The 288,358-nt window shown below is 38.1% G+C and overlaps 10 protein-coding genes and 2 long non-coding RNA genes across 65 annotated transcripts in view; 5 read left to right on the top strand and 7 right to left on the bottom strand.

Moving 5' to 3' along the window:
• SPIB (Spi-B transcription factor) overlaps nt 1-10,922 on the bottom strand; it is a 16,789-nt gene extending 5,867 nt beyond the window's left edge. The window contains exons 1-5 of one of the 4 annotated variants that reach the window (XM_087915796.1): nt 10,815-10,922; nt 5,979-6,006; nt 5,092-5,179; nt 3,525-3,565; nt 346-554 (exon numbers count right to left, since the gene is read on the bottom strand). In XM_087915796.1, coding sequence (XP_087771922.1) covers nt 346-546 — 201 coding nt within the window. In that variant the 5' untranslated portion in view covers nt 547-554; nt 3,525-3,565; nt 5,092-5,179; nt 5,979-6,006; nt 10,815-10,922. Of the gene's footprint in view, nt 1-345; nt 555-3,524; nt 3,566-5,091; nt 5,180-5,978; nt 6,007-10,814 lie in introns of those variants that run through there. The other 3 variants (XM_087915793.1, XM_087915794.1, XM_087915795.1) reach the window with 3 other exon arrangements.
• A 7,041-nt stretch (nt 10,923-17,963) lies between these two features.
• On the bottom strand, nt 17,964-49,003 carry POLD1 (DNA polymerase delta 1, catalytic subunit). Of its 3 annotated transcripts, none has more exons than XM_026710738.2 (28): nt 48,872-49,003; nt 48,050-48,083; nt 47,590-47,801; nt 46,302-46,415; nt 44,923-45,063; nt 44,715-44,840; nt 43,507-43,675; nt 42,669-42,783; nt 42,040-42,169; nt 40,142-40,308; nt 36,500-36,604; nt 36,123-36,263; nt 35,856-35,966; nt 33,333-33,524; nt 32,007-32,095; nt 31,535-31,651; nt 30,992-31,105; nt 30,483-30,630; nt 28,641-28,736; nt 27,539-27,676; nt 25,551-25,726; nt 24,921-25,073; nt 23,821-23,923; nt 23,486-23,618; nt 22,528-22,641; nt 21,314-21,366; nt 20,347-20,444; nt 17,964-18,310 (listed from the first exon to the last, which is right to left on the bottom strand). In XM_026710738.2, exons 3-28 carry the CDS (start codon nt 47,789-47,791, stop codon nt 18,214-18,216), a joined length of 3,342 nt encoding a protein of 1,113 aa, XP_026566523.1. In that variant the 5' UTR covers nt 47,792-47,801; nt 48,050-48,083; nt 48,872-49,003; the 3' UTR covers nt 17,964-18,213. The 3 variants fall into 3 exon arrangements, with proteins under 3 accessions (XP_026566523.1, XP_026566521.1, XP_026566520.1); XM_026710736.2 differs by having other exon boundaries at nt 48,812-48,998; XM_026710735.2 differs by having other exon boundaries at nt 48,829-48,998.
• Nucleotides 49,004-63,452: 14,449 nt separating this feature from the next.
• LOC148124183 (uncharacterized) lies at nt 63,453-72,511 on the bottom strand. The gene is made up of 3 exons (XR_015740132.1): nt 72,423-72,511; nt 72,037-72,127; nt 63,453-63,719 (listed from the first exon to the last, which is right to left on the bottom strand). It is a non-coding gene; the product is annotated as an uncharacterized LOC148124183 (long non-coding RNA).
• Nucleotides 72,512-74,550: 2,039 nt separating this feature from the next.
• NR1H2 (nuclear receptor subfamily 1 group H member 2) lies at nt 74,551-86,730 on the bottom strand. 22 transcript variants are annotated; one of them, XM_087916536.1, is made up of 10 exons: nt 86,483-86,730; nt 85,079-85,301; nt 84,110-84,326; nt 83,824-83,952; nt 82,048-82,317; nt 80,963-81,204; nt 79,957-80,136; nt 79,002-79,101; nt 76,992-77,200; nt 74,551-75,213 (listed from the first exon to the last, which is right to left on the bottom strand). In XM_087916536.1, the coding sequence occupies exons 3-10, from the start codon at nt 84,147-84,149 to the stop codon at nt 75,067-75,069; spliced, it is 1,317 nt and encodes a 438-aa protein (XP_087772662.1). In that variant the 5' UTR covers nt 84,150-84,326; nt 85,079-85,301; nt 86,483-86,730; the 3' UTR covers nt 74,551-75,066. The 22 variants fall into 22 exon arrangements, with proteins under 22 accessions (XP_087772662.1, XP_026566486.1, XP_026566489.1 ...); XM_026710701.2 differs by having other exon boundaries at nt 84,110-84,379; nt 86,653-86,730; XM_026710704.2 differs by having other exon boundaries at nt 83,824-83,946; nt 84,110-84,379; nt 86,653-86,730.
• A 4,403-nt stretch (nt 86,731-91,133) lies between these two features.
• BCL2L12 (BCL2 like 12) lies at nt 91,134-102,101 on the top strand. Of its 2 annotated transcripts, none has more exons than XM_087915471.1 (7): nt 91,134-91,197; nt 92,342-92,571; nt 93,350-93,717; nt 96,579-96,740; nt 97,406-97,512; nt 100,072-100,323; nt 101,419-102,101. In XM_087915471.1, the coding sequence occupies exons 2-7, from the start codon at nt 92,417-92,419 to the stop codon at nt 101,464-101,466; spliced, it is 1,092 nt and encodes a 363-aa protein (XP_087771597.1). In that variant the 5' UTR covers nt 91,134-91,197; nt 92,342-92,416; the 3' UTR covers nt 101,467-102,101. The 2 variants fall into 2 exon arrangements, with proteins under 2 accessions (XP_087771597.1, XP_087771598.1); XM_087915472.1 differs by having other exon boundaries at nt 91,149-91,201.
• Nucleotides 102,102-103,568: 1,467 nt separating this feature from the next.
• On the top strand, nt 103,569-115,064 carry RUVBL2 (RuvB like AAA ATPase 2). Of its 2 annotated transcripts, none has more exons than XM_026710821.2 (15): nt 103,569-104,071; nt 107,144-107,192; nt 107,753-107,808; nt 108,674-108,815; nt 108,960-109,089; nt 109,333-109,399; nt 109,547-109,653; nt 110,168-110,261; nt 110,615-110,738; nt 111,489-111,583; nt 112,101-112,219; nt 112,814-112,933; nt 113,081-113,210; nt 114,145-114,259; nt 114,949-115,064. In XM_026710821.2, exons 1-15 carry the CDS (start codon nt 104,057-104,059, stop codon nt 114,972-114,974), a joined length of 1,389 nt encoding a protein of 462 aa, XP_026566606.1. In that variant the 5' UTR covers nt 103,569-104,056; the 3' UTR covers nt 114,975-115,064. The 2 variants fall into 2 exon arrangements, with proteins under 2 accessions (XP_026566606.1, XP_026566607.1); XM_026710822.2 differs by having other exon boundaries at nt 103,957-104,071; nt 114,952-115,064.
• A 320-nt stretch (nt 115,065-115,384) lies between these two features.
• Nucleotides 115,385-143,871, bottom strand: PNKP (polynucleotide kinase 3'-phosphatase). 5 transcript variants are annotated; one of them, XM_087917067.1, is made up of 18 exons: nt 143,750-143,867; nt 142,829-143,015; nt 141,290-141,429; nt 131,943-131,989; nt 131,365-131,793; nt 129,728-129,807; nt 126,884-126,941; nt 126,690-126,797; nt 125,450-125,521; nt 125,292-125,340; nt 124,776-124,846; nt 120,631-120,723; nt 120,106-120,202; nt 118,506-118,567; nt 118,314-118,423; nt 118,120-118,207; nt 116,439-116,500; nt 115,385-115,700 (listed from the first exon to the last, which is right to left on the bottom strand). In XM_087917067.1, the coding sequence occupies exons 3-18, from the start codon at nt 141,426-141,428 to the stop codon at nt 115,580-115,582; spliced, it is 1,686 nt and encodes a 561-aa protein (XP_087773193.1). In that variant the 5' UTR covers nt 141,429; nt 142,829-143,015; nt 143,750-143,867; the 3' UTR covers nt 115,385-115,579. The 5 variants fall into 5 exon arrangements, with proteins under 5 accessions (XP_087773193.1, XP_026566583.1, XP_026566587.1 ...); XM_026710798.2 differs by having other exon boundaries at nt 142,604-143,015; nt 143,750-143,866; XM_026710802.2 differs by lacking the exon at nt 142,829-143,015 and having other exon boundaries at nt 143,750-143,871.
• Nucleotides 143,872-143,940: 69 nt separating this feature from the next.
• Nucleotides 143,941-154,596, top strand: LOC113442837 (uncharacterized). The gene is made up of 3 exons (XR_003375040.2): nt 143,941-144,092; nt 149,326-149,412; nt 154,426-154,596. It is a non-coding gene; the product is annotated as an uncharacterized LOC113442837 (long non-coding RNA).
• TRPM4 (transient receptor potential cation channel subfamily M member 4) lies at nt 145,842-204,200 on the bottom strand. Of its 3 annotated transcripts, none has more exons than XM_026710645.2 (25): nt 186,940-187,055; nt 186,784-186,851; nt 181,934-182,111; nt 179,882-180,062; nt 178,275-178,441; nt 177,685-177,862; nt 176,247-176,311; nt 175,068-175,250; nt 174,744-174,843; nt 170,035-170,150; nt 168,669-169,013; nt 167,409-167,537; nt 160,586-160,715; nt 158,625-158,770; nt 157,229-157,341; nt 156,693-156,791; nt 155,872-156,228; nt 155,568-155,700; nt 154,478-154,652; nt 153,190-153,358; nt 152,388-152,569; nt 151,599-151,731; nt 149,838-149,910; nt 149,311-149,407; nt 145,842-147,040 (listed from the first exon to the last, which is right to left on the bottom strand). In XM_026710645.2, exons 1-25 carry the CDS (start codon nt 186,964-186,966, stop codon nt 147,036-147,038), a joined length of 3,549 nt encoding a protein of 1,182 aa, XP_026566430.1. In that variant the 5' UTR covers nt 186,967-187,055; the 3' UTR covers nt 145,842-147,035. The 3 variants fall into 3 exon arrangements, 2 of the variants coding, with proteins under 2 accessions (XP_026566430.1, XP_087773178.1); XM_087917052.1 differs by lacking the exon at nt 186,940-187,055 and adding an exon at nt 204,138-204,200 and having other exon boundaries at nt 145,846-147,040; XR_015740227.1 differs by lacking the exons at nt 145,842-147,040; nt 151,599-151,731 and having other exon boundaries at nt 149,359-149,407.
• Nucleotides 161,731-162,762, top strand: LOC148124182 (uncharacterized). The gene is given in 1 exon segment (XM_087915911.1): nt 161,731-162,762. A coding segment is annotated over 1 exon segment (906 nt). The 3' UTR covers nt 162,637-162,762.
• Nucleotides 204,201-207,015: 2,815 nt separating the features above from the next.
• On the top strand, nt 207,016-214,795 carry HRC (histidine rich calcium binding protein). 3 transcript variants are annotated; one of them, XM_087917069.1, is made up of 6 exons: nt 207,016-208,343; nt 209,350-209,438; nt 211,420-211,488; nt 211,610-211,661; nt 212,122-212,158; nt 212,467-214,795. In XM_087917069.1, exons 1-6 carry the CDS (start codon nt 207,146-207,148, stop codon nt 212,501-212,503), a joined length of 1,482 nt encoding a protein of 493 aa, XP_087773195.1. In that variant the 5' UTR covers nt 207,016-207,145; the 3' UTR covers nt 212,504-214,795. The 3 variants fall into 3 exon arrangements, 2 of the variants coding, with proteins under 2 accessions (XP_087773195.1, XP_087773194.1); XM_087917068.1 differs by having other exon boundaries at nt 207,026-208,354; nt 209,355-209,438; XR_015740228.1 differs by lacking the exon at nt 209,350-209,438 and having other exon boundaries at nt 207,026-208,343.
• A 2,196-nt stretch (nt 214,796-216,991) lies between these two features.
• Nucleotides 216,992-280,027, bottom strand: PPFIA3 (PPFI scaffold protein A3). 18 transcript variants are annotated; one of them, XM_026710933.2, is made up of 30 exons: nt 279,635-279,975; nt 269,009-269,312; nt 256,206-256,307; nt 254,579-254,743; nt 252,133-252,207; nt 249,988-250,068; nt 248,671-248,889; nt 246,900-247,046; nt 246,229-246,363; nt 245,962-246,045; nt 245,435-245,566; nt 244,702-244,764; nt 244,425-244,504; nt 243,835-243,979; nt 240,131-240,315; nt 238,973-239,195; nt 237,421-237,584; nt 234,308-234,453; nt 233,754-233,847; nt 231,196-231,277; nt 230,089-230,289; nt 229,877-229,939; nt 228,547-228,573; nt 225,987-226,162; nt 224,718-224,815; nt 224,369-224,544; nt 223,754-223,822; nt 223,493-223,664; nt 221,470-221,544; nt 216,992-218,753 (listed from the first exon to the last, which is right to left on the bottom strand). In XM_026710933.2, the coding sequence occupies exons 2-29, from the start codon at nt 269,243-269,245 to the stop codon at nt 221,486-221,488; spliced, it is 3,600 nt and encodes a 1,199-aa protein (XP_026566718.1). In that variant the 5' UTR covers nt 269,246-269,312; nt 279,635-279,975; the 3' UTR covers nt 216,992-218,753; nt 221,470-221,485. The 18 variants fall into 18 exon arrangements, with proteins under 18 accessions (XP_026566718.1, XP_087773169.1, XP_087773163.1 ...); XM_087917043.1 differs by having other exon boundaries at nt 243,835-243,898; XM_087917037.1 differs by having other exon boundaries at nt 234,326-234,453; nt 279,635-279,863.
• Between the last annotated feature and the right edge of the window lie 8,331 nt (nt 280,028-288,358).

Here is a 288,358-nt window from a genome sequence, read left to right as displayed (position 1 = left end):
TGACAGTTGCAGCATCCTGGAGTTACGTGATCTCAATTTGCAAGCTTCCCAGCTATGTCAATGGGGAAAGCTGGGTTCACTAAATGATGGCATGATTAACTTTACAATTATAATGATTCACTTAACAACTTAGCAGAAAGATTGCAAATAAAGTACGACTCATTTAACAACTGTCTTACTTAGCCATTGCAATTCTGGTCCTATTGTGGTTAAAAGTCATTAGCAAAAGCCATGCTGGTTAGGAAATCCATATGTCTGGAAATAATCCTATAGGAAAAGAGTAGTCTTCCCAATGAGATCCCATGTTCCTTCCCCCTTCCTAGGCCCTAAGGTTCCGCCCATTACCTCAGTGTTGTATTCTTCCTTGAATACCATAGCTGGATTCTGGGCAGGCATCATTCCCTCATGGTTGTAGATTGGTTCAAGAGAGAGTTGTGGCTGAGGGAAAGTGCCAGGCGGGTAGGAGACTTGGACATTCTGCAGCTGAGCCAGGTGTCCTATCTCGAAGGGTTCATATCCAGGTTCTTGCATCTCTAGCCAGTTCATACAAGACTCTGAAAAGCAAGATCCTAGGTCAACAAGAAGGATCCAAGATACTTAGAGAAGCTCACTGTTCAAAAGCATCGTATTAAAAAGTAATCCAAAATCATCAGTAAGTGTGCACAAACTTCAGGTTAGTAGGTGTTTCCTTTGACCATGCATTGCAAGCAAGATCTACCACCCAGAAGGGATGGTTAGGTATAATGAAAAGGAGTGGCTATTACCACTTTCTTTCCACCATACACTGGAATAATCAGCGGATCCAGACTTTAGAAGATAGTGAGAAGCGGTTCTTCCCATGGACCCTTAATTCAGGTTGAGCAGAGTTCCCATTTCATGGGACATAACAAATTTTAGCTTCTGTTCACCATTTAATTGTTTATTTGTTTTTTGTTACATATGCTTGTTTTTCTCTTGTATTATTTTCTGCTGGTTTTGGTATGCTGCCCTATGACACCTAGTTTGAAATGGCCACAAAAATGCTTAAAATAAAGCAATAAGCAAATAAACAATCCTGCACATCTACTACTAATCAGTAGAGCTTCATCTGCTTTTTCACCTGCTGTTGTTTTGTATTTACTGGTAGTCTTCGACTTACAACCACAATTGGCATTGGAATTTCAGTCGCTAAGAGATGTAGTCACCAAATGAGTCGTCGTGTAACCAAACCTGATTTTGTGACCATTTTTACTATGGTCATTAGGAGAATCAAGCAATTAACATGGTCGTTAAGCAAATCCAATTTCCCAAATTGATATTGCTTGTTGTGGCTGAGAAGGTTTGCAACTTACAATCACATGAACGTAAGACATTGCACCCATCGCAACTGCGAACTGGTTGCCAACTATCAGAATTGCAATCATGTGGCTCTGGGGCTAGGTTGATGGTTGTAACATCAAAGATGAGTCATAAGTCACTTTTTCTAATCCTATTGTAACTTTGAGTCATTGTTTAAACAAATAATAATGTAAATAGTCTGGTTATCATCAGCTACAGTTCCATGTAAATAATCTGAAAACAGGCAGAAGAGAAAAAGAAAGACAGCGTGTTCTAAGAATTAGGTGGTGGATTAGGATACTGAAGGCCAAATCTACTCTCCACTAAATGATATGAAGCCAGTCACTATCTTTGACCATTTTAGGGAGGAAATGGAAATCAATAGCTCTGTATATATTGCCCTGAATTCCTGGAGCAAAATGGGAATAAACCTTGAATTAATAAAGAAACACAAAGGAATATCACATCTTTGTCTTGACTTGACTAACTTTCCACAAAGAGGACTAAAAGAAGAGGAAGTCCTTCCCACACAATCAGTATGCAAAGAGCAAATCTGAAAAAACGGCAGTTAAGACTGCTGCATCCCTAGTCTACTATTCTTGATGGCTTTTCTATACTCCCTATCACAGGCAGCTTTCAATGGCAAGCTTCTACTTTCTTGATAGTATCAGAAATCAAGTAAATAAAATAAAATCACAGATCAGTTGCAGACAGTCCTTGACAACCACAATTGAGCCCCAAATTTCTGTTTCCAAGCAAGACAGGTGTTAAGTGAGTTTTGCTCGACTTTACAACCTTTCTTGCCATAGTTGTTAAATGAATCAGTGCAGTTGTTAAATGAAACTGGCTTCCCCATTGAGGTTGCTCATCAGAAAATCATAAAGGTTGATCCCATGACTACAAGACACTACAACTGTCATAAATACAAGTCAGTTGGCAAGCATCCTAATTTTGATCATGTGATCATGGGGTGCAGTAACAGTCATAAGTGTGAAAAATAGACATAAGTCACTTTCTCAGTGCAGTTGTAACTTCAAACTAAATGAATGCTTGTAAATTGAGGATTACCTGTACTATCTGTGGGCTTCCCTTTGAGATTGTTTCATATACCACCCTCTTTCCTTTTGCTTATTATGGTGAGATTCCTGTGGGGAGGGATAAGGGAGTCCCTGTGTATCATTTGCACCAGTGGTTGGATTAAAAAAAATTATTACCAGTTCTGTGGGCGTGGCTTGGTAGCATGGCTTGGTGGGCGTGGCAGGGGAAGAATACTATAAAATCTGCATTCTCACCCCACCCCACTAACCTGCTTTCCAGCTCTGTTCTCCTGTGCAGGGCAACAAAAGAAGACCCATCTGATCAGCTGGGACTCGGGAGGCAGAGAATAGATGGGAGCGGGGCCAGTCAGAGGTGGCATTTGCCGGTTCTCCGAACTACTCAAAATTTCCACTACTGGTTCTCCAGAACTGATCAGAACTTGCTGAATACCACCTCTGATTTGCACTCATGTTCACTCCTTGCTTTGAGATGTGAGTCTGCCCTTGTCAGGTGAGGTTTCCTACGGGGAGGAGGCCTACACAATGCTTCTTTTTCCCCTACTCTAGGAGAACGACTCCAACACCCACTTGGTTTGCTTAGGTACCAAGGGGTTGATGATGTTCAGAGCTAACTACAAAGAGCTTTCTGTGTGCTGGGCAGTTGTAAAGTAGGGTCTGTGCAAATATCTGCTACCATGAATTTGCCTAAGAATAGCAAAGCTAGCAACCCTAATGCATATTTGCAGTCTTGCTTCTCCCTGCAGGGAGCAAAATCTGATAAGGCAGCAATGGGCTCACTGAACAGCTCAGGAGGTAGGTTTTTAAAAATCTGTTTCATTCCCCCCTTCAACTGATAAGGACTGAACATCTTCAGTGGGCACAGTGAAATAGTAGCTGTAATAGGGGGAAATGCTTATAAAGCGTTTCTAAAGAGGCTTGCTGGTAGTCAAACAAAAGAGGTTTGCAGTAGTCAAACAAGAATATTTTTCAGTACAATATTTTGTTGCAAATTCTACTTGGGACTTTGAATCTTTTCTATCAGACAGATTGCAATATTTGGTTTCTCTTTGGCTTCCTGCTAATACAATTCTTGCATTTGTGTTGTTTGTTATTGATTATAACTTCCAATGAAGAATATGGTGCATGCTTAAAATAACCCCATGCACTTACATTTTTCAAGCTACATTAGAAGTGTGGTTTTGATGAACCTGCTAAAAGAAGACCAAAGTAGAAACAGTAAGGAAGATGTCGTTCATCAAGAATGTTATTTGCTAGCACATAGACCTATTACATACATGTTTACAGAATGAACATCCACATTTCCATTCACATTTGCCAGCAAGGAAGTACATGCATTGCCTACTGTAGAAAGAAGAGTCATTTTCACCTCCCAAGGAAAATGTGAAGAGCCCTTCCAACAGTGGCAAAGACTGCAGCCTTTCAGTAAAATGCGAAGCCCAGATACTTTGGACTTTTATGTTAAACTGATGCCCTTGTCCTCGAAGATTGTCTATTGTAGCTTCCAAAAGGCTATGCCTGCTGGGTGAACTCAGCAAAACAGTAATTTGTTCAGCCACTCAGTGGGCCACAGGTGGCTCAATCAGGTAAGTAAAGGCTGTTTTCAGTTAACATCCTGGGGTCAATGTGGAATGTGATTATGCTGTTTTTTCAGCAACAATACAGAAATGGCCATTCACTTTCTCAGTCCACATCGCAAGAACAGTCATCTAAGTGCTCCCTTGGCCTGAGATTAACAATAGTTATGTTGTTATTGGGGAGTAATAATAGTTGCATTATTATTAGATTGTTAGATTTGGTATACAGAAAATATACCAAGTACTCCTACCTCCTGTGTTCCCACAATCACCTCTCTGATCTGTGAGAGAAAGCAACTGGCTCAATGTCACCCATCCAGCTGGCCTTCATGACTAAAGGAGACCTTGAACTCCCAGTTCCTAGGCCAGCTCCTTCACCAATACACCAAACTGGCAATGCCAAGCAATGGTTAAAGTGCTGAATCTGAACATCTGAACATCTGAATCTGACCCAGGCTTACTTGACTGGAGAGCTCACTGCTGAAATGTGAATCAATCATTCCCTTTCAGTTCACTCTACCCCAGAGAAGTGTTGTGATGGGGATAAAATGACGGGGACGGGCTTCTAAGTACAGCTCTCAGAGAACAAATGACAAAGGCCTACTATTTAGCAAATAGTTCGGGTCCTGAGTACTATTTACGACAAGATACTACCATAACACTGATCTCTCACAATGCCTAGGCACTTTCCACCTTCCTGAGAGTAGAAAACCTCCAAAAATGAGATTGCATATATTCTGGCAGATTCCCATGAATGTTAACTATGCAGAAATGTCCCAGAAGTCAGGTGGTAGTTAGTTACATGACTAAATCTAAATTGCATAAGAGAGCAGAGCAGAGGGGAGAAGAGAGATCAGCAGCTGTGGAACAGAAAAATGAGTGATAAGAGTTGCTTCTTGGAGCTCTTCAAAACTGGGCAAAAATGTCCTATATAAGTCAGCAGAGAGTGACAAACCAAATTTATGTGTGAGGATAACTGAGATGCTTATGGTTAATTTCTGTGGCACCTTATTTCAAACTTCGTTTTCTTTTGGGTTTTTTAAATGGTGGGTTTTCTCCTCTATCAAGGCCTTTTAACTGATCGTTTTCTTTATAATTCTGCATTACATTGTAAAATACTAAACCACTTAAACTGATCTTACCTGGGGAGCTCTCCGGATCTCCAAGGCAGGGAGGAAATGTGGACTCTTCCTTGTAAGAGTCCAAATCACTGATAAATCCACTGGGGAACTGAGAAATACAGTGAGGTTGTCAGTATAATATAAACTTCAGAAATGTTTCCCAAGATGCATTAGGAAGGCAAGACATCCTGCCTTGTCAATCCATTCAATCCTTGCTTCAGGATCAGCATTTTCCCACCATGAGCTCTGCAGTCATGACTTCTGCCAACATCCCATTACACATCGGTGGAGGGGTGAAAATGTGCATGATGATGTCACCCCATAAACATATGACATACATTTGTATCAGTTGCCATAATGTCAATGGACAGAATGTCGTTGTGTGATCTCCTCTTACAAGCCAATTACTTCAGGCTATTCTTTGGCCATTGGCGTGTGTATGTGTGTGTGTGTGTGAGAGAGAGTGGGGGGGAGGGAGAGAGGGAGAGAGAGAGAGAGAGAGAGAGAGAATTCAAGATATAGATGCAAAAATACTCTCCTTTATAAACACTCTTGTTCATCCCATGGAAAGTTTCCCATCCACAACTTTGGGTTGAGAAAGCCTGTTTAAGCAACCATGATTTTAGTATGATGTGTGGATCTAACCTGTCTCTTTTTCTTCTTGTACCTGCCATTCCCACTCTCCCTGACAAGTGAAAATACAATTTTATCTTCAGTCTCTGCCAGTCTCCTTTGTTTCTGACTCCATCTTCCTTCCCTCCCACCTCTTTTTCCCCTCCCAACAGGTTAGCAGAAAAAGTTCGACAAATCCTGCCTGAGTAGAGGTTTGAAATCTCTCAAAATTGGGACAGGGGCCTCTCATTTCCCAACCCTGTTCAGAATTCAAGAATTTGAAATCACATGCTTACCACATAGCCATATTGGGATCCATCAGGCCTGTCAAGAAAGAAAGAAAATTGGTAAGCAGATATGCAGGCTGATGTACTAAGCTCATTTCTCTGAATGTGTGTTCCCATGATATTACCAAGAACATTGAACATTAAAACAGCCAGCACTGAAAAGTTAGGCACAGAATGACAGGAACTTCCTGCTGTATATTATTCTTAGTTGTTGTTTGGGTAGATAACATATGGTTTTCCTTCACAGATCACACCAATCTACACACAGCCTTGCTTATTCAGAAGCAAGTTTGTTCAATCAACTAAAAGGCTAAATCAATCAGTTAAGATTTCTTTGACTAGAAGAGTATTTTATAAATCTAACAATGTTCATTATCATTGTTTCAGATGCAGGAGATTAATTTTGAAACTACAATCTTATACACATCGAGCTGGGATTACAACTGAATATATATATATATACACACACACACACACACACACACACACACACACACACACACACACACTGTATGACAGTCCTATAATTAGCCTAGGAGCCTTTCCTTAGTAATTTATAGTGTCTCCAGAATGGGGATCGTGATTTAAGTAGACTCTTCCCACTGTTTTGTGTACCACCAAATACTCAAACCCTGGCTGCCTCTCATTGTTGCCACAACACCCTGGTGAGTAGAACTAACAGGGCTGTCTTTGGTTTTCGCCTGTTGCCTACATGGATGGGCAAGAGAAACTTGGAGCACATGAAACACAAATTACATTGGACAGTGAGGAAAGTCATGGCAATATATTGTTATGCTAGCCGGACATTATTTCCATTATAACAAGGTGCAATGCCTGGTAAGGCTCCCTGATGAACAAAAAGTTATATTTTATATATTCCTATACTGACATTTGGTTTGAGTGAACAAAAATGCAAGATATACATGTCCCAATAACAGATGTAGCTAAAAACTGCGGAGTTCTGGGCACTCTCTGAGTTTGATTATTTGATTGCAGATGTTTCAGTACCTAACTAGGTAATATCATCAGTGAAAATGAGTATGGGGTCTGTTCCCTGACAATAACTTGTCTTGCCAGTGTTAGTGGGGTTGTGGATTTCTCCTTGGTTGTTCTTTGATTAGGGTATTATTTTCGGCTTGATTATTGGTGTTAATCAAGGTGAACAAAACCTAAATGGTATAATTCTACAGACACATAGAGATAAACCATATTTACACACTTCAAAATAGACAATACTGTAAAAAAGCGAAGAGGAGCAAAAACAAGTTCAGAACATATCCTCTCCAATATCCAAATAAGCAAGGATTAGCAAACAATTAAGCAAAAAATAATACCAACATCAAAGAACTACCAGCAGGACAAATTACTTTATATAACCAGGAAGCAAATCCCATATTCACTAGTACTGATGATGTTACCTAGTATGTATGCGTGTGTGTGTGTGTGTGTGTCTATATACATATACATATACATATACATATACATATACATATACATATACATATACATATATATATATATATATATATATATATATATATATATATATATATATATTCTTAAGTTTTCGAGTACTTACATGTATGGTATTCAGCTTTGTTGAGGTATTTTCCCACGTCATTGTAGTTGTGCTTTCAAAGTTGTAGCAACATTTCGGCAGATGATGGCAGATGAGATTCTGCAAACATTGCTACAACTTTAAAAGCACAACTACAATGACGTGGGAAAATACCCGAACAAAGCTGAATACCATACATGTAAGTATCCAGAAACTTAAGAATATATATATATATATCCATGTACCCTATTCTTTGAATCAATTTTCCTAAAATCAAGGGTCCCTCAGATTTATTTAACTGTAGGGGTGCTGGGATTGTTACAAGCCACTTAAAATAGTCCCACGATGAGATAGCACCAAATAAATTTAACAAATAAAATGAAATATAAAAGATACTAATGATTTCCAAAATGAGTTCTGTCATGCAACTTTTTCTGACAAATGCACCTGGGAGGCCTGAGAAGGGAAGGTTGCTAATACTTCCAGACCTTAGGGTGCATTTGGATATGGTCCCAAAAGCCACAAGGGAGGAATCAGGAGCTACTGTTCCTTTTCCCAGGGATAAGATGACTTCGTTGAATCTTGGTGAGTAATAATTCATTAGGAGTTATAGAAAGTACACAAAAGGAGGAGTGTGGCCATTCTGCATTGTATTGATGATAGAAATACAATATGGCAAATACATTGGCATAGCAAACCATTGTCATATTCTATTACAACTCCCACGCTAGCTAGAAATTATGGAAATTGAAGTTAAAATGCCTGAAAGTAAGAAGGAGCAGTGGGGGGGAGCGGGAGGATGGTGATAGCTCCCACCAAAATAGCATGACCCATTCATTCACTTACTATGACATTATTATATCATGGCTCTGCCCATAATACAGAAAAAGAAAAGAGAAAGTGTGTCTCCTAAGGCCGAACATAAATCATCTAGTACAGTACCTTCAAACAGGAAGCAGCTTTTTTCATAAAGGAGAGATGTAGGAGAAAGGAAAAAGCAAGTTCCCCCTAAGTTGCTCCTTCAGATGTTTTACTCCAGCAACCCAACCACGTTCAGTTACACTGGTTTTGCTTTTAACCTTCAGCACAGGGCATCTAGCTGGGGAAGGCTTCATTCTAGATAAGGAATGTGCGGGGGGGAAGGGGCTTCCTGGTGTTGTGCAATATAACAATCTTTGCTCTACATTACTGTAGGGAGGGTAGTGGCAGCAGCTATAATCTCACCATTAACTAGAGCTGGTCAGCTATCTCAGACATCCAATTTGGGATGTTGAGAAAGGACAGTTATTAATTCCTCCATTTATCCTGGCTGTGATTATACTGCCATGAAGGTGGAGTGAGGGGACGACTTGTTAACTTTCCTTCCACCTAGATCAACTTCACCAGCTGATGCAATTTTATTTATTTATTTATTTTACAAAAATGTGTTGTGCACTACAAAACCAAATTTCCTCAGGGTGGCTTCGAGTAGGCTGATATCATGGTTCTAGGGCAACAAAACATTATAATTAATATTAATATTGAAAGAATCATGGCAGCAGCCCAAGCTTCAACAAAATGGGTAAAAATGGGCAAAACTCAGCATATTTTGAGTAGAACTATTAGGCAATAGAACTGTGCATTGTCTCATTGTCACACTCTTGTGCTGGGGAAATATTCAAATCTAATTTTCCCAACCTTCGCCAGCCTCAATATTTGCATAACAGACAACAGGAAAGAAGGAAAAGTGAGAGGGAGAAAGGGATGGGGTGGACAGAAACCTAGAATACAGAACATCTGATCAGGTACAGGAGAGGGCAGAGTAAAGATAGCATCAAGGCTGCTAATTTGGAGAATAGCTGGCAAAGTATGAAGTTATCTCTATACTTAAAACTGTTACACATTTTTGCAAAACAATTGCGTAAGTAAACTTTCTAAAAGGCTGCAATGGGAGAATTAGCAGCCAAAATATTTCTATACAAATAAAAAAGCATAAAAATGCAAGAGTCAAAAATAAGATCCACTTGGTGTATTTGGTATACACTTAAGAGAGATGGGGTGAAACACTAAATTGCGTTAAGGACAAAAATGTTTCAGAATGAAAGCTACTCCTGTGGATTATATGAAGGTGTCAATTTGGGAGTGATTTCCCTGGGATTTCTTATGGGAAGCTTTTTACATTCCAGTGTAGCCTATAACTCTTAAGTCTGCAGGCAGTCTCCCATCTAAGTACTAAACAGTTCCAATCACGTTTTCCACCCCCTAGAACTGAGATCAAGAAGGATCTGCCTAAATTCAAATCCTATGTCAACCATAGGGCTGTACAAGTAATCTATGGACAAGTCACTGATTCACAGTCCATCCTTCTTCACAGGGTTGTTGTGAGAAGAGAATGAAAACCATGCACAGTGCTTTGATAATGTTTTAAGTAAAAATGGGAGTGAGTGGAATAGAACTTAAATCAGGTCTGCCTCCTTTATGCCAACACTGCCAACAATAAGATTTTAACTAACTCTTTATTTTCATTTTCAATGTGACTTTTGACATTGTTTTATTAGATGTTAAAAATATGTTGCTTTCTCAGTTTTAACATACACCCATGCATACATTTTGTTTTCTAGCAAAAAACCAGCCTCCTAATTTTCAGTTTCTCCCCCACAACTTTTTGCTTCATTTTTTTTAACATTCTAGTGGGCAAATTTTATGTGGCTGAGTGTTGCTCTATATTTGGGGAGACTAAGGGCTATAAGAGGGGTGTAGCTGGCTTTGGTGAGAAATTCAGAAGTTATTAACTGTATAATAGGTTTCTGTTAGGGCCCCATATTTTAATTTAAATCTGTATTAACAGCTCAGGAAACTTTGTCATTCTTTCCAGCGCCACTATTCCAAAGGGGGTTCTGGGGATCCCAAAAAGAGATGTTGGGGATTTATGTGGCTTATGAACCACAAGTTGGCTACCTCTGCCGATGGGCATCTGCCTTTTCCAGGCGGTGCGTTTGTTTTGCGAGCGTTGTGGGGCAGAGCTCTCCGAGTAGCACAGACGCCCATTTCTAGCACCTCGGCGCAGGTCCACCGAAAAGGGCTGGCAGGCGCCAGAGCCGTTCAAGCGGAAAACTTCCCGCTTCTGATGCCAGCGCGATTCGGGAAAGCGCCACTGACCATTCTTACGCGCGAACCCGAGGGTCCGCTCTGCCCACTCCTCTACGCTTCCTTAAGCCACTTACACATTAAATCCGCGGCTCCCATCAGGGTCCGCTTCTGCCCTCTATCCCTCCGTTCGCCCCCGACCCAATTCCCCTCACACTCACTGCGCGTAATCCAAATCTAGCATCCTGGAGGGGCGACGATCAGTCCGCTAGCCCGCCGAGACTTTTTCAGTGGCAGCGACTAGCCTTCTCCAGTGATGCCGCCAGCACTTTCGCCGGCAGGGGGCTATTTATATAGGCTTGCGACTCGCGAGTCGAGAGGGGAGTGACCTCAGATAAAATTCCCCCAGAAAGGTGGGGCTGCCCTACGGCGGTCCTTGCGCAACGAGCTCCTACAGCGGGGAGTGTGTGTGTGTGTGGCGGGGGGAGGGGGAGTTATGGGAATTGTATAGTGGATCTCACACCACCTCAATTAATGTTTCACAGGTCCGGGGACTGAGATGCCTGAGGTGGTGCAGTTCTTCCCGTTCTAGCCATGCCGAACGCTGCCTAGATCCAAATCGCAATGTCGCTACCAGCCAAAATCGTGGACGAGCTTTCCTTCTGTTTGGCCGAAAGCAAGCGGCCAAATTGGACATAAAAAGCAATGGTAGTCTTATGGAGCCGTGAAAGAGAGAAAGAGAGAGAGAGAAGATAATTCAAAATACTTTTATTAGACTAGCTAAACTTTTGTGATCACTATGAATATTTGGGAAAGAAAAAATAGACACAAATAGGTAAAAGTTAGGAGAAATGAGACTACACGTAGTACGTTAACACACAACCTCCAATTCAGAAATTCTGTTTTTACCTCTATAGTTTCTCCCCACCCCCACCCCCAATTTCTGCTACTTTGGAGTACAGAGAGTCTCACTTGCTGTGGTGATGGGGATTGAAAATCATTGTATTGTAGGGCACCAAGTTTCGGGAGGGGGGGGAAGGTTATCTCAAAAGTTAAATTTGATTAATTGTCTTTATAAGAAAAGCCAAAAAAAGGTATCCTCTGGCACTGTAAAAATAAAACAACTGTATCCGACGATTAAAGCATTAGCAGATTCACAGTTCATTTCATTGCATAGAACTCGAATTGTCAGTTTTGGGAGGTAAAGGGTTGAATTAGGGCATTGGAAAATTAAATCAAGGCAAAAAACACAGAGATGCATTTAGATGTCATGGCTACATTTCACTCCAACATTTATTTATTTACTGTTTTTATAATTAGCTTTATATGCCACCTTTATTTTGTATAACTCAAGGCACTGTATAAATGTTCCCACCCTCTAATTTGCCCATAACAAAAAGCTTGTGAGGTGTGAAAGGTAGTGGCTGGCCCCAAATTATTCACTCAAAATTTCAGGGACTTACATGGCTGGGGGTGGGGCTAGAACTCAACAATCTCCCCGTTTTAGTTCAGCCGATTAACTATGATCCCATATACAGAACTCACCAAAGACACAATATTCATATCCAAAATATACATCTTGCTGATTTGAGCACTGAGGACTTCAAATATAAAAAGGAAGAGCTGCTCCATTTTGTTGAAGCACAGGCTACTGCCACGATTCTTGCTCTTGTATTGTTGTCTCTGAACAAAATCTAATTTCTGATCAGAGCAAGAATTTTTCAGGTAAATCTTTTTCCCGTCAAAAGTGTTCAGTTTTTATCAGTTATACAAGACTAGAAAAATTAATATCCAACTTCGGCTCCATCACATTTCAATTCTCGGAATTCTCCAGCCAGCCATATTTATGGCTAGCTGGTTAAGTCACTCACCTTAAAGTTGCCAAGGTTTGGCAACACTGTTCTAAGATTATCAAAGTAACGCACAATATTCATTCAGCCCTGTAAAATAGGTTGATCTAAGAGGCAGAAGCAGCAAGGTTTGTGGGAGAAATTATTTTAGGCCAGTTCACTGAAGCTCTTTGCTGGGCTGACAGTGATCCAAACTTCACATAGTTTCATCCATCAAGTTCCTTTTTGCACCTTTTCAAATACAGTGAAAGAGGTGGTTTATAGAAAACACTATTGCCCCTTTGAAGCAAAGACTGGTATGTATATTAATAATTATTGCAATTACATGGTACATTTCAATTTCTTTTCCATTTCACAAAGGCTCTGAAAGGTTGGTCTTTCATAATTTCAGTTTATTTCTATAATTTAATTTAACAGTGACCAGAAATTCTTTCTTTGGGGTGACACCATGTTATTGTACTATCTTCACAAATTCTTTTGTCTTCTGTTTTCATGAGCTGATTAGATCTTCCAGGCTTCAGCTTTTTATTATCTCCCAAAGCTGCCCCCACTTAAAAAACAAGTATTTTAAAACAATTGAATAGATCTTCTCTTGGTTCTTACAGGCAGCAATTGCTCTGTACGGGGCTGTCTCTGAAGGGAATGTTACAATTACTTGTAATACTACAATTACTAATTGTGAAATTAATTTTTTACTTATTGATAACAATTTGATTAAACAAAAATTTTTATTTTTTAAAATACAGTTCTGTAATACAATAATAATAATAATAATAATAATAATAATAATAATAATAATAATAATAATAATAATAATAATAATATAACTAATAACTATTGAGGCCATAATAAGCCAGACATGACTGTAGTTAACAAAGAAACAAGTATAGATAATAGACATTGCAATAGCTGCAAATGGAAAAGTCATTAAAAAAGAACTAGAAAAAAATAAGGCAATGATAAAACCTTCAATAGAGATTATGCAATTGTGGAAAAATGTCATAGCAGTGCCCATAGATTGGTATACAGTCCACTTGGGCCCAAAGAATAGATAGAATCTTATCAAGTACAAAAAATTCCATTATTTGGAACAGTTTATATACAGTATTACAATGATATCTTTAACTATCTTAGATCTCTTTGAATGAGTCAACAGCCAAAATGATCAAATCCAATCAGAATTAGTTGGTAAACTATGTAAACAACATTTAAGGTTGTTTTTTTTGCAATCTGCATTTTCTTTTCTTTTTTAATTGGAATTTATTTGCTCCTCTTTTACCATTTGTTATTATTATTCAGCGGCTAAAAATATTAGTTTTGCCTGGCAAAAAAGCAAAACTGAAAATTAGCATTGATTTATGTTTGTTATACAGATAAGAAGAAAAAAGTTACTGAATACATCAAGCCTACCTGAAAGCTTTGTATGTAACCATACTGCATTGGTGAAAAATGAGGAGGCATATTAAACACACTTACCATTTCTCCTCAGTGTCACCATACTAATTTTCAGATAGAAAAGTTTGACAGTTCCCATATGCTTAACACTGAAAAGCAAGCAGTCTGATGTCACAATATGTATTATATATTTAACTTTTTTATTATTCTGTAACCCACTCAGATATTTTAACAGTGAGATGGGAGATATATAAATGCAATAAGTAAATAACTAGACAAGAAAGTTTACTTTAGAAACAGTTCTTAAGATCACTAAGAGCTTGATTCCTAGTAACTTCCATAGGTTTGGCCATGTAATCTTCATTGAAATAAAGTGGTTAGACATTGCTTTCTTTCCCCCTAGTTTACTGTTTTGTGATCTCCCAGGTTCTAACCATATTCCTTGTCATTTTTAAGATCAGTTATGGTTGGCTGGGTGTTTACATAACCACCAATCTTATTCCTTAAGATGTCCCAAGTCTCTCCCCCACCCCCGTCCTTCCCCTCCCCCTGTTTCCCAGCAAAAGCAGAGGGACCACTGCATCCAGAGATCAGTGCATGAGATTGTTACAGGGACTCATGCTTTCCCACATATCTCCCCTCAAGAGGGGAGCTTACGTGGACAACCAATCATTTGTGAAAGAATCAGAAAGGCTTCTTTATCTCTTTAGACACCTTTCCTTGCCATCCGGATTGGCCTGTCTCTGCCCTCCAGATTGGGGGAGGGCTCTTACTCAACAGAGGAAAAGAAGAAAGAGAGCCACCCACCCACCCATCATTTGCTCCCTTGCATTCCCTCCTCCCTCTCCTTACGCCCAAAGACCTAAAGCTGCCATCTGCAACTTCCAGTTTAGGAGAAAGAGAGGCGCATGGCAGTAGAGTATAGCTAACACTGCACCTTGGGTGCACATCTAAGAAGGAAAAGGTTTTAAGTTGCACAACCAGTAAGCATCAAGGAACCCAATTCTTATCTAGAGTAATTAATGTACATTCTAACAATACAAAGCCCCATGCAGCTATTTTAAATCCTGGATTTAGTAGATTGAACCATACTGATAGTCAGTAATTTCTCTTTCCTCCTTCCACTACCACTGTAATAATTACATGTGTTTTCATTCTTTACGTGGTCCGATTGCATTGGTTCACATTTTACTGTCTCTCTTAAATCATAACCCCAACAATTCCAGGAGTAAAGGGGAAATTGTTTTATTATTTGGCAAGAAGTAATAGGATGTTGTATAAAACTATATAGGATATATTTTAAAGGAAAGATAATAAATTGAGGATATTGTGACTTGAAATGCCTCTTGAAATAAGATGGAAAAAAATGTAGCTCATTCTGGGACCGTTGGCTACTACCCCATCAGTTGCTGCTCTGAAGATAATCTGCAGAGGCCTCACCCGGGCTGTGAGATCCTGGTTTTACCCAGTTTCACAAGAATCAACGTGACATTACGATCTTCTTAGATGCCCTTGGGTAAACTAACCAATCTACACAAGATTGTTGTGTAAATGCAGTGGAAGTTTATATCAAGCATGAAAGAGGGATAAAATAATTCAGTAATGTTTGGGGATGTACAATAACATTGGGAACATGTAAATGAGATCCGCCAACATCAGAAGACTATATCTTAGCCAAAAAGCACAATCTTTGCCTGAAGGTGCCTGCCCTAGATCTTTGGCTTAGGAACCTAGTGACATGCGGCCCTACGCACAAATGGCTTATAGAAGTGGCTGTTCTTTTCTGATTATTTTGGAAAGGCCTGGATGAAGTTAAACAAAAATGAAATCCAGACAAGACTGAGATGCTTTTTGATAGATGCCTGATCATCTCATCTGCATTCCCTTGTATGGAACTCTTTTCTGAGTCTTTTTCAACATACTATTACAGGACTGGAAGCAATCATAAGTGGCAGTGGTCGATCCCATTTATGCATTAAAGTTATACTATATACATTGAACTCTAAATTCAGTAAACAAAATAGAGATGCTGGCTGCATAGCATGCAGCGCCTAAATAAATCTTCTCGTTGTTTAACTTGATACCTTGTCCACCCAACACACAATAGCACTGATAAGCTTTCCCGGAATCTCCAAAACTATGTAATTGCCTGTCCCGGTTTTATCTTTGTCTTGGGTAGATGAACCCAGGCACTGAGTGCCACAGTGAAACTGGAGAAAAATGGTTGCCTTCAATGAAATGCTAAAAAGTCATGGACTTGTTATTAATGTTTATTCTATTTTTTTGTCACTAAATAATAGATGGTGAATGTGGGTGTGGGTGTGAATGACTGTTGAGAAATCTATAGATTTAGTTACCACAGCTATGGATTTGCATATACCAGCTATACTATTGTTGAATGACCATAGATCCTACCCAGTACTGAAATCACTATTGGAAAAATATAGTAATTGCAAAATATTGGAACAAAGTATAACGAAGAACTATTTGCACCATTTGCTTCCAAAACCTCTACAAATTTTCAGTCCATGTTTAGGACCTTAGAAATATATTATTCCAAATAGGCTCCTCATTGTCATTGTTATTTAATCCATACTTAATGTTCTTGTACGTTGTTAAGTGATCTATTATTCCCCCACTATGTTGTTTTATTTTTGTACTTATTTTAGTATTTTATGATTCATTACATGATTTTAATTGTTGCTGTATGGTGTGCTGCCCAGTCATATTGTGTGTATAGTAATTAAATAAAACCAACCAATCAATCAAGCTATACTTAAAACCATTGTGCCTGAAAATATTATCTTTCTAGATATCATCTACTTTTTTTTTTGAAAAATATTTTAATAATTTTGGAGGGGAAATCGGAGTATCAATTTTGTATTTATTATTTATTTAAATGCACATGGTTCACATAATTTCTCATGGCACCAGGCCATGATCTGCCTCAAGACAATTCTAAGATGGAATTTGAACCCATATCCATCTAACATTCTTTTATAACTATTTAACTGGTTATAGTTGCATTATTTTGATCTCAGTTTGTTGACACCTATCTGGTCAGTGACTCCAACTGGGTAAGAGGTATTAAAGGATTGGTGATCAGAAGTAATTTATGATTTTCTTTATCTTGTTCTATGAATATGTGAATTGGTAGTAGATAATGAGTTACTGGGATTACAGAGCATAACAAAGTCAACAAATGAAGTTAAAGGGATAATCAGTCATCACAGAATATAGCATCTATATTGATAAAAATGTGATCTAGAAAACCAATTCAGATTGTTTTTTAAAAAACTTCTAATTATACTCTCACCTCAATTTATCTTAGAAGCAGAAATTCATCTGAAAGAAAATTATATCTCAAAACTTGAGTCAGGTAACTAAATGATTCAACAATATAAAACTGGAAAAAAATTAAAAAGATTTTTTCTCTGCTAATAATTATTCTATTACAGATTCATTTTGCATAAAATGGTTGACAAAGGGAATTGGGTAGTTTGATTTCAATGTGCTGTCAGATCCCAATGACTCAATAGGTTGTGTAAATAGGCCCTCACATTAAGCCATAAAATGGTTTATTCATTTGGAGTACCATGCTATAGCATAGCTGTTCTTTAACTTGTGCTATATTTCCTTTTTTCTTCAAAGATATAGTGAGCTTTTGTAATTGGTGCTCAAGTTTTTCTTCTTCTTTATTAACTTTAATGCCCAGTTTGGTCAGTTGTTTTTAATTGTACCAATAGTATAACCTGGATATACTCTATTCTAAAGGTAATTCAGATTTTGTTATAAAATATGTATGGTGTATTCCTGCTCTGTACAATAATGCACATGCACTCATAAATATGATCGGACACTCTTTTGCACAACTATATGGTACTGAATGAAGACTGGTGTGAATTTTCTGGGGCAGAAAAGAAAAAAACCCAAACAATAAGGCATAACCTGAGTGTTCAGAGGAATATTATTGGGTTTGTGAAACTGGCAATTAAATGCTTGAACGGTTTGCTTTAGCTGCCTACTAAACAGCCTAAATCCAGGACTTCTGAATCTGAGGGCCCCTATAGTCATCTGGAAACATGTAATAATTCTTCCAAAAAATTCAAACCTGTGTGACTTCCAATAACGTGTAAGAAAAAGAGCTAATTTTTATTTGTAGAAATTTATATTACAAACACACAACTTACAAAGGAGCTTTTCGGAACCAAGCTATGTTTCTCCTGCAATATGCAAAATTTGTGTCCTCCCCAATTCTGACAATGTAGAACAGTGCCAATGCCAGTAATTTTCCCGACAGTTTCTTAAATGTGGCTGTGCCTTGATTCTAGATGTAAAAAGGTGTATGTAGTTCCCGTCAGATGAGAATGAGCAATCACCAAGTAGGGGGGCCAAAGCGGGAAACCAGCAATTCTTGATCATCGAGATCCTTCTGAACCTTTTTCCGCATGTAAAAGATAGGGCAGTCACGACTGAAGGAAAAAAGGGGAAAAATCCAGAAATTAGAGCAATGAAGAACTTGCATTTTTTATTAGAATGGCAATTTTTTTTTGTCAGTGAAATCCAGAAATTTGGGGGGTGGAGGCGGGGGGGGGTGAGGACAGAAAATAATTCTCCTGCAAGAAGAGAGCCTTTATTTTTTGGATTGTCTCTATCTTGATAAATCAACTTTCTCCTTTAACTAAGAACGTCTAGAATTCTTATTCAGCATAGCCAAAAAGTTGGCTGGGAATTCTAGGGTTAAGTCTCAACACCTCTGAAGGGATCCCAGGTGGCTGGGGTGGGTGGAAGGCTTTAGTTGCAATGACAATGAAACAGAATAGTTTGCACCAGTATTTCTTAAAAGGTTTTGCTCTCAGAACCCTTTTCTATTTTCAAAAATTATTAGACAACCTGTGATCCATTGAGCTATTTCAGAGATTTTCCTTACTTAGAGACAGAACGACCAAGAGCACCCCCCACCCCCAAAAACCCCAACCCCCGCTCCTCCCCCAAAAACAGCCTAGTGGGAATAGCAGAGATGTCTGACTTCCTGCTAGTTTGACCAGGGCTCGCAGTCCTCAGCAGTCAATTGTGGGACCAGCCTACTTGGTCTCCAGAGAATTTGGGTGGGACCTGTCTATTGAATCTGCAAGTAGCAATGTGGCAGCACTTACAATAACCACAAATTTGCCAAATTTCAATCACATGGGAGTTATGGGTCTTGGATTTTGGTGCACTCTGTAAATTAGCCCTTTGAGGTACCTTAGTTCAGACATTGTTACTATACAATGCACTGTTTCAACCAGTTAAAGGTAACTGACAAATTTAAATGATGAGACACGTAACTGCCAAAGTAGAATTTTTGTAATATATAAAGGACCTCTATAGAATTTTTGTTTATATGAGTTATATTTATTGATATTTACTATATTTAGCAAATTAAAATTAATGTATTTGTTTGTTGAATCATTTAAAAATAACAGTATTAAACCATTAGATACTAACATACATATTTTTCATTTTTAAAAAATATATATTTTTAACAAATAAAAAATAAGAGTGGCATGGTTACATTTTTGCAAACATCCTCAAGATCTGGCAAATAATCTTGATTTTGCAGACTCCAAAAGAAGTCTTTGTGGATTCCAAGTCCATATGTTAAAAAGCACTGGTGTATACCCTCATTTCAGACAGAAAGCTAGAAGATTCTGGTTCTAAAATAACCCTCCATAGAAATGCTTCTTACAAACTATAACTATAAAATAAAAAATAAAAAAACAGCGGGGACTGAGTTTAGCATAGAGTAGATTTCAAACAGGATAATTTATGATATAGCATATTGTGGGAAAATCTGACACTGGATGCTTTGTGACCAAGGCTATTATGTTAAATCATAATATGGTTTATTTGTTGGAATGTTACTCATTACCATGAACACAATAATAATTTAATTAACTCCATTTGGGGTATCATGCACAATTTAAACCTATTCCAATGAGAAAATTAATGGGGTGAGTGGGTGGGGAGTATGGTGCTTGTTATCTATTTACACATACTAATGTGTTGTTTTTAATGTAAAGGAAAATTTAAATGATTACTCTGCATTGCAGTCAGAAGCCCATTTATGTCATCAAGACTCTACCCCCAAAGTTCTTAAATTCTAGCAGCCAGCCTTTGCTTGTCCCAATATCCCATTTAAATGTACCTCTCTTACACTCTTCTCTAAATCCAGACAACCTAGCTAACACATGTTGACTACCACAACATGAAGCTCTATCTTTTCCCTCCCAATCCCTTTGCCAGCTGGCAGGTGCTATATTTATAAAGGCAATAAATGGCTTCAGGTATACCCCCGCCCCCTACCTCTGCGTGGGAGCCATCTGTTTGCTGATCCCTAACCAGCTTGATAAGCAGTTGTAAACACTTGGGGGGGGTGGCATAAAGCCATATTTTATCCCAATATCCCGTGGGAACATACAAGAGCCTGTGCTGCCATAAGAGGGTGTGGTGGGTGATCAGTCCTCACCTGGTACACAGTACATCTTCATGTAAGCTCCCTTGGCAACGCTGACACTGTGTCCATAAACGAGAGAACTTTTCTTCCAGGCAGCTTAGATGGGTGACCTATGGGGAGAAAGAAAGATGGGAGAGGAAGAACCACAAGACAGAGCAGCAAGCCGTTCTCCCGTGGATGTGACCCAGCATTTAAAAGGCACTGCAGCCTCAAACTACTTTGAATATGTTATGCATGTTGGGATCCTCAAAGTAGATTTGTAAGGCAGTACATTACTATATCCGTGTTGCAATGGGGAGCCCAGAAAAAGGTCCAGATCACACTCCTGCTAAGCCGTAAGGTTGGTCTGTACTTTCCACCATGTACAAATCTGGCCATAATGGCCTATTCAACAAACACACTTGAAAAAATTAGGTCAGAGCATGTTATGAATTTTTTAAAAAGGGAAAAAAGGGGGAGGGGGAATCCCATAGAAATGGAGAAGAATATGCAAAGGGAACAATAAGAATAAAGGCAGGAATCTATTTACAATAATTTTCTGATCACAATGGGACATAGGGAACGCTGTTCTTATCCCTGTGAAATGGCATCTGTATTTTGACGTTTTTTTCTCAGTTTAGGTTGTGGTAATCAAGATTGAGAGGTTTAAGTTAAAAGGTAGAGGTTAAATCTGGTTCTACAGATTTACCCCTGACCTAGGACAGGACTGCTTATATTAGGGATTTTCTGATTTCTGTGTTCAGACTTTTTGTCCTTATGTTGTTACCAGAATATTCTGCTTTCAAACTGCCAACAGTTCCCAAGTGGTTAATCTTAAAATAATCCCTCCCCCCACCTCCCAGTGAAATCAAGTATTTGTGATTTGCAAACTCAACATTTCTTTCATCTGACATTTCTCCTTTTTCAGGGAAACAGGCCTATTAGTCCTTAGTAGTGGATTATAAGCCAGCTAAAGCTGCCTGATCATGAATTCATTTACCTCCTTCTGGTAAAGTTCAGATTGCTGAGCCAGGCAGAACTTGCACACAGCGCCTGTTGAAGAGCAAAATATATTTAAGAAGCATATCCATTCACCCTATTCTGCCACATGGAGTAACATTCTCAAATTCATGCTGGAGGGAAGTAGCAAACCAGGAAGGCACAGAGAAACAACAAACTACATTTTATTTGCAACAATGGGCTGGATGAATTTTACTTGCATCTGGCACTTATATGATCTCTGCCTCTGGGAAAGAATTTTCAGAAAGTCTAATTATCCCAGAATATTTCAGTGTAATTTGGGAGGATGAAGAGTCGCTTAAGTCACTTGCTTCACTAATCTCAAGTTATTCATTCTTCCAGTTTGTTGTTGTTATTCACCTGCCTTTTGATTAACTGCGGTTAATCAAAGATAATGGGATCACAAAAGGAAACCACAAAAAGAACTCTGATATTCCCTTTTGAAGTGTTCAAGAAATCTTCTTTAAACTTTCCAAGATAATTCAATTAACTTGTTCCCAAGCTTTTTCTCTACTGAATGCAAAATGTACAGATCACCAGAAATCTTTTTCATAGCCCCAGAACCACCCTATCACAAATATGTAGGCTTAAAAAATTCACTTTGCATTGTTTTTAGATTTTGTAGTGTTTAAGGGTACAGCATGGATACATTAAGTTTTGCGTAAGTGTAAAACACCAGTTTCATTCAGAAATGTGTTCCCAAAATAAGTCCTGACTCCTTCCATTTTTGGACTGCATCCTCTAACACATGACGTGCAAAGTTTGCTGCAGCCCTTCAACCAACGGAAGTTGCACATGTCTGTGTTAAACCATGTTCCAGAAATCAATCTCCTCGCAATGAAGCCAGGAATCCCGGTAGTAAGCTTTGCTGCCTATTAGCTTCATATTCATCCAAGGCAAATGCCAACTTCTGAACATTCATCTCTTTTCCTATAATGTGCACTTTTCTCTCTCCTATAAATTTCAAGGAGACTGAAAGCACTGGGACAACAGCAGAAGTCACAAACTGTGAAGTGTGTTGATCTATTGCAAGAGTTTTCCTGCTGGTAACAGAGGCGCAGCTTCTGTACTCTGTGGCAAGTTCCGGCAATAGGAACTTGCAACATGCACTGTTGGTTAGACGTGAGGTATGGGGGAAGGGAAAAAGAAATTAATGGACTCTGAGAAGACATGTGGGCAGAGGCAGGATCTCACCGTGGTGGTTGAGCACAGCCCGGCAACCAATGCAGGTGCTTCGTTTAGTAGCAAAAGCCATGAGTCCTCCAACTTTGGCTGTTAATACTGTTTTGCAACGAGTGTGTTCTCCCTCTGCAAGGGAAAGATATGAAGGATCATACACACCACAATCCAGATCTTTATGCATATTAGGGAAAATATTGCTGATTTCACCTGCCCAGTCAGTCATGTTTTTATTTATTTATCAAGAAAACGTATATGGACATCTAACTCACTCTCAGTGACTCTGGGCAGCTTACAAAAGTAAAGCCCCTGTACAAAAAATATTCTTGCTGTTGTGAAAAAAGCAAGAGGGCTAGTTTGGTCTACTGATTAAGACAGCAGACTATAAAGCAGGAGACATGAGTTCTAGTCCTGCCTTAGACACGAAATCTGGCTGGTGTTGGGCCTAATTTTCTCAGCTCACCTCATTTCACAGGGTTATCATTGTGGCGAAAATAGGATGCCTTGAGTTGTTGATAAAAATATAATGAAGGTGGGGTACCAATAAATATATGAATCCAATTACCCAGGGCATCTCCCAAATTTTACCTGCCCAATCAGTCAATCTCACAGATAGTCTCCTTCAAATCAAGCTTGATTCCTGGTGACATGCCTATATGGTTTTCTTGGCAGCAATCTGAGATGCTTTTGATTTTCGGGCTTCCCAGTCTGAAGCCCTCAATTAGCTTCCAAAGTTAACCAATAATAGGCAGGTGCTCCCATAGACCATTTAGTGTATCTCTGCTCCTTCTCATCCAATATCTCAGCTGCCTTTCTTCCTATAGCTCAATTGAAAAAAAAAAAGGCAGCCTGAGCTTAATGGTCTCAATTGTTATTAAAAGTCCAGAGTGAAGGTCCCTACCAAACCTGTTATTCCAAGTCAAAATCAAGGTCGTATTTTGATTTTTTGTTGAAGGTCAAAGATTACACTCACTCAGTAAAATATTCTGAGCTTTGCCCTCTCCCAAGATAGGCTCAAAGATACGCAAGAGGGGCTTAGCTAGTTGTTGCTCAAGGTAGTACTGAGTGTCAATGGGCAAGTTGTTCTCCAGCACATAGATGGGATCCTAAAAAAAGAAAAGAAAGACACAAGCAAGAAGCATTGTTAGACACAGGAGCAGAAATAGAATGCTAGGACATCTCGGGACAAAGCTATTTTATCCCTTTACTGAAGGCTGAAAGCCACTTAACTGGCTCAAATGCACATGCATTCTGACAATAGTAGGGAAGAAATATTTACTCTTTTTTTCTTCCTTCTTCCATACTTACTTCAGATTTCATGTATGCTGCAACACCCTTGGCAGCGCTGATAATAACATAAGGAACTCGATCTCCCAAGTTGGGAGCACTGCCAGGATCCCGCCGACGCATCCTAAAGGGAAAGGTGATAGGAAGGTCACATTAGTGAAAGTGAAGGATTGTATGAAGGATGAAGGCAGCCTGGAATTGAGTAATCTCAGAAGGAACTGCAAATCAAGCCCAAACAGAGTCAGGGTGGACTGAGGAAGAGGGAAGCAGAATAAGAAGCTCTGGAGAATTATACATTTCAGACATGGGAGATGGAAAGTTTTGACAAGTGGAGTATTTTCCTTGAGCAGAGAGGTATCTGAGAAGGAATCAAAAGGGGCTGAAGGGATGGAGAATGGCATAGAAACTATACAGCAGAAAGTATAGCCAGTGTCAAGTCTTCTCCACAAATGTGGCTGCAACGGGGCACTTTCACCTTCTAAACTTTTGTTTATCAAGAGGCAGTGGAGCAGCCAAAAGGGCCCTGTTACCTCCCAGGTGTCTCTGGGTGGCGGATGACATGGCTGAAGCCAAGACAGGAAGCCCAGAGCCAAGGAGTGGGTGTCACAGAAGTTCCACTTGCAGCTGCACTCACCACGACTATTTCTGCCTTTCCCCTCAGTCATGCCTGGCTGGCCACCCCACGCCCACACACCTTTTTCCGCTGTCCTGAAGACAGACAGGGTGGGTATCACTTAGGTTAGCAAGACTGTGGGGAGAGAGAGATGAGGCAGCTCCAAACCTTCAACGCTGCATAACAGTTTCCTTATCAAATCCCAAGAGAGGGGCCAGACATAGATGAGAGAGCATATGTTTTGTATATGCAAAAGGTACCAGGTTCAATCCAAGGACTTATTCCTAGCCCTATTGCAGGGCTAGGAATAAGTCCTTGGAGATTTATTTCTAGTTAGATTAGACTTGGAAAGAACTAATGAACAGGATCAATCGAAGGTTGTTTAACAGATTTATTCTACCTCCTCCAAGTCTGAATACTGAGTATCTTCAAGTTAGAGGACTCTTGTTGCACTTTTAAATAAGAAAAAGTGAATTAAAAAGTGAATTCTCTCTCGCTTTCAACTCACCTCTCGGCCAATTCCACATGAGCCTGGCGCCCTGCATATTCATCTGCAGTGCGTGTCAATTCCTTGGTGATCACCAACTGTGAAATGTCAACTCTGTTGCACAACAGATCCGAAATCACTTCCTTGGCATGGGTGACAGCCCCAGAAGGGTCCCTGAAAAGTACAGGGCATGTGACAATTAGGAATGTCCTCTTGAGGAGAACAGAAATTCTGAGCTTTGCAAACGAGAGAAAGGCTGGGGTGGGAGTGGGGATAAAAAAAATCTCCAACCAAAGGGGCAATGTGTCAATTTAGGAGCTAGTATAGTCTACCTCTCAGAATGTTACAATGAACTGGGGAAACCCCGATTCAAATTGTTCCACTCAACTGCAAAATTCGTTGTATGATTTGGGCCAGTTATTCTCTCTCAGCCCATCCTACTGCAGGGAGCTGCTCTGAGGACAAAAAAGGAAGGGGAATGGAGGACATGGACTGAAATTCCCACACTGCCCACCTTATGTAGAAGTCAGAAATATTGCAATTCAAAATATAGTTTAGCAGTTACAAATATTTGTTAATACTGTCCCTCTACAAATAAATTCCTGCTACTCAGGAGATGCTCATCAGACACAATTCCTAACATTTACAGACCTATCTATGAGCAGCTTCTGCAGACAGGTGTTGATAAGATTTGCCACCAGGGGGCAGTTGTCTCGACGCACAGTCTCAATGCCCTTACAGTCCATCTTGTCATGCATGTCAGAGTTGGAAGAAAAATACAGGCCAGCATAGCGCTTCTTATTGATCAGGAGATATGGAAAATATACCTGGTAGAGAAAACATCATGGCTTTGTATAGTTCCCAAAACCAGATTCCATTTCAGATGATTTATCCAACTATTTAATTTGAATAGGATCTCAGGAACTGAAGAAATAACTGTCTGGTATAGAATAGAATAGAATAGAATAGAATAGAATAGAATAGAATAGAATAGAATAGAATAGAATAGAATAGAATAGAATAGAATAGAATAGAATAGAATAGAATAGGAAGGGACCTTGGAGATAGTCCTAGTCCAACCCCCTGCATAGGCAGGAAACCCTACACCACTTCAGACAAATGGTTATCCAACATCTTTTTTTTAAACTTCCAGTGTTGGAGAATTCACAACTTCTGGAGGCAAGTTGTGAATGCAAGTTGTGAATTTGAGAAGACACACTCCACTTTGTTTATGGAGTAGACAATTTCTTTAGCATATTCATATGGGTGGCACCTTGTCTAAAGACAAGAAGAATGGAAAGCAACGAAAAGGTATCAAGAGTGAATGAAGAAACCAAAAAGGAATTAGCCTATTAAGTAGACTTGGAAAGATGTTTGGTAGTATTCCGTGTGAAAGGGAATAAGAAGTGACAAGAAGTAAAATTTAGGAAATGCAATAAGATTGGACAAAGGGTACAAAGATCCCATTTTGGCTTTGAGAAATATATGTATGCAAACAGGACAGGCATAGACACCAGTGGATGGTCAAGACTGCAGAAAGAATAGTTGCAATGAATCTGACTTCCATAGAAGCATCTCCTGTATGTTGCACAGATCAAAAGGTGGGCTGAGAAGATATCTGCAGACTGCTCACATCCTGGACATGAATTGCTTCAAGTCCTTCCCTCATGACACTGCTATAGGGCATTGTAGTCAAAACTACTAGATGATTTGTGCCATCACTCTGCTAAAAGCCTAATTCCCATAGCTCTGTGTGGCTGTATTATTATTTATCCTTCTTGTTATCTTCTTTACGTCCCCCTTTTAATTAGTATATTATTATTACTCTCTCTATTGCTTTGCATATGCTTCTATACCAGAAACAAATTCCTTGTGTGTCTAATCTCATCTGGCCAAGTAAAGTATTCAGTTCAATTCAATAAAATTCAATATAGCAAAACTCTCAATTGTCCTTCTCAGTGAAAGACTTTGAAGTAGAGAGGTAAGATTTTTAGCTGAAAATCGACCATTCAGCTGTATGTCTAAGGAGTTATAGTAGTTTGAAGGCCACTAGCACATTCTTAAAAATGTTTTTTTTTTCCAGGCATGTAACAAAAATGTGCTAATTAACTGAGTTCCCATAGTTAAAATAGTATCTAGTATGACATTTGAATATTCACTGAACGACTTAATATTGGAAATTTTGATTAAAACTTCTGAACATTTATTGTTATTCCACATTATCTCAGTATCATTGTGTTCTATCTTCACTATCTGCTTCTTACAAAAAAGTGCCCTGACGGGTTGTGGTTCTCCAGCTAATTTTGGCAGACCTCAAAAGCAGGAACAAATAAGAATCTAGCGGGAAATCCAGGACTTTAGGCTGGATTACAAAATTGAAAAAGAAATGCTCTGGAAGAGGGGAATGGCCAAGAAAATTACATGGACATATGAAGTTGTCTGGAAAGGAATTCAATAACAGAATTTACCTTAATATTATAATATCCTATTGGTGGAAGCTTCCCTGAATAGATATTCTTCAGAGGTGTAAGAAACATAATTTCAGGAGTGCATCTTGGACACACCTGAAAGGACCAAAACAGCTTGACAATCTTGTGTCAAGTGCTTATTCAAACCTACTTCAATATCATCAAACGTACCTTCTCAAACTCCAATTTGATAGGTGGAATGAAATGGCTGGAAACCCAGGCTGCTGCTTCCCTGCCTATTTCCATGGATTCAGCAACTGATTCCACACCCAGACGGCACATCACTGAATCTGTGTCCCCATATATAACCTTCAAAGGAAGAATGAAATCTTCAAGAACTCTCGTCCTTCTTCATCTCATCGGAGCATTTCAGTCATACCAAACAGCTACTAGATTCCTTTGTCAAAAGACATAACATACCACCACTCTTCTTTTTGTCAGTTCCGCCTCTCCACCCCGGTTCCCTTTAGAGAGAAAATGCAATTCCCTCCAATGTGTAGCCCCAATCCTTAGAATCATTGGAAATATGATCACATTGTGTCAGCCCTTTGAAGTAGACCAGGCAAGAAGCATAAGCCAGGTATACCGGAAATATCTTTATTTTAAGCATTCATTTTAAGTTCATGCAATTCAGAAAGCATTTACTCCCAGCCTTTACTTTTACTTGCCAGTAAACTCAGGAGAATCCCTTCTGAAATGCTCTCACACCCCCATTATCTTTGTGGGCTAAGATACCTTTTGCATAACGGTTGTCTAGTCTGTCTTCTTCCTGTCACTCAGTCATTCCCACATACGGTTACATGTTGCCAAAGAAATGTGTAAAGAATGCATTGACAAGATCTCAAAAGATGACAAGACAGGTTTTATGCTAACCAATATTGGAATATAGCAAATACTTTCTCTTCTAAGGCAAGCATGGGCAACCTTAGTTCTAGAGCCAGAAGTGCTCTTCAGTTGAATTTCGTATGACTTTTGCTTAATTTCAAATATGTCAAATTCATCTCTGCACAAGCAAGTATTTCAGACTTCTCCCAAAACCTAGTGACTTCTTCCCTGGCTGCCTTCAGCTTGATAGACGGTGTTAATTTTTTTAAAGAAAAGACAGGTTATTCAATTTTAGTTCTAATGCTGCAATCATTAACATACACAACCCAACTGATCTATTCCTTAACAGCAAAAAAAGCTGTATGCTGCTATTCTACAAAGTACATTGCCTTTTCAGCTTTCCTGTCCATTACTATTGAAATATAAATGTTTGCCCTGCTCTACTCACCTTTGCATCAGCCTTATATCCATTGGCAATAGTGTACTTGGATTCTACTAGTTGCTTTGTTTTTTCAATCATCTGACGCCCAAACCCAGTCACACTCTGAGGAGGAATAGTTAGCAAGCATTATTTTCATCTTTGAAGAGACAAACAAAAAGGTTTAGTTGCAGTAATTTTACCTTTATAGAAATACTTGGTGTTTGAAAAAAAATATTTTCTAGTTTCTCTCTGATTATATATTTTTATAAATACCATTTTTGCTACAAACTATATTCTTCTGTAGAAGTAGGCAATACCAGGTAAGCTTCCCAAAGAAATCCAGAAAAACTTTTTAGCAATACCTACTCAGGTAAGGGCATCGACTGTACAGAATTTTTGTAAACAGAAAAAGAATAAAGGATTATTTCTAACAACTAGAAGGCATTTCAGCTTATCACAACGACAGCATCTGGTTTACAAAATATGCTTTCATTTTTCCTTTTAATTAAATCAGCAGAAGGAAGATATTTTTGCAACGGGGAGGCAGTTTTTGACTGCGACCCAGTAAGCTGGTTCTTATCACTTCCTCTAATAGGAAATCTAGTTGGTGAGTAGCAACTGGGCTGTTAATATTCTCTTGTTGAGAGGAATTCCAGGGCTTGCAAAAGGACTTTCAGAGAATCTAAACTGAGTAAAAACTGAGCAATCAGTAGGACTCTGGGGAAAAAACGTCAATGCTTCAAGAATTGCATTAATTAGTAGATTCTTCAAAGCAGTGGCATCTTTTCTGTTTTTAGGCTCATTTGGAACTCAGGCAAAACCAAACTTCCATTAGACAAATAATAGAGAGGTGCTGTGCTTGCATTTAGTATAAAGCACTTCCTCTGAATCATTTTCTCAATGTGCTCCTCCCTAACAGTCAAAAGTGTTTTTTTTAAACTGCTACAATTTTTAAAAAGTACATATATTTTATAGAGACAATGTTCAATAGTACTCTAAATCAGAGAATTAAAAACAATATTTAATTCTCCCACAATGTTTCTAGAAAATAGTGAACCCTGAAATTTGATCTCTTGACATTAAGTTCCCCACCCACTTAGAAAGCCTGCTTAGTTTCCAAGCAAATATCTTCTGGCTATCTAACCAAACTTGTAGAATTGTAGCTAGAACAATCAAGATGCAAAAGCTGAACATTTTGTTTTCGGGCATAGATAACCCGACCCCTTAGGCTACCCCACATAGGTCATGGGCTTCCCCTTGCCTATCTTTTCAGAGAAAGCACATCTATCTCAGAGTTTTTGTTTAGTTGTCATAGTTGTCACCATACAAATCTTCAACATCACTCCTTCCAAATATTGCGCAACTACAGCTACCATCACCCTTCATTTTTGGCCCTGCCAGTTGACATTTGTGGAAGTTATATTCTAAAATGTCCAAATTAGAAATGGCTATTTTAGATTATCCTGTCCTAGACAGGAATTTGTCTACTATTTTTTAAAAAAATCATGTGATGGCAATTCTGCATTAGCTTCTCACACGAAATTAAAATATTTTTCTCCATCCTTCTGCTTGCTTTAAAGTTTCAGCTGATCAACTATAAAACATTGGTTCAGTTTATAATGTAAAAATAGTTTTTAAAATCTTAGCACAAGTCATTAGCAAGTGAAGGGACAAGAGGGCAAAGACTGGAATTAATTAGTGACAATTAATGTGGAATCAGTTTTAGTGACAACTAATAGCAAATACTTTATTTGGATGTGTCCTGTGTAGATACACAACTGCCCCAATAGGAGACACATAACAAGGGTTTCCAGCATTCAGAAATAGATCCTGCAGAAGTCTCCTAACTTTGACAGAGATCAGGCTTACCTGTGAGATTTCAAGGCAAGGTAGTTTGCCTACTTGGGCCCCAGTGAATCCGTAAACAGAATTGGCGCTGACCTTGAGAGCCAACTGTCGTCCATCCAGCACCTGTCGCTTGAATGGGTCAGTCTCCTGCTTCAATTCTAGCTTGGCCCTTAGCCAAAGAGGGAACAGAATGAGGTAAAACCACCAATTCTTCTTTACTAGCTTCCCTTACCAGCTTGGTTTATGTTCAGAAATATCTATGGATTCAGGCTCCTGCCAATGGCTCTGTGTTCATATAAAACATACTGTAATCCAAGCCAATAAATGTCTATTCTGACCAGAACAGCTGTCCAGTGCTTTAGGTAATGTTCTCATCTTACGTATTGCCCTGCTTCCTGACATTTTAATTGGAGATAGCAAGACTGAACCAGAGCTATTAATGTGGTCTATTGTGCTCAAGTATTCCATTTCTGTTCCTGTAATCTACATGCTAAATTATGACCTATATTCCCACATTCCTCCCTTTTCACCTCTTACGAGCAGCCAGCAAGTTCTCCAAGATCTCAGGCAGAAGACCTTTACGAACAGATGACTTCACAAAATGGTCCCCCGTAGGGGTACGAATGAACTGCTCTGGGGAAAGCCTAATAAAACAGGAAACAATCGGTCAGATCATAAGTAATCTAATCCAGACCATAGTTTAAATGTTACCATCTCAGTTTAAACTATATCTTACCTCAATGACATACCATAGCAATCTCCCCTGCCTAGTCCCCTCCCCTTCCTGCTTTAAATCCCTTAAGTTCATCTACAATAAGATTTTGTTGGAGAAGAACTAGAGTATCAGCACTCTGGATTTTGATAAAACAATCTTGTAAATAATGAGGCTTACAACCAATCAGCTAAATTTTTGAGAAAATAATTGTGCCAGGAACATGAAGCATTAAGAAGTCATTATTGTCTCTCCAACTCCAGAAAACGTGGACTAATAAATTTTATCATTTATTATTTCCCTCCCATTCAATTCTCCAGGTAACTGAGTAAGAGGTTAGCAAGATACTTTCTTCACTCACCCATAGCGCTCAACTGCCCCCTGTTGTAAAAGAGTAGTATAGCATAGATTGTGAGCCATCATGATTGAAGGGTACAAAGAGGAGAAGTCCAAAGTTGCAATTGGCACATCATAATAGCTAAAAGAGAAATATTTTTGTTTAAATGTGTATACCACCACCTCTCTGAAGCCATGATTTATATGTGGAAGACAAGCGCAATAACTAGATTCATATTTAATGTTGTTATGATTTGTTTTAACATGGCCTGAACCATGTTCATGCATCTCCCTAAACCAAACCAAGCAAAAAGAATCACACTTTAGAACGATGCTATGAAGTTTACTTATGCATTTCTGCAACACCTCTCAACCAGAGTACAACACACACACACACACACACACACACACACACAGATATTCCTTCCCACCCTCGCATCCATTAATGTAATAAAGAAAATTCTCATTTCCCCAATTTCTGGACTTACAAAACTTACCCTTTCAGAGGTTCGATGACAGTTGCACCTGCATAGTCCTCCCCACCTTCTGTCTTCACCACTGGCATCACCAGATTTTGCTTCATAGCCTTTGAACAGAGAAAAATATCAGCTCTGGAGCAATTCTTATTATGTTCTGCTATCCATTAAATCCTATCATAAGTGTACTGCCCATGCTTCTTTTTTATCCGTTGTATTTTCAATATACCTGGTAGAAAAATAAGTTCAATTCCCTACATCCACTCAGTAAGAATGGGATGGGGAGGAGTAAACTTTTAACCCTAAAAATGGTCACATTTCCTGACAGCCTTATAATTTGCTACACATTTAATTATTATTGATGAATTGTGATTTATACACCATAATTTTTCAGGTTTCTTTCATATTGTCATTTTTTTTTAAAAAATCAGCTTACAATCCAAGCCTACATCCAAACAGTTACAATTGCCAGGTTCACAAATTAAACCATGATGTTTTAATTTTGTTTCGTTGAACCAGTTATGGTTGGATTGGCTCATGGAATATTCTAAGCCTAAATGGTAATAGCTTGAGCAAAATAGCTGGATTCAAGTATCATCAGCTGAAATTGAAAAAAAATAATCACATGGTTTCTAAATCCAGAAAGCAATGAAGGGCAACTGAAAAAGAACTGGAAGGATGAGACATTTTGTAGAAGTTTTATCTAAAGCCACTGAGAGTCTGTTCATGACTGTAGCAAGACATAAATATGACTGATAAGAAAACCAACATGGTGGTTCATAAGATGACAAAAGGATCCAGGTTCGGGTCTTCTATCAGTCACATAACTTACTAGTGAAATATCCATTAGCCCATCCCTTTTTAAAGAACAGTTGTTAGGATTAGAGGTGAGATAGTGGGAGAATATATGCTACCATGAGTTCTCTGGAGTAAGGGTGAGATAAAATAGTAATTAATAATAGTAGTAAAGTAATAAAAATGGGACCATATATTGATATTGCACTTGCGCTTTTAATTCTTCAGTTGTGAATGCAATTTTATTAGGTCCTTCTCAAGAGGAAATACTATTTTACAACAGTTCTATGTCTACAGAATTAAATTGATATAAACTTGCTACTGGATAAATGTGGAGCTAGCTGCCATCTTCATGGGGTATTAGCGGCACACATGGGGTGTTCTCAAAAGGCACAGTAGATAAGCCTCTTTGAGGCAGTGGACAGCTATACTCTATACTTCTTTGCACACATTTCATAGTAAATATCTTCCCAAGATTTGAGCTTCTGATCTTTGCCCCCTGCCTGCTCATGATCTCCTAGCCTTGTTGGCAAAAGATCAGTTTCTTCTTACCTGCCGCAGAAGTTGGGACACCACTTTGATTTGTTGCCCCCGGGCTAGGAGGTAGCTAAGAGGTACCCCAGTGACTCTCGCCATCTCCATGTAATTGATGACACACATGAGCTTCTCCAAAAGCCGCAGTGGCAGGTAAGCATCTTTGAGGCAGTACACAGCCAGTCGCCGACGTGATTGATCTGAACCATTCTGCAAGTCAAAGGTGGTCAGGAGGAAGACAAGGAGATATCATTTCAGCTCCGGACAAATAAATTCAAAAATGATTAAATTCATCTAGATGGTTCCTTTCTAAGTAACAGAAACATTTATTTCTGAGAGGAAAAAACAGGAGCCAAGAAATGTATGCATATATGTATGTTTAAGTATCAAAGCTGGCCAAATTTATAGGGAAACAGGAAAACTCCATGTAGTAATGGAAGCTGTTCATGTAATGTTTTCCAAACAGTGGAAGCAAAGTAATCAAGACAGTAAGTTGGTATGGGAATGGAGAAGGATGGTATAGTCCTCTTAACTGTTGGTTTTATAGGTTGGCTGAGATCCGTCCCCATTCTTTTCAGACCAAGAAGAAATAACTTTTTGATAGTTCCATTAGCTGCTCAGTGGTTCACCTCAAGGATAACTGGTTGAAGTTCAGCTCAAAGCTAACTTCTTCATCAACTGTTAATTTTTAATATATACATTTAAATTAAACAAAGATTTTAAGATTGGATAAAGGAAGAGAGTGGAATGAGAGAGAATCAATTTATGAAATGTAGTGGATGAGGTTAAAGAAAAGTACGTGCTTTACTCTGGACATATGCACTTCCCCTTTGGCTGGCACTCACTTTTCACCTTGTTATGTACACATGCAGCCTTAATAAAACATGTTAAAAGAACCTTGACGCACCCCCCCCAAAAAAAGAAAAAAAAGATTGAGCACCCACACTCTATGGCAGGTATGAGGAACTATTGATTTGCCAGGCTGACAACCTCCCACCCTTACCCTGAATGGGCTGGCACCTCACATTTCACCTGTCTCATCACATTTTTCCTTCTCAAAGAGAAAAGGCGAAGCTAGCAGGATCACGGAGGACAGTCTCGTGTCTAACTTGATCGGGGAAAGGTGAACTGCCCAAAATATGTCATCTTCCTTAAGATGAGACATCAGCTGTGTGTACCGCTTAATCCATTTTCCTTTATGTTCCCTGATCAAAACGGCACAAAGTGGCTATTGGGCTTTTCTAATTCATCTGACACAGATCCTTTTCAGTGATGAAAGCCTTGTGCTGGCCTTCAAGAGCAAGGACAATTTGTGTCCCTTGCTCCCTCTATTACAGAGAAATTAAGAACCAGAGTCTATTAAATCCTGACACCTGATGTAATTTTAGGTTGTATAATACATTGACTTTTCCATCTCAGATCCACAAGATTTAAAGAACTTGTCCAAGTCAAGATAACTTTTTGATATTGTGACTGTGCCTTTTATTTTGTTTAATTTTATTATCTGAGGTACAAGGGATTACTGCCAAACATACAAGGGTTTTTTTCCTAGTTATCTCTTCTCCTGAAAAGTTTATGACTGTTTAATAGTTGGTTTTATTTGTTTTTCTATGGAATTATTGCTTGAAAAAGCATATTATAAAATTTCTAAAGGAAAAAAACCCTTTCATAAAGGAGTGAGGAAGCAAATACTTAAGAATTAAGTGTATCGAAAAGAAATAGAAGGGCTTTCTGCTGTCATAATGCACACATGTCAGGCTTAAGAAACTTCCCAGTCCAGGGGAATTCTCCATCTTCCTATCTAACCCTGCTGCATCCTACCTGCAGTATTATGATTTAACTCCTTGGCTGCAGCATAAAATCAATGCCATGCCAAAAATCAAGGGAAAAATGACAAAATCAAGATCACATGCTATGTATTGCTTAGTCCTTTCTAAATACTAGAAAGAGCATACACTCGGTTGGCCCAGTAAGACAGAAATTTTAATGTTTTCCCCCAAATGTAAGGAAGTCAAGGAATCAGGGAAGGTCTTAGAAGAAAAAAAAAATATGGGCACACAAACAAAAAGGGAAAGAGAAGTGCAGATGCAAGCTTGTTCTGCCTCCATACAGTTTTAAGTGAGCCCTGCAAAAATCAACATTTTGTTCCTTTGTGCTTACAGGAAGGAACATAAACTGCTAAAAAGGGATGCTATTTATGACTTCAAAATGTACACTACTTTAAATAAGGCTGAGAAAAAAATGATAGGGGAACGTACCAATACTTCAAGAGGAATATCTTTAAGCAGTTATTCCCTACGGGGTATAGGCTTTAAGGATGGAGAGGAGATTCACTAGAGACATAGCATATTTGACAGAGAGACCTGACAGATCGATTGGATTTCTCATTTCTACCATACAATGTATCAGACCACATGATAGTCACCCGAATCAATCATGTGACAGATAGAGGCAATGGGATAACAAAACCAGTAACAACTACAAAAGAGCATTCATACCAGGAGAAATCACTACTTGCAAAACGTGACTATCAAATGTTACCTGCAAGTCTGTAATAATGGAATGCTGGACATCTTCCTTCTGCTCTTGCAGGAAGTGATAGCTGACAGCATTCAAAGTGTAGGACCGTAATTTGTAATCCCTCAATAGAACCTACAGGAAGAGGAAAAGCTAGTAAATTATGAGACTGCATGTTCCCATAGGCAAAATACTGCGCCTTTTATCTGAGAGCCCCTAGCTGTCACAGCCTCAGCTTTAATTTCTCATCAGTAAAAATGGAACTATGGGGGTGGGGGCTTTTTTGTTTACCTGAAGTAGATCGATTTGGGCTCTCCCTTCCATGTTAATGACTTTATTCTCCCTCCGTCCCATCTGCTTAGACTGGAAGGAAGAGTCACGGATGACAGACTTGCGGGAAAGAATACGACCCAGGAAAGGAAATGGGATGACCTAGGAATGAAGGAAAAACTGTGAAGCATAGATGGAGGGTGTGGGCAGGGCAAGAGAATTTATAGTTAAGATTACAGTATGGTGTTAATTGTTGACTTTGTTGAGCATTAAAATATTAATATAAAAAAAGGATTCCTGGTTCAATTAGTAATCCTTTCTATAGATTGGTGAAATATTTTTAATACAAATCATTTGATGAAAACAAAAAGTACTACAGAAGGAAACATGCAGATTACCTTGAGAGTTTGGGCTCTGGTGAGGAGATAAGGAAGGTCAAAGTTCTGGATGTTATAGCCAGTGATGATGTCAGGATCTACAGTTCGTATAAATTCTGCCCAAGTCTAAAAAAAACATGTATTAATTTTTAGGCCTTTTAGACCTAAGAACATATTTGGATCATGAAGCATGGCAGATGCTGTTACAAAACAGTTGCTACAGGTGACTACTTATTCAATATGAGCATGACCAGCTACAAAACATCCATGTATCAAAAGTCAACTGGGTAAACCTGAAATCTGCTTCTCCTGCAGCACTGACTCCAAGGAGTGCTCTCTATCATCTCAGCTTACCTTTATCTTTTCTTCAAAGCAAATCAAATGCTTCCAAATGAAACACTGAGCTGCAGCCAATCCCTATTTTAATTTTTTAGAATGCTTAATGAGCCTATGTGGACCTCTTGTGCATGCACATAAAGATGAAACTAGAAGCTGATTTGAAGCATATCAGCTTCAGATTCATCAGAAGAATCTGAAACAATTGAAGTCATTTACAAAGACATTTGGGCCAGAATTATTTATTGGGTTTTTTTTAATTTTATTTGGGTTTTCACAAAAACAAAATACAAATAAAACATCTTTTTTGAAAATAGCATGGTCCCAGGTTATCACTTCTTCATACGGACACAGAACTCAATTTCATGCTCATTTTTATATTCTATTCCATATTTTATTACCATTTTATACTTTCTACATAGTTTTTCCCCTCTTCTAATTTTCTCAACTTTGTTTTGATTATCTCAATTAAAATCATTATATTTATATTTTTGTCTGTCCTGTTACAATTTCACATTATCTTTTCTTATTAAACACATTTTTCCCTGTAGTTACCAATTAGAGTATGACACCTTTATATCCTTTAATTTTATCCATTCAAGCTCTTATTTAAGCTTCAATGTATAGCTTTAAGATTATAGCATTCAATATAATACATAACTTCCAATTGAATTCTGCTTGGTACATTCTTAAAATAGACAATATATTCTTAAAAAGAACAAATTATATATATATGTAAATAAAACACATTCCATTCCAATTCAATTCTATCATTAATATGCATTAAAATCTTAACATCTTTAACATTTCTTTTCAATTGAATATCATACTTCCTTGGGAACACTTATAAACTTTCCATAGTTAATTCTTTTTTTCCCCATATTTCTCACTTATGTTTTTATAAATCATTACTAATAATTAAAAAAAAATTCCCTTTTAATTCTCTCATCATTTTAATTCATTTATTAACAAACATCCCACTGCATTACAATAAATATTTTATCCATCATCATATTTTCTAAAGTTATTTATATTTGTAATATAACAAAGCTATCATATGTACCTTTGCAGAATCCCTTTTACAATTAAATTTTCACCCATTATCTCTAAACAAACTTATGGTTACAATCCTTATATCTTTTCCCTGTTTCTCCATATCTTGCTTCTGTCTTTTACAACTTCTTTTCCTTGCCTTCTTCCCCCTCTTCTTCTCCCTCCCCCTTTTACCCACTCGTCTCTCTACTTCTAACTCTCTCATCTGTAATCCCTCTTCTGTTGCTTTCTAATATTATACTTATCTTTCAAATTGTTCTTCTTTTGGTTGTTTTTTCTTATCTTAAACCTTTCACTCTCTTTCCCCCCTTTCTCCCCCCACTTAAAATTATTTGATCATTAAAGATGGCTTCTTCTTTGTCCCAATCTTCTTGTTCTGCAAGCGTTTCTTGTTGCTTCTCATAGTTCCAGATCTCCATTTCTAAGAATTGAAACACGAAGCCAAAAGAACTTCTTCCTTCTTGTGCATCTTCTTTCCATTTTTTAAGTTCCATTTTAAGTTCTTCTAAGAGTGATACCATTTTAAAAACTTTTAAACAACACCCAGTTAATTTTAGTCATCTAGATGCAAAAACCAAAAATCACCAAGTAATCCAAATAATCCAAGGCTGTTTCTACTTGCTTCTTTTTTCCACTTTCTCTTCCTGGAGTTCTATTATTTTGTTACCAAGTTTCCATTAAAATGTATCTTTGAGGAATCTTGTTAAAATTTCACTGTAAGTTCCTTTTAATTACAGTTCCATTCCTTAATTCCAGGCAGTCTCCTCCATTTTTCCAGATCCTGCCCTTCTATTCTTTTTTTTTCTCCTTTCCAGCTTTTAAAACCTTTTAAATGTCCAGAAATCTTTATTTATCCTTTTGACTTTTATTTTCAGCTTAGATGCCTATTAATGTCGAAGTGGATTTTTTTTTTTTCAGTTTCTTGCTTAAGTCTCTTAGCTGTCAGTATAAGGAAGGGAAGAAAAAACCTAATCCTTTCCCTTCTCTCTCTCCTTCACAGCTTCAAAATCTTCTTTGGGAACAATGTTGTTAAGTTTAAATTCCAGGGTACCTTATTTGTTGCTTTTGTTCTTCTTTGTGGTGGCCATTTCTGACCACCGCTACAACCGCCTTCAGGAAAAGGAGTAATGGCCAGCTGGGGAGGAGAGATGCGGCTCTCCTCAACCCTGCAGGCAGTCTCCCCCCTCTTCACCACCTCTACAGGGTGGCTTAGCCCCGAAACCAGCCGGCTCGGGGGGCTCCAGTGGCGAGCACGGATCGAAGCCTCGGAGAGACGAGGTTTCGGTCTGTCGCCAAAGAAGCTCAAACTGGAAGACCTAGAATTATTTATTGTTTAGTTTAATTCTCAGTTCTGCATGAGTGTAAGGCAGAAATCTTGCATGGTCCTACTATGTAAATTCAGGAGAAATACAACTATTCCATCATCCCCCCCAAGTACATAAGTGCTTCGATCAGAATGGAAAGACCCTGTACTTATGCGAGTAACTACGTTATTCAGAAATTACAATCTTATAAAATAGTTTCTTGTATCTTAAAACCAATGGCTTTTAAAATCTTTCTTCTCATATTATGTTTTGTTCACATTCAACTTTGGATATTTGCATTTTTTTCAATATAATAAGCCTCATTTTAATGGACCAGTTGGAGGGAGGGACTGAAAGTCATAAAGAAATGCCCATTCAGTTGGAGGAGGATTCACTGTAGAGACTTATTTATGTCCATTACATACAAAAGCCATTGCTCCAAGGTATAGTAAATCAAAGTTTCATGTAATACCAACCCCAGGCCAAATTAAGAGAGGGAGGACTGAGTAGAATAAGTAGAAATTACACAATCTATTCAGATGTTTTTCCTCCATATGTCTCAGGTATTATTTTCCCTACTTTTTGTAGGGAAATATTTTTCATATCTGGAATAACTAACCTTTCTTCTTTCAGTCTGGCACGTAAGAACTGTCTTGTCTTACCCATTAGATTACACATATGCATCCCTTATCATCACTTTCACAGTTCACATTGGAACTTCGCACAGCATTCCATATTATCTACAATGGTGCCTAAGGTTTGTGTGATCTTTTGAAGTTTCAGTATTTCTACATAAATATGATCTAGAATGAGATATATTACCAACACACAAATCCTAAACCTATACATTCAATATTAAATACGCTGGCTAGGGGATTCTAGGAACTGGAGCTCATACATCTTGAAGTTGTTGAGTTTGAAAAATATTGCTCTAAGCAAGTCCACAGATCTAAGATAATATAAGCATTACCTTGAGAAGTTCATCCTCCTTTGAAAAGCAAAGCACTTGAGAGCCAACAATAGGGGCACAGTTTTGTAGTGTGAAGACATTACGCACAAATGGATCCTTCTCACCCTGGCGTAGAACCATATTGGCAATTTGGATTACTGGGTCCTTCTCAGGTTCAGGAAAAATGCCTGAGCCGAAACACAGAAAAGGGATGAGGTATAGAAGAGACCATTAACATAAGAACGGTCTCAACCTTTTACTCTCAAGAGCATCTATTACTGAATCTGAATTATGAGCAATTTATTGTTCTAACTTAACTTAAATGGAGAGCCTCAGAGTCCATATTCAAAGCTTTTAGAACTGTGGATCTGTTTCTAAACCATTCTTTTAATTTGCAAAGCAGAACTTGCATCTAACAATATGAGTAATTGATCATTCTAATCTGTAATCAATAAAGCATTGCATAATTAAACCAGACACCACTTTATTTAGCCAAAGGACTTGTTTGGCTCATATAGCTAATACAATCTTGTATGTGTGCTATATGAGCTTCTGTTGTGTAAGCTGCTAATTATTCCTGCTTCTAAGCTTAACTTGATATATTTTATTACCAATTGAATGTTTCACCCAATATTTATCTCCTTATCAGGGTCTTAAACATGATAGCAATTCTTATATAACTTACATGTAGAATTACCTAATGGGACTCTAAATCAGCAGTTGGCAACCAGTGGGCCGTGGCCCACTGTTGGGCTGAGAAAATTTTGGTGGTTCGCAGAGAAATGCCATCCCAAAGCACACACACCCCCAAAGCAATTAATCCAGGCTGCGGGAGAACATAAGGCTGCACTGCCCACATGGCCCAGGAATGGCCACCGGGTTGTTGCTTCTTCCGCTTCTTTCGTCTTCTGCTTTTGGCTGCACATAAGGAAAGCAGCAAAAGTCTTTTTTTCTCTTCCCCAAATTCCATCAGAAATGAGTCTTTGGGACCCTGCAAGGCATCCTGCTCCAAGAGGCTGCGCCAGCAAAGACTCATTTCTGGTGTAATTGGGGGGGTGGGGAGGGAGAGAAAGGCTTCTTCTGCAGCCTGAGATTGGAGCTCAAAGCAGGCTAGGAATGGAGCTGCCTTGGAAGGGGTGGGTGTGTGTGTGAAGGAGAGAGAGGAAGAGAAAGAAAATCACCAGTCCTCCTTGGATCTCTTCCCCCACACTGAGAACAGAGCTCAAAGCAGGATGGGAATGGGGCTGCTTGGAGAGTGGAAGGGTGTGAGGGAAAGAGAGAAAGAAAGAAAATCACCAGTCCTCCTTGGATCTCTTCCCCCCCTCCGAGAACGGAGCTCAAAGCAGGATGGGAATGGGGCTGCCTGGAGGGGGTGGGGGTGTGTGTAAAGGAGAGAAAGAAAAAATCACCAGTCCTCCTTGGATCTCTTCCCCCCTCCGAGAACGGAGCTCAAAGCAGGATGGAAATGGGGCTGCCTGGAGGGGGTGGGGGGGTGTGTAAAGGAGAGAAAGAAAGAAAATCACCAGTCCTCCTTGGATCTCTTCCCCCCCTCTGAGAACGGAGCTCAAGGCAGGATGGGAATGGGGCTGCCTGGAGGGGGTGGGGGGTGAGGGATCTGTGTGTGTGCGTGAGAGAGAGAGAGAGAGGGGGGGCAGGCAAGCAGGCAGGCAGGCAGAAAGAGGATAGACAGACAGACAGATAGAATCACCAGCCCTCCAAGGTGAGTTCAGCTCTCTCTTTCTCCCACCAATGTCAGCAAGCCATGTCAGTCAAAATTCACATTAGTGGTCTGCAGGATTTAAAATAATTAAGTTTGGTAGTCCCTGAGATTCAAAAGGTTGGCGACCCCTGCTCTAAATGATTAGTCTCCCCACTTCCACTATGTAAAATTCTGCCCTCTTCAAATTTGCCCTCAATACCTTTACGTCCAGCACATTCAATATCAAAACTGAGGACACGCAGGGGAGCTATACATTGCCATTCTCCCTCAGGCGGATGGCTAATAAAATCCATCCAACCCACATCAGCTTCCAGTTGACAGAGTGACACCTAAAATAGGAGAAAAAGCAAAGCCAGTAATACAGATGTTCCAATAAAAGGTCTTCAGCCATTATATGTTCTCAACCTAAGATTGATACAGAATCAATGTATTCCAGAAAATATTTCCTCTGCTCAAACATCACAACTATGAGCCTATGCTCCACACTTTGGCGAGTTCATCCAATGCACTCAAAAACACTCTTCTTACAAAAGAGGTACAGCCTATATATAGATTATACAATAACCTTTAGAATGTAATAAGATCTATATTCAAATGCAAACCATGTAATGAAGCTTTGGATAATTCTGGACTAGTAATTTATTTTTCGCCAGGAAGTATTTTGGATAGTATTGTTAGGACACAATGGGAATGAGGGTGAGGAGAAATCAGAGCTGGAAAGGGTCAATTTTAGATTCCTTCACTCTCTTTACATAGCTATATTTCTAGTCCTTTATTTTCTTTGTCACTCCTTTCTGAGCACGTTCTAGCTTTTCTAACTCTCCCCACCTTGCGTAGATTCTCCTTATCAGATTCTCCAGCAGACTCTTCTTGTCGCAGGCGATACTTTCCAGCAATCAATTCAATCCAGTTACAGCCAACGATATCACGGTCTACCATGAACCTAAGTTTAGAAACAAAGATGAGGAGAGATGAGGGGAAATATTTGCTCCTCACCTCCACCAAGCATTATGGCTTCTACCCTCCATTTTGGAATTAAAAGAATAACTCTCAATGCAATTCAAAAAGATTACCAGTGATTCCCTCACTATAAGATGTCCTACTAAATTACGGGAGTATGCTCCAGTGTCTGTATTTTATTCACTTATCTTGTTTTTTATAGTGTCTAAATATATTACAAAACAGACTAAGATGGCCTTCCACAACCTGGTGGCTTTCAAATTCAATGGCTAAGAATTATGGGAATTTAAGCTCAACTCATTTGAAAGTCACCAGGAGAAATTAAGAGTAGAGACATTTCAAAATACATTTAATTGTACCTATTGCCCACTTCCAGTTACTGCATTGCAGAATCTTGACTAGCAATTTCTGGTAAACAAAAGTTCATTCATAAAAAGGTAAAATAATGTGAGCGCTGAAGTCTCATTCTCATGTTAATTTAGGTCTCCTGTAAAAACCATATACTGTAACTCCAAGCAATTTTGAGGGCTAGATACTCTATCCTACTGAAGTATTATATTCTAATACAATAGACTGAGAGTCTTAGCAAAGTTCTCCCATTTTTTCACCAAGCAAAGTACATGATGCCTATGGTTCTGAAGGTTTTCTTGAGATTAAAAACAATGCCTGGTAAAGGAAGTCAACTGTATCAATAGTTGAGTCTCACCTGATTTCAAAATCAATATTGGCTTCAAAGGCTTGAAAATTGTGTGTTCCCAGTGTTCCACACCGCAGCCCTTGTTCCAGCAATCTCTTGGCAGGAGCTATTAGCCGGGGCAGTGCCATTGTAATTTTCAGGAAGGACAGGAGATGTGGTCCATGGAAACCATACATGTCTAAAGTGAGGAGAAGTCTTAAGACATTTTAAAAATAGATTTTCACTCCTTCAAATCCTTCACACTTCAAATCCCTATCTCTCATCCAATCAAATTACATAAAGGATTTTCATCAATGTCTTTCATATTTACTTATTGTTCCTTCTCTTTGCCTCCTGAAAATTTGCATGCCTTAAAAATGGGTAAGCTGCCCAAGTAATACATTCAAAAAAGTTACAGGAAAACCATCTTTGTAAAATTTCCATATTTAATGCTTGGAGGCAATCCTAACCATAAAAGAAAGATTAGAAAGGACTGATTTGCTAATTTGGAATTGTCCATGGCATTTATGATATATCAGAGCCATAGTGGTGTAGCGGTTAGAATGCAGTATTGCAGGTTACTTCTGCTGACTGCCAGCTGACTGCAATTTGGCAGATCGAATCTTACCAGGCTCAAGGTTGACTTAGCCTTCCAAGGTGGGTAAAATGAGGACCCAGATTGTTGGGGGAAATATTCTGAATCTGTAAATGGCTTAGAGAGGGCTGTAAAGCACCATAGAGTGGTATATAAGTCTAAGTGCTATTGCTATTGCGATTAGAGCTGTGGTGACTCAGTGATTAGAATGCAGTACTGTAGGCTATTTCTGCTGATTGCTGACTGTCTGCAGTTTGGCAGTTCGAGTCTCATCAGCTCAAGGTTGACTCAGCCTTCCATCCTTTCAAAGTCAGTAAAATGAGGACCCAGATTGTGGGGGGCAATAAGCTGACTCTATGAACCAGTTAGAGAGGGCTGTAAAGCACTGTGAAGCAGTATATAAATCTAAATGCTATTGCTATTATTGAAGCACATTCATTCTAATCTATAATGTACAGCTGTTACAGTAGTTTTGGGGAGTAGCAGTGAAAGCAACATCATGGGGATTCAGTGTTGAAGCACAATATTGTGTTGCTATAATCAAGTTGTGATTTTTAGGCTCAAGTACCCCACATCTAGATCTAATCCAACTCCTTGCCATCTAAACAGGATGGCTATAAACCCACTCTTCACAAATGCTCACTCTGCTTTTTGCAGATCTCCACTGCCAAAACAACTTGGTTCAAACCATCCTTGTTGGACCGCATGTCCCGGATCACAGCTGTATTCAGTTCCCGTTGAAATTCAGCCAGATTCTCTGCTTGGAATCCTAAAGAAAAACAGGGAAATAAATTTTGTTGTAAAAATCAAGTTCAAGACAGACCTTCTATCAACTATAAACTTTTACTCACCAGGTGGGGCAGGCACATAAAAATAAGGGGCAAAACCATGGATATGACAGCAGACACTATTGCCAGTTGCAGTAACACCAAACATTCGCAGGATAGGTACAGAACCTTGGGTACAACCAGGGAATCCAGGAATGTGAGAGCCTGGTTCAGGAACAGAAAGAGAACATATTAATTAGTGAAAAAACAGTATTGTATGATTCTCCAATAAAAAAATTCCAGAGTATCTTCTCATTACTTAGCATCTAGATAAAATAAACATGCAAACAGGAGTTCAAGGTAAGTTTCAGATTTTCATCAACTACATTTCATATTTAAGTTCTGAGAATACTATTTAAAATTATTATTTATACCATACACATGAACGTCTCTTGCCGGTCACATCTACCCTACCCATTAGAGCGGGGAAGCAGGGAATGTTGCGGGTCCCATCCCTGAGGGAGATACACCTGGTAGGATCCACAAGAAGGGCCTTCTCCGTGATGGTTCCCTCTCTCTGGAATATCATTCCTCCAGAGATTAGAATGGCCTCCACTCTAGCACTCTTTCGGAAGGCACAGAGACGTGATTTTGCCAGCAAGCCTAGGGAACCTAAAGTGGGATGGAGCCATCAAATGGCGAGTGTGATTTTCGGTCATTGGGGTGGGGTGGGGGAGTTGGGGGGTGATTATTTATTTATTATTATTTTCCAGGTTTTTGTTCTATTGTACTTTATTAATTTGATTTTTTGTTAGTTTTTATTGTTTTTTTATTGTTATTTTTTGTTTTAAATATGGTTTTACATTGCGTAAGCCAACTCGAGTTGCTGTGGGCAAATAGGTGGCAATATAAATTAAATAAATAAATTTAGCAATCACTCTTCCTTTTTAAAAAAAATATAAAAACATTTAAGAAAAATTGGTAAATATAGTATATGTCTCTGAAAAGTAGGATTTTTCTCCCAAACAAGATTCATTTTCAATAGGATAAATATATTATGTTTGTTGAAGATACAAAGGAATGGATGAGTTTTAAAATTTAATTCATCTTTCTTGGAGAAAATTTTCCTAATTTCAATCATTTTTCATGGACACATTGAGAACACATTCCTTCATATCCTGGACATTTTGCTATGGTACCTTCCTACATCAAGAAAACAAAAGTGGGATTAAAACCTCTACGGGGAATTCCATTCCTTGCCCATTTTTTTCTGACGAGAAGAGTTAGTAACTTTGTAGATCTGTTCTAGCTGTCAAAACCCCCAGAAACAATAACAGTTTTAGACTTCCCCTCAGGATCAGAGAGTTATTGTTTAGTCAAGAAATAAGAATATCTAGTTCTGCAAACCAGGAAAAAGAATAAAATCAATCCATCTGTCATTCAAAACCTGTTTACATACTTACCCACATAATAGTCTAGTTCAACTTGCTGGAAACACAGGGCTTTCTCTTTGGGATTTATTTTGGGAGGCAGAGGCCTCTGCCATTTGGGATTGTGTACTGATGAGAAGAGGTTACCTGAAAGAAGGAAAAGCTCACAATTAGGCTATCCACCAATCCTGTTTTAATCAAACCCATATTTTGAACAATTAAAGATATTGCACTTTAAAGATCAAGAATGAAGAGGAAGGAAAGGTAGCATTGGATATGAGACATAGAGCCTAAGCGATTGTTTAATAAGTGTATGATACATGATGTATATAATATCTTTCTTTAATATCGGGAGATACAAATGACAGTGTTATACTGGTGGTATTTGACTTACAATTATAGGTTTAGTGATTGTTTAAAGTTATAATGGCATTGAAAAAAGTGATTTATGGCAAGTTCTTGCACTTATCCTCACAGTTAAGCGATCAAATTTCAGGTGCTTGGCAACCAGTATGTATTTATGATGGTTGCAGCAGATTGGGAGCCTGGAATTGTCATTTGTAACCTTTTTAGGTAATTTCTGATAACTCAGTGAGGGAAGCCAGATTTGTTTAACAACCATAAAGGTTCCCCTCGCAGATATGTGCTAGTCATTTCCAGCTCTAAGGGGCGGTTCTCATTTCTGTTACAAAGCCAAAGAACCAGCATTGTCTGAAGACATCTCTGTAGTCATGTGGCCAGCAGGACTAAACAACGAAGATGCACGGAACGCTGTTACCTACCCATCAAAACGGTCCCTATTTTTCTACTTGCATTTTTACATGCTTTCGAATTGCTAGGTTGGCAGAAGCTGGAACAAGTAATGGCAGCGCACTCTATTACACGATGCTAGGGATTTGAACTGCCAAACTTTCTGATCAACAAGCTCAGTGTCTTAGCCATTGAGCCACCACGTCCCCAACAACAAACCGTATCATTCACTTAACAGCTATAGTGTATCACTTAACATGGTAAAAAAAATTGTAAAATGGGACATAACTCATTTAACAACTACCTTGTTTAACAATGGAAAATTGGGGTTCAGTTGTGCTTGTAGATGAAGGACTACTTGTAATAATATTTAAAACATTGAAACAGTATATTAAAATACATTTGAATTGTGTATCAGAGCTTAATGGAAATGAAAAGCTTAATTTTAACATGGATCATAACTACCAGAACCACTATTATCCTTATATCATCCTTCTGTAGCTACCCTCATTGCTCTGGCATTTGTTCTGCCTTAGAAAATCTTCTCCCAATTTCCAACTCTGTAACTCACCAAGGGGAATGGCATCAGAGGACAACTGTGCTTCTTTCATTTCTAGAGCCACCTCAGACTCTACCTCATCCAGAAAAGCCAGTTCTTCTTCAAATTGTGAAGGACCATCTTCATCCCAATCTCCTCGTGCCCTTTTCTGTTGTGATGGGGTAAAGTCCGCAATACTAATGCTTCCTACAGAAACCTTTCTCTTGTTTTCCATCTTGGCTTTCCTAAAAATTTAAGATTCATCAAAAGTATGTTGTTTCCCAAAAGAAGAATCAACTATTTCAACTAAAAATTGTGGTATTTCAAGAATCCCATAACTAATAGGGTTTCAAATTTCTTTTTCTATAGAATCTTATGTCTCAGACATCCAGAATCAACGCTTCAAAATTATTCCCTTCCCTTACCAAATCAAGGGATGTTTAACTCTTTCATTTGCTTAGAATTTATTCACTTAAAATCAAGTCCCACTTACCTAAGAATAGTTACTATGTCCTTTCAATTTTTGCCTGCGATGAATAAAACAAGAGAATGAAGAATTTTGAACACCGAAATACAAGAGAACCATATTTTCAATTTTTCTTTCAAAATAAAGTTGTTTGAAGACCACTGGAGTGTGTGTGTGCATATGTGTACACCCATCAACCCACGCATACACATGAACTAATGTTCCTTACAAATTCGACCTTACTGAATCAGATCAATGACCTGTTAAAATCAATGGTTTTCAAAAAAGCAAAACTGAAGTAGCATTATGGGCCATAAATTATTGTCCTGTGGGTTCTATGTTGCATGAGTTTTTCCCTTTTTAAAAGCCATTTAATTGGTGCTACAAGGAACCACACTTTTGAGAAGTTGAATGTTCTCAAGTTGATATCTTTCAGGTATATATTGGAATACTACTTCCAGCTGCTTCAACCACCAAAGTTAAAGAAGTTATAAACCAACACATCTGGAAAACACCAAGTGGGGAAGGCAACCTCAGAATAACAAATGCTGCTAGGAAGTTTGATTCTATACACTTTCCCTCTGCATTTAGTTTTATCCACTCCATTAAATCACTGCTTCAGATCCCTAAAACAGCCCGTGCATCCTCCGTATGTGTTGACCATGATGGTTGGGGACGATGGGTGTTATATTTCAAAATTGCTATCAACCCTCAACCTCCTGTTCCCCAGAACCCCAAAAAGATGTCGGCTCTTTCCCCACAACGGCAGGCCGCTTTCTAAGCGCCCACCCTGGATGCAGAAATACCGATTCTCCGTGTATTCTCTCGCTCTTGGATCCCTCACGTCACCTCATAGCTCAGCCATTCTCCCGCCAACAACTTGTGGGGCGGAGCCTGGCATTCCACTCCCTTGTTACCATGCCAATCCTTGCCCCATTTGCTATCGCCTGCTACCGAGCGACGCTTTGGCGTTCGTGAGTCATTGCGCATGCGCTTTGCCCTTTTATACGTCGAGCCGCGACCTCCATATTTAGAACAGCAAAGACGACGTAATTCCAGATCGTGATTCGTAAGCGCTCGTGATTCGTAATTGGGCGGGGATAGCAAGAGCGGGAAGACACACGGAAATTACAATTGGTCCAGACGCATGCGCATGCAAAGTAGCAGGTCGCACTTTCTCAATAGAATAATAGAGATAGTTAGAGAGAGGGAAGTTGAGGAATTAAAAGTTTACCCTTCTGTACCCGAGATTCCATAAGGCGAAGGGGGATTCTCTGAGTCCTCTGAGAGGAAATATCGAACACAATGACAAGTTTAAATTTCATGAAATAAAGACATCACACACATTGTACAATGGTGTCATCATCATTTTGATGTAGTTGTGACTTATTTTTATTTTTTATTTGGTTTGTCAATTGCTTACAAGATAATAGGTATAAATAAAAACATAGTTATGAATACATGGATACACATAAGAAAAATAAAAGAAACAATAGGACAGGGGCCGTAGAGTATTCCAGACACTTTGTTGCTGAAGTCGTATTTCCTGCAATCCAGTCTGATGCGATTAACCTTGAGTTTGTATCTATTGTTTGCTCTATTATTGTTATGGTTGAAGCTGAAGTATTCATTGACAGGTAGGACATTGCAATGTATGATTTTATATACTATACTTAGATCGGGCGTAATTCAAGGTTTCCTAGGTCTAGAATTTCAAGTCTGGTGGCATAAGGTATTCTACAATGAGTAGAGGAGTGGGAAACTTCTTGTGAAATATTTCTAGACTTTCTCAACTGTTAATCAGATACGTAATGAGGGTTCCAGACTGATGAGCTATATTCGAGTATTGGTCTAGCAAATGTTTTGTATGCTCTAGTTAGTAGTGTAATATGACCAGAAAAAAAGCTACGTAAGATTAGGTTAACAACTCTTAATGCCTTTTTGGCTATGTAGTTACAGTGGGCTCTAGCGCTTAGATCATTAGAGATGAGTTCTCCCAAGATCCTTGACACAGTTTGGATCATCAACAAAGTCTTGACTATTCAGCCTGTATTTTATTTTCTGGGGTTTTTTTGCCAATATGTAAGACAGAGCATTTATTTGTTGAGATTTGAAGTTGCTATTTGTTTGACCAATCTGATACATAGTTGAGGTCTTTTTGAAGGGTAGCAGTATTGTCTGTGGTGTTGAATAGCTTTACATCAGCAGCGAAGTGAACGTAGTTGCTCTTAATATGATCACAGAGGTCATTTATGTAGAGTATGAAAAGAGTTGGTCTAGAGGAAGCTATGGAAGCTGCTGTGACCAATCATAGCTTTCTTAGTTCTATTCTCTTGACCCATTCGTTCATATATTTGTTTTGCAATTCAGTCCTCACTCATTCTCTGCATGTGATGATGTTTGAACATGTCTTTGTATTTTTTACTGAATTTGGTGGTTTAACCCTCTTCCATTCATTCTTGACCCCATATCTTCTTGTTTTACCATGCACATCCCATTCCTGTTGCATTCAGTTTTTTTATTTTTTATTTCTCCTGACATACCCACATTTCCATATAACAAAGTGAGAGACAAACTTATATAGGTAGTCCTTGACTTATGACCAACACCGAGTCCAAAATTTATGTTGTTGAGACATTTGCTAAGTGAGTTTGCCCCATTTTACAATCTTTCTTGCCACAGTTGTTAAGTGAATCATTGTAGTGATGATCTCTGTAGAAAAATTAATGCTCTCTCCAAAGCACCATGCCAAAGGGCACCATGCCAGAAAATAGTGATGAAATTCAAAGCACCATCTTCTTAACTTAAGTAATTTTCCTGGGATCAGGTGGCTATAACAGCTTTGGCTTTAGTTCCAAAGAATTGTTTCTTAAACTTATTACTGCTTACTATACTTACTACTTATTAAAACAATTAAATGTAGGAGCCTGCAGCTGGTATTGCATAGGTTCCAGCCCCAACAAAATTAACCTTTGGAATTAAGACTTGGAAGTATGACATTTTTACTGAACAGTGCAAATATATATAGAATTACATAGCATGTTACATTTCAGAGAAAAAATCTCATTTGATACCAAAAACTGTCAGATTATTTAGACCAGGGCTGTCAAACTTGCAGCCCACAGGCCAGATGCATCATGCGCTGGCCATGCCTACGCCCAGTTTAGTGAGGCGGGGGAGTCGCGATATGTCATGTGATACTGCAGTAACGATGTGAGTTTGGCACCCCTTATTTAAACTATACCAGATCAAATGCAGAAATGAGGGGTGTTGAATTACGATTCCTTATCACCCTTGTCTATTAGCAAAGAATCTTTAAGTTTTTAAAATTTATTTATTTTTATTTATTTTGTCAAGTGATTATAAGATAACAGGTATAAGTATAAACATAGTTATGAATACATGAAATGGATACATATAAGACAAATAAAAGAAACAATAGGATAGGGACGGTAGGCACGTTGGTGCGCTTATGCACGCCCCCTACAGACCTCTTAGGAAAGGGGTGAAGTCAATAGTAGACAGTCTAAGGTTAAAGAGTTTGGGGATTGGGGAAGAAACCACAGAGTCAGGTAGAGTATTCCAGACACTGACCAGTCTGTTGCTGAAGTCATATTTCTTGCAATCAAGTTTGGTGCAGTTAACCTTGAGTTTGCATCTGCTGTGTGCTTTTGTATTCTTAGGGTTGAAGCTGAAGTATTCATTGACAGGTAGGACATTGCAATATATAATTTTATATACTATACTTAGATTGGACCGAAGGCGTTACTCTAGAAACACATTTTCCAGGATTTTATCACTAATTTACCACATCCCACAACCAAGACTTTGTTATCCAGAATGTATAGACATGGGTACCAGCAAATATTTTTAAGAGATAGTAACAAAATCCACAAGTGTATACTAGCGAGGTGAAAAGGCTCTAATTCCCTAACCTAATTCCCTCCAATTAAGGAGCAGTGCAATTCCCCTTGCTTCCAATTGTACAAGAACAGATCAAAATTAATTTAATTGTTTCCTAGATCTCTTAATGTTTCAGAACGGTCAGTTCCTCCATGAACCAAGTGGAACAATGGGAGCGAAGGGTCACAAGAGATCACATAGGCACAATCTTGTCCAGTCTCAGTGGTCTTTTGGTTCCAAACCATTAACTAAAGTTTTAGCAGGATCATATAGCAAATTATCCAGGTTATCTCTGTTCCTTCTTGGAACCCATTTGGGTCTATCAGTCTCCAAGATGGACCATTCTTACAAATGCAGTGTTCTTATGAAGGAGGAGGACATAAGAGTGTCAGGGATATCAGGGCTGATATTATCATAATGTGGGGATAATGTTAGATTCCATACCAGATAATATTGACATTGCTTGGATAAGAATATTAGATCTGGTATGTGACCATTGTTCTAAGTTGGACCTGTGACTATCTGGGGTAAGTCCATGTCCGTCATGGAGGATATGAACTCTTCAGCTGCTTCTAAAGCCAAATACAGGGAAGGCAGATTTAAGCCACCCAGAAGCATGAGTTTGGGGAACTCCACTGACAATCTTGAGATGGCTTCTAGCAGTTTAGGCAAGGTTGCTATGCAGCCGGAAGGTCATTATAGTGAAATAATTCCAGCTGATCCTTTGAGTCCCGTATCAGAAACAGAATCTCGTTGCCAGAGACTCAGGAAGCAAGGCCGTTGAAGGTGGAAAGAGTTTCTCTAATGACTACTGTGACCCAGCGGTCTTGGCTGCTGCCAAACTTTAAACATGACTGGACACAACTCTGAGAGGTGAACTCCCATCCAATGACAGCCAGGTCTCTATGATGTATGCCAGATCAGCATGTTCCTCCTCAGTAAGATCTTGGATGACGGGAGCCTTGTTATTAACCAGCCTGGCATTCAGCAGTAGTAGCCAAAGCTCCAGGCCTCCTGTCCAGGGATTGAGCATGAATTAAGGCAGCCAAAATACGCCACTGATACTGAACATCGGGAACTCCATAACAGCCTGCCTTTCTGTTCCCATAGAGTCCTATGCCCATCTCTATACTGATGCCTTGTCCTACCCTATGGCTATATTCCCTCCTAGTTGGCCTCCCTGTAGAGCCCCATCCCAATCATTCACATGCATCCACTAAGCCTTTCTAGGGAGGATAGGAGTGGGAGGAAGCTCCCACAGTGCAATAGCTCAAGCTTTGCACCAGGGTTTTCCCTCATTCCATTCACTCTTCAATAATCACGATCACAAATTTTTTATAATCTACTTAAGTTTAGGAAGTATCCTACATCATGTTCCTGTTCCCATTTCCCTCACAACTCTGGAAAGTTGGATTAGGTCATAATCTAGGTAATCTAGTCCATCCTCAACCATGGAAGTTTCCTGTCTTAAAATAGCTTTGGGCCAGTTACACCTTAATCAAGAAGGTGCATCTCTGCTCTGTGCATCTCTGCTCTGTGAACTTCACTGGCTAATGGTATGCTTTGAGTGTAGTTCAAGATGTTGGTTATCATCTTTAAAGCCCTTAATGACATAGGTCCAGGCTACCTGATGAACTTCTTCCTGCTAGGCTAAGCCTGTCCTTGTGCCAGTAGAGAAGGCCTACTTTGACTCTCATTGGTCAAGAAAATCCGACTGTTGGAATCCAGAAAAAGAGCCATCTCTGCTGCAACCGAGTAACACCATCCTCCCTTAAGAGCCTGAAGACCTGGCTCAGCCATTTGGCCTGGGGAATTCCATGCTGGAGGTAGTTGCTAGGTTGATGCTCTGCTCTCCACCCATTCATCTTTTTGGTTATCATATTGATGTATGCTCGTTGTGTTCTTTTTCCACTGTTTATTTTATTGTTTTATTATTTACTTTTGTTCTGTTTACACTCCTTTGATTTTCTTCCATTTTATTATTGTAATCTGTCTAGAATAGCCCCACGGCCATTAAGATGGCAAATAAATTTAACAAACAAACAAATTAATAAATACATTTACAAATTTGATAGGCTAATTATCTAACTTCAGTACTCCTTCATGACAGATTTTTAAAAAGGAGGCAAAGTTGGCATCATTGGGCACATGCCAAGACCCATATCAGTCTTTGGATATTCTTCTCCTTGTTGATCCATGTAACTTGGCTCCTGTCTTTCCCTTTGGAGAGTAGCTGTTTATTGAGGGTACAGAGATGAGGAGAAGAGATGTCGCAACTCACATCATCCCAGAACCCATAGGAAAGAGGGCAGTCAAAATTTTAGGCAGTACTCAAACGACACAACAGATCACAAAACTTTAATTCATAAATAAACAAATGGGGAGTAAATTCTGGGAAAAGTATAGTGTCAGCTCTCTTATTGCAATATGGAATTTTGTCTTACATTTGGATAATCTGAGCAAATTTCTGTAAAGACAATGCTGAGCAATACAATGTTTCTCCTGTAAACCCCCAGATTGTGAAAAGGCTTCCTTCTTATTTCCCCTTCACACACTTCCTTTTTTTCTCCTCTTTGGGTTTATAAATGCCCATGCTTATGCAAAAAACACAGGACTTAATCATTGTGCTTAACTGGAAGATAAACTGGATTATGTTCTGAAATAACTCTTGAAAGTTATGGATTCAATTTTATTTATAGTTCTATTTGTTTTGCACATTGTGCTAAACCATAACATCATTTCATGCTTTTGATTCAACGTACTGTATGGGCCCAGTCAATTGTCATTTATCTAACAAATCTTAAGCAACCCAGATACTTAGTACAGTATCTGAATCCAGCTCCCATGTAAAGTTTTTAACGTGTTCGAATTTGTTCTGGGAGATGATATTTTTTCAATCCTCAGTCATGAAGCATACTAAAAGAATGGATTGCTTCTTCTTACAATCTAATACTTCTTGACTTTTCTTTCTATAATTCATGCTGGAACTTGTTTTTCAAGAATTAAGTTTCTTTGTCAGATCCCTAATAGACTGCTGCTCTCCATATAAAGTTTAGAAGGTAGAGGGACTTTATCACTGTATTATTTGGTGCTCTTTTCGTAAGCCATCCCAAACAACTGGAATGCAAAAAATAAAAATAAACATAAACATGATTAAGAAAACCGAAACAGAGTGCTATAAAAATTGGATTGAAAGGATGTGGAAGTTTTGAATTCAAATCCAGAGCCAGTCTGAAATTCAAGGGTGACCTTGGGAAGAACTTCATTCACCTGTACCATATAAAGTCTGTACCATATAAAGTTATGAGAAACTATAGGTTTCTATAACCTTTTGAAAAATTAGCACTATACGTTTATTGAGGAAAAATATTACTTTTTTTAGAATAATATCATACATTTGGCAATTTAACAGCTGAGATAGTGCTGAATTATATTTTGTCAGAAGTTCAACCATTATGACAATAAGAGAGTTAGTAGAAAACAGCAACATCTAGATATCAAATAATTTCTATATTTTAATGACTTCCTCTTGTATAGCTCTTTTTGGAAAGCACTTTCCAAATACTAGCTCAGGTGGTTTTAAAAGCCATTGGATAAATTAATAGATTGGTCTATTGGTTCCTATTAGCAATTAACAAAATGGACACTCCAAGTAGAGAAGTAGGGGAATAGTTGTGCAGAAAAGTTCCTGTTTGATTTATGGAACTATTAAAAGTGTTTAATAGTTCTTTTTTGTGGGAAATAAAAAGATACTGGATTAGATGGATTGCTCTATTCTTACAGGATTTTTAATTTTTCACACTAAAGGGCATAACAATATGTCACAGGCATCTATCAGATAATGCCAATATGACATTACCGGAAATGTGTAGAAAATTATTTTTGTTCCTCTCTAAGCTTGTTTGAATGTCCTATCAATTTCAAATTGATAATTTTATCTGGGTTTCCTCTCATTTTTTTTCCTTTATCCCTTTTCCCTGTTTAGAAGCGATGTGGCTATCTTCTCAAACCCAAGAACATGCTTTGTGCAGAAAAAAAAGATCACAAAAAGACTCTCTGTGTGTGTGTTGTGGTTTGCTACACACTGTAGCAAAGCACTTAAGTGCTTGATATGATATCACTACAGGCATTAATGTGGCTAAACCCACATTAACCCAACATTTACCCAACATCTTCAAAATTAAACTGGATCCAAATTTAAAATAAATGCAAATATAAGCATTCTCTTGCGAAAGCATGAATGCATTCTTGTATAGTTTGGCCTTCAAGGATCAGAGTAAAATAAAAAATAAATAACAAAACCAAGCCTTTATCTTACGCTATTGCAGTATTTTTTAGGAATAACATAAAAATAAAGAGGCGTTTGAATCAGTTGGTCCACCTGATGACAATCCATGCAGGAAATGTACCTGTTCCTGGTCTGACCCCACTTAGCTTTTCTTAACCATCATTGACCAAGACTTCCACCAACCATAGCACACCCTGAATCAACTGATTGGGGGAATAGGTATCACTGTGGTGAATGATTGCTGCATTCCTGTTGCATATTTATTTATTTCCTTACTCAATTCCTTTGTAATAATGGCAATGATAATAATTTGTTCAAACTATCTAAACTTCTCATTTTCAGGATTGGAAATGTTGGTACTTGGACCACTGATTGTCATTCTTTTCCAATCCCAGGTTGCAAAGTAGGACAGTGAATTATACTTCCAAGTCTAACTCCCTGGGGGAAAGGGGAAATATTCTTTAGATAGATATCCAACTATGTATTCTTCAGATATTTCGGGTTTCCGTTTCCATCAACCCCAGCATTATGACCAACAGCTTGGATGACTAGAGCTCATGGGAGCAGCAGTCCACACACCTGGAGAGGTATCAGGTCAGAAACAGTACCTCAAAGTAGCAAGCCTTGGGAACCATTGTGTCTTGGTTTCCATAGTATCGTAGGGGGTGGTGTATAATAGTTCACCTAATCTCTAGAGAAAGAAAATGTTTTTTTTTTTAAAGAACAGAAATGGCAATATTGAGCTCACAAAAGATTGGTTTGTTATTGAAGGATTAAAATATGTTCAGAGAATAAAAAGTCCCTCAGAACAGTCTTTCTTTTGTTTGGCATTTTGCCCTTCAGCCAACTACACACTTTTATCACTCTTGACCTGTTATCAAGCCTCCAAGAGATCTTAATCTATTGTGCTCTTTTATAGTTAAAATCCCTTTGTACTTCCTTGAACACACAGTATGAGCAGATCCAGGCTGTTACATTGTTTCTCTTATTTTGTATTGTATTGGCAAAGGATCTAAACCAATTGGATGACAATATTAGTAAACTAGCCACTCGGGTACTATACTGGATAATTTTAGAAGGTCAATATTAGGAATGGCTTCTTCCCATATGTGTTTGCTGAAAAATGTTGCTCTGATTTTGAGGTGTTTTTTATGTTTATATGCATGGTAAGCTATATTTCTTAAGATCTGAGACTTAGTTAGGAATGAACAGTATACTTTTGCATGTGGCTTGATTCTTCCCACCTGCTACTTTCTGTTAACAGCAGTAGATAAACAAACCTTGGTAACTCCTACTGTGGTTTGTTTAATATTGTATGAAAATTTAATCTGTTATTGGCTTTTGACTTTGATTTATTCTGAAATGGCAATCCATTGATCCATATGGAAATAATGCTAAGCTAGTAGTGGAGAACCTAAAGTTGCAGATTGTAATATACCATAGTGATGGGATTCAATTTTTTTTACTACTGGTTCTGTGGGTGTGGCTTGGTGGGTGTGTCAGGGGAAGGATACTGTAAAATCTCCAGTCAGAGGTGGTATTTGCCGGTTCTCTGAACTACTCAAAATTTCCGCTACCAGTTCTCCAGAACTGGTCAGAATCTGCTGAATACCACCTCTGCTAGTGCCATATAGATATTATGGTATCAGCACCCAGATTCCTATGAATGCATTTTCCATAGGGAATGAGGGAAAATGTGATTACTCCTCTTGGGTCAAGCTAAGGAGCCTATTTCCATGCAGGATGCTTATTTTTTTCCATATTTTCCTAAGCCAGATTGTGATTAATTCAATTTTTTTGTTTTCCAATTCTTAGCTATGCATACCCTATCAGGAGATCGGGTATTAATGTATTAATCTTTAATGTTTTTGCATATCTACAAGGTTTATTCTTTAAGCCAGAGCTGCTGCTTCTTCTAACTAATGATTAAATAATCATTTGCAACTACTGACTGGAAACAACTAATCTTTTGAGTTATCCTTCTGAATCTGTGCTTTTTATATCCCACCTCCAATTCCATGATTCCTGCTCTGGGCTTTGGAGAATACCAATAAACTGCTAAAGGCAAGGCATTTTCAGATTACATTGTGAATTATAAGAAAGAAATATAAGAACTGAAGTCTCATGAATCATGGACATCTGGGCCAAAGAATTCTGCATTTTTTCTTAGAAGTACTTTAAGCCATTTACATGAGACCTGGAGTTTTCCTGAACAACAAAGCTATTTACCATGCTTGGTTTCTTAGCCTGTGAATCTTGGGCTCCAACTTTTAATTGATTCCAAAAGAAAGGTGTTTTTAGTAGTATTGATGTCTTCTGGGTGTGATATGCTATATGATGGCTGGAAATTAGAAGTTGAACAAGTCATACACCAATCAATAGATTTGGAGCTATCCATTCAACTGAAACCCAGCATTTCCAACTTCTGATTTGGATTTTATTACGACCATTAAATCCAATTCCTGTATCACCAAATCCAGAGAGCCTCAGTGTTTTCTAATGATGAGATCTATTCCCCCTTTTGAAGTTTAGGAATTTCAACAGGTCTATTGACTTTGTTCAAGGCCATGAAATTGATCTAAATAATGATTCGGAAAGTCCCTGTTTGTAGAGCTGGACAAGGAAGAGGAATGGATGTGGGGGATCCCCTACTTAAGAAAGTACAGTACTTAGGAAGGTAAGAGAGGATTAACAGACTAAAAATGAATTAAGAGGCATTAGTACTATAGAGCATAAGATGAACGACAAGCTCTTACAGAATAATGCAATATAATGCAATGGTGGCTTATTGCTTTGAGGAAGAATCAAAGTGGCCTGTAAGACAGTGCTTTCCCAATGGTTTGTCAGAGGGGGGTTGGAATGAAAATGCCGCGGAACTGACACAAATCCAACTGGTCACATGACATTTCACTTAATGATCATATTTTTTAATAACAGAGATGCTCATCCCAACTACCTGTTGAAGAATTACAGAATTTTTTGACCAGACAAACCATCAATATATTTTTATTATATAAATAATAAGTAAGCAGCTGTTTTCTCTTCTCCTACTTGTCTTAATAAAGCTCTTTTTGTATTTTTTTCTGCTGGAACATTACCTCAATGTTTTTAAACACACTGTAACTTGGATCTCACCTTGCCTTTCTTTTCTGCCAATCCAAGCTAATCTGTATGGGTATGTTAAAACCTATAGCAACCACAGTGGTCCACAAGGAAAAATATAAAAAATGTTGCTCCAACTCTAGTTTCTAGAACTAGTAGAATTACTGAGATGAAAATCCATCTAGATAGTAGGGGAGACTGTGAGATTCTGATATAGCCTTTTCCAATGTATAAATGCATTTAATTGCAACTTTCACCATTCTAGCCCTAATAATGCTAGTTAACTGGAGCTACAGCTATGCAAAGCAGTCCAGCTAGATTCCAGTTCCCTGCATGCCCGCAAAATCCTAGTCTTTTTTTGCTTCCAGCTCTAGGGTTCCTACCAGGAATATTTAGAAAATGTCCCATCACTATTCTACTTTCCCAATTAATTCTTTCCTCACTTAACAAGAGAGAGGAGTTTAGAGAAAACATAGGACAGTTCCAAATAAAAGGTGATGTTATCTGACTCCCCAGTGTAAAATATTTGTAAGTGGCTGAGACAAAGTGATAGTCCTCGGTGTACAACAATTCATTTACTGACTGTTCAAAGTTACAATTGCCCTAAACAAAGTGAACTTATGACAATTTTTCTCACAACCAATATCTCCATGGTCATATGATTAAACATTAGGCCTCTTGGCAACTGGCATGTATTTATGATGTTTACAATGACCTAGAGCCATGTGATTAAATGCCATCCCATGCATTGGTGGGATTCAAACATTGTTGCCACCGGTTCGATGGGTGTGGCTCGGTGGACATGCTTTGCGTGCATACACTTTGCATGCATGCGCATGCCAAACACACACTTTGCGCAGGTGCAGAGGCATTTGCGCAGGCGCAGTGTTCTAACTTGCCTCCTGCAAGCCTGCACTCTCCCAGTCGCTTCAGCAGCTGCCACACAGCACTATTCTGTGCCACGCAAAGCAGCTGTGCTTCAAATTCAACGGATAAAAGTGAGTATGAGAACCCGGGCGAGCAGGTAGGCCCAACAGCAGAATGGCGGAGAGAACCGGTTTGGTCTCTACTGCTTATCACTCCCACTGGCTCACCAGAACTGGGCCAAAGTGGTCAAATAGCACACTGATCCCATGATTTGATCCATGATTTGATCATGGCATAATCTAAAACAGATAACACCCGACAAATCTTATTGCAGTGACAAAATTAGTAGGCCAGAGACATGCTGTGGGTATAATTTACTTGGACTTTAGTAGGGCATTTGATAAAATAGATCACAATCTACTTCTTGATAAAGTAGTGTAATGTGGGTTAGGCAGCGTCACCAACAGTAACTAGCCTATAAACTGCACTCAGTGTGAAGTCCTTAATGACACTACAACTACATGGAGGGATGTATGCAGTGTGGGGATCCCAAAGCTTTGTCTTAGACCCAGCACTCTTCAATATTTTCACCAACAATTTAGATGAGGGGATAGATGGGGAACTCATCAAATATGCAGATGACACCAAGTTGGCAGAATAGGCTTAAGATATAGAAAGATCTTGACAGACTTCAACAATGGCCCTAGCTAAAAAAATGAAATTCAATGGTTAAAAAAAAAAGGTTCTACATTTAGGCAAGAAAAACCAAATACACAAGTATAGTATAAGTCAATGGTTCTCAATCTGTGGTCTGGAGACCCCTCGGGAGGGGGAGCATGAAGTCTTCATAGAAGGTGTTGAAGAAATGTTATGATTTAAATCTTGAGTTAGGTCTTGGTGGTCTGTGATCATGGTCTGTAGCCACAAAAGGTATTTAAAGGGAGTTTGTGGTGGTGAAAAAAGATTGTGAATCACTGATACAGGTGATACCTGGCTCAATAGTAACTGCAAGAAGGATCTTGGAGTCCTAATGGGCAATCACTTAAATATAAGCCAGCAGTGTGCTGCCAAAAAAGCCAAGGCAATCCTAGGCTGCATTGACAACAGAATGGAACCAAGATCATGTGAAGTGTTAATATTTTATAATGTCTTGGTAGGAATACTGCATGCAGTTCTGGTTAGCATGATATTAAAAAAATTGTTGAGACCTTAGAAAGAGTGCAGAGAAGAGCATCAAAATGAATGGGGAGCTGGAGGCTAAAATGTTAAGAATGGTTGCAGAAATTGAATATGTCTACTTTAATGAAAAGGACTAGGGGGTGACATGATAGCAGTTTTCCGATATTTGAGGAGCTGCCACAAAATGGGGAGTCAACCTATTTTTCCAAAGCACCTGAAGACAGGACAAGAAGTAATGGATGCAAACTAATCAAGGGGAGAGAACCAATCTAGAACTAAGGAGAAATTTCTGACAGAATAATTAATCGGTCCCAACATCACAATGTTAGAAAGACCTGCCCCCAGAAGTTGTAGGTGTTCCAATACTGGAGGCTTTTAAGAAGAGATTGGGCAGCCATTTATCTGAAATGGTGTAGGGTTTCCTGCTTGTGCATGGGGTTGGACTAGAAGACCTCCAAGGTCTCTTTCAACTCTGTTATTCTTTATTACCTTTTGCAACTTTCTGACAAAGTTAATAGGGATTCCAGATTCACTTAACAACAGTGTTACTACCTTAACAACTACAGTGCATCACTTAACAACTGTGGCAAGAAAGGTCATAAAAATGGGGCAAAATACACTTCACTGTCTTCAGGGGTGAGATTCTTCCAGTTCTGTCTGGCTCTACAGAACCGGTAGCTCTGAAGAACAGCAGACACAGACTCATTAAGAATTAAAAATTGTAGAAGGGTTCCAAGTATTTCAACCAAGGCTTTTAGGGTTGATGGGTGATCATGGGGCCCAGGGGTGGGATTCTACCGATTCTGTCCTCCGACTCCGGTTGATAGTTCTGAAGAGCAGCAGACAGAGAGCATACATAGAACCGGTTCTATGTCTGCTGCTGTATTGTCCCACCCGGGCTCTTACCTGACCTTTATTTCCTGCTTTTTCAACCGCAGCTGCTTTGCGCGGCACAGCTGCGGTTCAAAAAGCAGGAAAAAAGGGCTTTTCCAACTGCTGCGCACCCACACAGAGCGCTGCTCAGCTGTCCGGGCAGCTCAGCAGGTCGTAAACTGCACTCGCATGACTCACGCGACTCACACATGCGCGCGTGAGGCAGAGCAACAGAACCGGTAGTTATACCGGTCGGATCCCATCCCTGACTGTCTTGCTTACTAACACATTTTGGGTTGAATTGTGGCCATAAATCAAGGGATACTTGTAAAAAATCTCACCAGGAAAATATTCCAAGTTAAACATGAACAGCTTTGCAAATAATAGAAGAACATTCTCGAGTGTGTGTTTGTTTCTGGTGGTCATAAGGGAAAGCAGTAGATGAGAGGTCACCCTTAAGACAAAATGTTCAATAATTTTCATCTTATTTCTTTTTCCACGGCCCTTGGAACAATTGCAGCTTTCTGCTAGCTATTCATGCACTGCTGGTGAATTCAGATGACTATGTGAACAAGACATGGACTTTCCCTAATCAGATTTCTATTATGCCATTCTTCCTAATCAAAAAAGTCCTTTTTTAAAAAAAGATATTTCATCCATTGACAAATATCTACCTGTTTTGATAGCTCTTGGACCATGTCACACATTTTCCTCTAACAGAGGTTTATTGGTTGCTTTCTATTTCTCCTTATTTTCTTTGAATTTATAGCATCTTCTTCTATAGCCTGTCTAATCTAAAGCAAAGTTACTTTTCTTAATCCAGGAATAAGAACTTGTGGACTATGAAATCTATTTCAATTTTCAGAAGATTTCTGGAATCTTCTAACTGAAGCCAAGAGCAAAAATAGAAAGTTAAATGGTGGGCATTGGATCAAAGACCAAATCTTCTTCCAGAATTCATTTTTCAGTACCATATTAGACAGCTCATATTCAAATACACTTCTTTAACACCCATTTTTTTAAAAAAATTCAGAATGATTGCTAAAATTAGCAAGGTCAAAACCTCTTGCTGCTTACGACAAAATTGACCTAGTTAATGTTAAGCCATAGTTTTTAATCTATTCCATTTCATCCCTTCTATCTAACAAAAAGTAATTTGGCAACACTGTTTAAAACTATATCTCCCACTGTGAATATTAAATTGTTACAACAGAACGTAATTTGTAAGAAAGGGCACATCTGCGCTCAGATTTAATTAGAGCATTGTCTAGAACAAGGTTGTGTAAGAAGATTCTCTTTGCAGACTTCCGGTGACGAGATATGGGCGAACGGAGGTGCTGAAGCTTGCTCTGGGTTTCATGCTATCTCCTCTTGCTGTTGGAGTGACTCTTAGGGGTGCACGCATCTTGCAGAAAAGTGTGCCAGTGTGGGGAGATTCAAGTCATGGTGTGGAAAAGGAGATTCTCATCGCGACGTAGAGAAACCCTGCGGAGACCGACAACAAGAGACTGTCAGCAATGGCGGTCCTAAAGCCTTGATCATTGCATACAAGAGGAAGCGAGTGAGTGACAGATTGTGGTGAAAGAAGAGTGCGAGTGAAAGAATTTGCGATCTTGATTGACCGTTGAATATTGGAGTATCTTAGTTGGAGCGAAGCCCGAAAACAGCGGCCAAAGCAGATACGAGCGGCGGCGAAAGCAAAAGTGCTCGTGAGACGGAAGAGGGTAAGGACGCGAGCGATCGGACAGAGAAGATAAGAGAATCGGAGGGATCTGAGAGACGGATAATAATTGGGGGAGAAAAAAAAAAGAAGAAAGAAAGAACAATAATTTAATTTAAGGGAACTTTGAAGGATTTGAATTGTGGACTTTGGGGGAAATTGGAAGGACAAATTTGAGATGGGGGAAGACTTGAAGAAAGGAATTAAACTACAACTTTAAATATTCCACGAACAAAATTGAATAATTTACTAGTCTCCGTTTGGATTATTGGACTGGAGCTGTAGTAAGTGAAGAAGATTTATTAAAGAAAGAGACTATTTGAATCTAAAAATTGACTTGTTAAACTTTCAAATGAAAGGAGAAACAACTACAGCGGAAAGTGTGGTGAGATAGTGAAATCAGAGACATTACTCAGCAACTCTGTACTTCTGGTGCGCTCGGTGAAGGAATCTTGAAGAACTGAACAATTATATTAAGACACTTTAAGCATTTAAATTTGCGGATTGTAACAATTATTTCTTGACACCAACTTAACTGATTTTTGCATGTGGTAAATGTAATTTATATATATTTAACTGATACATGTAATATTGTAGTTTATATTTGGTTATAACACACATAAAAAGGGAGGTGATAATTAATTATTTAGGTATTGGTATTCGATTATAGGCGTTGAGTAGATTGAATTAATTGTGATTATTATAGATTAACTAATTAATTATTGTATCGTAAGGTTGATATATCTATATTTAGATTTGTAAATATTTGAAATATTATTTTATAACACTATTTTGAGATTTGGGATTCTATAGTATTTATAGATATACAGGTTAATATTATTTAAATTTAAATAGAGGAATTTGATATATTATTAAGAATTATAAATCCAGATATTTGATTTAGAAATTAGCTGTAAAAGTGTTCTGGAAAACATATATATATTGATAACAAGAGGTTAATCCTGTAACATATCATATTATTTAGTGTAGTGGCCATTTATAGTTGATATTTCTTAACAATGAATGTTAATTTGGGACAACATATTTAATATAATACAAAAACAAAAACAAATTTTACAAGAAATGACTTCCATCATTAATACAACGCTTAAAACTGGAAAGAAGACTTCTTCAATACAAACAACTTCAATGCCATCAACCTCAGTGATGGCACAAAAGACAATTGAAGAAACTTTATCTGGAGAAAAACAACCTATCATCACGAATGCCAATATTCAATCAACCCTTCTTACTTTACAAGAGTCGGTTGGCCTATAAACTTAAAAAAGAAAAACAAAAAAGATTGATTTACCAATTAATAGTTGAGAATGGGGATGCCCAACAAGGGATAGAACAGAAAAAAGAAATTGCATGTAATTTTTTTGAAGATCTTTATAAAAAGGAGGTAAATGAGGATATGATAAGAAACTATTTGGGTATTACTAAAGATAAAATAATTAAGGAGGAGAGGAAGGAAATGTTAGAAATATTATGTGGCCCAAGTTAAAAGCAGCAATAGAAAACAAAAAGGACAATAAAACCCCAGGACCTGATGGGATACCAGGGGAACTTTATAAAAAAATAGGAGAACAAATAAGACCTCTCATGGTGGAAGTATATAATGAGGTCCTACTAGCAGCAAGAATGCCGGAGTCATGGAAGGAGATATTGATATCGCTGATTCCGAAAGAAGGTTCAGATTCACTACATATACAAAACTATAGACCAATTTCCCTGTTAAATACTGATTATAAAATATTTACTATAATTATAGCAAATAGATTGAAAAAAATATTGAATGAATATATACATAAAGCTGAAAACGGATTTCTTCCTAATAGACAAATCAGGAATAATTTAAGGATAGTATTAAATGTTTTGGAATACTACGAAGCCCACCCAGAAAAACAAATAGCCCTTGTATTCTTGGATGCACAGAAGGCCTTTGACAATTTAAATTGGCAATTCAACGAATTTACAATATGAATCTAGGCACTAAGTTTGAAAACATCGTGACTACAATTTATGATTCACAAAAGGCGAATATTATAATTAATGGAGAGTACACGCGCTCAATAAAAATAGAGAAAGGAGTCAGGCAGGGATGTCCATTATCCCCCTGCTCTTCATATTATCTTTGGAAACATTGCTTACATGAATTAGACAGAACCCAGGAAGAAAAGGACTAAAAATTAAAAAAGAAGAATATAAACTCTAGTCATTTGCGGATTATATGGTATTTTTCATAGAGGAATCAATTGAAATAGGTCAAGAATTACTGAAAGAGTTAGATCAATTTGGGGAAGTTGCAGGACTTAAAATTAATAGGGAAAAAATGAAATTAATAACTAAAAATTTAACAGAAAAACAAAAACTAAATTGGAGAGGATAATGGGATTACAAATAGTAAAAAAAGTTAAATACCTAGGAATTTGGTTGATGGCTCAATGCAAAACTCTAATAGAAACTCTAATGGAAAATAATTATAATAAATTATTACAGCAAGTTAAAAAAGATTTAGAGATATGGGTTAAATTGCAAATCTCCTTAGGGAGGATTGCCACTATAAAAATGAATATTCTTCCCAAATTTATTTACTTATTCCAAATAATACCAATAAAAATATATAAAAATTACTTTGTGGAACTTAACAAGATAATCACCAAATTTATCTGGCAAGGGAAAAAACCGAGGATAAACCTAAAGGCAATGCAAGATATGAAGAGCAGGGGAGGTATGGCACTCCCAAATTGGGAATTATATTATAGTGCAGCCTTCTTACTCTGGTTGAAAGAGTGGGTAAATCTGTCGAATAAAAGGATCTTATTTTTAGAAGGCCATGATTTACAGAGGGGATGGCATGCATTTTTATGGGACATTGGGAAAATTAAGCAGAAGTATTTCCACAGACATATAATTAGAGATTCCTTATTGGCTAACCAGAACAAAATAAAAAAAAAACATTATTTAAAAATCCCAATTTGGATCTCAACGATGGAGGCGATGATACATCCAAACAATCTAGATCTTAATAAAATGATAAAATACAAAGACCTTCTTGATGCGCAAGGGACTTTAAAATCATGGCAAGATCTCCAAGAATAGGGGCTACAAGTAGACCGGTGGGCTTACTTGCAAATTCAAAATAGATATATCCAGGACAAGAAAATTTTTGGAATTTATACTAAGACACAACAAATAGATAAAATTTTATTAGGTCCAGATAAAAAAAAAATAACTAAATTTTATAATTATTTACTAGAGACGGAATTAGAAGAAGAAGTAGTCAAAGGCAACATGATAGCTTGGAGCAGAAACATAGGACGTAGCATTACATTATTAGAATGGGAAAAGGTTTGGACAAGAAATAATAAAATTACAAGATCAGTAGCATATAAAGAAAATGCCTATAAAATGTTTTATAGATGGCATCTCTCACCGTTGAGAATAGCAAAAATGTCTCCTAACATGAATCTGAATTGCTGGAAATGTAAAAAGAAACAAGGAACATTTTTTCATAGGTGGTGGTCCTGCACTGAAGCCTAAAGATACTGGCATAGAATAAAAAAATGGTTAGAGGAAATAACGGCAGAGCAAATTGAATTAAAACCAGAATTCTTCCTATTGGGGATATTTAATAGACAAATTCCTAAAAGTGTTAAATATATAATACTGCATATTCTTACTGCAGCCAGAATAACCTTTGCAGTGTTGGAAACAAGCAGATATTCCAACAGAGGAGATGGTTATACAGAAGATAACAGCTTGTGCAGAGATGGACAAGTTAACCTTAGCACTTAAGGAAAAAGAAACATCAGAATATTATAGAAACTGGGAATGCTGGTATGATTGTATAGAACAAAAATAGAAAATATATTAGTAAATAACGTAAAATGTAAATCATAATTATATATTCGCAATAAGATGTATTTGTAAATGTATCACCAATATTGATAACGAACAAGGAACCATAGACTGTCGATAGTAGAATTGTTAGTTTTTTAATCATTTCTTCTTTTCTATTTCTTTTCTTTCTTCTTCTGTGTGTTGTGTTTGTTTGATATTTTGGGTTTGTAATCAATAATTATTATTTTTTTTTAAAAAAGAAGATTCTCTTTGCAATACCCAACAGATTCCTTATCTTAACCAAGTTATAATTAAGGAGCTGATACTCTGTAATGCAAAGCATCAATGTTTAGTAGGAATCATCTTCAGTTAAAAGAATGACTGTAAGACTCATGTACTCCCCATATGAATTCTTAGTAAACTGTATATGGCTCAGTTGAAAGAGTAATTTTCCAGGCTCAATTGAAAGGGTTGATTATAAAGACTACATATTGCCTTACTAAGCAGGATAGAAAGGTTCTGCTGAAAGTCCTGTTTTGTATAAAGTAAGAGAAGTGATGGTGGATTATAAAATATATTTTTTAATATGTAGCCCTAGGTTGTGGAATACATTGCCGCTGGAGGTATACTTGGCCCACTCCTCTTGATATTTTGGAAAGCATGCTAAATTTCACCCCACAACTTTTTTTTCCAGTAGACTTTTGACCTGGAATGAGGAACTGTAGGCAACCATCCAAGATTATGATATTTTTCTAATGTGGGTGAATTAATTAGTGTCCCATTCTATTTTACATTTTGACCAAAGTCTGTGGATTGGGGATAATATGCCAATATGTGAAATAAATAAACGAACAGATGGGGTAATTAGAACTGTGAAAGCTGTTTCGTTTTTTTACAAAACCTCTGAAATCTACTGACTGAAGCCAAATGCAAAAATAGAGGATATCCATAGAACAGAACATTACATAGCTCTGAGTTGAACTGTGGTGTCCTTGGTTATTTCCTTGCAGAGCTTTAATTACCTGATAAGGTAACATTATCAGTTCTGATGAATATGGGGGTCAACTGAGAAAGCCTATCAAAGACAACATAATGTTGCTTTTGCCATACCATTTTCTCTATTCTTTACACCCCCAGGCTACAATGTATAATCTTACTTTATCCTATCTTTCCACATCTGATAACTAAAGTTTACAGAGAGTTTATGTTACAATAAATCTAATAAATAAATAAGTCCTAAAGATATCAGGAAGCTTTCTTAGTTAACATAACAATGTTAGAATGATTGGCTTATCATCAGTCGCTGCTCTGAACAACCATTTTGTTGAGATCATTCAGGCTTACTGAAAATGGTCACCAATCCTACTTCATGCATGCAGTTTATCTTTTTTTCCTGTCAGGCTGTACTTTTCCGTAAATTTCCTTAAATAAATAAATGACTCATGTGAGAACGAAGTGCAACTATACTCATCCCACCCCGGAAAACAAATAGGCAGAATGGTGGGGGGGGGAACTGGAATAAATAGTGGTTGTACAATGAAACAAACCCAATTCTTGATATGTTATAGTAATTAAAATAAACTAAATGTTTATTTAGTTAAAAAAGCTAGTTGATGGGGGAGACAGAAGAAAAGACCCATATGGTATCATTTGGTATTAGTGTAAATTGTTTTAATCCTTAAACTTGTCATTCAAACTGGATCATCTTGAAATCTGCTTTTTCATCTCATTTTTAAGCCAGTAAATTTTTTTATAAAAAGTTCCCATAAATTGATTAGTTTGAAAGGTTTGATGGCCACAGCAAGAAGAGAAACAGGAAAGTGGAAGAGGGTAAAGGGTATTTTTCTGCAAGGTTTGAATAATAGTTAATGTGATAGCCAGTTTAATCTAGTGCAGGGGTAGGGAAACTTGGCACTTCTATCACTTATGGACTTCAACTCCCAGAATTCCTGAGTGAGCCATAAAGGTTCCTTATCCTGGCCTACTGGTTTTTCAGTTGTGGGAAATCAATTTTTGACTTGAATGGACTGTTTAATATACAAATGTAGGACATATAAAGAATATAAATATTCCTACATTTGTATATTAAACAGTCCCATTCAAGTCAAAAATTGATTTCCCCCACAACTGAAAAACCAGTAGGCCAGGGATAGGGAACCTTTTATGGTTCACTCAGGAATTCTGGGAGTTGAAGTCCATAAGTGATAGAAGAGCCAAGTTTCCCTACCCCTGATCTAGTGGTTAAGGCACCAGGCTAGAAGCCAAGAGATTGTGAATTCTAATCCTGTCTTAGAAAAGTGGCTGGTGACTTTGGACCAATCATTCTCTCACAGCCCAACCTACCTCATAAGGTTGTTGTTGTCGGGAAAATTGGAAAAGGAAATAATAGTGTGTGTGTTCACTGCCTTGAGTTATTTTTAAGAATAATAAAGGCAGGAAGTAAATAAATACAATCTATGGCGTAGCAGAAATCTATCTTTCCATTCTTTTTGAAACCAATATAAGATAACTAACCCAGCCAATTCCTGCTGTAATTATAAGCCTTGTTTGAACACAAACTGAGGGTTTATTTTCAAGAAAACCAAGGGATTACTCGGATTTATCTCAAAAATAATACTTTACCTTAGCCCATCTAATGGGTGTCACCAAAATCACACTTCTTATCATAGCAAGTTTTCTGGTATAAGACTGAGAAAACTGCAGCAGTGGCCAAAGTATTTTAAAGATTTTGGAAAGCCCAGAAATAACATATTAATCTGAAAGTTCCCTTCCATCCTACATCAATGTGTTTTATTTACTTCATTGTGAATATTTGGAGAAATCTTGGAAAAAATAATCAAGTAATGGGTTGACAAGCACTTAGAAAGGAATATGATGATGCTAAAAGCCAGCACAGATTTTTCAAAATAGATAATGGCAGACAAATCTTTTTATCCAGTTAGTTTTCAAAAGAGCAACTAGATCAATAAACCAAAGGAATGATGTAGATATTGTACACTTAGACTTCAGCAGGGCTTACAATAATGTTGACCACTACTTCCTTCTTGATAAAATAGAATGATTTGGGAAGGATGGTTCCACTATCAGATGAATTCATAATTGGTTGAACAACCATACCCAATAAACAAATCTGTATCTACATGAAGGAGTTGGTTCTGTCTTAGATTCAGTGCTCTTTGATGTTTTCATACATGACCTAGACAAGAGTATAGAAGGGCTGTTTGTTAAATTTGCAAATGACACAAAATACCAGGGGATGGGGATTGCTAATACTTCAAAAGACGGCTCCGGTTTTCAAAATCCCTTGTTATGGAAGGGAAAGAATGCAAAGAATAGCTACAAAAAGGTCGAGAGGCCTGAAGGCTATGAAGAATGGTGAAAAGAATTGGGTATTGTTTTGGCATAAAGAAAAATAATAAGGTGATAGCAGTTTTTCAATGGTGAAGGACTGTCACAGGGAAGAGGATGTGGATTTATTCACCATAGTGCTCAAGGATTGATCAAGAATCAATGCATGGAAGATAAACCAAGGGAAATTCAAATCTAAAACAAGGAAGAATTTTGTAACTGTGAAGTCTGTTAAGTGGTGGAATAAACCTACCTCTGGAGTTGAGGGTTTTCCAACACTGGAAGTTTTCAAGCAAAGGTTGGGCAGCAATTTGTCTAAGATGTCTGAGTATTCCTCCTTTAGGCAGGGGATTGGACTTCCTTCCAATCTTACAATTCTTGTTCTGTCACAAGTATAATGGTTCAGCAAGTAGAAATGTTGAGATATTTTTTAGAAATCTATTTTAATGGATTAGTTTGATTGCCTCAGATAAAAATATCGATCTGGTTATTTGAACTCTACTGTAGTTTAGATAGGGATTCCCCTCTTGAAATTCATGGGGCCCCAAAGCCTGCTGGCTTTTAGGAAGGCAATTGACTTTTTAATTGATTTTTCTTAACTCCTTGGAAATTGCCCAGAATTATTGGCAAGCAGGCAGGCTTAGAAATTAATTAAGTAAGCAAATAAGCAAGCATGTGCCATTGCCTCCCTTTAAAAGAGTCCTGACTGTGGGATACTCTCCTACTATGACGTGGAGAAAAGCTTTTGCTGTTTTTTTAAAATAAACATTTTTTTCAGGAAGAAAAGATTAATAGGGACATGGCGACATCCCTGGAAGGGGTGGAGTCAGTTTTCCCATTTGGGGGCCTTCAGTGGGTCTGGTAAGTGGGTCTGGAGACGTATCATACCTCTTACAGTTCTCATTTTGAAAGAAATCAGCCCATTGTCTCTTGATGTTTTCCTACTGAATTTCAGCAGCAGGAAGAAATGTGGCAGGCCCTGGGGGGTTGCAGAAAAAATGATAGTAAGACCATGTGTGGCTTGGTGACAGTTGATTGCTCAACCTGTTCTAAAAGATAAAGGCAAACTACAAACATTTTCAGTATTAAGGAAACCATCTGTATTCTAAATTGCCTTATTCCTGCTTTCGATAGCTTATTCCCTGGGTTCAGAGATGCTTCACCTGGCTAACAGATTAGGACATTTTGCACAATTCACAGAGTACTACATTTAAACTAGTTGATCTTTATATACTTATGTTGCGGCAATGAAAGCAACTAGAACTTTAACTGACCTTGTTAAGTGTCCACTGGGTGAACAACTCTCATGACTTGCAACCATAATAGGCAGGAGACATTATAGTCATAGGTGGAGGATTACCTGTATAGTTAGCCCAGAAGAAATTGATTAACTTTATGCAAATTGGTACTTATTTGCATAAAAGGTTTGAACTAAAGCCAAATTGTTTTGAGTACTGTACTTTATAAAGAGAAAAAACAGTGTTTCCCTATTTCAAATTCTGGGGTATTTCTTTTCCATTTATTTGGGCGAGGCATATACATTACACTGTGTTAATAAACTGCCCCTGTATTTCATTAGGAAGTTGAAGGGGAAAACCCAGTGGCCACAGAATATAATTGGAAAGGTAGAGCAGTTAGAAGGTGTGGGTTTTGTACGACCTCTAGTGGACAGTCTTAAAGTCACATGGAGGAAATCCCCATTTTCCTGACAAGGCAGGGGTTTCCCTAATTGCAAATGGGAAGTTCCAGGCCGGCAGATTTAAAGACAGCATTGGGAAATATAACATTCTGGACTACTTTTACTTTACCTCTAGCCCTTCATAGGCCCTAGATTGAGAGAACTGATTATTCATCTGATTAGATTTAAAGGCCATTTGACTACAATATACACTTTTTTAAAAAGGGGAGAACAATGTAAAGCAAAAGAGACCACACACATCTGGCAAAACAAATGAGCAAAGCTATCAACTAACCTCCACAAGGCCTTGGAGGACAGCCTACTTTTAAAGACTTCGGGAACACCACCAAGGTGACAGCCACACAGGCTTCGGGGGTGGCAGGGTACTATTTCAGAGCACAGGAATCATGCCTGCTTCCTAAACGGCACTGTTTGACAGGACCCGAAGTGTATTAACATCTACTGGTGCCTGGCTCCAAGGGAATTTCAATAAATAACCAATTTTGTAATCAATTTTGGGGGAAACTAGTTCAGAATCTCCTGTATGTACTCTGCCCTTAGTTCAGAGAACCAGAGAACTATGTAGGACTGTCCCTTCCTTTATTGTATCATCACGATGACCTGGTTGTAGACCTGGCTAAGTGATCATATCTGACCCAAAACCATGTAATTAAATTCTATTAATTAGAATTTAAGTCTCTGTAGCCCATAGAAATGTTGATAGCCTAATCCATGCCGAGGGCATGTGAAATGCACCCAGATCTTTAAGAATTCTAGCTTTCAGCTTCCCTTGGATCACAAAACTCAAAAATTCATTTCACATGTGGCATTAAATATACAATGTAAAATGACTTGTACTGGCAAAGCCACAGTCAGTAACAGGAATAGACAATTATGTTTTAACTGAGGACTGCACTTTTTTCTTCTGTAGTCCTCACTTAGCAACTATAATTAGGAGGCAACATGATCGCTAAGTGGGAAATCACATGATCCTGACTGAAGCATATGAGCTTACTTCACCTTTAGTCGTTAAGTGATATAGTCACTAAGTGAAAAGTCATGCGAATGTGACTTACGATTTTATTTCCACCTTTCATACTGTACAACGTTAACTGCTTATCACAAGCGAAAATTGCTCAATGGTTGCAAAGCACATGAATAGCAATCATATGACTGCAGGATACGGCAACTGTTATTAAATGTGAGGATTGGTCACAAACGGGTTGTTGTTGTTGTTTTAGCATTGTCACAACTTCGAATAGTTGCTTACATGAGACAATCAAGAGTGGAAGCCTGTGTGGGTTTTTTTTTTCCGCCTTATAGGGTTGCAAAAGGTATGAAGGACAAAACTGGAGGATTAAGGCATGCTCCATGTCTTCATATTATCTTAAAATTATAAAGAAAACAAATTACTCACATAGTTAAAAATCCTAATTTTGCTGCCACTAGAATGTTCCGGGGACTAAACTCTTGCCTTTAGTGGCTAGCATGTGACATGGAATCGGCTGTGGTGGGGTACTTGTGAGTACACATACACATTCACACACATCCTTTATGAATGGTAAGTGAACTCAGTCAAGTATTCTTAAGAACTTTGCTTCCTTTCTCTTCAGACAAGATCCTGGCTTTCCACAACACACACACACACACACACACCACCATCCCTCTCCCCTGCCCCAATTAACTACAAGGGAACATTTCTCACCCAGGAGAACAGTGAGATGTTTCATTTTCATGACCAGTTTATTTCTTCTGGGTATTTGCCTCATACAACCAGGTACTACATATGGCAATCTCCTCTTATTTTCATTGTTAAAACTCTTCCTTCCCTAAGTAGAAACAATTCTCGGTTGTCTTGCCATCGCTGTTAAGTGAATCTGTACATTAACTTAACTGCAGTTAAGTTAATGATTCAGGGCACAGCTGTTTGCTGTTCACAAACAGGAGAGGGTGCAGTCTTTGGAGGAAAGGGTTATTTTTTTTTTTCACTTCTCCCTCTTCCCACTCAGAAGGAAGTTGGTGACCGACCTCCCCTCCCTCCTCCCCCAAATCTGAAGCAATGGAAGAAAGATGGCGGAGAAAACGAAAGTGCTTAGTAGCTCACTTGACTCAATTCTTTTGGCAGGATCCCAGTCCAGCCATTGTAAGGCTTATGCTGAATCCAAAGACTCGCTATGGGGAACATGCCTTGCTGGTGCCACTGGGAGAGGTCTGCCTCTCCCCCAGTCCATTCAAAAGGTCTATTCGTGGACGTCCCAGATCTCAGACAGAAGTGGCGGAAGCTTCTTATCTTGAAGGCGCAAGGCAAAGACCTGCTCTGAGTGCACGCTGCTCAACGTCCGCAGGCTCACCAGCTTCATCAGCATGCGGGGAAACATCAGGTGGTCCTGTGGGAAGAAAGGGAGGCCAAAAGAGGTCTGGTGAAAGGCGCGATGCCTTTAGTCAGAGTTGTGTCACTTGAGAGGCTCCAGGGCTGTGCGTGGTCCAGAACTTTCAGAAAGTTGCCTTTAAATGTTAAGTGCTTGAGAGGAATACCAACTGATTAAATGCACGGAGAACTAAAATTTCATTTTACCTACAGTTAAGAATCAGCTATGATGGCAATTGGTACTGGGATTGCCGTCACCGAGCGATGCGAAGCACAATGTGACGTGGCCGCGTTGCTCAGCGATGGCAATCCAGGCAGTTCCAGTTGCTGTTGTGGAGACACACAACAAATTAAGAAGGAAGCAGCAGCAGCAGAAGTCCCAGGTAAGGAATAAGGGGTGTGTCACAGGGGAGACCCAGCGCAGGTGGGGCGTGAGTTGGAGAGGGAGGTCCTGTGGAGCAGCATGAACGGAAGAAAGGTAAGGGAAAGAAGAGTCACGGTGTGCGTGAGCAAAGGGAGGGAGGAAGGAGCAGTATAGGTGAATGAAGGGGGGGGGGGGAGAATACTCTGTGTGTGTGTGTGTGTGTGTGTGTGTGTGTGTGTGTGTGTGCGCGCGCGCGCGCAGGTGAAGAAGAAGAATAGCTGGGGGAAGACTTGACCAACTTGTTATCTTTTCTGCTAGGTTCCCCATTGATTTTACTTGGGAAAAAGCCAGCAGAGACAGTCACCAAATGGCCCCCCCGTGACGTCAGGATCCTGCCACCATCCTAAATACAACTTGGTTGCCAAATTTGGTTTGCCCCAAATTTACGTTGACTGCAACACCCCAGAATTTCAAGGAGCGAATTTAAATCCCTTTGATTTTAAATCCCTTCGTTCAGTGACATCGTAACTTTGAAAGGCTGCTGAAAAAAATGAACTCTGGGTGAGATGGCGGCCGACAAGTCTAATAAATAAACATACAAAAATGAATGTTAAACGAGGCCTGACTAACAACCATTCATTTAGTGACAGATTCAAAGTTACAATGGCACTGAAAAAAGTCACTGGTGACCATTTTTTCGTATTTAAGACCACTGCAGCAACCCCATGGTTAAGTAATCAAAATTTGGATTCTTGGCCACTGGCGTACCACGGCTGCAGTGTCTCAGGATCATGGGATAACCTTTTGCAACCTCCTGAGAAGCAAAGTCAGTGGGAAAATTAAATTTGCTTAGCAATCACGATACTAACTTAAACAGTGGTAACGATTCATTTAATAACTGTGACAGGAAAGGGTGGTAAATTGGGGTGAAATTCACTTAACAATGATCTTGCTTAGCAATGGAAATTTTGAGCTGGATTTTGGTCATAAATTGAGGAGTATCTGTAAATTGAAAACGTTTTTTACTTAATCCTGCCCATCTATCTGAAAATAGTATATATGTTTGACTATGGCCTATGAAAGATACATGATTTATTAAGATACAACCTGAAGGAAAAAAGGAACTGGAAAAATTGGGAAGGGGAAGGAAGGAGCCATTGGCCTACTCAGGCTCTTGACAGGTAGTATCTAGTGAAAGCAGGACAGAATTGCACAATCCAAAAATGTTTCAGGAAGAACACTTGTCTCCACACCCTGTCACCACAGTCTAGCTATAGGAAACCGTCAGTAGGACTAGAGGCCTTGGGCCTTAAACTAGGAGGAATGTTATTTTTTTATCACTTTTCTTCCACCCAATGATGATAATCTATCCCCTTTGCTCTATGGTTTTCTCCCTCAGCATTCACTGCTTCCCTTCTCCCCAATCCAGATACCTGTGGCCGATTGAGGTGGATGTAAGAACTGAGGGCCTCAATGTACGGCTGCTGCAATGCCTCCACCAAGCCATGGTCCTGTACATTTGGCCTGTCAGCAGAGAAGATGTTGATTGCAATGAGAAGGGCATATTCGGCATCATCCAGCTGCAACTGTCGCATGGCCCGGGAAAACTCAAATATGGGGTTGATGAATTCGACCTGAAGACCTTGTTTTGGGGTGAGGGAATTGGAGAGGGAGAGAAATGAAACATTAGGGAACGATAGATGTCATCTAATTTTCTATGCTCAGACCTCCAAGTGTATTTGTTGTTTGTTTTTAGATTTCTATCCTACCCCACTTGAGCTATTTTGTACTGTTCAAGCTTATAAGTGCTTCAAAGCATAAATGCATAAGAGAAATTAAGTTTGGGATGTAGATAGACATGAAGATTGAAAAGACTCCCCAGAAGATGGCATCCTATAGATGCAGCCATAAAAATGAGGAGCTAATTCATTATAACGGTAACTATCTTTTAAAACAGAAAACAACATTGTAATTTCATTAGACAGTAGTTCAACCAGAGCATTGTTAGTGGCGCAAAATAATCTGAAAACCTGGCAGGCTAAATGCTTAAGATTATTTTTTTTTAAAAAAAAGCCAGGCAGAAGCAAGAGAAATAAGGTTGATACAGATTTCCTAAAGAAATTCAGTAATCATCCACAGCTACAAAACATGTTTTCTCCTTAACTAACCTTCTTGACTAGCAGTAAAGTACAATTCTTCAGCTGAATTCAGGATGCTGATAGTTTAGTAATAAATCAACTGGATTGGATGAATTTACCATAAACTGTCAGCATTTTGAACAAGGCTTAGAAATGAACATACAGTATAACTAAGATAACAAATGCTTGCTACAAAGTAACTCTAGCTATAGGCAAAAAGAAAATATGCGAAGAACAAATACTTTTAAGTTCCTCTAATACAAATTCACCCAAGCTTTCTTCCAATATAGAAAAAATTTATATAATATGACGTGTAAACAACTGTTCCTTTACAGAGGAAGGACGATAGAAACTAAACTAGAGAGCCTGAACTAACACACCCTTTTCACTGCACAATAAAGATCCCAGAATCAAGACCAGACATGCAAAAGATACAAAGGACAATCTGAGTTATTTCCAAATATTTAGGTCTTGCCTCATAGGTTCACCTCTGCAAAAGGATGATTAGAAACAAATGCAAACTCTCATTAAATATGAAAGCTCAGTAATATTTACGACACCTTTTCACTTGAGATGTGAAACATGGAATCAGAAGAAATCACCCAGAAATACATCACTGGTCCACCCATATTTATCCCTTTGGAAATATATTAGTAACCTCAAATATATTTTTGAAAAATAAAATCTATCTCCATCTCGGTAAGAACTTTAAACAAAACACATTTTGGGAAAATACAAAATATATATTTCTAGACAAAATAGTAATTCTGCTTACTTTGAAATCTACTCAAAATGTATAGATTTGACTGCATAACTTGGGCTAGCAAGAAGCTTCTCTGGAATGGAGAATTAACCAACATTCACATATGCTAGGTTCTCAATTTCTCCATTTTGTATCTAAGGGGAGTCATAATGTGCCAAGAATCCAAATGCCAGAAAAGGAACTGCTAAGATTTTGCCTTCTATATGGGAATAGGGCCTCTTCTTTAAGCAGAGATAACCATCCTGGGCAATTTAATAAAACATATGAAACTAAAACCTCTCTTTTTGTGAGGTTTTATCAGATGTGAGATTTATGTGTGAAGTATGATTATTTATACTGTCAAGGCAATTTTCTCAAATCTGGTTCTCCTCATGTTTATATCACAATTCCCATCACTCCCAGCCAGCTAATTCTTCTTGGGTGGACCCAGGAATTTTTTGGGAGTAGCTTCTACCATTCCATACACAATTTTGATTCCCCCCACCCCTCTGGCTGCAGATTTCTTGCCTACATCACCCCGTCATGAATTACTTTTCACTCACCTGCACGGTGAAAGTCATCCTTGCTGTATGTAAAATCTTTAAGAAATGTAATGCACTGAGTCTCATGATTATAGCGCCGGGCTGTCTCTAGTAACATGATCTAAGAAGACAAGCATGTGTCAAAGAACAGCTATTGCCCTTCTAAAAAAACTATTTGTGGTATGTGTTTAGGTAGATAACTTAATATACCACATGCTTATTAATTCTCTGGAAAGCTAAACTCTCCTTCCTTTTCTCTGCTTAAAAAAATTATATCCTTTCCCATTCTGGGGCCCTAAAAAGCAGAAGCAGCACACAATGCAGTACACAGTTCAATACAGTAAAAGCAGTGTTAACAGCAAGTATCATAAATACCCACTCTGTGTTCATAGAAAAGTTTTTACAGCACACCCTAATTCTCATAGACAATAGTCTTTGTACCTGGATTATAAAACTACAGAGCCACGTTTTAAAATTCTATTTGAAAAACTTTGAATAGAGAAATTATTGTTATTTTGCTTTAAGATCAGGAAGTAATGATCTTTGTGAGCAGGTCTGTGTAATTTGTTTTGGTGAATCATATATTGTTAAAAATAGGATTGTTTATACTAAAGGAACTCATTTTCCCAGTGTTTATCAATGTTACCCAACCTTGCCATCTTGAAGAAATGGCTGACTAGGGAATTCTGGGAGTCGAAGTCCACACAAGCTGCCAAGGTTGAAATCAATGGCAGCAGATTACAAAAATCTCCTTGGCAGAAAATCTTTTTCATCACTTGCTACCTGGTCCTCTTTTATTGGAAATATTACTGATTAATCTGTTTGTGCAAAACATGTGCTATGCCAGATTTCACTGAGTTATTACTGTAAGGTGTAGGATCGTTGGCTACACAGACATTTTCAGGACATCAGCCTTAGCCAACGTAAGACTTTTAGCTCTTATAGCTTTGGAAGCAAAAGAATCACCCCTGCTCACCTCAATGGTAGAAGCCTTCAGCAATGCGATTTGGTCTTCTCGCGAGAGCTGCAGGAAGCCAGGTACTTGCTTGGCAAAGTCCACAATCTCTTGTACTGAGATGATGGCTAATTCTGTAAAATGGGCAAAGCGCTGCTGGCGTGCCTCCCGGCTGTTGGGGTCACTGCTCACTGGCCAAGGCTGGGAAGTAATGGGAAAAATAAGAGATAAGGGAGGAAATAAAAAGGGAATGAGGTCTGTCCAGTACACTTTATGGCTTATCCAGAATAACAGAGTCGGAAGGGACCTTGGAGGTCTTCTATCCCAACTCTCTGCTCAGGCAGGAAACCCTATCGCATTTCAGACAAATGGTTGTCCAATCTCTTTTTATAGAATAGAATAGAATAGAATAGAATAGAATAGAATAGAATAGAATAGAATAGAATAGAATAGAATAGAATAGAATAGAATAGAATAGAATAGAATTCTTGATTGGACACACAAGGTATTTGTCTTGGTACAAATGCTCTCAGTGGACATAAAAGAAAAGATACATTCATCAAGAATCATAAGGTACAACACTTAATAATAGTCATGGGATACAATAAGCAATCAAATCCTACTAGGAAACAGTCAATATAGATTGTAAGGATACAAGTGACAAAGTTACAGTCATACAGTCACAAGTGGGAAGGGATGGGTGATAAGGAGTGGTGAGAAGATTAATAGTAATAATAATCCAGACTTTGTAAATAGTTGGACAGTGTTGAGGGAATTATTTGTTCAGCAGAGTGATAGCATTTGGGAAAAAAATGTCCTTGGGTCTAGTCCTTTTGTCCTTATAATCATGGAAGTCACAGTTCAACTTATTCTGGAGACCATTAGGACAGGAAAGCTGTTCTAGAAAGTCATTAAGACTACTGCCTGCCTTTGCCATAGGCTGTAGCCTTGGAACTAGCCAGGACTTTACACCAATTTAGGTCTCTCTCTCTCTCACACACACACACACACACACCCACCCACTTACTGTGACTTTGGGCTGATCACTAAAGCTCCTCTTGTTGCACTGCTGTTGGGCCGCCACCAACTGCTGGATCATGCCCTCCTGCTGTGGGGTAAGAGGAACTGGCTCAGGCTGGGATAAAGCAGGATCACAGAGCAACGGAGGTACTCGAAGTACTTCGCCTCCATCTCTGTCCCCAGTTGGAACCCCATCTCCCTCGTGCTTAGTGATCTTCTTCTTGCGGATTTGCTCTTCTGAAAGGACACCTGGAGACAGAGAGAGAGTCTGGCATGAAATGAAAAGACCTCAAAAGTTCAACAGAGAATTCCAGATGCACTTAACATTTTGAAGAATCATCTTTCTCAACTGTGGGATGCACTGCCCAGAAAAAAATATTTTTTGCCTCAGTACTATTTTCCCTCAGAGTACAATCCAATCTATCCCGTTGACTCAAAACTTCACACTTTCAGCATTTTTTTTTCTTTTTGATGTTTGTAACTTCCCAGTTTCTTACTGATAAAAATAAGGATCATTCGGCCTATCAAATGTGGACAGTACTTCAACTCCCATCCTTTCTCACTATTGGTTATTTTGGCTTAGTCTTCAGCGCCATCTGGTGGGTTATAGATCTCTCATTTCTGCAGCAATGTTTTTCAACTGAAGCAACTTCAAGATAGGTAAGATTTTAATCCCCAGAGTTCTCTAGCCAGGTTAGTTGGTGAATTCTGGGAGTTGAAGTCCACACATCTTAAAAGTTGCTCAGGTTGAGAAACACTGTCTTAGAGTGTTCAATCTTTAAAAGGTCAACGAAGCATTTAGAATTCTGGGAGCAAATTTTCCTTCCTGCCTTCTCTCCCAACTTTATTCCATTGGGATGATCCCTGCTAGTCTGCTGGTTCTGTTTATTTCCCAGACAGATCAATCCCTTCCAAAATGAAGCCATCAATCATCTATTTTTTAAAGAATTATCCCTAGGATGACAGGGCCCAGTGCCATTCTTGGAAATCATTATAATGGAGGCAGTGCCTGCACCAGGACAGTTCCCATTCCTAGCTAGGCCCTGAGAAGTGACCTCAACTGGTTGTAGTGGCTAAGATTCCATGACCTACATTCTTCCCGCATGCCTGCTTGTCGGCATTTTTTCAACCGGCATTCCTGGCACTTCCGGCGCATGTACATGTCCATGTGGCACTGCCCACTGCCCTTGCAGGTATACTGAGCTCCTTTGATGAGACTGCGCCGGAAGAAGCCCTTACAACCCTCACAACTCAGGACATTATAGTGAAAACCCGAGGCCTTGTCACCGCACACGCTGCAGACTTCATCCCCCAACATCTTGGGGGCAGGTCCCTTTTTGCGTTTGCGGGCTGGCTCCTCAGCTGCAGAGGAAGAGAGAGAAAACCAAAGATAATGACTATAAGAGAAATAGGGGTTTCCCCCACACACAAACACTTCTTAATTGCCAAGCATTAATTTCAATGTTTTTAAACTGCTCACATGCCTGACTATTGCCGAAAGAGTGTACTTGGTTTATTCTTAACTCTTCTACCATCTCCAGTGGCCAATCATTTGATAGCATTTAAAAAAAATAAGCAACCATGAGTCATGATGGAACATATAAGACTGATAGAGAAGGGATTGCATTTTATTGTGGTTAGTGTTAAGCAGTGTTTTTCAAACATTTAAGATGCATGGACTTCAACTCCCAGAATTCCCTAGTCAGCATATTTCCTGTTATATCCAATTAGACAGGCAGACTTAACCACTCTTCCTCCTCTTTTTCAAGTGGTATCTAGCTACAAAGTTCGTGAAAACAGAAGCTTTTGCCCTGGATCTCCTTTCATTTATTTAGCTACTTGCTACCAAACTACACAATCTAAAACACTTGTTCAGCTCTCCTAAGCTTTTATATCATGTTGAAAGTGCCTTGATGGTTTTTAGTGGTTTGTGGCTTCCATATTCCTGTGAAAATATGTGGTTATTATCTGCTTCTTTCAGTTCCTGAAAGTCTTGAGTGCAATCTTTGCAGTATATCCATATGTTACCATATATGAATTGTAATTTTAAATGAGGCAATGGGCAAGTTGGAAATTATAACAACTGAACTAGCTAAATAATCAATTTAATTAAGTATTAATCAAATTTCATTTTTGACCAAACCAATTATTTTTGAGATTGATGCATCAATATGAAAAGAGTGTCTTTTTGTGCCACCCATACCAATATAGTTGCTTAGTTATTCCCACTGGATGGAAGAACAATCAAATCAGGACAGGCTGCATAAGTACATTATCCCTAAAATAAAATAAAATTCATGGGAATCTGGCCTATTATTTCATACAAACTAGTTATTTTCTTCAAATTTCCATATAGAAAAAGAACATACAAACATTTAAAACATAACAACACATGGACTTTTGCTTTAAATTCTTACTACAACTGTACAGGCAGTCCTCGATTTATGACTGATTTCTTGGGAACTGTTTGAAGCTATGACAGACCTCCCTCCACAACCACATGATCATACTTCAGATACTCAGCAATCAGGTCACATTTACAGCTGTTTACAGTATCTTGCAGTCATGCAACCACATTTTATGTTTTTGCCAAACATTCTCAGTTAATTCAAGTTTTCAACAAAATTGGGCCTATGGTGAACTATTGCTTCGCTTAATGACTACGGCAGTAACTGAAGGGTCTCTGCAAAAAAAAAATTGTAAAATCAGGTTGGTCATTTGGGCGACCTGATTTATGACCATCACGTTAAAACTGTGATGGGTTTGCTTATTACAGCAGTAATTCAGGACTACCTGTAATAGTAATTTCCGCAACAATATTTCCCTTTCTAATACACTTCAGATTGCTGAATCGATTATTTTGCTCACCAGTGCTGTGCGTAGAGCTTTCGCCATCATCTGTGCAAATTACTTCAATTTTCACTGTGTTCTGAGACTCTGTCTTTGCCACTGACCATTCATTTTTGATCTGTGAAGTGGGCTCCCCACAGTCTGTTTCTTTGAAGGAGGAGGAAGGAGAAGTGGAAGGAGGAAGAGGAGGAGGAGGAGGAGAGGAAGTGGAAGAGGAGGAGGAGGAGAAGAAGAAGATTAAACTCTGAAAAGTTTCTTCTTCTTGTTCAGCAGTGGGCCATCTGGTTGATTTTATTAAGCTTACCTTGTGATAACTGAGGCTCATTGTTGCCTGTTTTGGCCATCTCAGGGCATGAGCCACGGCAGCATTATATAGCTAGCTTTTGAATCAGACAACAAAATAGTCCCTTGGAACTTAGCTTCTTCAGTCCTCTTTCATTTCCTTGGGAAAGACAAAAGTCCTACCATTCTCCGTCTTGTCCTGGGAGAAGTGCTTTATCTCAAAAGTTGTGCTCTCCTGCCTGATAGGAAAAAGAATCCATATGCACCTAAGTGCGCCCTCAAATAACCAATTCTGCAAACAACATAGGGAAACTATTGTCACATGGATCAAAAGTAGCTACTTTGTGAAACATAATTAAAAAGATAAGCCAGATTTACTGAGGAAGAGCAACAGCTCTTATCTATGATGGCTCCATGGAATATCCATATTTGGAGAAGCACATCAGTGGATTCTAGATGCTGAGGGCAATAGCATAAATAAATTGTTTCTTCATACTATGCTTGTGATAAGGCCATTTTAGAAATTATTACTAGATTGCCTTTGCCTTGATTTAACATAAGTCTACTTCTACACCAATGATGAGGAAACTGTACTTTCAACTAAATTTCAAAGACCTCAGCAAGTAAGAGAATCACAAGCAAAGAATGTCTGCCTTTCTCACTGGACAGGAAACAAAGGATACAGAGATGGGGGAGACGGAGGGGGGTGGCGAATAACAAACAGAAAAGAGGAGAGAGAAAACTTCCACCTACATGTAATTCTTACTAAGGTGAATAAGGTTCACAAGATACAACTATTAATAGACTTTTCCCCACGAATATACAAAAGGGAAAATGTGAAAAAGGATCATCTTCATCCTATATATCAACAGCTCCTCATATCTTTTATTTTTGCATCTTCCTATGTCAACCCTCCCCTTTCAACATTTATCCACAGGCAAAAGCTGCTTATTCTCCTCCCCTGATCTTCTTTTCCAAAACTGTTACTTACCCTCATATAGTTATTTGCTCTATGTCAAACATTCCATGAGAACTTTATCCAAGGCAGGGAAGTTGTCCTTAAATTGTGTTTCACCTTCCCCACCCCCCAAATATTGAAAGATATTCAGCTAATATACATAGCAGGGTTTGTGGAAGGGGCACAGCAGCAGTTATTAAGAAGGGGGTACAGATGATATAATTACTGCCTGGAGGTAAAAGAAAGAGGAAAAAGCCTGAAAAAAGAAAGAGAAAGAAGAAATCAGCAAATTCCTTTATTGTACACCATAATATATGATTGTGTGAAGGGCATAAGGCAGTTTGACTAATACTTAGTTTTCAACATGTTGATACGGTTTCCTCTTATATGTTCAACAGTATTAAAATAAAAAGTGAGTAACCTATGGCTCAAAGCCACATACAGAGCCTAAAACAGTTTTTTTTTGGCAACCTCAGATCTCAATTATATTAATGAATTTTGTTTTCCTGCTCTTTCCCAAGGTGTGAAACCTATAAAAATTATTACTGAAGTCTAAAAGAAGTTAAATAACATTTTTGAACAGCTAAAAATATCAACAATCCACTTACCCCAAAGTCCTCCCTGCAAAAAGCCAGAATTCTGGCTAGCTATGACAAAGAAATTTGAGGAAACAAGTTCACCCAGAAAAAAATGTAAAAACCCTTGTACATCCTATTAATATATTTACTAATATATTCTTTTTATGTATTTATCAATAATATATGCTTTTGTTACCCTATCTTTGTGACAAATACCAATATAATCATACATCAACCAAATATTTAAAAAACCTAATTACAATTAGGGACTCCTGCTTTAAATCCTTAAGGCATTTATTCATAGCTATGATGCCCAGAATTATTATCTTAACATACAATAGTCTCTGAATGAAGGCTGATGTAAAAAATTGTAACATTTGTGTAACTTTCAAAAGAGAGGTAACATTCTGAGATCTCCAAATTTTTAATGTAGTCTATTTTGTAAGGGTTCCCCCACCCCACCCCGCCTGCCCCTCAAATAAGCTCTCAAAGCAAACTTATCGGGAGGCCTGGCACCCCTCCAAGCTAACGATCTTCCACTCATTGGAAACTGACGTCTCCTCCCACTTGTAAGTTGCCCTAGCCAACGGTTTGAAGCATTTGGTGTCACACCTCTTCCTTCGTCGCTGATCCTCTCCTAAAAGCAGGGCCAAGATTTCTCTTTCCCAAGTTCTCTGCCTCCTCCCACCTCAACGAGTCGGAGGAGTGATCTGGGGATCCTCCCTGCTCAAAAGCCCCAAACCTTTCGACACCGCTCCAGTCTCGCTCAGAAAACCTTCCCTGACCGCACAGGATTTACCCCGAGAAAACCAATATGGGACGACGGAGTTAACAGGATGCAAGCAGCTGAGATCTCTACCCGTCTTCTGAACTGGGGACTGCGGGGGAGTGCAGTTTTACTTCCCAGATTTGCTCCAGAGCCTGCGACGCAAGGAACCGGGAGCCCAGCCACTATAACCCCCATCCTCGCCCGGTGGATACCATGAGATGTCCCTCTCCCGCGTACAATACTTCGAGACCACTCTTTACCTTCTGTTGTCTCGGAGTCCCACCACTTGCCTAAACCAGTGAAAACACTTCTTTCGCATACAGAAGCGAAGCGTTTCCGGGAACCCTGAGTAGGCGTCACTTCCTTTCCAACGTGGGAAACCACCCCTTCTCTGGAGGGCGCGCCATCCTCTTCCTCTGCTCTACGTTTGGCGTCGCGCTACTAGCTGAATGGGGGAAGTGTTACACAACACCGAGCGGGGTGGACCCGGAAGGAGAAGAGCTCTTTGTGCTTCCAGAAAGGGGAGGAGGTGTGTGTGGAGGGGGAGTTGTGCAATTCGGACTCCATTTAGCCACATCACAAGACTCTGATTTGGCAGCCTCATTTATATCCACTTTGCTGAAGCAAGTTCCGTGGTGATGGTTCACTCTTCAACCACGGGGTGTATTTTTTGCGGGCTCCAGGTTGCTTTTCACAACGTCTTCACACAAAAACAATGCATTGATTAAAGTTCTCTTTTCCCTAAGAAGCAAACCTTGGATGTTCTATATAGAATCCAAACATTCTAAAGCCAAGTCAGATTGGACTTATTTTATTCTCATGGGTTATGTTATACATTTATGCAAGTACAATTACAAACTTTATTTGGCCTTAGAACTACATCAAACAACCGCAGTGAGAGACCTCCACATAATTTGATATATAGTGAGTCTGACCTGTCTGGAATGGCAATCTTGTTAAAGTGCATCTTGATAAGTACAAGATGTCTTAACTGCTGGCAGATAATTTATATATTCATCGGAATGCATAGGGAATATTTTAATAAAGGGAAGAAGATTCCTTTGTCTCAAATCAGAATGAAATTCACAGTTTAAAAGAACATGTTCAATAGATAAGATTTCACTTGTCACAACTGGGCATAAACCAGGGGTGGGATTCACATTTTTTAACAACCGGTTCTGTGGGCGTGGCTTAGTTGGTGGGCATGGTTTGGTGGTCTTGTTATTGGCTGGGCGTGGCCAACTCAATATCACATCAAGGCATGCATCTCCTTGATATGGAGACAAGCCTAGATATTTTTTATGCATGTTATCTTTTCTAGATCTATTTTAGAACCGTGACTGTAGTTTTCATTTGTTTCCTATGTTAGAATGGTAGGAAAGTACCTTCAGTTTTTAGAACTCATGGTCCATATTTTTTGTTTCTGATCATTTTGATCATTTTCTTTTCTCTGGACTGGTTTTGATTTTTCTGAGTACTTCCTGAAGTGAGGTGCACAGAACTGGACACAATGCTCACAATAGAATTCAACTTTGCATCATTAGCCTCTACAAAAATGCACATCCCCCTGTTATCAAAATTTGGTCTCTTCTCATTTTATTCAGTGACAACTAATTTTACTGTCATTGGTGAGATATTTTGTCAAAAACATTCTGGTAATTTAAGAATACAATGTCAGCAGGTTAATAATTCCATTGCTGATTTCTTCCAAGAACTGCATTTTTATGGACCTGATTAATAGTCTTTATCTCTATATCCTAGATAAAGTTGAAGTTGCATGTAATTACCAATATTACCAATTACCAATATTCCCTTCCACTTGTTTTCTCTAAGCATTGTGTGTTACATATCATCTCGGTCAAAGTTTCTGTGGTATTACACTGTTCAGATAATATCCATCACTTTCTCAGTCAACTTGAATATAAAGTTATCTTTATTGAAAATTTAAAAAAATACATTATTTACAACACTGAGATATTATTTGACATCTCAACTCAGGTTTTATCTAGATAAACATAAAATGGAATATCGTAATGGCTGCAACTTTAAAAGATATCAAGGGCATTGGACAAATACAAACCTAAAGTTGCAAAGTCCTGAAGACCTGGCTTTGTACTTGCAATCCTGCTGCCTATGTGCAATGAAGCCATTTCCTGTTTACACTGAATGATAATTATTGCTTTTATAATTTTCTCAGCTGCTATACATTTTATATTTTTTGTATATGTTAGTTTATCATTTCATCATTTTTTAAATGTTGTTAGCCATTCAGGGTCATATATTTTAAATAGGCAGCCATATAAATATGTGAAATAAATAATTGCATAAAATAGTTCCAGGATTCATAGGAATCATAAGAGAAGTTATCTTATGATTAACACTGCAGGAGCTTGGGCTTGGTGGCATACTTTTATTTTTATTTGATTTGTCAATCGCTTACAAGATAATAAGTATAAGTATATACATAGTTATGAATACATGAAATGGGTACATATAATAAAAATAAAAGAAACAATAGGACAGGGATTGGTGCACTTATGCATGCCCCCTACAGACCTCTTAGGAAAGGGGTGAGGTCAATAGTAGACAGTCTAAAGTTAAAAATTTTGAGGTTTGGGGAAGAAACCACAGAGCCAGGTAGAGTATTCCAGACATTGACCACTCTGTTGCTGAAGTCGTATTTCCTGCAATCAAGTTTGGTGTGGTTTGGTGAGTTTGTATCTATTGTGTGCTCTTGAGTTGTTATGGTTGAAGCTGGAGTATTCATTGACAGGTAGGACATTGCAGTGTATGATTTTATATACCATACTTAGATCAGACTGAAGACGGTGTAGTTCAATGTTTTCTAGGTCTAAAATTTCAAGTCTGGTGACATAAGGTATTCTACAACGAGTAGAGGAGTGGAGAACTCTTCTTGTGAAATATTTCTGGACTTTCTCAACTGTGCTAATATCAGATACATAATGTGGGTTTCAGACTGATGAGCTGTATTCGAGTATTGGTCTAGCAAATGTTTTGTATGCCCTAGTTAGTAGTATGATATTACCAGATAAAAAGCTACATAGGATTAGGTTAACAACTTTTAATGCTTTTCTGGCTATGTACTTACAGTGGGCTCTAGCACTTAGATCATTAGAGACGAGTATTCCAAAGTCCTTTATACAGCTTGGATCATCAAGGTCTTGACTATTCAGCTTGTATTTTATTTTCTGATTTTTTTGCCAATATGTAAGACAGAGCATTTATTTGTTGAGATTTGAAGTTGCCATTTGTTTGACCATTCTGATACATTGTCAAGATCTTTTTGAAGGGTAACAGTATTGTCTGTGGTATTGAACAGCTTTACATCATCAGCGAAGAGAACGCAGTTGCTCTTAATATGATCACAGAGGTCATTTATGTAGAGTATGAAGAGAGTTGGTCCTAGAACACTGCCTTGAGGGACACCACTATTGACAGGTACAGAATTTGATAGGACACTCCCAATTTTGACCATTTGTGGTCTATTTGACAGGTATGCTTCTATCCAGTTATGCAGTTGTCCAAAGATACCATAAGATTTTAGTTATAGGAGTAGTTTTTCGTGTACCACTGAATCAAAGGCTTTACAGAAGTCTATGTAGATTGATTCTATTGCTTTGCCCTGATTGAGTTGTGTAGTCCATATGTTTTTGCAGTGTAAGAGTTGCAGATTACAGGATAGTTTTTTTCTGAAACCAAATTGTTAGAGAGTAGGTTGTTTGTCTCTAAGTGGAGGATAATGGATTGGTTAATAATTGATTCCATGACTTTACAGGTGGAAGTGGAATCCAAAGTGTGGTTCTTATAGGGCTGTGCTGCTCAATCCTAACCTCATTCAGAAAAGCATAATCTATCTTTTTAAAAATTGGTATTCTATACCTGAGAAATATTTATTCTTTCTTTGAAATCAGGCTGATGAGTGAGGGAGTTATAAGATTGTTTGTGTCTTCCATGATGCAGTAGGAGAGTTTCTCAGCTACAACAGCTTGAAGATATGTGTACTTCAACTCCCAAAATTGAAATTTGCACTTCTTCAGATTGCCAAGGATGAGAAACACTGCAAGAGAGCATTCATTATAGTAGTGGCTTAAAAAAACAAGGCTAGATAAAAATAAATCTTAGCTGGGCATGAAGTTCCCTGGATGGGCCCTGCTAGTCAGTTGTATGCTTTATCTCAAATGCATCTCATAACAACAAAAAATAAAAAATGATTAGAGTACAGCCAAAGATTCCCTTTCCTCCTTATGGAAAAAAGGTCAAAATTAATATAACATACTATTTTTAGTCTACAATACCCTTCAATTACACATTCCGCATACTTCCAACTCACTTAACAGAAGGTGTATTTTCCATTGTGCCACATCAGCCTTTATATTTAACCAGCAGGTCCCATCTGATAGACATCTTCAATACATTTATTTATCTTCCTGATGGTGATTTGTTTAAAATTTTCCCTGATTGCTTTATTCTAAACAATCTGGCTGATTCCAGCTTTGATCATTACAATAGCGACTCAGTTCTCAAGGGGCTATAAGTGGGTAGCGGGGCGGGGGACGGGGACGACGACTAAGGGATACAGAGCAGATGGTCTGCATGCATCCTTGGCTGCAGCCGTGTACGAGGCAGACCCCGGGGTCTTATTCTAGCTTCTTTTCCCGGAAGATCGAAGAATGAAAGTTTCAGGAAACAGCAACTTAGCAGCGGAGAATGATGGGCGCATGCGCAGACCGGTAGGGCAAACTTTAAGAGGAATTTTGAAGGAGCTGGAGAACGTTTCGTGCTGAGTAGGTAGAAATTTTTTCTGCGCTAGTGGTTGTGGGTTAAATCTATTCTTCGTCCATCCTAAAACGGAGTTCTTTATCCCAAAATAGGGTGAGAAAGGGCAAAGAGTGGGAGAAGAGATTCGGGCCAAAACGGGGTGGGAAAGGGCAAAGAGTGGGAGAAGAGATTCGGGCCGAGAGAGGCAATGAATGAGCCGCGGGAGAAGAAGCTAGAAATGCAGGTTTCACCCTGTCTGGTCTTCTCTAGAAATCCCACCTGACTCATTTCAATTTGCCTCTTTTTAGAGGTTGCGTTTAAAGTTGTATTTTAGTTTTAGACTGAGTTGAGCATCTGAAAGTCAGTCGAAAGCTCTGATAAGAAAATACTACTTTCGGGTATTGTAAGTATAATTTATTGCTCGGTTTTGAGAGAGGAATTATGATGGCAGGGTTGAATTGTAAAGGGGGTTTTAAGAAACAGATGAAAGAGGCAGAAGAAGATATATATTGGCTAGAGGAGTGTTTCCCAACCTTGGCAATTTTAACGTACAAAGAATGGACTTCAACTGCCAGAATTGTTGTATATAGATTTCAACTCCTAGAATTCCCCAGCCAACATCTTAGTTGAGAAACATTGGGTTAAATGGTTGGACTGGAGAGGCCTTAGGTCCCAATCTCCATTTGATCACAAAACTGACTGTTTGATATTTTGATGTAGTTTACTTCCCATGAAAGCTGTGAAGATAAACAAAATTACATAGCCCCAAATTATGCTTCCTACTGCACCTTGGAGAACAGGAAATAAATACAAATCCTAAAAGAAGAATATCATATGTGGAGCAAGGAAGTCTTTTTTTCCCTATTACTCTGTTGAAAGTGATGCAGTGCTGTCGCCCAAGTATGTATGTTTGTGTTTGTTTGGCACAAACAATGATCCTAGCATGATTTGATTCTGGATCCTACAGGATGGATGAATAGATACCTTCGATTTCAGGCAGGCAACTAAATAAGATTCTTGCAAATTCAGGAGAGAACGGGAATGTGACCATGGTTAAGATCTATCCAGGGAAACAGAAAGCAGGTGCAAGAGATGATGAAAAAAAAAGGCAGCCGGCAGAATAAAACTAATACAGTATTTTCTGTGGGTTTGTTTCCCTTTTCCTTTCAGGGGTGATGGTAGTTGGATGAAGAAAACTCTTCCCTGCTTTGAAGCACCAGCCCACCCTTGCATAGTTCCAAGCTCATGGCTGGAAGTCCAGTGCCCCCTAGGAGGAAGGTGGTTGAAGAGACACGGCTGGTGTTAGAAGCATTCTTGCAAGGGGTATTAAACAGCGGAGAGGATGGGGTCCCAGGTCATGTGGGCCGTGGCTATCATGACCCCCAAAGTTACATGTCCAGGTAATGACTTTGCAGTTAAAGATTTGGTTTATCTGTAAAGGAAGGAAATAAACAGTGTTTCTCAACTTTGGCAATGTGACAAAGTGTGGACTTCAACTCTCAGAATTCTCCAACCAGCAGGGGCATTCTGAGGAAGCCTACATATTGTCAAGTTGCCAAGGTTGAGAAACGCTGAAATAGTGGGGTTTGAGCAGAAGTCCAATAATCTATAGATGGCAAGGGCTTCTATAGTATTGAAGCTTGAAATCCAGACTTGGATTTTGTGGGATTAATCTTCTGGCCTAATAGAAAGGCGCTTGATTTTAGTAGAAATTTGAAAACAGAGAGACAAGAAGCTTAATTTGACCAGAAGTGCTGTGATAGTCAGATTTTTTTTTTTGAAACACTTCTTCCAGTATCTCCACCCTGACATACAAAATAGCAGTTTGAGACTCATTTTCTCCAGAACACTATTACCATGTCCATTTCATTAACCCATCCTTTTAATATTATATAGCTAAAGTTTTTTCCCCTACCTCAAATATTTAACCTTCCTGACTTCATTTTTTAAAATAATTTCCCCAACCCTTTACCATATGTGTTGTTCTGCTGCTCCTCAGAAACCATTTTATTACTTTCAGTTTCATGAGATCAAATGGATTTGCTGCTCTGAGATGCTTTTTACAGAATAAGAGAAGAAATATTTGCAAATAAAAGAAATGACAAAAATCAACCAAGGAGGTTGAGGAGAACAACAGACCACACTTCCCATTTTCAGTGTGCTTTCTTCTGTCCACAGGTCTCCTGTAGAACATTTTCCAGAGTGTCCTGCCTGTAGCCCTGTCCATGAAGGAAGTAACTCTGTGGAAGGGAAAAAACATGGCTTCCGCACCAGCATTAAACACCTGTTGAAGAAGCGGTCCAGTTCTCCAGGACGCTCAGATAATCTGCCCTCCCCTGGAGACTCTTTAAAGAAATCTAAGTCAGGACCTGAAGGGACCCACCGCAAGCACCACTTCTCCTTCAAGGGCCTTCTGAAGAAGAAGACTGCTTCAGTAGAGTTAACTGACTCAAGTGCTCTCCCCAAGCGGCCTGACACTTTACCTGTCATAACCTGCTATTGTAAAAAGCAGGCAGCTGAGCCAGAAGAGGCCCAAACAACAGGCAGTATGAAGCTTTGCTCCTTACTCTGTTTTCTTCTTCTTTCTTAATTGTAATGCTCAGACCTTGCTTGGAAGGATGGATAGGAACATATCTTGGCTTGTTGGAGAAAGAATAAGATAAAATTATGTTTTATCTTTCCAATGTTCATATTGAACAAAAATTTGAGTCTGGGCTTATATTTGCTCATTTTTAATATATTTTCAACTTTCTTGAAGTAATGGGAACTTCCTGACTCCAGGCAGGATGCAGCCCTCAAGATCTTCTTATTAGCCCACTCAGACCAAGGTAGAAATCCCTCCCACTTTCCATAACCTATTTGAAAGCCAGTTCAGATCATTCCATAGTTCGCTGCATGTACTCAAGGGTCATCTTATTCTTGGCACCCAGAGGAACAAGACGTTACCTGTTTATAAGGCCTGCTTGGCAAATCATTGACTTCTCCAAATAGCGAGTTCAAAAAGTCTGTTAGCAAATAAATTTGAAAGCAATTTCTATTGCTATTTTGAGGGATTCCATTGCTAAGCTATAATTATGGTTGGTAATTGACTTCAGGAACTTTTTTTTAATGCTGTCCTGTCTTTTTCACAGAGATCAAGGACATTTTTTGCTGGCTTCCCCTTAGCTAGACAGATTGTAGGCCTCGTGTGGTTGAGGTCAATTGAAATTAGACAATAGGTAGCAGAATTTAAGAAAAGGTTATACTTTTTTTTTCACAGAATGACACAGAAAAAAAAGTTTTAAGTTTTTGGATTGGCTTAAGAATAGTAATTCCTCCACCAATCCTAACATTTGAAGTATTGCCCCCATGTCCTATTGCCCATCACTGAGCTAGAAAAATTTAAAAATACTGTAGTCTTTGATATACAACCATTTGTTTTATGATTTAAAGTTACTGTGGCACTGAAAAAAGTGACATGACTAGTTTTCACATTTATGACATCCCCCACAAACATATGCTCAAACTCTGGGAGCTTGGCAATCGATGGTTGCAGCATCCTGGGTTCATGGAATTGTCATTTGCAACCTTAGGGAGCTTCTGACAAGCTAAGTCAATGGAGGAAGTCAGATTCGCTCAATAACTTTAGTGGTTTGCTTAAGATTGTAAAATGAGTCATGACTCACTTAACTATCTCACTTAACGGAAATTGTGAATTCGGTTGTGGTTGTAAGTCAAGGATTGCCTATAAATAAACTGTACAACCTCAAGCAGTCTAAAAATCTTTAAAATACCCAATTCTTGTAGTAAAGCAAGATTGGATAGGTGCTAAATATGGATATTTCAGGAAAACTTGAGCTAAAAATAATTCTGTCTGTAGGCGAACAACAAAAAACAATTTGGATATACTCCCTAAATTAATGGAAAACATGCAATATTTTTTGCTAGAAGAAATTAATTATTGGATTAAGGAAGTTATACTTAAGAAATCTTGTCCCACAATTTCAAGTATATCCTTTCTATCTCTACCTCCTATCGCTTTCTTGGTGAAGCTCATACTTGGCAATATTAATAATTTATTGGGCAAATCTGAAGTCATTCAAAAATTCAGACTGTTATATCTCCCCTTGACAATATTCATTTAATTTGCTTTTTTTAATCACTAGAACTGATAAACCGTGGTGTACAAATAACATTCCACTCCAATGTTAACATATTCTTACAGTCACTTCCCACCTTAAGTATACTTTTATAATATGATATTCTGTATTCAGGACAAAGTGATCCTTTATTGAAATAAACATTTATTTGTTTGATTTAGAACTCAGGCCCATTCAAGAGCTCAAAATAATATATAAGCACATCTTCCTCCTATATTTTTTCCCAACAACAGTCCTATGAAATAGGTTGGGTTGAGAGAGAATGATTGTTCCAAAATCATCCAGGCAGCTTCTATGGATAAGGGAAGTTTGAACTGAACCATTGTGTTACTAGTCCAAGTCCTTTAAAAAGCAGTGCAACCTAATACCTCTTTATATAATCAAAAATATAGGCCGTTTCCTTTTCCATGCTACTCTATATCAGAAATTTAATTATGATATTGTAATAAGTAAATTCAAAGCTGCTTGAAACAGTTCACCCTGTAGCATTCAACAAGGTATCATTTTCAATATATTTATTATGGCATTTGTTTAATCACATCTCTCATTGTGACTTGCATTTGCCTTTCTTCCAATTCTTTATTTTCCTCAAAATCCATTGCTTTCTGAAGAGAATTCAAAATCTCTGATATTTAAAAGTGAAAATCACCTCTTCCAAATTACCCCTCTAAATGGAATCTTCTGTTTGCCAGAAAAAAAACAAAACTCTTTTCTCTTAGAGAATTCTAATTCTAATTGGAATGACTTTTAAGTACAATTATTTCTGTATTATTAATTTTTCAATCTGTGGTTAAAATGCTGCTACAAAACTGGATCTGTCTTCATGACAAAGTATAGAAGAAAGCCATTTCCCAAATATTACATAGTTACTGGATAGATAATCAAGTTATCGATCTAATCAAGCCTCAGCAGATCACAACACTTAGGTGGTTTAGTTGATTTCAAAACACTAAGTAGGAGTAGACCTGCTTAATTCTTGATAGCAGCCTATTAGAATATTCAAGTAAAATGGGAAATAAAAAAGATCCTATAAGAAAGCAATGACAAAAACTTCTATATTGCTCTATCAAAACTATACAGGCTTGTTCAGATATTACTAGGAATTGGACTTGATTTGATGGAATCTGTACTTTTATCATGTTAGTATGGTCCAATATTCACCTTTTAGTCTTTTTGCTGTTCACTTGTTTCTGTAACCTCCATGATATACGATTTGATTTTTTTTATGTGCACCTTGCTTTAATAACTTTCCACTCTTTTTTTTCCAGATGGTGAAGCTGAGGATGCTGAGTTTTATACTTTGGTGGCTCAGAAACTAGATTACTTTGTGAAACACCAACAACGGACCAGCCCTATAGCTGCAAAAAGCTCGGTTTCTCCCAAAGATCCAAACATTACAATTTCCACAGATACAATCTCTGACAATTCAGGTATTACATTGATTTTCTTGTGTGTTTAAGCTGCCTCATCCAAAAACTCTGGGTTTATAACAGTGATAACACAGAAACCCTTTCTTGATCTTTGAATCGGATATCTCAGTGTTTTCTGTACTGCATTGCCATCTTCCTGTTTTGTTGAGACTTTAATTTCTCAAAATTCCAGCCAACTTTTGGCCAATACGTGTGGAAAGCACCAGATTAGAGAAGTATGTTTTGGATTAAATCATGGGGAAAGAAAGATGACTCTGAGTTTAAAACAATCTCTTCACCTAAAAAATAAAGCTTAGATGAAACAATTTATCTATCTCCTTTTACAGCAATCTTACAAATCTAAATAGATTCCTCCATTTTAAATTAAACTTAATTTAATTTAATTCCATTTATCTAAATTTGCGGGGAAAACTAGCCTTCCTTTGAAGAATAGGTAGCCACAGGACGATAGGGATCAAATGATGACAAGTAAATCTTGAAATCATCACAAACTGATATATTTTCCTCAGATCTTAAGATGCCTCTGACTAATTATATAATATTTATGCAATGACTTTACAACACACATGCTGTCATTTTGACATCTATGTGGCTTAAAACTGATGACTGCTCTTTCAGGGAAATACTGTTTATATTTTGGAATCATAATAATATGCTTTACTCAGTTGCCTTGGAAAAAGTGACAGAACAGTTGGATGAGAAACAGAAAGAACAAATCCTTCAGAAGTTGGTTGCCCTTCTGGAAGAACAGGCTGCTGTCTTCAATAAAAAGGTACACATGCAATAAAAAGTTACCGCATAAAGTATTCACATTCAAAGTGCAGAGCCAGGCACTGGATGTATTGTGGTTGCTGCGTGTAATTTTACACAATGTTGAGTTGCTTTGCCAAATATATTCTTCCTTTTTTTTCTGAGTATGTTTGGTAAATCTTGGATTTTCCCTGTCTTCAAATAAGTCCCTGTTGTCTTTGATATTTCTGTTTTGACTGCATATATTTTTTATTATTTGTTTATAAAATTTATAGCTCCCCCATTTTACCTCAAAGTAACTAGGCAGCTTTTTGGGACGTAAGGTTCCATACACAAGTCATATGTTTTGTGTGATACATAAAGTTAACAAGTATATAAAAACTTGCACAGCTGAATCTGCCCATTTGTTTTTCTCTGTTTTGTTTGCGGAATTTATTTTGGTCATATTTTTGGCATGGGTTTCTTTTCGGGCTGTGTAATTTAGATTTGATAGGGAAGGTATGCTTCAGAGCAAGTAGGGATGAGAATGCAGCATCTGTCTGCAACTCACTGCAGCAATCGTAGAATACAGATACAGAGACTTTATTGAGTCTCAGACTTCATATATTCATATATGTTCCAAAGCATTATTTTTTTTAATCAAATCTGTAAAATTGCAAAACTCTAATCATTTTTTAGGGATCTATTCTGAAAACAGTACAATTTAGTACAGTTGCACTAAACCGATCATTTTCCCCAGTTCTCTGTCTGAATGCTAAGCTTTGTTTTTTAGATCTTCCATTAACTAATTGAATGCAGCCATGTTAATTTATTTGTTCAATTAATTATTTTTTTCTGTACTTTTCATGACTACAGTCATCTCAACATGGGAAAATAAAAAATAAAAATGCAATCAATTCAAGTCAATTATAAAATGTATAGAAATAATTAAGAATGGGAGAATTAACAGAACAATACATGTAAAACTTTAAAAAGAAAATAGCATTTGTGATAAAAAGCAGTAACTATAATAAAAGTCTTTCTATAAGATAGCTTACTTCTTAGTCCAGAATTTCAGAATATAGGGCAACTTTGGTAATCTGTTGCTTTAGGATGGGGATGGGCTTGATATAATCTGTTTCTCAATCATTTAGAGTGCCTGGTACTTATAGATAAATGAAAGTTTTAGAGTATTTAATAAAACAGTATATGAACAGATAACATGAGTATAAATGGCTTCAATTTAAATAATCAAAATATCATGCTTATTTATCAGTACTTCATATGTAAACTTTTCTCTAACTTCTTTTTTCACTTTTTGCTTTTGTTAAATGAGTTTTTCCTGTTCCGCTGACTACTGCCAACCTGTCACTGCTTCTCTCTTGTAGTTCATATAGCCCCCTGCTCTACTTGCCTAATAAAGAAATGCCCAGTTAAGTGTTTCTTTGCCTTACATTCAAGCAATAATATCATTTTATCACATCCACAAACTGTATAACTCTCCATAAACCAGCAAATAGGGCACTTGAACTGAACTTCTTTGTTTTGGGGGGTTTGTACTTTTGCAAGAGACATGATTTTATATCATTTTTAATAGTTGCATTATTTCCCCCAAAGGACCATAGAAGCAGCTAATTCAGAATTGGTTTTATAGACCTTTGCTGGAGCTACTGCAAATTCAAAGTTGCAAATCCCATAGGAATACTTCAGTGTTCAGAGTATTTAGGTAAAAAGTTACTAGACCTGAATTGCATATGTAAAACAAATTTGTAATGGTATTGATCAAGTATGTAATTGTGGAATCTTATGTTTTCTTCATCTCATGTACACAAAGGTGTATCTTCATATAAATAAAGATTCCCCAAACATAGGCTGATTAATTTTCGGATGAGTAACTCTCTGAGAATGTTTATATACCACCTGAATTCTGAAACATTATAAAAGCAGAATATAATTGAAAATAGTAGGATTTATTGTATGCATGCTACCCAAGTTCATTCTTTTCACGGATATACTCAGGTTTTTTTCTTATTTGTGAAGCCATATTTTCATACTCTCCAAGAAAGGAAAAAGTATGTCAATCAAAGGGAAAAAAAACAGGATTTCACTCCTGGACTAGATTTTGAATTTTTTAAATGATGACTCTTTGTTAAGTACATATTACTTAATGAGTATGCTCTTGAGTTCCATAAACTTTCTAAGGAATAGCTTCCAAATGAAAGAAGAACAGTAGTAAAATGTTCTTAAGAGTAGGGAGTTGCCTAGTCCCACACAGGCACCTCAAGCAAATAGCTGTCCAGCCTTTATTTTTTTCACCTCTACAAAAGGAGACTCCAACTCATGTCTCTATTGTCTATAAGAAAATGTTCCTAATGTTTGTCTGTTCCTTTGCCATTGACACTCATTCTACTCCTATCAGCAAAAGAAAATAACTCCATCTTTGATGCAACAACATTTCACATATTTGAATGCTGCTGTTAGGTTTCCTCTCAGCCTTCCATCTCAGAAGTTCCTTGTCTGGGAGACAGTGAATCATCTCTTTTTAACTGCTTCCTTTAACATTTACAATCTTGCCATTCATGTCATTTTCTTTCATTGGCAGATTGAAGCTGACCCACTGCTACGCAACACTATCTCCCGTCTCTCATACCGCAGTTTTACACACCTGGCTGAAGCCTTTACATCACGTACCCCACCTGGGGTCTCTAACCCTCAGCTAGCCAAGCTAGCCCTTACCATGGAACTCACAAGGAAAGTGGCCGGCATCAACAGCCATGCAGTACATACCCTCATGGGCTACAGTTTGCAGTATATGGATATGTTCATACCTTGGCTGCAGCAGCAAGGTGGCTGGGTATGTGGAGAAATATCTGTTTCCTTGGGTTTTACTTATGCTAGGCCAGATAACAAAAATCCCCCCTCCCCCCCAAAAAAATGAAACAGAGAGAAAAAAATCCTGATTATTTTGCTCAAAATATAATTAAGGTGACTTGAGGTTCTGATTAAATACTTTGGGAAAAAACAGACATCTCATCTGTGAATTGTCTGCTTTTGAGGGTTACAAAATTGGAATAAGACACCTTATTTAGCTGAATATATTGTCTAAAAGTTGCAACTAAGAGCTCATACCATAAGCATCTTAGTTCTATATTAGAAAATAACCTGTATTATATGCATAATATATAATATATAGTATATGATCTTGTGTTGTCTATCCTGCATTATCAAGTACAATTGTGTTGCAGTTGGCAGCTGACAATTTATTTTTTCTTACAAAAAAAAAAAAGTTAATTATTATAAGTAACTATAGCAGGAGTGTCAAACTGGATTTTTCGAGGGTTAGATCAGCATTGTAGTTGTCCTCTGCAGGGAGGGGGGAGAGACTGGACAGACGTCTCCTGCAGCATCCTGCTGGCCAAAAGCACCCCGTTTTTGGCTTGGGTGGCCTCCTGCAGTACTCTGCCGGCCAAAATGGGGTGTGGGAGGGCTCATGCGGCCACCCCACACCCCATTTTGGCTGCCAGAGGCACCAGGGGCTGGTCCTTTGCTATTTCCAGGCTGGCACTGCGGGCCAGATTTAAGCACCCTGAGGGTTGGATCCAGCCCACAGCCTTGAGTTTGGCACCCCTGTACTACAGGGATATTTTCTTGTGGTCAAGGGACTGCATTTTTGGTCTCCCAATGGAATAATAGTGATATAATAGTATTGCTGCAATGGGCCATTTTTTTGTCTTCTAAAATCAGAGGGTTTCCTATACTATATGTCACAATTCTGTTTGTTGTCAAAGTTGGAGCATAATACAATGGAAAAGCAAGAAAGGAAGGGAGAGTGGGGGGTGGGGGAGAAAGGGGGAAAGAAAGAAAGAAAGAGAGAGAAAGGAAAGGAAACCAAGCAAGCAGGCTTAATGGTGAAATGGAACTAACTGTTGTTTATTTTTTTTCTTAATAGGAGAACATTGTAGCCCAGGAGGAGATATTCGACGTGCAACTTGACTGAACAAACTTCCATGCACCAGTGGCAATGCACTTATGATGAATCTTATTTGCAGAAGATTGCTGGGTAGAGCTGCTTTCCTCCTAAATTCAAAGGGACATTTTGTTTTAGTAGGCATGACTGGAGCTAATTCTGAGATATTAAGATATTAAAATATTTCTTAAAGGCTGTTCTTCAGAAATCAGAGGCAAGAAAAGTGATGCCCTCTGTGAGAGCCTTTGTCCTTCCAAGTAAGCTTTACTGAGGAAGACTAGTTGGGGTTTTTTTTCGCCCAGGATGAACTGTCCTCAGATTTTATACTTGAGTTTAAATAGATACATTCAAATCTTATTTTGTCCCTATTTTCAGATGGATGGAAATATTCAGGTGTGCCTTCTCCTTGTTCTGAATTTTTTGTTTCGAAGTGCTCTGAGAAATTCTGGGATTTTAGAACAAGAAAAAGAATTCCTATGCAAAGCTGGCTAATATGAGGGGACTCATATTACCGTAATTTCAGTGGGACTAAGTTTTGTGTAAATAGGAGGAGAAAAGAAACTTAATATCAAACTCAGGGATATGGAAGCATGTTTGTTTAACAGCAATAGCTTCCCTGAAGCACTGTGATATTTTTTTTTTGAATAAAAATCTAAAGATTCTTATATTTTGGTGTCATACTTTTCCTAGCATCTGTCACTTTTCTTTGGGCAAGCCTATTCTAATAATTTGATGAAACATAACCAACTCTTCTTTGGCTGTGCTAATGTGGAAGTGAAGTTTGGAAGTTCTGTTGGAAGAAATATCCAGGTCCAGTTCCAAGTTGGGAATAAAATGGAGGCTGCTTGGAAAGAAAAATTCTGTTTATTGGTGAACAGAACCAATACACACAGCGTGCAGTTCTGTGACAGCTGACAAAATGGAGTTGAGAGTGGGTGGGTTTTTATATTTATCTGGAATTCGTATTTGAGCTTCCTGTTCCTGTGCAACATTCCCTTTATTTATTTGATTTGTCAATCGCTTACAAGATAACAGGTATAAGTATATACATAGTTATGAATACATGAAATGGGTACATATAAGAAAAATAAAAGAAACAATAGGACAAAGAGATAGGCACATTGGTGCGCTTATGCACACCCCCTACAGACCTCTTAGGAAAGGGGTGAGGTCAATAGTAGACAGTCTAAGGTTAAAGTTTTTGGGGTTTGGGGAAGAAACCACAGAGTCAGGTAGAGTATTCCAGACATTGACCACTCTGTTGGTGAAGTTGTATTTCCTGCAATCAAGTTTGGTGCGGTTAACCTTGAGTTTGTATCTATTCTGCGCTCTTGTGTTGTTATGGTTGAAGCTGAAGTATTCATTGACAGGTAAGTCATTGCAATGTATGATTTTATATACCATACTTAGATCAACCGAAGACGGTGTAATTCAAGGTTTTCTAGGTCTAGAATTTCAAGTCTGGTGGCATAAGGTATTCTACAACGAGTAGGAGAGTGGGAAACTCTTCTTGTGAAATATTTCTGGACTTTCTCAACTGTGCTACTATCAGATACGTAATGTGGGTTCCAGACTGATGAGCTACATTCGAGTATTGGTCTAGCAAATGTTTTGTATGCTCTAGTTAGTAGTGTAATATTACCAGAGAAAAAGCTACGTAGGATTAAGTTAACAACTCTTAATGCCTTTTTGGCTATGTAGTTACAGTGGGCTCTAGCACTTAGATCATTAGAGATGAGTATTCCAAGGTCCTTTACAGAGCTTGGATCATTAACAAGATCTTGACTATTCAGCTTGTATTTTATTTTCTGGTTTTTTTTGCCAATATGTAAGACAGAGCATTTATTTGTTGAGATTTGAAGTTGCCATTTGTTTGACCATTCTAATACATAGTTAAGATCTTTTTGAAGGGTAGCAGTATTGTATGTGGTATTCAACAGCTTTACATCATCAGCGAAAAGAATGCAGTTGCTCTTAATATGATCACAGAGGTCATTTATGTAGAGTATGAAGAGAGTTGTTCCTTGGGGGACACCACTATTGACAGGTACAGAATTTGATAGGACACTCCCAATTTTGACCATTTGTTGTCTGTTTGACAGGAATGCTTCTATCCAGTTATGCAGCTGTCCGGACTCGTGCTGATTTCTGCTTCCCTTAAGATTTTTCTTTATTATTATTATTTCTCCTTTAGGGGAAATATTCTATCCTGTCTTTTTTTAATATTCCCCAAAATATTTCATTGTGAAACGGGATCCGGAGCAAGCAGCAAATTTTTTTTTTCATTAATTTTTTCTTCAGAACAAGCGGATCATAGACGTACCTAAGATAAACATGATTGAAACGGCCCCCGAGGTCGTGCAGGAGGCGGGTTGACCTCAATGGTGCCTGCAAAGCACCAATGAAAGCTTTCGGGGCACTTCCATAGAGAGGCGAGCTAGAGCGGTCGGAAAAAAAAATAACTAGGGGAAGATCAAAGCGATCATAGAAGCCCCATTACAAATTCACCCGAGGCACTTCCTGTTTCCGGGTTTTGCTCTTGGCCTCCAGTAGCTTGGAGAAGGCGGAGCGGGCTGCAGCTTAGAAACGGCGCGAGAAGGCGGGTTGCAGGAATAGCAGCATGGCAACGGCCGCGGTGAGCAACAGCCTCGTTTTTGTTCTAGGAAGAGACTCGGCTAACCCTCTTCCCCTACACGAGTACACTCCGGGTCACTAGTCCTCATTGAGCTTCTAATGGGGAACCGAAGCCAGAGTAACCCCCGTGGGATGCATTAGTAGTGCTTTTCCCCACTCACTCCCTACTAGGTTTCTGCCTGCCTGTTTTGCTTCAGATGCATTGGATTACAGCTCCCATCATTCGCCGCCAGTCCTTGTGACAAAAGTGGGAACAGTAGTTCGGCTCGTCGGGAAGACAGCATTTTGGGGACTGGGATACATTTCCATATCGTGTTAATTGCATTTATGTATAGCTTTTCTTCGTGGGGTTTACCTAGTTCTGTTTCGCCGCTTGCCAGCTTGTCCTTTAAACTTTGTAAACTAGGTTGGGATTCTGATTCTATACAGAAAGATTTTTAGCGGTGCGGTGACTTCTTCTGTACCGATTTCCTTTTGAGTTCACAAAATGTTAATCAGGTGGTTGAGACTTAGCAATAATCTTTGCACAACATGTGTATCTTGGCTAAGGTTATCCTAATGACTTTTTGCAATTTAACAATGGCTTAATGTATATTTTCCCAAGATACATTAATTCAGTTACTTATTTAAGCAAGTTGTGTGAATTGCCATTCTATTGCCATTTAGGGTGGATTTCCACTCCCAGATATCTACTGCACATTCTCATAATTTTCCTCTTATCCCCTTTCCTGAATTAGTTATACCAGGCCTATTAGGAGGGAGTTGAGACAGTGATTAACTTGTCTTCCAATGATTCTAATTAGGATTTCTACTTGTCCATTATCAGAATGGAAAAGTGCCCCCCTCCCCCCAGCAACATCCAAAACAGTTTGGTGAATATCTGAGAATTTTGAGAATTCTTGTTGCCCCAGCAACAATGGATCCTATTAAACAACTGATACACTGTCTGAAAATTTAGTGGGAGAAAATGGAATGTTATATATAGTATATTGCCAGTTTGATTTAATGGTTAAGGCACAAGGCTAGAAATTGGAGGACTATAAGTTTTAGTTTTGTGTCTTATGCACAGTATCAGTTGGGTTCTCTTGGACAGTCAATCTCTTTCAGCCCCAGGAAACAAGCAATTGGCAAACCACTTTTATAATCTTGCCAAGAAAACCGCAGCGACTTGTCCAGATGGTTGCCAGGAGTTAAAAAGTGATGGGGGGGGGATGTCATTTAGTTTGCCAAATCACATTTTGAACTATTTAAGAGTAAGGATATTAATCTAGATCAGTGGTGGCTAATCTTTTTGGTGTGCCAAAAATTGTGCACGTGCTCACACCCAGAAGGCAAGGCTACAGCCCCTGTGCATGCACGTGCAATCCCTCCCTCTGTGCCCCCTTACCTGCACTGCGCCTCACAGCTGATTTTTTGCTGGTTTGAGGCCATTTTTGGCCTCCTAGAGGCTTGAAAAAAAGCCTCTTGCAGGCTTTGCAGACCGAATAATAGGCCGGTAGGAATAATAGGCCGGTAGGAAGTGATGAAACAGGCAGAAAATCAGCTGTGGGGTGCGCGCATGTCCAATGAGGTAAGTTTGCCTGTGGCTCGCATGCTGGCACAAATGGCTCTGCGTGCCACTTGGGGCACGCATGCCATAGGTTCGCCATCATGGATCTAGATTATCTCTGACACTAAAATACCACGATATTCTAAGCACATTATTGTATGCTCGGGCTCTCATGTTTACAAAGTCTTCAGCTTGTGTCCTTTTATTCAGTGGCCATTTAAAGTTATGGTTGTGCTGAAAAAAAAATATGGATGTAGATAAGTCCCCAAAGTTCTGGCCATTGAAGTACCCCTGTGATCATGCGATCACAATTCAAGCACCTGTGTGCTCAGCTTATGGCAGGAACATTGCAGGGATCTGCGTTCATGTGATCACCATTTCCTATCTTCCCTGTCAGTTTACCACAAGTAAACTGAGTAGGGAAGTCAGCAGGGAAGGTCGGAAATCATTTCTCTCTTTTTCTCCCTCTCACAGCACTTCCCTGTGTTCAGCCTCTTCACCATTCTTTGGCCTCCTACAACTCAAACAGAACCTGTGATAGCCCTCCCCTCCCTCCTGTGACTTGTGTGCAGTCTGCACTGGCCCTTCCTCAGCCTCCCCGCACACACACCTGGAACTCATACCTCTTTCTGCTTCATGTATCTTGGGGTTAGGAGGTATCACCAAACAATGCAGTCACATGATGTCACGCAACCACATTGCTTAGCAATAGCAATTCCAGTTCAATTGCCATCATAACCCAAGGACTACCTAAATACGTGCAGTCACACAAATACAACACTTATACAAATGTATGCTATTATTCATATAGCTACTGTATTCTTCAATTTCCAGTATGACCTTGTTCGCAGTACAATGCTGCTTCAACTTGTCTTATCTATTTCTTTGCTCATCTTTCTTTTTTCCTCCTTTCTTTCCCTGTTCCAATTACATTTTATTTTGTCCCATCCATTCGATTTCATTCCATATATATATTGATTATTTTATCAAGTGCTTGATTGGGGTCATGTTGGGCATTTTCTAACAACATGTAATCTAATTATAAGGTATTCTGTGTTTGGAGTGATGCGAGATGAGAGTTCAGCCTTGGTATCTCAGTACTCAGTAGCTCATGCTAATGTACGTAGATTGTCAGTCATCCAGCTCGTGGTTGTCCCAAAGGTGCTTTTTTCTCAAGAGGCAGTCAGACTTTCTTGTTTTTCTTTGAAGACGTTTCGCTTCTCATCCAAGAAACTTCTTCAGCTCTGACTAAAGGGCGGGGAATAGAAGGATTTATACTTCTTGAAGGCAGCTGGTCATTTGCACTCTAGAAAACACCTTTGGGAGTATTTTGTGTTTGGATGCCACACAGTTACAGTACGTATCACTTTATATGAGGTGTTTCCAAATGATGTTTTGAAAGAGATATAGAGAGTGATCCATTCTATATCTATTTAGATGAAAAATTCAAACCAAAATGTGTTACTTATTTGAGGTTTAGGACAGAAAAGCTTTGATATATCCTCATCTTCTCTCTTTTCTCAGGCTACAAAAGTTCCTGAAATCCGCGATGTTACCCGGATTGAACGTATTGGTATGTTTTCATTGCTGCCTGTTCTTGGAACCATTTCCAATTTTATCCCTATGGGGTGGTTCATCATTAAATCAATAATTATGTGACAAATCTAACAAATCAATGTGCTTCTGTCTGTATGGAAATGGCTGCCAAATCAAAAGCTCCTATAGAGTTAGACGGAATTGTAATTTTGATTCTTCCTATAGGGCAAGGCAGTCATGCTGAGTCTCAGGACAGATTTTTTTTATTTGTGGCTTCCAAATAAAATGGACAAGAAATTATCTTCTTTATTTTGAGTGAGGAAAATTAAACATTTTAGATAGATCTTTAAGAAGACTTAACTCACTAATTGAAGAAGTCACCTTCCTCCAAATTAAAAAAAAAGACTTCAAAAAAACTTTCCAAAACTGTCTTCATCTACTTACTTGAGGTTGTCTCAACAACTTTGTATCATTACAAGTGGAAATTGCCTTCCCATAAAAAATATTATATAAAGCCTCCAGTCAGAAAACACTCTGCTTCCAGTGTATAATGTCACCAACCTCTTTTCAAATAATCTTTCTCTTTCATGTACACAGGAGCCCATTCTCACATTCGAGGACTTGGCTTGGATGATACCTTGGAACCCAGACAGGTACTTGAGAAAATAGTTCTTAGAAAGTTTTTGGATTGATTGAAGTTGGGAGAAGAAGCAGTTTGTTCAAGTTAGAGAGAAGAAGAATTGGTGCAATAATAAAATTTTAGTGTTTAAATTTAAACTGCAAGAGAAGAAAAAATATTCATTAGCCAAATTATTCAATTAATTTGCTTTATCTATGCTGATGTGTTTGTCAAATAAATGAATTTCATTATAAATAAATTATCTTAACTTTTAAAGAATAAAAATATGTAGAACATATATAGCTATTTATTCAGTTAAAAAAAAACTAAGTTCTTCAGACAATTATATGTATCTCATGGTGGGGGTGCTTGGTGTTATAACTTTGAATCTGAGTTGTAAGTATCTTTTAGGAGGTCAGTCATAACTTCAAATGGTCACTGAGTGACTGATCATAAGTCAAAACTCAATATGCACCCCCCCACACACAAGGCAGTGAGTTTTTTTTTTTATCAAGATAAAGACTAGTCAGGTTTTGATGAGTTTTTCTCTAGTCATTTATATTTACAAATATAATGAAAGTAAATTCACTACAATTTACTACTTGAATGTTTTCCAAGAAATCATTCATCTTAACTATCTCCTACTGTCATAGAAAATAAGCAGGACAAATAAAGTCCCTGATTATAATTTTGCAATCTAAATTACAATCGATATAGAGTTACATCTATTACCCATTAAATGCAGTATTGAAATAGTGATAAACTGCCTTTTAGGAGAGATTAATAGTGTTATAGCATGGGAATGCAAATGTGAGAAATACGCTTTGAGGATTGAAATAAAGGAAAAGAAATATCTCCCTTTTGTCTATTTTGCTTCCTTTTCCCCCCCTACCTGTTAGGTATCCCAGGGCATGGTAGGACAATTGGCTGCTCGTCGAGCTGCTGGGGTGATTTTGGAGATGATAAAGGAAGGCAAAATTGCTGGTCGGGCTGTCTTGATTGCTGGCCAGCCAGGCACAGGAAAAACAGCCATTGCCATGGGTAAGGGCAAATTCTATGAGTTGCTGATATCTTGAATGATGATGGGTCTATCAACAAGAAGATTCCTCATTCTGAATCTTTTTTCTTGAATAATTTTGGCTGCATTCTCTTTATATAGTAACCGTGCTATTGTCTCTCTTCCAGGCATGGCTCAAGCACTGGGTCTTGACACTCCTTTTACAGCGATTTCTGGAAGTGAAATCTTCTCTTTGGAGATGAGCAAAACTGAAGCATTAACTCAGGCTTTTCGGCGTTCCATTGGTGTTCGCATCAAGTAGGAAGTTGCCTCGAATTTATCTATGAAATGCTTATACATTAGCTTGTTAATTGCAATATTTTTTGTGTTGTTTTCAATGACTTTTGGCAATTATTGTGCAATTACTAAATGGGAAGTAGAAACAAATTAATGAAAAGATTTCTTGATTGACTTATATTTCCACTTTTTATGCAAAAGAAGTTTTCTGTAATGAGACATATGTCCTCTTTTTCCAATGACCATTTTAATGCTTTTTTACAGGGAAGAAACAGAGATAATTGAAGGTGAAGTTGTGGAGATTCAAATAGATCGCCCAGCAACTGGAACTGTGAGTTGATGGTAGAATAGAATAATATGGGAAAAATGAAGTTGATTGTCTCCATTGCCCAGTACTATCTATAGAAACTGTCTATAGAAGCATCTTTGTTAAGGTCATGATCACTGGAGAATATTGATTGCTCCCTTTCTGTTGCAGGGTGCCAAAGTTGGGAAGTTGACCTTGAAAACTACAGAGATGGAGACGATCTATGATTTGGGCACCAAGATGATAGAGTCACTGACCAAGGAGAAAGTGCAAGCAGGGTGAGCTCTGGGCAAAGAGTGGGAAACAGTTGTAAGAGGCAGCAACAGGCACAGAAGAAAATCAAGGGCTTGTAGTAGATAGGCAGTGGCCAAAACTTGAAATATTTGATTTGTCTGGTTTCTAGAGAGTCACTTTGTGAAAATCATTCAGTGAGTTCCATGGTCAAATACCGACTTGAATGTCAGTCTTTCTGGTCCGGTGCTTTTAACTCTATGGTGTCTGGTTCTCCAGCAGACATTAGGATGGCTTATCAGTGCTGTCAATGTGGTTAATGAAGATCATACAGTGAGAAGCATGTATACGTTAAAGCAAAAAGGATAACAGATGGGGAACAGAAAATAAGTTCATCCTTAAAAAATTTTTTGCTTCATTCTTCTTTCAGTTGTGGGTAGAAAACAGAAATTAGCTGGTACTTCTGATGTCATAGGAGACACTGAGTTTCTTCGTGAGATGTCTTTCATTCAATGTTGAATGGCAGGCCCAATCCAAAATTACCTCTGTCTGTTTCTACAGGGATGTCATTACTATAGACAAAGCCACAGGAAAGATTACCAAACTGGGACGTTCCTTCACACGGGCCCGGGATTATGATGCAATGGGCTCTCAGGTATTGTCATGGGGCAGAAGGTAAATTTGGGAGGCTATAAAGAGACCCAAGGTTCACTATGGGGAGTGGGGAGGCAGGGATTGTGATCTGAGACGGGCAGCTTTTACAGGCCCTATAGACTGGCCAAGATGTGGAGGGTTTGTTTGCTTCCAATTTAGGCCCTGATAAAGGATCCTAGGAAGCAGGAAGACATCCATCCTATTTCTAGGAGAGTACATAGTGTTGGGCTTAGCTGGATGCTATAACAGCTTTATAAGTATCCGTTTTTCTGCCTGAGCTCAGAATTACAGGGCCCAGCTAGGAAGTGATAAGTTAGGGAGGATTCAAGTTTTAACTACATCTGTCTGATTTAGACAAAGTTTGTGCAGTGCCCTGATGGAGAATTGCAGAAACGTAAGGAAGTCGTGCATACAGTCTCACTACATGAAATTGATGTCATCAATAGCCGCACCCAAGGATTTCTGGCGCTCTTTTCTGGTAGGAAAATGGAGTGGGAGAAATGGAGACTCTGTCAAATTCTGGTATTTTGGTATTTTCAGTCAAGGAAGAGGTCAACACAAATAATAGCATTCCAGTATAATGTAAATTTTGAATGGAATGATTGCGGGAAAAGTTCCATATCTTATAATTCTTCAAAATTTAGAATTCATGGAACACTTATTGTTATTAAAAAAAATGTTTTAAAAATACATTTTAGGCACCTTATGTGCAGAGGATATAGGATACCTAAGGACTGATATTTATTTATATTTATATTATATTTATTTATAATGGTAATTAATGGTAAGTATTCAATAGCTCAGTATGGTATTTTTCTGTGTATTTTAACAAGTATTGATAGTTAGATAAATGGGAAATGTAAATATGGGATAACAGTAGTTATGATCTTCAACAGTTACCCTTTTTCTTTTATTTACTAAAAAGTATTTTGGGTAGTATTTTCAGAAATTTTAATTACTGAATCCTTATTAACTGAGAAAATATCTACAAAACTGGAGAACAGAAAATAGCTTTTTTCAGTGGGTAGGGTGGGGGATTTTGCATTTCTAAAATAGTGCTTTTTAAAATTATTATATTAATGTTAATAAATTTTAATAAGAAAAGAAGATAAAGAATAAATTATTCTGATATATCTACTCTTTCAATTAAAGTGAGGTTTTTAGATTCCATCTACATTTAGAGACAAAAAGTATGGGTTTCCTCTCATTTCTGATCCTAAATTTCCAGGAGATACAGGAGAAATAAAGTCAGAAGTGCGAGAGCAGATCAATGCAAAGGTAGCAGAGTGGCGAGAAGAAGGCAAAGCTGAGGTGATCCCTGGGGTGAGTTGTACATTTTAGAATGTGGATTAAATTTCCACCAACCATTCATTCAGCAACCAAACTTAACCATGGTGCTGAAAAAATAAGTTTACAGCCAATTTATGACTTTGTAGTGTATTTGATCATGATTACAATCAATTTGTGTTGTGCTTGACCTGTGGGGCTTTTTTCCCACTAACTTGTAGAGCAGGGAGATTGGAAAAGAAGGGATTTCAAGAGAGTAAGCTGTTTACAAAATAAGAAAGATAGTAAGTCTCTTGAGCAGCCAGAAAGGCAGAGGAGTGGTTAGTAGGCAAACAAAAGCCAAAGTGGCAAAATGGAATGCCATTTTGTCTTTCAGCCAAAAAGCACAGTGATGGTCATGTAATTTCCCACTTAGTAACCACTTAATTTAGCAGAGGAGTTGCCAGTCCTACTTAGGAAGATTAAGTGAGGACTATTTGTATTTTTTTTCTGACTTAAAAGTTCTGAGAGAGTAAACCTCCCATGTGATATTTCTTCTCTCCCTATTCTATAGGTTCTCTTCATTGATGAAGTCCATATGCTGGATATTGAGTGTTTCTCCTTTCTTAATCGAGCCCTGGAGAGTGACATGGCACCTGTCCTCATCATGGCCACCAATCGTGGCATAACCAGGTTGGTATCAGGCGATTCAGTGAGTAGTTGAAAGATTTCATCATGGAGAAATGCATTAAAAAACCAGTTTCTATAGTACCCAGAAAACTAGTCTAGGCTGCAGTCCCGTTCTTCTTTTTCCTGCATAATCTCTCATGTGGTTGATAGGCTCTTTACTATTCTGTAATTATTGTAATGCTTATATGGATCATTACTCCCTTTTAATCAGATTAAAATTGAGCTGCAATGAGATTTGCTCTGCAGTGAAGAAAGACAATGAGATATTGATAGACAAGGATACATTTGAAAGAAAGATTACACATGATCATAGTGCAATGTTGAGTGGAGAGCTGTATTAGATGTGCTGGATATTTTTAGTAAAGTCATCTTAAGATAGCACAGAAACTATTTTCAAGTAATGACTTTTAATGGGATAATATCAAACAAAGGTGAATGTGATAACAGATGCTGAAGATTTACTTATATTCATTAAATGTGCAGAAGAAAACCTGTTATCCAAAGATGACCCCTTTGTATTAGATCTACAAGCTATTCTTTCTATTGGCTTATTAGTCGTGTGGACCTCCTCATCAGTTTCTTTTCCTTGCAATGCAGGATTCGTGGCACCAACTATCAAAGCCCCCATGGCATTCCTATTGACCTGCTGGATCGTATGCTGATTATTTCAACCTCTCCATACAGTGATAAGGAGACCAAGCAAATATTGAAAATCCGGTGAGGAGCACATTGTATCAGCTTCTGCCCTATGCTCCTACATATTGCCTGTATCATAGATGCCCCCTTCCCAACTACAGTAACAATTTATTTTTCTACTTGAGATGAGGCATTCTTATGCTGATTATTGTCAGACTTCTCTATCAGGTGTGAAGAGGAAGATGTCGAGATGAATGAAGATGCCTACACAGTACTAACCCGCATTGGTTTGGAAACTTCTCTGCGGTATGCCATCCAGCTCATCACAGCAGCCAACTTGGTGTGTCGCAAAAGAAAGGTAAGCTCCGACCTGGTCTATGTTTCAATGTCTTTTGGACAATGTCTTCTGACAATGGACCATGCTATTGCTCAAGGCCTTTAGATGGCCAAGAACATTCTAGTGTTCTTCTCAACGCCACCTGCAGTAACTACGCCAGAGATATATCACTTTTTGTGGACAGCTTTAAAAATTCCGTTACATTGTTAAGATTAAAAGTGCATTAATAAAAACTTTTTATTTATTAAAGTTTATTAATAAAAACTGGGAGTCATAAAACAAGGACAGTTTGACAATTTGGAGTGCAGTTATAATTTCGAAGCCTTGATGATTGTATACGGAGTCCACAAAACTCATTCCTGCTTGTTCCTTTTACTCAAGAGATTCACACATGTAGGACATGCATGTTCACAATTTGTATTGTTTTCTCCTTGAACTAAAACCTTCACTTTTCCACACATTTTTATATTCCTAACCAAACTAAAAATCTTACCAGAATAAGCTAGGTTTGAATGCCAAAAGAATCAATGTGGAAAACGTTTGTGATATCTTCTTGATTGCAATGGCTCCCGAAGTCTAGATTTCCATGAATTTTATATTTCCCAACAAAGTTTGACAAATCCATCCACATTGGTTGTTCCCATGTCGGTAGTTATCTTACATCTCCCAGTACTATGGTGCATTATTGCTTCATCCACTTAATATGAAAACAGCTTTGTTTTGAGAGCCCTTGTTCATATGTCTTCTCCAGTCATTACTGCGGATACTTTGAAAGGAATCTTTCTTGGCTGATTTCTGCAAGTTTCAGATCTCCTTATTCAACACAAATACTGTACATGACAAAAAACTATCCATCATTAGTTTTACTACTTCAGTGGTGCAGTTAGTGGGGGTCCTTTTCATGGGTTGCTGCCTGTGCACCAGGAACAGTGACTCTTTCTTTTCATGTCCTCAGGGCACAGAAGTTCAGGTTGATGACATCAAGCGTGTATACTCCCTGTTCCTGGATGAGTCACGCTCCACTCAATACATGAAAGAATATCAAGATGCTTTTATGTTTAATGAGCTCAGTGAGTAAAAGTATGAGTGAAGAATAATCAAAGCTCCCAGTCCCAAAATCATCCTCCCCTGTAGCAGCCAGTTTTCCTAATGGCAACATTTATATACTCTGCTATAACATTTGGGTTAAAAACAACAACATGCTAAATCATGAACTATCGAAAGTACATTATGGCAAGAGGTTATATGAACTCAATCATTCTATTGAAATTAAGGCTTAATCAACAAGGATACAAATTAATTGCAAACAATTGAGCACTCTTAACTTCAGCCAGGCCACCAAAGGTTAGGACTCCACATCCTATGTTTATTGTTCTTTTAGAGTAATGTGAATGAGCATGTACCAAGCTTTTCCCTAGCGAAAGACCACCCAGTTATGGCTTGTCTGCTGGAAAGTATGAGAGCTGCTAAACAAAATATGAAATGGGAATATAGAACAAAATGATCCAAACTGCAGACTTGACAAGTATGGGCACTTTTGATTCTAATGCCTTGCCTTGGTTATTGATTTCAACGGCTGGAGGCTTCCTAATATAATTTTGTAAAAATAATTCTGAGAATTATGTGGGAATTTTATGGAGTTGAAATTTTAAAAACAGGCCCTCTTACATAACATCCTTGTATGTTGATGATCTCCTGCTCATCCCCCAAATCATCTTAGTAGAGTTTTTCCATCTTATGTTTTGATTTTATTTTTCAGAAGGAGAAACCATGGATACATCATGATGAGGTTTAAATACCCAGAGCAGACGGAGTATGAATTAGTATTCCTTTATGTTATTAGTTTTTTATACAAATAAAGCTGAATTTACTGAATTTCTGCTTGCTTTGAATTTAAAAATCACCATTTTTATTATTTCAGTAACCGTTTCCTACGTGTTTATACTGTGCTGTAATGGGAATCCATTACAGCATTGCTTATTGCTCTGTAAATACAGTGCTTTCCTCAAACAGATTTAAGTCTGTTAAATTCTGCAAACTTTTTTCTGCGACACAACATATTGATTCCTAAAAGGATTACATACAATGAGGAACCAATTCTGTTGCTGGTATTATCATTCTCTTTCTTTTTCTCCCAATCTATAAAATAGTCCATATTGTTGAGTGGAGAGATTTACAAGAAAAGACAAAAGCAATTTGACTTTCAAAACTTTATTTCAGATATCTTCTTGGAAAAAAAGTCATTATAGGAATGTTTCTGCCCCATTTTAGAGTTTCAGCCTAAAATTACAATGTTTGACCAGTTGAGAGAACTTAGGCACTCCATAAGTGTGCCTTCTCTGGCAAAGGCAGGACAACAAAACAGACGTGTTCAATATTATGCTGCTGGTTCATCCTTCTGAAAACTGGCGGTAAAGTGATTCCAATTTGGAGTCTGTAAACTGAGGCACAAAATTAATCTTGAGAATTTCAGAGAAACCCTCCTCGAGGGATGGCTCCACATACTTACTCCTGTCAAAAAGAAAAAATGATTAAGTAGTCCCCAGGGTTGGGATCATTTGCAGAGTTTTATTTAACCAGTCTGTTGGATTTTTGTAAGGATGGAAAGTGCCTAAGAAAACTGCCTGAAGAAAATAAAAAGTTGATAGTGACAACCCCATGACCAATTGGGTCATTCTTTCCAGATGTAACATAGCACAGGTGTCAAACTTGTGGTGTCACATTGCCATCACATGATGTTTTTTTCCCATTCACGGACCTGGACGTGGCCTGCGCATGATATATCCGGCCCAGGGACCACCAGTTTGACATCCCTGTAATACAGGTTTGCATCATTTCCCCTAATTGGAAGGCATAGCACTGAAGGGATTCCAACTTCCCCAAATTTCATTATCATGGGGATCATAGATTCTGGCATTCTGTATAGAATTAGTTTAGTTGAATAATTGTTGCCCTACATTTTCCAGTTTCACTAACTTGAAGCTTACAGATAATGTGAGATTTATTTATTTATAGAGAAGTAAAGAAAAGGAGGGATTTTACTCCTTGATTATATTTGGCAGGGTAAGTCTGTTTATAACTTAACACTTTGAAAACTGCAAATTAGCTTTTTGAATTCAGCTTTTGAAAATAAGTGTTAGCTAATACTTCTAAATCTCCGACAAAAGTAACTACTCTTGGAAGAATAGATGCCCAGGAAGAAATAATTTTCCTTTCCTGTTCCCCCTCTTAAGATTTTCAGAAACTTACTTATAAGTATTCAATACAATGTTGTTGACCGGCACATGTTCTTTCTCTGTCATCTCTCGGAACTAAAAAAGGAAAAAGAGTGTTCTAGTCAGCAGGTCATAGCAATGGGGAAAATAAATTGGATAATACTTAACTTTTAGAAGAAATACAGTACAGGGAGTCCTTGACTTACGACCACAACTGAGCCCAAGTTTTCTGTTGCTAAGTGAGAACATGATTAAGTGAATTTTGCTCCATTTTACAGCCTTTCTTGCAGTTATATAGTTATTAGCTGAATACCACAGTTAACTTAATAACTGCGTTTAGGGAACCTGGCTCCCCATTGACTTTCTTTGACAGGAGGTTGCAAAACGTGAACACATGACCCCAGGATACTGCAACACTCATAAATATGAACAAGTTATCACACATCCAAATTCTGATCACGTGGCTGTATGTTGCCAAGTACCCACAATCATGACCGACCACAGGGATGCCTAGAATTCAGAGAAGCAATTGTTATTTGTTCAGCACCTTTGTAACTTTGGTCACTGAACAAATATTATAAATGAGGGGTCTTTGGTACTCTGGGCTTGCTTGTTTTCTTGCAGACGTTTCATTAGCCAAACTAAGTAACATCATCAGTGCTAATTTTAAAGTTACCGAGTAACCTAGTTAGTGCTAACCTAATGTTACCTAATTTCGGTAATGAAATGACTGCAAGAAAACAAGCAAGGTCAGAGAGCAGCAAGGGCCCCTCTCATGTCAACCCTGAGCTACAAACATTTCCTTTATTGGAATATTATAAATCAAGGACTACTTGCACATACAGAGAAGGACAGTAGAATATCACAGAACCCAGGTACTGATTTGGCTTGTGTGATGAAGAATTTTTAGGAAGGGTTTTGTCGGGTCTTTATAAGACTCCAGAATCAGATCTTTCACCTTCAAAGATGGAATACTTGTACTAGAAGAAGCTGCAAGCTACCAATGCTACATTCATCTTTAAACAAAAATGTGATTTATAGCAAAAAAATAAATAAATCTAGGCATGTAAAACTATTCAGATTCAATGTGGAAAAGATGCGCTGGGTACACCACTCTATCTGTCAGTGTCACTTGAAGTACCTTCTTCAAATCTGAACAGTAGCATATTTCTAATCTGTACTTACATCTCGTCTATTTCTGAAATGCCACAATTTATACATATCTTGCTACTGCCCTGTGCCAGTGGTTCCAGAATTTAGATTCCTGGTTGGATTATAAGAGAAAAGTAGGAAAGTCTGCAAGTCCTCAAAAGGGGAGTAGAGACGGGGACTAAATTCAGAGAAATTAGCTTTCCCAAGTGAAGAAGGTATAGCATGGTATAAGGCAGTGTTCCTTAATCTCAGCAACTTTAAAATGGCCTTTATTATTTTAACACTTCAAGATGAATTATTATAAAATCAGTATGAAAGATGATGAACATGCCTAGTACTCCTTCCTTTTCCTATTTTCCCTTTAACAACAACTCTGTGTGGCAAGTTGAATTCGGACAGAGTAACTGGCCCAAAACCACCCAACTGTCTTTCATAGCTAAAGGAGGGCTAGAACTTACAGGGTGCTGTTTACTAGCTTGGTGCCTTAACCTCTAACCTCAGCTGGTCCACTGGGAGTTGAAGTCCACCCATCTTAAAATTGCTGATTGATCCAAAGTACTTACTCTGTTGTTATGCTTGGCTTGTTCCAATGAGGCAGTAAAAAGAAAGCAGCGGCAGGGAACCCTGGCCTTCTTAGCACATTCAATATACCTAGGTAAGGGAGCAGCATTTTAATTTCTCAACTTGTCTGATTATTTCCCATCTTTGGGCTTGCAGCTTACACATCATTCTACTAAACTTAAGGGAGGAACCTTACCTGCGTCTCGTTTCCAGTTCAGGGTTGGTATTATCTACTACTACACTTTTTCCTGCTTGCAATGATGTTTCACACAATGCCACACATTTCTTCCATGAACCAAGGGTGTCCTGAAGGGGGAAAAGGAAGGATATAAAGGAAAAAAGGAAGCAATAAAGTATGGTGAGAAAAGTTTTAATCTTCATTACTTACCTGGTTGACGTATGCATATCCAACTGAGACTAAATGTTTCTTCAAAAAAGTTGATTTGCCAGCTGGAGTGGAAAAGAAAGGTGGAGGGAGTATGAAAAATGGGGTAGAGCAGAGATTTCTAAAAGTCAACAGAACACAAGGAACATCATCAATACCTGCCTTAATATGTGCATACATTTTTTAAGATGGCATCCGTGTTCCTTGACACATTCGCAACTAGTAGTCAAAATGATAAAATTCCTTAATTTCAACAACACTTGGACAGACTTAACTACAGCTTCAGCTGGGAAACTGACCACACTTGACCAAGCCAAATCCAAAAACTAGAGAATGCCAAGAAGCCTGGCAGTCTGACAAATTGGCCATTAATAGACATCAACAACATCAATATATCATGAAAAAGAGACAATCAACAAGCCACAAAGGGAAAGACCAAAACACCTCCTCCCCGGCAATCAACCCCCATATCAGCAATAGTTAATACCAAGATTAACATTTGGCCAACAATCAAGAAGAAAAGACTATCCCAATCAAGGAACTGCCAAACAGGCTAACAGTAAACATCCCAACCAAACAATCACCAAGACCATTCCCACTAATACTAACAGGATAAGAATGAGAGCAAAGCCCATTCTCTATTAGCACTGATGATGTTACCTAGTTCAGGTAATGTCTGCAAGAAAACAACCTAGCTCAGAGAACACCAAGGACCCCTCACTTCAACCTTGAGCTATAATATCTTCTTATCTGGTAGGGCTGTGTAACATTCCAGATTGACACTGGAAAACAGGATTCAGACTGAATATAAGACTCATCTCAGAACTTATTAAAATAAATATGAATTTTCCTGAAACTTGCCAATCATCTCACATCTGTTCCAATCACTGTTTCTCTTTTGAAACAGGATCACTGCATAATCTTTATTTCTAGACACCAAGACTGAAAAGAAAATGTGATTTCAGAATATTCCTCTTCTACAACACAAAGCTCTTTTGAGATACAGATTATCTCATTTTGGGGGCTAATGAAAGAAAACTTGAAGAAGTTTCATCACACAACACATTAATGCATGATTAAATGAACTATAGTTTATTGGATTAACTAAATTCCAGACTTCATACTGCACTGTCTACTAGTCAACCACTTGCTAGACAAACATACACAAATAGCAATAACACTTAAGACTTATATACAGCTTCACTGTGTTTTACAGCCCTCTCTAAGCGGTATACAGAGTCAGCATATTGCTCTCAAACAATCTGGGTCCTCATTTTACTGACCTCAGAAGGATGGAAGGCTGAGTCAATCTTGAGCCGGGTACGAATCAAACTGCCGAACAGCAATTGGCAGTCAGCAGAATTAGCCTGCAGTACTGCATTCTAACCACTGCGTCACCAGGGCTCATTGAATGGTTGTGAGTGAAACTAATTCGGGCTCACCACTCAAGCCATATGGAAATTTGGCAGATGACCAGACCAGAAGTTCAGAGAAGCTCTGACCTTGAAGACTTCATGTATTGCATACTACTGTTCTCCCAATTAACCTTAATATTTGAAGATCACACTGTGTGAATGCTGAGGTTGCAAAGATCATCACTCACCAGCAGGGAAGCCAACAGCTACAACCAATTCTGAGGAGGATGAGGTCAAGGAAGCATTGGGTGGATCATACAGTTGAGCTTTAGGGTCCACTGCCCGCTAGATTAGGAGTTAAAGACAAAAGCAGTATTTTAATACTAGAATACAAACTTGAATCCTGGATGTGCTCTGCAAATCTTAAGTGAGCCTAATTATTTTTTTTACCTGTTGTCCTAGTTTTGCAGCTTGTTAGATCTTACTGGGCCCAGTATCATTAACTTGAAAAACCACACATTTTTCAAGAAGCAATGTGAACATAAAAGAATGTAGTTTAAAATAATGGCTAATTTATAATAAAGAGAACAGCATTTATAACTCATTATTTTAACCTGTACAAGTACGATCTTCGCAATAGTCACCAGGTGAAGGAATAGCACCCCAAATTATTTTACTTTTATGATGAAACAATAAATAATATTAAAAAGATTGATACGAACATAAATGCTGGAAGAGAAGCTGGTTTTTTAAGAGACAGAGAAATTTCTCACCGGATCAAAGTTGGGGAGTGCAAACAATGCCTGCTTCCAACCCAGGAAATATTCTTCAGGCGTATAGAAGGGAAGCCCAGCATTCAAAGCAAACTGTGTAAATAAATAAGGTAGCTTTCAATGTGGAGGAAACAGATCAAAATGTTTTCTGGAATTCCATTCTGGAAGATATGAGTGCGCAAATCTATTCAGTTTACTTCTGATTCTATTCATTTTGCATCAATTGTTTCTAAGCATGCTGAAAATCTGAATCTGGGACCAAAGCTGTTAAGTATGCATATAACCTTTTACCTTCAGTTATTTTACTATTGATACATTTTCTTTCTTGTTTACAAACTAAGAGATAGTAGCATGGAATGGAATGGCATGAAAAATAGACCTAGACTAGACTGGAAGGGACCTTGGAGGTTTTCTAGCCCAGTCCCCTGCTCAAGCAGGAGAACCTATACGATTTCAGATAAGTGACTATCCACTCTCTTCTTAAACACCTCCAGTGATGAGCACCCATGATTTCTGAAGGCAAGTTGTTCCTCTGGTTAAATGTCTTCATTGTTAGGAAATTTCTCCTTAATTCCAGATTGCTTTTCTGTTTGATTAATTTCCAACCATTGTTTCTTGTCCTGCCCTCTGGTCCTTTGGAGAATAATTTGACTCTCTCTTCTCTGTCGCAGCCTCTCAAATACTGGAATACTGCTATCATATCATCCTAATTCTTCTTTTCTTTAGACTAGACAAATCCAAGTCCTGCAGCCGTTCTTCATATGTTTTAGTTTAAAAGAAAAAGGTTCAGTTTGGTTGCCAAATTTCTTACATGATGTAAAACCAAAGCTACTTTTTTATTTCAGAAGTTCGTAATTTTTTTTTTAAAAAAACAATTTTATTAATTTTCAAAACAATACACAAACAAAACATAAAACATAAAAACATAAAAGATCTTTTCTGAAAGCTGCTTATTGAATTTTAACAAAACAAATAAAACATTTTATTTGAGTACAGCATAGTTCCAGGTTATCACATTTCCATACAGACACAATTTCATATGCATATTCATCTTATGTATTCAACTTCATATCTTATTACTCTTTTTCCAACTTCTCACTATTTCTCCCTTTACTTCTCTTCATTTTCTTTTATGGTTATCTCATTTTCTTCTTATTCAATTATATATCTTTTACCTAAATTTCTATATCTTTTTATTCATTGTACTTATACTTTTGTCTGTCTTGTTTACAATTTCATATGTTCTCTTTCAACATTCTTCCAAAATTTTATTAATTTTCAATAAACAAACATAGACAAAAAAAACACAAAACATGAAAACATAAAACTTCTTTTTGGAAAGCGGCTTAGCCCTGGGTTACATCTTTTTGTACAGATATAAATCAATTCATGCTCACCTTATATACCATTTCATATCTTATTTAACATTCTATATTTTCTATATGTCTTCTCCCCTCTTTTCACTCTCTTAATTCTATTTTATTTATTTCATCTCAATTTAAATCATTATACTTGTATGTTTTGTTCGTTCTTTTTCAATTATCTATTTATCTTTTCTCTTTAATATAAAATTTCTCCTGTAATCACCGGTTGAAGTGTAACGCCTTTCTATCTTTTCCCTAAATTTAACACTTAAAATAATATATAATTTCCATTCTGATTCTGCTTAGTACATTCTACGTACTACATTTTAAAATAAGAAAATAATAAGTTTATAATATAGTTAAAACAATGTTCCATAGCAAATTAAACTCTATCATTAAATCTTAGACATTTTACACATTCCCTTTAATATTTTATTAACTCATATAATATTCCAATTTTCTAACTCTATTTCAAATACAAATACTACAATACAATCTTATGTACTTTTGCAGAATCTCTTTTTTAATGGTATTTTACCCTTTGTCTCTGAAAAAAACCTGTTTTTTAACATCTTGTTTCAAGCCTTTATAACTTCTCTTCCCTTTTCCCTTCCTTTCTTATCGAATCTAGCCTTTTTACACCCACCCATCTCTTAATCTCCGCCCTCTTAGTCTCCTCTCTGTTGTATTCCTCTTTTCTGTTGCTTTCTGACATTGTATCGATTTTTCACCTTATTTTTCCCTTTCTTGTTTTTTTAAATCTTGAATTCTCCATTCTCTTTCCCCCTTTTCCCTTTTCTTCCTCAACTAAAATTGTTTGTTCATTAAAGATGGCTTCTTCTTCTTCATCCCAGCCTTCTTGTTGTTGTAATTCCTGGTAGGTAGAAATCGCCATTTCTAAGAAGTGAAAAACAGATCCAGAAGAGCCCTTGCCTTCTTGTTCCTCTTCTTTTAGCCTTTTAAATTCCATTTTCAATTCTTCAACAGATAATGCCATTGTGAGATTTTTTTTAAACAACCCAAATGTTTTTAGTCTTTAAAGTCACCAAGCAATCCAAATCAACACAAACTGTTTCATTTAGCACTTTCTTCTTTTTATACTTTCTCTTCCTTGGGTAGGATTCAATTACAAAGTTCCAAAATGTATTTTTTAGAAGTCTTATTGCAGTTTATCTCTGATTTTATAAGCTCCAAGCAGTCTCCTCCAGCAGAGTCTTAATATAAATTCTTTACCTCCCCCTTCCCATTTATAGCAAAAGGATTTTAATTTTTTAATTCCAATGTTCAGAAATCTTTAATGTCCCCTTGGCTTTAATTTTCAAATTTAATTACCTTCTGTTGCCAAAGCGGATTTTTCCGATTTCCATCTGCTATCTCTGTAGGGAAGGAGAGTGAGAAAAAACCAACTTTCCCTTTTCACTTTCATCCGCCGCTTTTTACAATCTTCTTAGGGAACAATGTATCTTTAAAAAAGTTAAATTTCCAGGGTATTTATTTTCCCGGTTCACCCAAAAACTTTCATTTTCTCCACTTCCTCCTCCACATTCTTGTCCAGCTGAAAGCTTCTTTGTGGCAGCCATTGCTGACCACCGCTACACCGCCTTTGGAAAAGGGAGTTAAGCCGGCTGAGGAGGGGGGGTTGCGATTCCCCCGGACCCCTGCCCGGATCTCCCCTATCTTCAGTTACCTCTATGGGGTAACTATAGCCTCCAAATCCAACTGGATCGAGGGCACTTCAGCAGCGAGCGCAGCAGGAACCACGCACAATCGCAGATTCCTGCCACCGCCGAAGCCTTGCAAACCGGAACTCTCAGAAGTTCATAATTTTTGATACAGAAAATAATTGATATAGCTCTTAAAGCAGTGCTGGGAGAACCTGTGGGTCTGTGGTCTTGCTGAATATTGCAGAATCAAAAATCTGAGCACCCCCAAAGTCATAGGATTCCTGTTCATATATGAAAGTGAATAAATTGGAAGGAATTATGCAGATGTGAAGACTACCAACTCATAGTTGAATATTCTATGCTGATGCAATGCTAGATTTTGACTGTGGAGAAATGCATATCCCTGCAGCTTTTCTGTATTTTTTTTCTCAGCAATAAACCCCTGCAAATTCCTATTTTTCACTGCTTAGACTGCCAAACCCTTCCTAGACCTCTAATCAACTTTGTCTGCCCCAAGAAACTTAATTAATGTTACAGCCCTGTTTAGGTTAACTATGACTTCTATAATTTAGAATAATAATTTTGAAATTTAACAATTCGTACATTCAAACAAAGAAATGATCATATATATAATTCTGGATCAATTTTCCTATTTACTTGTAGGATATATTAGATATTTAAAGAGGAGGAAATAAAGTGAGACAGATAAAAATATTTCCCTCAATTTAATAAGTAAGAAAAATATTAAAAACGGCTTAGCACAGTTAGAAAAAGCAGGCTACCAATTTTTGAAATATTTTTTTAAATATTGGGTTTATTTTACCTCAGGAGGAAAAATAAATTCATAAACTCTGGATCTGACTGAAAGCAGCAAGGCAAAAACACTGTCACACAGAATTCTGCACACATAGTGATGGTATCAAACTATCATATCATAGACAACTAAAAACTAAAGAGATCTATCAATCATCTTGAAAACTGGATTAAAGATAAGAGAAACAGCAAGGGACATGAATGCTCTCAAATTGATTATATTTTCATCCAGGAAGTTCAAAATGATTAATCCCGAGACAAGAAACACTGTAAAATGTAAGAAGGAGCGTGTTTTTTCTCTTACCAGACGGTCACTGCAAGAAAAATCTTTCTTCTTCTGCCCAGGGGCCCAGTTTGCTGGACGTCCAGCAGCATCTATGCAACAGAAGAAAAATATGAACACATCCATTTCCTTGAGATGGGAAAGTGATCACTAGGATATCATTAAAGTTTAAAAACTGGGCCTTGACTTTGAAAGCTTAGAAAATATCATTGGCCAAGGCAGCAAAAGTAGATTCTGTGAGTGAGTCAAATCTACTCTTCTATTGCCATTCCAAATGACTTTTCTGATGGCAGAAGTCATCCTGGTGGCACATGGTTTATCTGTAGTACTACCACCTAACTCTGTCCACAGCCAGAAGTTTGTTCCTGATGGGCACAAGGTTAACTCAAACTTCCATCCTTCTGAGGTCAGTAAAATGATGAGCCAAATTATTGGCGGCAAAATGCTAACAACCATCCACAGAGTGCTCTAAAGCACTACAGGGTGATATGTAAGTCTATGGTTCACTTGCTATTGCTTCCTTTGTGCTTGACTCACCTCCTACATAGACACTTTCTTGCAAAGATACTTCTAAGCCACCATTTGCCTTGAAGAAAGAGGAGAGAGAGAAAGAAAGGGAGAATCCAGGTATGGAATAGCAGACTATGTTTTTGCTCCTTCCCAGCCCTCTTCATATGCACACCCTCTTTTAGTACCTTTTTGCAGAGATAATCCCACATGCCAAGGACAGGTTTGCGGTACATTCCTGAATTGGTTGCCACAAAGACCTGCAGAGAAAGTGAGGTAATGTAAATAAATATTCCAGTTGGGCCTGGATCCCATTCTTCCCTCAGAAGCTGATTCTTACTTTCAGCAATTATTATTTAGGTCCCAGTCCATGACTTGGGTTGAATATTATTATAATCATTCATTAATTATAATAATATAATATAATTAATTAATTAATCATTATAATATACTCCCAACTAATGAATTCCACTCAATTCCTCATAGGTGAAATAGGTGAATGAGGAGTTGGAACATTTCTGAAAAATTATCCATTTGGGATACCTGATTCATCTTTTATCACCTCAAAATGACAATGTACCTGTAGTAACTGTAAGAGACTACAAGTGCACAAGCAGCAGATACAACTTTTGAAGAAAAGGAATAAACCAGCCATTCATGTTAACTAAGGATCAACAGCTATTCTTCCTATTTCCTTCCTTCCTTCCATTTGATGCAACCAAAATAAAGGCTATAGAGGAACATAGCTTGGAGAGATAAGAAACCTTCCACAACTTGCCAAAAGCAATTCTACATACTTTCTACTTGAAAATATTTGTGGTATAGTTTTCCTTTAAATCCTAATGGATCCACAAGACAACTTAATAACAAAATAAAAACTATACTATTAAAGATTTAAATGGAAGAAAAGCACCTGATAGCAGTATGAATAATATGCAAACTAAAATATGCCAAATTAGCTAAAAAAATAATGGTTTCTTTTTTTTTTCTGAAATATAGCTCCCAATTTACATTTCCATGTCAAATATTATAAACAATGGGAGTAACAAATTCAACCCATCTAAAAAGCACAGCAAATGAGACAATTTCTACAATTTAGGTGCTACATCCTAGAAACACTTGAGAAATTTTTACATATTCTCTTAATGCTCTCCCATCTTTCTCTTCTGAATCCAAATCTTTAATGAAACCATATTTTCTTTTCCACATTTTCTTTATTCTATGTGTCTTAATATGTAAGAAAAAGGTTATTTAACACTGTTAGCTCTTCAAAGTTGTCATGATGAGATAAGCAGCCATACAAATGGAAAATGATTTCCCCCCCATGAGATTAACTGGACTTTGCCATGGACATTCAAAGGCCCCCTATTCAACCTGCAATGTTTGCTGAGCAACCTGGACGAGATATTGTCTCTCCTAGCAACTCACCTGCAATGGGACACCCAATCGCTCAATCACAGCTTCTACTTTAGCTTTGAAAATTTCAGGCCTAAGACGCCCACGGCCAATGCCCAGTTGATTGGTAAAGATCACAAGCTGCCAATGAGATGAGAAGACGAAAGATTACTTACAATGAGAAGGGGGTAATACAGAAAACAGATTTGAGACAGGAAGGACCATACCTTGTATCCTTCACTCTGAAGTTGCTTCAGCTTGTGAGGTACTTCAGGGTACAGGATCCTGCAAATCAGAGAAAGAGTTAAGGCTGCTGTCTAAACACTCATGCTATTATCATTGCTAAAAATATGTAATCCTTAATGCAGAAATGGCACTCCTAATTCACTTTCAGTCCTTTACTCTGCAAAAGTGCTAAGTATTTCTTATGGTATTTGATCTTTCCTCATGGAAGCATGACTAATCCCCATTCTTCTTTTTTTCAATTTTTTTTTCAATATTCTATCTGACTTGAAGGAACTCTAGGTGATGTAATTCCCTTCTTCCTCCATTTACTTCAGTGAAAATCCTGATATGTTAGGTCGGGGCTAGAGAATGAGGTTGGCTGAAGTCTTCCAATAGCATCAAAACTGGCTGAGGACTTGCAGGCATTTGCAGATGATTTAGAAACAGGACCCAAACTAATGGGGAAAATAGAAGAGTATGGTGAAGTGGCAGGATTAAAAATAAACAGGGAAAAAACTAAAAATTTTAGTGAAAAATATTACAGAAAAGCAGAAAAAAGAATTAATGATGAGCTTAGATATTCAGATTACTAAGAAAATCAAGTATTTAGGGATCCACTTGACAGCAAGATGTGTAACGATTAAAGAGAATTATTTTAAATTGATACAGCAAATAAAGATAAATCTGGAAAAATAGGAAAATAATTGCAATTATCACTAATAGGAAGAATAGCAATAATTAAAATGAATATACTGCCAAAGTTATTATTTTTGTTCCAAACAATCCCAATAAAATTGGAGAAAAAATATTCTGAAGATCTTAATAAAATAATACTAAAATTTATTTTGCAAGGGAAAAAGGCTAGAATTAACTATAAAATGTTACAAGATACAAGAACTAGAGGAGCGTTTGGATTACCTAATTGGGAGTTGTACTACCAGGCTGCAGTGTTAATATGGATAAAGGAATGGATTGTGCTGAAAAATACAAGACAATTGACACTGGAGGGGCATGATTTACAATTGGGTTGGCATGCTTTTTTATGGTACGGGAAAAATAAGATACACGGTTACTTTCAAAGACATTATATAAGAAATGAGTAATTGTTAACATGGGGAAAAAATAGAAAACAGCACTATTTGAAGGTACCAGCTTGGCTTTCAACAATCGAAACACTTATTCATCCAAATGTTATTAATATGGGAAATATTGTTAGATATAAAGATATCTTGAATGAAAAGGGTGAGCTCAAAACTAAACAAGAATTAAATGAATTAATTGATATAGTTTGGAATTCATATGTACAAATGCAGTTGAGATATGAAAAAATCTGAAACAAGATGGGCTCTATAAAGAATTGACAGAACTGGATAAAATATTAACAGGAACAGAAGAATAATTGATAAAAGGTTTTATAGTTGCTTACTGGGTATTAAAATGGAAAAACAACAAGTGAAAGAGACAATGATTGCATGGGCAAAAATTTTTTGTTACCCTACAGAATTAGATAAATGGCAAAAGTTGGGGGAAAGAAATTATAAATTAACAATATCAACTGCATACAAAGAAAACCTGTATAAGATGTTTTATAGATGGCATTTTGCACCGGCAGAGTTGGCAAGGATGTTTAAAGATAAATCAGCAAAATGCTGGAAATGTCACCAGACACCAGGAACATATATAATATGTGGTAGTTATGCGTAGAAGCAAAAAGATATTGGACAAAAATACATACGTGGTTGGAAAATATGATAAAACAACCATAATATTTAAAACCTGAAATATTTTGGTTGGGGATCATACCAGAAACTTACAGTAAAGATAAGATATATTTAATTATCCATGTAGTAACTGCAGCTAGAATTGTATTTGCACAAAATTGGAAAAATGAAAAGATTCTGACAGAAGGGGATGTAATAAAGAAAATACTAGAATGAACAGATTAACACTTGCAACTAAAGAGAAGGAACAAACTGAATATTATCAGATATGGGAATTATTTTATCAATGGCTAGAGAAAAAAATATGAAAGCTAGAAATAATTATTAGAACATTGAAATAAAGAAAATATGTTAATAGAATTGAATATGTAAAGAAGAGAAATGTTATAGTAATAGAAATAATTTGTATACTAATATGATGAGAATGTGGTAATAGAGAATTAATATTAAAATAATGAATATGGTTGTAAAATTTAATTGTTATGGCACAATGTAACCAGACAACACACCGCTGAATGAAAGATGAATTGAGTGTATGTATTTTAAATAAAATAAATAATGTATTTAAAAAAAGAAAGCTGCCTGAGGATTTCATACCAATTTTTCCTGGCAGAACAATAGTGACTTCAATGGCCTGATGATATTTAAATGGCTGCCCATTAGTAATTATATTCTCTGATAAAGTGATCAATTATCAAGACAATCAAACTAAAGTATTAACATATAAAACAAGAGCAAATTAAATTTTGGTTTTAATAATGAGAGCTCAATTAATAACACAGATGAAGAATCAGGATTTCCTTTACAAATAGCCTTCCCAAAGTAAAGGACTGTAATTTCATTTTGTAGTGCAAAAAATCTGAAGGGAATCAGTCTGGAGAACAGTGATTTACACCCTTTCCCCTTGCTCCAAGGAGCTAAAGATATGGCAGCCTGCTGCCCTTCTTTCTCAGGCCTCATCTACATAATAGTTTTGCAACATTAGGTTGAGAAAAATTCCACAGATTTTAAAAAAATAGATTTTCAAATCTAGCACTCACTTTCTTCATCTAAGAAAGAACTTGCCAACTAACTGGCTGTCTACAAATCTGCTCTTCCTTCTACATCCTTTCGCTCTGTGCTTACCTCCAGTCATCAGGACTTATAGGAAACACTTTTCCAGATTGTGTTGTGATAAGGGTTCCATCCAGATCAAACCCTGCCACCTGGGTGAAAAAGTATCACAATAACCTCACATCCACACTCACCAACCACCCATAATCAACACTACTTTGCCTTACTTTTTATTCATACATTTCTTTATTACAATTTATCCCATCTTTCATTCAAGAACCCATGGCAGCTATATAGTATAGTGTGTTCTTCTCTTCCATTTTTTACTCTTATTTGTTTGGGGGGAAGAGAGAGAGGGATGGATGGAGGGAGAGGAGAGAAAGAAAGAAAGAGAGAGAGAGAGAGAGAGAGAGAGAGAGAGAGACGGGCCCAAAGTTCCCAGTGAACTTTCATGTATGAATTTAAACAAGAAAATCAATCCATTAGTTTGCTAGATTTCTTAGGCATTTTTGCAAACAAAAAGTGAAATGTCCAGACTTTACAAAATCAGGACATTGCTTGACAGTCCTAGTGATTACCAGATCATTGCAATATATACTTTTAACAACAAGAATCACCCTAATACACACATTCCCTGGATTGCTTGGACCTACGACAGTATACCGAGTTTCCCCAACAATAAGACCCTATCTTATATATATATTTTTGCCATCAAAAAAGGCATCAGGTCTTATTTTTGGGGGATGTCATCCACTGACTAACTTCACTTGCATGCTTCGCCCCTGGCCTCCTTTTTGCTGTCAGAGGCCTTCAGGAACTTTTTCTTGTGTGGCCAGCAAGGCTTTTCTGAAGGCCTCTACAGCCGACAACAGAGCTCCAGATTGATCTGGGACTCTGTTAGGAAAGCCTACTGGCTGCAGAAGAAATGGGCCAGCAAGGCCCATGTCGAGGTGTGCGAGGCCTGGCTACAACTGTCCAAAGGTAAATGGTAGGGCAGTTCCACCATCCCCATCCCCACCCTAGCTTCATTTTTACCCATGCACTCTGGAATGGGCGGGCTCTTAATTAGGGTTTATTTTTCAGATAGGGGGGTTATATTGAGTGCAGATGTAAAAATTAAGCTAGGACTTACTTTTAGGTCGTATTTTCAGGGAAATGGTAGTAATAATTGAAATTGGAGCGCCTCCAACAGGAATGTATGTATGTATGTATGTATGTATGTATGTATGTATGCATTTAACTGAAACACACTGGATGAAAGGCACTTTCCCAAAAGTGATACCAATTTTGATTTACTCAATGGAACTTGCAACTAAATATTTTGTGGGGTCCTTGGTTCTTGCTGAGCTTAGTTGTTTTCTGCTACACATTTCATTGCCCAATTAGATAACATTGCTAGCAAGAATCCCAAAGTTCAACCTTGAGCTACAAATATTCTTGTCTATTGATAAATACTTTGTCTACTGATAAATACTCCTTAATCTGTGCATTACTCCTCTGCATTTGTAAACAAAAAGCAAAAACACAAGAAATTGTTGTTAGAGATAGATTTCTACTCAATTTGTATAGCTCTGGACCAATTATATAAATCTTCACTTTATATTTCAAAGAACAGGACAGAATGCAGAAATAGTCTTTTTTTTATAGCAACATTCGAATAAGCAGTATTCTTGAAGCTACATTTCAGAGTAACAGGCAAGGAGACTTACTTTAGTACTTGATACTAATCCTTTTTTGGTGAAGACCAGCAACTTGCCCTGGTCCTCCCAAGAATCACAGGGCTGGGGAGCCAGTTTTGAAAGAGGCTTCTGAGAAGAGTGTGCCTGTGCTGCTGTCTCTTGCAACTGCCTCAGTTTCTCAGTTATAAATGCGTCATCATCATCCTCTTCTTCAGAAGGACAGGAAACTTTGAGACGTTTGTCTGTGTGGCCCATGTTGTCTTCTTCTGTCTTCTGCTGAATCTGCTTGCTGCAGAAGAACTCCAGTGGGTTCTTCTTTGTGGAATTATCATCTTGCTCAAAGCGGATGCAATAAGGATATAGTCCGTTTACCAGGCACAGAGTCTCTCCTTCTTGGAGTGTTGTGCTGTCTCCACAATGCAGGTGTATCTCTTCCACAGATGTGGGATTTATACCTCGCTGCCAACACATAATAATATGAGAATGTCATGCTTAATCAGTTGGCTCTTATACACAGGGGCTGGTTAATTTTGAAACTGTTTCTGCTCCTGTACAAGAAACTTCCCTTTGGAATCAAACAGGATACCCCAAAGTTTTCCCCAACTCACCTGGGTGACTCGAACTGATCGGTAGGCATAATTTGCCAGCAATTCCACTATGGGAACAGAAAAAGAGAAGATGATTAATTTTCAGGGTGTGAAAAATATTTCAAGTCAACTCTTTTTGATTCTAAAACTATTCAGTTCAACTTTCCTAAAAATGTTCCAACTAATCTTATACTCTGCTTCAAAGCTGGGCCAAGACACTTTTATGAATGAAAACGAATATACATGTTCCTTGATAAAATTGCAGGACCGATTTCTGCATCAGTCATCAGGCCAGTGGTTTCCGAGCTTTTGCACTCATGCTAGAGTCTATCTTCAGGGAACTTCTTTTCAACAGAGTGTGTTCTGTTCTGTGTGTGGTATTTATAGTGTGTGTTGCATGTGTCCTTTTAGATTGGGATGTCTTTGTTATGATATTTACAGAATAACCCTTGAGTAACAATGATACGCACATGGAAATGTTTATGGGAATAGTTATGAATAATTATCCAGCCACACACAGATATAGTAAATTGAGTTAAAGTTTACTTTAAGAAATAGCACAGTCCAATAAACGGTCCAGGTCATATACATTTAACAGTCCAAAAAATATCCAATTACAAAGTCTTCTTACCGGTTGCCTTTGTCATTTACAGTAAAAAAAGACATCAAAGTATAAGCACAGCAGAGAATCTTAGATAGCAACAAAATGTTAGAGACAGAGAATGTCAGAGAGAGCAAGCTGTGATCTCTAGCTCCCTTTTATGCAATATAATCAACCAATCGGAATATAGTATAAATCAATACAGCGATTTAATCTTAAAGCTACAAACATACATTGTTGGTTTATATATTGCCAACCCAACTAATTGGTGTACAGATTCTTAACATTCTCCCCTTTGGGTTGGTCAATATATAATACATTACATCTTTAAACCATAATTCTCACAACACTCTTTATGCTTAATTGCACCTTGAGTTTTCGTGAAATGATCTGCAATATTATGTTCAGTCATGCAGTATTCTAACTGAATTAATTTATTTTGAGCACACTAACGTTCAAATATCTCAAATCAGTAAGTTTAGACTTTGTTTTAACAGCTAAATTAGTAGCCATACTAATTGCAGATTGATTGTCTTCATAAACAATAAATGGATCATGTACAGTAATTCCAATATCCTTCAACAATTGTTTGTAATATATCAACTCTGTACACATTAATGATAAACATAAGAATTCTGCTTCCATAGTGGATAAACTAATATGTTGTTGCCTAATAGACTTCCATCCTATTAAAGCATTACCCAACATTACCACTATACCTGATGTTGACTTACGAGTCATTATATCAGTAGCAAAACTTGCATCAGCATATGCAGTTAACACTAATTCATTACTTGGTCCTAAATATAATGAATAATGGATTGTGTGTTTTAAAAACCTAATTATTCGCTTAGCTGCTTGCCAATACCTTTCATTTGGTTCAGTGCTATACCTAGCCAATTGGTTTACACAGTAAGATATATCTGGTCTAGACCAATTACCCAGATATGATAGACTACTGATTAAGGATTGATATATTTCCTTATCAAACATAGGACTTTTGATATCACTATGTGTAAATTCCTTACTCATTGGTGTCTTAGCAAATTTACAATGCTCCATGTTATAGCATTTTAATAATTGGCTAATCTTCTTGGCTTGTGAAATTTTAAAACCTTTATTCGTTTTCATTATATTGGGACCCAAATAATGCTTAATTTCCCCTAAATTTCTAATCCTGATCTTTTTCTGTAATCTATAAACAATATCATTTGCTTCTTGTTCAGTTTTAGTTATAATTGCTATGTCATCCGTAAATAACAGTAACAGAGAAATTAATCCATCTTTTTCTCTTTGGAACAAACAAGGATCAGCTATACCAGCTTCAAAACCTATTGAAACTAATTCCTTTACAACACATTTATTCCATTCATAACCGGATTGCTTTAAACCATAAAGACTTTTCTTTAATTTCCAATAATCAGTTTTTCCATCATCCTTTAAACCCAATAGCTTTTTCATATAGATATATTGTAAAGGTGCATGTAGATATGCAGGTTCAACATCTACATGGTTTATTTTACATTTATTCTTAGCTGCCCAAACTAATGCTGCTCTCAATGTATTTGCTCTCAGACTAGGTGCAAACACTTCATCATAGTCCTTATCTGACTGAGCAAATCCTTGAGCAACTAATCTTGCTTTATGGGTAATAGTCCCATCCACACCAGTCTTTACCTTATACACCCATTTGCAACCTATTGCACACTCACCTGGTGGTAACTTTACATCCTCATACACCTCTAAATCCTTTAACAATTTTAACTCCCTATTCATAGCTTCCTGCCAAGCTACCTGATCCTTTGTAGGATACAGTTTTATTTCATTGAAATTAGAAGGTTCTGTCTTACACTGACATACAATGCTTGCTTGAAATGTGTCAGGTGGACGTCTCTCCCTAGTTGACCTCCTAGGCAACCCAGTACATGTTGTTGGTATGTCCTCTTCCTTTACCTTCCCTATCAAATTCTTGTTTTCTACAGTCATAAAAGGGTTCTTCTATTGATGATTCCTCCATTGAGGATTCCTCCACTATATTATCATCAATATTATTATCAGGATTAACTGTAAACAATGGAGTCTCAACAATACCTGTACCTTATTATATTCCTGTTCAAGCTTTCTCCAGCCAACATACTCCAGAAATGTAGCACTTGCACCACAATATACATTAGTACCTGGCTCCCAAAATCTAAATGATCTATGGATTAGCTTCATAACGTACAATTATGTATAATTACGTATAATTGTCTCGCTCTATGCTGTCTCTTTCGCCTTATTTGCGTGGAAATATGAACCCATGCTGGGGTTCCAAATATATGTAAATAACTGAGATCTGGCTTTTTTCCATTTCAACGAGTAAATGGCAATTCACTAGTTGTTGAATTCATTACATTATTCAAAACATGGTTAGCACACATTATTGCTTCACCCCAAAGTTTATCTGATAAACCAGAATCTGAAATCATAGTCCTAGCCATAGCCTGTAATGTTTGTCCTCCACAGTCAATATATGAGTCACGTTGTGGTCTATAAGGAGCAGAACGCTTATGTTCAATGCCAGCTTTCTGTAACATGGCTTCAAATTTTCTACTGATACATTCATGAAAACTTCTGGTTTGCAGGGCTTTGGCGGCAGGCAGGAATCCGTGATCATGCGCGGTTTCTGCCTGGGCTCGCCGCTGGAGCGCCCCGAGCCAGCTGGCTTCGGGGCTAAGCCACCCCATAGAGGTGGTAAAGAGGGGGGAGATCACCAGCAGGGTCGAGGGGAGCCGCATCTCTCCTCCTCAGCTGGCCAAATTCCCTTTCCTGAAGGCGGTAGAAGCAGTGGTCAGAAATGGCCACCTCAAAGAAGCACTCAACCGGAAAAGAAAGTGCAGGAGGAAGATAAGAAGTGAAAGTTTTGGCTGATCGGGATAAAAAGCAACAACTAAGGTACCCTGGAACTTAAATTTTATAAAAGATAACATCGCTCCCAAAGAAGAGTCGGAAGCAGTGAAAGAAAGTGAAAAGGGAAAGTTTTTTTTTTTCTTCACTCTCCTTCCTCACATTGACAATGAAGAGAGCTGAATAAGAAATCGGAAAAATCCGCTTTGGCACTAATAGGTAATTAAGCTGAAAATATAATTAAATGCCAAAGGGACAATAAAGATTTCTGGACACTAAAAAATCCTTTTTTTTCTATAAGGAGGAAGGGAGAGGAAAAGAATAAGAGCAGGATTTGGAAGGAGGAGATTGCCTGGACTTCAAAAGAATCTAAAGTAAAATCTCAATAAGGCTTCTAAAAGATACATTTTAACTGGAACTTTGGAATAAACAGTAACCCCAGGAAGAGAAAGTGAAGAAAGAAAAAAGTGTAAAAAGAAACAGCTTGTGTGTATTTGGATTGCTTGGTGACTTTGGGATTTTTGGATATTATATTTGAATGACTAAAAACAATTGGGTGGCTGTTTAAAAAAATTCTACAATGGCATCACTTATGGATGAACTGAAAATAGAATTTAAAAAATATAAAGAAGAGACACAAGAAGGGAAGAGCTTCTTTGGCTCCATTTTTCAATTCTTAGAAATGGCGATCTGCATCTATGAGAAACAACAAGACTGTGCAACTAGAAGATTGGGACAAAGAAGAAGCCATCTTTAATGAACAAGTAACCCTATTTGGGGAAGAAAGGGGAAAGTGGGGAAAGAGAATGGAGAATTTAAGACTTAAAAAACAGCCAAAAAAGGGAAAAATAATTTGAAAAGTGGATATAAAGTTGGAAAGCAACAGAAAAGGGGAATACAGAAGAGAGAAATGGAGGTGGAGCGACAGGGGGGTAAAAAGGGGAAAGAGAAGAAGAAAGGGAAGAAGGAAAGGAAGAGAAGTTACAAAGGTTTGGAGCAAGATGTAAAGAAACAGGACTTATTCAGAGATAATGGGTGAAAATTTAACTGAAAAAGGGATTCTGTGAAGGTACATAAGATTGTATTGTTATATTTGTAATAGAAATAATGTTAGAAAATTGGAAACAATGTATGATTAAAAAGTGGGATAAAATAGTCAGTGTAATTTAGTGAAACTTTTGTGAACAAAATAAATGAAATAAAATAAATGAGAGAAATGAATTAGGAAGGAACGGGAACATTTTAGTTACTCAATGTTTTATAAAATATAAGTGAAGTGGGGGGGAATTAACTATGGAAAGTTTATAAGTGTTCCCATAGAAGTATGATACTTATCTGAAAAGTAATGTGTAAAACATTAAGATTTAAATGAATATTAATATTAATGATAGAACTGAATTGGTATGGATTGTTGTTTTAATTATATTATACATTTATAATTTTTTCTTTTTTTAAAATACAGTGTGTAGTTTTAGAATGTACCAAGCAGAATCCGAACGGAAGTTATGTATTATATTAAGTGTTATAGTTTTAGGGGAAAGATATAAAGGCGTCATACTCCAATCAGTGATTAGAGGAGAAATTTTGTTCAATGAGAAAAGACAGTAGACAGTTGCAACAGGACAAAGAATATAAGTACAATGATTTCAATTGAGATGAAATAAATAAAATAAAATTAAGAAAGTTAAAAGAGGGGAGAAGCTATATAGAAAATGTAGAATAGTAATAAGATATGGAATGGAATATAAAAATGAGCATGAACTTGAATTTGTGTCTGTACAAAGAGATGTAACCCGGGATTATGCTGCTTTCAAAAAAGATGTTTATGTTTTTATGTTTTATGTTTTGTTTGTTCATGTTTGTTTTTAAAAATCAATAAAATTTTCAAAAAAATTTTTTTTTCTATTGATAAATTCAGTACCATTATCTATTACTAAGCTAATAACTTTCTGTTTTTTTTTTCCTTTCAGCAAATTTTAGCCAGTTTACAAAATGCTGGTATGTTTCTATTTTCATTTTCATTAAATAATGGAAAAATGATAAATTATACTTAATATGTAACAGGCTCCACCTAAATTAGGTTTCTTAGGTTCAATAATATCAACAAAAATCTCTAATGGTTCACTGGTTTTGAATCCATTTACCCTATTTGCAGGAGTTACTTTGCTTTTTTCTTGATTGCAAACATTGCAATTTAAATACTTTGTACAAGGTTTTAATTTTATACCATTAGATAATTCAAAAGTTTTCTTTAGCATTTTGAAATTTATATGTCCCATACGTCTATGGAGCAGATGAATACATTCATCATGAGGCTTTTTATTCTCACAAACTTAGCTAGCATTAATTAATGGATTATCATGTATAATAAACAAACTATTATCCAATCTTGCAGTAATGATTTTACCCTGTTTTTCAATTAAATATTTATCTCCCTGAAAGGTTACAACAAATCCTGCTTTTACCATTGCTCTTACAGATAGCAAGTTAAATATCAGTCTAGGTTCATATAACATTGATAAACATTCATTAATATATGAACAATATATAGTACCTTCTCCAGATGCTCTCAATTTCCATCCATTAGCTAATGATACATGTTTACTGTTTGTCATGTTAGCAACCTCTCTTTACTTTTAGTTATACACTGTGATGCTCCATTGTCAACTACCCATATATTATGGTTTACAGTTGTAGTTGTACTTGATATGGCTAAACTAACATCTTTGTAACATCTTTCTGTTTCTTACTTTTTTTACAGTATCTGGCTATATGACCTTTAGCTCCACAAGAAAAACATTTCCTAACAATATAGGCAGTTGAAGATAGTCTTTCTTCCTGTGGTTGTCTTTCTCTCAGTTGATTTCTATCTTGCGTTCTTCTTGACTCTTCTAACAGTCTTCCAATCAATGTAAGTTCATCTCTGTTTAAAACTTCCAGTGGAGACACATAATCATCATAAGTTTCATCCAAAGAAGAAAGAATGATGTAAACTTGATGCAACTCAGAGAAAATCAGCTCCTTTTCTTGTAGCTCTTCTAAAGTCCTTTTCATAAACTCCAAATGAGCTAACATATCTCCAACTTTTATAAGAAGGGCTCTAAACAGTTTACGTGTAAGGTGTATGTGTGCACCCATACTATCTCGAACATAAATCCTCTTCAAAATGTCCCAACGCCTAGCAGCAGATTCTTCACCACGAATATGGACTAGCTGCTGATCACTCAGTGTCAGTCCAATTATACTAAGAGCCTTTTCATTATCCTGGTTAAAGTCAGCTATTTTCTTTTTATCTTCATCATTCAATGGGTCCCAAGCTGTTATATCCGGTGGACTATTAACTAAGTCCATAATCCATCTTTACGCAGAGGTAGGCTGAACTTCATAGACCAGGAAACATAGTTTGTTCCATCCAACTGTGTTATCTGGGATATACTGGTTGACTGTTCTTGTGCCATTGGTAGTTTAACAATAAACCGCAATCAGCTGGCTGAATATGAAACTGTATATTCACATTGATTCTCAATATCTCTCTGGGCCCATAACCAATGTTATGATATGTACAGAATAACCCTTGAGTAACAAGGATACGCACATGGAAACGTTTATGAGAATAGTTATGAACAATTATCCAACCACACACAGATATACTAAATTGAGTTAAAGTTTACTTTAAGAAATAGCACAGTCCAATAAACGGTCCAGGTCAAATACGTTTAACAGTCCAAAAAAATATCCAATTACAAAGTCTTCTTACTGGTTGCCTTTGTCATTTACAGTAAAAAAAGACATCAAAGTATAAGTACAGTATAAATACAACAGAGAATCTTAGATAGCAACAGAATGTCAAAGAGACAGAATGTCAGAGAGAGCAAGCTATGATCTCTAGCTCCCTCTTATGGTAGTCTGCAGTATAATCAACCAATCAGCATATAGTATAAATCAATACAGTGATTTTGTCTTAAAGCTACAAACATACATTGTTGGTTTATATATTGCCAACCCAACTAATTGGTGTACAGATTCCTAACAGTTTTAATGGCCTTCCTTTGCTTGTGTCGCCCAGCCTTCTCCTTCTAAGTACTTAATAGGTTTGTGGTAAATCAGCACTCCCTTTTACTGAGGGGCCTGTTTCCCAGACTTCAATCACTTCCCTGGCTGTTTTTGTGCCTGCTCGTCCAACAATCTTACTAACTGCAAAATTGAATATGTGACCATGTTCACTGTTGGACTCTACAAGATACTTTTCAAAATTACTGTTCAATGTATAAAGCGATTCAGAAAGAATATGCATAAGACAATACCAAAAGAACTGGAGTGATAGCATTATTAAAAAAAAAAAAGAATGGTGAGAATGTTGAGGAAGAGAGGAGGGGAGAGAAATAGACAAAAGGAAAAAGAAATGTAGAGAATAAAGGAAGGGAACAAGAGCAAAACAAAGATCATTTACCTTATTGTAATTGTATTGTTATTTATTAGGTGCCAAACTAGAAGAAGAACAAGTGAAGGAGACGATGATAGCGTGGGAAATTTTGGGGGGGTATGCTATAGAATTAGATAAGTGGCAGAAGCTATGGAAAAAAAACTATAAATTAACAGTATTGAAGGCATATAAAGAAAATTTGTATAAGATGTTTTTATAGATGGAACTTTGCACAGGCAAAATTGGCAAAGATATTAAAAGATAAATCAGCCATCAGCTGGAAGTGCCATCAAATAGCTGGATCATACTACCATATGTGGTAGACATGAGCAGAAGCTAAAAGATACTGGACAAAAGTACACACGTGGTTGGAAAAAATGATAAAGCAACATATAGATTTAAAACCTGAAATATTCCTTTTAGGGATGGTACCTGAAAGCTATGCCACAGAAAAAGTATATTTAATTATTTATGTATTAACTGCAGCTAGAATTGTATTTGCTCAGAATTGGAAAAGCGAAAAAATTCCAGTAGGGGGAAGATTGAGAAAATATTTGAATGTGCAGAGATAAATAGATTAACATTGGCAATTAAAAAAAAGAAGAAACTGTATACTATATATATGGTATGAGATCTATTTTATCAATGGTTGGAAAATAAAGAAATAAGTTAAAATTAAGTAGGTGAACATACAGAGAAATAAGTTAAGATCATTATAAAGACAAAATATGTAAGCAACAATGGTTTATAAAGAAAATGTGATTACTGATATTTTGGCAAAGAAAGTATGTTAATTATAATTGCTAGCACAAGATATATGTACCCAGTCAACACACTGTATAAATGAAAGATAGACTTGTAAATATAAAATAAAAAAACTTAATTAAAAAAGTATAAATTAGTTAATACTGATAAAATTTGCATTGCATTTGAAAAGATAGCCAAAATAAGAAAAAATAGGGCACAAAAATATTAAAGCTTTTGGATTTCTAAAAGATAAAAAATAGGGGAAAGATGCAAGGTCCTGAAACAGAACAGAGAATTGAATCTTAGCTAAATTTCAACATTCCTCGCATGGTTTATACAGAATACCAATTCTTTTCTAATTATAATATTGCACAGGAAGAATTCAAAACTTGGTACACCACTTCAGCCACAACAAATGTTATGACAGTCAGTGAACTGAGGAAGAAGAAACCTTCTATAAATACCATACACAGAACAACACAAAACACACACTCTACTAGAGAGAAGTTCCTTGAAGAGAGGTTCCAGTATGAGTCTGAAGGTTCAGAAGACAAAACCACTGGACCTGGACATTGACCCAGATTGGATCCTGCAACATTATCCTGGGACACATATATTTGCCTTCATTTGTAAGAAAAAAAAAACTGCTCCTGAAGGCAATTTTTTTGTACTAACAATGATATCTTTTCAAAAAAGAGAAGACCTACAGACCTTGAGTTCGAGAACATTTCTTATCAGTGACAAGGGTTTCTGGACCCCTGCCTAGAACTACAGTCACACCATCCGGCAAAAGAACTGGATCATGTCGCTTATCTTGACTGATGAGAAAGCACTGCATACTGGTGAGCATCCTGCAAGCAACGAGAGACATTTGGCTTCCAAGTACCATAGTGCCATGTTTAGTTTTCCATGATCCCCAACATAGTAAATCCCACTGAAAGCATGCAAGAAATACATCCCACACTAAGAACATGTGTTGAACTTTGGGAGCAGGTTGAGAAATTGTTGCATGAAGAGAAAGCTAAATTTAGAAAGCATTGTTCTCAGAGACATTATATCAGTGTAGACAACTTGAAGATGTGTAGACTTCAACTCCCAGAATTCCCTAGCCAACATGGCAGTCTAGATAATTCTGGGAGTTCAAATCGCTCAACTTCAAGTGCCAAGGTTGAGAAATATTGCTATAAATCAAATAGAGAAATAAAAAAGTGGTAAGAAATGGAAACAATATATATATATATGGATCTTTGGTTATTCGGGTTTTCTCCCGCGTAAGATTGGAAGTATCTACGCAACGTTTCGCTGAAGTCTCATTCATCATTTTCAGGCTTGTGTCTTCGGCTCTGTGCTTCTCAGAGTGAAGAGCCGAAGACACAAACCTGAAGATGATGAATGAGACTTCATCGAAACATTGCGTAGATACTTCCAATCTTACGCGGGAGAAAACCCGAATAACCAAAGATCCACATACAAATCCCCGCGAGAACCTCAGAGAAAATAAATAAATAAATATATCTCTCCTTACAAGGAATGTTAATTATTTCAAATTAACTATTTAAATTATCTGAACATATGATCTAAATTAGTGTTTCTTAAAAACTTTTTGCATTTAGGATTCCTTCCCACTTTTACAAAAACTGCAGAGGACCCCAAAACACTTTTGTTTGTATATTTATCAATATTTGTCCTATTAAAAATTAAAACCAATGCATTTGCAGAATATTTATTGAATCATGTAAAATAACATTAAACTCATGGGATGTTAATATAAAGTATATTTCACAAAACTCCTTTTAAATATTGAAAATATTTGCAAACATTTAAAACAATGTCATGTATATAAATGACATTGTTTTAAACGTTTGCAAATATTTTTTAATATCTGGCAAATCATTTTTATTTCAGATCCCTAAGAGAGTCCTGGGGAAGATCCCTAAGAGTCCTTAAAAATACAGTTCTAAATGATTTAAAATTATGGGTAGCAGCCAAAAAAAAACTGGAAAAAAGAGGAAATAATTCAACAACCTGGACTGGGATTATATACGTTTACGCGTTTAGAAAGAGGTCTTCTTTTTATGAAAGGATTTCAGGTTCTCTCGCCCACGTGAAGTGAAAAGCAAAAGTTCCACTTTATCAAGGCTCCTAACTAGTAAATGGGACCATAACAATCTTATTCTGCATCTGCAAAAACACGAAGACCTAGCTGAGACGTTATTCCAGAATACGAAGTCCCGAAAGGCGGAACAACACCTTCCACTGATCCGAGTAGGAAGTGAACTTCATCCGCCTTTGGACGAAACAGTTTGTGAAGCTTTCATCCAAGATATTCCGCTCTCTATAGAGGTAGGAAACTAGAGAAAGACGCTCTATCTTCACTGGGAGGAGAAAACGAAAGGCATTCAATGTTCATGTCCTAAGGATGCAAAGAGTCATAAAGCTGGAAAAAAAAATAATCCGCTTTTAGAGGGAGATTTTCATTAAGGCTCTAAAGCTGCAGCCCCGCACACTTTTGCCCAGGACAAAGGCTCACTAAGCACAAAATCGGAGTGTCACCTCCCCTTTCAGAATTCAACCTTTCCTGATTCATTCTGTGTAGGGTCTATCTATCTATCTATCTATCTATCTATCTATCTATCTATCTATCTATCTATCTCCGCAGAGATGGATTCTTCATTATTAAAATTTTCAATGACCCCCCCACCGCACGCAGGTGTGGGAAAGCGAGAGTTGCCATGCAGTTGTTGACACAGATTGCAGGGAAAAGATTAAAGCTCCTTTATTCTCCTGGGTTCTTGCTGCCATCAACCCTGCAGCCCCCGCCCTCCTCCGCCATCAACATTCCCCAACCTGGTGCTCTCCAGATATAATTAACCGTTCCCATCCACTGGTGGGGAAGTCTGGTATTGTCCTCCAACAACGCGTCTGGAGGGGGGAGGGTACCAAGTGGAGAAGGGAAGCACACCCAGACACGGCGGGGAAGGAAAAGTCACAGGTTCTTCGACTGTGCTCAGAACGATGTAGTTAGAAATTGCTTGTAGGGATAGATTGTCATTCAGAAAATGTATCTGTGGGATTGCTGGTGAAAAACGATTTGATGGCATATAATAATAGTTATTAAAAAAAAAAAACCTGCCCATCGAGTAAGCGACAAATTACCCTCCCCAAACACACCTTAGGCTGCGGCAAAGGTCGGTCTGGTCAAATGGCCCAAATTCGGTGCTGAGCGATCCGCAGAAGCAACAGCTTCATACTCCAGGGACTGGTTGGCGTCAGACCAGCCGATTTAGTGAAGCACGGTCACAATTTGGGTCGGAAATAGTATACAACTCTCTATTCTTATCTCTACCGTAGCCCGGCGCTTCGACTAGGCCCCCTTCCGGGGGCGCACGAGAAGGACTGGAAATGAGTTCCGGCAACTTTGGTTCCCTTTCAAGTTGTTCCCTGGGAGTGAAGGGACTCCTGTGACAATAGGATATGTAATTTGGGAGCCTGCGTCGGTCCTAAATAATAACCGGTAAAATAGCCTGTAATCTTTTTAAAGCTTGATGCTGTTACAAACAAAAAGATATGCAACATGGATGTGGTTGGGATAAGAGGGCTTACATTTCTAAAGTGAGAATTGCCGTGAATGATCATGTCACTCTGGGATATTAGTACTAGCTGGGGAATTCTGGCAAATTCCACAATTTCTTAAATTGTTGAAGATGAGAAACACTGAGGTATGCCTTTCTTTCTGCCCCTTTTTAATCATTTATGGTTAGATTCCACATTAAGAAATCTGAAGCGGTTTACTTTGTGAAGGGGAATTCACAGGCATGATGATCAGGAATTATTGTGCAAAAAGATTTGAAGGTTTCTGGATTTTTAAAAAAAACTTTTAACTTTCCATGAAATGCATTTAATCAAATATATTATAAAATACCACATGATTAATAGTACTAATTTCCTTCTGTTTATTACAGTTTCAGAAATATGCATTCTAACCCTTCTGTTATGTACTTCTAGCAATGTTAGAAGAAGTAATATTAATTTAACCATAAAGTGGCATTTATAAAGAAAATTGATTTGGTAAATGGCTTGATTTGTAAATACCCTTTCAGTAACCATTTGGTTCACAAACAAGTTCACAGTTTAAAAACCCTAAAAACACTGAAGGCTAATATTGAAAACTTAAATGCTATAATTATTCTCTGGAACAAACTTTATTTTCTAGCAATATAATACTATTCTGCAATTACCTGTAACTGACCATCACTACTGTTTGCCCCCCTTGCTAATCTCCAGAGTCCTGGGACTGTTTGACCCATGATTAAAAACAAAGCTGAGAATCAATATTTCATTAAGAGAGCAGCAGATTTTTTTGACCTCAGGTCAGGTTGTATCAAATATGATGGAGAGTTATGATCCTCTTTAATAGGATTGTCTGCTGGGTTCAAGAAACAAGCTAAAAACAGCTGTGGATATGGGCAGGAAGTAACAGAGTTCAAAATTATTGTCCTCATAAAGCTGCTCCTAACATAGCCAGGAGGAAATAAATATGATACCATGAATATTGATTTCTCAATGAAATCAACCACATTTGAAACAGTTTTAACTGGATAATGGTACAGGAGAAAGACTAAATGCCTGATTTGCTCACTTAAATTTGCCTAGGCATGTTTAGTTTTTTGTCTGCTATGAGGTTTTCTTAACAAATTTTAAAAGTACAATTTGTTTTACTGACCAGACATTACCTATGTTGAAAATACCAAGAGGAAAATTCAGGTTAAATGCTGCCTTTTGTCTATTTACAAACACACAACATCCCCTCCTGCATATAAAGGATCTTTGGTCATGTGCAGGCTGAAATGGATACAATATTCTTTGTATTTCCCAGAACTGAGTGGGTTAATCAAAAGTCTTAGGTGATCCAACTTTTTTTTAACCCTAGAATCTTAATCATCCAGTAGATGTAATTTTAAAGTATAAACCAACCAGGTTTTCTTCTCCAGCAAGTCACAAAAGTATTTACATGATTAGGAGTATGTTCTTTTGGCTTGCAAGTATCAACCATGCTGTTGTCTGTGAATTCCAGCCATTAGAACTGGTGCATATATCGTCAGTTAGAAAAGTTCTAGTTTCTACTCATTGTTATATTAGAAAATGATATCACACATGACTTCACTTACTCACACTTGCAAGTGCATGGCCCCTTGGCTGATTGAAAGGCAACTAGGAATGAGATGTCAAGCAAACATGCACTAGAGAAATTAATGTCAGCCTGGATTGTCCATATAAAGACTTATGGAGCTAATTATCTTAAGAATACAGAAAGTTGTTTTGTAATAGGTCATATCGTTGCATTATCTATTTTCATTGATAATAGGTTTAGAGCTTTCAGGAAATAAGAAAATGTTTCTATCACCTGCTACATCAAGATTTTTTTGACAGGAATGCCATGGACTGAACCTTGGGCCTCCTGCATTTGAAGCATGGACTTTAATTAATTCCCATTTATTCCTTTAAAGCATAGCATGTCCTACCTATTCCCATTAATATTATTATTCCCATTTTATTTATTTATTTAGCGTATGGCATGTATTTAGCCAGGGATCACTGAGGTGGTGTTATCTTTACCCGCAGGACACCTGCATGCCAGTAGGCAATCGGGGGAGGCTCCTTTCTTGTCCCTCCGTGGTTTATTCGCTCACGGAAATCAAGCCACTGAGCTGCTGGCCTCGGTGGTGAGCAAACCCAGCATCTTACCATGTGAGCCACCGTGGCACCTATATCAAGTTTATCATCAAATTTCCATCCAAAAGCTCTGAGCACTATACCAGAACCACAATTTCTTGCTAATTTATGTCAGGAATCATGGGAAAACCAAAGTATAACCAATAAAAACGAAGAACATTTTCTCAAACACCCCAGAAAAGCTAATCTAATCAGGTTTGCATCACATTATTTCTTTTTGAACTTTGAGGAGCTCAATGTAATTGTGGTCTAGCCATCAAAAGATTGCCCATCTCAGTATTTACACAAATATATTATTTTAGCAATAGCACTTAAATACCACTCCATATAACAGCACTCTGAGTGGTTTACAATGTTCTGAGTCTTCATTTTACTGACTGCAAACAAAAGTAGCAGCTGATTCAGTTATTAATATAAGTATAGGACAGGATTATTATCTATTGTGTTTGCATGTCTGGCATATCAGTTTTTTAATTGTCCACATTTCTTTCTCACTGAAATGCTGTGAGGTAGATAATTCCTATTTCCAATGAAGAAAACTAAAGTCAGACGTAAGGTATTTTGTAGCTGAACTGAAATGTGATCCTGAATTCTCTCAAATATTTCCTGCTGAAGTCTACATTTTAATTCTCTGAGAGATCAGATGTTGAGACACTTTTGGGATTTTGTGAACAGCAGCAGCTGATATTTCTTCCCTGTCTTTTTTCATGTGCCATGGAAAAGTTCAATCTGTAAGAAAAGAGATCAACAAAAGATGTGAACTACTGTACTATTCTGTTACATCCAAATAATCCACTAGGGGGCAGTGATTCTCATTAGTCTTAGATGAGATTAATTGTACAGGTAGTCCTCGATTTATAGAGTTCATTTAATAACCGTTTGAAACTACAGTGGTCCTGAAAAAGTGATCATTTTTCACAAAACTATTGCAGCATCCCCATGGTCACATGATCAAAGTTTGACTACTTGGCAAATGACTCGTATGTCCTGGCATCATGTGATCATCTTTTGCAACCTTCTGACAAGCAAAGTCAATGAGAGCCAAATTCATGTAACAACGGTGTTATTTAACAACAGCAACTGTAGCAAAAAAGGTCATAAAATAAGCTAAATTCATTTAATAACTGGCTCTCTTAGCAACAGATATTTGAGACTCAATTATGGTAGTAAGACAAAGACTACTTGTATTCTGTTGGGGAGTGTTTCTTCTGAAATAAGTGGGATTTTCCTCATCAGAGGAATAAATAATTTGATTTTCCCATTCCACACTTGGCAATTAATCTGATTGTTAGCAACTCTTTCCACCCCTCAGAGTGATGCTACTTGATCTTTACCAAAAACAACTTGTGTGAAGAATAAAGAGAACCAAGGATCAAGAAGATTTGGGGTGCCATCGCATCTAATTATTGTTCCTTTCAGGAACTCTAGTAATCTAGCTATAGTTTGTCACATTCTTATAATGGAACTCAAATTGTCCAGTAATACCAGACAGTCTAGTTAATCAAGAGTGCATGCCATCTACATCCACATGATTGCTGTATTCCTTTTCACCACAACTTACACCCGTCTTTGTTTTGCAAAGGAAACACAGAAGATACAGCGTAGATGCAGTTAACTAAAAAAGGGAGATAATTTTCTTAAACCTGAATTTCAAGCTCTGTTGAATGTCAAGAATGTGAATCGTGATTGTATAGAAATTAAATAAATAACATCAATTGAAAGTACAGTATAATTAAAACACTGTTTTTTAAGTGCATGATTGCTTTTTCTAAAATAGTAAAAAAAAATTGGAGGAGGAGGTTGAAGTAAAACTATCTTAGATCATAGAATTCTTTATTGGCCAAGTGTGATTGGACACACAAGGAATTTGTCTTGGTGCAAATGCTCTTGGTGTACATAAAAGAAAAGATACATTCATCATGAGTCAAGAATCATAAGGTGCAATATTTAATAATAGTCATAGGGTAGAATAAGTAATCAAATCATACTAGGAAACAGTCCATATAAATCGTAAGGATACAAGCGACAAAGTTACCGTCATACAGTCACAAGTGGGAGGGGATGGATGAAAAGGAGAGATGAGAAGATTAATAGTAATAATATCTCTAAATCAGTGTAGCACCCCAAGCTCCAAATTATTTTTTACCATTCTTTTCTTGCAAGAGCTGTGAAAGAAGACTACTTCAGATGGGGATTATCTAACCTCTCTGTGTTCACAATGAAGCTATGGGAAGATCCAAAATGGTTCTTTACCACTGACAGAATTCATAGAATTAATTATAGCATAAAGAGCCTCAAAAGAAGCTGTGAAGGAGGTGGCCCAAAAGAAGCTGTAAATTATGTAAATCTATAGGTGTTGTGACACACCTTTCCTAAGAAGGCCGATAATAAGAAAAGAGGAAGGATGCAAATATAATGACATCAGTGAAGATACTGGAACAACTTAGCCTAATCCAACAAAAGAAAAGAAGGTGCTCTACTCTTTCCTGTCTGTTTTGTTGGTCTGAGTATGATGGAGCTTAGGAATAAGGTGGTTCTGTCAGCTCTGGATTTCACCACCCTTACCAATAAGGAAGCTTTCCAGAGGAATGTATTTATTGAACCCAACACATTTTGCATTTCTTCAAAGGGGTGTGGAAACTAACATCTCTGCTTCTAATTCTCTTGCAAGAGATTCTGTTGCATGGCCGCCTCATCAAATCTAGAGAAGTCTTGGATTATTCTTCTCCATTTTTTGCCCTCTAGATGGAAATATGAAAAGGAACTAAGTATCCCCATGCCTATGAAGTTTTTCTTCAGCAATTTGCCAACTTTTCTGAAGTTCATTCCCTACAGATTCATTCATGGCGAATTTTGCATATAGATTACATGTAGATACATGCACACATGCACATTAAGAGATCTACATGGATAAATGCTATCCTTTACTTAGAATAATGCTTATTTGTCCATTAAATATACATATCCTTAAGTATTTCTGAATTTTCCTATCTACTTACCTTTTTTTTGAATAGGTGGAACTTGTTTTCCTTTTGCTATGTCACTCTGGGCCAAGATATCTACTATCCAAGACAAGGCACTGGTACAATACTCCATCTATTGTGAGTAAATGAAAGAAACATATTTGGGAGGCAGTCTTTTTGAAGGTTTATGGGATATAGTTGTCATATTGTGATTTTCTTGTTGATGGCTTAGCCAACCAGTGTGGCTTTAAAAAAATTAAAACATTGTTAAAACCAGTTGTGATTCCTTTAGATGTATTTAATCCATTTAGTGAAAAAGTGAAATTTCAGTCTTAGAGGAGAAATCTGTGGTTGGTGTACTACAACAGCCAGCTCTGGTTGGTATGTGAGCTGGAGAGAAAAAGTCAACAACATATTGAAGGCCAAAGATTCCCCTATCCGCGAATTACTCTCTTAATATGACAGGCCTTTTTTCATCTACTGCTGCTACTTTTCACCTTTGCCTTTGTCCTATCAGTTCCCATTTTCCTCCCATTTCAAAGAATCCATTACTATTCCCATACCTGCATCTCAAGGGTCTTCAGACGTCGCTCTGATTCTTTGATGTCAGAAAGCTGCTTTAAAACCTGATCGACTCTGCAGAATTAGAGGTGTGAGGCAGTTACAAAGAAAGAACACAGTCAGTCTTTTTCCTCTGTAGGGGCTTGAGACAATATTTTATCCTCTCTGATAGTCTCCTATATTTGATTCCAAAGCTCTCATTTCCCCCACAAAAGGATGCTAGAAGTACTTTTGCTCTAATACATCTAGGCAGAAAGATTGGATTATAGGAAATTATAGACAAGCTTTTTTAGAAGGAAGGGTGAACACTTTCCAATCTCAATATTGAGTAAAGAAATTGATTTAGGTGTGCATCAGTATTAATAGTTGATACTTAGAGCCATTGAAATGAATAGGACAAACTAGTAATAGCTAATGTAAATCCTATGGGTTATAGTGGGTCTTCCTAAATATGGAATTTCCATATTGTATTTGGAACACAGGCATGGTGAAGAAAGTGTTTTTAAGAGGAGAATGCACCATCCAGAAAGTCTGCAAAGCTACAGCCCCCAACACACACACACACACACACACACACACACACACACACACACACACACACAAAATACTTGCAACAACTCTATAATGGTTCTGAATGCAGCCTAAGGCACCTTCCAGAAACATTTGACTGCATTTTACCACACTATTGTTCATTTTAGGAATGGTTGATCAATAAACAGGGAAGATTCTCCAGATGTAGCATGCATAGAAACTTTTGTTCTCATTTCCCAAGCAATATCTCTGGAAGAAGCTACTAAAAATATCTGAAACAAATCAGGTTTAGGAAATCTGTCTGTAACATGCTTTTCTTAATTAAAAATGGACATGAAATTTTATCTAAAACTAGCTCGATAGCCGTGCTTCGCTACAAAATTATGTGGTCGGGCTTAGTTTGGGGGGAGGAAAATGAGGGGAAAAAATGTCCCTCTACCTACCAGCATCCATCAGTATTCATCTGGCTAGTATCCTGTCAGTTTGTGAGAGAGTTGAGGGCTGTTTGGAAACTGAAGCAGTATTTGTTGTGTGAGCAAGAAGGAGACAGCAAGAAGCCTGGGTGTGGCTTAGCTCAACTGATCTGTACTAAAGCTGCTTGGGGCTCTGAAACTAAAACTGAAATTCTTCTCCTCTGCTTGTGTTTTGCATTTGGAACAGATTTGTTTTCAGGTGGGGCGGGGGAGTAGAATTCCTTAGCATCAGAGCATGTTAATAATAATATAGGAAATACTAATGCTCTGAGGGTTATTTTGAAAAATCCTTTCTTAGTGAGCACCTAGAGACCAAGAGGAACATACGTGCCAAATTTCAAGTTTGTAGGCTTTACATTCTGGAGATTTTGTGATGATGTGTGAGTGGTATTTTGATTATATAAATATATATATAGATTTCAGTGTAAATTGATTTGATCTGCACATTCTGGTCAGACATGCTGGGATTGTAAATGCACTTGTATTTTGGATTTTGCATTTCTTTGCATTTGATGAAATATTCATGATTCAATATATTTTAAAACATATTTTGAAATTAAATGATTAAATTGCATTTTTAAGAAAATGTTAAAATACCTATTTTAATTCAATTTTCACAAACTTTTAAAACATTTCAGGATAAAAAAAATACCTTAATTAACAAAAAAAACCTGATTCAATTTGGACTTAAACTGATCAGTCCTTCTCTAATCTCAACCTCCTCCTTCCTCTTTATTGTCTTCTATTCCCCATTCTTACTTTTGGGAAGTTCTCCGAAGTCGCTCAGTGTCGCTGTCACGTTTCTGTCGAGCCTGGGATACTAAGTAATTTTCTTTCTGTACTGATTCCCATGTCAGTAGTCGCCTATTTTGGATGTCAGAGAGTTCTAGCACTGTCCAAAATAGATTAATTATTGGTTCACAGAATGATAATGATTCAGGAGTCAGTTTAGTAAACAGTTACCTGCAAGTCTATCCATTATTGGTGAAAAGAAATGGCTCCTCACTAATTGATGTACAATGCAAGTCTCTGCCCTAATGGATCAGTGGATCAGTTAGCTGTAAATCAGAAATAGTTCTGAAATTCTTGAAACCATATCTCTGTCATCTCAGTAAACCTTATTAATGATTCTCACAGAGGGAGAATTTTGCTTGGAAAAAGAGGAAAACTTGGGAAGGAGCCAAAAGTCAGGCACCTTCGGTGCAGAACCAAGGCAATAATGATTGATAATGACATAGAGTTAGAATTAATCATTTTTGATAATCATAAAGAGCTGATATAGAACAGTGATTTCAGCATTATTGCTGATCTAGTTACTTGCTCTTCATCTGTAAATCTATTTTGTGGAGATGAACATAGGAAAGTCCTTTCTTTGCCACCTTGAGCTTTCAGTTGAATGGCAAAATATAAAGACAACCAATGAATGAACGAATGACCTTGAAAAACCTTCCCATATCTGATGTTCTCTAGATTGGTTAACACTGCAAGAGTTCCAGCATTCCTAGGCAGGTTATCTCTATCTATCCCAAAATTGCCTATAGCACTCACAGAAGTCACGTCTCTTTGCCGACTGCACCTTGTGGATATGACGCTTGCACAAAAGATGTAGGTGGCTGATCAGGATGAAGGGTGGAGCCAATGCAGGCCGGCTATGATACTCCAAGATAAGGTTGTAACGCTGTGATTTCCAGTAGATATCACTGTTGCCTTGCACTTTGGAGAACGTGTAACTATTAGTCGGGGAAACAATATGTTAGTCCTACCTTTCTCCAAACTGGAAGAGTCAACTTCAAACTGAATGGCTCATCCCTTAGCTGGCACACAATCGTAGACAGCATATGGATGGAAAAGAAACATGAACCAACATATTTCTACATTTCCTGTTCTACATGAACATCTCAACAAAAGACCATACTGTTTAATCAGAACAATTAAGGGTGGGTTAAAGAAAATGTACAGGTGCAGCCGTCTTGTTCTATCATTCACTGGCCTAGCAGCAAATATTTTTCTTTCCCTGAACTTGAGCCATGGAAAAAGTTATAAAAATATTGTGAATGTATTTTCATAAATATATGACACTGCCATGTTTGAAGTATGATCATAGAATTAATTCAACAGCTTATTCTTTAACTATTTTTTTGAAGCTATTTTGCTGAAAACTGAACTTGAAATGGCTAAAATAGTTACAGTCTAAATTACTTTTGAAAAGTATAATGTCCTATTGAACTAGGTTTGGACCATAATCTTATTCCAATTTTTATTATTATTATTTTTATTATGGAGATTTGTGTAAGGACTTTTTAAAAGATTTTTTTTTAATCCTGTTTTGATAGAATTGAGGTCGTGGTACCTGAACATTGCAATCAGCAAGTTGAGGAGCAGAATATTGGCTACCAACAGGAAGATCACAAGAAGAATGAGCACCAGCCAATTAGCATAGGTATTGGTACACGGATTCGCGTCCTCCATCAAAATGGCTAAGGGGTCATAGGTGCAATTCGAGGCTGTAATCTGGGCAGCTAGGGAAGAGTATCAAAGGAAAAAATGAGATGAAAGTCATAGATTGAGGAAGATTTTACTACTGCCTGTCTAGAAGAAAGAATGCACCAAATTCTTGTATAGGGTTGTTTTAGCCCTAGATGGTTTAGTGTTTAATTACCTGTCTACATATTTGGTTTCCTTCAGTTCTTTGGGTTTATAGTTGGGCTTACAGTTCTCATCAGTTGTGGAACCTGGCTATATCAGTTGGGACTGATGGAAGTTATGGCCCAAAAGTTTTGGTGTGAAGGGGCTGTTCTGGAATAAAAGGTAAAACTCTTAAAAAATATCTACTGGATCAGATTAGCCTGCAGAATGCAGAGTCCCATTCCTATCAGTAGCCACCCAAATACTTTACAGAAACTATAGGTTTCTCAAACAGACCCCTTCATAAAGGTGGCCCTGTCTCTCCTTATTTGCCAACTAGCATTTAATATTCTGAAGTATACTATTAAGCTTGTATAAAAATATGAAGGCCTAGTGGGAAGAGGGAAAAAAAACTTTAAAAATATTTCAAATTATTTCCTTTTTTTCTCCACAAGATTTTACAGCTCTAAGCTTGCAAAGACTATTAAATTGTCATGGCCAACAGCTCTTGTCCAGTCTCATTCTAAGTTGATCTAAATAATTGGTCAATATTTCATAGTCAATGAATTCCTTATATTCATAATGCACAATACGAAAAACTGTTTCTTTATGCCCTTTCAAAAGCCTACACTTAATTTTATTAGTTGTTTCCATCTTATTTTTTAATTAACACTCTCAATATTGTAATTGTCTTGCTTTTTATATTTTCCATCTTAGACTATCTCTGTCATATATTTAGGAACGAGCTTTATCACCGTAGCTAACCGACATTCCATGCAGGTGAGGGAGCAGACTGTCAGAAAAGAGATGGAAAGCTCTATCTTTTTTCTGCATTAGCAGAGAAACTAAATCAAATATAAATAAATAAGAAATAAAGGAGTTGTTTAACAATCCTCAGCAGGCAATTGCCTATTTGGTACTTTATCTATAACATGCACTACTCTTTCCTGGGTTTCAACAGGCCAAACTGGATGAGAATCAGAGAAGTCAGCAAGCACCCCCAAAATACACACCATCAATTTCACCGAGTGGGATCTGTCCAAAAATTTGCAAGTAAGGTCGGTAGAAAACACGTCGAAATATCCAAGGGATTCTTCGATCGTGTGGGAGAAGAAGACCCTCAGTCGTGACCCCATAGGCTACCAGCCATACCCCAAGGAAGAACAGAAAGAAAAATACATCCTTCATCTAGGAAGAGAAGGAGAGAACAAAGGAAATTATTCCACCCATCTCACCTAGCGGCAATTCTAGGTTTCTTGCAATGATATAAAGCAACAAGATAAAACATTAAAACAGACATGTCCAACTTGCAGCCTCACAAGATCGTAAACTTTTAACATTACTGTGTGATATTTAGTTATATTTACTATATTATTATTGTTGTTGTTATTATTAAATTTATTTGCTGCCTATCTTACCATGAGCTATTCTAGGCAGATCGCAACCATAAAAACCATGAAATAAAAAGGAAATTAAAACAATGCAAAAATAAAATAATAGAACAATAAAAAAATAAAATTACATATTTTGTATGCAGCCCAAGCCTCTTAACTCAATGCAGTTTGGACATGCGTGCATTAAAACATGAAAATAAATAAATGCTAATATTAAAATTGACTTAAAAATTAACAAAGATGTCATGGAAGAGAACAAGACGCATGTGAGAAGGAGGTGGGGTCTAAACTGTCTGTTAACCACCTCTATTATGACAAAACCAGGTTTGAAGGCCTTTTTGGAAGACCAAGATGAGGGTGAGGGTGGATCTTATTGGGAGGTGGGGGAGTATGATATTCCAGAGGATAGGAATTATGACAGGATAGGCTCTTTTGGACCCAGCCATCCAGAATTCCTTGACCAACAGGGTCTGCAGCATGCTCCTTCTGCCAGCACAGGTAGGGTGGGCCAGTCAATTGCCATATTGAAAGACAATTTGCTCTCCTATGTTAAATCCAATAGACTTTGCAGCTCTATTTCATTTGCACTTGGCTTAAATTTCGTTAGACAGTGCCTGTTCATTCTTAAGCAAACAAACAACCCTCCTGCGTATTCAACAATCCTCTTTCTGTGTATTATTCCATGTGCATAAAAAGTGCACCTTCTCACCATCTTGCCAACGATAATCATCTTCGGCCCCAACTGTTTGTTCACTGCAAAGATGTGGATGAGTCGAAGGGTGAAGATCATGAAATCCAGGCACAGAATGGTGCGTCCTGATTCATATGATGAAGGAAACAGCCTGTGATTTAGACAGTGGAGTAAAGAAAAAGAAAAAAGAAAAGAAACTGATTCGAAACACTACCATTTCTCTTTATCTCCAGCTGTATTAATCACTGATCTCACAAGCTCACTCAAAAACATCAGAATAAAAGAATAGTACTGAAGTCTTACAATCCAGAAGAGCACTTACCTGCACACTAGCCCCACCATGAAGAGTAGCAGGGCCGTGATATCAAACTGGTTCCAGGTGTCCAGGAAGTACTGTTGTACTCTCTGCAACAAAGGACGGGAACCCACAAAACATCCTTGACGCACCTCTTCACAAACTAGTGTGAAGACCCAGATGTACAGAACTATCTCAGTGCCCGATGGACCTTTGGGAGGTGGAGGGTCAAAATCCAGCAGCAGGACGTAGGAGAAGAGGAAGAGGAAGAGCAAGTACATCACCACATTGCCCAGGAATGCTGTCACAGGTGCCATCCAGAATTGATGCCACCGTCGTAGCCAGAGTTGTCGAACAGAAAGAGGGGAAGGAGGTTCCAAACTTCTAAGATATGAAAAGGAAAAGAAAGGAGAAACGTTTTGAGTTCTACTAGTAAATTGACTCTATTGCTTGAATAATTAATTCATTAATTAAATATATTTACATATGAATAAATGTTTGTCAACAACTTCAAAATGTCCCTCCTGAAAAGAGGTGATTTAAATAAACAAGAAGTGTTCTTTTTTTTTTTTTTTAAAGGACTTTAAGCTTCCATCAATACCTGGGCAGTGGGGAATGCTAGAAGTTGTAGTTCACCTAAATTTCAAGGACCACAGTTTCCATTCCACATTTTAACATTACTTTTTGACAAAAGCTGGATATTCACCGGGGTAGGGGGGAACCCAGAATAGCTTGAAGAGATCCAGGCCTCCCATCAGTCCCATGCATCAACAGCCTTCATTTATGATAGCCCATACTTCCATCCTCCCACAAACCCATGTTCCCAAAATCATGACCATTCCCCCTACTCAGACAACATGTCTCCGATGGTACTTTTCACATCTGTATCAAGACTGTCCAGTTCAAACTGTTCCAAGGAATCCAGACGCAGATCATCATCCATGTTCCTATTAAAGATCACATTATGGATCAGCATGACCACCTTGACCACATTTAAATGCAGATGCTAAAATTTAGCCATAAAATTTAATGCTAGAAATTAAATTGACTGCTAGAAATTCCAGGGACGAGGACTTAAAATTTGAATGCATTTGTTCCACTTGTTCTGGAAGGTGGATTAATTGTCCTGTGGCAGATCAATTGCAGGTTTTGAAAGGACTGTTCAAAAGAGAACGGTTGCTCTGGAGCTATAACAGAACATGAATAGGTAAATATACCTATTCATGCTCTGTTATATAAAGAAACACTCAGTACTTTTTATATTCAAGAATTGCAGTTACTACTGTAAATAACTACAGTAGCTACATTGTAGGCTGCCAGCAATGTACAGTTCCTCTCTGCCACACTGTTAAGTGTCAATCAAACCATGCCCAGTAGCACCCACCTGAATGTAATGAGTTCAGAAAAGATGAGAGGGGGGCAAAAAAAGGTTAGAAGAAGCTTCCAGACAGAGGTACTTCGGTCCATTTCTCCCCACCAGTTTTGGGTAAGCAGGGACTATTAGAAGAACACAAGAGAGAGAGAGAGCGCTGAAAAATACAGAGACCAGCCATAATGTCACTATTGTGTGTAATTCAATAATTAGCTTAAGAAGCTGCTTATTAATATTTGTACTAGTTTAGTTTCCCCCATTGACAAAGCTTGTCAACTAAGTGAAAGGCAGGGATAAGGTCAATAAAACTGACAAAGATGTGTTTTGTGTGCCTTTTGTTATATTTTTTAATAAGGGCCTTCAAACTAGTGCAGGGGTGTACCGTGCTGTCCTTTTGGAAATCTTGCCTGCTCTGAAGAAAAAGTTTTACTTCTCCTTCCCAATCTTCTGGTTTTAGAAAATGTCTGAGATAGAGCTTAGAAGAAATGTCCAGCAGATTAATTGCATGGTAATTAGCAGGTTCCATTTAAAGGTTGGGTATATTATGCTTTGTTTCCAGTTGGGAGATTCAACACATGTTTTATCTATTTCTCAGAAAAGTTCTTGTCAGGATGGGGATCCACCAGGAATCATATATCTTGTCTGTCACTGGAAGAATCGTCCTAGTGAGGAACTTTTTCAAGGTTGGAATCAGCTGCTGAGAGACTCGGATTGTGAGACACCTGGCCACCTGGAAACATGCTTCATTTGGTAGAGACTGTTGCTAGCTCAGGATGTGGGCAGCTATAAATGGAAGAAAATGTTGGTCCAATTTTGGACTGAGATATCTACATGAAGCATGATGTGTGTGGAAATACCATTAGCCACAATTTCCAAAATTTCTTCTCATTTTTAAGCTAAGGCCAAGTTCCCTCTATTGATCTCTATAGTATGGCTTTATAATTTTACTATTAATTGCTATATTACTCTATTTTATGCCCTTCCTATATTATATGACCCCTGGTTATAATGATTTTATTTGCTTACATTCCATATCCTCACCCAACATTATTAGCATTCCATGTAGTGCTTAACAATACTTGTGCCCTGCAGTTTATAAATCTAAGCATTCAGAACCTAAGGACACCCAACTCATAGTCATCAATGGGAAGTAGGTTCATCCTAAGGCTGGAGCTTCCTCAAACAGCTGGTAGAACAAATCCAGGAATCAGAGTATTATAGAACTGGAAAAAACCTCAACAGTGATTTAGTTTATTGCTACATCATCATCAAACATTATAGCATACATAATAATTACCGGTACCCATCCAATTTTGATTTAAAAACCTCTGATGAAAAAAAAAAACACCCTCCATTGCCTAGGTAGCTTGCTCCACATGCCACCATATTATTTTAATGTTCAATGTACCTGCACACCATCCTGTGCAAAAAAGAGACGGGCATCAGCCTGGTGAGCCAGATGGAGGATAGTGGCTCCACCCCAGAGGTGGGAACAGCGCACCAGTAGTTTGTAGGCCCGTGGCTCACTATTACGGTAACATTCATTGAATACTCCTAGAATTGTGGAGTTAAGAGGGAGGAGAGAGATATTTGAGTATAAAAAGTCAAGGAATTACAATATTTGCACAATTCACAACTCCTTAATTTAAGGAACCGTTAATCATAGAACAAGATTAATATTAAAACTTTAAATGTAAATCGTTCTAAACTTGACTGTAAAAAATATCATTCTGTAACAGAATTGTCAAAGTCTGGAATGCCCTATCCAATTCAGTTGTCTCAGCTACAAATTTTCACAGTTTCAGGCACAAATTGACTTCCGTGGACCTTACTTCATACGTAAGTGGACAGTAGAGGGGATATCCATAAGTTCATTAATGGGCCTATTGTCCCTTCCCTGTCACTGTATTTTTATTCTCTTATTCTTTTTCTCATTTTTGTTTGACAATTTCCAATCAATCAATACAACTTTCAAAGACTTCCAAACAAACCATCTGTGTGCTAAGACTTTGCAATTCATGTCCACATTAATTGATAATAATTCTGATCTGTCTTTGGATCTTTCCCATATTCACACTGATATTCATACTGTTCATAGAGAAGGTCAAAATCAGAGGTTTTCCACTTGCTCTAAATAGGTCAGTAATCAATTGTCCTTTGTACTTAACTAAAATGTTCTGCGTGCTAACAAGAACAGTTTGAGTCTTCCAGTCCACAAAAATGATATAAAATCATTGTCTCACAATACTCTGATACATGCATGCCTATATATTTGTCTACATTTGCTCACAACCATTTAAGAAACTTAGAAATGAAGACAATGGAAAATTAATCATAAAAATAACAAATATTCCTGGATATGGCAGTTCCATGATAATATAGAAATTATCTTAAACCCCCAAACTATTGTCAATTAGACAATTTAACACCAACATTTCATTCAAAAACTTCTATAAGTAACTTTTTATTAAAGTTTTTCCAAGTAACTGCAAACATTACATCAAACCTTCATATACGTATAAGGAAATGAATCAGTTGTAAAAATGTGATACTTTCCCTCTTTTCTGAAAAAACGAATAGCTAAAGCTAAGTCAGGATGTGGGAGGTTATAGTAAGAAATTGCTTCTATGGAAAACATGTACTTGTTAGGCTGCTTATATACTGCAAAAAGGTTTTTTTTAAAATAGTAAACGTGATAGGGGGCTAAGAAATACCGGATTTGAGATGGAGCAGCTTAGACATCACCCTACCAGTCAGAAGAAACAATTCAAAATTGGTCCATTTACATCAATTTTACAAATTAGTGGAGACTGTCAATGCAAACTTGAATCACCTGAAACTAGTCAGTAAATCTATATTTAAGTAATAAAGGATTTGAAATCTATTTCAGTTAAATGCCAAACTGTACAATTTTTAATTTTCAGGAAAACCTGGGAACCCATCACTGGGTTTCTCCATAAAGTCTTTCATTTCGTGAGCATTACAGCTTACTTCTTTTCCTTCTCTGTTATAACTCTTCCTATATTTGCCTGCATGTTGTATTATGCCAATAAACTCTTCCATTAACATAGATTCCATCCTATGATGCCCTTAGGATGGCTTGGAAATCTCTTAGTATTTATGCCTGTTGTCATGATGGGGATGGTAGGTTGGTATATCTAGACTGATTGGTCTAGACCAGTGTTTGTCAACCTCAGAAATTTTAAGGGATGTGGAATTCATCTGAATTTTTGAAGTTGAAGTCCAAACATCCTAAAGTTACTAAGTTTGAGGTACAATGGTTGAGATAAATATCTTTAGTTATATCGAAAATCAGCCCCTTTCCCTTAAGCAGTCATTTCTCCCATCACCCCTTTTCCCATCTCTCACCTATGGCCAAGTTTTCAAAGTGCATTGCTAAATCCTTCATGGCTGCCGCTTCCTCTGTCTCTGTCTCTAGATGCGAAAGTTCCCGCAGTATTTGTGCTGCTGCCAATGCCCCAGCCACTGCATCAGGCGCCTGGGGTTGAAATTAAAAGAAAATTACTGGAGAAGTTGGCAGATTTGCATGGGTTTGTAACCCATCAGTGTGATATCTGCTTTGACACAAAACAAATGGCACATGGTCCAGCATATCTTTTGTGACATCCCTGCACTGTGAAATACTGTTTGTTTTAAAGCTGTGGTGCATGTCAAATATTTTTAGAAGAAATGCACAGTAGCTATTTGTAGAAACAAAGAAAAATAAGCAAAAAAATCAACACTGTAAAACTGATCAGGATATATCTTTGATACCATAGAAATACATATAACATCGCTTGACACCATTGTAGCATCCCTGGACACTATACAAGCAAGTTTAACAAACCTTGAAAAAAATGAGACAGCACAAAAAAATGAATATCAAACATCCACAAACCATATTTCTACCCAACAACCGCAACCAAAACTCAATCCACAAAAAACAATAAATCCTACAAATATTGATATCCCCATCTTCATCAAAGAAGCCTTTGAGTGTGAACGGAAGCGACCAAATGCCATCTTATTTGGTCTAGAGGTCAATGACAATGATGACATTACTAATGTTTGAAACATCATCAGAGAATATCAAGCATCAACCATCTTCCCTGATGAAATACTTGATATTTCCCATGTTGGTCCTGAGCTCAAAAAAAAGACAGCTTGATGACCCCATGCCTCTGCAGGGTCGTTTGCAAAAACAAATCCAGCAAACACAAATTCATTTTCTCAATAAATTCACTCACAAAGAGCAACAACAACCATAAGAATCTTCGTTCTCACCCTGATCTAACCTTACAGCAACGTGTACAATCCCAGGAACTACGTTCTGAGCTCAAAAGACTACATGAATTAGGTAATTCTAATCTATACATTGATTACCGTGCAGATTGTGCAAGAGCCACAACCCACATCACAATAACCATCACCCAGACATGCCCCTTACTTCCTCCAGACCCACAACTTCATATCTTAAATGCAAACTACTCAGTGCAAGAAGCCTCGCAAATAAAATGCATGAATTCCTCATCTTACTAAGCACAGCCACATTCGACATTATATTTGTCTGTGAGACGTGGTTGAATGCATCTTTCCCAGACTCCATTACTACTGTAAGAGAATATCAAATTTATCAGTCTGATTGTGAAATCCGTAGAGGTGGTGGAGTTGCTATATTCTATAAAAAGTCTCTAAATCTAAAAAAGATTCAAATTATACAAGAGCTTGCTCTTCCTGAGACCATTGTCTGTGAACTGTCCTTAAATACTTCAACCCGCTTCTTATTTTGCTAATGAGCCCCTGACTATGATATAATTCATGCAAACAAACTAACTTCACTACTGACATGGGCTGCCTCTTGCCCACTCCCTCTTATTTTTCTTGGTGACCTCAACTTACCTCTTATAAATTGGACACTAAATGAATGTACATCTGAACCCATTCATACAACCCTGTACAATGTTGTTACCACGTTGGGACTGGATCAATTAGTATGTAACAACACCAGGGTAAACAACTGCCTCGACCTCATCTTCTACAACAGTTCAAACTCCATTTATGGCCTACAAATACAGGAACCATTTTCAAACAGTGACCATAGCATGATTGACTTTTGTCTAAATTTACACCCTCTCAAAGAGGATCATAATGATGGATCTCCAAAATACCATTTTATAAAAGCCAATTATGAACTCATAGCTGCCAACTTTTCATCTCTTGATTGGCACATTCTGTTCTCTGACTGTAACACTACAGAAGAACATTATAATGCCTTCTTGCTTGAACTTGAAAGAGTCATTAAACTATATGTTCCACTAGTAACCCCCCAAAACAAAATCAAAAACAATTTACCCAAAATAATAAGAAAACTTCAATCTATAAAAAATCCTTATGGCATAAAAACCAAACTAAATACGTAGTTAACTTTAAAAACCAATACAACACCTTATGCTGACAGATAAAGGCAGAATGCACCAATTACCACTGCAAGCAAGAGGAAAATCTATGCACAAAATCCATCCGTGCCTTCTATAACTTTGTAAACACCAAATTTAAAGACTCAAAAATCATCCCACCCCTAAAAGGTCCTAATGGGAAAGACTGTAGCGATGAAGCCGTTAAGGCAAACCTCTTCAACATGTTCTTCAGTTCAGTCTTTGTGAACAGTAATGTCTCATGCCACACATTTCCTAATCATACTACAACTAATTGCAATGATCTACAAATTGACTTTACTGAAGATAACATAGAAAATGCACTACACCACCTAAAACCATCCTTATCCTAAAGCCCTGATGGCTTATGTGCATTCTTCTTAAAAAAGCTCTCCACTACCATAGCAGAACCCCTAAGCATAATATATGAGATATCATTCAGAACCAGCTCCTAACCAAACCTATGGTCTTTAGCAACGGTCATCTCTATTTTCAAAAAAGGTGACCCCTGCCTGGTTGAAAACTACAATCTCATTGTGTTGTGTCATGTGCAAAGTTATGGAATCAATTATTAATCAATGCATTACCTTCCACCTAGAATCAAACTTACTCTCCAATAAACAATTTGGTTTCAGAAAAAAATTGTCCTGCAATTTGCAACTTCTACACTGAAAAAACATATGGATTACACTACTGAAGCAGCATAAAGCAATAGATGTAATTTATATTGATTTCTGCAAAACTCAGTGGTACATGACAAACTACTATTAAAATTAAATTCTTATGGCATTTCCAGATCCCTTCACAAGTGGATTACTGCCTTCCTGTCAAACAGGCAACAAATAGTAAAATAGGAAACACCCTATAAAACCCTGCACCAGTTATCAGTGGTGTCCCCCAAAGGAGAGTTCTAGGACCCACACTCTTTACAGTCTATATAAATGACCTTTGTGATCACCTTATTAGCAACTGCATCCACTTCGCTGATGATGTAAAACTATTCAACACCACCATCAATGCTACCATCCTTCAAAAAGACCTTGATTATGTGTCTGAATGGTCTAACAGTTGGCAACTCCAAATATCTACCAATAAATGATCTGTCCTACACATTGGTAAAAAAATCTATATACCAAATACAAACTAGGCAGATATGACCTTGTTGATGACCCTCACTCTGTCAAGGATCTTGGAGGTCTCATATCGAATGACCTAAGCACCAAAGCTCACTGCAACAGTATTGCCAAAAAGGCTTTAAGAGTTGTAAATTTAATTTTATGAAGCTTCTCTGGTAATACTGATTTGCAAACTAGGGCGTTCAAAACCTTTGCTAGACCAATACTTGAATTCAGCTCTTCTGTCTGGAATCTTCACTGTATATCAGACATAAATACAATTGAGCGAGTCCAGAAGTATTTTACCAGAAGAGTACTACATTCCTTTGTTCACAACAGAATACCCTACACCACCAGACTTGGCTTAGACAACCTTGGCTTAGACAACCTTGGCTTAGACAACCTTGAACTACGCCAGGTAAGATTAGACTTAAGCATAGTACACAAAATCATATGTTACAACGCCTTACCAGTTAATGAATATTTCAGCTTTAACTACAACAACAAAAGAGCACACAACAGATATAAACTTAATGTAAACCACTTCAAACTTGATTGCAGGAAGTACGATTTCAGCAACAGAGTGGTCAATGTCTAGAACTCACTACCTGATTCCGTTGTCACCTGCTCAAACCCCCACTCCTTTACCCTCAAACTAACCTCTGTGGACCTCCCCGCATTCCTAAGAGGTCTGTAAGGGGCATGCATAAGCACACAATCGTGCCTACCATCCCTGTACTATTGTCCCCAATTATTAGTTCCTAATCCTTATATTTAAACTTTGGTTTATTCTTATTTCTATTGTATTGTAAGCCTTTGACAAAATAAATAAATAAATAAATAAATAAATAAATAAATAAGGATTTCAGAAACTGAGTAATATTAGATTTCATCTAATTGTGAAACTGATTTAAGATTAGAGGAACCTTCCCTCAATGTTTTCTTCCTTCAGGAACTCTATTTCTTGTCTGTAAAATAAACTGCAACAAATGCTGAGGGGGGAAAAAGATTATTCGAGTTTGCCTGTAATTGCGGAGCAACAGAACTCTGCCGCTGCAATGTTATTAGTCACCAAAACACATTGTTCCTATAGCATCTTCTATTCCTTTGACAATTATAATGTGTTTTTATTTTATTTGCACTTGCTTCCTGAGCAGCAATTTCAGTTTAGAAAATTATTACTACTGCAAAACCTCCTACATCCTTCTGTGGAACATTTCTGTTAAGAAATGTAGACAATATTGGCAGGGAAAATAAGTCATTGGCTTTCATTCTAAGCATATTCTTCTACTTTCTCCCCTATCCCATCCACTCAGCTCCCAAGAAGGCAACTATATGAGACCCACAGAGTCATAGTTAAAGCAGACACTTTTTTAAATGTAAGAGCAGCTGGATTAATTAATTAACACATTTTCTCTTTTCCCCTGAATCATTCCTGGATTTGACTTACCTCCCCACCCTCTGACTACTACTTGATAATGGAGCTACAGAGAGAGACGGAGCGGGGGGAGGGAGGAAAAAGAGGGAAAGGGAGAGGGAGAGAGAGTAAGAAAGAGGGAGAGGGAGGGAGTGGCAGAGGGAATGGATTAGGAATGCTTTTCTGAATTGGCTTCACTCATTTACACATCAGTGCCATGCTAATGTGGATCTGGCAATGTGTTTCTGTGTCTCCACAATGCTAAAGGCTTGGATCAGCCTTGATAAGGGAAGAAATTTGACAACAGCAATTCTTCTTGAGCTGCAGGGTAGGGAGTTTCCCACTGTTGGAAATACCTACTTGTTTTGTGGCTTCTAGATTCAACTCTCTCCCTTCTGTTACCAAGATGTCTCATCACTATCTATTACCATCCATTGCCAGTCATTTCATCCCCATCCATTGTTATTCCACCAGCACTGTGACAATTGTGGGCAGGCTTGTTTCTTTGCTTTTGCTCACTGCATAAAGCAAATATCGCATGAGATGAATGACTGCCACCCCTACATCCTTTTAGTAACAGCATCCACATGCCCCATTAACCATTTTGGGACATTTTGAAATGGATGTCCCAATGACATTGATTTTGTCTCATCCCAAGCCCACAAGAGAAGCAGTTTAAAGTTGTCTTAAAGTTGTTTCACTTTTATTGTAGCACTTTCCCTCTTCTCCTGATATGGCTTTTGCCATGGTGCTGTTATCTAGGAAGTTTCATCAACAATTTATTTATTTTATTTGTCAAGCGATTATAAGATAACATGTATAAGTATAAACATAGTTATGAATACATGAAATGAATATATATATAAGAAAAATAAAAAGAAACTATAGGACAGAGACAGTAGGCAGGTTGGTGTGCTTATGCACGCCCCCTACAGACCTCTTAGGAAATGGGTGAGGTCAATGTAGCTGATGATGTGACCAAAGGTTAGGAGCTTCTCTGCTCCTATTGACTCCTAGAGTGACCTCCTCCTCTAGCCATTTGAATACTATTCTCCAGGGTCATTTTTTTTTAGTTACTGGAGAAACCAAACACCTATCTTTCATGGCGGATTCTGCCCCTAATGTTTGCCTGATGCCTTTCAAAATGCAAGCTCTTTGTATACATGGCTTTAGTGCCTATGGAGATTCTCAATCATCCAGGTCATGGCTGTTCCAAAGATGTTTTTTCCAAAGGCAATTGGACTTTCTTGAGGTTTCTTCCTTGAAAATGTTTCACTTCTCCTTTAAGAAGCTTCAGAACTGAAAATGTCCAGTTGCCTTTTGAAAAAGCACTTTTGGGACAGGGTTTAGTGTTTTCTGAAAGAACACTAGACCTGTGTCCAGTAGTCTTGCACCACACAAGAAAGTCAACTTAAATTGAACTAAGAGCTGGGTTCTGCTAGCTACATGCTGTTGCCACCAATAAGTGTCTTAAATGCATTTTTATTAGAGGACAGACCAGCAAACCAGTAAGTGTGTAAACAGATTTTCTTCTGCTTCTGCTGACAAAGGATTTCATGCAGTCATAGTACTCACTATTTTTATTATTTTCAGGAAGGATAGTACTGTTATTTTATCTACTCTATGGCTGTTATCATTTGCTGTTGTGATGCATTTCCATTTCTTTACAACACAAATTGAAGAAAGAGCATGTTTGATATTGATTGACCCTTTTGCTTTATCCTTACAAGAGCGGAACACATTTATGATGAAGAAAAGAACCTTACCAGATAAATTGTAAGAGCTTCCCGTTGCTTCATCTCTTGCTCTTTCTCCATATATGCACCTGCCAGACAGCCTTATATTTAAATATGAGTTTAGCACTCTTTTAAAAGAGTACTAAAATCATGTTCAGAAATAGGTTGATTGACAGAGCTTACGCATGGAAGGCCCATAGTGTCTGTTAATCAAGCAACTTGACTGTTGACCAAGCATGATTTCCACAGTATCTGTTCACATTCCTAATCGCACCCTACCGTCTATTAAAGAAGGCCCACCAATTATTTAACTTCTTTTGAATTTATATGTGAGGGAAAGCACTGAAGTGGCTCAGCAAGTTCTGTGATAGCAGAGGAATTCGTAGCAGTTATATCATCCTTTCTATGCGTTTGCAACATAATATTTCTATGGTATTCTGTAAGAGACACTGCTAAATATTATTGCTAGATTCATATAAAAATACAGACCATTTCCCAGAAGTAAATTGCCATCTCTTTTCGATTCAGCAACACTGCCCAGATAAATAGATCAGTCCAGGGGTTTGGTGACAGCTCATTTTGGTATGTGAAATCTCCATTTAGTAATAATCCTTTTTTCTAGGCAGAAAAAACATCTTGATCAGCATGAGGAAGAAAACATTCACAGACACACGTTCTTGTCTTGGGTTGGTTTCATACATTAATCAAAATCCATTATCAAAATTGAAACCAAAGTTTAACTCAAACTTTACCCTTAGCAACATCAGAAATCCGAAGATTTTTAAAATAAATTTAATACGTTCCAAATCTCTCAAGCGCTAAAACTGTTTTTAAAACAGTGCCTGTTTCCTCACAATGAAACCGGAAACTATTTTTTAAAACTCACAAAATCTGATATCAAAAATTTGTTTCAGCCACAACAAACATTGTGAATTATACAAATTTGAACTTCTACTATTACTAAAGATAAGATTATAAAATAGATCTACTTTTCAATTTTTGAAATCAATTATTTTAGTAATTACTAGGAATAATAATGTACTACCATAAGTGATTTTTGAAACAATGCATGCCATTTAAGTTCAAAGTGTTAAAATGCCTCTCCAATGCAGACAGGATAAGCCAGCCCTTTTAGGAGCGCTTTCATCCTTTTGCTGATAAGAAGAATGTTGTAGAGAGGAAATGGAAATGGGAAACATTTCTTGAAATTTGACACTCGGAGAACCAGAAAGGTTCCTTTCCCATTTTTAAAAATTATTTTATTTAAAATGCTGCCCTCTTCTAAAGCAGGGGTCTCCAATCTCAGCAACTTGAAGACCTGTGGACTTCAACTCCCAGAATTCCTCAGCCAGCTTTTCTGAAGTCCACAGGTCTTCAAGTTGCCAAGATCGGAGACCACTGTTTTAAAGAAAAATAGGTTTAAAGCAGCAACCATAAGAGAACCATATTTATTTAGCTTATCTCCTACTTTCTCTCAGAGAGTCAAGCTGAGAAATGAACGGGGTAAACTCTGCACATATTACCCTCGCAACAACAAACCTGTGAGATAAGCTTGGCTGAGACAGACAACTAGACAACTTAGTGAATTGCGTGGTTGAACAGAGTTAAGAATCTTGGTCTTTCTGTTTTCAGTCCAATATCTTAACAACTAGAGTGCCTTGGTGTTCATGCTTCCCAGTTCTCAAAGCATCGTACTTGTCTTCATGTACTCCCTATCTAATTGAATATATACAGAATATTACCACTTACGCCTATCCCTCTGTGGCCAGTAGGGTATAGTCCTGCATAAAAAGGAGCACAGACATTCCCTAGTAGCTCGTGCAGAATAAAAGCCACATGAGATAAATGGCAATCAGGCAAAGATTGTTTCAGTAGGAAGTCTTCAGGAGAGGTCGATGGCTCAGAGCCTGTCCCATGGCATCGCTCCAAAAGTTGGTGCAGCAGTGAGACCTTGGGGGACCCAGCATACAGCTGTTCCAGTTTTCCCCATGTCAGGAACTGTCCTACATCTAAGCCATTCTCCACAAAGAGGCGCACTAAGTCAGTTCGATTACCCAGCAATGCATCACGCATTGGGTTCTCCAGCAGGCTGGGCTGCAAGAAATGAGAGAGGAAGAATAAGAATAAATTATTTATGTCGCAAGAGAGTAGATGTTTGCAATTACCTGGAGATCAAAGTATGTACTCCAGTAGCAAAAGTGTAGTAACAGCAACTTGCAGGGTTATGAGTAGAACAAGTTATTCTTCTATGAACCCATGACTGCTCTCTTCTAGTGCTGTGCTAGAGGGTATTATTCCATCACCAGGACTGTGATAAGTTCAGCCAGTTCTGTTTCTGAGTACCATTCCATCCTTCACCTTAGCCAGGAACATTTGTTGACGCAGCCCTGATGATCCTTGGCAATGTGTCATTCTCAAAGTCAGTAAGACTTTTGACAGATCATCATACTGGGCAGAGATTTCCAAATGCAGTGGCAGTGGCTTACCAAATCTCACAATTTATTGAAGAAAGAAAACATTAGGTTTGAACTCTAAAATAATTGAATGGCATCACTGTACTTAAAAAAAGTATAATCTTGTAAATATGGACATTGTGGGAAGAGAGCCATGTTAATCTGTACTATAATAGCCCAAAATCAGGTGGAGCCTACTAGTACTTTACCAGACTCATAGATTTTATTAAACGGCACATACTTTTTGTGAGTGACATACTACCAGCTGATGAAAGCTTTTGTCTTTTTAAAAAACATTGTGAATCTGTGCTGCTATGTTCATCTTGATTTTTTGAAAGTACAGGAAATACTGTTTAAAATTGGAGTGCCAATTCTTTATGAGCACTAAAAAAATATTTCTGAGCAGGTCTGGCGTACATTGGCATGAGCTGTGCACACATCCAGCCAACCCTCACAATCAATTGATCCCCATATGCATTTGTTCAACCCATACTTTGAGGTTATGAAAACCAGAGTCCACCAAAGACAAAATATAGGGAAAGCTCTTTATATACTCAAAACAACTTAATTCAAGGCTTATTCTCCTCTATTCTGTGTTCCTCACACACTTTTTTGCATGTTCCAGTAAAGGATTAAATGCTAAAACAAATCTGCCAACCCACCTCCCAGAGAATGTCCCCACGGAACAGTTCTGTGCTGGCAATGTCCACCCGATTCCAAGCTACTGCCAGACGTAGCTCATCCAGATAACAGGTGGCCTTGCTTGACCGCTTGCATGCTGCCAGGAGGAGAAAAAAGAATTATAAACATCCTTGTTCATAGTTTTGTTATAATTTAAACGTCAGTTATTTTTTCTGCCCAGCTCCCTATTGATAAAACAGCTACTGCACTTTTAAGGCAATTTTTGCGATATTTATAGGTAACGCTCGACTTACAACGTTACAATGCTTAGAGTTTTCCAGGGATAATTATGATCCAGTTCTGAAATTCCAACAGCCACTCCCACACAGTCACATGACCACATTTGGGATAATTGACAATTGGCCTGTGTTTATGGTTGTTTGCAGAATCATACAGTCACATGACAGCATGTTATGTTTTTGTCAAAAACTGGCAGGTACTTGTTTTCGATGGAACAGGTCCTTACTGAACAACTGGTTTGCCTGCATTTGCTTATCAGTTGTCACAAAAAAGTTGTAAAATCAGGTTGGCCAGTTATGACCACAATGAGGTTTAGGATCATAAGCTGGGGATTATCTATATCTTCAGTGAGATATAGATATATATGCATGACATCATCTCCAAGATTTCCTTTCTTTTATTGCTAGTACAGTCTCCAAATCTCCCACTGTCAAAGGTGTGTCATAGCATAGTCACTGTCTAGTCATTTACGAATGTCTAACCAAGCTGTTGAAATCATAATAGGATGTGATTTCCATATGATGCTATCTCATCAATTCATCTCAAATAAGGGAGGGGCTTCATGAGTAGGAGTTGAGAACATCAAGACAACCATAAGGATGTTTACATATTTAGGAGCCCTGACAGTGGTTGGTTTCCAATTTTTTCCCTACCGGTTCTATGTGAACCTAAAAAACCAAGGAAATATAATGGCAAGGATGTGTAGGTGGGGCCAGCCAGAGGTAGTATTTGCCGTTTCTCTGAACCAATCAAAATTTTCGCTACTGGTATGCCAGATCCGATCCGATCCAGCTGAATACCACCTCTGAGCCCTGTGTGTTCATGGCTGTGCCACTGATTTGCAAATACATGTTATTGCCAAAGTGGCAATACATGATAGATAAAATGGAGTTGCCAGAGATATTTCTTACGAAGTTCAATCTTAGGATGTTTGTGATATTTCTTACATAGCTGGGGACAGAAATTCTTGGAACTGGAATCTTAGTGAATCCAGCAGACACCCTTTGGGGACAAGGCTCCACTAAAAAACAACAACACCCATGTCTAAATATTCCATATAACATCAACTTCCATTATATTAAAATAAGAAGACATAATTACTGTTTCTCCTAATCCTAAAAAAGCATAACTGATTGGAACCGAGTTGATTTATTTAAAAGGAGGGGTAATTTTTAACTGAAGGTCCCAATTTACCTGATCCAGCCATATGCCAAATAGTATGTTGAGGTGGCCATGATGCATTCTTTTAAAATCAAGAAACTGAATGCTTTCTGCATATGGTCAGCTTAAAAACTACAGTAGCCTCATGCTACTCATGCTACAGAGTACAGGCAGTCCTCGACTTATGATCACAATTGAACCAATTTTTTCTGTTGTTAAGTGAGTTTTGTCCCCATTTTATGACCTTTCTTGCCCCAGTTGTTAAGTGAATCACTGCAGTTGATAAGTCAGTGGCCTGGTTGTTAAGTGAATCTGGCTTCCCCATTAAACTTCACTTGTCAGAAAATCGCAAAAGGTAATCCCATCCCATCTGAATTTCGATCAGTTGATCACGGGGATGCTGCAATGGCCATAAGTGTGAAAAACAGTCATGAGTCACTTTTTTCAGTGCCGTTGTAACTTTAAACAGTCACTAAACAAACTGTTATAAGTCAAGGACTACCTGTACACAGAATGAAGCTGATAATCATTTCCCCTGATTTAAAATTAGAAGGAATAGCATCAGACTAAAAAAATCTTCTTAAAACCCATACGCTTTTCTGAGCTGCCCATAAAAGCTCTTTTAATAAAAATATGTTAGTTGGAAAAGATGCTCCTTTTGATTTTATGTCATCTCTGACTAATATTGCTCTTTTCCTAGAGTGTCTCCCTAAATTGAGTATGTTGTAACTTTTTAAATATGTGCAAGATTATTATTATATTTTGTTTTTATTTATAACTGATGATATAAGGTGTCTTCATGGAATCTGAATTCGGAAATATGGGTTATAACGTAACAGAATAACAGAATTGGAGGGGACCTTGGAGATCTTCTAGTCGGACCCCCTGCTTAGGCAGGATATATACCATTTCAGACAATCCAATCTCTTCTTTAAAATTTTCAGTGTTGGTGGGCTTCCGGTTTGAAGTCTCTTCGGCGTTAAACAGAAATCCACGATCGTGCACGGTTTAGGTCTGGGCTCGCCACTGGAGCGCCCCGAGATGGCTGGTTTCAGGGCTAAACCACCCCGTAGAAGTGGTGAAGAGGGAGGAGACCACCAGCAGGGTTGACGAGAGCTGCATCTCTCCTCCTCAGCTGGCCATTACTCCCTTTCCTGAGGGCGGTTGCAGCGGTGGTCAGAAATGGCCACCACAAAGAAGAACTCGACCAGAAAAGAACATGCAAGAGGAAGATAAGAAGTGAAAGTTTTGGCTGACTGGGTTAAATTGTAAAAGCAACAACTAAGGTACCCTGGAATTTAAACTTACAAAAAAATAACATTGCTCCCAAAGAAGAGTCAGAAGCAGCGAAGGAAAGTGAAAAGGGAAAGGTTTGGGTTTGCTGAAAATAAAACAAAACGTCAAAGGCATAATAAAGATTTCTGGACACTAAATTTTTTTTTTTTCATAAGCAGGAAGGGAGAGAAAAAGAATAAGGGCAGGATCTGGAAGAGGGAGGAGACTGCCTGGAATTAAAAAGAATCTACAGTAAAACTTCAACAAGACTTCTAAAAGTTACATTTTAACGGAAACTTTGTAACTAAACAGTAACCCCAGGAAGAGAAAGTGAAAAAAAAGAGCAAAAAGAAACAGCTTGTGTGTATTTGGATCATTTGGTGATCTTTGGATTCTTGGTTATTACATTTGAATGACTAAAATTAATTGGGTGTTTGTTTAAAAATTTATACAATGGCACCACTTCTGGATGAATTGAAAATGGAACTTAAAAAGTACAAAGAAGATGCACAAGAAGGGAAGGGTTCTTTTGACTTCATTTTTCAATTCTTAGAAATGGAGATTTGGAACTATGAGAAACAACAAGAAACGTCTGCAAAACAAGAAGACTGGGACAAAGAAGAAGCCATCTTTAATGAACAAGTAATTTTATGTGGGGAAGAAAAAGGAAAGGAGGGGAAGAGAATGGAGAATTTAAGACAAAAAAAATAGAATGGAATGTGTTGTTTTAATTACATACATTTATAATTTTTTCTTTTTTTAAGAATATAGTGTATATTTTAAGAATGTACCAAGCAGAATCCGAATGGAAGTTATGTATTATATTGAATGTTATAACTTTAGGGTATATATTGAAGCCTAAATAAGAGTTAAATGAATAAACTTAAAAGAGATAAAGGCGTCATACTCCAATCTGTAACTACAGGAGAAATTTTGTTTAATGAGAAAAGATAATAGATAATTGAAACAGGACAGACAAAAAATATAAATACAATGATTTGAATTGAGATGAGATAATTAAAATAAAATTGAGAAAATTAAAAGAGGGGAGAAGCTATGCAGAAAATGTAAATAGTAATAAGATATGGAATAGAATATAAAAATGAGCATGAACTTGAATTTGTGTCTGTACGAAGAAATGTAACCCAGGATTATGCTACTTTCTAAAAAGATGTTTTATTTGTATTTTTTTTCTCTCTTTGTGAAAACTCAAATAAAATGTACAAAAAAAAAAAAACTTCCAGTGTTTGAGCATTCACAACCTCTGGAGGCAAATTGTTCCATTGATTAATTGTTCTAACTGTCAGGAAATTTCTCCTTAGTTCTAAGTTGCTTCTCTCCTTGACTAGTTTCCACTGATTGCTTCTTATCCTACCCTCAGGTGCTTTGGAAAATAGCTTGACTCCTGCTTCTTTTTGTGGCAGCCCCTGAGATACCAGAACACTGCTATCATGTCACCCCTAGTCCTTCTTTTCATGAAACTAGACATACAGCAACTGTTCTCCATTCCTCTATTCATCTTTGTTGCTCTTCTCTGCATTCTTTCTAGTGTTTCAACTTTTTTTTTTAGACCATGGTTACCAAAACTGGGTGCAGTATTCCAAGTGTGGCCTTACCAAGGCATTATAAAGTGGTATTAACACTTCATATCATCTTGATTCTATCCCTATATGTAATGTTTTTCTAAATGATAAAGAAGGTTTGATAAAAATGGAAAATCAAGCTAACAAAATCTGCCATTATGATTCTTGGATACGATATGTTAAGCTAACACATTATAGAAACACACACATTAGTAAAATCAAGTCTTGTATGAATTCAGTTGTTTGATGAAATCCAAACCATAAGATTTTGAAAACTTCTGAGGTTTGGTGATGTAAGTTTTTTTCTGTTTTCAATTTAATCTAGGTAAAAGTGTCCACAGCACTGTATGAGACTGCATATTTGTACCCATCGCTATTATGTGAAAAAGCTGCCTATCTTTGATTTAGGATATATGTGATGAACTAATTACCTTTCACCAGAGCTTTAAGCAGGACAGTCTCAAACTCCTCCAAACCTTCTTGGTCTGAATAGACAGTCACCAATTCCCTCAGATTCCCAATGCTTTCCACCTGACAAGATGACATGTAGACAAGTCAGTACACTTATCTTAGAAAAATCGTACAGAGAGAGAGTTAAAGAAAGAGAGAGACAGAGACAGAGATAGATTTCTCCAGGGCCAATATCTTTTGGATTTTTGAGTTCTGAAATGTAGTCCAGAACAGGAGGAAATAGGAATGTATTGATGACATGAAAAGAAAGGAGAGATGGAAAGGCATTGCATACTAGGTCCTACCTGCTCAGCCAACTCCTCCAAATCATTGTCCGGGAATTTCCCCTGCATTTTCTTCATTGCCAGAGTTTTCAGGGACTCCCCAGGTTGGGTCTCTTCCAACAATTCAGCTAAGCAGTCTGCTGCTCCCCCAGATCCAGCTAGAAGGAGGCAGGGAATGGAGGCATGCACAGCCTCTGATACACGCTTGGGAAATGAACAAGGCAGAAACAATTGGTATGACTAACATGCACTTCAGGAAGGAGCTACAAAGATTCATCCTCAATCTAGTGTTTCTCATCTTCTCTCATCATCTCCAACCAGCTTCATCCTCCCCACACATTCCTCATTGTCTTTCTCTTGCCCTTTGACCTCTGAATTTTAATTTGTTAATGTCTGATCAGGTTCACTGCTGTTCTCAACTCCCATGATCTCACATCTTTAACTTTCTCCTCTCGTTGTTATTGTCCCACCTATCTTTAAGAATTCAAAACCTGGGTATATTTTCTCCTCACACCTTCTTCCATAAGGATAATTGCTATCTCACATTTCATGATCCTTCTCTCCATCTCTTAGTTCGTTTCCAGAATGCCTTATCTATATTCTATTGTCATATCTTTCCTTCCTTTTCATTTTTTTAACACATATTTTTCCCATATTACATATACCGTGCATAGGAAGACCAAACTTTCCATCTTGGTCTATTCGTTTTTCAGTTCTGTGCTCCTTCTTTGTCTTTCTAAACCCACAGCCGATTTAGGTAACTGCAATTTTGGTCTTGATAGTCTTATTATTGCTTTCTCCTTAAATTAATTTTGTTCTCTCAGTCAGTGATGGGATTCAAAAATATTTTACTACTGGTTCTGTGGGTGTGGCTTGGTGGGAGTAGCAGGGGAAGGATACTGTAAAATCTCCAATCAGAGGTGGTATTTGTCAGTTCTCCGAACTACTCAAAGTTTCTGCTACCGGTTCTCCAGAACTGTTCAGAACTTGCTGAATACCATCTCTGTTCTCTCTCCAAAAAAATTTATGGAGCACTCTTTCACTGGAAAAAGAGGGTTACATTCCTTCATGTCTAAATGTGTTAACTTAACCCTGTTATCCTTGGAGTGGAACTATGGACCACTTCCTTAAAAACTGATGGTGAAACTATTTCTGTTCCAGGACACTACATCTTCTTCCACAAAATCTCAGTTCCTTTACCTTGAATATGGCTGAGTCCCCACTGATGAGCAGCAGCAAGACAGGAATCTCAATGCTCCCTTCACCTATAGGGTGGAGGAATGGCAAAATGGGGGGAAATTAGTTAAGGGAACAGTGGCCAAACCAAGTCCAAGTAAAATGATGTTGGAAGACCAAATGCAAACATTTTTTGCTTACCGCTCTGGGAAGAAAATAAGGCCAAGATAATGATATCCTCAAATTAAATTGAGTTTGAACTTAGCTGATGAATGACATAGATACTTCATATTGGTTTTTGGCCATAGTATGAAAGTGATTTATTACTGCTTTCTTTTTTTCCTACTTTTTCAGTCTTGCCTACAACCATGGGGTTTTCTAGAGTCTCTTGTGTAAGTGGTGGCATGATGGCTCAGCCTTTGGCAGTGTGATGGCTCAGTTGTTAAGAAACTGGGCTTGTCAGCTGGAAAGCCTACAGCCCAGGTTTGAGACCCAAGCATCTTCATCTAGCTCCTGCCCACCTAGCAATTAGAAAGCACACAAATGCAAGTAGATAAATAGGTACTTGGGGAGAAACAGTTCTCTGTGGTGTCACACTGGCCACAGGAATGTCTTCGGATAGCACTGGCTCAATGGAGATGAAGTTGAAATGGAGATGAGCATGGCCCCCTCTAGTCAGCACTGATTTTATTAGAAGTAAAATCAGCAGGGATTCCTTTCCTTTCCTCTTGTAAGTTATTATCCCGGTTCAAACCTGCCTAGCTTTTCAAGGTCATTGCAGAAGGAAAGAAATTTCTATGAAAAAAGGTTAATCTGGGGCATAAAGGTATAGAAGAGCAGCCCACATAATTGTGAGTAAATATGGATTAACCACTATAATTCTCTGGTTGTGATCTGGCTTGGGAGTAATTAACAGAATTGATATTTAGGTGCAAAGGGTCTGTAATGAGGCTTGCCAGAACATTGTATTCCTAAAGAATTGGAGGAAAGAGTATCCTCTGATCGAAAGGACAGATAAACTGTTGCTGTAGACACAGTGGAGTCAAGCAAGCAGACTAGAGTCAGAGACTTACAAAACAGGAGGGGTTTCTGTAAGTAAAGATGCAAAAATGAGGGAAATAGAACCAGAGAAGAACATAAAAGTTGTGAGTCTGGATGAACCTCCACCTCCGAGCATGAACCCCTGAACACAGAGCTTATACTTCACCCTGAGAAAGCTAGCTTTCGGACCACATTTTAAAGGATGTAGAACAGATTTCCCCCAATTTAGTAACTTCCAAATATATTAAAGTGCAAATCTTACGGTATGTTCTTTAGATTTACCTATCTAAGGATTATAGAAGCTGAAATCTGACACATCTGGAGATAAGAAAATACTATTAGTCTGTTGCAGGGAGCATGATAAACAGGGTAACTTCCTGTTCCGTGTTTTATATTCCTGCCTGCATAAGAAATTCCTCACCTCCAGCTCCCACTTTTTGCTGGGCAATATAGCGTTCCAAACGGGCTCGGAAGGCGGTCTCTCCGCCTGCTCTGCCCAGTGTCCCATTGTCCACCAAGAAGAAGGCAGAATGATTGGCATCTAGAGGGCAGAAAGGACTCACAGGGTTTGTCCTGGGGTAACGTGCTGGGAAGGAACCCTTTTGGATAAGAAAAGAAGCAAATTAATCAAACAAAATAAAGACAGGCATCATTGCCTTTTGTCACTTTGAGTTAAATTAGGAACTCAACTTTTGAGAGGTCAAGAATTAAATGGCTTGCTGGGAGATATAGAACATATAGGGCAAGGGAAAAGAAATGGTAAAGCAGCACTGTAATAATTAACTGAATTAATTTAATCAAACTATTCAAATATAGTTAAAGTAGCTCACTCCGTGTATTAGTTTTCCATTTTTGATATTAAACTTGAGTGTGGACTTTTATGGACCATGTTTATGGGTTCCAGGAGGTGCCTATGGTCTTAGGACTTCACACCTCAACTTGTAACTTCGTTAAACTTCCCAGCCTTAATTCATCATCTCTGGTAGCATTTCCCTTCTCCAGCCCTCCTACCTTGGGGTTGACAAGGCAATGGTGCTGTTCAACGATACCCCATGGAGCAATGCCCATTGCTACAACATGAGTGCTGCGGCTGGTACTGGCCATAGCATGGTCTCTCACCGCTTCTCCCACATACCGGCCCACACCAGCTTGGAGACCACTTGTCATGATCCAGGCACCTGTGTAGGTGTAATAAATACAGTAAGAACTACACGTATATTGGCTATTCATGGTATTTCAATGTTTGGGAAATCATATGAACATTGAAGTTAAATAAATTAAGTATTATTCAGGGTTTTTTTAAAATGATCACAAGACAGTTTAAGAAATCATGATGAAAAACATGATCAGATTTTTTTGGCCACACTGTGGAATCCTAAGCCAAGCTATCAGAATTATGCCTGAATATTTCCCTTACTACTATCACCCAACAAGATCTATTATGATAGCTCACATGACTGACCTAGCATGACCATTAAACAAACTGCAACCTTAGTACATGTTACAGTATAAGTTCTTATCTCAAAAAGGTACCCATTAAAGGATCAATCAGGTTACAACCAGCCTTTTCAGCAACCACCCACCCATAGATTCAGCATTATTTTTTCAAACACAATTGCTATTACACAACCGGAAACACCTGTATTATGCATATAAAGTCAGATTTTTTTTTAAAAAAAGACACCCTTAAGGAAGGGAGAATTTGTCCATGCAAGTGTACTCCCTGCTGAATAATTACACCACCCCTCCACACCTTTCTTTACTCCTACAATAAATTGTATCAGAAAAGTCTTAGCTAAAACCATACAATTTGCAAATCACGGAACAAAGGTTTCAGTATTTTTCCTGCATATCTTGCTAGTAGAGGCAGCTAGATTAAGCAGACACAATTCACCACCCAGCAAACTGAAGAAGCAGTATGTACAGTTCATAAATTAAATTCTGTATTATGCAATGTCCTAAAACTTGATTTCTGATCGTTTTTTCTTTATCCCTATTCACAAAATGCTTCAAAATTTTAACATCACTTTTATAAATCCAATGTAAGCTATCCACAGTTTGTTATTAGCATATTCCCTTTAATTAGTAAGACATCAGCTAATTTTATTTATATATCCAGTATAACACTGTTTTGCATATATTCTTAAAGCTTATCATTTTTAAAACCACTTTCAGACCAGTTTCAGTCTTGTCCAGTGAATCTTTTTCCTCTTCCACAATATCTTTTAAAGATTATCTATACTGGTTACGTTCTTAAAATCAACTTCTGGATCCAAAATATCCTTCAAAATATCCTCCAATATGTTCTTTGTTAAATATTCCTATTCTTTTTATATTCAAGAAACCTAAACTAAGAAGCATGTTTACTTAGGTTTACCTAGTTGCTATGTAATATGCACACTTATCTTTCAATAACTTTACACCCAAGAAAGCCTTTCTTAAGTAACTGTTGCAATAACAAAGATATGCTAGCATACCCATTCATCATTATTCAAATGTATCCCACATCAAACTAGCTGTTGGCTTCTCAACCCTCCCTTCAAAAGCTTCAGCCCCTTGTTCTGCAGTGATGTTTTAAATGATTAATAAAATTAAAGCAAACTGCAGGAAGAGATTACCTGTGCTCTGAGCTGCTTTAACCAGCCCCTTTCTCAGCACATCTTTGAGCCAGGCCTTTACGGGCCCCTCACCTTCGCCTCCCACCACTGACACCACCAAGTTGGGATGTGGGATTTTCCAGTGATTCGTTACTAAAGCATAGGCATTTGCAGGATCAGATGAGTCGGAGAGGCGAATGAACTGTAAGGGAGAAAAAAGGATTAGACCAAAGAGACTACAAACCCTGAATAGCTTTATCTAAAGTCATCTGTGCTTTGTCACACTTCGGGCATGTTACACTCTAGACTCATTGTCTTTCTTCCCAAATAAGTGTATGGGCCACTTTGAGAGACTTTTCCAGGTGATCCTTTATTAAGAGGTCTGGAATATTTACCTGCAAAGATACCCAGTATGGCAATTCATTGCTACAAGCAACCCATTCAGACAGCTATCTATAAAGCGGCCAGTTCAATAGTCAGCCAGAAGATTTGGCAGGAGTAGTAAATTTGGCAGGAGGAAACAATAAGGGGAATTTATTTATTTATTTTTGTCAATTGCTTACAAGATAATAGGTATAAGTAAGAACATAGCTATGAATACCTGGATACATATAAGAAAAATAAAAAAATAAAAAAAGAAACAATAAGACAGGGATGGTAGGCATGTTGGTGCGCTTATGCACACCCCCTATAGACCTCTTAGGAAAGGGGTGAGGTCAATAGTAGACAGTCTAAGGTTAAAATGTTTGAGGTTGGGGGAAGAAACCACAGAGTCAGGTAGAGTATTCCAGACATTGATCACTCTGTTGCTGAAGTCGTATTTCCTGCAATCAAGTTTGGTGCGATGAACCTTGAGTTTGTATCTATTGTTTGCTCTTGTATTGTTGTGGTTGAAGCTGAAGTATTCATTGACAGATAGGACATTGCAATGTATGACTTTATATACTATACTTAGACCGAAGGCAGCGTAGTTCTAGGTTGTCTAGGTCTAGAATTTCAAGTCTGGTGGTATAAGGTATTCTGCAACAAGTAGAGGAGTGGAGAACTCTTCTTGTGAAATATTTCTGGACTTTCTCATCTGTGTTAATATCAGAAATGTAATGTGGGTTCTGTTAGTGATTGGGGACAAACCCCCAAACAGAATGTGCAGCAGCAGTCAAGCCAGGCAGCCAAATGAGAGAGGAAGGGCCCTAGAGTTTACACACACTGATGACAAACACTGTTTTTGTAGTTTAAATAGTTGTTTAATCCAATTAGAGTTTAAACATTGTCAATCAGTCCATATGTCATTCACAAATATATCCATTCAGTAACTTAGTCCATTCACTAGTCAGTTCTATATCCTTATCTGCTTGTAAAGATATCTTCTCCTCTGATACCTTTCCTTTTGAAGACAACGCTGAGTATTCACAGGATATCAGCACATCAATGAAATAGTCCTTTCGTTCAGGTATTCAAACAGTTGTAGCAAACAGTAGCAGACTAAACAGTAGCAAGCTGATAACAAGCAGAGAGCAAGCAGAGCGATTACGTTTCTCTTACTGCCTTTTATTGCCGTTTGTAACCGCACCCTTAATTAGTTAATTACAAGCAGTTTTGTGCTTAAAGCTACAAGTTACAAACTCCCAAACCTTGGTTTATATATTTATTCACCCAAACTTAGTTGGTGTATCAATGTTATACACAACAGGTTCCAGACTGATGAGCTGTATTCGAGTATTGTCTAGCAAATGTTTTGTATGCTCTAGTTATTAGTGTAATATTACCAGAGAAAAAGCTACGTAAGATTAGGTTAACAACTGTTAATGACTTTTTGGCTATGTAGTTACAGTGGGCTCTAGCACTTAGATCATTAGAGAAGATCTGCATCCTGCTTCAGGCGCACGTCCTTCTGAGCTGCTTTATCCTCCAATATTCCATCATTGGGTCACCCTGGCTGTATGCCCTCCTTCTTGTAATTGCATTTAGGGTTGGGAAATAGTTGTTTTGCCTTTAGCTCCACAGTCTCCTGCCATAATCCTGCCTTCATCCTCTGGAAACCTTAGCTTAGCTTTTGTCCTATCACAAGCTCACCTTGCTCGGTCTACGGCTAGTGCCTAGAAATTCCACCTCCCCATAGGCATCAGTTGGCCTCTCTGTGGTATGTTGCGCTGAGTCCCATTTGCTGACAATGGCTGCTCCAAAAGCATCTTCTATGGCGACCGACGTATGGTTTTTGCGAGTGCTGCCACACTGGCAGAAATTGGAGGCCCTGTGAAACAGAATGATGGGGAAGGGATCAGAACAAGGTAACACTTATAACTCTGAGGCCCAGTATAGCAACTTGAAGGAGAGAGGTGGTTTAGAAATATGAAGTATCAATAAATAAACAAATTCTCTTTTATCTTTCACATTTTTTAATGCTCAGTGGAGTGAGTTTTTTTGGGGTGGGGGCAGAGTATTCCTTTGGGTCAATGTTAACTCCTGGCAACTGTACATACTAGTTCCTGCAATTTTCTTGGTAAGATTTTGGAACTTGTTTGCCATTGCCTCCTTTTAAGGCTAAGAAAGAATGACTGGCTCAAGTTTATCCAGCTGGCTTTGGGCCAAAGATAGGAATAAAACTCATGATCTCCCAGTTTCTAGCCTGGTATCTTAATTATCTATTACAAACTGGCTTTCCAGTTTGCTCAATAATTCAGTAATGTTCAGATATGTTCAGATATAGGTAACTCCTAGCAATAATTAGGTGATAGATATAGATATAGATTTACATACATACATACACGGGAAAAGTTCTGGAACAAATGCACTAGTTAATCAATCTGCATTGAATCAGTTATTTTGCACTAGGTGTAATGTGTTCAACTTTGAGTATGGCCTGAAGAAAGGATACAGCACAAACTGATGGCTCTATAGATGTTTGGCTCTAGTTCTTGTCATCTCTGGCTACTGGCCAAAATGGCTGGTGCTGAAGGAACTTGGAGTCAAGAATTTGTGAAGGTGAACAAATCCCTCATTCTTGATATAAGCAAACTGAAAGAGATTCAGGAAGGACAAAGAATTTGGGCAATTTTGAAAATTGAAGGAACAATGTATGCTTAACTTTAGAAAATGAAGACTCAAAGTGGCCATGCTCAGAAAGTGATATTTAGCATATGAACAATAAAAGCACACAAAATACATATTTAGGGAGTTTTGTGTTTATGGGATAGAATAATTGTTGCCAAACGCGGTACAAATACTTCTGAATGTTAATACAACTTCTACCATTTTTCAGAGGTGGTCATGCATTTTAAAATGTAATTCAACGAATTCAAAAAGAGAATGGATGGAGTTAAAGCATTACAGCAAGAACAGAGGTGAAACAGTCATGGATGGAGAAATAAAAAAGGTACTAGGAATTGAAGCCATGGGAGAGTGTTGGTGGGTAGGAGACAGAGGGAACAAGAGAGAGCAAAGCAGAGGGAATCTGTGTGGAAGGCTGGTTAGAAATCAAAAGACAAAAATGATTATAAATTTGAATACGACTAGACAAACTTATTTTGAGCATGCTAATAAGCCAGGGATATGGCTATCTTACAAACTAAAAAAAAGGAAAGAAAAGAGATTGATATACCAGCTAATAGATGGAAAGGGGGATATACAACAGGAGATAGAACAGGAAAAAGAAATTGCCCATAAGTATTTTGAAGAGTCATATAAAAAGGAAGAAGTTAATGAGGATAGAATAAGAAACTATTTAGATGAAGTGAAGGATAAAGCAATTAGGGAAAAAATGGTAGAACTATTAAACAAAGACATCACTTGGTCAGAATTGAAATCAGCAATAGAGAACCAGAAAAACAATAAAGCCCCGGGACCAGATGGGATTCCAGGGGAGCTGTACAAGGCAATTGCAGAACAAATTGGACCTCTTATAGTGGAAGTTTTTAATGATGTCTTATTGGCAGCCAGGATGCCAGACTCATGGAGGGGGGCAATGATTTTGCTGATCCCGAAGGAGGATTCGGATCCCCAATATATAAACAATTATAGGCCAATTTCACTTTTAAACACTGACTATAAAATATTTACTTTTATTATAGCAAGTAGACTAAAAAGAATGTTAAACATGCATATACATGAAGATCAAAATGGATTTCTCCTGACCAGACAAATTAGGAACAACTTAAAAATAGTACTAGATGTCTTAGAGTTTTATGAAGCCCACCCCGAAAAACAAATTGCACTTATGTTTTTAGATGCAGAGAAGGCCTTCGACAATTTAAATTGGCAATTTTTAATCCAAAAAATTTATAATATGAATTTAGGCACCAAATTTGAAAACATTATAACAACTATTTATGATACACAGCAGGCTAATATTATAATAAACGGGGAATATACCTGCCCAATAAAAATAGAAAAAGGAGTCAGACAGGGCTGCCCACTCTCACCCCTGCTCTTTATATTATTATTAGAAACATTATTAATGCGAATTAGACAGAACCCAGATATAAAAGGATTAAAGGTTAAGAAAGAAGAATATAAGTTGCAAGCGTTTGCGGACGATATGATTTTTTTCATTGAGGAACCAATAGAAAAAGGACAAAAATTGATGAATGAATTAGAACAATTTGGAGCAGTAGCAGGCCTCAAAATTAATAGGAAGAAAACTAAATTAATGACTAAAAATTTAACAGAAAAAAAAATAGAATTAGAAGAAGTCATGGGAATACAAGTGATAAAGAAAGCTAAATACTTAGGAATATGGTTGACAGCACATTGTAAGACACTTAAGGAAAATAATTATGATAAATTGATCCAACAGGTAAAGAAGGATTTAGAAACATGGGGTAAGCTGCAACTTTCATTATTAGGCAGGATCGCTGCCATTAAAATGAATATTCTTCCAAAATTTCTATATTTATTTCAGATGATCCCAATTAAAGTACACAATTTTTTTTTGAAGAACTTAATAAAATAACTGTTAAATTTATTTGGCAAGGGAAAAAACCTAGAATAAATTTAAAGGCAATGCAGGATATGAAGAGCAGGGGAGGGCTGGCACTTCCAAATTGGGAGTTGTATTATATTGCTGCCTCTTTAGTATGGTTGAAGGAATAGGTGAATTTAACTAACAAGAGAATATTATTTTTAGAAGGCCATGATTTGCAGAGGGGGTGTCATGCTTTTTTATGGGATGTAGGGAAAACTAGCCAGAAATATTTCCACAGACACCTAATCAGAGACTCATTATTAACTAATTGGAAGAAAATACGGAAAAAACATTATTTAAAAGAACCAATTTGGATTTCAACAATGGAGGCGATGATTCACCCAAATAATCTAGATATCACTAAAATGATTAAATATAAGGACCTATTGGATACACAAGGAAATTTGAAATCGTGGCAAGAACTTAAAGAGCAGGGACTAAAAATTGATCAGTGGGCATACCTTCAAATTCAAAGTAGACATAAACAGGACAAGAAAGATTTCGGAATCAACAATAAACTCCAGCAATTAGATAAAATTTTATTAGGATCAGGCAAAAAAAAATATAACAAAATTTTATAATTATTTATTAGAAGTAGAATTAGAAGAAGAAATTGTAAAAGGGAACATGATAGCCTGGAGTAGGAATGTAGGACATAGCATCACCCTAACAGAATGGGAAAAGGTCTGGGGTAGAAATAATAAGATTACAAAATGGGTAATATATAAAGAAAATGCCTATAAAATGTTTTATAGATGGCACCTTCCTCCTTCGAGATTAGCGAAGATGCACTCCAATATGAGTCCGAATTGCTGGAAATGCAAAAAAAAAAAAGAGGAAACTTTTTTCCATATGTGGTGGTCCTGTACAGAAGCTCAAAAATATTGGCAGAAAATTAGAAATTGGCTGGAAGGAATGACAAGAGAACAGATCGAATACAAACCAGAGTCCTTTTTGTTAGGGATCTTTGATAAACAAATATCAAAAAAAGCGAAATACACAATAATACACATTTTGACAGCAGCCAGATTAGCTTTTGCCCAATGTTGGAAGCAGCCTCATGTTCCATCAGAGGAGATGATCATTCAAAAAATTTCAAGTTGTGCAGAAATGGACAAATTAACTTTGGCATTAAAAAATAAAGACACCTCAATATACTAAAACAGCTGGAACTGCTGGTGCAAATGGATAGACCAAAGATAGACATTACACTATAAGGCAAAAGAGGATAGGATAAATCCATAGTAGTTATACACAGATATATGTAAGGATTAGGTGTGTGTATATGGCATAAATTAAGAATAAAAAAAAAGAGGTCTTACAAACTGTTGAAGATGAGAATGTTTTTAATTGTTTTCTATTTTTTCTTTCTATTTTCTTCTCCCTTTTTTCTCTTTTTCATTATGTTGTCGGTTTGTTTTAATTGTAAAATCAAATATATATATATATCGCAAAAGACAAGATGACATGATGCCATTCTACAATACCCATTTAATAATTGATGGAGCTTAATTTGCATCTTGTATCTGTATCAATAAAAATCATTCTCTGCATTATCTGATTAAAGCTGATTGTTTGAGAAGCCAATATAAGGATTCAGGCCACCCACAACTCAGTCTTGCGAAATAGAGGGATGCCCAGGAAAATAGCAGCTGGCGTTCTCTCACAACCCACTAACCAGATCCTGAGGCACTGCTTTATTTCCAAAGATGACTAAAGCAATGGTGAGAAAGAGGAAAGTACTGGAATAAAGCATAGCACGGAGGATTCCCGGAATTCATTGAGCCAAATGTTCTATCCAGAGTTTAGCTGTGTTGAAATGTAAAATACGGTTAGCGTGAGTGAAGCTTAAGTCTCACATGGGGATCAGATTTGAGATAAAAACTAGAAATATTAAACTGTAAATGAGCCTCAGAGGGAGTGCCCACTTACAAAGAGCAGAGAAAAAGTAAACTTTACTTACCCTGTATCATTAGGTTGTTCAATGAAAGTTGTGCAGACTTTCTTCTTGAAATATTTGGGGATCCATACCTGGAAATAAATCACAGTTTACTATCAGCATCTTCCAGAGGTTTAGGTAACCCACTGCACAGCAAACATCTGATTGAAGACCCAATACCTGATCTTTCTGGTCAGAAGTGGCCATGGAGCAGAGCAATCAGTCACAGCTCCCAGACTGATTGGAGCAGAAGTCCCAAACCACAGTGCCTACTGCCTAATTCTAAAGTGTGTAAGTGAGAGAACAAGCAGGAAGAACAGTTTCAAAATCCAGCCTCTTGGCAGCAGCACCGCACCCTATGCAGGAACTTGTTGAACTGGATACACACCACCCAGTGGGTAGAATGAAGTTCCCTAAGAGCTAGATTTTCAACAGTTATTTGCCTAGCAGTATTTGTATTGTTAGTGGGTCTGTGTGTTGGTCAGGGTGTGTGCACTGAGACATTTGACAATGAAATCTACTTTAGAGTTCACTCAATGTTATCCAGTTCACGCCTTCACTCTGTGATCATCAATTTTCATATTCCTAATAGGAGAAGGAAAGGAGCATTAGGTATCCTCACTGCCTTGAGTTATTTATAAAAATAATAAGGGTGGGATTTTTAAAAAGTCTAAAAAAATACATTGTTCAGCCTATTTCTGTACAGGCAACAGATGTGCTTGAAAGTCTGGAAGTGTTTTGCATTCAAAACAATCAAATCCTGTAATTAGCTTTAATTGGACACAAAGTGTTGAGCTATTAATGGGTGGAGAACTGAGGTGAGTTGCTTCGTTTTGGAAGTTTTCTCTCTTTCTACTATCATTTCTAATTCTTCTGAGGCATTTGCAGCATATCATATTGTTATTGCAAATGGAAAAGGATGACAGCAAAAGCTTTATAGCAAGGGTTGGGCTTTATTTATTTATTTAATCAATTACAATAATTATCAGGCAGTATTTCTCAACCTGGCAATTGTATGATGTGTGGATTTTCCCAGCCAGACTATTTCTCTTTCTTTCTTTCTTTCTTTCTTTCTTTCTTTCTTTCTTTCTTTCTTTCTTTCTTTCTTTTTCTTTCTTTCTCTCTCTCTCTCTCTCTCTCTTTATTTTTCTTTCGTTCCTTCTTTCCTTTCCCTTTTTCACATCTCTAATCCTAATTGGTCACTAAATTGACCCTTGATGGTTTGGGGGAGTTTTCTTCACTCTTGGCTGAACTCATGGACTTGTGGTAACTGTTCTACTTCTATCATTACAAGATGGGAATAAAAGGATAGGAGATAAACCATCTTTTTACCTACAAAACAGATATGCAGAGGATTGGTCAGTAAAGAAGAACTTCATCACAAATGTGAGTTATGAGGATATCTGATGAACCAATAAAAGTACTTTGTTATGGATGTTTTGTGGAGTTTATCTTTCTGCATCTGTACAGATACAAAATAGTAAAAAGATGGCTATTTGAAGTCCCGAAGCCCATCAGTATAAAGACAGTTAATTTGGATTTGTGATAAAGCAAAGTAATGTTGAAGCCAGGAGTGAATGTGGAATGCTAAGCTCTGTGCCTCAATTTGAATTGCAGGGAGGGGCAAGAATCCTCCCCTTCCCCTTTTATGCAAGAGACTTTTCAAATATCCTATGCACTGGTTTTCAAAGACAATCAAATTTGCCTCCTTCGATCCTTTTCTCTCTCTCTTCCTTTACTGAGGCAGGATTCCTTTGTCTTTGTATCAAGCCAGGAAGGGGCAAATTCCCTCTTCTTTTCTCTTCAGCAAAAAAAGTGCTGTGTCTCTAATTACAACTCCTAACTCAGAAAGAACCAATTTGTAAAAGAAAGGGAGGGGCCAAGTATCTCTCATCCATCCCTGTATTCATCCAATTATAAACCCTTTCCAAATGCAACGAGAATGTTTCAGAAATCTTGCTGGCATTTTTAGAAAGGAAAACTAACTTTGCCCTGCTTATTTCAGCTGAAAGGCGTTGCATTTTTCCAGCTCAGAGGCAATAAGAGAAGCCTCTCCAACTATTTTTACAACCGTTTTATTGGGGGTCATAATTCATTACTGACAGACCATCTTCAAAGCAAAGAAGGCTAATCCTAGCAACGTTTTAAAAAGGAATGATTTCTCTTTCTGCTCAAAACCTTAAAATTTCTTCATGTTCCCCTATCTTTATTAAACAATTTTAAAAAAACATATAACACTGCAAGCAAACCTTTGGAGTGTTGTATTCGATGAGACTCTACCTACCCTTATGGCAGAAGTCGCGGCCACCATAAATAGTCGACCTTTAGTTCCAGTCTCTTCAGACCCTGAGAATCTGACCATTCTCACTCCAGCTGCCTTGCTAACTCAGAAGACGTGTGATTGGCCCGCACCGTTAAGGAACTTTGATTCTAAGGACTTGTACAAACAACAATGGAGACAAGTTCAACAGCTTACCAACACCTTTTGGAACTGTTGGAAGCAAGAGTACCTGCTACCCTACAAGACTGCTGTAAATGGAAGACCAAAGAACAAAACCTTGAGGAGGGAGACCTTGTCTTGCTGAAAGACAAGGATGTGCATCGCAACACATGGTCTATGGCAGGGGTCCCCAACCACCGGGCCGCGGACTGGTACTGGTCCGTGGATCATTTGGCACCGGGCCGCAAAGAAAATAAAAATAAAATAAAAATGGCGGCTTTCTTCACCTTCGGTGAATGCTGCTGGGATCAGGGATCAAGGACACAAATGAAAGAAGGGGAGGGAGGAAGCAACCAAAGCCTGTCCTGCTCTCCGGCTTAGCGGCTTCGGTTTCCTCCCGCCTCGTTCCTCTCTCAGTCGCTCTCTCGCTCCTCCACCAGCCCAGGAAGAAACTGCTTCAAAGAAGCCGGCAGGGTGGCTTTTCCTGTCGGTGCAGCTCCTCCGAAGCGCCCATTCACCCCCACCCCGCCGCCCGTGGTTCAATCCAGTGCTCTGTTCTGCCTGCCTGCCTGCCTTCGTTTCTGGTTGTTTCGGAGCAGCTTTGGCTGAGAAATATTCGCCTCTTTTACTCAGCCGAAGCTGCTCCGAAACGAAGGCAGGCAGGCAGGCAGGCAGGCAGGCAGAATGGAGCACTGGATTGAACCATGGGCAGCGGGGTGGGGGTGAACGGGCACTTTGGAGGAGCTGCGCCAACAGGAAAAGCCACCCTGCCGGCTTCTTTGAAGCAGTTTCTTCCTGGGCTGGTGGAGGAGCGAGAGAGCGACTGAGAGAGGAATGAGGCAGACACCTGAGGGATGAGGCTGAGGGAGGCAGGGCTGAGAGGCGGGGCTTCTCAGCCATCCTGCAGGGACTTGTCCTGGGCTTCCCTGAACTTGGTGGTTTGCTGGCAGACATTTTATTACCCGACTAGGTAACAACATCAGATGTTATCTAGTCAGGTAATGAAGCGTCTGCAAGCAAACCACCAAACTCAGACTCCTCCCCCCCCCCTTGAAAAAGTGTCTCCCCCCGCCGGTCCTTGAAAAAGTGTTTCTGTGTGAAACTGGTCCCTGGTACAAAAAAGGTTGGGGACCACTGGTCTATGGGACGTGTCTCAAACCATGCCTTCTTTTACCAGGAAGCTCTACACCAGGCCGGTCACTGACCTTGTGCTACTGCGGAGAAGGGCTGAACTTGAAGATTGAACCTCAAGCTTTGCATGCTTTGCTTTGTTTGATGTTTTATTGATGTCTACTGTTTTTCTTAGTTATCTAGCTGTTTATCTTAGTTATATAGTTATCTGCTATTCAGTTAGTATTACTACTTATCTTAGTTTATGGGTATTTTTTTTCTCTTCCTTTAATAGTGGAATTTACAATTCTAGGTGGGGAGTGTGCTGTCCAGCCAGTGTATGGGAACTGGATAGTTAGGTAGCAATTGTGAGCTGTTCCCTTAAGGGAATGCATCATGGTAAATGGGTATCCTGGTTAAGGTATCCTGGGAAATGTATAGTCCATGTCACGTGACCACATCTGTAATCCTAATTGGTCACTAAATTGACCCTCGATGGGTTGGGGGAGTTTTCCTTACTCTTGGCTGAACTCATGGACTCATGGTAACTGTTCTACTGTTCTACTTCTATCGTTACAAGATGGGAGAAAAAGGATAGGAGATAAACCATCTTTTTACCTACAAGACAGATATGCAAAGGATTGGTAATTAAAGAAGAACTTCATCACAAATGTGAGTTATGAGGATACCTGATGAACCAATAAAAGTACTTTGTTATGGATGTTTTGTGGAGTTTATCTATCTGCATCTGTATAAGATACAGAATATCTTAAGCAAAGCAATTCCCGTCCAATTTATTCATCTTTGTATGATTCCAGGACTACAGATACATTTAAATATGAGGAAAAAGAAATCAATATTATCTAACTATATACTACTATAATTCCTGTAACCTTTAACTGGGTGGAATTGATGGGCTATAAGCCAAGACTTTTAGATCCAAGGTGCCTTAAATGGGCTAACTTACATGTGTCCATAATCAAAGACCCAAGAAACTGAAATGTGACAAATTTTATAAAATATGATAAATATTATCATAAAGCAGTTTATGATGCAAAATGTTATAAAACATTTCCCGACAGAAGATTAAATGGTAGCTCTTTATCATGGATTGACCCCATGTTTTTGTTATTTTAATGTTTTATATTTTAACTAGTGTTTTTAAATTATTTTATACATTGTTTAATTCTTGATTTATTTATTTTATTTATTTATATTGTCAAGCAATCATAAGATAACAGGTATAAGCATAAACATAGTTATGGATACATGAAATGGATACATATAAGAAAAATAAAAAAGAAACAATAGGGCAGGGAGGGTATATACAAGTTATAAATAAAATAAAATAAATAAATATCCTGTGCTCTCATTTCACTGTGCTCTACAGTTTTAACATGGGATATTTTCAAGGTAGATAAGGGAGCAATATCTGATTTTTCAGTGAATATTGGACACTAGAAGTTCTGTCATAAGTGAAAGTATTTAGAAATCTGGTAAAGAAATGTCTCTGAAACCATGACTCAACAAGCATGTCTAATCTACATACTAGTAAAACTCCGGTTCCTATAACCATTAACTGGGTGAAACAATGCACCATAGGGTAAATCTTTTGAACCAAAGTATTTCAAATGGACTAACAGAATGCACCTGAAATCTGAGACCCTTGATTCCTGTGGGATTAAAAATTGACAATTTTTTTAAAAAATGACAGCAATATTATTGGGAAAATTACAGCTGTCATTGATAGGAAGAATTGCCTCTATAAAAATGAATATGTTGCCCAAATTATTATTCCTTTTAAAAAGAAATCCCAATAAAATTAGGAAAAAAATTTTTTTTTTGAAGAATTAAACAAAACAATGACAAAGTTTATTTGGCAAGGGAAAAAGGCACGAATAAAATTGAAACTTCTGCAGGATCATAAAAGTAAGTGAGGTTTTGGACTCCCAGATTGGGAACTTTATTACCAGGCTGCAGTTTTAATATGGATTAAGGATTGGATAAATCTAAATAATAAACGAGTATTAATAATAGATCGGTTGGCAAGCGTTTATATGAAAGGGAAAAATACATTTCATTCATACTTCCAGAGGCACAAAGTTAGAGACACCTTATTATCTGTATGGGAGAGAATTAAGAGAAACCATTACATGAATATCCCAATTTAGTTATCCATCATAGAAGCAATGGTGTATCCCAGTGTCCTTGACGTAAATAAAATAGTGAGATATAAAGAATTATTGGATGAACAGGGAAAATTGAAAACTAATCAAGAACTGAAGTAACAAGGAATAAAAATAGATGGTGGCTTTATTTACAAATTCAAACAACATGTAAGAAAGATATAGAAGAATTTGGAATATATAAAGATCAGCATGAATTAGACAAAATATTACAGGGGTCAGATGAAAAAATGATTACCAAAATGTATAATTATCTCTTAAGATACCAAATGAAAGAAGTGGTAAAAGATACCATGATAATTTGGGTGAAAAAATTTGGTTATAATATCAATTTGAAAGATTGGGAAAAAATATGGGAAATAAATTATAAGCTAACTCTATCAGCAGCCTACAAAGAGAACCTATACAAAATGTTTTATCATTGGCATTTACCCCCAGCAAGATTGGCTAAGATGTTCCCTAATAGATCAGCAAATTGTTGGAAATATAATTATGAATAGGGAACTTATTTCTATATATGGTGGACATGCCCCCAAGCTAAAAATTATTGGTTTAAAATTAGGAGCTGGTTGGAGGAAATTACAAAACAGAAAATTGAATTGAGACCAGAGACATTCCTACTGGGTATTTTAAGAGATAAAATGTGTAAGAAATTCCAATATATTATATTTCATATAATAACAGCAGCACGAATAGCCTTTGCCCATAATTGGAAAAGTGACAGCATTCCCTCTGATATTATGATAATAAAAAAGGTTTTGGAATGTGCAGAAATGGATAGCCTTTCAGTGGAAATGAAGGAGAGAGAAGAGACACAGTACCATGAAATTTGGAATTTATGGAATAATTGGTTGCCAAGTAGACACAAAAGAGAGAGATGATTGAAAGGTTATGGTGAGATGCAATAATATGGTATGAATAAGATAATTATGCATAACTATGTGTAAATATGTAAATAATTATGTAAATATATGTAAATATTATATAAATCAAACATAAAATAATTGTAATAATATTTAGTAATAATCTACATACAGAAGAACATGTCAAAATGAGTGAATGCTACTACAAATGTGCTGCAATGAATGGAAATATGTTTTTAATTGTTTTTAATTGTAGAATTTGTTTAATAAAGATTTAAAATTTTTAAAAAATTATGACACCAATATTATAAAATAGTTTATGATATAATACAACATATAATACAATATATTCTGTTATGTATATGTAAATAACGTAGTTGGGTTGACAATATATAAACTACAAATATATATATTTGTAACTTTAAGGAAAAATACTGTAATGTATTATGGTGTGTTCTGGTTGGTTAATTATGCTACAAGTTGCCATAAGAGGGAGCTATAGATCATGGTTTAATTCTCTTTTTCTTTTTCACTGATGATCTCTTGATACTTATACTGACTGACTATGGACTGATACTGACTAACTCTGTTTATTTTGATATTCTGTTGATATTGAAGATTATCTGTTGTATTATGGTTTGATATTTGTCTGCTGTAGAAGACATGAAACCGGTAAGAAGACTTTATCACTGGATATTTCTGGACTGTTAAAACGTGCATTACATGGACTGTTTATTGGACTGTGCTATTTCTTCAAGTAAACATTAACACAACTTGTTTAATTCTGCGTGGCTGTATATTTATTCATAACTGTTCTCATAAACCATTTCCATGTGCATATCCTTTTTATACAAGGATTACTCTGCAGATATCCTAACATATTCTATGCTAATCTTTGGCTGTAGTATACACATCAACACATATGCTATTTTTCAAGGCAGATATATCCCTGAATATATACCTGTCTTTCTAGGGAAGGCTATGCCTTACAATCTGTGTCATTGTTGAAGGTAATAAAGAATCTGATAAGGAAATATCTCCAAAAGGGTGACCTAAGGGGTCACAGATGGATTGTCTAGTTTGCACATATAATCATCACCCTTTATTTGTCAAGAGAAAAATCAATATAATTCTCAAACAGAATTGTATCATGGCCCTCAACTCTGGGGGCTGTTAGCTGAGGCCCATGCATTTGGCTTGGAAATCTTTATGGATTAAACATATCAGATGACCCAATATCTTTATTTCTCTTATAATCTCTATGTAAAATACATTATTATATGCCAGGCCTATGTGTATTCTGTGATATCAATTCATTTGTTATGCCAGAGGCTTTTTAATAGCCCATTTGCAGTCCCCTGAGAGCCTTTTCCTCTCCCCACTCCCAATCAAGATCTAGCTAATTTTTAAGTGATAATGTCTTACATATATTGAACCAAGGGTGGCTGGAAGGCAGAGGTTAGGGCTGAGTATATGCTGCTCAGCATCATATGACTCAGAGGAAGGAGGGGGACTTAATTTGGAAAAATTGTCAATATTCCAAGCAGCTATTCAACAGGGATGGTGGGGAAGATTTTTCAGCCCCCCCCCCTCTTTTTTTTATTGTCCAAAGACAATACTGTACCGTGATTAAAGCAGGCAGAGAGAATTAGGTTCTAGCGTGCCTTTGGCCATGGACATTCATTTGGTGACTTTAGCTAGATGTTTGTCTCTCCTCTCTCTGTCTCTGTCTCTGTTTCTGTTTCTCTCTCCCCCTCCCTCCCCCGCTCTCATTTCCTTCCTCTTCTCTCGATCCCTCCCTTTCACTCTCTCCTCAAATTATTCAGCTGGGCTGTTGTTATGGAGGAAAATAAGAGGAAAATAAATGTTTTAGTTCCTGGGTGAAAGATAGGATGTAATTCAAATCGAAATAGTTGGGCAGCTGTATGTATTTGTGCCATCCAAACAATAGGTTGGTTGTCCTACTGTTGTTTAAAAAAATAAACAGAGGCATAATAGATATTTGATGTATTGTGTAGTTTTGTCCTTGGACTGCTGCAGCCAGCCTAAGAAATATAATACTGAGTCTATACATTCAACAGAATGTAATGAGAATTTTGTATGGTGGAATCATATTTTTAAACATTCTTCAATATTAAAAGTTTAAGAGAAGTGGTGGAACTATATTTTAATAAAATATTCTTTATATGCTATTTTTCTACCTATAGGGAGCTTTATTTCCCTGGAGAAATTCAGTTAAAATGATTAATTGCAATTCCATTGTGGTGTTTTAAACTTTAGCACTGCACACAACATTGATATTCTTGTATGAATTTGGGTGTATGGCTGGGGGATTCAGCGCGGAAGAGATGCCATTGACTGGACAATAAAATATCACAGATAAAAGGAATGGGCCATATGTCAATTTCATTTTCTCTAAATTTGTTATTTTTCTGAACTACAGGATATTGTAGCAGTTGTAAATCTCCTTCAGTTATGAAGCACCTAAATCTCAATCACATGACTGCAGAAGGCTCTTGCAATGATAATAAATGCAAGGACTGATCTTAAAGTTATTTTTTCAGCCCGGTCGTAACTTCAAATGATCACTAAGTCATTAAGCAAGCGTTATCTGCTTAATATGTACATGAATTTATAATTAAGAAATGATCCATATGTGCACTGTAAGAATCCAATGATCACTAGATGGCAGCAAAAAGTTATAGGAGGTTCCAATTCTAGGCCCCCTAGTAATAGCATTTAAGTGTGCCACCAGTTGCTAAACCTATTTTGAGGGAGCTACAAAGTTATGATGTGGAAAAAGCATGGGTAAAGCCAGAATATTACAGATTTCTTTTTTTCTTAAGGTTTGTACTTGCTGATTTTGTTTTATTTTTTCTTTTAAAATTTATGTTCCTTGAGATAAAGTTACAATATTTATAAGTTTCCAACCTCAGAATATAATGTAATAGAGCTGCTGATTTTTTTTTACTATTACCATTTTACCATTTTTTTTAACAATTTGCCAAAGGTGGGAGAAAGCTTTGAGGATTGGGAAAAAAAAATATACAGGCTGCTTGATGCTTCTAAAATAACACCTGCCACTCTAATTTGAGTAATTCTTCTCTTAAAACTGTTTTAAATCAGCCTGATAAATCACCTCCATATTTTCCTTTTCCTCACCAAACTTTATGGATTAATATTTTTGAAATATGGCGGCACTGAAAGTTATGTTATGTTGCTGTATGGCCTAGCACAGGGCTATTCTGGTTATCAGAGAATGTATTTCTCTTGTGAAGCTTCCCAAGGGGAATTATTACTGGATAATCATATGCTCTATTCCTGAAATATTATGATCAGGAAGGGCTAGAGCAGTGTTTCTCCCATGAGCTGTTCAGAGCATCCAGAAGTGGGAGGTGCTTCAGTCTCTTCTGGAAAGGCTGGGCTTAAAACTCCGGGACGCTCCTCCTCCTCCATGGGACACCTCCTCAGCGTCCCCCAGTTTTAGCTCAGCCTTCGTGGTAAGAGGTTGTGCATTCCCTGACTGGAACGGTTTCTGAATCAGGTTTGCTCTTGGGTTATTCAGGTTTTTTAAAAAAAATCTTCCCCATTTAATTTGACCTTTTCAGGCTTGTCCCTCTATTAGGTTACCTTGATTACTTAAAAAAAAAAAAACAGTTTCTTTGTAAATAGCGGAGCCTGCTACTCCGCAATGGAAGGTCACAACACTTTCCGCTCCAAGCCAAATAAGTCCCGGGATAAGCCAGTGGGCCCCAAAAAGGCCTCTAAGGTGGTGGATAAGGATGCCCATAGACAGCACCTAGCTTTGGAAAGGCAATTGCAGAAACGAACCAGGGAGACAGACAAGATGGCTATGACATATCAATCTGATCAGAACCCAAGCCCATTGATGGGGCCCTTGGACTTATCTACCCAGCTCAGGCAGGCTGTTTCTGGACAACCACCCGTAGGCACATCTCCTCCAATGAGCACTGCCTGGCTAATCCCAGAGGCAACCTTCACCCCTACGGTCGCCGGCCTAAGACAGGAGGAGGGATCACCTGAAACTATCCCCATCAAAATGAGGCAATGGATGGAGATGGCGATTCAAAGGGGCATTGCAGCTGGAGTTCAGCAATCCATCAGGACCAGACACTTCTTGGCCACTTCAGATGCGGGATCCCTGTCCGCTCAATCCTTTGCACATATCGGACAACATCAATCTCAGGTATTCCCCAATATTCCTAACATACCAGACCAGGGGCTTTGGGAGGAGGTGGACTTTGAGGATTAGGATGTTCTCATGGAGGGGGGTCAATCCATCAGATGGACTTGGGGTTGTCAGAGGCTGACCCACTAGAACGGGAAATGTCGGACAACGAAGGCCTCATTCCGGACCAACCTACTTTTTCTGGCCTTTTTCGCCCCCACCTCTTTAAATCCTTCGAGGATCTAATATTCTCACAACTGGCTAATGAGGCAGAAACTATTCCTGCCCTCGTATGTTTGCTAAATTAATACAAAATCAATGGGCATTAGCAGCATCATACCCAGTCCCAACAGGGTACAACAAACGATATTATAATTTGGAACCAGAGTTTTTAAATTTTCTCAAAACGCCAGAGGTGGATGAGCCCATTGTGGCACTGGCCTCTTCTTCAACCTTTCCCAATGAGGCCGAGGAAGCCCTGAGACCGGAAGAAAAGAGAGCAGAGTTGGCACTCTGTAGGGTGCACATTTCTGACGCCTGGGCCATTAGGGCTGCTACAGCGGTGTCCGTTTTTTACGCAGTCCTCCCTCCGATGGCTCTTCCACTTGAGGCATTCAAATGTCAGAGCCCACCAGGACATAGCTAAACTTATTGCAGCAGCAGAATTCTCCGCCAACGCCACATTTAATGCAGTCAAATTCTCATCTAGTGCCATAGCATCTCACGTATCAGCACGGAGACTGCTATGGCTCAGGCATTGGCAGGCAGATACCAAGCATAAATCCAAGTTGGCATCAGCCCCAATATTGGGGGATAAATTATTTGGCAGTATCTTGGAGCCCCTCCTTATAGAGAATAGAAACAAGAAAAAAGTGCTTCCCCCTCTTTTTCGGAGGTCTGAAAACAGAACACCCCAGTTGTTTTGAAGGGGTTCCTTTCCGCCCTACTATCAAGGCCCTTACGTTCCCAGTTCTCAGAGAACATCAGGCTACAGGCTCAGTTTTAGACAGGATAGGTCTGGATCTTCTGATAGAGGTCAGCGGGGAGGCCAAAACAGAAGAAACCCCAGAGGCACTGGAGGCTGATTTTTTTGTTGCCCCAAGTGAGTCCTTGACAGCAGTTCCCATTGGAGGGCGGCTAAAATTGTTTGCTGCTCAATGGGACAGCTCCACCTCTGATGCCTGGGTCAGGACACTATTAGGTTTGGTTTGGCACTAGAGTTTCAATCCTTCCCCCCGAACCTTTTCATTATGAGCCCTAGGTCCACCGACCCCATTAAGAGGGCGTTGATACAGGAGGCTTCAATCATCTTCTACATATTCAGGCCATTAGAGAGGTCCCATCTGAACAGCAGGGTCAAGGCTGTTACTCTCTATTGTTTGTGGTCCCAAAGAGTTCGGGGGGCTAGAGGGCAATTCTGGACCTCAAACGTCTGAACAGATCATTGGTTTATTGAAAATTCAAGATGACTACTCTCCAGTCCATTCTGCTCAGCATTAGAGAGAACGATGTCCTGACCTCTATAGATCTCACAGAGGCCTATCTACATATACCAATTAGACCTGCTCACTACAAATATCTTAGATTTTGCTATTGTGATTGGCACTATGAATATATCGCCCTACCATTCGGTCTGGCTTCGGCCCCTAGGACTTTTCCAAAGGTCCTCGCAGCATTGGCTGCCTCGCTCAGGTTAAAATCTATTTGGTAACAATGTTATCTGGATGATATTTTAATTTTGTCATCTTCCAGACACCAAGCAAACTTGGATACCAAGATTACTCTGGAGATCCTTTAGGGTCATGGCTTTTTCATAAATTGGGATAAAAGCCATTTGATCCCCTCAACTAGGTTAGTTCATTTAGGGGCAGTGATAGATACCATGGAGGGCAAGGTCTTTCTCTCTCAGGACAGGTTAAACAGTATCCAATCTTTGGCGAGAGAGATCAGAGCCTTAAAGAGGGTTTCCCTGGGAGTGCTGTCTCAACTGTTAGAGAAACGGATTTCTTGTATTTCCATTGTGCCTTGGGCTCGATTCCACTCTAAAGAGCTGCAATGGTTCCTGCTACCTTTCCAACATCCGGATAAGGGTACTACACAATGTTCTCCGATCGCCCCGCTGGTGGTTGGAAAACACGATAAACAAGGGGTGTCCTTTCAAGGAACCTTACAGGGCAATGATCACTACCGATGCCAGCCTGGTAGGATGGGGAGCTCACTTCCAATCCCACACTGCGCAGGGAATTTGGACTATTTCTGAACAATCACAAAGCATCAACCTGTTGGAGCTGCGAGCAGTTCACCTGGCCTTATGCAGCTTCTACCCCTTTTCCAATCACGCCACGTTCTGGTCATGGCAGACAATATCACAACCAATGCCCATGTAAATAGACAGGAGGGTACCCATTCCAAACTTCTGATGCTGGAGACAGCCAATTTGTTCAAGTGGGCTGAGGCCAATTTGTTTTCGCTCAAGGCAGAACACATAGCAGGGGCCTTAAACATACAAGTGGACTGGCTCAGCAGGGCCACGATAGATCAGGCAGAGTGGTGACTACACCCGTCTGTCTTCCAGGAAGCAGTGCGGAGGTTTGGGCAACCAGTGATTGATCTACTTGCCTCTTCTCTCATTGCCCAATTGCCCCAGTATATTTCAAGGTACCTGACTCAGGGGGCGCTGTCAATGCCCTGCATTTTCAGTAGCCTCCTGGACTTCTATATGTGTTTCCTCCACTCCCAGTAATACCCAGGTTGATCCAGAAGTTATTGGAGGAACGAGCGGAATTGATATTGGTCATCCCTTACAGGTCCAGGCGAAGGTGGTTCACAGACTTACAGGACCTGTCGAGAGAACAACCTTGGAAAATTCCACGATCGAAGGTTTTCCTCTCACAAAGGCCGATACTTCACCTGAACCCACAATGGCTCAGTCTAACCATATGGAGGTTGAGCCGAGCCGTTTAAGAGCCCAACAGATTTCAGAGGATGCTATTGCCATCATTCAAGCATCCAGACGGTCCTCAACAAATCGTATATACGAGGCCACGTGGTCCACCTTCTGTCGCTGGTGCCAGGGGTCTAAGATCGACCCAACTGCCCCATCAATATGACAATTATTGGCCTTTTTACAGGAGGGGTTGACCAAGGGCCTATCTCCAAATACTTTACGCAGACAGGTGGCGGCTTTAGCCTCGGTGATAGCCTGGGGTGACCTCCAGTCCATAGCGCACCATCCACATGTCCGCACTTCTCTTAAGGGTGCTGCAAACTTATGACCTCCTGTAATTCACTGCTATCCCACCTGGGACCTCAACAAGGTGTTAACAGCACTTACAACTGGCCTGTTCGAGCCTTTAACAACCGATAGTCTTAAATTCCTGACATATAAGGTGGCCTTCCTAATTGCAATCACATCAGCAAGGAGGATTTCCGAATTGGCGGCATTGTCAATGAGAAAGGACCTGTGCATGTGTCATGTGGACAGAGTGATTCTCTGATTGGATCCATTGTTCACTCCTAAAGTAAATTCAGCCTTGCACAGAGTGCAAGAGTTGGTGCCTCCAAAATTTTTGTCCAAAACCATCTCATAGCCTGGAGCATCAATGGCATCGACTTGACGTTCGAAGGGCCTTAAGCATCTATCTCGACTGCACAGCGGCATTTTGAAAATCTGAGGCTCTATTCCTATCCTTCAACCCATCCACTTTAGGGCAAAAGGTGTCGGTGACGACCATCAGTAGATGGTTGAGAGCCACCATAGCTAAAACTTACGAATGCCAGTCCATCTCAGTTCCTAAGGGCACTGCAGCCCATTCAACAAGGAGTGTGGCAACACCAGCTGCATGGGCCACACGGGCTTCCATAGACGAAATTTGCAGAGCGGCAACTTGGGCTTCACCATCTCCCTTTGTCAGAAATTATAAAATTGATGTCTATGCCTCAGCAGATGCTTCATTTGACAGAAGAGTCCTGCAGAGGGTCCACAGAGTTTTGGAGTGGATTTCGATCCAGACGGAGTAAGGCCAAGCTTTGGTATGTCCCACTTCTGGATGCTCTGAACAGCTCATGGGAGAAAGGGCGTTGGTACTTACCTGATACGCCCGTTCTTTGTGAGCTGTGAAGAGCATCCAGCCCCACCCATTTCTTTCCATCTGGTGAGGTTCCGTTCCAGTCAGGGATTTAGATTAGATGATGAGTCCCAGACTTTGGCACTCAGTCTTCGCAAAACTGGGGGACGCTGAGGAGGAGCCCTGTGGAGGAGGAGGAGCGTCCTGGAGTTTTAAGCCCAGCCTTTCCAGAAGAGACTGAAGCACCTCCCACTTCTGGATACTCTTCACAGCTCACAGAGAACGGGCGTATCAGGTAAGTACCAACACCCTTTCTCAGACTCATCAGGTTTAAGGTATGTGGACTCCAACTCCCACAATTCCCAGCCATTCATTATGGGAGTTAAACAATGGTGGGATTCATCCTGTTCTCACCAGTTCAGGCGAACCGGTAGTTAAATTACACAAAGCATACACACTGAAGTGGATCCTGGATATTGTGCTGCAATGGAGAAACAGGCAATGGAGTGGCCAGTGCAAGGGAAGGAGCAGGCCACCTTCCCTCTTTCTTCTCCCTGCTCCTCCTTCCTTCATGCCGGCTGCTCCATTGCCCTTTTCTCCATTGCAGCAAAGTGCCCAGGATCCACTTTGATGGAGGGGGGGTGATTTAACAACCGGTTTCCCCCAGGGTTAGGTTGACCATTGTGGGAGGCTTGTCCCACATGTGCAGGACTTCCATGACAGCCAACCTGACCCACTGAAGTTAACTCTGCACATCTTAAATCTGCTGAGTATCCTCCCCCATTTTCCCAGTAATTATTCCATTTTATTTCTTATTAATGTTAAAGTGGGAAGTCTAGAATAGCTCCTCAGTGGCAACACTGGGACAAATTTGCCTTGGAGCATTCCTGAGTTTTTGTTTTATTTCAGGCAGGCAGTGTGAGTCTACCTTTAAATCAGGGGTGTCGGTCATGCTACGAAAAAAGCATTTTGTTCTACTGCCAAGAATGCTTGGAAATGCCCGTCTCTCTGAAAGAGGACTTACGACACAGTTCTGTACATCTCTAGTTAGAAGCCAGTCTAATTGGTCTTGATGGACTCTATTTTCAATTAAGCATGAATGGAAGTACAGCTTTTACTGAGCCCCTAGCATTTCCTTTATGCTTATGTCACAACTTCAGTTTTAATGACTTCACAGGAAATTATTGTGATTTGCAAAGACACACAAAAGGTGTACAAAAGCAATACTTCCAAGCATACCCATTGCATGCCACTCTTATCTGATACTGCCGGTTATATCAAGTGGCCACTATCTGCTGTTGCAAATTCTCATTTGAAGAAGTATCTTCCAAAGAAATAAGACACAACTGCAGTTCATGAAAATCATTGGGATAGGATTTGCAGCCACATAGTAACCTTTTGTCTTGACAATTTTGTCAAGAGAAACTCCAAGCTGAAGTTTCACAAGAAGAACGCTAAACATGCTATGTGGACTGAAGGTAGTTCATTACAAGAGCAAGGAATCTGCCCTTGAAAGATGGCTATAAATGGGGGTAAAGAGGCTAGAAATATTTATAGGGAAGGTGATCTTTACGGAGGTGTAAGATATGAGTGTCTTATACGATATTTAATCTAGTGAATGGGTAACTGGAGAAGAAAATTTTAAGTTAACTTTTTTTGTACTTACAGATACTTTTCTTTGGTGTGTGGATTAAATTGGGGTAACTCATTTGTGAGCTCAAGAAAGTTTGTGTAAAGGATTTTCTCTGTTACTTTTACTTGAATCAATCAGTTTTAGCTCTGCTGTCAATTATTTAGGCCTGACCCAGCAATCTTTTGCAACTATTTGGATCCTTTGGTGCTCTCTGAACTTGATTGTTTTCTTGGGGACATTTCATTACCCAAACTTACAGCATCAGTACTTATCAGCCTTCATTTCACCCTAAACTACAATATTTTCCTTTATTGGTATTTATTTTTGCTTGCAATATAGTTTCCAGTCTTATCAAATTTTGTTAACGGTTAAGGGAATTTGTTAATGGTTAAGGGAAAATTAACAGGAGTGCAGAAATAGAGTTTATTTGATTTTTAAAATATTTTGCCTATAAAAGAATACTTTTCATACTTTAAAATGTGGCAAGGGGAGAAATGATTAAATATATGATGTAACAGCATGCTAGAACGACTCTGGGAGACTGGAGGGAGAGCTGCAGATTAGCTGCAGTGTGTTCTCAGTCCACTGACAAAGGGAGGATTTGTGAAATGTTTCAGAAGAGTAGAGTGGAGTGAAGTTCAAGTCCTAGGAGTTATAGAAATCAGAAACTTGAAGGTCTCTACTATTGATACTGTGTTGTCTAACATTGTAAGAAGTGGTAGAATAGGAGGGCTTCTTCTAAAATCTATTACTATCTCTACTGTTTTAAGTGTGTTCATTCCAGATTGTTGCAGCTGCACCACAGCAGAGAATCAAGTTCTGCTAACTAGCAGAGCTAGTTAGCAGGATTGTCCAAGGTCTTTCCTTCTATCATCTAAGTTTTTCCATACCTGACGGTGTACAGTAAGTCAACCTCCCATCTGTATGCAGATTCATCACCATCTCAAATGAAACCAATGACTGTTGTCTCTCTCTAGCTTAGAAGAGATCTTCTCTAGTTTTCTGGAGAGTAAAATGAGAGAAGGGGTTAGGGTTAAGGTTTCAATCTTGCAAAATACTTTGAATCTTGCAAAATTCAGTTAACTTTACAATAAAGATAGAACCAGTCCAGTACTCCTGGTCGTGCTTCTTGTCTGGACTAACTTGCAGTGCTAACACATGGGGAATAATCATACTAAATAAATCAAATTTCACTTTTGTCCAGATCTGGTAAGTTTTTAGCACACTTTCCAGTGTACGATCTAAAGGCCAAATGCCACTAAAAATCCTATTCTTAGGATTTTTCTCTTTTGGTATCATCAGTGGGGCATTTTAATTCTTGTACTTAATGGCACCCAGCAGTCCCACTTTGAAAGACTGTATTATGTGTTGAAGGGGGGGAATATACATTTGAAATAAAAATAAAATCTGCCGTTTGAAAAACTTGAAGGGATTTGTTGTTTCAATAATGTTTCCATTTTGATGAGGAACATTGATTTGAACTAAAAGTTTGGTCCTTTCCTGTCTCTCATTCATACCTTGGTTCAGGAATTCTTGCAAACTTAACCCTAAACATCCTGCTTTGCATGTGATTTTCAGAAATACCAGAGCTAGCTAAGAACCCAGATTACTGGCACAGAAACTACAAATTGTAGCTAGAATTATTCAGAATCTGAGATCTTTAGATTATTTGCAGATTAGGACCTGTTGGCAGTTAGTGCTTTCCCTTTTCTACCTTCAAAGATATCTTAACTTCCAGGTCTTGACAAGTCCTTGGTATTCATTGAGCTTGGTGATTTTCTTGCAGATATTTCATTACCAAACAAGGCAACATCATCAGTGCTAGGAGGGAGTAGGGTTTGCTCTTATTTTTATATACTGGTGACTTGGACTATCACTGTAGGTGGGATGTTCTTGGTGGTTCCTTGGTTAGGCTATCATTTATTGTTTGTTTGCCTTATTGATAATTCCTTGACTGGAGTATTGTTTATTTCTTGCTTAAGGGACTACTGTTCATCTTTGTCTTAATCTTTGCTCATATTGGTGTTGACTGGTTGTGAAGAGTGTTAGGGTCTTTCTTTTCTTTTGGGCTTTTTGATTGTTTCTTTTGAAGAAACTGAATTCTAGCCTGAGCAGCTGCTTATTAGGTGGGGCTGGTCTAGGTTCCCAAAGATTAAGAAATTCCTATTTTTGATAGGTCAAGACAGGGTCTCACAGGGTGCCAAAGGAATAGGATTCCCCGATGAAGATGCAAGCCCAGAAAGGCAAATTCAGAAACTTGAGCAAATGGAAGAGAGTAAAAGGAAAGAAGAAGCAGGCCCTTTCACAAGTCACCCTTCCCTAATCTGGGTGTATTCTATATGTGCTAGGAATCCATTTAGCTAAATAATGGGGGAGTATCTAAAGAGATTTTCAGTCACCCAGGTCATTGTTGTCCCAATGATGCTTTTTCAAAAGGCAACTGGACTTTATTTTTTCTTGAAGACATTTTACTTTTCATCCTTCAGTCAGAATCGAAGAAGCTTCTTGAATGAGAAGTGAAACATCTTCAAGGAAAAACAAAGTCCAGTTGCCTTTTGAAAAAGCACCTTTGGAACAATGTGGGAGCAATGTTTCAAAGACATCTGAAGAGTAGCAGGTTGTGTAAAAGAGCAAACTCTTCATCAGGTCCTGTTGCACGAATTTGGGTTTGTGCTTTGTGTTGATATTTGGGTATAGCACCTACACCTGAGTAGTTTCTCCCCATGCCTAAAAGAGATTATATTTAAATTTCTTCTAGAGTTTGGTGGTGTTCAAGAGTCTGATTGGCTCGACACAACCTGTTATGGACCCTTCTTCCACTGTCATCCAGAGAACAGAACACCAGTATCAGTATGAGTGTGGTAGAGCTGCACAGGTATTTATAGATCTCAGCCGGCACTTTGGATTTGGTTTCAGCTCCCAGGATCCATCAGCACATTCCTGAAACTGCTGGGAATGTGTGTCCCTTCCAGGTCACTCTCTCCCTCTTTAAATACCCTGGACCATCTCTTTAACTCCTGACCACGTAGTTTCCTTCAACCTCACCCTCCAAATCTTTTCATGCCATACTCCAGTCTTTTACTTATTCATGCACTTCACTATTTTGATACTCATATACATACGTTTCAGTCTGTCCAGCCTTGCATTTCATCCAACACCAATAAATCAAAGAAGGAGATATTGATAATGTATCTATGTTGTTTTATTTTAGTGCAAGCTTAACTAAAATGGTCATGTTGCAGTATTTAAATGAAAACAAATACACATATACACAAGAGCAACACAATTACAACAATTTACTTGTTATTGCTAATCTTTTATCATCTTCTCCAGCCCAATTTCTAAACTGTTTGGTTTAATGAAATCCAATTATCGGCTCTAAATCCACAAGGCCCTTTTCTCCTTTCAAGGACAGATTCCCTTCATCTAATCCCAGACAATCAAGAAACCAGGATTCTGCTATATTACATACTTCTTAGTCTGATACCCATCTAGGAGCTGTAGCTCATATTTCTCATTGCACTTAAACTTGCTGGCTTCTACTTTGAGAGACTAAGGTGCAGTTGCTCTGAGCAGCTAATAATAGCGTGGCGGTTTGGCAAAGAGTTTAGTTCCCTAATGTTGCTTCCCAACTCATCCCAGCCCAGTGTTGTCATATAAGGGCATGGCAGGAAGCCCATGGCTTGATTTTCTCATCTATCCCGGAGGCTGGGCCAGGCAGCTATTGGCTGTGAGCTGAAGGGCTAATCTAGGCCAGCTGCAAACGTCACTCACATAAGTCCTAACTGGAAACAGTATTCTACCCCTGAGTTCTCCTTGGGTGCTGTCTGCCTTTCCTGATTGCCTGTCTTTGGGACTTCCATTAAGAATTCTGGGTGCAAGCAGCAAGGCTCTTACCATGGCTTCTAGGAAAGTCTGTATGCTTGGCCTTCTTCTGGTCCTCCTCTGTTCATTCCAGCTTCCTAGAACACAGGGTCAACAACACCATCACCAAAGCGATGTAGAACACCATGGAAATGAACATTATCATCCCAAAGAGCATCAACATGATACACACCATTCTCAACATACAGAAGATGATGGCGATAATGATGGCCATCCTCATCATCATGCTGCTCAGTATAAGGATGCTGGACATTACCAAGAAAGTTATCATTCTGAACATGATGATGATGACAATGAAGAGGAACATTCTCATCCTCATAGTGCAGATCACCACATTGACCATCACCACCATGATGATAGTAATGATGTTGATGATGATGATGACGATGATAACAGCCATGACAAGCATCATCATGATAAACATCATGGAAATCATCATCACGATGATGATAATGATGATGATGATGATGATGATGATGATGATGATGATGACGACTATCATCATCAGGGACATCATGAAGACCACCATCACCACAGTGATGAAGAGAGGCATCACCATGGAGACCATCAGCATCAAGAAGACAATGATGATGATGATGATGATGATGATGATGATGATGATGAAGAAGAAGATGATGCTGAACACCAGCACCACTACCATCATCAAAGGCATGATGATGATGATGATGATGATGAAGATGATGACAATGACAATGATAAAGATGATGATGACAGTCAGTCACATCATGACCGTCATAGCCATCACCAACACCATAAAGATGATGACAGTGATGACAATAATGATAATGAACACCAACACCACCATCATAGACATCATGGAGTTCATGGCAATGATGATGATGATGATGATGATGATGATGATGATGATTCTCATCATCATCAACGCCATCACCAAAAGCATGCTGACGATGACGATGACGATGACGATGAGCACCAACATGAAGAAGAAGAAGAAGAAGAAGAAGAAGAAGAAAGCAATAATAGTAATGAAGATGAGGATGATGAAGATACAGCTCACAAATCCCGTCACCAAAGTGGCCATCATCAGCATCAGAAATATGACAAAGAAGAGTCTGATGAAGTACCTTCCAAGGAAAAGGATGAGCATAAGCATGAACGACACAGACAAACGCCTGATCACAAACATGAGGCCTATGAAAAAGCCAAAAAGCACCATGAAGAGGAAGAAGGTGAGAAACGTGTGAATATTGGGGGGAGGTATATGATTGATGGGGGAAATCTTATCCAACCTACTCTCAAGCCATCATAGAAAAAGAAATTTGATATCTACATCTGGAGGTCAGCTGGTTGGGGGAAAATGTATTGGAAAAAGCAGATATAATGAGGAAAGCCAGCAATACATGCTTCAGCTGCCATCATAGCCTCCTTTAATATCTCAGAGAACCTGAACATTTTGTTCCAATCAATTCAATCTCCAAAACCCTATTCTAGCTTTTGCCCACTTGTCAGCCCAAGTGTGTAGGACTACAGCACCTATAATTACAGAATATCAGTTGGAAGACACCTTGGAGGTCTTCTAGTCCAACCCCCTGCTTAAGCAGGATGCTCTACACCATTCCAGACAAATGGCCGTCTAGTCTCTTTTTTAAAAGCCTCCAGTGATGGAACACCCCAATTTCAGAAGGCAACTCCTTTCATTGGTTAACTGTTCTCATTGTCAGGAAATTTCTTCTTAGTTCTGAGTTGCTTCTCTTCTTGATTAAGTTTCTATCCATTGTTTCTTGTCTTGCCTTCTGGTGCTTTGGAAGATAAGTTGACTACCTCTTCTTTGTAGCAGCCTCTCAAATATTGGAGCACTGCTATCATATTTATAATTGACATGCTATAACTGAATTATAAATGAATTGAGTTGTAGCATTGAATTGTAGCACTGCTACAATTCAAAGGTCACACTGTCTGTAAATAATAGAAATTAGATCTACTAAGGACTCTGATAAGGTGAGGTAAATAACCTAATGCTTTTATCCTTGGCTTTCAGCCTCTTTCAAAATCAAATGAAGTTTATATTTTCTTCAGAAAACTCAAAAATTCTAACCATCTTCTGTTCAGTCCCTACTCTGGGGGTCCCATTTCGTACTTTGTTTGTCCCTCTAGAACTAGCCTACCAAAAAAAAAATAATAACCAGCAGAGAACAACCATAATGGAACTGTCTCTGTATCTCTTTTCATTTGAAGATGAGGATGAGGATGAAGAGGAAGAGGAAGAAGGTGAAGACAATGAGTATGAAGCAGGTTCTGTTTGCCACTACTGTGCCTTCTGCAAGGTAATGCAGGAAAACCTTTGCATGTGATTTGATAGTTTATTATTCTCAGTTAGGGACCTACTACAGGTTGCTGACCTGTAGTGCCCCCACTAATACGGCCCATGGTGAGAGCTGATAAAAGTTCTCATTCAGCAAATTCCGAAGGATCACTGGTTCTTTATTCTTATTCTAATCCCAAAGTGGTATGGCTTTTCATTCACCTTAAACTAATTTGGGAACATTACATAACACACATTTCACAAGGATGCCTTTGTGCCTCTTTTTTTCCACCAATGCATTAGGAACTGTACTGTGGAATGGATTCTCCCCCTTTTCTCTCCTTATTTCTGGTTAGGTCTTTGCTGAAAGTCTATTTCATTTGCTTCTTATCTGCTCCTGATCTAAACATTCTGGTTCAGAGACAGTAATTTGGCAGGTGGAGATCAAGTCACAGAGGAATGTGGCACGTGTAGCTTGTCCTCCCCTTGCCATTTGCACTGTTTCTGCTTATATAGCACACATATATGAAGTAGATGAGCTCAGAATCCTCTCTGAAAAAAAAACCAAGAGTCTTATAGGTCAGTGTATGTCTGATACACCTGCATATACACAATATTTTCTGGTGATTTATCCGGCCACAGATTTACTGTCCATATTCCCTAAGATTGTTAAACTGTTGCAACCCCAGCAAATTAGCTTGTTTCCTTTTCCTCCCTCTTAGCTTCAAATTTATTCTAGAAAGTTACTGAAAATCTGGTATATATTGATGCTATTTAAAAGGGTATTAAATAACATTGCCAGGAAAAGAACAGTAAAGAAACTTGAAAAATCCTTTAGTTTAAGGTTATTTTATTCAAATTATGTATTAATTTTCCACTTATATTAACAGATTACATGTCAGTATATATGTGTATATGAATATGGATATAAATATATTGATTAGGTAAAGAGATGGAGAGAGATGGTGGATGATAGATACAGTAGAGAAATAGGGAGAAAAAGAGTGAGAGAGAAACAGACAGAGAGAAACCTTGGGCTATATATTGGACTGGATTTGATGAAGAAAAGATTATTCAGCATGCATGTGGCTGAGCGTGTCAGCACCTCTTTAAATCTGATGTGAGCCCCCCAAAAATGCAGTTTCCTTAAGGCACTGCCAACGGGTGCAACTTGATCATTGCAGACCCTTAATATATACCTGCAATTTGATTAGATCTGTTGAATATGGCTTTTAAAGATTTTTTTTTTAGTGTACATATATGCTAAAGCACTAGCATATCTACATTTAGAGTATTTATTTGAATGTGTATATGTACACATGTACAAATATACATTATTATAATAGTGAACTGCTGATTCCCAAGCCCTACTCCTCAACAAATGCTTATATGTCTGAAGTTAAACAGTAGATCAGTAAATGCCTATTCTGAAACCTAAACTTTTGTATTATTATAGTTATGTTATTCATTTTCTATGCTTTGGTTTTATGTTATTTACTGTAAGATGCTCAGAGTCTTGGCAAATGAAGCAGTAAATAAGCTGAAACAATTAATACATCAATACTGCTGCCCTCCTATGCAGCAGTACATGCAGGCTGCCACAAAAAAGAAGGGGTCAACCTATTTTCCTGAGCACCAGAAGGCAAGACAAGAAGCAATGGATAGAAATTGAAAAAGAGAGAGGAACAACTTAAAACTAAGGAAAAATGTCCTGACAGTGATAGCAATCAATCAATGGAACAACTTGCCTTCAGAAGTTGTGGGTGCTTCAATACTGGAGGCTTTTAAGAAGTGACTGGACAGCCATTTGTCTAAAATGGTATAGGGTCATCTGCTTGAGCACAGGTTGGATTGGAAGACCTCCAAGGTCACGCTGATTTCCAAGGTCACACTGAATTATCCTTGCTGGGTTTGGGGAGATCTTTGCAAACATTTCAACATTTCATTTCTCCCTAGCTAAGCATCCTATTCCCTCTTTTCTTTCTCCCATCTTTTTTTCCCAGCATTGTGGGGAGTGTGACAAGTGCCCTTGTAAAGATGGAGACAGCAGTGACTACTGCACAAGCTGCCAGGTTGGTATTTCAGTTTCTCTGCCACCATCATCTCTTCTCTTTATTCTCCTGCAAGGTTTAGCAGTCTGGCTTCATGAATGTTCAGTAATCTTACCACATCTGTGTTCTTTTCCTCACACAGTATTGTCATTTCTGCTACATTTGTCCTGTGTGTGAGACAGCCTGTGCACCAGGTGAGTTGTGGGTTTTGGTTTTTTTTTTTGTTTAACTGACAGGATGTCAAAGCCAGCCAGGTGTAAAAAATAAACCTGAGTTCAAATCTTGACTAATTCAATTGATTTGCCATCTCTCAAATCATTGAGAAGAAACAGGAGGGAACCCTTCCTACCACAGACATCCCCGTAATTGAATTCACATATCACACTAAGCCATATATTTTATTTTGCTTAGCATCTTGCATGATTGCAGCCATTGCAGTTTCTAAATGATGGCTAATAGTTGTCTGCTATGCAAACTCATTCAATTGTGGTTTATTCAATGAATTATGGTCAATAAATCATGGTTTGTGTGATGTATGAATCTAGCCTATGTATGCTTTTTGGAGACAAGACGATGCAAATTAACAATCAATCTCCTTATCTTCCTGAACTTGTTCTAGAAACATGAACCCATGTTTTCTTCTTTTTTATGCAGGAAGCATCGTAGATGAAGTATCTGGAGCCTTATTTCAGTAAGTGAGAACCTCCTCCTTTCATAGTATCACAAAGTCCCTTTTTTGTCTTCAGATCTGTTTTTGCAGCCTCTGTTTTAGTTAATTTTTAACAAACCTTCCATTTAGAACTTGGGTAAACTTTGAGTATGATAACTAATGTTCTTTTATCTGAGTGTTGCTCTGATGATTTCTAGGAGGAGGAATAGGATGCAAATTTAAGATGTCATTGCTACATTATAATAAAATCACGTAAAATTATAGTAATAACGATACAGTGGGAAATTACCATCATCCAAGAATGAAATCTTTTTTCTTTCTCTTTGCAGGACAATCGCTACCATATTTGAGCAGCAGGAACACTGAAGTGCCCTCTGCTGGATAAGCCAAAATTAGGAGAGATTATGGCACCTTGACTTTTAGAGCCAAACTGTAAACAAGAGCATATATATGGCTGTTGTTTCCAGCAGTGTTTTCCTCTTCCTCGTCTATTAAAAAAAGCTTCCTAAGATTGATTTTGTCCTTTGGGGGTGGTGGGTGGGGGAAGCAAAAGGGATTTTCTATCTTTTCTCAGAAGGCAGCAAAGCAACTTAAGAGTTGATACCAAGTGGGCAAGAAAAGATGTATCAAACCATCTACATCACTCCTTCGTTTGCTGATAAAAATCTACCTATTGAAATTGCTTTTGATTAAAATAATAATTTAAAAAATCTATTGGGATGAAGACTCACAGAACAATTGTCTTGTTGAGCATTTGGGCTTTTATTTGGGCAAGGAGATTGTCCTATGCAAGCCAGAGCATGTTAACTGAGATCAAATTTTAGACAATCCATTTCACCTTGAGTTAATACATATTGTCTATTTAATTTCCTTGGCTATTAAATGTTTGAGAACCGCATCACACTTGCAGCTTATTCCTGAGCAATAGGTGCTGTAGTTGTTTTACCCTCACTCATGGCCTCCAGATTTGTTGGGGTGCCACTTCAATGTCAGCTACAAGAGGAATCAAACCTACCACCTCTGGAAAGTACCTGGATAGAGGAAGTCAGCCTTAGTGAATGAGCCAGAATAGGAGATGATTCATGCTAGTGTGCATCAATGCTTGTTTCTGAATTGTGATTTGATTCGGTGAAAAATATCTGTCCGACACTCTAATGAAAGTTGGGTCTATTTGAATTAAATCTAAGTGTGTTCATTTTTACAATTACTTAGCCTGTCATTCTGCTCATAGGGTCCTCAATGTTTGATCTGTGATAATTCTTTCAGAATAGGAACAGTTTCAAGCAGCCTTCATCAAAAATTATAGGATTACCTAAGCCGGCTTTCTACTCTGGACAACCATTTTAATATTTTATTTATTATTATTTTACAACAGTTTGTTTGCTAATTAATAGCAATGATTCTAAGTAGCTTGCCATCCTACTAATCTCTCCTTTCCCAACTCTTTCTGGTCTATCAGTTCTTTGGAAAATGACTATTTTTATGGCTTATTCATAGAATAACAAAAGGCAAAACTGACAACATAAAATTGTATTGGTACCAAATATGATTTCTGCCCTTTGCCAAAGAAACTTTGAACATTTGTAGATTTTATGAAGATACCAAAGAATCTGACACAGACAATAGCTTCCTCATATAGCAGCTTTCATAACCTGGGATCTTCCCAATATACTGGCACTATGATACCAGCAAGAGAATCTTTTCTGGAATGCCATCACAGCTAAATTGATTATAGTACTTTCAGGAACTAGGTTTCTAGTGCTATCGCTTTCAATATATCAGGTCCATTTCTTCTTGCATAACTGTACAAAGAAAAAACAGGAGTTGGAAAAGATGTTGCTATTTAAGCCACCATTAACATTCTGTGCTTCAGGCAAAGTTATGCACAATAAAAATGCTGACATAACCAGAAGTAGCCCTTTTCTTTTTGTAGGCACAGCCATAGGCTTTATACCCTATTCTACATTTTTTTTTAATTAAAAGTATTTTATGCAATCTTCCTAACCAGGTGCTAAGAAATGAGTTATTTTACAACCCCCATTATATTCTATTCTCAGCCAGTTTTGTTTATATATTAGCTAGCATCCCTCACTTGACAATCAATTGATCTGTTGTATCATTTTTCCTCTTCCTGCATCATACCATTTTTTCTGCATCTGATGTCTGGCCATTGTACTGAATATCAGGAAGCCAAAATTGGATACATTAAACCAAATAGGGAACCTCAGCTGAAGACTAGATCCAATAGACTCAGAGTGAGGATAAATTGCAAACAGAACTTGGCTGAGGGTAATTAATGGTTTGTCTCATTTGTTCGGGTGTAGATTACGTTTTTGAACAAAAGCAAAACACAAGAAAGAGTTTGGTTGGGGGATGTTGATAGAACCTACTGCTTCAAGAAGTAAATAGTGTGAACAGAATCTGATTCTGAATCTTATTTGTTCACATCTGAACAAATGCACAAGATAGACTCCAAGCTCAATTCTGAGCTTTCTTGTGACCTAAGATTTTGAGACTCAACTTGCTTTGGTTCAATTAAAAGTAATCTTCTCTCTCCACTCAAATGATGGATGCTCTTCTCCAGACTTTTTAAACTTAATTTATAGCCTTCACTTTGTCTAGTTTTCATGAACAATAAACTTTAAACTTGCTTCTAAACTCATTGTTTGTTTTCTCTAAAGCCTTCACTTTGATGAAGTGGCCTTAAGAAATTTGATCATCCAAGGAGCTCAACGTTTTAGGGAATTGGGGAAAGGGGCATATTTTTTTTTCCTCATTAAATGGTGGAAACCTTTAGGATGCCATGAAGAATAGGACAATGTCTTGTTTCTGTACCTTTTGTCCTTGATTAGCTCTTCCTTGGATCCTCTGTATTGCATAAGGAAAAGAAAACCACCCCCTTTCCATTAAAATTCTTTTAAGAGTGGCACCTTTTAGTGAGTATTGACCATTAAATGTGTTTTTGACTAAAATAAATCTGCTTTCAATTTGGGTTTCTGTTAGTACACTAAATTGACCCTGGATGAGGATTCTATATCTAGGCAGATCCTGACAACTATTGGATGGTAGTAAAAACTGCACACTCTTCGTTTTGCAGCCTGTATCTGATATATCTACAACAGATTATTCTGCAGATGCTACCAAGCTACCAGAATGCACAATCTGGGCAATAATGCAGACCTATGATCACAGGTGCAGATGCAGAGGTACTAACAGAAAAGCTAACACAAGGCCCATCCTTATTATGAAAAGAGCAATGTATTTATAGAAAGAGAGTTAGAGACCGTGAGGGAAGTTGATTATGGGGAGGATGGGGGTTACATATTGGTGTCCAGCGTTTTCTTGGACATCTCTTTTCCCCCTCTAATATAAGAGAAAAGTAGCTGTCAATGAAGAGGTAAATAAATCAATGGGTTCAGTCTTGGGCATCAAAAGAGGCCGGACAAAATCCAAAGCCTTTGGACTTTTGACTTCTAAGTATCCTGTTTTCAAATAATTAAATAGACACACTAAGTATTAACCAACTGCCAGGAGGAAAAAAATAAAATCCCAAACCTGGTGGTCTTATTGTTCCAATTATGTTAGTTTGGAGAGGTAGATTATTAACTAGGGCATTTCTAAATGGATGGCTCCTCCACAATAAATCCAGTGGCCTGTGGAACCATGCATCCTGGTAAAAAGGAAAAAATAAATAAAACTATGGAGTTTTAGAAGTATAGGAATAATCATCTGAACAACATATGAAGTTCATTAGCATTAGGTGATTGCTTAAGAAAAAGTCACAGGTAATTCCTTAAGAAAAGCTTAGTCTGGAAAGACTCTAAATTTCACATTATGGGTGCTTCTGTGCTTACTTACCCACTGTTTAATGGATCTCAATTTTATAGATTTGGGATTTAATGGACAAGCCTTCTGAATGGGAGTTGTAGTGCTGAAACACCAGCTGAAGCAGAGAAGGAAAGGTTGTAGGAAAATCAGGTGAGCAGAAAGAATGGAAGGCAGGAGAAGAGATGGAAAAATAAAACCATGAGAATATTAAAAGTGGAGTGGTCAACTGGGGACGGGAGCTCTTGAAATACACCATGTGGAGAGTTGCTGACAGGAAAGAGGTGGGCAACACGCTCTTTTATTGCTACAATATTCCTGTAAGTTTGCTTGGGCTGAAATGGCAAGTAGCCCCAAGTCACCCAATGAACTCCATTGCTAAGTAGGAATCTGATCCTTGGTGCTCCCAATCCTTTTGTATCAATATTGAGAGTACGTCAGAGAAAGCACCATATTATCAGTAGAGTGGTGGCATGCTAGGTAGAAAGGCTAAAGCTAGCAAAATAAAACAAGATACTAAAGACCAGAGAAGGATGTGTTTCTGGTGCCCTTCCCTTCAAAGAGCAAGAAATAAGGGGCAAGAAGTCTGTTAACAAATAAAAGTGGAAGGAAAAAGACCTAAGATTTAATTTCTGGCACTATTATGTACTGCAGCTTGCATTTCTGGATCTGTGGTAGCTGCTTCTCATACAATTTCCTGTATCTACAATAAAAGCAATATATGTATAAGCTTTATCCCTCCCACTGCTATGTTAACTCTTAATTGCTGGTTGTACTGAAAGTAGTTTACAGTATTGCAATATAGACAAGGCTTTGGGTGCAGGATCTGAAATCAAGCAGTGCTGGGCTGAGCAAGGGAGCGTTATACTCTCCCTCCAACCTCTGGTTCTGTTAGAAGAATGGTGGGCTCCTAAAAGCTACAATACAGTAGAAGCAAAGAATGTCAGGAATTGCCTCACAGAGAACAAATGGAAATCCTCTTGTCAATTCTGTACCTTGCTCATAAAGAAAAATCTGCAGATCCTAGAAAACGTTTTCAAAGTTTTTTTTTCTTTTTTCTTTAAAAAACATTTCTTAGCTCATTCCCCTTGTAACCCACCCTCTCTGCCTTCCCTGGAAGCAAACGGGAATGAAGGGGGACCAGAAGAAGATAGCTCCTCCAGTACCTCAGCTTCCTGCTTACCCCTCACAATCTCCCTGACAGATTTGATTTCCAAGATTGTATATTTTTTTTTCCTCCCCTACCCATTTTTTGTCATGCAAAACTACCCCTTTGCTTTGCCCCTCACACCCACACATTCTCCTCGAAGGAACAGCTGAAATAAAAATGTAAAAAAAAAAGATGAAAATATATAAACATCAAATAAAAATTATTGGCGTGCAGGGCAGAGGGGTAGCAGGACACATTATTAAATTAACAGAGAACCTGTAATGGCGGTCGAAAAAGAAATTCAATTTACACGAGATTCCACAGCACAGATATACACAGAAAATACAACTCTTATATTACAATAGTCTTGGAGGAAGGGAGATCTGTGTGCCATATCAATAAAGTCCAGAGTCCTATCTCCAGTGACCGTCACAGGCTGAAGTCTACTCTTTCCAGTTTGACCATCTCGGACTTGAATTCCCCACTCTCTGCTCTCATAAAAAGAAGAAGAAAGAAAAGAAGAAATGTGATGCTCCATCACACCAGATGGACCACCTATCTACTGGGACTGCTTCATGCCAGCACCAAGAGAGTTTGGATGACAATTTCTAGTCCTCTTTCCTCCTCCTTCCTCCTCCGGGCGTTCTCTCATCTAAAGGAAGAGGGAGCTGCAAAGGCAAGGGGAAAAGAAGAGAAAGAGGGAACTCTTTTTATTTGTTGACTTGTCCTGAGAAGCAGCTACTTCTGGACAGAAAGAACCTTTATATTCAGGCATCCAAAATTTAAGCTCTGTGTTTCAGGCCTAGAGGCAGGTTGCTCTTTGGGGTAGGTGTGAGCAGGAGGTGGTACACTGGCTTTGTTCCTCCTGGCTTCAATATTCTCCCCTTGTTGAGAAGAGGGATGGGAAGGGGCAGGGATTAAAAAAAAGAAAAAAAGAACTGGCCTTTGAAAAACCATCTATTTTTTTTTTTTTTTGTCATCAGGAAATGAAACGGCACCCCTTCATAGCAGCAATGCAAAGGAAAGGAAAGTAAAGGAAAAATGCTGGCGGAATATTTAGCACCTATGGCAGGGCAGGGAAGGGGAACTGGCCAAGATGGGCTGCTTGGTCCAATATGTGGCACATGGCAACAGGAAATAGAGGCATCCCCTCACTTTTCCTCCCCCTGCTCCACCGGAAAGATCTGGTGTCAGAGCAGCGGGATAGGATGGGTGGGCAACCACATCTTCTCATTCACATTCTTAGGTCCCTGCCTGGAACAAACAACAACAATAAATAGAGGCCGAGGTGGAAGGCCATTTCCCTCTGCCGCTCTGGGGAAGGAGCCCCTCCCTTGGCTTGAGTCCCTTGAGTTCATCATTGACCATCGGCCACTGCTGCTACTAGGAAGAGGGCAGTGGGGAGGAACATGGTTGGTTGGTTGGTTGGTTAGTTGGTCTGTCCAGCATCCCCCACAAGCATCCATATTTTTTCTTGGCAACAGTGGCAGCAGCGGCGATGGTGCTAGCAGCAGCAGCAGCAGCTCTTCATACCCTCATGTGAGCACATGATGGAGAAGGAGAGGCAGCGGCGGCGGCGGCAGCAGCAGCAGAGGGTTTTCCTGCCCAAGGCAGGGAGGTCAGACATAACTGGGACAGCAGCTTGCAAGAAAAAGAGAAAGAAGAGTAAGGAAAAAAAATGCATCTCATGCCACTTTAACAGTTCTGAAAAGACATTTCTTTCATTTTTGTTCCTAACTTTCCCCCACGGCACACATGTGATTCCATATCAGTGCTTCTCAACAATTTTAAGCTGTGTGGTCTTCAGTTCCTAGAATTCCCTAGCCAGGATGTTAGGGAAGAAGACCAAGGATAAGAAGACCAAGGATATTGATATTCTAGGGCATAACATAGCTACCTAGCTGAGTTAAATTGTTACATTAATACATATAGGATGCTTAGCCTGGCTACTAAATTAATTCATTTTCTGTGTTTTCACCCAGAACCATCAATTAATCAGCTGTGTTGGATTCATACCAGAGGTGGTATTCAGCAGGTTCTGACCAGTTCTGGAGAATCGGTAGCAGAAATTTTCAGTAGTTCGGAGAACCTGCAAATACTACCTCTGACTGGAGATTTTACAGTATCCTTCCCCTGCCACGCCCACCAAGCCACACCCACAGAACCAGTAGTAAAACATTTTTGAATCCCACCACTACTTATATTCTATGTGTGAAGGTTGCTTTCAAAAAAAACCCACCACATTTCCTCAATACCATTATGGGGACCAATCAAAATGCTCTGAAAAAATTTGCAAGTTTTCAGTTCCTTAAGCAAAAAGTTACAAAAAACATAGGATGGGGAAAATCTCAAAGGTCCAAAAAGCTAACCATTTTTTTTTTCAATCTTGAGGCCTACAGTTAATGACCATGCTGTCAGCTATATGCAACTGTTAGCGAGAGGTATTAATAATGTTAAAGTACTCCTATTCTTCAGGGATAAAGTATAATGGTTGCTACCTGCAACTGTGAAAACACAAACAATAAGTGCTTATCCTGCTTGTTGCCATAGGTAAAATTCACAGGGTCCTGGTCTGGCATAAAATAGTAATAAAGGAACATTAAAAATTTTAGTCAAGAAAGCCAAAAAATATTTTTGCAGTGCCTTTGGCAAGAAGCTTAAATCCAGCCTGTGGAGTCGGCCTGAAAATAACAAAGGACCAGCCCGAGGTGCCTCTGGTGGCCAAAATGGCCTGCATGTGCCCCCGTGCCTCATTTTCACTCTCCATGGCCTCCTGAGGGCAGCACTCTTCCGGCCCAAAACGGCCCCAAAAACAGGCTGAGAAGTGGGCAGCAAAGAGGCCATGGAGGGTAAAAACAAGGTGCAGGTGGGCTGCGTGCAGACCCTCTGTGTCCCGTTTTGGCCAGCAGGGTACTGCAGGAGACATCCATCCTGCTCCCCCACAGCCGCCCCTGCCTCCCCTTCTCCATAGAGGAGAACTACAATGCTGATCTAGCCCTCGAAGAAATCCAGTTTGACACACTTGCTCTATGATTTAAAAAAAGTATTCATTTTTAATCTGCAGCTTTTACTATCTAGAATTGTTTGTTATCATCATTATAAATGGTGTTGAGAGACAGTTAAATTGATTTGTTCAGACCAAAAAAAAAAAATCTGCATTTATTGATGATTGGAAGCTACTTGTAAATTTTTCCCATAAAAATAAAAATCTGTGATTTATAGTTTTGATGATTAGACACAATATATTATAGAAAGAAGAGTAATATGATGTAGCTTAGAGAGGTTAAAATATATTTGTAATAACTACTGTGAAGAATATCAGGAGACACTTTATTATATTATTTTTCTTTCTTTCTTTTCTATTTTTCATTTTTTTCTTGCACTTTTTGCTTCTTTAATGTCTTTCTTTAATGTCTTAATGTCTTTATTAAAATTTTAATAAAGACTATATACAAAAAATGAGAGACAATGCAATCTATTCTTCTCAATAGCAACAATGATTCTCAGTGCCAAGATCCAAAATCAACAATCCCAAACTGCTAGCCAGCAGCTGGATTAAACCACCCCATAATTCACGAATACTATACAAGATAGTGTACACTACCATTCTCTTACTCATGACTGGCAGAGGCTGGAAAATGGCAATGAGAACCTGAAGACTGGGAAGCAAATAATTTACAAAATTATTAGAAAAGTAAATGAAAAAAAAAGATTTCTATTTGTTGATTCCTCACTGAAAAAGCCTCTGCTACCCAACAGCAATAGTATCAGCACTGGGCAGTACCTAATTAATTTTGGTAGAGCTTTAAAAAACTAAGAGTCAGACATGATTAATAATTGGATGACAGGGAATAAGGAAATCCAAGAGACATAGATTAGATCAGGGGCTTTAAAAACATCAGAACACAGCAACAACCAACATGATCAGATTGATGTCAAGAAAACAATGCATATATATTAATGTAGTTCTCAAAAGTGGGCTAGATCCAATGGATTATTCTTAGCTTAAATGTGGATGGTTGCCAGTAGAAAAGAACATGTTTTTCTTCATTTTGTGGGTGTGGAAACAACTGACTTATTATACTGGGATATAACAGAATCCCAATAACAATGATCCATGTCAATTATTGGGTTCTGGTTATTGCATTTTCTCACTAAACACGTTTTGGAGAAATCTTTTGGGCCAGATTCCTTCTAGGTTACTTTATGTTGTTGAACTGTTTTATTTTTAAATAAAAAAAGAAAGATCAGATTTCAAACTATGCTAATCCATCCTTTGGACATAGTCACACCACACTGATATATTTTGCATTGCATATTTGTGGGGTGTCCTATGTCCTATTAAGCAGTAGCCTACCTGCTCCATCTTGGCATTAACAGGAATATGTTCTCACTGACATACTGTCTGTCCGTTGGCTACCTAATGAGTTCCCTGAGGAGAAAAAAAAAGAGAGGAAGGAATTCATAAATATATCCACCAGAGCTTTAAAAATGACTTCTTGACTAGCCAAAGATGTTCTGAACTTTTAATGCCTTTACCCCTTTTGCAGGCCAAAGGGACAGCCTGTATCCGTGATGGTGAACTTATGGCACGTCATTTGTGCTGGCATGCGAGCTACAGGCAAACCTACCTCGCTCCGCATGCGTGCACCTCACAGCTGGCTTTTTAGGTTGGTCTGAGGCCTTTTGGGGCCTCCCAGGCCTGAAAAGCCTTGCAGAGGCTTTTTCCAAGTCTCTGGGTGACCGAAAAAGGCCTCAAACCAGCCAAAAAAATCATCTGTGTGGTGCAGTGCAGGTAAAGGGGCGGGGGGTGGGGATTGTGTGCACATGAGCAGGTGGTGTGGGGAGGGGGACACACATTGCATTTTTGGCACAGGAGCCCAAAAAGGTTAGCCCCCACTGGCCTATATCTTTTCTCTTCCTAACCCACAGATAATATGCAATGTCACATCACCTCACCCTGGCCATTATTGTTGACAAGTCTCATCTTTTCTCATTGTTCTATATTAGGAAATTCATGAATATTGAAATATAAGGGCTGAGCCTGTTTTTTAAACATTGGTTCCTCTCAGTAAACATAAGGGAAAAAAGCAGCTCCACTCATTTGGTGTCATTGTTCAAGCAACTGCGATTGGTAGACTCTCCAGGAAGATGAACTGCTTCTTTCAACAACTAAACAATTGTTCACTTTATCCTAAACAGTTTTATGCTACAAGAGTCCCACAATGGTTCTTGTCAAAGACAGTGGTTTTTGGCAGTATAATGCAGTACAGATAACAAATGCATTTTTCACAAATATACACAATAACATTGAAAAACCTGCAGCCTTTCAGATTGTTACTGAATCAGAATTCCCAGCATCTGTCACCAATGACTACGCTAGGGAAGGCTGTTGTGTGTAGTAGTAGAGAGAACCATAAATTTCCCATCTCCCAGATTAATTTGCTATGATAATGACAAGGAAATATGTGCAATTGATTTTTTTTTCCTGATCACAGCGAGAAATCTTTATGCATAGAAATTGAAGGATACATCAACTCCCACGATAGAGGAATGGATAAAAAATGTGATGGAGCTAGCAGAAATGATAAAATTAAGTGTTTTAATTAGAGAAAAGAATATATTCAGTTTTGTTTCTACCAGGAAACTGCTTCTGGACTTTGTGGTTGAGATAGAAAAAAATAAAATAAAATCTTGGCTTTGGGTTTTGCTGATTAAACTGTTGTTATAGAAAAGTCTTTCTTGTTAAGTTTTAAATTAAAAATTTGAGGTCATTCCTTTTCCTTTCTTCTCATTCTCCATTTTCCTATTACTGTTCTTTTCATCTGTATTTTATAATCTCAATTAAAAAGGAATAAGTTCCAGAAAAAGAGAACACTCTATTCCTTATTAGCTTGGGGATAGAGAATGGGCAAAAAAATAAGATACTTTCCTGACAGCAGGAAGCTTCTAATTTTATGTTTTATTCTTTTATTTTTTTTATAAGCAGCTTCACCAGATGGCAGCACTTAACTGTCATTGTCTGGATTTGAAAGCTAAGCAAGGCCAGAGAAGTTCAGTGTTGGAGGGATTCTGGAAGTCATTGGAGGGATGACTTCTAGAGAATCTCAGAGCTGTAAGTTAGATTGAAAAGTTGAAAATAATTCCTGGGAGAAAAAGCAAACAAACTATTTCTATATAATTATTAGGAAAATCATATAAACGTGTCCACTAGGAATTAAGTTTGACTTTAAGGAGCCTTTATGTCTGTATTGGATAAATTGCCTAAAGAATATTTTGATAAATAAATGGAAATTAAGGAAACACGATTCCCTCTCCTGCCATTGTGTGCTTCAGTTCAGAACGCAGGCTTAGATAGCCTAAGAGTTGTGCCTATATACCCTCTGGCTGCATCTTACGAAGTTGCACCCCGGGTGAGGTAATGGAGGCCACGGAGGCTGTGCGGAAATTGGCCGGCAACATCTCAGCTGAGTCAGGGCTAACACCACGGAGGTCTTTCTCCCGGAACATCTTCCGCCAAGATGGGGAACGACTAAAGGTCTTGGCACTATCCTAGAAACAAAAGTGTAACAAATATGGGCCAACAGCAAAGCGTGAGGATGTCTTTTAAGATTAGAGACTCTGGTGAAAGGAGAACTCACCTCATCCAGTCGCCGGTCGGTTCCCATGGTGATGAGGTTTCCAAATTCTTTTTCTAAAATCTGTCGAGCCTAGAAGTTTTTTTTTTTTAAGTAGATTATTTTAGTCTTCCTTTCCATTCCTTTGTTGTTCTGTAAAGCGCAGTGTTCCCTTCGGCCCTCCACTTTTTTCCTTTCTCCAAAAATATTAAGGAATGGAGAAAAAGGGCCTTGGGGTGCAATTGCTAGGACAGTGTGATGCAACTTAGGAATATGCATTGGCAACATAGTGCCCAAGGTTCCCAGGCAATTCCAGTTAAATAAAAATCAAAGCAATTGAATAATGAACAAAAATTGCCAATGTGTACATGTTCCCTCCCAACAGACCTTTCACGAACATTTAATAAGATGTCAATCAAGTATTCAGAAAGAAAAATTGGGGGAATTTTGAGTTTATGACTGAAGTCAGAGGCCTAGTTCTCATACTAAAAGCATTAAAACCTAGAGGTTATTGCTACACTGAAAAAGGTTCTAGATTCCCTCCTTCTTCACATGAAAGCATTAGGCACAGCTCATGACTGCTTGATTCTCTCCCACACCCCACCCCGGCTATCCAGCTTCCCTATGCTTACTCCTGACCTGTGTATTTTGGGTTGGGATCTGCAGCAGCAGGGCCAAGTCATTGCAATCAAAGGTGTCGTCCAGGGCCAGGAGGGCTCCGTGCACCCCACTTTCAACTAAGTTGTTGGCAAACTCTTTTAGCCCAATCATTTGCACCCAGCACATCACACGCTCGTTGGACCACACCATCACATCTAAAAAGGGATGGGGAGGGGAAGGGAAGAGACAAGCTTAGCACCAAATTCAGTCCTATGATCCACCCACTCTAGCTATTTCATTGCCGTCCCTTATTTACTTTCCCCAGTTCAGATTTGTAGATGCTGCTCAATGGCAACCTATGGTCTTATCTTTTCTCATCTATATCTACCTTTGTTTTGATTCTGACTCTCCTCTCGTCTTCTTTCCAGTTCCTTTCGGTCATAGTTAAGACGTTTCAGGCACATGATTCCATAATGAAGGCTCACCCTTGGAAGATATATCATAAGTTACACCAGAGAAATGGCAAATGGCTCACTCTGGATCATCTATTAAGTTCACAAGGGCTGGTGGAGTTGGTAAGTGCAGCAGTAGTACTAATTAATGCTAGGTAGCTTGATCATGGAGTTGGAGTTCCCATTCAATTTCCTAAAATGAGGCATCGACTTGTTGGGGGAAGGGAGTCAAATGATGAAACGTGTGTTGCAACATTGCGACGCAAACTCTACCCCTTCTGTACATGCACTGTGATATTGCACACATGTATATAAGAGGTGGAGCTTGCATTCCAATGCCACTCTGCACATTTTGACGAAAACTCCACATTCAGCAGACACTTCTTTGAGCACAGGGTAGAAATCGAAATGCTTTCCCTCAGTTCCAGCATTGATTAGAAGTGCAGCAGGGCAGGACTTTAGGACAAAATCCAGACCTCCGCTGAACAGAAAGACCACAAAATAGAGCATGTTGACATACCATATTCTGAAGCAAGCAAATATATATATATACGTTGTAGCAACAAACGTTGCTACAACTTTAAAGGCACAACTATAATGACGTGGGAAAATACCCGAACAAAGCTGAATACCATACATGTAAGTACCCGCGAAAACTTAAGAAAAAAATATATATATATATATAAAAAAAGAGAGAGAGAGAGAGGAGGGGGAGGGAGGGAGAGAGAGAAAGTGTTCCTGCAAGATCATTATAACCATTGTCTACTGTGCATTTCTTAATTGCATCATTGAGAATGATCTTGCTTTAAAAAAAACCAGGATTGCAGCAGGTGCCCAAGAGGATGATGATGTTGGATCCAGGTTAAGTAACAGAGGGTGTCCTGGTAAATTTTCAGTTCCCATGTTGTTTGTACCAAGGTTTTCTTTGAAGATTTCAGTTCTAAGTGTTCCATTTTATGGCTAAGAAGAGCAGGTGATATTCAAGGCAACTTCTCCCAGCTTTAATCTTAATATCCACATGAAACTGCAATTCCAGAATCTTTTGTAAGTGTATGAACAATAATAAATAATGTTATATTTGGTTGAAATTACAGACTTTGCACACATATATGGATGTATGCCTCACAAACACAGTGCTGTAAGTTATGTCAGTAACATGAATCTATTCTTTCACATGGAAGGCTCAAGCCATTTGCTCTTCTCACCTATGGAAGCTGTCCACCATCTTGAGTTGGCCCCGTAGTTCCTTCTTGTTGAGATGGTCCAACATCCGGGCATCAACTAGAGACTCCATGAAATAGCTGCGGTACTGAGGCAAGCCCAGACTGGGCAGCCAATCATTTCCCACCCACTCATGGTTCATATCTCCATATGCCAGGATCTGAAAAAGCAGAAAAGGGAGAACCTTAAATCTTGTATTTGTACAATAAACCTAATCCAATCACTGAATTAGCCTACTTTTGGGGGGATTCACAATATATAAACCAGCAAGGACAGGCCAAAGTGTACAGTAATCAAGCTTAGTGTGCTATTTAAATGCATCTGACCTGGTTAAGCATCTCTGGTTAACAAAACGTCTGGGTGAAAAAATATGTGCTCTCTTTCCTTCCATATACTGAAGATCTGCACTGCAGTTTTTTTCTATTTTCTTGTTCCTGCAATATTTGAGCATCTGCTATAAATCCATATCCATTCATTTGTAATATTTGCTTCAGACAATTTCAGTAACTAATGTGATATCAGGCCAGATATCTTTATGTGAACTTGGGGCAAGTCAATGTTTCATAGGATTATTATGAGGATAAAATGGAAAAGACTTTAGAGTTGATGTATGTTTATAGCTCTCTTCCTTTACTGTGTTGAATTTGCCTGTGCTTTTTGTCTTGCTGTAGGCACTTTCACATTAATGCAGCCTTTTCTAGATATCACCCATGAGAATTTTTTTCTCCCTGCCAAGCTTCTGGGAAATAAGGAAGTGTAACTGGGAAGACGGTTCTCTTGTTAGAAGTTGTCCATCATAGAATCTTTCCTTGATGGCATTCCAAATGCAATATACCTTCCCAAAATGGTTTTTTTCATGTTATTTTTGTATTCCAAATGGTAAGTTAAAATTATTCCATTTCATCCACATAACAATTTAGCTGTTAGCTGTTCCCTGATAAATGCTTCTTTTAAAATATATTTGGGGAATTGGCGGATTATTTTTAAATTCGGTACCCTTTACTATAGATATAAGAAATCTTAAAACATTGCTGCTGTCTGCAGTCCAGATGGTATTGATGCAAACGGACTGTAGATATGACTCAGCGGCAGGCTTCAGATACTGTGCTCTATCAAATGTTGCTCGATTTTGTGCCATGTGAGCCCAGTCATTGGGGCTTGAAAACTATCCTAGTTTAATACATTGAGAAAATTCAGGAATTGTTTATCTAACAAATCATGGTTAAAATTATGTTTTATTACTATGTAAAATCCCAACAATGAGTCACAGAACAGTAGTGTAAAAAAATCTAACACAAAAGCAGAAAAAAGCAGCTTAGTTAAGAGAACAATTTTCCAGTCAGGATCCAGTACTGAATAATTTTCTAATCTGGGATCTGATGTGAAATCCCCTTTTCTTTGAAACTCTAACATTATTCTTAGTCTGAAATCTTACTATGGAAAGCAGTAGCCTCTAGATGGGGGGTCACAAATGTGAAGGCTGTAATAATAGAAGCAAAGAGGTAGGAGACAGTGAATTCAACCCTTTGCTCAGAAGAGGAATAAAAGCTAAAAGCATCAAAAAGAGGTGTCTTGCCTTAGCCTGTACATATATCGATCCAGGGAAGAGATATCATCAGATAAATAATTGGCTCAATTGTTGAACTGCTTTTCTTGCTAGGATCTTTTCTCTACATTCAACCATTTAAAACCACTATTCTGTATCTTCACACAACAGAGAATAGATCTTAGCCATCTTCAATGTAACAGTCCTGTAGCTACTTGAAGGATGTTATATTTCTCTAATCTCTCTTACCAAGTTTTAATTTCCAGGATTTTTTATTGTTTATCTTCCCTTCCCTTCTCTGAATCAGTTCCAGTTTCTTCAAAATCTTCTTAAATTATAGGTATTTTAAATAGCCAGGGAAGAATATTTTTCCCAAGCACCACGGGTGGGCGGGAGTGGTGGTTCAAGATACCCTTTTCCTCTTCACTTATTTACAGAACAAGAGAACTTCTTCTAGTTAATTCATGCAGCTGTCCTCAGACAAGATACTTCCTCACCTAATCACAGCTGGCCATCAGAAGATACAGAAGCAGGGGATAGATAACCATAATAAGTGGAAAGCAGGACAAAACAAACAGAGGGAATCAAAAAGATTCATATAATTGTTTCTCTCTTCCAACATTGGCACAATCTCTGATTACTGTAATAAATATCAGATGTGCCTGGGTAAATAATTCTATTTAAACAAATATTTATAGAGAGTTTCCTCACATAACATACAGTGAACACATCTATTAGAGCTAAAAGAATTCTACTGAATTTAAGTTATGAATTTCAGCACTGATTTAAGACCAATTTGTAAGAAGCATGTTCTCGGTGCAAGTATTTTCCCTTCACTCTGAATCATTTAGCTGCATATAACATTCTGATCATATTGTCCATTCACTTAATGAAATGCAAGTTCTTTTAGCTTCAGCCCTCCTCTCTACCATAAAAGGAAATAAATACATAGAAACACACACAAATTAAGACAGTCAGCATGTGAATCCCGCCCATACCTGCTCCCAGCTGATTTCCTTTGTCTCCTGTATAGTGATTAAGTGGAAAGCAAGAAGGAAAGTAGAAAGGAATCATTAAGGCAATCTTGAGATGTACTTTTTTTCCCCCACAAACACACATCATAGTAGCTCAAAGCAAATGGAAATGTCTCCATTGTAGTAAGCAATTTCCAGTTGATCTTATATAAATCTACACATGCAATAAAAAGAGATGGGTGAGGGGTAAGGATCCCATTACATTAACCAATGAGCCCAGCTATTGTCATGCAAAAAAAGTGAGTCTTAAGGAAAAAAAGCCTAGCATCAAAGGGAGAGAATTGGGCTACACCAACTGGTGGTCCACGAGAAAATTTTGGTGGTCCGCTGAAAAATTATTTGCATTTTTTATATTACACTAAATACTATTTATCTTTTTAAAAATGCATATTAGTGGTCCACGGGATTTAAAATTATGAACTTAGTGGTCCCTGAAGTCCGAAAGGTTGGTGACCCCTCAGCTACACCATTTCTTCTTACTCTCTCCCAAGAAAAAGGTCTCCTACAATGTGAACCAGTATAATCTTCTCCATTGATTCATTTTGCTGCATCTGGACGTCCGGTCTCCAAACAGAAGCATTTGCAGAATCCCCAGGGAAATTAAGATTAAAGGAGCCAATCACATGAGCTCAAGAAAGAGTGACTACTCTACTTCACTCTATAAATTACTTATATTGTCATTCTTGTTTTCAGGTAATAGACCAAGCACATTATTTCAGATGGTTTCACTCAATGATAGGATGTTTTTTTTAAAAAAAAAAATGGCAACCATGAAGATCCCACAGTCCCACTGCAGTTTTTAAGGAATTCCCAAGGGGACATGGAATGATAGATTAGTTCAGTGTTTCTCAACCTCAGCAACTTTAAAATCTGTGAACTTCAATTCCCAGAATTCCCCAGCTAGTATGAAGTTGAAGTCTTAAAGTTGTTGAGGTTGAAAAACACTGGATTAGTTCAAGATGGGGCACTAGTAAGAAAAGGCTGGCCTACATTGAATTAATGTTTATTACTAGTTCTTCCAAATATAAAAAGAAACTAGAACGCTTACACCAAGTGTTGTCCCTAAGCATGGATTTCCTGCCAAATCAATAATAGGAAGAAAACTGCAAATTTGGATAGGAAAGCTACTGACAAGATGCACGCAAAGTTTGTGCCATCTAATCTTCTAATCATGCATACATATAGAATCACACAGAGGAAACTGCAATATAAGATCCTGGATACAGCCACAACATGGAACCCAAGAGAAAAGGCAGCTGATTTGAGGGACAGGACCTGTAGCAGTAACACTTACTGGCTTTGTTGTGGCTGTGAGAGATTCCATCTCTTCATGTGTCATCCACACATTTCCAGTAGACTAGCAAGAATAGTAAAGGGGAAAAGAGAGAGGAGAGGAAAGAGGCAGTTGTGAATCTTAACAAATAGAGAAAGCAGAAAGCTGTCCGTTTCCTTGCTAGTCAAGAGAAGGCCCAGCAAAGGGCAGTGTATACAGAACCCATCACTTACTGTACGCGAAGTAGAAGGAGCTGAGGGACTGGTCAAGGAAACCATCTCCTGAATGGCAAGGCGCAACTTAAGTCGGTGCAAAGGATTACTGATGCCAATTTCTCGCTGGATTTCTGTATCAGACAGGTTAGCCATAATGGCACCACTCTTGACGTTGGCACGGCAAGCAGCCACATACCAGGCTGGCATGCCCACCCACAGCTGCCAGAGTAAACGGGAAGAGAGGTTAAACAGATACAACAAAATCAACCCCTAACCCATGGTCTCATTTGGCCCTGGTGGAATTTCCATGAAATTGCTGGTTCTTGGATGAGCAAATGTTGCCCTTTAATTCACTGTCAACAGGAGGGATTTAATGTTCACTGCCTGTGCTGGGGTGGGAAGAAGTTCACAGGTCCATGTTCCATGCAATCTTTAATCTTGATGAGATACTGCATGCAATAAAAAAGCAATCTTTTTCTCTGAAACTTGTGGCTGCTTCAAAAAGTACTTGAAAAAACTGTAGCAGAAAAAACCCTCTGCTCTATTAAAACAACAATTAACTTTTTTTAGGTCCAAGTAGAATACAAACTGCTTTAATGAATAGGAAAAAAAAAGGAAAAATTCCAAATAACATTCATTGAATTTCAGTCCAGTCCAACTCTGTGTGTGCCTTTCTCCCTTGTTACTTTACAAACAGTGGAAAGATTCTATGTAACACGAGGTGCAGTTTTATACTTTTTGTGATAAAAATTGCTGATTTATGCTTGATGTTAAAACAAATTCTTAAGGAAGTTTTATGGAAAGCACAAGTGATCCTATATGACTTGTGCCAGGGGACACAGCTAAATCAATCTCAGATCCATCTTCCATTATTCACTGAACATCTCATATAAACTAGGTTCTAATGGCTCCCCCTGCAATTAAACCACAGCTAAAAGTCAAGGTTTGATCTTGGTTTTGAATTCTTGGCTTATTTTGAATAATGAGATAAGGAACCTAATTTGTATACTATGCTAAACAAACCAGAAAAGGAGTTTCTGTAATTTGCTCATGGTACAGAGTTAATGTGATTGGGATGCAAGTAACCATCTTCCCAGAATCTGACTTTTCATCCATGCTGTTTACCTCCAGCCATGAGACAACAGTAGGTCCATCCCAGGCAGCAAAAGGCAACCCTTGTCGACAAGCTTCTTCCAACAGCTCATGCCTGTGAACAGAAAATACAGAAATAAGAGAGAATTTGGGGAGTGGGGTGGGATAACTTCTGAAAATCCCAAGATTGTTTTTCCTTCTGATCCTCAATTTTCCTATGCCTGCCCTGGCAAAAAGAAATATGGTAACTCGACAGTTCAGAAGACAATAAATCCCAGGATGGAATGAAGAGACTAAAAGACTATCAGATCTTCCTACACAGCAGTGATCTGGAGATCCCCAATGATTTCTTACATAGCTTGGATGCAACTCAATGTAAGATATGGAAACAATGCACAGAATCACTAAATTTCAGCAAATCCAACAGGAACCTATTAAGGAAACTGAGTGAAGCGAGACAACCTGCACAACAAACACCCAATGTAATGCCTGATCTAATAGCCTCTCAAGTCGTATCTCTCTCAAAAAGCACCAAGGGTGAAGGGACATTCCACTCTCATCAAGAAAGCACTTTCAGCTTTTCAGTGACTCAACGCATTCTAAGTACTCTTGTTCCTTTTCTATAAAAAAAAAATTGAAACTGCCGTTGACAGCCTGAAATACAGTAAAGCACCAGGCTTCGATGGCATTCATCCAGAATTCCTAATAACACCAAGAGGCGCACATGGAATTGGACATAGTTTTCAAGTAGTTTGCCTGCTAGCAGAGTTCAAAAAAACTAAAATAATATCACTTCTTAGATATGACAAACCACAAGATAGAATTGTAAGCTACCGCTCAAAGTTCTTTTGAGCTTCAGTTCCAAACTTGTGGAAAGATTAAACAAGATAGTTCTATAACAGATGAACATCTGCCCATGGAACAAGCTGGTTTCCAGCAAAACCAGAACTGTGTGGATCAGGTGCTAAGTCTAACATGCTATATTGAAGCAGAACTTCAACAAGGCCTAAAAACCATACCATTTTGGAGAACTAACTGTGCGGCATATGACCCAGTATAACAAGTTATTATACAAAGTTGTATAACACTGCTGTATTATGCCCTTCAAAAGTCTCTATCAAGTAATTAATAACATCTGAGTGATAGGTCCCTTCAGATAATAATGGGGGCAATATAAATAAGGTAAGATTAAACAATGGTCTCTCACAAGACTCTATAATGGCACTTACACTATTCAATTTATATATATCTAATTTGGATGTGCTGATTATTTGCCCACAGCAGAACAAGAAAAACACATGGAGCTGGTAGGTAGCCTCCTGTCCAAAGAACTCAAGATTTTAGGAAAATTATTCACTGACTGGAGGCTTATTCCTAGCACAGCAAAACAGTAACTATGTGGTTCCACCTTAACAAATTAGCATACAAAGGTTTACTTAAACAACAGCATACTCCCCTTTAACCAACACCCAAAGACTCTTGCAATAACTTTGGTCTGGACTCTCTCCTTTAACATACATCTAGGGAATATGGTGACAAAAATCAGTACTAGGAACAATATACTTCAGAAATTATGTGGAACTAAATGGGGGTTTCAGCTGCCACTCTCAGGTCATTAGCACTAGGGCTGCTCTACTCCATAGCAGAATACTATGCCCCTTTACGGCTTAACAGCTGCCATACTAGTAAGCTAGACACCAGACTCAAAGACACCATGAGGATTATAAGTGGATGTATTAAAACCTCTCTAACTTGCTGCCTTCCTGTTCTGAGCCATATAGCACTGCCAGCTTCATAAAGGCAAGATGCTACTTGTGAAAGAATACAGAAAAATTAAGAACAATTCACTCCTATTGGTGCATACTGACTTTCTTTGTTTATTGGCAGGAAGATTCAAACCCAGGAAGCTCCGCTGGCATTTGCACACCTACTCAACAACTTTAACACTGATTCCCAATGGAAAGCCAAATGGGTCCTTGAACACCCAAATATAGGAAAACATAAATGATTCCACAAAAAAGCTGCCAGGCTTTGGAACTATCATGCCAGCAATGGACAATTCAAATTCTGACTAGGATTTGCACCTCACACAGCATCTGCCAGGACCCATTATATAAATAGTATCAAACAGCATCTGCCAGGACCCATTATATAAATAGTATCTTCCTCTCAGGTGATTGCGGGATTCCATGTCAAACTGTATGTCACATGTACCGGTCCAATAATAATGCTGATTATTAAAATAATGATTTTTTTCATATAAATAATGCTGTAGTTCAATGGTTAGATGGCCTAAACATTGGTATTTGAATATATATATTGTTGACATTTATATTTTATTGTGATTTATTAATCTATATGAAATGTTAATATATATCGCAAGTCCATGTATGATGGACCATATGCTAAATAAATAGGTGCCTGCATGTCAACCAGTTTAACATTCAAAGACAAGTGTGGGACTGCTCAAAGTGTAGTACTGCTTCCTCCAGGTACCACCCAATGACTTCACAAGCCAGGCTAATTTTGGAGTCTTGCAGGTGAAAAACTATGGAATCTCTATCAGTCCTCCTCTTCATCCCCATTCTTACTTCTTTTTGTTCCTACGATCCTTGTCCACAGGTCCTGAGAGTTTGGAAAGGCCCAGGGGGTCTGCAGGTGACATCTCATCAGATGGTGTCCCAGCTGTCAAGAAAGGTGGACAATTAAACAGGAAGAAAGAGAAACACATCATGGCCGCCATTAACTGCCTCAACTTTCAAGAGAGAATTGCTATGCAGCTACTTCTCCATGTGATGAAACTCACAGACTGGAGATAGCAGAATCTTTGTGCAGGATCCATGTTGCTCATTCCAGTAAGATCAGCTCAACCAAAAGTTAAAGGGAGCGAGGGCGAGGATCTCAAGAAAGGCAAGAGGTTGTTTTTTTCCCTAATTGTTAGAGTGTTTTTGACAAGAGACAGAAAAGCCAAGTTATGAGTAGTCCTTCTGAATTTGATATGCTCCAGATGTGTTGGATTACAATTCGAAACAGAGGCCTTGGTCACAAGGATATAGATATAGAACTATATTTACAGGAAGGAGTGGGTCTTGTTTTAGTGGGAGAAAAAAAGATCAAACTGAGTCTGTGGGTGGGGAAAGCATACCAAGTGAGGGGGACTCACGGCCCAACTGCCCCAGCCTCCCTTTCTCTTTCTTGCCGAAGAGACGCCCAATGGAAGATTTGATGCTTTTCTTCTTGGTGGACTTGTGTAGGGAATCCTGACTGCTATTCGTGCCATCTGTCCCCAGACTGTAACAAAGGAAAGAATCAGAATTAGAAATACTATACGGACGGCATATGAAAAAGGACAGCAATAAATTGTCCCAATATTAAAATTGCCTCCTGGATTGGGTTGGTATAACATTCTAATCTAAGACAAAACAGGTAGATTAGTGTTCTTGAAGACTCAACTAAGATCTAAGCATATAAGGTGACATATAACCAGGTGGGATTCTACAGATTTGCACCTATTCACTAGAACCGGTTGTTAACATTCTAAGCAGTTCAGAGAACTGGTTGTTAGAAGAAATTACTGGCCTAATCCTGTAAGGAAGGCAGGAAGGAAACATTCTGGTGTTGCTTACAGAAACTGCCTCTCCGTTAACCCTTATTACATTCTTGGCAGGACTAGACTTCCTGTATCAGGAACATCTCTGGAGTTTTTTTCCTGCCTTTGCTGGTACTTTGCTTGTGTGGAATGACCATTTAAAGTTACAATGGCACTAAAAAAGTGACTTATGATGATTTTTCACACTTACGACTGTTGCAGCATTCCCATAGTCATGAGAGGCCAGGCAAGGAGAAGCATGCCTCAATGTGAGTGAGGTTGAGTTGGCCAACCCAGCTAGTCACATGACCACCAAGCCATGCCCACCAACTAAGCCATGCCCACAGAACCAGTTGTTAAAAATTTGAATCCCACCCCGACTATAGCCATGTTTATTTATTTGAGCATAGTATGGTATATAAACTAAAGTCTGTACGTAAATGTCTTGAGTGAATTCAGACCTTAAAAGTTCTGCTTTGTCTATATACCCCACAATCTTTTACTCAAAACTTCACTTTATAGCCTCTTTTTCTTTAGCAACTAATTCTGTCTTCAAAACATGTATCTTCCTGAAGCTCTCAGCACAAATTCAGCCATTCTATATAGTCAGAAGCAGCTGGTTGGTATCTAGTATTAGAATTTAGGGAGGTCTCTACTAGGTCAGCCAAGGATTTCCAATACTTTAGGAAAATAAAAACAATTTGTTTTGAAAGCCCCAAATTAGGCAGCTAAAACCAAGAAAAATCGATACATGGTAATTCATGTATGAATGTATGTTCAGTCATTCCTTCCTTCCTTTAATGTATAGTTTTTATATGTTCAATTAATAGGTTTTGCACAGAATTCAGTGGAATATAAGTAGGCAATGGAAAAAAACAAAAATATATTTTCATGAAACTTGTTGCCTGTCCAGCTACCTACTTTATGAGGTGCCTGCTTGTTATGCCTGCTTTATGAGGAGAGCTTTTCCTGGGTCTCCTGGGCTCTAGAATATGATGCCTGGAAGAACTAAAATCAAACTGGCTAGAAATACTGATCTACCAAGCCCACAAGCTCTATCCTTAAGATGCCAGGAGGAACAAAGCTGCTGGAAACAGGTGAGCAGTAGCAACGATAATCGACTTGGTGCCGGTGGAGTAGGGGAACAACTGTTTGCCTGGGATTTGCTACCAAGTCCAGCTGATGAGCCACCAGGAAATGCCAAGGAATATTGGAGCCACCAGGAATAGCTGAGTGGTAGTGGCGGCATAGCATAACTTGATATCTGAGGCCCAGGATCAGCTGGGGAACAAATTGAATTACTAAACATCCAGAGGAAGAGTTAGATAACTGTCTGACCCCTGGAATTCATTGTCTGACCCCTGGAATTCATTGGACAGGTAAGCAGCGGCTAGGGAGTTCAGTGATTTGGGATAGGTAAGCAAGGAGCAAAGCTGATGGTGGATGCCTGCAGATCAGCTGAGAAGCCTGCTGGAGAAGTAGGTGACGATCAATTCAAACAGCAGTAAAGTGGCCAGCCTGATATACAGCTAAGACGCTGGTTCTAAGAGCAATTGGGGCCCAAGGAGTAACTGCACAGCCAGGCACAGAAACCACGGCACTGCTGCAAGCACATGACTTTGAGCCAGTATCAGACCACAGAAGCCCAGTTGGTGGATGGGCCCACACCAGCCTCCATTAAGGACAGTCACCAAAGCTCTCCTACAGATTGGACAGGAATGCGGATTCTATGCCCCTGGCAGGAGGCCCCTCCAGTATGTTAATGGTGGGTCTTCCACTCAAGGGAGAGGGACACATGGTGGAGGCCCAAGAGTTGGTGTTGCTGCATGTGTAGTTATTATATTCAGTCTTTTCCTGAGTGAGAGTCAGGGCAAATAGGGGTAATGAGTCTTGTGCCCCTCCCACTAGTCAGTGGGAATGTCCAGAGAGGATGATGGTTGGATCCCCACTGAGCTGAGAGTGAGAGAATTGAAGCATTATGGGACCCACCACTGACCCCTGAGCGTTTGCATTCATGTGTGGCCAGCCAGGAAGAGAAACTGGAAGACCAGAGATGGGGCAAGCAGAAGACCATGCAGTCAAGCCCTTCCCCCATCCTTAATTAATTAATTTATAACATTCCTTGCCTGTTTTAAATTTTATATAGTGTTTTATGCTTTTAATATTTTATCGTACACTGACTCCTGTGAGGCAGATGGGCAGTTCTTAAATATGAATAAATAAAAATTTAAATGACTACAAGCTTGATTCTAACCTACCATTATTCCTGTTCATTCTAAGTCTGTGATGTCATAACATTATATTTTATGTATTTTTTGTATTTTGCCTTTATCATTTTTACAAATAACTCATGGTGGAGAATACATCCAATGCACCTTTATTTTGGTTGAACTTTGCAATTCTAATAAAGCAACAGTTTTGAGCCTAGAAGTTGGAATTTGACACTTTATTCTAATATAATTAAGCCCAACTAGGTACAATTGCAATAAATCTACCTGTCCAGGTTGTGGAACTCAGCTGTGGGCCTCTTTCAGGCAAGATACCCGACTGTCTGGCCTGTTCATTCCTTTCTGCCACATCCTTAAACATAAAAGCCAGCCCCTGCACTGAATGCTCTACCTCGGTTCTCCCATTCCTCACTCCAAGGCCCAGTAGGGTTTTGCAATTACCTGGTCCTCAGGTCCCTGCCATCTTCCAGTGCTCCAGCCTGTAGAGCTAATGCTTGAGTCATACGTTCAAGACGCATTGTACGGGGGGTTGCCGGGGTTGGGGGCTCGCATAATGCTAAGGCCTTCTCCTCAGAGCTTCGCATCTCTTCCTTGGCAACATGGTTCTGCCGGGATGAGAAAATGGTACAAAAAACAATCCATTTGTCAGTTGGTCAGATGGGATGGAAAACGCTGCTCTCTGGGAGCTTCTCAAGTTGCATAGGAGTGAAGGTCACATATCCTTGAGACTAAAATCAGGGATCTCATTGTGCAACATAGTACCTCATTTTAAAATCTCCTTGTAAATTGTGGCAATATTGCAGATGGTTTTGATTCCTTGTTTAACAACCTCAACAAGAATTTGAGAGTATTGCTCTAAAATTGGCTGCTGCTGAAGTTTATGAGAAAATCAAGATTTACAAGCCAGAAAAGCAGAAAATTAATTCTGCAATTAGATCATTTTATAGATTGAGCATGTGTTGAGGGGAACCTTATTCCTTATTTCAATGTCCTGCAATAAACTATTAGTAATTTAAGAAGCATAAATTTAACCAACCCTGGGCTACATTCAATCTAAAACTAATTTAGCTCAACTAACTGTTCATAAATTTGGTATCTCTTTTATATATATCTCTCTCTCTCTGATGTCCTTCAGATTATTACAATAGCAATAATAAGCTTTAAACACGCATGTACAACAAGTAACTGAACAATTAAAAAAAGATTTTGTTTTAAACTTAATGACATTTAGTCTCAAGAGGAAAAGGCTGAGCAAAGCAAGCCAAAGGCCTATCTAACCCCTACTGTTTCTAATAATGACCACTTCAGATGTCAGGTAAACTTTTATTATTGCCTTCAAATCCAATATCTGGACCCTTGAAAATTGGGATTTATTACCTAACGCTTGTAGCTAAATGATAGAATGGGGTAAGATCTCTGTAGCCTTGAAGAACTGGGGCTGCACTGCATAATTCCAAATGGACAACCTGTGACTTGGAGACCACATGCAGCCCTTGAAAACAAAATATGTGTATTCTGGGAGTAGAGAGAGCCCTGGCCAGTTTTCTAGTGGATAGCGGATGAACAAGATAAAAGGAGCCACCAGGAGTAAACTGGTATTTTCTTTTATTGTTGATAAACTTATTGGCTCCCTCAGAAGATAATCAACCAACTGCTGGGGAGTAGATCACTACCTTCTTGCTCTTACACCCTGCAATAGGTTGGGAAGAGGAAGAAGGATGTGAAGAGAGTAAAACATTTGATATGTGAACAAAAGAAAGGATGTGCATGTGTTATGGTCCCCTTCTCCCTTGTTCTCCATAACAACCCCATGAGACTGAGAAATAGCGACTCCACAGGTGAAGATGAAACCTGGGTTTTTACAGTCCTGGCTGAACCTCTTAACCACTACAGTACACTCTTTGGTGATTAACATCAATGTTTCTGCAATGAAACAATTGTATGGATGCAGTCATGTGCAGCTGTCTCCTGCCCAGATCTGTTTACGATGTACCATTTTTTCTCCATCACGAGCAGGACTGTGGGGGGCCAAGCGCGGTGTAGAATGGCCACTGCTGGGGGGAGAAGGGCTGGCAAGAGTTGAACTGGTGACAGAGGGAGGAATGGAAGTGCCTGAACGGTAGCGCCCCAAGGATCCATCCAGACTGGCACTGGTGACTCGGCTCTCAATCTCCTCTGCTCGCTGTTCGGTGGATTCTTTCTCCTCTTGGATCAGTCTTGTTATAGCCAGCAAAGAAAAAATATGATATGTTGTGGATGATCAGGGTAATGTGTTTTACCTTCTCTTCTATAAATTATAATTGCAGTATATAATTTATAATTACATATAAAATATAATACCGTGTTTCTCATATAATAAGGCCGGGACTTATTTTTTTTTGAGCCCCGAAAAAATGGCTAGGCCATCTTTTCAGGGGTGACTTAATTCCCCCCCTTGCATCTTCGGGCGGGCGGCGACGGCTTGGATGTTGACCTTGGTGGGGCACTTCGTATCGGGGTCAACGCAGGCAGCACCATATCCAGGTGTGCAACAAAAATACTTCCTAACGGAAAGCCCCCCCACCATTCCCCCCATTTCGCATGTTTTAATATAGGCCTTAATTTGGGGGGAGGGGCTTAATTTCATTTCATGCCTATAAAACATGCTGGGACTTCCTATTGGGGGAGGTCGTATTGTTGGAGAAACAGGGTACTTTATAAATTATAATATGCAGTATAATCTACAAGCATGGAATTAAATGGAATTACTGGGCTTCATTTGATCCATAACCCACTGGTTATTTGTTCTTGTGATGTAGAGCAATATATAAAATAATTGCAATACAGGGCTAGATGGAAAGAGACCCTCCCTTTGGTTGCAATGTAGGGTGCTGGCTGTCATTATCACCTAAAGAAAATGTAAAAGTAAAAAAATTAGGGACTAAATCAGAATTCTCTTGATATGTTTTTCATATACAGATTTCCTACATTGGGCATTGGGGCAGTGCTGAAAACATAGGGCATTGTACTTTGGAAAAGCCTTAAAACAGTTTCATAAGAAAATCTAAGGCACGAAAACACCTGGGTCAAGCAAGCAGGAGTAGAGAGCTATAATTCAGGCAGATTAACTATGCCCACGCATGTTGCTCTACGTCTGGCCAGGACAACTCACTTGATCTCTTTGTTAATGGCTTCCAGCTGCTCTTGTAGCATGATGGCCAAAGTCTGTACATCAGCCTGTCCGCTGGGAGACAGCAGATCAGCTGAGTTGAAGAGAGGATCACGTTCATCCTCATCCGAACCATCCAGCCCACCCTCAAAAGAGCCTCCGGCTGCTTGCTGAGCCCTCTCCCACTCCTGAAATTAGGGGGGAAAGGCCTGTCAAGAAAGAAAACAAGACAGTGAGAGAAAATCTAACCCCTCCTTTCTTGGTTAGTTAATAGAAAGCAGGAACCACAAAAGGACACCCACAAGACCCAGGATGCCCACTGAGTTTTAAGACTGCACTGAAATCTCCCATCCTACCCAAAATTAAAAACCAAGTTCTTGAGTTTACATGAAATTGTACAATTCCACTCTAAACTGCTTTTAGAACATGGTCTTGAACCATGACTTGCTTCATGTTATTCCATCTTCTACAGCAATACAGAGGAATGATGTTGACCTTACTTATGACATATTTTCATCGACTTGAAAAATGCTATCATAGCCCTGCATGCCACCTTCTCTCATTCCCTTATTTCTCTATAAGGCTTCTCTGAATCTTTCTTAAAATTTGGTGACCAGAACTGCATGTAATATTTGAGACTGGATTTGACTGATGCAGATTGTAATAGGACTACAAGTATTAGTGCCTCTGATTTAAAATGTAAACTTTATTAATACAGTCTAAAATAGTGTTTATCTTTTTTTGGGCAGTTGTGTCACAGTGCTGACTCACATTCAACTTGTGATCACTTATAACTCTACGAATGTCTTCACTTGTACATTTCATTCCTATTTCTATCTCTTGTGCTTTTAGTTGCTTTTTCCCAAAGAGAACTTTGCATTTATCTTTCCTCTCCTCTCGCCCCTCTACTCTTTATTTTTTATTTTATTTTTCACCCCACATTTTTAACATACAAAGAATATTTTGAATCCAGCTTCTGTTTTCTAATGTTTCGAATTGATACCCTATTTTACACCCTGTTGTATCATCTGCCAATTACGATGCATGATTCTAATACAACAGCTTATGAAATTTAGCAACATCACATGAGCTAAGACACAAAAATCTCAGAAGGACAGGTATCTGATGCTTGAAAAGATTGACCATTCCTACTATACAGATATGAAAACTACCATAAGAGCTACCCAGCTTTAGTAGGTAGCAACATTTAGTAGGTAGCAACATTTAGTAGGTAGCAACATAAGACAGCAACCTCAACTTTTTGGGCACCAGAGACCAGTTCCATGGAGACAGGTTTTCCCATGGACCAGAGGGGGTGTCGGATGCTGCCAGTATTCGATAGATGGAGCTTTGCTTGTTTGCACCCCCAGTTTCTGGCATGCTGTGGCCCGATGTCAGTTCACAAACTGGGGGTTGGAGACCCCTACCATAAGATACATGATTACCCACTTCCTAATTGCCAGTACTCTTTTGCTACCCATTCCTCTAAAGAGACATCAGAAGATACTTACCAGGTGTGTGTCCAATGGCAAAAAGGAGTACAAAGAAAAAAAGAACAGAAACAAAATAACAATGAGTATAACATGGAAAACGGAAAGCAAAAGATTACAATTATTGCTATGCTGTATGCACATTGTCCTGTAAAAGCAACATCTACATACCTAGACTTTCTAGCTGTGCTACTCATTCAATGAAATCAATATCATTTCCTCTGAAATCTATCTATTTCTAAATAACAGAGCCTATCACTGAACCATGGAAAGATCAGTAATTCCGTAACATTCTTTCCTAATTTCTGTGTTTTAACAGCTTTAATTTTTCCTTTTTCAGTTTAATATATTTCCCTAACTTCATCAGTGTTCCATAAATCAGCTGTTATTGGCAATTAGGTATTTTCTACTTAGACAAGCAACACAAATCCCAAATCAATATCCTACACATATATGAAGAGTTTGACAATCTATCGGAAAATACAAAATGTTTGTATAATTATGTGTTATGGAAGATTGGATACCCATATATATTTCAATTTAATTATGGTTCATATGGAGAAAAATATTTAATTCCAGATTTATGATATGCAACACAGCAATACAGCTAAACTGTGCGTAATTTGACTGATGCAAAGAACATCGCGGACCCCCCCGCAAAATACATTTTTACCTCCATGATAGAACAAAAGCTATATTCAGTGTTCCAAAAGTATAAGGAATCCTTATGTGTCTAAAATGCAGAAAAGATATGCAGATTCCTGAGATGCCTCCAATAAGAGCCCTTTCTTATTTTTCATCCAGCATCTTCCCATATTCTATTGCAATGAGTGTACTCAACCTAGACATTAGTTGTACAAATCTCAATGAAATCAATGACAAAATAATTACCTCTCAAGTCCCATTGATTTCATTGGGCATTAAATACAACTGACAGAATAAATATAAGAGAGGAGAGTTGAGGCAGATTTAATTCCCAGCCTTGCTGAACCATTCCTTTTGTCATTTCAATGCTTTCCAGATGCTGCTGGGGGCTTATAGAGGCTTTATTGCAACACATCTAAAGGGAATATCTGTTTTAGAGTCATGAACTGGCAGAAGGCAAGGGGGAGTATTCGCTAAAAAAGTTGAAATGCTAAAAATTTAGAATGACTATGGCCAAGAATTGTAGGGAAGAGAGTTGTTGAAATGTTCTAGAAGCAACTGCAATTAAAGATGTTCTCTGACATATGGATTCCGCTATAGTGTGCACCATAATTCTCAGCTATGCTTTTCCAGATAAATAGCAAGGTGATGATTTGGTAAACCTTAAATGTTTCATTTGCAACTTATGTGTTTTCAGGGATGATACAGAAACCTAAAGGCTGCAAAACACCTTTAGGTTACAGACCAAATAATCAGTTCCCATTTTGAAGGGATACTGAAGACCAGAAAATACAATGGCCAAGTCTTACAGAAGACAATTACTTCATTTGCAATAGTGGCAAATATCTGTAGCTCAGGTGTAGGATGATGGTGAAGGTTCTTTCTCCGAGATTGTGGGTAGATTTCTGAATATTTTGTAACCAGGTTAGGCAAGATCCCTTAAACTCCATGGAAGATGTTAACTAACCTGGTAATGAAACATTCAGAAACCAACCCACAAATTAATTCATTTTATTAGGAACTTTGATATGGGATCTAATGAGCCTAACTTCTATTTTCTTCAGTGTACAAAATAGCTAACACCCATACTTAGACAAATCATGAGACAAAGCTCATTTAACAGTAGAAATAAGCTTTTTTAGTGAAAATTTGCACTTACAGCAGTTTATTTAGTGACCATTTGAAATTACTACAGCACTGAAAAAAGTGACTTATGACCATTTTACACAGCCATTGCATCATCCACATGGGTCACATGATCAAAATTCAGACACTTGGCAACTAACTTATATTTATGATGGTTGCTGTGACCCGAATCATATGATCCCCTTTTGTGACTTTCTGATAAGCAAAGTCAATGGGGAAGCCAGTTGTTAATCACCATGTTACTAACTTAACAAGTGCAGTGATGCACTTAACAACTGTGGAGGAATTCAGCTTAGGGAAGGCTGCTCTAAGCAAACATAATATAACAAATTTCACTAATACCATTTTAAAACTCCCTGACGGTCCCTTTCATTTTGGCTCAGTTTTTTTCATAAACTTATCAATTCATCAACAGACAATCCATACCTTGGTAGCCTCATCTTTCACAGTCCAGCGCCCCTTCTTTGAACGTCTTGCTACACCAGCACTGCTGTAATGGTCCACGTGGGCCCCTACCGGCAGCATGGGTGCTTGGAAGTAACACAACTCCCGCACGCTACCTGGCAGAGACCTCCGTGGAACAGAGAAAAAGAACTATGAGCAAGAATAATCATGGAGGAAGAAGAAAAGATCTATTCCATTCAAGTTAAGAGCTCTTCTTTTAATCAAAACTTCAGCCATTTTCTATACATCTATTCCCATCCTTCAAGAAGTCTGAAATATTGTAATGATGACACAGATGATCATCAAAATATGGGTGTGAGAGGAAGTCTAAAGGAGTAGGCCAAACGTATTGCAAAAGGCATGTTCTAGATATAGAACGCCTTTTCTAGCTTTAACTAACAATATTGTTAAAATAATTGGCTGGATTTGCAACACTGAAGATTAGTTTAGAATAGGCTGAGAATTAGTGATTCAGTTTATTGTGGGAACCTAGCAATTATCTAGCAGGGTTTGGGAACTTGGATATTGAGAATGAGCACTGCTCGGTTTCTGAAAGCATGAAGCCTCCTTACCGAGAATAGGTAGAGACTGGGCGTCCACGTAATTGGTCTATCTCCATTTGCATCCTCTCAATCTCAGCCAACAGTTGCTCCTGCAGGACATGGTCAAAGGAGGAGATCAGTTCTGGAAAGCAACCTAGCTGACCTTCCTTCAAATAATTTGGAAACTTTCCTCATTATTAACCCAACCTCATACTCCCTAAAATTCAACATATTTCTCTCCAGTTTTGGACTTAGAGATTCCCTACACACACACACACACACAGAGTTCAGTTGCCATCTGCCTCACCTTGTTTGCCAGTAGCTCATCCTGTACTTTCTTCATGTTGGCAATTTCCTCACTTAGCGTATTCTTAAGGGAGATAATATGAGAGAAACAGAAGAATTTAATCAGAGTAAACGCATAATAAATTTCTTACATGCAACTCAACATACCTTCCTCTCTACAGATGCCATATATTTCCTCTATTCGTCAAGAGATAACCAACTTGTGTTAGAGCAGGCTATGAAATGGATAATTTCATATTTTTTTCTATTTGAGCTTTTGCTTTATGACCATTTCTGCCTCTTCTTGTCATAAATATCCACCCATCAATCAAATCCCACCTAGGATTAGTCTCTAAACAGCCTCAGTTGCTGGTTCTCAAAACATTAGACTTCTGGGGCTCCTTTTATTCAAGAATTTGGATGGTCAGTTTCTTTAGCAGCTAGAATAATGGCTATTATCTTTGTGACTACACAAAACAAAACAGAAACTATCCATAATGGCTGCTATGAGATTTTGTTTTGTTTTGTTTTTAACAGCAGTTACTATGCTTTTACCCATAACCCCTAAGATCCAAAACATCCAGTACATTTTATTTTAGAAAAATAAAGATTGTGCTTACTATTTTATGTTTAAAGGTATGATATTCCTGACCTCTAGCAGTTCCGTCAGTTAGATTTTCACTCGGTTGATTTACAGATACCAGACAGCTGATTCCCACATCACAAATCTAATTTATGCCTATAGAAACATGTACCTTCTCCTCCAGTGCCCCCATTCTTTCCTTCAAATGCAACTGGAGACGTTCATTGGATTCAGATAGTAGCTTATCCACTGTTTCTGAGAGGCGTTTGTTATGTTCATCATTCATTTTCTCCCTTTGGCGTGCCTATTTTTCCAAGAGAGAGAACAAAAGCAAAAAAGATTATCTGGAGGTCATTTATCCATTCTACTATCTTACTGTCTTGTCTATAATCAATGGTTCCAGTTTCATACACTTTTCCATATACATTTCAATTAGTATATTTTTAATGCTTCCCATGCACATGAAATATAACATCGGAAGCTGTCTTGTACAAAGAAAGACCATTGGACCATCTTGTGTATTATTGTCAAGGCTGATTGGAAACAGTTCTCCAGGATTTGCTGAAATCTCCATTGTTCAGACATCAGATTAAATTGGAACATTTTTCATGCAAGCCATGTGCATGAGAATAGAACCATAGCTCATCAGCAACATCAGTACCCATCTAATTTTACCCAGGTTTTTACTCATGCCCTCACCCGCTGGAGCTCCTGATTCTTCTCTTCCAGTTGGGCTTCAAGTTGACGCAAACGCTCTTCAAAATTGCCATGCCTCTCCTCTGCCTAGATAAATAAGTGAATGAGAGAATGGAGCCATAGTTTGTTTCTCTTAGAACTCAAAATCCTCCCACTTTTCCAATTTCCACTTGTCCTCCAACACCAGTAATCCGTGTTCCATTGGCCATTCCCTCCCTACCATACATCTCTTGATGGCACATTCAATTTCTTCCCTGTTTTGCACAGTACCTTGTTAAGGGCAGCTACTCGCTGTGCCAACTGGGCCTCTATCTCAGGTAAAGTCTCAGCCTTTTGAAGAGTCTGCTGAAGTTTCTGTTTGGCATCTTCCAGCCAGTCTTGTAGCTGCCTGTTTTTTTCTTCACTCTACACAGATAAATAAATACTTTTAAGAGGTTGTCAAGAAACAAAACCTTGCAAGGCAAATCATCATATAAGTAACTGAGTACAGTGGAGCCTCAGGTTGCGACCGTAATCCATTCCAGGATTTCGGCCACAACTCGATTTGGTCGTGACCAAAAGAACGACCATCTACGCATGCACTGACAAAACAAAAAAACGAAAAGGAATTGGCACCGAAGGGGAAATAGACGTGGAAAGGGAATCTTTCTGCGCTGATTTTGTTTGCCACCTGATTTAATCATGACCCGATTCAAAAATTGGGTGGATTTTTTGCTCGCTACCCGATTTGGTCGCAAACGGAAGTGTTCGCGACCCGAGGTTCCACTGTATTACCCACTAGCAGTGGGCATGGAGAAACAGGGAGGAAAATGGACAACTACCAATTTATCTGCAGGGTGTGCAGAATGTACACATTAAGGTGAATCAGACATAAACAGAAAGATACTGGAGCCAATAATAGTAATAAATAGAATGACAAAAAGGCAAAAGTAGGAACTCACTTGTCTGTAGAGGGATTCCTTACTGGCCAACTCATTCTCCAGTTTGTCATTGACATCATGAAGGGATGTTGCCTCCCGCTGAGCACTTAAGTAACGTTTTTCTAATGTGGTAATTCGTTCCTCCATGTCTTCTCGCTGAGCTAATGCCTGTTACCAATACCACATGAGGAAAGGTTAAGATCCTTAGTGGCATAATAGTTAGAATGCAGCATTGCAGGCTAATTCTACTGACTGCCAATTGCCAGCAGTTCAATTCTCATCGGCTCAAGTTGACTCAGCCTTCCATTCTTCTGAGGTTGGTAAAATAAAGACCCAGATTGTTGGGGGCAATGTGCTGACTCTGTAAGCTGCTTAGACAAGGTTGTACAGCACTATGAAGTGGTATATAAGTCTGAGTGTTAAATGCTATTGCTGTTAAAAATGGCAGGAGGTGGATAGAGCTACACTCTCTCCAATTGTCTGGAAACATAAAATACTTTTGGCCAGATTCTCCACTTATTAGTTACGAATGAAATTAAGATTTTTGAGGTCTTACAGATTCTATCATTGTTCAGTTAATTTGCTTATTACATGCAAAAACTATATACTTCATGACATGAAGCCACTTAGTATACAGGTAGTCCTCAATTTATGACCACAATTGTGATAAGAATTTCCATTGCTAAGCGAGGTAGTCAGTTAAGTGAATTGTGATCAATTTGATGTCCTTTTTGCCAGTTGTTAAGCAAAAATCACTGCAGTTGTTAACTCATGCAATCATTAAGTAAATTCATTCGTCTCTTGATCATTTTTACTATGTTTTATCTGCTTTTTCTAAAACTCAACATGATTCTATCTATGTACCACTAAAACTCTTGTGTTTGTAACCATTAAATGGGTGAAAAAGTCCACCACAGAGCAAAACTTTTTCAACTGAAGTATTTCAAATGGGCTAACTTATGAAACATGTCAAAGATCCAGAATCTTTGATTCCATGCTATTAAATTTGGCAAATTTTATAAAATGTTTCAATTATAAAGTATTTTGGAATATAATCCAAAATGTCATAAAGCATGTCCTGTAGTCCACTGCTAATGTTTAACTGTTCAATATGGGGTGTTTCAAGGTGAATATATCTCTGAATTTTAAAGATTTTTTTCCAAGGCATTGAGGAATCTCTGAAATAATGGCCCAATAGTCATAGTTCTATGAGCTTTTGCATCTGAATTGGAGCTCAACTTCAGGGAATTTTTCTCCAGTACAAGTCTGAAAGCTTGGAAGTCCTGGTGGACCAACCCAAATTGGATCCTGCAACATTATCCTGGGACACATATATTCACCTTAATTCATGGGTTATCTTGTATTTTACATATGGATGCCACTTAGCTTCATATATAGTTTTACATTATTGGCTATTATAGCACCAATCCCTTCTGAAAAACTCATGATTACTATATTGGCCGCCTCCTCCTCCATTTTCACAACCCATTTTTGCTATGGAAACCCACCAGTTGAGTAAGATGTTTTTCTGAAAAACAGTCTCCGAATGATTCCCACCTTCTGAATTTCATAAGCTGAGACATTTGAGTATTTATTTATTGCAGACCTGTCTATCCTAGTCTCCTGTTGATAGGTTTAGATTGTGATTCCCAAAAGTCTTACTTTTTGATCATGTTAACTGGGAAGGTGCACTTTCAGCATACCCAGAAGAGGTCAGATTAAACACTTACTTGACCTAGATAAGAGATAATCTGTCATAAAGTACATTGGAATACCAATTATTGCCTTTTACCTCCTTGAGATCTCTTTGTAGTTTGGCATTAATTTCTTCAGACTTAATAAGATCTCGTTGGGCTGTGGCTAACTCCTCCTCCAATTCTGCCATCTGCCGACAGAGCAGGGTAAGTCTTTCTTTCAACTGGGACAGTTCTCCTCTCTGGCGCTCCAAAACCTCTTCTAGCTCAGATTCCCGACCCCCACGCCCCAAATCAAGAGCCCCAGATCCATTGGCCTAAAGGATAAAGAAAGCAAAGAGAGATTCATGTATTATAAGTTAATCCTGCTTGATATGAACATTAGGTTTCCATCCTCCCATCACTCTCCATGTTCACTGCATAAGTGAGGCCTATAAATTACTTATATTGATCGTGCTCTGTATGCAAACTAAATAAATAAAACTAAATAAAAATCCTAGCCTAAACCAGTGACATTTCTGGGGAGGCAGAGGGAATTGGAAAAAAAACCACATCTCTTTTATATGATTAGATTGGCAGAAACAACACTGCCACATTATCTACATACAGTCTGACTCGCATGTTAAACTCACATTTTATAATCTCCTTTTGACTTTCCCACACGAAGCACACTAAAAACCAAGATGCCTTAAAGCTAAGGGTAATCCCCAAGGTCTTTTTACAATTCCTAATGATTCACTATTAGTGAAACACAGAGGTGATATTCAGCAGGTTCTGACCAGTTCTGGAGAACTGGCAAATGCCACCTCTGACTGTCTATGCCCCATCTATTCTCTGCCTCCCATTGAGACCCAGCTGATCGGCTGGGTCTTCTTTTGTTGCCCTGCACAGGAGAATGGAGCTGGAAAGCAGGTTAGTGAGGTGGGGAGGGAATGGGATTTTGCAGTATCCTTCCCCTGCCACATCCACCAAACTATGACCACCAAGCCAAGCCAGAACCAGTAGTAAAAAAAATTGAATCCCACCACTGGTGAAACATGACGTAAGGAGGAAGCAAGGCAGCATAAAGAACAAGAAGGAACTTAAATAGAAAAATGTCTGGAGCAATTAGGGACATTAAAAAAACAAAATACCCCAGAATTGCTATATAAGAAGCTTTCATAACTCAATAAAAATTAAAAATGTCTTCATAGAAGGGCACAATGAACATGTATGTTTGATCTAACCAACTTTTTAAAGTAAACTCTCTATACGTTTACAGAATAGCAGAGTTGGATGGGACCTTTTTGATCTTCAGTTCCTCCACTCAGGCAAGAAGCCCTAAATCATTTCAGCAGGAAGCCCTATGTCATTTCACCTTTCCTTCTACTACCCTCATCTGCTTCCCCTCAAATTTGCCTTCCAGAGCCACTTACACATAACTGGGCATCTCCTTCTTTGCTGGCATCATCTAGGCCAGATCGGCATCGGGCAAGCTGCTCTCGAAGGGAAAGAGACTGCAGATTGGAAAGAGGTAACAACATTTAAAAAAATAAAATATGTAGAATTACTATTAATTTTAATGAGTAAGAAATAGGTAGCAACCAGGACAGCCTTTTCGGCAGCAGTGAAGATTCTTTTAGTATGGAGAACATACTGTCAACATTACATACCGATTATCATGTTCCAGCATAAAATATTATCTCCACCCTGTTTCACTACCATGAATTTTCATCCAGATTCCCTGACTGCATTCATTTATAGGACCATGTCAAGATTTTATGTAATCATGATTTGTTCAACAAGTCAATGTCATCAGTTCTGGCACCCATGGTATAATTATCAGGCTTTGTAATAGTACCATAACCCAATACCCTGTGAAATATTCCTGAAAGTTGCAGTATTACTACTTTAAAACAATTCACAGAGATGTTATACAAGAATATCAAATTCAATATGTAGTAGAAATCAAAAGCCCCTAAGAGGTCAAGCAGGATCAGTGAAGTTGCATTCCTTCTGTCTTTTTTCTGTAAAGGATTATCTACCTATCTCAAAACTGAAGAACTGAACTGAAAAAGCCCAAGTCAATTGGTGTCCTCCAAAAATATCTGCAGCTGCACAAATTCCAATCTCTCAAGCATCTTGCTCAAAAAGGCTATTTGTGACTGAACAGTTGTTTCCTAAAATATGAGTATCCAAAGAAGGTTTCTTCTGGAAAGGGCAAATGATTGCTACCAACAATCCCACTCTATCACACAAAGATGCATTCACTCATCCCTTCAGTTCTTCCAAATAAGCCAAGATAAGCAATGATCAAGAACTCATATAGAAGACTAAACAATGATAAATCTTATCCTTGTTCCCAATTCCCAAATTCCATATGAATATTATATTTTCAAGGAAAGACCATGCAACAGAAATGTGACCATATTCAGCAGATGATGATGTGGCCATGATAAAGTCAAAATGCTAATATCAGGCTGCTTCTCTCTCAAGAAGAGACAAAACCTAAACCACAGGAATATCTCATTTTATATCTTAAGTCTAGTAACAGTTTGAGATAGACTCAGATAGAAATTGTCACTCAGCTCATGAAACTTTTAACTTTGTGCAAAGTACTTTAGGATGATTGCTAAAATCCCCCAAGATACTGCCCTAGAGTTTTCCAACTTTATATTTGAGACTACTTCAAATGAAGCTGTAGCACAGAGAGATGGTGGCTTACCAACAGCCTGTCTCCTTAACCAAGTGTTGGGTAAAAGGTCTTAGAATCTTTCCCAGGTTGGGGAGTCTTTCTCGGAAGCAAGATAACAACCTCCTGGCCTATAGCACCTTCCCTGCTCTTAGCACTCACAATCTGGATAGATGCTGCACTGAGAATTCGAAGAATCACAGCTGAATCAGCTCTACAACTCTTTTTCTGCTACCCAGATTTCAGCAAAATATATAAGGTTAGCTTCTGAGTAGACTTCAGTAAGATTCTAAGCTAAACCCAAACCACATTATAGCTTAGTGCAAGAAATGAACTGCCATCTAAGGTCCATAAACTGTATTTCACAATAACTACTTGAATTATGGCTTTTAGGGATGAGATAGGCCACTGAACTGAATTTTTGAGAAAATGCAGATCTGGAGCTGTAAGTATAAAAGCAATGATCCTGCTATCAGATACTGTATAGAATTTGACTGGAATAAACAAACATCTTTAACAACTGTTGATATTTTTTAAATAAAGCATCTCAGCCCCACAAGCGGACAAAGAAAAACAAGTTCAGGGAGTGGACACCTGGACCTGAGTATTAAATTTGGACCTCTGGAAAAACTGCAAATATATTAAAAAATTTGTTTTCAAGTAATAAGCCTCGGGCAGCAGCCCAACTTGCATTTATGTGATATCTTGCCTTCCACTATATTCACAACAAAATCTCCAAAGACACAATTCTCTTGTTAGTCTCAACCACCACTCATGTGAAATCATTGATATTCAAAGACTCACCAGATCACATTTGTATCACAAAGTATTTCTGGAGTACTTTTTAGGTAATAATATCCCTAAGATAGAAACAAGACCTCTTTCTTACCTCTTGATTAGACATTTCCAGCTCCTCCTCTAATACTGCAACACGCTCTAATGCCACTCGCAGCCGTTCTCGAACCTGCCATGAATCAGATATAGTTACAATTAGTGAAGTAATAAAGAAATAATTGGACTTCCAGATGAGAAAATGGTGAACTAGATGTCTCTGAAACACTAGCGATCCCACTGTGGTGACAACTTATGAACTGGCTCAATCCAACAGAACCTCTCCGAACAAGGAAAGGACAAGAAATCACCCTCTTGAATTCCACAAAACTACTTTCACAAGATCACAGGCAGCATTCATCCCACAAGTCTGAGCATTGAGAGACAAGGAAAGCCATTAAACTCTGGTGCAGCCTTTTTAAGGATACCGGGTTTGTCTAATCCCACTTTTGGCTTTACAATGATTTCATAGTTAAAAGAGCTCTTCCAAACTACAAGCTTGAAAAGCTATATGATGAGTACAACCTGACCTAATTATACTCCATCCTTAAAAAAAGAACTAATGAACAGTTTAACAGTTTAGAATATAACAAATAAATGCAAAAAGCTAACTAAAAATGTAGTTTAAGAAAGTTTTAGCAATAGCACTTAGATTTATAAACCTTTTCACAGTGCTTTACAGCCCTCTCTAAGTGGTTTACAGAGTCAGCATATTGCCCCCAACAATCTGGGGCCTCAATTTACTGACCTCAGAAAGATGGAAGGCTGAGTCAACCTTGAGCCTGGTGAGATACGAACTGCTAGATTGCAGGTAGCCAGCAGTCAATAGAAGTAGCATGCAGTACTCCATTCTAACCACTCCACCACCATGGCTCAGTTTAAATGAATTAAGGGACTACATAAAATTGATATCCAGGTAGTCCTCAACTTATGATCATAATTGAGCCCAAAATTTCTGTTGCTATGTTAAGTGAATTTACTTCATTTTACGACTTTTTTGCCACAATTGTTGCATGAATCAGTGCAGTTGTTAAATTAGTAACATAATTGTTAAATGAATCTGGCTTCCCAATTGACTTTGTCAGAAGTTCACAAAGGGTGATCACATGACTCCAGGACACTGAAACTATCATAAATATGAGATAGTTACCAAGTGTCCAAATTTTGATCATATGACCAAGGGAATGCTGCAATGGTTGTAAGCGTGAAAAATGGCCATTACTTTTTTCAGTGATATTGTAACTCTGAATACTCACTAAATGAATTATTGTAAGTCAAAAACTACCTGTATTAGGACTTAGCAAAAATCAAAGTTTTTTCAAAAATTGATGTGAAAACATGAGTTGTTTATTAGCAAAGAAATCATTGGCTGAAAGTTGAAAGTAGGATCAAAGAAGCATGAGGCTTTATCAGTACAGAAATGGGCACTCGTGGGGACTAAAATTCCAGGCAGGATGAAGAAAAAGTGAAATTTACAAAATGACAAAGGTATGACACTTGAGACATTTCATGATTTTTGACGAACTGCAAAAAAACCTAAACTGACAGCAATATTTTCTGCATTTGTATATACAATTTTTGAAGAAGGTTCTAAACTACATGGAAGAATTTATAGACAGATGGGATGAAGAGGTGAAATAAATCCCATCTGATGCAGAAATATTGGAAATTTTTAAAAAAGGAATATAAAACAGATGATAATCAGAGTGGAATTAAAAATTATAAAGCAAAATTTGAAAAATGACCTGGGCAAGGACATTGCTGGATATTAAAAAAGGGTTTCTAAAACCTTGAAGAGGAAGAAAACCTTGAAGGGAGATTTAATCCCACAATAGCAACCTGATAATTGATAGAACAGAATATAAAGTTGATTTGATCAGGGTTAAAATGAGAAATATTTCTATAAAACTCTGGAAACCCTTTGTGGACTTTATCAACATTTGAATAGAAACTATAATGATTTTTGGATTTGTAAATGGATAAGGTGGGATTTGGGAAGAAGTGATTTATGTATGTAACCTCATAGAAGGTGGAGAAATATTAATTTGCTTGTACTTATTGCAAAGAAGACTGGGAATCACTTCTTTCCATTTTTTTTCTCTCTCTTTTCTTTTCTTTCCTCTCCTGTTTTTTTTCCTTCTCTTTCTTTCACCTTTTAAATTTACGTTTCTTTCTACTCCTTTCTTTCTGATTTCAGTTGATACTACCCTTCAGTACTGTAAAACTTTTTAACAAGCATTTTTTAAAAGAAAGGAATAGTTATGCCTTGTGTCCTATACTTGATTGTCTCTGCCTTGTGCCTTGTGGGTCTCCCTGATTCTTCAGCCAATTCAGTTTTGCATCTTGAGAACAATTCAAAATAATTCACCCCGTATGTGCTGCTTCACATAGTGAGGGCTTTACATGAATTTTAGCCAGCAACACTTTGGCTGCTGATGAAGGAAATGTTCAGGACCCTGTCTCAGCCAAGCACTCTTGGTTTCTCCAGTTAATATTTTTTTCACCTTCTCATCCAGAGCTTTGTGATGTTCAAAGAGTGACTTGAGAGCCTTCAGCACCTCCACCTCACTGGAGACTCCAGCTGGGGACTGAGCCTGACGCTTCACTACTGTCATGCGAAGGGAACGCTCATGTCGTGATACTAGGCATTCCAGATGTTCTAGCAGCAGCTAAGAAGAAGCAGACAGATGAAGAAGATGAAAGATTGAGAAAGATACAATTTTGTCACAGTGCATTCAGATTCCGAGTCAGAGGAGGGAACCCACAACAAGCAGTCAGCTCCAGAAGTGCTGAGTGAGAGAAGCAGCAAGCTCCAATTCCACCAGCCAGATTACTGTTTTAGAAGGCAAAGGAGGTAGGCAAATCTCAGCAGATAAACTGCTATTGTACTCTGATGATGGGTATAGAATTACTGCCCCTACCCAAAGAAGACCTTGGCAGGCTGCAAAGAGAGAAGAGCAAAGGTATGTTGCAAAATTGCTTGCACAGTTTTAACTCCACTCAGATTGCTTCTACTAAGGACAAGATTCCCCCTGACAACTACCACCCATTAATTCCCACACTGTGCACCTTGACTTGTGAACCTCCCAATCCTGTCATTGAACCTGGCTGGCTGACAAATCCGCTACGAGCTCTGACCCTCAGATTCCACTTGATTATTTTCTCCTACGTGCCACATTCATGTGGATCTCTTGAAAGCTTTTAATTTGGAACTCTTGCTAAACTTTGGTGAGAATTTGTCTCTATAGTGCAAGCACATATGTTTGCAAGCCTCATTTAGTAAAGAACAAAACTACCCCTTCGTGTATTTGTGCCCTGGGGTAGGACAGTAACTGGAAAGATAGCAAATGCCAAAATCATCAGAGCTGTCGGACTCTGCGCAAAGGTTCATTTGTTTTGCAGAAATCATCTCTTCTCTCTTCTCAAACATCCATTTCTATAAAGTAGATAAATCAGGGCCAAGATGGTGGCATTTTCAAACAGCAAGGACAGAAAGGCAGTTTTGCTTTCAGATACTGAGGCAAGCTCTACTGGAAAAAACCCCACAGCTTTTGGAAGCAGAAGGAGCTAAGCTCTACTCTGATGGGAGACTAGGAACGGGGAGCAAACAAGAAGACAATTTCTTAATGAAAATTTAAAAAAGAACAGACAGATTTAACGAACAACTAAAAGGTAAACTAAATAACAGACATTAATAATCACAAAATTTCCTTTTGCCTGTGCATACATCTGCATCAAAATTATTTTTGTGTAGTATTTTACCAGTGCACATACATAGTTATATATAATGAAAAAATATGATGAGAAAGGAAAATTGACTGTGTACAAGGCTTTAGTTATTTAGTTGTTTAGTGTGGTGTTTAAGATCATATACTGTATGTTTGTATCAATAACACGGTACACCAAAATAATTTTATAAAATACATGGAATATGTCAACAAACCATTTTGAGGAAAAGTGTTTCATATCAATAAATATATTAGCTGAAAGTAGTAGACTGCTGAAAGTAGTAGACTGAATTTGGGGGAAGCTATCATTTAATATTACCAATTAATATACTAGAATCTGGAATATTCTAGCATTCAAAATAAAACTGGAAAAACAGCATTTTCTATTCCTTGAAGATATTACCCGTGTGTTGTTCCGTTCTGCCTTTAGTTCTGAGATCTCTTCCTCACGCTCTGACAGTTGTTCCCTACATAAATTCAACTCCTTAGTAAGTGCTGCAAATTCCTAGTAGAAAAAACAGATAATTGTGGTAAAGAGAAGCATTGAAGGGGAGACAGAGACTCTCATTTCATGCCTTGATTGTATGTGTTATAATATATTGATCTCCTTGAATAAATCCCTGGAACACTGAGAAAATATCTTATTTTTATTTTTCCGGCATGTTCTATAATACAATTTGCTGGCAGCTTTTGGAACGCTCTTGAGAGTCATACTCTGGGAATGCATGCAGCTCTGGAAACTCAGGTTGAGCAACTTGGCCTTTCTTATAAACTTGGAATCTAGATTAGGACATGCAAATAAGACCAATGAGTAAGTCAAAGATTTGAAGTGAGTACAAAGAATAAAAAAGCAAAATGTTCCAAAATGCAAAACTACATAACAATGGAGAAAAGTCTAAACAAAGATGCATAGGAATCTAATTATCGCATTCACAGATAGTACTCAATTTACAACCAGAATTGGGACCTGAATTTCAATTGCTAAATAAGGCATTGTTAAGTGAATTGTGCCTGATTTCACAACTTTTTTTTTGCTTGCCATGATTGTTCAATGAATCGCTGCAGTTAGTAAGTGAGTCATGTGGTTATTAAATGAATCTGGCTTCTTCCATTGACTTTGCTTGTCAGAAGTCCTCTGAGGTCAGAAATTGTGATCATGTGATCCTCTGATGCTGCACGAGTCAAAAATTCAGGTTGGTTGCCAAGTGCTTAAATTTTGATCACCTGATTATGAGGATGCTTTAACAATTGTAAGTATGAGGACCAGTTGTAAGTCACTGTTTTCAGTGATGCTCTGACTTCGAAGTTACTAAATGAATGGTTGTAATTAAAGGATTAGCTATTCCTATTACTAAAGGATTACCAAGCAAAATGGGCTGTACATCTAACATTAGATGCTTGAATAGAATGAAGAAAGGTGTTTGTTTTCTTTTGAAACCCTGGGCTCTATACAAAATGGTGCTTAGCAAGATCCGGCAGACCAACAGTTGCGTTTTCTAACTGAATTTTTATTTGGGTCAGTACTTTCTTCAGCCACTAGATGGAAACAGACAGGCATATAGAACAAGTTTTCTAATTTATGGAAAGGTTCGTGCTTTGATTAGAGAAGGTAGCCTATTACTTCTAAAGCAGTGAAGATCAACTCCAGTCTAGTACAGTACATAGAAAAAGAAGGATGGATAACATTCTAAAAACTATTGGCAGGATTCACACACTTCAAGAAACAATCATTTCTTTTAAATAATATTTTGTTTACTGTATAAACCACACTGCACTGTCTCATACATGATGTTACAACAAAACTATGTTTTGCTAACTGCAGTAGCTGAATTCAAAAATGCCCAACCTTTTTCATGGGTTTAAACATGATCAACCTATTAAAGCAACCCAGGCCGATAGGGGGAGGGAAGGAGGGGAGGGAGAGAGAGAGAGAGAGGGAGGGAGAGAAGGCGGGAATATTTTTTTGATCAAGTAGCATTGTAACAAACCAAAATTTTCCTTTCTTTGCTTTCATATAAAATAAAACTACTATGCTCACAGCATAATGACCAATACCTGTATTATGCATATTTTTCCAAGCAAAACCAAAATGAAAGTAGTGTTTAATTCTGGGAAGACAGCAATGGTGAGAAAAAAAGATTAAGTAGAGTTAGTTTCCCTTAAGTCACTACTCGTCTCTTTAAAAGTCAGCTCTATTCATGGTTTTCTGTTTGGGCTGTTCTGGGCTATAGAATGCTGTCTTTAGTTTCTTTCCCTTCTCAACTAGGAATCATAGCTGTTCAGTGTACTGGAGGGCACCAGGCTGCAGAAGCCAAATAAATGTACTATAGCCCTTTAGAAGTTTCAGTAGAATCAAAGAACCATCAGACCAAATGCTAGTCTCTTTCCCAAAGACAAGCATGCTGGCATTGTAGTTAGGTTATTAAATATAACAGGATCATCTTTACACATTGGTGAAGAAAAGAAGTATTTGTTCTAATACAGAAGACACCATACATTTTCTATGGATTTGTTTAACTTCAATGTTCCCAGAATGTTTCTATTAACATTTTCATAATTACTTGCTTGCAGTGCTAAGATCTGATAGTTCATACTAGTGTACTTTAAAACAAAATTCTATCCCCTTCATGAAGAGTCCAATTTCTCTCCGGCCCCTTATGCCTTTGGATACATTTGACAAATGTAATTTACACAGTATTTGTATAGTGATTTACTCATTTGCACATCTTTTCTTCGTAGAAATTACCTGTTCTTTTACAAAGCATAGCTTGCAACTGTTTCAGTGACTGGGGGAACTAATAAATGCATATTATTATAGTTTAGGCTGGATTTGGCATTTTTGTATACCTATCAAATCTTTCCCAAAGACTTGGGATAGGCAGATGTTGTTTGATAATGTTAATGGTATAGTTGCAGGATGTAAGCTGTTCTAAGTAAAGTTGCCTTTTGTAATTGATTGATGAAGATTTTGTCAATGCCAATGGGATTCAAAGAATTCCAGTTTGGGGACTGGACTCAAGATGCCTATTACAATTGCTGCTACCTTTGCTTTCTTTTACCATAGTTATTCTACTTCTATTTGTAACTCTTTGTATTTTGCCATCTTCTCCAGCTTTCTTTTCTATTTTACTGCCTCTAGGTACTGCCATGTCCACCAGACATTGTCTTTCTTATCAAAAATGGTTGTGTGACGAATATTTGTTTGCTTGAATTTTACAGTCCTAGAGTACTTTAGCATCTTTATTTGTTTATTTTGTGGTTCCACTATTATTTTTATTTCATTTATTTCGCTCGTCGTCTTCAAAATTAAAAAGTGTCTGGGTGAGGAAGCTCTACATTGTAATAGGTTGCAGATGATCTGTGCCAAATTAAACAGATCTCTGCTATAAATATAAATATAATGTTTCTCCAAACTGAAGTATTCATGATCTTTTTCTTTCTTTCTTTCTTTCCCTCCTCTCTCCCTTCCTTTTTACCTGCTTGCCTACCTGCAGGTAGTCCTAAACTTACAATCATTCATTTATTGACCAAAGTTACTTTTAAAAAAGCAACTCACAATCAGCTCTCATACTTACAATCGTCAAGGCATTCCTACAGTCACATGATCAAAATATGGGTGTTTGGCAATCAGCATGTATTTACAACAGTTGCATCCCAGGGTCATGTGACCATCATTTGCGGATTTTCCCAGCCAACTTCCAAAAAGCAAAGTCATGGGGGAAGCTGGATTAGCTTAATGACCACACGATTCACTTAGCAACTACAATGATTCACTTAACAGCTGTGACAAGAAAGACTACAAAATCAGGCGCAACTCACTTAGCAACATTCTGTTGTTTAGCAACAGAAATTCTGGTCTCAATTTTGGTCACAACTCAAAAGATGGCCTAAAAAGGAGTCCTCTGGGGCTTTTGGCAGTAGCTTCAATCTTTGCACTAATGTGCAGTGTTGTTCTTCATAAACTTCTCTTTTTAAGCAAAGTATTACTAACTCATGGTTGGTTAAAAAAAAATCAAGATAGCTCTTGCAATTGTGCGACTGAAGCCCTGTTCTTTTGATCATGGAGCTGCCATCTTGACTTTTTTTAAGCCTTCCTTACAGATCGTCACATACACTGCTGTTAATATCACAAAGTAATTCAACAACAGTGATTCACTATACCAGCTAAATCTACTGAGTCTAAATCACTGGTTGTTCCTTTTGTTCAGCTATGAATTTATATTAATCTGTTTGATTTGAAGATAGCTAGAATTCACTTGTTATGTAATTCAAATATCACTCTGATTTTCTTCCTTTCAAAACCCACATTTTTAAATTATGAAAGGAATGAAGAAAGAAAGTTCAAACAGTATGTTTTCTAATTTGCTCCATACTGATTTATATATAATTCATATATCCAACAATTCAAGCTTTGCATCCCTTCTTATCATGGCTTGTCTGTTTACTCCTCACATGCTAATTGATTCTGCATTGTCTGTGACATTTTTATGTTTATTATGGCTGAGTTTCACTCATGTTATTACCAATCCATTTCTTCATTGAAAAGAGATTATTTTGCATTATTTTTTTATTTCCTTTCCCTCTTTAGTTTGACATGCATGATTTAGCATCACACAGAACCGTTCATGTGGAAGGATGCGAAGAGAGCGGTAAGAAACAAAGTGCATTAACCTGCTATTATTATTATTAAATTATTTCTTTTTATATAAATGATTGACATTATCAGGTTTACTGTTTTTATTGTTTGAGTCAATAGGGATATTGATGTCAATGTATATAGAGATATGTGTATTATATATATTAGAACCACTTTAAGCCAATTTAATATTGTTTAAATGCAATACAACATAAATTTGAATAATGAAATGCATTACATTTTTTCCAATTTTTTTATTACAACCTTATTGCAGATTTGACAATCCTTTCAACCATTTTAATACCTTCTGAAAATATATCAATTCAAAAGCTGATTAAAATAGTAAAACTATTTTATTTTAACTATATAAAAAATGAAACACTGCATTTGTATTGAAGGCAACAGCCAAAGAAAAAAATGTGTTGTTTTATTTTTTATGTGTAAAAAACTGCTACCCAAACAAGTCAAATCCAGTAAATGGTGAAGACCACAGTGTAATGTGCTTTGAATTATGCTCTTGATAATTATTCTAATGTTTTAAATCTCAGAAATAGAAGTTTCAAATCCTACTGCCAGATTTTCTTCTTTACATTATTATTTTTTCTTAGAAAAACCTTCCAAAGTCTCTTCCATATCCGGAAGGTTTGGATTTAATTTGGAGCGAGGAGTGTGGTGGTGAGGAGAAATTGAGAGGGGCACAGCCTGACATTCTCAAAATTCCAGTCAAAGCCACTCATTTCCATCTTAGATGTTGGGGACCACATGTCCAAATGGCAGTTTTGTAGATTTTCAGGACACTTATGGCTAATAGTAAAATACATCACTATAACTATGTTATTATAATGTATGTGATAATAGTAGATAGTCAGATTTCATCCAGATGTTTTATATGCTAATCCTCACAATTCCTTTAACTGATTGAAAAGCTAAAGTACCATACCGACCAGCCTGTTCTTATGCTACAATTTCAGGAAAAAAATGCATATATATTCTAAATTAATAATGATTTCATGTCTTCCCACATCACCTTTTCTTCTTAATTGCATAAGAAACAAAAAAGGAACACAAAACAGCAAAATATTGTTTCTTATCCCCAAAGGATACATATGGGAATGTATACTCACACAGGATCTTAATAAAGTCTTGTTTTTTTAGAACTTTGTGAATGATTTCAACTTTAGTGTTATTAAAAATGGCAGCAGTCCTACGGCAGGAAATAGTTAATGGACAATTACAAAATGTCATGTTGTAGCGATAAATATCTGCTTACTTCTTAAAAATGTATTTTTGAAAAGAAATGTGAATAGTCGCATTAAAATTGGGAAAACTCACATTTGCATCATATATATAAATATTAAATCTGCCAGATATTTAGAGAATCATTGTTTGAATAATAATTTGTGCCCAAATGATGAATTTGCATTTTCTAAACTCCCTGTCTTGAGAATAAAAAGTAGGAGCAACAGGACTTCAGAACTACTGCTAGCATGGCCTTAGCTGAATCCCGATTATCACATTTCTTTGCATTCAGAACTCTCCTCAAAAATGATATAGAACTAAAGGGGGCGGGGCAAAAGAGTGCAAAATGCAATAGATTAGAGTTATTGAGAATCAGGCCACATTCAAGTTTAATAAATTAAATTATCCAGAATATTTGTATTTCCACATTTAAAACCCTATTGGACCAATCCCATTTCATTTTCATACATTTTTATTTCTCAGTATTATGTTATTATCAACCCCAATGGTCAACCTCATGGGGTAAACCAGATAGGAATCACAACAGGCAAGGTAATTATACTTTATTGTAAAGCAAGAATGAAAGTGTATATCTATCCTGCCATCTCCTTTACAGCCCCAAAAACTTTTCTGAGCCTCTTGCCCCACAACTATCCAGTTTCAGGCTGTGCTGTCTCTTATCTGACCTTTTCCTCTTTAAGTCTTTCTTGATCCAGTTTCCCACATATCAAAATTTACAGGTAGTGCTCAACTTACAACCACAATTGGAACCAGAATTTTGTTGCTAGGCAATGTGATCATAATCTGCCTAGTCACACGACAGCATTGCTTATCCTATGGCAAATTAGACAATCCCTGTTGCCCATGTAATCCCAAGACCAACAGGACATTAAGCAGAAAGAGACAGGAAGTAAAAAAAAGTGGGAGGGCATGAAAGCATGAGGGAGGCCTGGGCTGCGAAAACAGGGTGCCATGGTATAGTGGAAACCCAGGAAAGCTGGAGAAAGCTGGGGCTCGGGGCTTCTTGGCGCTCTTGGCTTTGGGGCTACAAGCTTTTTGCAACTCCCAAGTCACAATGTACCACAAAAGCCCTTTGCACCATAAGGAAAGCCTAGAGTTGCAGCACAGCAGGGAGGCCTTTTGCACCATGTGAAGTCCAGCCTGGCCCAGCAGTGTGACACAAAAATCACTGAGTCCTGGGAAGCAAGCCTAGCCCATCCCAGCAGCTTTTATTGTCATGCAGTCTGAAGCCCCTGCTGTCCTGCGCTCTGCTGCTCCAGCTCATTTTTGTCATTTTTGTGCTCCTGAGGCACACCTGCCACAGTCCTTCATGAGGCAACTGGTTGTCACATGAGCCTATCCTCCCCTGATCTCACAAGGAAACTGCCATGCGTGATATTGGGAAAACAGCTTGTGTTGCAGGAGCAGGCCTGACATCTTTGGTCAATAGCAAAAGCAAGAAGTTGAAAGCCAGGGTGAGGAGAATTGAAGTGCCTCTGTGGTCGTAAGTGCAGGCAGGTTGCCAAGCACCTGAATTTTGATCACAATAACTTCAGGAACTAGCCGTGAGTTCCTTCATTCAATGCCATTGTAACTTCACTCCCTGAATAAGTGGTTGTTAAGTTGAGGACTGCCTGTATGTCAAGGGATGGGAAGTCTTCAGACTTCCATAACTGTTAAATTCAAGATCTGTCATTCTTCATCTCCATTTGTATGTGGGTAGATATTGGTATTTATATTTGGAGGATATAAATCCATCATGAATTATAATAATTAGAGATATTTCACTTATAAACCAATTAAATATAGCCATTACATAATGCAGGGGGTCATAGATAGGGAACTACTTTCAGAAATGTGTCAGCATTGACTATTGGTTTGCTATTGGTTTCAAGTAGACTTACCAGACATTCAGCAAAAGGACCACATATCCTTTTTTTCCCCCTCGGGTCCTTTGTCCCATAGCCACAGCATTAAAATCAATTGTCCAGTTTTTTGAGTTTCTTTGAAGGTGAATTTCTTTTGAGAGGGATGCTGTTTTCACAGCAGACATTCAATTTTTGTTTAATAGTATGACTCTGTAAATTGTCTGTTTGTTTCTATCGTACATCAATAGACTTGACAGCCTAGATTTACATTATTTAATTTCCTGATTCCAGCAATTGGCTTCAATCCAGTCCTTTCAAATCTATGATCACTATAGTCTGTAGATCACATGACTTGCCATACATTTCTATGTGAAATTTTAAAAGTGCATCATTGTCAAATCTATATTAATATAGAATCAATAATATAGAGTGATCTTGAAAATAAAGATTTGTTGGAAAATTGTGACTGAAAAAATAGTCTTTCTGATGCTGGAAAAAATAATAATCTAGATGTAGACCTACTATAAGTACATTTTTGCTGTATTTCATGGTAATTTTTGTTTCTAAAGAAAAATAATTACTGCTTTCTCCTTTTAATCTCACTCCCACCTTTAACCTCTTATCCAATTGTCTTGTCATTTCCTTTGCATGTTCAGATATCTAGCACCCTAGTTTCAGAGCATAACATCACAGTATTTTTATTTTGTGAAGCATTTTCTGAATTTTACTGCTTTGAAACTGCTGGCTGTTACATTTCCTTTGTTTCCTTCTAAAATCATTTTATGTATTAAGAGTTTTATCTAATTGCTAGGAACTGGACTGTAGGCCCTTAATAGGAAAAGAAGATATTAAAAAAAAGATATGAAAAAGAAGATATCAATATATGCATTATTTTAAAAAGAAAAAGACTGTTACATAGTTTATTTTCACAATCCAGTATGTGCCCATTTGTGGCATTAGACAGGATACCCAAAGGGATATTTACAAAAATTGAATATTCTTAAATTTACTGTAAAGTACAATATGAATGTATGTAGAGTATACTGAGCCTAAGGAGAACAGTTTTGCAGTTTTAAAGTACATCCTCTAGTAAAACAAAGAAATCACTGTAATTCAAACATTGTTTTTTTTTAATCTTTCTTACCATTTATAATTGGAGTTCCCAAATAAACAAAAAACTTTTCACCTGTAGTATTCTTTTCAATCTATTTTCCTCTGACACAAGGAAATTGTCATTAGCTACTTTTACAATGAGTGGCAGTTTAATGTAGTGGTTAAGGCATTAGGTTAGAAACTGGGAGATTGTTTGGGCACAAAAATCTCTTAGGAATCCTTGGGCCAGTCACTCTCTGTCAGCCTAGGAAGGAGGCAATAGCAAACCACTTTGAGGGGTTTGTTCAGAACAGGTCACAACTTAAAACAAAAATAAGATCCTTATAGTGGCTTTCCAAATCTAAATCATATAAATGTCTCAGATCTGCTGATCCTCATGTGGCAAGAGAACAGCCACAACTGCTTTCCTCTTTTGTTATTTAATAAGACCATTCTCTACCCTTCACAAAAATCAGCAGAGGCACTGGAGTAAAAAGCCAGCACAAAATCTTTACAATGTAGTGGAGGAAGAATGTTCATACAGCATTACCCCACTTCTTCTAACCATATCTTATATCCAAATAATATATTTTCATTTTCTTTCTCCATTGAAATCAATGACAGAATAAACTGTAAGTGTGGGGATTTCCAATGTGCAGAAATAATTCTTGGGATTTACATTTCAACTGATTAACTTCTCTGCCTCAAATGAAAAATTTCTGGTCTCTAATTTCACCTCTGATTTATCTGATTTTTCCAAATATTAAATCATATTTTGGATGGAGTTGCCTCTGAGTAATTGCCCAGAGCAATTCTATCTTCCTCCAAAGACTTCTGAGCCAATGCAGTAAATTGCCATCATTGCCTTCTCCTAGGAATGTGCAAAATACAGGGATCTAGGAAGGAAATGTTCAAGAATGTTCCCCAATATTCCATTTCTCCTCTCCCCTCCATCACTAAGTCGCTTGTTTCTCTTTTTGAAGGTCATTATGATCCACTATCCAATGAGAAAGATAGGAAGTTCAGGCAAACATCACTGTCATTATTTTTATGATTATACTAATGGCACACTATTATTATTATACTGAATTTTCTATCAGTCACTCTACTAGAAGCCTTATCCAATAAAAAGCAGGATAAATATTTCAAATTAATAACTGAATAAATTACTTAATGCAAGCACAAATTATACTTTGCCAAAGCTATAAAAGAACCTTAAAAACTATGTACATTCAGGAGACTGCCTGGAACTAAAAGGAACTTATAGTGAAACCTTAACAAGATTCCTAAAAGATACATTCTAACTGAAACTTTGTAACAAAATAATAGAACCCCAGGAAGAGAAAGTGGAAAAAAGAAGCAAGAAGAAACAGTTTGGGATTATTTGGATTACTTGGTGATTTTTGGATTGTTGGCTATTGGATTTAAATGACTAAAATCAATTGGGTGGTTGTTTAAAAGTGTTTAAAATGGCATCACTTTTAGCAGAACTGAAAATGGAACTTAAAAAACAGAAAGAAGATGCACAAGAAGGAAGAGGTTCTTTTGGCTTCGTATTTCAATTTTTAGAAATGGAGATCTGGAACTATGAGAAACAACAAGAAACGCTTGTAGAACAAGAAGATCGGGACAAAGAAGAAGCCATCTTTAATGATCAAGTAACTTTATGTGAGGGAAAAAAAGGACAGGTGGAGGGAAAGAGAGTGAAAAGTTTAAGATTTGAAAAAACAACCCCAAAAAAGAATAGTTTGAAAAATAATTACAATATTAGGAAGCAGCAGAAGAGAGGATTACAGAAGAGAGAATTAGAAGTAGAGAGACAAGGGGGCAAAAAGGGGAGGAGAAGAAGAGGGGGAAGAAGGAAAGGAAAAGAAGTTATAAAAGACAGAAACAAGATATAGAGAAACAGGGAAAATATATAAAGATTGAAAGTATAAGCCTATTTAGAGATAATTGGTAAAAATTTAATTGAAAAAGGGATTCTGCAAAGGTACATAAGATAGTATTAATTTAGAAATAGAAATCATTTTAGAAAATATGAAACAATGTATGATTAAAATGATGGATAAAATACTTACGGTAATGCAGTGGAATGTTTGTTAATAAATAAATGAAATAAAGAGAATGAGAGAATGAAATTAGGAAAGGATGGGAACATTTTAATTATTATTAATGATTTATAAAAATATAAGTGAAGAGAAATATGGAAAAAAAGAATTAATTATGGAAAGTTTATAAGTGTTCCTAAGGAAGTATGATATTCAATTGAAAAGAATTGTTAAAGTTTCTAACTAACATTGATAGAATAGAATTGGAATGGAATAAGAGTTTTATTTATTATTGTTTTATGTATGTATGTATGTACGTACGTCTGTATGGTATTCAGCTTTGTTGGGGTATTTTCCCACATCATTATAGTTGTGCTTTTAAAGTTGTAGCAATGTTTCGGCAGAATCTCATCTGCCATCATCAGGCTTCTGTATTTGGTTCATCTGTGAGTCAGACTTTCACAGCCATTTCTGTTTTAAATTTGGTGCTAGCCTATGTTGTGCCAGAATGGTTTTTTCTTCATCCTGATTGGTTGGAAGTCTTGGTCTGTGTTTATTGGTCTTAGAGTTTGCTGTGTTCTGCTTGATTGGTGTTTCTAATATCTTCTGTCTGTTTTGTAGCTTTTTGTGTTTTGATTGGCTGGCAACATTGTGTTTCCTGTATTGGAGGCTTTTTAGTGCAGCTTGGCTCCAAGTAAATGGACGGCTATCATTTATTAGGAAGCTAGGTTTCATCTGGGTGCCTGGTTGGGGTGTGTTTGAGCTGGAGGTATCAGGGGGGATCTGTTTGTGCCCAGGTGTTTGTCTGGCTTGTGGTGTGGAGATTTTTTTGTTTGAGAGTGCAGAGAGTCCAGATAATTGACAGTCTGGTGGAGTCATCTCTTCTATTCATGCTTTCAGGTCTTTTTTCAACTTCTCTATGGATTCTATGATAATTCTGTAGCTGGGGTTTTCTATAGTGGCTAGGGTTTTGGTGCCACTGAAGTCGAGTGAAGGGAGTGAAGTCAGCACCAAAACCCTAGCCACTATAGAAAACCCCAGCTACAGAATTATAAGAGAAGGCGAGAGATTGAAAAAGACCTGAAAGCATGAATAGAAGAGATGACTCCACCAGACTGTCAATTATCTGGAAGCCTGCACTCCTCAAACAAAAAAACTCCACACCACAAGCCGTTGCACAAACACCTGGGCACAAACAGACCCCTGATACCTCCAGCTCAAACACACCCCAACCAGGCACCCAGATGAAACCTAGCTTCCTAATAAATGATAGCCATCCGTTTACTCAGAGCCAAGGCGCACTAAAAGCCTCCAATACAGGAAACACAATGTTGCCAGCCAATCAAGACAAAAAAAGCTACAAACAGACAGAAGATATTAGAAACACCAATCAAGCAGAACACAGCAAACTCTAAGACCAATAAACACAGACCAAGACTCCCAAACAATCAGGATGAAGAAAAACCATTCTGGCACAGCGTAGGCTAGCACCAATTTAAAACAGAAACGGTGTGAAAGTCTGACTCACAGATGAATCACTATACAGAAGCCTGATGATGGCAGATGAGATTCTGCCAAATGTTGCTACAACTTTAAAAGCACAACTATAATGACGTGGGAAAATACCCAAACAAAGCTGAATACCATACATACATACATACATACATACATACATACATACATATATATGAACATAGTGTGTATTTTAAGAATGTATCAAACAGAATTCGACTGGAAGTTACGTACTATATTGAATGTTATAATTTTAAAGGCATACATTGAAGTTTAAATAAGAGTTGAATGGATAAAATTAAAAGTTTTAAAGGTGTCATACTCCAATTAGTAACTACAGGGCAAAATTTGTTTAATGAGAAAAGATAATATGAAATTGAAACAGGACAGACAACAGCATAAATATAATGATTAGAAAGACACTGAAACTTAGAAAAAGATATATAGTTAAATTAGGTATGAGATAATTAAAAATTGAGATAACCAAGGGAGGGGAAAAATTATGGAGAAAATGTTAAAATAGTAATAAGATATGGAATAGAACACAAAGATGAATATGAAACTGAGTTTGTGTTTGAATGGAGAAGTGATAACCGGGGATCAAGCTATTCTCAAAAAAAGATGTTTTATTTGTATTATGTTTTTGTGAAAACCCAAATAAAACTTATATTAAAAAAAACTGAGTACATTCAGCCCACCCATTGGATGCCAGTTTTTCTAACCAGTAAAGTTTTTGAGATCCCTACCACTCAGTTCTCCCAAGAAACCCTTGTAGCCTTCCAGCTTTTATTCTCACATCCCCATTCCTGACCTGTGGGAGGGCAATGTTGAGCTGACGCTGAAGTGACTCCTTCTCATGACCCAGTTCACGCAAGCGGAGTTGGGAGGTAGCCAAACTTTCCTGGGTGTCACGTAAAGTCTCCAGTAGTCGTTCTCGCTCATTCAACATGTTGACCATGAGTTGCTCGAAATTGGCATCATCGGCCCCATAGGCCGAACCACGGCGGTTGTCCTCATTAATGGTTGGCATCACTTCGCACATCATCATGCCAAGTTAAATGGGGAGGGATGCCCTGTGGGCTCCTCTAGAAGGAACAGAAGAGTACCTCTAGATTCTGAAAAGAGAAAATAAAATTTTTTTTAAATATCACCTGGGAAAATGAGAATCTGTAGAAAAAGTATCAAACCAGAATGTTGATTTCAGATAGCCACTGATAATAATAGTTTAAGATAAGAATTTTTTACTTTGCACAATGAGAGTCCCAAGCTTAATTGCAGGCTATTTGAGTAAAAGGACTGAATAGAAACTAATGGAAGAAGCCATTCCTTAAAACTAAGCGCTGTTATCACCATTTGGGACAATCATTTTGACCAAGTCGAGCTGTAAGAACTGTAAGTCGAGTTCTCTAACTGATATAAACTACAATTCACAGCATTCCTCACTATTGGTCAGGCTAATGAGAACTATTGGAAATTGAAACTGAACAAAATCAAACAGGCCATATGATTTCCTCCCTGATTTATACCAAGAACTTTTCGGGGTCTCTTGAATGGAAGACTCGGTGATTTTCCCAAATAATGAACTGGTAGCATGAGAATTGTCTTGGATTTGCTGACAATATCATAATAATGACAGATGGGCTCTTTCTGTCCAATCTGTATTTAGAGAAAATTCCTTAAATTCAGATCATTTTTGGTGGTGTTAGGATAGTCTGAGCTGATGCAGGAGGTGGAATCCCAAAGCGGTAAATAGACACTCAGAGGATATTTTAGGGAATAGGAAAAAGGGTTAAGGACCCTTAAAAAAGGAAGGCTTGAAGCCTGTTGCCAAAACCCACCATAGCTTGAAGCATTTGACGTGGCAAGATAAATTGAACTCATACAGTTATAAATTCTAGTTTAGAAGTATAGCTGGCGGGGTGGGGGAGATGGAAAAGCCGCTTACAGCCACAGGGTCTGGAATCAGCAGACAAGACAACACACATATTTCTGCTAATTTATTACAAATGGGAATAATGGGATGGGGATGTTACCACAGTCAGCGTTGCACTTTTGTCACCACCTCCCAAGTGAAAATATCAGTTCCTCTTCAACACTGAGCTGCTAATGGAGAAGAAGAATAGAAGGATAAGAGAGCTTGAAATAATTTAATTGACTTTGTGGGCAGATGGAGGGAGGCAGAAAATCACGTGGCAGGCATGAAGTTCAGCCGGTTGGGGAACTAGAGATGCCAGAAACCAGTCCAGCCTCACCCCCGCTTTGATTTCCAACCCCATTTCAGAGCAAGTCAATCTCTAGACCCATCTTTCCATCCTGTGCAGATAGCTTTCAACAGCAACTCTTATCACTACTATAGTCGCCATGGGCGAATAGGCGGCAATCTAAATGAAATAAATAAATAAATAAAATTGGCCGTAATACCTAGGAGAAGATTGGTTTTATAATCTAAAAGGTAACTGATTGGAGAAGTGTCCTAGAGCCAATTCAGTCTTGATTCTATGTGCCACAAATTGGGTAATTTCCAAGAGTTATGCAGCCATTCCTTCACTTCTAGAAGTATAGCCGAGTAGCCATATCTCTCTAAATTCATATTTTGGTTCAGCAAAGTAGGGTTAAAACAAACAACAAACCGAACACTCCTTCCTGTCTATTAAAACAGGTGGATTGCTTAGGATTCATATAGGTCTTTTTAATATTCAAAACATGATGTATATTTTATAGTAATAATTGTGCCTTTCTCTAGGATAAAAGTTTAGAAAGACAAATAAGGTAGTCAAAGAATTGGATTATTTTTGTTTAGCATATTACAGAGTTGTAAATTTTGTACTGAGTAATAAATATTATACAAGATGCTTACTAAACCCATCAAACTGGTTTTATTCTGTACCTAATCTTAAAATTTTTATTAATTTTGTTTAATAACAATTTAAAAAATATTTTAATATACTAGATTCTGCAAAACATTGCAACAAGCACTCCACAATACTTGGATTGGAGGACTGATACCTTTTAGTTGGTAAAAAAAAAAAAAGCCAGAAATATGTCTTCTTTTTTATAAAATTCAGCTTTTAAGAGGATTACTATTATTTGCTGATTTACATGCTACATAATTTAATCTCATTTATTTTTTTTCTATTGAACTTTTACCCTTTTACATGTTATTATTTATTGAAAATATTTACTCCTCATCTGATTTCTAGGCTTTGTATATTTAAAATAAAAAAATTAAAATGCAGCATCTGTTACAAATAGAACAACAATAAAAATAATTCAATTATGCCATCATAAGCTCTCAAATGTTAAGGTGAACAAAAATATTAATGTAACCCTGAAACTGTAAAATTGTACCAGCTATTGTAGAAAGTAAAGATATAAATTGGCTGTGTTCATACAACTCATAGAACCATAAACTCACTGATCATATTTTAATCAACCATGTGCAGCAAATTCAACTCATCCAGTTAATTTATGACTATGTGCCATATAAATTCAAAATCTGATAAATCATGGACAAGTTAATAGTGGGAGTGTCTATTGTGTGAACACACCTAGAAGTAAATAGTAGAAATAAAGAAGGTGGAAAAAGGCTTGACTGAAAATTACAAGACAATGTGGTCAATAGTGCAATATTTTCATTACAGATGGGATAGACACCTAAGAGGGTATAGGGAAGTTTCCAGGAACAATGTAGTATATTGTTGATTCAAAGGTTTGTACAATTTAATCCTGTGCCAATTATTTGGGTAGAGAGCTGTCATTCCTGTTCTGTGTGTTAGTACTATGCATATAGATCAAATACGCACAGAAGGTAGAACAGGATTTACTGGTAGGTCTTTGGATGATATGCAGTAAATCAGCAAAGTTTTTGACTTATCAGCAGTTTAACAAAAACAAGTAAAAAGGAAAATTAAACAACATACACTAAAATCTGCAAAGTGTAGTTTTATGCTAATCCTATATTACTTAGGATAGTAAAAGTTATTTTTGGAACACTACAAAGATTAGGGGAGTCTTGTGTTCAAATCCCCCAATCTATATAATTTAGATGTAGCTTCTATTCACACACAAAAGTAGTAAAATAGAATATAAGTAGTCCTTGACTTGCAACTATAATTGAGCATGGAATTATGGTTGTACATTGTGGAGGTTGTTAAGCAGGTCACTCTGTCTGATTTTAACATTTTTGTGGTGGTTATTAAGCAAACACTGAAACAATTAAACAAATCTATTTTATTCAATAGGAGTTTTTTTGCTGGAAACTGAAAACAATGGAAAACAGCAAAAAACAGCAAAAATCATGATTATGTGATTGCCTATATACAATCAAAATATAATCATGTGACTATGGCGTGGGGGAGTACATAGCTATCAGAATTTCAAAACTAATTGTTACTACATGACTAGTTGCTAACCTGTAAACCTCTCTATGTCTCCTATTTTCCTCCTGCAATCTAATTTTTAGTCAATCTTTGATCAATGGATTTTACAGTAAAATGTACAAGCAAAAAGAAGTTACAATAGAAGCTCCGGTCATGATGGTAAATCATTCTATGATTTCAGTCTCAACTTGATTTGGGAATGACTGCACATGCATGTACAAAAAAATGGTGTGAAAGGGGAAATCGCTGCGGCTGTGTTTGATCACTACCCAAGTATTTGTTCATGAGCGGATGCAAAAATTTTGCAAAATTTTTGGTTGTCACCCAATTTGGTCATGGTCAGAAGCATTCGTGACCAGAGGTTCTAAAAGAATAAAATATGTCTACTTCAGATCATAATGAATTACACCAACAAATAATCCAACACAATTTTCACACACCCACACACACCTGATGCCCTCCAAAAATTGATTGGCCATTTTGGGGACTGAAATCTAACTCCTTTGGAAGAAAGTAGGTTTGGAAAGAGTGTTAGGGCAATTCCTTATACATCATAAAGTTTAATATTTTTACTTTCCTTTCCCACAGTCCCTTACAATATAGGAAGTGGGTTCAGAATCAGCTTGCACAAATCATATAATATGCTTAGTACTGTATGTGAGCTCAGTTAAGAAGGGCGGGAATGAAAGGACTAACTCTCATCTGCCACATCTTCCTAAATCATTTCCTCTGCCCCTCAATACATTCCTTAAGTCCTGCCCTTTACCTTCTCTTCAAGAAGAGTGATGCTTATGTCCTGCAAAAGGAAGGAGATACATCATAAAATAGAACAAACTATTTAATTACTAACATCTTTTAAATGCAACCCAAAAAGAATTGGTATAATTTAAATAAACAAACAAGACACCTTGCCACCATAGGAAAGTTAGTTGAGGAAAGTATCCAAGTGCTAGTAATGGCAGCTTCAAGTCTTTCATTTTCTCACAAATCTTTCCATGTGAAACCAGGTTGGGAACAACAATTCTTGAAAAAGACAACCGTCTTCTGTGAATTAGGGCACATGGGCTCTTGTTATCAGTATCCTCCTTTTCCTTTTATTTATGTGATCATTAGAACTCTGGATAGGGAACCTAATTCATTGTAAGCATGGTACTTCTTCTAAAAAAATAGCTATCTCTGTTGATGCTGAATTGAGTCTTAAAATACCTCCCATTTTGTTAGTTCATACATTTTCTCCAGCACCATTGCTACAATATTCATGCTTCTTCACTTTCTGCCAAGCTAAGCTATAGGTCTGGAACAGCCACCATATTCAAGCCCTTCCCAAAACCTGCCACTTCCACAAAGCTAAGGCAGAAACTACATCTTCATATCTATTCTTTTTGTTTTGTTTGCTTGCGTGAAAAGCTTTTGATTCAAATATTACTTCAACTGGACCAGTTAGGTAATTTCAGGCCAAGCCACACAGCCTTAGATGGAAAGATATCACTGCGCTGCATAACAGGATATATTTTTGTGATTATGTTTTTTTTTTTTGCAAAGACACGAGAGTATGCATGCACCTAAATGCTGACCCCAAGCAGAATATTTTGCTAGAATAATGGAGACAAAAATATTAAGCAGAGGGAATAAAGTAGATCCTGGCTGGATTCAATCAACAGGTTAAATCCCTATCATTGTAGGGAGGACATGATAAAGCAGAATGGGGAGTCAGATAGCTAATGGGGACAGGGGCTCTGGGAAATAAGAGAAGGACACAGCTGTAAATATAAAGCTTTATATACACAGAGCTATAAACTATGGTGTAATAAACAGAACAAGGATGACTCTGAAGAATAGCAGCTTCATTTATTCCTCCCGCCTTCAGTCACAGAATGGATGGGGTCATATACCACACTAAAACCAGGTTAACAAAACAACTGTATGTGTTTTATAAGCTTTCATCTCCAAATACTATGGCTGAATGGATGGCCTGGTTCCCATAGCATGCTGAATCATAAACTATGCTACTCAATGTTAGCTTAGGCTAGTATATTGTGCAAGCTATATTTAGGATTTTAAGTGGACAAAAAAAAAAAGCTCCAAATTGTATTAAAGAATAATACACTGCAATACAATAAATAGTACAAAGCTAAAGCAGATCCCACTGCCCCTTTTCAACACATCTTTGTTCAACACACAATAATTTAAATTTAATACTCTCACACACTATATATTGCAAGAACAATCAACCCTTCCTTGATCTAAAGACCGTTTCTATAAATCACTGTTGCTCAGATATCTACTCCAGGTGAGAGAAAGGTGCACTGTGTCTCTCCAAAGCCACACCTTCTCTCCAGTTGGCCAAAAGAGTTGTAAGATTTAGCTCCTGATACTATTCCTGGCCAATCAACACATTTCAGCACTGTTATTAGAGATCCAACCTCCTTTTGGTATGATTCATGTTGCTGGAGAAATTTTGTTTCCTTGATATAATAATATTCTATTTTATGATCTTCCAAACCTGCCTGAAAAAAAAATACAGGCAGAACTCAGAAGAAGGGAATGCATTTGCTTTAGTAAAGAATTCTTCAGCTATTCAAGCCCAATCCCTACTATAAATCATAACTATGAAGCTGAGCTCAGAGGAAACCAAGAACAAACCCCACCAAAAGAGAAGTGGAAAGCAGTACAGATCAAAAGCGAGTCTCAATGGCTGTCCTTCACCACAAGCCAATGAAGGAGCTCACCAAAGAAAGTGAAGATTTACAGTATCTTGTTTCACTCAAAGGCTCATTCCATACAGTCCCTCTTCTTCGCCTCCAGCATTAAGAATCCATGAAGCAGGGGTAGCAATCTACAGGTGAGACACATCAGTTGCCTTCTTCAAATGATCAGGCAGATGAAACCACATTGCCCATTAGGACATATCACAGGGACATTCTATATCAGGGGTATCAAACTCGCATCGTCATTGTGACTGTATAAATGAAGATTGAAGAAATCGAGAGGATGTGACTTATCTTATAAAATTATTATTGCAGAGCATTAATTCGCTCAGTTACTGCATCTTTTTGTTTGTCATGGCAAAATCTAGAAACTTTTTCCTATGGAATTATAAGGGGGGAAAGCAGTAAAATCAGTCCAAACCATGGTAGTTTAATATAAAACAAAAATAATATGCGTTTATTGTGAGTGAAGAACTTCAATATATTTGAAACTTAATATACAATTTCATCATAGTCACATTTAGCCTATAAAGGCACAGCTAAGATTGGGGCAGGAATGGTGGTGCTCCAATTTTCTGCAATAATGCCAACTTCCATTTGCCTCCACCAGAACATCTCTGCTGTCACAGTACAGGTTGGATTCATAACCATATGGGCAGAACAAAGATAACACCTATCAAATCCGGGAACAGTCTTCATGTTTATTTATGAGTTTGGGGAAGCATGTCTTGGAGCATGTCAATGAAGTCAGAGGTCATTGCAAAGGTATAAAAAAACAGAATAATACAGGTGGGTCCAGCCAAGAGTGCATTTTAGCTCAATATTGTGTGCCACTCAAGGGCTAAGCTAGTGCAATGGAGAAAATCAGAAGTAGAACCACAAAGCAATCTTCTTCCATGGTTGGTCTCCAACAGCTATACTTAAAGATATGTCTCTGTTGCTTTAAGAAGGGGTATAACAGTCTTGAAGATTACTTGTTGTGTTACCCTCCTCCATGAAATTGTTTAGTCTCCTTGAAAAGCCATAACCATAGACGATGGCAATGAACTTCATAGTTTAACTACACTTTTGAAGTAAAGAAGTAAAGCATGAAAACTAATTTTATGTAGTTAAAAATAGTACATTTATTGTGGGAGAATTTATCCATTGCTGTGATTCTAGACAAATACAAGAAACAATGTTTTGATTTCATTACCAAATACAGTAATGTTCAGAACCAAATATCTTTCAATTACATGTACCTGGACATATAAGATGGATGTCACATCTAATATGGATATAAATCTGAAAACATGTATATTCCAGGACATTTAGTTATTTAGCCTACGGCAAATGCATGGTAGTTCAAATGTTAATGTCTAGTCCATCCAGCCATTCAACGATAGGGTGGTCTATGTTGAAAAAAAATCAGACATTGGGCTGGTGTAAGCTCTTGATGGACATTCGGACACAATGTGATGGATGTTTTGTTGAGGAGCACCACAGTCACACTGAGGGGTAGAGACAAGAACCCACTTAAACAATGAGTCCTGGCAGACACCATGTTGGGTACGGATTCCAGGAGAAATATGCACAGAAAAGAACTTTGAACTCTTAACACTGACTGTATTTTTTAAATATTTTCCAATATCTCTGCTCATACATGTTACAATAGAAGTCCAGCCCTACCACATCATCTCCAACATTTTGGTAAATGGGTATGTACATTACACTTTTTGCAAGTATGTAAAGGAATAATTCTTCTGTTCAGAAATGCACATTCAAACATTTGTGCAATATTATTGTGTTACTCTACAACACTGGGTACTGTTGTATGTAAGTTTGAATCTGTGTTGTACGTAAGTTTGAATCTGTATTCTACCCACAAAATTGAAAAATGTCCTCCCTGGAAATATAATTCACATAAAAATTTATATGGGAATAGCTGAAAAATTCCCCTAGAAATATTTATTATCAACAACTTGTATGAGCACAGTTGCCAAACGGAGGTGGCGCATGAAGTATGCTTATGAGTCTGTCTGCAAGTGTCTAAACAGTATCTTCTAGTTTATCAAAAATAACTATGGAAAGCTGTCAAATTTTTGCCTGCAAAAATAAGAAGCAGACAGCAAATCCATCAACTCTTCCAATAGGTGTGCAATGAGGATAGAAAATGTAACTCCTTGAGACCACAAGAGGAGACTTTTCCAACTTTTAATTTCATATAAAGAATTTTAGGCTTTGGACAAGAGATTGTAATCTATTGGCTGCTCCTATATATTTTGAGTTTTAATGCATAACCCATAATATTTTGTGCTATCAAAGCCCCATACATCTTTTTTCTATATATTATGGTACAGTAGCCTGATATATAGCAAGAGGGAGTCTTAGCAGAAGCAGCTGATCCAACAAACACATTGTCTGGTTTGTCAATGCAAGAAAGAGTTTTCCAGGCAGGCATCTGGAAAATAGGAATTACATCTGAAGAGAATTCAGTGCAGATATTTGAGAGATAAAAGAAGAATAGGCAAAATGACTGACTGACTGAACAATAAATGAATGACCAAAATATTGTATTGATACAGTACATAGGGAGGGCCAAAAAAGGAAGCGAAAAATGAACTAGTAGGTGGATGCTGAGATGGAAGCAGAGGCTTTTTTTTAAAGAAAAAATTAGATGCAAGTAAGGTTGTGGAATCAAAGGTTGAATTATGTTCACACATCATACTACACTATAATTAACCATGGTTTATTACATAAGTAATTATTGACTTATATAACACACAGCAAGCAACACAGCAAGTCATAAACATATAATACATCAAGCAACACACCAAACCATAAACATGGCTGATAAATTACAATGTTTGCATTCATCCAACAGACTCAGCTCAACCAAGCAAATCATATAATTGCTTAATGTGTTGTATATATCCTGCCATGGGGTAGAAGGCAGGAGCATCTAGGGTACATGTCTTGAATGGGTGTAATCTTGGGGAACAAATAGCATTGGTAATTGTGGAGTACAGGAATAAAGTTGCTGAAATGGACAGGAATAATGGAGTAAGACCATGGTGCTACGAATGCAACATCACTTGGACTTGGAGGTCATATGTGCAAGAGGGTATAAGCTGAAATAGATGTAGACCCTTTGGGCAGAGAGGCTGCTTAGGCATAAATGCGGGTGTTGCACTTGAAGCCAAATGGAGATAGGAAAGTAAGGAGACACTGACTAAAGTGGGAGACAAAGTCTAAGTAGTGGATAAGTACAAGGTTGAAACTTGGGTATATCTTTCAGTCCGGGAGGCTTTGGAGGCCCAGATAAGATGACATCAGAAAAGGGGAGTGCTATTGGGGAATGCAGTTGCGGGGTAGAAACCAAAAGTTCTCTATGGAGGTAGGTAAGAGCTTAGAGGTTGACAGCTGAGCAGAACACAGGCAAAGCCAGTGAGAAAACAGTGAACAGCTACTGAAAAAGGCTTCTTTTCTCATGGATTAAAGATCTACTTTACAGGTAGATTTCTAAGGGGATGTGGAAAGCGAGAGTCACCTATGAAAAATATAGGACTTTTGCTGAGCTAGTGACATGAGGCAAATGGGTGTGATGTATGGCCCTTCAGGTGGTGATTCAAAGGGGTGCTAGCAGCTGAAGCCCCCTCCCATAGAGCGCCTCATGGAACTGACCTGGGTTGGGCCCCTGAGTCAGTTCCGTTTTGGGAACTAGAAGGCCTGGACAGACAGAGAGGTAAAGAGGAAAATGGGCTAGGTGCTACGGTTTTTAGAAGAAAGGGATAGGAGGGGGTAACAGACAACATGGCTGGGGGAGGGCCGGTTAAGCAAAAGAGAATAAACAAGAAGCGGTCTCATGGGAACAGGCTCAGAAGCCTTGGTGGTTGATTGGACAGAAAAAAATGGAGATGCCCAGAGCCTGGTGGAGAATCCGGATGGCTGAGGAGGAAAATGCTATAGTTTATGAGATCTCGTTTATATATTGGGTTTTTTTTTTTCCTAAGGCTCGGTGCAGAGTGCGTGGGAAAGACGCAGGTGCTCTAGGTGCAAAGCAAGACGGGTGAAAGTGAAGCGGCGCGGGTGGAGAGCAATGGAAGCCGTCGGGAGCCCGGGGATGCGGAAACCAGTGAGACACTGAAGCAAACGAGCTAAGGAGGGGGAGGGAAGCAGAGATGCGGAGCCGGACGATTTCGGATAGCGATGTTGCGAAAGGGAGAAGGAGCAGACGTTTCAGCAGCAGCCAGGGAACAGCCGGTACTAGAGGAGGTGAGGCATATTAAGAGAGGACAGAGAGGGCGGAAGCAGCGGGGTGCAGCGCAGGTTTCCAGGGAGGAGATGGGAGCTCCCAAGCCCGGTTCTTACCTGCCTTTGCAGCAGGCGGGGGAGGCGGCGCTGCTTCTGCTGGTGATGTGCTGATTCAAGAGGGATGCAGGAGTCAGCCGGGGGAAGGGGGATGATGCCTAGCCCCCTCTCCCGGCTTTCAGGGATGTATCCCTTCCCCCCGGGAGAATCCACTCCCCAGCTCCGGCATCCCTCCCTCCCGGCCGGCCGGTCGGCCACCGCCTGGCGCCCCACTCTAGCCCGCCCAAGCAGATCCAGAGAGCAAAAGGAGGAGACAATCCCGCCCCTTTGCCCAATGCAAAGCTACGGTGCCCCTGCTCCTTTAAGAAAGTCCTGACTGACGTGTATTCTGCCCAACGAGCTACCCGCATACTTCGGGGGAGACCCTGAGTTACGGCCCACTCGTGGAGATGGGAGGGGAAACCATACTCCGAGTGGCAAGGAGGACAAACCAATGTATGGAGGAGCTAGTGGGCGGGAGGGGAACACGAGAAACCAATTGGGGAAGCCCGAGGGCGGGGCTGACTTTTAGGATGATGTCATTCAGTGGTTCTTCAGGAAAAAAGAGGTGGGGGGGAGGAAGAGGAGGAGGAGAAAAACCAGATGCATCGCAGGTAAAACCGGTGAGCGAAGTAATAAAAAAAGCAAGCAGTCTTTGGGTCCTGGCCCAAATAAACATCCCGATTCCCAACTAATCGAAGGGAACCTGGTCGTGAGATTAAAAAGAAAGAGACTTCGACAAGTGTACAAAAGGCACCAAATACTTCCATTGGCATAAACAATACAATTCAGGAAGGGACTGGCTACTTGTATTACCAGGAAGAACACCTGAACCTGCGAAAATGCAGCAGTCTGGAGAAAGCATCAAGCACATTACTTTATTCTGAAGATGCACAACTCCACCCCAAAAAGAGGATCGTTTCATGCATGTATTATGAAGAGGGAAGCAGCAGTCGAGGAAATGCACCAGTCCATGCGACATCAAGAGAAATTAATCAAGCCGCCCACTATGAAAGAAAATGATGCATCAGTCTGTTTAACCGAGTGGAAGTCCTATACCTCAGAGGAGAAGAAGATTCTCTGAGAAAAGCATGGGTGGATGGAGAGAAGGAACTAGCTCAGGGAACATGTTTCTTCATCTTCTGGAGGAAGATTCATGCAGGAAAATATAAAAATCTTCTCAAGAACAAAACATGAACCTACTGCCCTGGAAGGGAAGGTGTTCTTTGCTGGCATCGTGGATGAAATGTGTTAGATTAGGGAAACCAGCCCAGAAATGGAAATATATCAAGAGATGCTGTAGGGAAAAATGCAAAAATCAATGCACAAAGCCAAAGAACTGCAAATCAATGCAACACAGAAGACAATCCAGGGATGGAGAGGCTGCACATGCATCATTAAAGTCCTTTCCAGATGGTGAGGTGGAGGGGAATAACACATTTTATTTTTGGTGCTATATAAATGCTAGCGCTGAATCAACAGCAGTAGAGCACACTACGTTCTCCCCACATAAATGCTCTGAAAGACCAGAGAGGTTAATTTTCCTGACATTTTCTTTAAAAATGGGACAAATGTGCACTTACTTCCTTCATTAAACATTTTTAAAGAGACAATGAATACAAAATAGGCAACAAATGACAGAACAATACTACAAAAGGACAGGTGTATTATGTTTAATTTTGTCTTCAAAAGGTTTGGCATGTACTCAGCTTTTTAAATGTAATTGTTTAGTTAAAATTCAGTGGTGCATGGCTACAAGCCAATTGGGTACAGTACTTATGCAGGCACATACCTTGGTGGCATTAGAAGACAGCATGAAGATACAGTAGTGGTTTTAAAGGCTGGTGCTACATGGTTCCTCTTTAAAGGAAATGCAGTTTAGAGGAGAGATAACTAAATAATAAGTTACACTTTTAATATAGTCTGCCAAAATCCCAAGATAATAATCAACAAGGTTCTAACCATCCAAGCTATGTTAACACATGCAAGCAAAAATAGTATGATAAACAAAGCATTTCAGCAAACCTCAGTAAATATTAATTCACAAATAAATGTATTAAACAGCAGAATTCAAAATGGTAATTCCATATAGGAAAACAAACCTGGGAAAAAATAGAAAACTTCATTTACAGTGTGTGGCCACAGACACTGACATAGCAACAAGATAAAATACACCTTTCCTAAAATTACAATTATAGGTGCAGAAAAAAACTGAGAAAACACATACATTAGTGCCTTATAGTGTAATCTAAAAAATAATCTGTATCCCCCCACTTATGCAATCAACATCAACAAAATATTCTAGGGACTATGTACACGCCCTGGATTAATGCATTTATAAAATTCCCAGGGAGTTAAGGAGATGGGCACGGCATAAATGTTGAAAGCTATTCTTTAGAATCCATTTACTGAAATCTGGATTCAGTCTTCTATTATTATAAGAAGACAAGAAATTTTGTAAACGATTGGGTAACAATGTATATATTTCCCAAGCATGCATTGGCTGTTTTCATAATAAAGGAGCATTCCAGAGGTTTCCTCTGTGATGGGAAGGTGTCCACCATAAAGTATTCATCAATCAAAGTAGAATTCCCTCCAGAGGCCTTTTTACCTCTCTTGCAGCTTCTTGACTTCTCTTTTAATTTTTCTCCCACCCCCAAGTTTTTCCTGCCTTTTCCCTCATCTATAAAAGGGAGGAAAATTTTGGATGGAAATGCAGTTTTTCTTCTACTGCACATTTGACAGGGAAAAAAATTATCACCTTGACCTAGTCCATCATCATAGCTGAAAAACAGACAAGTGGTTATAAGAAGTTTGCCAGGAGGGGAGAGAGGATCTTGTTTTTTTAAAATGTGTATAAATTAAGCTAAAGTGTACTGCTATAAAAGGAAGTCTAATTAATTAATAGCACATTGCTGATAATGTAAGCACGTTTCCAAAATTGAACCAAGCCAAGGAAGGGGGGGCCTTTGGACATCTAGATAGAGTTAATTCTGGAAAATTGTACATCCCATATGCTATGTGTCAGAACAACTTGTCTTCCTCATTGTTCGTGGGAAGTAAGCAACAACACATTGGCTTGCAAGATAGATGGTACTGCTTGAAATAAATCAAGTTTGGGTTGTATTAGTGACTTAATGGCTAGAATGGGCTTAAAGAGCATAGAGTAACCGTACACCTGAGGATTCATCCCACCAATTAAAGCAGAAGGATGCCACTGAAGCTATTTTAAAAATAGATGTCTACATGATATCAATTTTGCCTTATCCCAGGCCACTGCAGTGTTTCAGTACTCTTACTTTATCCCAACCCAAGTCTTGCTGGATGAATCTTCATTATAGGAGATGATGATATGGCTCTGGGTATAGGATTTGCTCAACTTTATTGACCATCTTAGCCTGCTTCAGGCATTCCCGTTTTCACTTTTTATTTTAAAAAATTGACTAAACTTCAAAAACATTGCAACTGATTTTCCGTCAGAAAAACACAACTTAATATAACAACTGTCATTTTATGTTACTATTGTATGAGAGAACTATGTAAGTTAAAAAAGAAATCTAACGTATCACTTAAAAGCTATATAATAAAAAGGGAAAAGCTAAAAATCTTATATTAAACTAAGAAACAAAATAAAACAAGCATTACACACACCTCTGACATTTCTAAATTGTGTTGTCCATGGCCAGCAGTGCTTTATACTTAATAGTATTTATCAAATATTTTCTTCTGCACAATCCTGGGTCCAAATGATGGCCTATCAGTCATGCTGCTTTATTTTGTAAGAATATATCTTATAACACTTTTCCAGACAAGCACCAGATTCATGTTTAGCAATAGTGCAAATGATCAGCACACATGGAACATTTCCATAGCAATGACCTGACACTTAGGGCAACTTGAAAGGTGACAAAACCCTTCAGCTGAGCCTCATCCCCTTAAACTATCTTGCGTTAAAGTTGCAAGGACATCATCAGCAGAAAGCCTTATTGAGGCACCATTTTATAGGACATTTTTCTTCTATGTCAAGTTTTGAAGAACCCTCAAAGCAAAATCAAACCTGGTCTGCTTTGTCAGTGAAAGATGATTGGAATATGTTATTATAGAAATAATATAGACTATTGTTAATTTTAGAGTAAGAGATGGATGTCTTTTTATTCTTTTTTAATGCATTTTTTATTTTCTTTTATTACCCCTCTGTCTTGCTTTCTGTTTAACTTGGCTTCTCTTTTCAAGGCTTTTTTTTTTTTGCTTATTTACATTTTACATGTTTATTTACATGTTTTTGAAATTTAAGAACATTATATTAAAAAAATACATTGTCAGCGAAGGAAGCTGTGAATTGGATAAAAACCCCATAAAAGATAAAGATTTCATGTAAGAAAAAACATGAGAAAGAGATAAAAGTATCTACTTTATTCAGAGAGAAGAAAACAATTGAAATATAATCAAAGAGATCAAGAAGCCAAATTAAGGAGGACAGAAAAAAAATGCAGAGTAATATTGATGGAAATAATATTTGCTTTGGAAAAGGATAAAAGGGCTAAACAAAGAACCTCCAGCAGAGTGAATGGGATTAAAAATGAAAGGAATGACATGGTTTGGAATGAAATTACAGTGAGGATATATGTTGAATAGTGGAAATATACAATATTATAAACCAATCGTATGCTAAGCTACACTAGTACACTATGCTCTGCTACGCTATGTTATGGTACACTAAGCTATGCTATGCTATGCTACATATTGGTATTGAAGGAAAGGTTATGAAAAAGTAACGTGCTGTAAAGAAGTTGAAAAATGTAAAGGCTGCCTACGTAGCTGGTATGACATATGTATGAAGACTGTATTTGTGCCTAATATTGGAAGATTGTTGTTATTGTTTCTCTATGTAAGGAGAAAGATAGCAAGAATGAATGCAAGAATTACTAGTAGAGGGAAGTAGTTTGGCAAACATACCTAGAAAAGTGTTCAGCAGAATTCTGCCTTAAAGAATACAGGAAATGACTATGAGCAAAACTTGAGAAGTCCCAGACAAGAACTGCAATACAATATTTTTTTTCTCTTTAGCAAATATGTTAATCTGAGAAAGTTGTGTGTGTGTGTGTGTGTGTAAACAGAGAATAGATAGATAGATAGATAGATAGATAGATAGATAGATAGATAGATAGATAGATAGATGGATGAGGAAAATGGAACAAACAATTACATAGCAAATATACATATACATAGCAAAAAGAATCATTGGAATAATTATATTAATTTGTACATCTTGATTTCCTAAAGGCAGATGAATAGATGGAGACATTTTAAGACACACAAACGCTTGCAGAAAAGTAATGAGTAGTAGTATAGTCTGTTACTTGTCAGAAAAGAGTTGTAAAAGAGTGTGCTTCTGCTCATTTTGTTACTCCAGGATGACAGTTGAGTATGACCAATATGCAAAATGACTAGTATAAAAGAAATATGTTGAGCTGGTTTGGTAATATGGAGATAAAGAATGATTCAAGTGGAAAAAAATGTATGTACAGAAATAAAAAGTGAATGGGTGAAGATTGTGGTTGGGTAGAATTGATAACACTCTCAAGAAAACAAAGATGAAAATTTTATGGAAGAAACCAATATAAGAAGCTATGCATGAATATGAAAGAAGCAAGAATGGTTTGCTAGAATAGAAAAAAAGCGATATAGTGGTTTTTAAAAAAATATTTGTCTTTAATTTCTTTAACTTGCCATTTCTTTTCTATATTCTACATAACATTGCTTGCTGAAATGTGAATAGCATCATGAGTATGTATGTACACATAAATAATTACTATTCAGAGGTGATATTCAGCAGGTTCTGACCAGTTCTGGAGAACCGGTATCAGAAATTTTGAGAAATTTTTCTCTGAACTGGCAAATGACTGGAGATTTTACAGTATCCTTTCCCTGCCACACCCACAGAACCGGTAGTAAAAAAATTAGAATCTCACCAGTTACTCTCACTATATTCCAGTCTTAAGCTTCATTCTTCATACACTGAGCTGCTGAGAGTATATTAATTAAAGAAGGAACCTTATAATCATCCTCTGCAACTTGAGCTATAGAGTTGGGCTGTAAAATCCTGACATCTTGAGATAAATTGCTTGAATCTGTGGAAAGTGAAAACTATAAAGTATTACAATCATAGATAAAGGGAAGCTGCAGATAGCCCATTCCACTTGCACTTGGTCTGTTTCCAGGCAGTAAAGGAAATACTATAAGCAATTGTCTTTAAGACCTATGGACTCCAGCTCCCCAAATTCCTCAACCAGCATGGGGGTTTAGTGCCCCAATTGTTTCTACAGCACGGAGGTCTCATCAAATTCCTTGTTTTGCTTTCTTGATTTGAAAGAATGAATGTTCCATTTTTAGTCCTCTATGTTTTATTGCTGAGAATATAATGAAAAGAGGAGAGTGATGACCCTTTATGGCTATATTTATGTATTGGACTATGCTAAAACAGGCCTTGGTGGATAGTGTTTAATTCAGCTGGTTACAAGAACTCAACTGTTGTCTTGGTATCATCTAAGCAATCAGTTTAGCCTTCTGGTAAAAGTGATTCACCTCTTCCAAGCAGATAACCTTCTATGTAGGGAATCAAGACGCAGGAAAATGTCATCAGGAGAAGAAAAAAGGGGGGGAGGGGTGTCAAAGAAAGAAAAGTTGACAATAACTCTTCTGGGGTTTGATTTGCTTGCTTCAGACCTGCTTTTTTATAGTTTAATCTCCAAAACTATAAAAAAAGTTTTGCAGTTTAATCTCCAAAAAATGACTATGAATTTTGCCATCAGCAAAATGGAATCACCCCCCAGATCCTTAGTCTAAATCGGGGGTCTCCAACTTTGGCAACTTTAAGTCTGGAGGACTTCAACTCCTAGACTTCCCCAGCCAGCATAGCTGGGAGTTGAAGTCTTCCAGGCTTAAAGTTGCCAAGGTTGGAGCCCCCTGGTCTAAACCAAATTTTATTCATTGGCAAACAGAATGCTGCTGGAAAGGAGGCAGTTTTCTCCAGTACTACCTAGCCTGTTTTTTTTTTCCCACTGAGGTAATTTTTGAGAAAAACTTCTGTCCCACATGGTTGATACTCATGAAATTTTCTGGGGAAATCACAAGTGAATTATAAGAAATGTTTCTTCAAACGTATTTCCTGTTTGCAATTCAATGCACATCTAAATACTCTCCGTTGAGGAGGAGCTGCATTATCACTCTATAATGTACACTTTGCATACTGAAGCTATGTACTCTATTTGATCTCCAGTCTCTCCAGTTTCAGTGTCAAACAGGAAGGGCTGGTCCAAAGGGATAGGTTGACTTGCCAAGCTGCTTCCTCTAATTGAGAAAATGGCTGTTTGTCCTGCCTTCATTGATTTTACTAGTCTCTCTGTCTCAATCCTCAGTATGGAAGAATGTTCTGTTTCTTATGTTTGTTCATATGTACCAAGTAGGAAACATAAGAATGGTCTTATACTGGATAAAGCCATTGAGCCATTGGCAGTAAAGGATTATTCTAGCCTTGCCTGGAGGTATCAGAAATGATATCTGAATACTTCTGCATAGAAAGATACAACATCTTTTATCTGATCATTCCTGCATCTCACTGAGGATTATCAGAAGACTGGAGATTCAGTCCATTAAAATAAAACTGAAGGGACTGAGAAGAAAAATTGGGGAGGAAGCATACATCTGAAAGGATGTATGCCTGCTCTGTCTTTCTTCTTCCAGAGTGAGGAACATATAATAGTGGATTTAAGGTAGAAGAAGGCAGATTTCAATTTAATTTGGGGGTTGGATGGGAGGAATTATAGTAGGAAAAGCAACTCAATAATGGATTCAATTATCTAAAGGTTCAAACCAATAAAGGCTGGACAGTCAATTGTATTGGATGCTATGTTTAGCAGCTTGGAGTAGGAAGCACCACTGGACAATCTTATTAGCCCCTTCCAATTTCAAACTTCTGTTATTTTTCCAGAGACTTCGTGCTGGATTCTATTTCTGTACATATCTGAATATTTTTAATGTCCTTTTTATTCCACACCCAGTCTCCATAGTAGCAGTAGGTTAATTTTAGATAGTGCACACAACAATCATTCTATAATGTTGAAATCCCTTTCCTGGATTATTATTTCTTGTGATGATGGGGAAGATGGGAATTTTTCAAATCTTCACTCAAAAACCCTAGGGTAAAAGTTTAAAAAAAAGGACAATGAAGCATATCAATCTGAAAGCCAATGCATGAATTTGGTCCAGGGTAAGTACTTAGAGAGTAGTGTTCCCTTCTTCATCTGAACTAACTATTTGTGATGGTGATAGTTTTGTTGGTGGACTGGCTTGTTTTTAGCTTGTGAAGACTCTTGCCAATCTGCAGAAATGCAAGAAAAGAGTAGCAACATACGGAGAACAATTTAGAAATTGGCCCTTGTTTCATCTGCAATATAATTGGATTACATTAATACTTTGCTTTTCTTTAAGGTTGTTTCTGACTTGTTCAATAAAAATGGTAAATATAAATAAGGAATTGCAACTCAATGTTAGTTACCAAGGAGAATGACAGACTGATGGAATGGAACTTTGTGTTTTTACGTTTGCTTGTGCATTTCTAATAATTCTCTGCTGTGGTTTACCAAAGGAAAACAAACATATAGGCTCACAAATTTGTGTTTGTTCTAATATTCTGCAGTATTTTGATTGTTCGATTGAGTTTAGAAGGTAGAAGTATCATAACAA

The sequence above is a fragment of the Pseudonaja textilis genome, chromosome Z, assembly GCF_049901715.1.
Source record: "Pseudonaja textilis isolate UNSWEBS1 chromosome Z, rPseTex1.2, whole genome shotgun sequence".
Taxonomy (NCBI): Eukaryota; Metazoa; Chordata; class Lepidosauria; order Squamata; family Elapidae; genus Pseudonaja; species Pseudonaja textilis.
Note: the sequence above shows the minus strand (reverse complement) of the source record. Positions and strands in the feature narration are given on the sequence as shown.

Coding starts and splice junctions, on each gene's coding strand:
- TRPM4 (XM_026710645.2), bottom strand. CDS start 186,966: ATGGCCACTTCTGACCAGAAAGATCAG. Junction 176,312..177,684: donor GCAAAAAGTGGGAGCTGGAG/GTGAGGAATTTC, acceptor TCCACCCTATAG/GTGAAGGGAGCATTGAGATT. Junction 149,408..149,837: donor TGAAGACCCTTGAGATGCAG/GTATGGGAATAG, acceptor TACTCACAATAG/ATGGAGTATTGTACCAGTGC.
- PPFIA3 (XM_026710933.2), bottom strand. CDS start 269,245: ATGATGATGTGCGAAGTGATGCCAACCATTAATGAGGACAACCGCCGT. Junction 240,316..243,834: donor TGAAAGATGAGGCTACCAAG/GTATGGATTGTC, acceptor CCCTAATTTCAG/GAGTGGGAGAGGGCTCAGCA. Junction 239,196..240,130: donor GCCATTAACAAAGAGATCAA/GTGAGTTGTCCT, acceptor GGCTATAACAAG/ACTGATCCAAGAGGAGAAAG.
- POLD1 (XM_026710738.2), bottom strand. CDS start 47,791: ATGGAAAACAAGAGAAAGGTTTCTGTAGGAAGCATTAGTATTGCGGAC. Junction 25,727..27,538: donor TCAAATTGGAGTTTGAGAAG/GTACGTTTGATG, acceptor TTTCTCTACCAG/GTATATTTTCCATATCTCCT. Junction 18,311..20,346: donor GAAGATGTACTGTGTACCAG/GTGAGGACTGAT, acceptor TTTTTCCTTCAG/TCGTGACTGCCCTATCTTTT.
- BCL2L12 (XM_087915471.1), top strand. CDS start 92,417: ATGGCTGGAAGTCCAGTGCCCCCTAGGAGGAAGGTGGTTGAAGAGACA. Junction 92,572..93,349: donor CCCCAAAGTTACATGTCCAG/GTAATGACTTTG, acceptor TTCTGTCCACAG/GTCTCCTGTAGAACATTTTC. Junction 93,718..96,578: donor AGAGGCCCAAACAACAGGCA/GTATGAAGCTTT, acceptor TTTTTTTTCCAG/ATGGTGAAGCTGAGGATGCT.
- PNKP (XM_026710797.2), bottom strand. CDS start 141,551: ATGTTCTTAGTGTGGGATGTATTTCTTGCATGCTTTCAGTGGGATTTA. Junction 129,808..131,364: donor GATTAGTATCAAGTACTAAA/GTAAGTCTCCTT, acceptor TTTTTCACCCAG/GTGGCAGGGTTTGATCTGGA. Junction 125,522..126,689: donor GATTGGGTGTCCCATTGCAG/GTGAGTTGCTAG, acceptor CTTTCTCTGCAG/GTCTTTGTGGCAACCAATTC.
- NR1H2 (XM_087916536.1), bottom strand. CDS start 84,149: ATGGCCAAAACAGGCAACAATGAGCCTCAGTTATCACAAG. Junction 82,318..83,823: donor AAGCTCTACGCACAGCACTG/GTGAGCAAAATA, acceptor CTTCCTCTGCAG/CTGAGGAGCCAGCCCGCAAA. Junction 80,137..80,962: donor GTGATCAGCCCAAAGTCACA/GTAAGTGGGTGG, acceptor ATTACTTCCCAG/CCTTGGCCAGTGAGCAGTGA.
- HRC (XM_087917068.1), top strand. CDS start 207,146: ATGGCTTCTAGGAAAGTCTGTATGCTTGGCCTTCTTCTGGTCCTCCTC. Junction 208,355..209,354: donor AGGAAGAAGGTGAGAAACGT/GTGAATATTGGG, acceptor TTTGAAGATGAG/GATGAGGATGAAGAGGAAGA. Junction 212,159..212,466: donor GTATCTGGAGCCTTATTTCA/GTAAGTGAGAAC, acceptor TTCTCTTTGCAG/GACAATCGCTACCATATTTG.
- RUVBL2 (XM_026710821.2), top strand. Junction 109,400..109,546: donor ATCGCCCAGCAACTGGAACT/GTGAGTTGATGG, acceptor TTTCTGTTGCAG/GGTGCCAAAGTTGGGAAGTT. Junction 112,220..112,813: donor ACCAATCGTGGCATAACCAG/GTTGGTATCAGG, acceptor CTTGCAATGCAG/GATTCGTGGCACCAACTATC.